This window comes from Zootoca vivipara, chromosome 13, assembly GCF_963506605.1.
Source record: "Zootoca vivipara chromosome 13, rZooViv1.1, whole genome shotgun sequence".
NCBI lineage: Eukaryota > Metazoa > Chordata > Lepidosauria > Squamata > Lacertidae > Zootoca > Zootoca vivipara.
In genome coordinates, this window is record NC_083288.1 from 38,990,495 (window position 1) to 39,272,988 (window position 282,494).

Sequence of the window (282,494 nt, forward strand, 5' to 3'; positions counted from 1 at the left end):
GCCTTTGACTTTCCGTCTTAAGTCTGTAAGCCATTAACTACATAGCTGATGCAATGTTTCATCACACTTTAAAACTTGAACCGAACGAGCAAAAGCCACGGTGCTCCTATACAAGCACTTAAGATAACACCTTATTATATCTGAAGCCCGGAACGACCAATCAAAACACAACTTTCGCGTATTTCTCCCCAGCAAAACAGGAAAAACTGACTGCTGCGAACGCCAAAAACGACTCGCGGCGCAGTCCGGACCGGGATACTTTCCCGTCGTGCCTTGCTCCATTCTCCCCGAGTCAGCCATTTGGTGGCGCGTTGCCTTCTGGGAGTTGCAGTCTTTCCTCCCGACGTTTTTTATAACGTCTATAGCCAGCAGGCGGGAAAGGGGACTACAACTCCCGTCACGCAACGCGCCACCCTTGGCCCGGGAGGGGGACTTGGGCTATATCTCGGGACCTGTAGTGTTCGCGCCCCCCCCCCCCCGCGCACCTTTGTCCTCATGGGGAGCGAACTACAGTTCCCGCAGAGCCGAGGGGTCCGGCCGCTCTAAGGTCTCCGCCTCCCCCTCGCCCTGCTTTGGCAGGGGCTTCTCCCAAGATGGCGGCTCCCCCTCCTCCGCCTCCTGCTGATCCCCGGGGCGCCGGGGTCGGGGCCACCTCCCCGGGGGGCTCCCTGGGCTACTGCCTGGCTCAGCTGCAGAAGGGCGCCGAGCCGGGTCTCGGCCGGGCCCTGCTGGCCCTCAGGACGCAGCACATCAAGGAGGCCGGGGGCATCGCCCGCTTCCGGAGCCGAGGGGGCCTGGCGGCGCTCCTGGGGGTCCTGGCCGGCGCCCCTCGGCCGCGACGCACCCTGGACCTCGCCCTCAGCATCCTGGGCAACTGCTGCACCGAGGGCCCCAGCCGCACCCAGGTGCGCGAGCTGGGCGGGATCCCGCCCCTCGGTAAGTGGGGGGGCCCCGCTTATGGGGAGGACCAGGTGCCCCCTCGGGGGTAAGGGGGAGCTCGGCGGGGCAGTCTTGGTTCGGGGGGAGACTCCGCAAACTTTTGGGGGGGCGCCAGGTGGGATCCTAAGACCCCCAGGTCAACCCCCCCCCAAAATGGGGCAGCCTGACCCCCTGGGTGCCTGTCTTGCCAAGGTCCCCTTGACTTGTCAAAGGTTGGGGTCCCGCCCCCAGAGTTTGTAAGGATTATTGGATCCTTGCGTGGATTAATAGCTGCTTCTGCTCACTTTTCGGGCCTTTCTGTGTTCTCCAATACCTTTACTTTGGGCTGTCATGTGTGATACCCAGCTAGTTAAATAAGATGATGTAGCCCAGATTTCCTTAAGTAGTTTTTTTAAAAAAAATATATTCTGTGCTTAAAGAGCATTAAGTGTTGGCAAGTGGAAATCACGGAGTTGCAGAACTGTTGGAAGGGACCCCCAAGGGCCATCCAGTCCAAGTCCCTGCAACGCAGGAGTCACAGCTAATGTTAGGCTTTACCCTGTGGGGCTGGGGAGGTTGAAGCTATACGTGCAGCTCTAAGGGTTATGAGCTGTCGCCCGTGGTTAACCTCTACGCCTGACTGATGTTGGGTGTCAGAATAGGACCCGGGATGCCAGGGTTCAAATCCCTGCTCAGCCACGAATCTCACTGGATGTGAGATCTCACTGAGATCTGTGGGTGAAGCGTATACAAACTGAATACATACATAAGGGCCTGTCACTCTCTGCCTCACAGGGTTGTTGTGAGGATAAAATGGGGCGGGGAGACAGCCAGGCATGCCATCTTGAGCTCCTTGGAAGAAAGGTGGGATATAAATGTAGTAAGAATAAAGGGCATTGGCCTGGAACATGTGCACACATCTTGGCATCCTGAGCTACTCAAGTTGGACTTGTGACCCTTTGAATGCTGCAGTGGGAGGAGATGCCTAAGCCTTTTAAGGGAAGTTGCTTGAGGATGCTCAGGGACTTGTAATTTGCATTATGCAGCTGGCAGCGCCACCTGGCTGTTAAATGTGTAAATGCCAAAGCCTTTCAATCGATGGAGAACGATGCAAAACTGCTGTCTTAAACCAATGCAAATTTGTTTAATTTCAGTGCTTTTCTTTTGAGTGAGCTTCTGCCCTGTTTGGTTGTGGGGCTGTTTTAAGACGAGTGAACATGTGCAAACTAGAAGTGGTTGGCTTTTTCCCTAGCAACGAGAAGCTAGCAACGATCTTGGGGATTTGGGATTATATTGAGGTTCCCCCTAGCAGTAGCAAGACCTCATGCGTTTGTGTATTTGGAAAGCAATCTTAACACTGGTTGTCAAGAGAGACCACACCTTTTCATAAATCTTACAGTGTAGAGTAAGCACTGCAATATATAGAGTGCAGAAATGTGATAATTCCTGGTTGAGGGCTTAAGGCCTGTATTACATGGATGGGGTGGGAGTAGAATCAGGCAGAAAATGCTACCCTCTTTAAACAGCTGTTCTTACCTAACTTTTTTTTAAAGCAAAGAGAGCTGTATCTGCTAGCCTTTAAAGTGCTCCAAGACTCTTGTTGCTTTTCACTGGAACAGACCACCACAGCTAATCCCTTGAAACTACATTATTCTCAATCTCTCTTCCTTCCTGCTCCCCTCCCCATTCTGTGTGTTTATAGTTACTATCCTGAGATCGCTTGCTGCAGAAAGCATCCAGAATCGGACAGCACGAGCCCTCGGCAACTTGGCTGTAGACACAGAGAACTGCCAGGCCATTCACGAAGCAGGTTGGAAGTGGGATGGTGCACTGGGTAGGGATGGAGGGCAGGTTTGTTCATGTGGGGCTGGGTGGGGGTCCAGTCCATATGTTATGATTTCCTGCCCCTTTGCAAACAGGGGGAATGGCAACTCTTTCTGCCTGCTTTCCCCCTCCATAAGGAGGTGCTCCTCATTTCCACATGTTACGGTAGACTGACATATTACTCATTGCCTCCATATGCTTAATAACCGGAAGCTTCCTGGTGAAAACTAGCATAGCGGAGGGGAGCGCTAAGAATCAGAGCTGGAATATTATCCCAGTTATAGCCTCACTTGGTGGCCCCAGGTAAACTTCTGTTCTCTCACTCTTGGCACCCGCTCTGCAATACCAGGATCATGCTGGCCTACCTTACTGAGCTGTTGTAAAGATTACCGAAATTATGTCTGTGAAGTACTCTGAGCGCTTGGAATGCACTATATAAACATGAAGTTTTGTTCTTGTTATTGAAAATATTTAGTCTTCATGTATTACAAAATTCCCAGATAGAATGCACTGGGATTCCAGAGTGAATAGGGGATCTGGGTGGAGCATTTGGCCACGTGGATAAACTACAAACAGGTTGTGTGTTAAATTAGGTAACATGCTAGCAGTTTTCTCTTTTAGCCTGGATAAAATTGGTGGGGGAACATACTTCGTGTTGGAGACTCTTTTTAATTCTCTCTGTTTCCTGTATCTCTCTCCCCACCCTCATTTATCCAGGACAGAGAACAGAGGTGGGGGTGGGAATTTTGCCATGATTTGGGTGAAATTTCTGCATAGCTTTGTGTTTGGATTCAAGTGCAGACGTTCATATAAACTTCTAAAACTTAGATGCAAACGGAGGAATTGCTTTGGAATCTGCGGCAGCCCTCTCGAAAGAAAGGGATGTGGCCACAGAACCCTTTTCTTCTTGCTCTCTTCTGCGGAGCTGGGGGTAAGATGGACACCCATCTCTGCTAAATATTCACCCATGTGTTTTTCTAGTAGCCTGGAAGGGTGTGACAAATTTCCTTGATAAAATTGCCAGGACCCCTTTAAGGTCTGCTGCATCTGCTGCTCCCAGCACCCTCATTGCAGCAGCTGCTGAGAGTGGCAGAAAAAGACGGGTGTGGTTGTGAAGAGAGACGGTGCTGAGACTTGGCAGGCCAGTTTGAGAGGCTTGGACGTTTGCTGGCAAACTGTAGAGAAATTGTAATATATGAGACTCTATAACTTGGCTTTCTTTTTCTTCCATTCTCTCCCTCACCCCACCACCCCCAAAAATCTCCCATCATTACAGGAGCAGTGCCCCCACTGGTGCAGGTCCTCACCACCTCCCAGGACAGAGAGTGCTTGCAGAGTGTGATCAGGGCAGTGCGCTACCTGGCTGACACGCCTGCGCATCGCCTTGTGCTGGCTCAGCAGGGGGTGGTGCGCCCCATTGCCGAGCGCTTGGCTTCCTCCTTGGATGACGCCGCCCTTGTTGCGGCCGCCGTGCGCGCCCTCCTGGAGCTGACGAAGGGTTGCAGCCGCGACTGTGCACAGCAGCTCAGCTTGGCGGGCGGCGTGGCAACCCTTGTGGCCTTGGCTAGCCACGAGAAGCGGGCGGTGCGGGAGACTGCTCTCCTGGCCCTGGCCAACCTCTGTCTGCAGGGCATGCTGAGGCCAGCTGTTGGCAACGCTGGTGGAGTGGACGTGCTGGTGGGGGAGATCCGCCAGCGGCAGAGAGCCGGGGCACCTGGCATGGCCCTCCATCCTCTGGTGAAAGCTTTGTGCCTGCTGTGCCGAGAGGCAGTCAATAGAAGCCGGGTCCGAGAAGCCGGGGGGCTGGAGCTGCTGCTGTCCCTGCTGCGGGACCAGGGCCACAGTTCCTCCCACGATCGTGTGGTGGTGGCCTTCGTGGCCTTTTTCTATGATGAGGAGGCCCTGGAGGTGCTGCAGGCTGGAGGGCTTGTGCCTTTGCTGGTTGGGAGGCTGGCAGCGCTGGGCCAATGGAGAGGCCGGAAGGAAGAGGAGGAAGAGGAGGAGGATGAGCTGGTAGATGAGAGGGATGCAGCTTCTTTTGACCTACCTGCAGAGGGGCGTCGTGGGGAGCAGGCCACGCCTGGAGCAGAGTCTTCCAGCTTTCAGAGCCTCAGGTAAATAACATCTTGAGCTAGGGGATGGTTCTACGCCAGGGTTGAAATAGGTGATGTCCTTTCAAAAGAGGGCTTTTTTATGGTGAGAGAAATATATACCCAGAACATGCCAGTTCTGTACCAGCAAAACAAAACAAACCCCATTTGGAATGTCTTCTGCAAATTAGTCACATCTAAATGTGTAGCTTTTCTAAATTTTTAGCAAGGCCATGGAAAATGGAAAGAAGTAAAGGTGTCAAGATTAAGGGCAAGTGGGCTGTTGGGGGGTCAAAGGAGCTGGGCAGGGATGTTGCCCTACTACTCCAACCCTTGCCAGCTCTGAAGAATCACTTTTAGCTTGTTTTCAAAATTTTCTCCACTGGAAACGCAGGTTGGAAAACTAAACAGTAGTTTTGCTTCTAAATGGGGCTTGAGGTTCTGTGTCATGTGCTTGCTTTGTTCCCCAGGATTGTTGTGCTACTGAAGGTGGCTGTGGTTGTCGCCACCAGATATTCTTTGTATTTTGCCTCCATGTCCTATTGATGCCATTGTTTGGCCGCGTGGTAGCAGTAGCGGGAGCCTGCAGGGTTCGATTCAAGGCTCTGGCAAACGTGCCACCGCACAGCTGTACGTGCAGATGCTTGCAGTATTTTGCAGCCGGCTGCCAAAAGCAGAGTCATGCACACAACGACAGATGCCTGTAGTCTGCTTGCTGTGGGCTAGAAGCTGATACATGCACTCTTCTCCAACACTTCACACCCGCTAATGGCTACCAACCGCATGCCACATGGTCATGTGATTCCCTCCCCACTGCCCACCCCAAACTCTACAGTCACTTTTGTACTTCATCTCTTATCTCTGTGCCTTTCCTTCTATCCACTCTGCAGATCCTGGCTTCTTTCTGAAGGCTACATTGCCAGCCCAGGGGACCTTTCTCCACAGTGGTCCCCCGACACCACCCTCTCTGAACTGGATGCCCAAGGATGTGTCAGCCCCAACCAAGAGCTGCAAGATGAACCCCATGGGCCCTGCCATGCCGTATCTGGAGTAAAAACCCAGTCCCGGGCCGAATCCCCTGATTTTTTAAACTCTCCATTACTGGATTTGCCGCTTGCATGTCAGCCAAGTTCTACCGAGACCTTAAACCCAGCAGAGGGAGATGGAGCCAATCCGCAGCAGAGCCTGTGTCCAGTGGCATTACCTACGTTCAAGAAACCTGGAAGTCTCTGTTTGGAGGTGCCAGATTCAGAGGAGATCAAGGAGCTGGAAATGGTTGAGACCAGTAAGCAGCAGAAGGGGCTGCTGATGAAATCAGAAGAGGAAGATCCAGCCAGTCCCAAGAAAGGACTCCCTGGACAGGACATGTTGAAGCTGCCCTGTTCATTGTCTTCAGGGGCACTCCCAAATTCAGTGCTGACAAATCCATCAAAAGCAGATGAAGATACGGAACGGTCGACCTGGGCTCCTTTGACAACGGACCAAAATGAGCCTGGGACCAGCAACTCGCACTTGGCTGCAATAGTGTTGATTCCGAGCAAGAGTGACCAAACCCAACTGTCCCCCAGGCCCATTGCCAAATCGCCAGCCAGCGAGGAGGCCTGTCTGATCACCCCAAAGCTGAGCATTCAGAGCTTCTCAAATTCTCCCGATGAGCCCAGGACACCTACAACCTGCTGGAAACGGCGTGCCAAGTTCCGGTCGACGTCTGAGCAGGCTCCACCTCCTCAAGCATCGCGTCCTGCTGGCGAGACTCCATCCCCACTGCTCTCCCTGGCCCTGCCGCTCTCCCTCTCGTCACACGGGGGCGACAGAGAGCTCCATGCCCCCGAGGCGCCCGTCTTGCTGCTCCTTTCCCGCTTTTCCCAGGCTGAGGATCCCAGCCGCAGCTTGGTGACACCGGCCACCTTGCAAGGGCTGCTGCGCTACGTCACGAGAAGCCCCGTCCCCTCCTCTCGCTGCCTCCGACTGCTGCATCGCCTCACCTGCAACCCCACTTGCCTGGAGGCCTTTGTGCGTTCCTACGGCGCTTCGCTCATCCATGCCTGGCTGATCCTTGGCGTGTCGCCTGAGCAGGTGGCGGCGGCCGTTACTGCCAAGGAAGAGGGGGAAGAGGCGGAGCCAAGAAGCCTGGATGCTGGCGAGCACGACGCCAGAAGGTTCAAGGAACTTGGTGTGTGGATTTTCTGTTACCTCTGCATTCCAGCGTAGCGGTTCTTAAACTTTCCACCCACTAATAAATTAAAAATTTCTGGAGATCTTAAAAGGCCACTTAATAAGCCCCCTTTTTTGGTTCTGTAAATCAAACCACATGCACAAATCTCATTATAGTTGGCATTTGATAATGCCTTTCTGATGCAATGGATGTGTTGGGAGCTTTTCTTTTGAACAGAGTTCAGGGAAGCCTAGCTTGGCTCATCAGAAAAATAAACCATATAATTGTAGGGTTGGAAGGGACCACAAGGGTCTTCTAAGCCAAACCCCTGTGATGCGGAATCTTTTTGCTCAACATGGGGCTCAAACCCACAACCCTGAGATTAAGAGTCTCCTGCTCTACCAGCTGAGGATTGGGAGCTGAGGGCAAAGTATAGATATTCCACAACCTTTCTGTGGAGCACCCAAATGAGACCACCAAAAAGGTGGTCTACTGAGGATGATTTGAGAACCCCTGTTCTAGGATATTGGAATTCAAGCCTGTATAGTGTTTTTTTTTAGTGGTTCCTCATTAAAGAGGGCTTCTGAACTGGGTATTCTTATGTTGAAGATGCTGTGGTGTCTCACTTTAGTGGGTCTTTGGCTCATTGGAAAGCCAATTGGTTTGTTGGGATACTGTGGTTCCTAGTCTGTCTTTGCCACAGGCTGTTGGCCGATGCTCAGCAGGCCTTTGCCTCTGAAGTGGTTTTCAGTGTTGGAACGTGTAAAGCGACCTTAAGGAGAGCCCTTATTGGTAGTGTATGAAGCCACTTTTCCCCTCACCACTGAGTAATTGAAGTCCCCTCCACCTCACCCCAGCTGACGTAGGCTGGGGTTGAGGCTTCAGATCAGAGAGAGCCTTTTTGCTTCCCACATGTTTCACAGACATAAAATGGAGCATGAAATAAATTGTGTGGGGACCACAGCTCTTGCCATACAGAAAAGGCTGACAGGGCAGCTGGGGGCAAGGCAGATGCTAAAAAGTGGGCTGGCTCCCTTCAGAGTTGATGCAGATGCCGCGTCAAACGGAGGCGCTGTGTGTTGAATGCATTTCTGACCCATTCTTCCCCTTCCCACCAGGAGAGACGCTGCTGATGAACCTTTGTGTGCAAGCGGAGTCCCCTTATGGAGTGGGTGTTCTCACTCACATGCTGCTGTCGGGCTCCGAATCCGATCAGGTGGCCTGTGCACTTGCCCTTCCGCTTATCTGCAGGTAAGTCTGACATTGCTCTGTCAAACGGGTATGAAGAGAAGGGGATAAAAAGGATTTACTTCCTCGTGTGGTTGCAGTTTCCTCAGGTGGCTACCAAAATGGTGGCGGCCATCTTGAATGAGGGGCAGCCACCAGGCTGGGACGGAGTGACCTCAGGGTTTTATTTAGCCCCAGATTCAGAGTTTGGGGTGTGTGTGTGTGTGGACAGTGAAACTATGAAAAGAAAAAAGTATATTACTCCTCACCACATGAACCACAAGGCACTCAAAAGAGTGTATGAGAGATCTATTTTTGGAAGAGAAGCGAAAAGTGTGGAGACTGAGGAAAGAGGAAAGTGTGTGTTAATGCTGGGGGTCTGATATTTTACAATTCTCATTTTTCAGCTAATGGAAGGGGAGAGTTGGGATCTAACGAAAGGTACTGAGGGTACAAAGCGGTTTTCTCTTTGTCTCCCATAGGAAGGATTCCCTTTGCCGGAAACTTCTGCTGGACCACTCTGGCCTGCGTCTCCTATTGGGCGCCCTGGTGCGGGACCCCGAACCCTGCCTTGTTTTCTACGCCTTGGATTCCCTCTCCCTCCTCCTGGGCTCCCAAGCCACAAGTCTTCCCTCACCATCCCCTCCTGCCTCCAAGAGGCCGCGCCTGAACTCCCCGCCCCCTTGCTCTTATTGCCGCTTCATGGACGAAGGCAAGGCCGACTTGTATTTCCAGCTGGATTCTGGCACCCGGGTGCCCGCCGTGCGCCAGGTCGTCATCGAAGCCTCTGAGGTCTTCTGTGCCATGCTGAGCACAGGGTTTGCAGAGTCGTGCCACACCACAGTGAGGCTGGGTGGTGTGTCTCCCGAGCCCTTCCTGGCTCTCGTGCACTTCCTCCATGGCTGCCGCGGGAAACCCTGCTTGGTGCTGGGGGTTTCGGTCCCCCTCGCTTTAGCTGAAGAAATCCTCACAGTTGCCGAGCAGTATCTCCTCCCTGAGCTCCAGTCCCTGGTTGATGATGTCATGTCCCGGGACTTCCTGTGCCCCAAGACTCTAAGCCAGGTGTACTGCTTGGCTGAACGGCAGAACCGACCCTGCTTGCTTCGGAAATGTGCTGCTTATACCCTCCAGGACATGGCAAGGCCCACCTGCCAAGCTGCGGTGTTGGCCAAGCTTCTCCAATCTGTTGGGAATCCTAGCAGGTTGGCTGAGGAGCTGCTCAGGGTGGTGATGGAGTCCCCGTGGGGCTCTGGTGCTGAGGTCCAGCTGGGTTGAAGGATTTACAGCTCTGTCTCCTCCTGCCCTATTCCACCCTCCTCCTCTCTCTCTCTCTCACGCACACATGCACACACTTAACCGAAATATTGGCTTTATAGTGGAAACCCAAGTATGTTGATAGAAGGAGTGTTAGGAGAATAAATAGGGTGAGACTCAAAAGAATGGCCTCACAGCGGTCAAAGGGTCAGCTTCTGGAGTGGGGAAGCGTGCGGGGCAGTGATGTTGCAGTGAGCTCCCCAATTGATAGAGCGGTTGTGTGCGTAAGGTTGGTGGAGGTGACTGCATGAGGGTGGAAAAGAATGGATGGAGGGAGGAAGAGGGCCTGGGGATCGCTGCCACTCAAAAGGTATGGGGGAAGATTTAAATCAGATGTGGGGGACCTTTGGCCCTCCAGATGGTGCTGAACGACAACTCCCATCACCCTTGGCCGCTGACCACGCTTGCTGAGGGATGGTGGGCATTGTAGTTTAGCGACATGAGGAGTGCCAGAGGTTCTCCACACCTGATTAAAATGAAGGGTGGAGGAACCAGGTGTCAGATTCCGCTTGGATGCAACAATAGCCCCTTTTGAGGAGGGGTTCTGTCAAGAGCACTTAAAAAAACCAAGAACGACCAGCCTCAATGTGATCTTGGGCATGGCAGCATGTTCAAAGTGGGCAGGATCCCTTTCTGATAGCGTATCAGGAAGGGACCCCAGATTGACAAAGACAACATTTCTGAGAGTGCCATTCTGATGGCAGCTGCTCCTGGAATTGATCCTAGTCTTGGGAGGAGATGTTTAAAGGGCATGAATGTATAACTGAAGAAAGACGAGCCGTCGCACAGAGATGGTGGATGGGGGGGGGGCACCAAAAGAATTGATGCCACCAAGCAGTGGAAGGAATTTGCAGGATATCAAGGTGCTTCTCTAGGACACGTGGAAGCACTGAGAGGAGTCTGGCCCATTTGTATAGATGGAACTATATTGCATATAAGCTATTGTACATAGAGAAATACAGACATCAAAGAGGTACTCGGAGCGTCTACCTGGCCTCGGCTTATTTCTGTGAGTGAACAAATGGGAGGTGACCAACCCTTGTCGCTGCAAAATTGGCTGTGGCCCAGTTACGAGCCAGCATTCTGCAAACGAACCAGTTGTTCCAGAACCCCACCACGAGTCTCTCACCATTAACGCCGCTCACACTTAATGGGTGGGAGGGATTTTTCAGTGTCATCCAATGGGGGATTCTTGGCACGAGGGATAAAATGTGTCTGGTTTGCACACTTCGAGTTCTCTGGCCATCTGAGCAAGCTCTTGAGGGGTGGGATTTTGGATTTACACTTCCATGCCCTGTGATGCCAATCAAGCCTCACTGAATTGAATTGTGAGACCTCTTAGCCCTCCCCTCCCCACCTCCTCTCCACGCCAAGGACAGGAAACGCCTGCTTCTAACTGCATCCAGATGGTCTGGAGAACTGGCGAAGGGGAGGGAGAAACCACTTCCTGAGAGCCTGATTACTATAGAGCCTGTTCGTCTAGGGTCGGGTGGGAGGGAGCGCCTTCCCCAATGGCTTCTTTCTGGGTCCCATTTTTTTGTCCTGTATTATTATTGTTTTTGAAGGGCTGGCTGACATCTGTTTTTTCCATGGCATTTATTGGGTGCTGGAAGCTGACTGCTGGCACACGTAAGCCTGCCGCTGAGGTTATGGTGTAAAATCACAGCTGGGAGATGCAGCAGAGTATGCTGCTCCTTCCCTCTTGGGATACTTTGAAAGGAGAGTGTGTGGATGGTTTGAAGTTTTGTAAGGACTTCATTTTTTTATGTTGTTTTCTGGTCATGCTCCAGTTCCTCAGCATGTGAGAAGCATTTCCTATAATTTTATCTCTGTGCCAAGAAAGCAGTCACCTGCTTAATTTCTGCATGATTGCTTGCTGTAGAAGGCAGAGGAGCTGGCTATAACACTAACGGTGGCAGCTAGGGTTGCCAGACTCAATAGAGGACAGGACTTCTGTGCCTTTAATTGCCCCGCTCTCTTTTGAGTCTGGAAACCTTAAAGAGAAACCAGCAGACCCTTTGCTTGGAAATTAAACAAAGGGTCTGCGGGTTTCTCTTTCAGGTTTCCAGACTCAAAAGAGAGCAGGGCAATTAAAGGCACAGAAGTCCTGTCCTCTATTGAGTCTGGCAACCCTAGTGGCAGCCCATGTTCATCACGCAACCATCATGCATTCTCAACATGCAGAAGCAAACCAGGCTGAGTGTTCCAGGGCTTGCTTTCCTTCCTGAATTCCTCCTGTGCCTGGCTCTTCACTTGGCACAAGCCCGCTTTGCTCGTGAGTGTTTCAACCTGGGTGGAGAGTTTTTCTTACGGTGCTGAAAAAGCATTCACCTGAAAAAGCCCACACTGTGAGCAGGCCACTTTCAGGAGGGCCGAGACCATACCTTGCGGAAAAGTCTCTTACAAAGTGTTCACTTCAAATATGTTCCCTCTGCCCTAGAAAATTCAGCAAGTCCTAAACCTTGTAAGTACAGCCCGATCCCCAAAATACTACACGGCCTGCGATTCAAAAATTTCATTGCAAGGCAAAATCATGCAGGATTGTGACAGCCCATTTTAACACACACATGCTTACAACTCGTAGGGTGCTTTCAAAGTACATCAATACTCTTGTAGATTAGGATTTTAAAAATCCTATTTCAATTGGGGGCGGGGCTCATCCTAAGCGGCTTGCCTAGGGCTGCAACCAGATGTGACGTAGAAGGTCTGGGAACAGGCAGATAAAAATCAGTAGCCCTTTCGGCCTGACAAATTCACTCGTAACTGCCTAGGAAGCTTGCCTGTACCAGGTCTTGTCTATTGAATAATCTAAGAACCAGGAATGGCTTGGCACAGGATCAGGCCAGTATCCCATCTTGCCCAGTGGTCCACAGGATACCAGAGCACCGCTCTTCCTGCTGTTCCCAGCAGCTCATATTCGCAGGCCTGCTGCCTCTGACCTTGGAGGCACAAGCAAAGCATATGTTCTGCTACTGAGCCATGGACTGTGGGAAAGGGGGTAACCCTTCATCCCAACCATTTACCTATCAGGGGACAAAACAGGTGATACAAACCAGGGACTTGGCTCTGAGCTCCCATGCCTAATCAGAACACTTGCTTTCATTAGCATGTGTGCCAAACTTGCCTTTTCTCTGCCCTCTTGTTACAGAGGGCTCCAAATAACCCCTCCCCCAGTCCTTAAGCCATCAAGCCTTATGAGCACCCCAAAATTATTATGGTCAAAAGCCTGCCCCCACCAAAGCTTTTAACAATCCAGACCTGATTTAACATTCAGGTACTGTACGTTTATTACATATCGGAGTTCTCTCGCTCTCAGCAACTTTTTTTTGGCCTGCACCATTTACACCGCGTGTTTCCTCAGTCCTATAAACATCCTCTGAATTAAATAATCTCATTTGGCAAGGTATTAGATTCCGTCCTCCCGCCATCATGAATAACAGCTGCAGCATAGCCAAAACCCATTTCTGTTCATAGACCTCATGACCTCAGCTGGACTTGGAAGTTGTACATCTCTTTCCCCGTTTTGGCACCTGGAATCTTGTGAATTCCTGGGCCTCATCAGAACTTAAAATGTTACCGAAAAGTTAGCAGACCACCCTGTGTGCATGTGTGGGCACAGTGCCAGCTTGTGGGGGACCAGGTAAGCCCCGCCCAACATAATCGCATAACACATTGTGCACACCATTTGAATGGGAGTGCCCATCAACTTTGTGGGGCCTCCTCAAATATTTTATTTTAGGGGCCGAAGCCCCCGTGGCTCTTAGGAGTTGGCTCCTATGCACACATCTATGGCCTCATCTGCACTATACATTTAATGCAAGATCATACCACTTTAAACTGTCACAGTTTCCACCTGGGAACTGTAGTTTGTTAAGGTTGCTCAAAGTTGTTGTGGGACCCTCAGGGTGGTTTAACAGCCAATCCCTCTTCCCAGAGAACTGAGAATTGTAGCTCTTTGGGAAGAAGTGGGGTCTCAAAAAAATTCTCTGCACCCTTAACAAATGATGCTCAGAGTCATACCTAGGCTCTCTTATGCCCTAAGCAAGGAGCTGTATTGGCACTGCTCCCCCCATCCCTTGTACCCTTGGCAAGGACATGTGCCCAGTGGCTCAGAGTGGTGGAGGAGCAGCCCAGGAGGAGTGAGCAAATGGGTGGGTGGGCTCCTAGCCACTCGGAGTCAGAGAGGTGTGATTTTTGTTGCCCCTGGGCCGCCCTAAACCCTTGGTGGGGAGCAACCTAGCTAACCTTAGGTATGCCCCTGATTACACTTTCCATGATTCTTTGTGGGAAGACATGACCCAGGTGGCGCTGTGGTTAAACCACTGAGCCTAGGGCTTGCTGATCAGAAGGTCGGCGGTTCGAATCCCTGTGACGGGGTGAGCTCCCGTTGCTCGGTCCCAGCTCCTGCCAACCTAGCAGTTCGAAAGCACGTCAAAATGCAAGTAGATAAATAGGAACCGCTACAGCGGGAAGGTAAACGGCGTTTCCATGTGCTGCTCTGGTTTGCCAGAAGCGGCTTTGTCATGCTGGCCACATGACCTGGAAGCTATACGCCGGCTCCCTCGGCCAATAATGCGAGATGAGCGCGCAACCCCAGAGTCGGTCACGACTGGACCTAATGGTCAGGGGTCCCTTTACCTTTATGACTATTTAAAGTGATATGATACTGCTTTAAATGTACAGTGCAGACTGTGTGTGTGTGTGTGGAGAGAGAAAGAGAGAATACATGCTTAGCTGCCAGGCTTTCTTCCCAGTGCTCAAAATCCAATTGATAACTTTTCTCCGAAGTTCACACCTTTTCCTGTTCTTACTGTTTTACTCCATAATATCCATGCCGTGCAGGGTTCTTCTGCATAAGTCTCATCTCATTCTGCTCCCTAAAAGAAGCTAGCCGGCAGGAGCAATAGGCTGGACCTCTTCAGAAGGAGTCTCCCAAATGGCCAAGCAGCTCTCCTAGCTTTGAGCAGCTGCCACCCCCCCCTTTTTGCCCCAAACACACCAGCCGAGCTGGCCCAAGATGTTCTGCTGCCTGAGGCACAGCAGCAAAAGCCAAGGGGGTAATGCAAAGTATCCCAAGGCCAGTTGAAAACCACAGGAGCTCAGGTAAAAATATAAAATCAAGTAGCTTAATAAGTTACTGCCTCTTCTTTACCACGTCCAAAATCGGCGGCCTTGCAGTCTCATGCGCCACACCGGTGCCAGAAGCAACTGCCTCCCCTCACTAGGCCTTACTTCCCTTTCCCAGAAGGTGCATATATTCTCTTCTCTTCCACCCCCAGGCCCCCACCCTGGCCCGCTATTAACTTTCCTGCAAGAGAATCCAGCTCCCCCACCCCCCTGCTCAAAAGACAAGACCCCTCAGAAATGGAACCCAGGCGTCCTAGCTGGGCAGATTAGGAGGCGATTTCTACGGGCTGCTTGCTTTATTACCCTGTAAAATCCCCCCCCCCGCGCCCTATAGGGTGGGATGGGGGGGCGAGTGTTGGGGAGGGGGCAAGTTCCAGCGCGGTGCCCGGGCCCTGCAGCGCGAAGCGCTGTGAGGCGGGGGGGCGTCTCCATCCTTCCTGCCCGAGCCTTGGATCCCCTTTGCCATAAATGGTCACCGCAGCGGCAGCGGCAGCAGCAGAGCAGCGGCGCGGGCGGCGCGGCAGTCGAGTGGGGCTGCGCTCCGGGAAGGCGCGTCACTGGGGCGGGGGCCGCCCAGCAGCCAGCCACCGGCCCCGGAGTCCGGGACCCAGTCCGCGCCCGCCCGGGATGGACGATCTGGGTAAGGAGAGCAGAGAGGGAGCCCCCTCCCCCCTCCCCACACCCCGCCGAGACCCCATCTCCCTCCTCGCGCTCTTTCGCGCGTTCCTTTTCTTTCCTCCTCCTCTCTTTTTCCTTTTCTTCCGCGCTCCCTCTTGTCTTTCTCTCTGACAGTTTTTCCTTCTTGCATGCAGCCTGGCAGCAGTTCTTGACCCAAACCGATCTCCTTGCTTCCCATGTTGTCTGTCTGTCTGTCTGTCTGGCGAATTGCCCTCCTCTTTTTCTTCCCCCCTTTCTTCTTTTCACTTACTGCTCTCGATGAGGGTTTGGTGTGGTTTTTTGGGGTTTTTTTGTGCGCGATCCCCTCCTTCATTCATCTTGCCATATTTCCTTTCGACGCTCCTTCTGCCTGACTTTTTTGCTGTCCCCTTTTGTCCAATTTTCCGTCCTCCCGTCACTTCTTTTCTTACTCCTGCTACTGTGGGAAACACCCTTTGTGCCAGATGCTGTACACCCCCCACCCCACTCTCGGCAATGGATTCTTGTACAATCTTTGTGCTGTGCTGCTTTTGCAATAACTTTCTTTCACTCTTTACAAATGAAATCCCCTATTGGCTATTCCTCCCATTCTGTGGGCCCTTTCACACATTACGTGAGAACAAACCCTGGTTTAACCACTGAAATGACCGATTGCCCATTCTGGGCTTTCCTGATGGAAGAGTGTGTGTACTTGTGTCTGATACACGTGTTTGCAAGCACACAAATTCCTATTGCCACCTGACGCCTGTGGCCCTCATTTCACATTTTCAAGCGTGCAAAAGTAATGTGTGAACTGGCACTTTATTCCTTGCGCCTGCTTTCTCTCTCTCTCTCTCTCTCTCTCTCTCTCTCTCTCTCTCTCTCTCTCTCTCTCTCTCTCTCCCTCCCTCCCTCCCTCCCTCCCTCCCCTCTATTTCTCTCTCTGACACCTCCTTCTGCTGGTCTTCCTCCTCCCTGGCTCCTTTCATCCATTGCCTCTCCTATTATCTCCCTCTTTTCCCTGAATGCCCCTCCCTGTCTCTCTCCCCATATCCTTGTAGCTGGCAGGGCGGGTGTCGAGGGTGGGGTGGGGTGGGGTGGGGGAAGAGGCTGCGTTTCCTCAGCCCTTCCCATCCGGAGAAGGAATGTATTTCTCAGCGTATTCCTGTGGCTTTGCGGAATAGCTGAACAGCGGCTCGACGCCAGGGGAGAACAAGGGTGCTTTGCAGTCCTCTCTTAACTTCTCCAGCACCCTGCTGACATTGCCTGCAGCTGCCTCAGCTAGGCAGGAAATTGGGGGGGGGGGGCTCCTCTGCACCCCGGCATTCCTGGGAGAAAAGTTGCAGCAGAGAACCCAGAAATCTGAAGTCCTCATCCATTCCCTTTACTTCAAACTAGATCAGAAACTAGCGCCACATCTGCATTATAATCTAAAGCAGGTTTTTGACACTTGAAACTGTCATTGCTCCCTCCCATGAGGAATCCTTGAAACTGTAGTTTGTTTAGGGTGCTGAGGGTGTTAGGAGAGCCCTTATTCCCTGCACATAGTGGCAACTATCAGAGGGATGCAGCAATCAGTCCTTTTCCCCCAGAGAACTCTGGGAACTGTAGTAATGTGAGGGGAATAGAGGGGTCTCCTAGCTCCTCTCTGCATCCCTAACAAACAACAGTTCCCAGGATTCTCTGGAGAACGCTATGGCTGTTTAAAGTGGAACCATAGTGCTTTAAATGTGTGGATGTGAGTGTGGATGTATTGGATAGGGATTCCCAGACTGTCCACGCCCGATAGACCACTTGAAAATAGCAGAAGCTCTTGGTGGACCGCTTAATGATATTTCTGTCTGTTGCTGCAGTTTTAATGTACTGTGCTGGATGATGCCTGGTTACTAATTGCATTTCTAATTGCTTTTATTTCTCCCTTTGTATTTTATTGTTCTCAACTTGAATCTCACAGAATGCAATCTAAAATACAATAGCAGGCCTACCATACAACATAAAAAGAAGCAATAAGAAAAAATTAAAATTCAATAGAGATATTCAGGGCACCGCACCAGCCGGTCCCAATGCTGCTCCTGCTGTTCTTGACAGACGCACAGTGGACCATCTGGTCAACGGGCCACTGGTGGCCTGTGGACCACAGTCTGGGAACCTCTGGCCTAAGACCCAAAAGATGCTTTGCTCCCTGGCACTGCCCTGCGGCGTTCCACATAAAGTAGGTGACCAGGCTGGTAGCTGAATCTTCCACTGGTGTGTGGGGCAGGTCCCTCCACTTTTCCTGAGGCCTGCAGGGTAGCATAGGGAGCAGGCAGCTGGCCTTTGGTGTAAGACTCACACCTCTGCCTAACACTTTGCAGTTGTTTCCTGTTTACCAGAAACTGCTGCCTGAAGTTGCTGCCTCATTCTGCATAATGGCAGGACCGGCTCTTCTCAGAAGGGCCCGCTGTGGGTTCCCCCTCTTGCCTCCAGTTTCCTCACAATGCTGGGAACAGAAACTCCCCACAGATCTATGGTGAACAGGCAAAGGAACACCTCTTATCCTTAGTGTATTAAAACACACACCTCCTACGTAGAACCCAGGAGCTCTGGCTGCCACCCAACCACCACCTTCTTTTATAATCCCTCTCCCAGTTGGTTTATTTTCAAGGGGCAGATGCAAATTTGTGGAGCAATTAATCCTCCAGTTGCCAACTGATAGGAAAGCCAGGGTGAGAGAGCTCATCCCAGGGCAGTTTCGCTCTCTTGTGTGGGTTGAAGAAGATCGTATAACATGGATTGGCCACACTTAAACTGTTGACTTTGGATTTATGTGCAAGGGGGTATTGTACAAAGACTGCTAAAAGAAGCGATAGAGCCCTGTGTTTTTCAGGGAACGCTTGCGAGGAAGAGGGGGAAGAGTTATTTCCCAATCTCTACACCTCCCATTACAAGGAGATCGTGTCCGGTTTTGGGTGCCAGTTTTCTGTTGCAGAGGCAGATCTGATTCAAATGGGACGTAGCCCACCAGGAAGTTCTCCTAAGGCAGCCTCGGAAGCTCTCTAGGCTGCCTTGGGCCTATGATAGTCTTTTAGGCCTGGCCTACCTCGCAGGATTGTTGTGCCATTTAAATGCTTGAAGCTTCTTGGAGGAAGGGAGGATAAAACATGCAAGGAACAAAGAAACCGAAATAAACAGCAGCTGTGCGCATTAGTGGGCAGACTCCTTGTTTGTTTGTGTGTGTTTGGATTTTTCAGCTTCAAGCACAGAAACGTCTTTCTTGCGGATTAACCAGTAGTTAGCGTTGAGAGGTGGTGGTCCTCTTTGATTCCATCTGCTGGCTCTGGGATGAAGCGTCAGTGCTCCGAGGGAGGTTATGGCTGCGTGTAGGCTCTTCCCCCTCTCCTCTCCGCCCTGCTCCCAGTCCCCATGTCTCTTATCCTCCCCTCTTGTATGTTACATTCCTGTGTCTCTCCCTCTGTGGTTTGCTTCTCAGCTTTAGACACATTTCTGCGCTGTGACATCAGCCAGAGAGGGGCGGGAGGCAAAGTTGAGAGAGTGAGAGAGAGAGGAAGAAAGGAAAGAAGGAAGAGAGAGAGACATCCCCCCCTTCCCCTTATTCTATGCTCGCACACCCCAGCAAACAGCTGGAATAGCAGTTAAAGACCCACTCTTTCTAATTATGCTCTCCAAATCCATCTCCTTCTGACACCCCCTCCTCTTTTTGGCCTGAGATGACCTCTGGAAGAAGAGGCACACTCAGGCTTGAGCAAGCTTACTGGGTGAATTTACTGGAGAGTTGGTGAAGGGAGCAAGACGGCTGTGTGTCAGGGGCAAGGGGTGGGAGGGAATGGTTGTTGTTGATGATGATGATAACAATAAAGTGACCGTCCAGCTGCGGGGAGAGTCTATGGATGGGGAAGGAACTGAATGCAGCCTCAGATCCACTAGACTAGACGATGCGCTTCGTAGCAGAATTGCTGGACCCTCTTGGGAGATTTTCTGGCTTCAAAAGGACCTATGTGTTCTGCTCCAAATGTGCATTAAAATGGATGATTAGGGATACAGAAAAAGGATGTTGAAAGATGGAGATCCAGTGCAGATCTGGGAAAATACCCGTTGGAGGGGGATCAATTATTATGGCGGTTTATTTCCCACCACAAAGGCCTGAGTTTTAAGAGGACTTCTGAATGGCTGTCCCTCCAATGGGAGAGCACGGCTTGGAAGGGATCCATTATAATTATTGCCTGTGTGGTCAAAACAGCATGCTGGCTGGGAGGGATCACCAGGAATCCACAGGGTCAGATTAGAAGGGATCCCTGGGAGCCGGTTGCTTGGGGCTTTGAGGCAAAGAATCTGGCGGGAAGATGTGTGTGTTGTGCGTCCAGGAATACATTTGCGTTGCACGTGTGAATTTAATTATGAAACCGAGGGATTTAATTAAATGGGAACATTGCAATAATTAGGAATGTTAAAAGGAAAAAAGAAGATTTGGCCAGACTGTCCTGACCTGGTGGTTTTGTAATGACATTTGCTGCGCTCTTGTTGTTGGCCCAAGTGCTGCTAACATTTATCCTGTAGCATCCGCAATGTGTGCTGGAGTCTGGGCTGGAGTGGTACAGTCCCTGCCTTAGATAGAGCCAACGTGTTAAAGCAAATGGACTGGGCGAATGGGATGGAGGGGACTTTGAAAGGTTCTTGTGGAGGACCTAGGAGGTATTAACACAAGCGGTGTATGGCCGGGTGGGCAATGGTGCGCGTCTCTTTGTTAAGCAGGGCCTTGTGGGCTTCTGGAGGCCTACACCAGCCTTCACCAACCAGGTGCCCTCCACAGGCTTCAGACTACAACTCCTATCAGGTTGCGTGTGGCAAAGGGCACCTTGTCAATATCTTTATCATTCCAGGACTGCCGACTGGCTTTGGGGGCACTTGAGAACCATGTCGGCATCTTGTTTATATAGACGCTGTCTCCTGGCATCTTGGGACAAGCTGGCTGAGACCAGGAGGATGAACAGACTGCTTGTCCCAGATGCACATCTGATCTGCTGCAGATGGTCTGTTGGGTTTAGGGAACTCAAAAAGGCCTCTGTGGTGGACATCTCACTCTGGGCGGGAAAATTGCGGGGAGGGGGTCCTTTGTACAAAAGAGTGATTGTGTGGGAAGGCCGAGGAACCTTGCCTGCAGTTGAAACGGAAAGTTTAAGTCTCTGTGGGCAAGGAGACTTGAGGCTTGATGGAAAGCAACAAACTTGTAAGCCCATGCGGAGAGAATTCAATGCTGAGGTCAAAATTTCCTGGGCTCGTCCCAAGAACATGGTTTAAATTCTAAGGCTTTGACCCTGTGAGGAAGTAAGGAAGGCTCTGAGCATGTGCAAGAAAACTACATCCCTTTAGCTCTGAACAATACATCAACTTCGGCCTACCTCACAAGGTTGTTGTGATTCTTAATCTCAGGGTTGTGGGTTCGAGCCCCATGTTGGGCAAAAAAAAAATCCTGTATTTGGTGAGGGCCCTCATACTGCCCATCAGTCTCTCTCCCTGCAGATTAATAATACTAAATCGAGTATAATCCAGGCATAGGCAAACTCTGCCCTCCAGATGTTTTGGGACTACAACTCCCACCATCCCTAGCTAACAGGACCAGTGGTCAGGGATGATGGGAGTTGTAGTCCCAAAACATCTGGAGGCCAGAGTTTGCCTATGCCTGGTATAATCCCTGGGTTCTTTAGTGGTTGTTGTCAGGGGGAACGGTTTGAACAAGGATGCTTTGAGTTCTTTGGGATGAATGAGGACTAGCGACTTTAGCAGTATAGGCACTGGCTATTTCAGAACCTTAGCTGGGTTCATTTCCTTTATGTCAATCAGAACTAGAGAGCTGGAGAACTAGAGAGTTGCTTCACGAGAAGGCCTCTCTGTGTGCTTTATTACACACACAAAAAGCACAAAAATAAATACAGTGGTACCTCGGGTTAAGAACTTAATTCGTTCTGGAGGTCTGTTCTTAACCTGAGGTACCACTTTAGCTTATGGGGCCTCCCGCTGCCACCGCACGATTTCTGTTCTCATCCTGAAGCAAAGTTCTTAACCCGAGGTACTATTTCTGGGTTAGTGGAGTCTGTAACCTGAAGCATCTGTAACCCAAGGTACCACTGTAACTGGATCTCAGAGCAGAGGATGGTTCTGGGGGAAGTCAACCACATTTTAATCTCATTGAAATTAAAGCGTTTCGATTACCGGTAAGTTCCACTAATTTTAGCGAGACTTAGGCTGCAATCTTAACCATGTCTACTCAGAAGTAAACCCCCCTGGATTCAATGGGGCTTGCTCCCATGTAAGTGGCCTTAGAATTCCTCTGGATTCCGCCTAGGCTCTGAAGGCGCATGACGTGCCCACTTTGCTCAAGCAAAGCAGCTCTGGGTCTGATCAATGCCTGGATATGGGAGCTTGCCTGGCAAGTCTGCATAGGCCACTCTAACCTCAGTGGAGCCAATGACTCATAAACAAACAGGCATTTCTTTCGGATCTGTCATCCAGCCCACTCCTCGTATCTTCTCTGAAGTTTGCTGGGATGTGACATTATCTGAGTGCGCAAATCCTGCTGATTTGTACCAGGGAGAATGCTAAACTTCCTGAGAAAGCACAGTATTCCTTCCGGTGAGGAATACGGTTGCAAGAGGGAAAGGGACAAAGTTCAGTGTGAGAGCACATGCTTTGGGTGGTTCGATCCCCGGCATCTCTAGTTAGGGCTCCTTCCTGAAACCCTGGAGAGCTGCTGTCAGTCAGTGTCAACAGTATTGAGGTATATGGGCCAATGGTCTGACTCTGCGTAAGCTTACTAGGCATGGCCTAGGCTGGATCCTGTTGACCTGCTGTGGGTTGGTTGCCATTCTCTTTTAATAAAATGCTTTATGAATAATAATAATAATAATAATAATAATAATAATAATAATAATAATTTATTATTTATACCCCGCCCATCTGGCTGGGTTTCCCCAGCCACTCTGGGCGGCTTCCAACAGAAAAATGAAATAAAATAATCTATTAAAAATTAAAAGCCTCCCTAAACAGGGCTGCCTTCAGATGTCTTCTAAAAATCTGGTAGCTGTTTTTCTCTTTGACATCTGATGGGAGGGCGTTCCACAGGGCGGGCGCCACCACCGAGAAGGCCCTCTGCCTAGTTCCCTGCAACTTGGCTTCTCGCAACGAGGGAACCACCAGAAGGCCCTCGGTACTGGACCTCAGTGTCCTGGCAGAACGATGGGGGTGGAGACGCTCCTTCAGGTATACTGGACCGAGGCCATTTAGGGCTTTAAAGGTCAGCACCAACACTTTGAACTGTGCTCGGAAACGTACTGGGAGCCAATGTAGATCTTTCAAGACCAGTGTTATGTGGTCTCGGTGGCCGCTCCCAGTCACCAGTCTAGCTGCAGCATTCTGGATTAGTTGTAGTTTCCGGGTCACCTTCAAAGGTAGCCCCACGTAGAGCGCATTGCAGTAGTCCAAGCGGGAGACAACCAGAGCATGCACCACTCTGGCGAGACAGTCCGTGGGCAGGTAGGGTCTCAGCCTGCGTACTATATGGAGCTGATAGACAGCTGCCCTGGACACAGAATTAACCTGCGCCTCCATAGACAGCTGTGAGTCCAAAATGACTCCCAGGCTACGCACCTGGTCCTTCAGGGGCACAGTTACCCCACTCAGGGCCAGGAAGTCCTCCACACCTGCCCGCCTCCTGTCCCCCACAAACAGTATTCCTCCTCTGTTGTGCAGGAGTGCACCTCGATATCTAGATTAAAAGAAAGAAAAAAAACCCAGGGCAAACAGTGTCAAGTCTATCCTCTTGCTGTAAGACTATCCTTCCCCATCAATATATGCAGAGAGGGCATTGGACTGTGGCAAGTGGAGAACCAGTCAAGATGGGATTATATAGGGAGATATACGCACAATCTGGGCCAATATATAAAAAGGATGCAATAGATGGTTGCTTAAATAATGTAAAATCAGGCCATGTTTCCTTTTCAGTATTAAACACAAGGAAAAGCCAGCTACTGGCTTGCTTGCTTGTGTTTCTGAGGCAGCAGGCCTGGCTGGGGTGGGGTGGGGTGGGGGTGGCCTTGCAGCTTATTTTGGGGTCTTGCAGCCTAACTTTAGCATTCTCCCAGGCCCCGCACATTCAGCTGCTGGATACTGGAAGAGGAGAAAATCAGAGACTTCTGTCTCTCCCCAGATTTTACTATATGAGGGTCATTCAAGGGGGAACTTTCCTTTGGTGTGTTTGTGTGGAGGGAAGGTTCCGATTGCGTCGAAAGGACTGGTTGCAGTCCTCAGCAGTATTACCATTCCAGAAGACACTTGTGGCTATCTGAGCACCAATTGGGTGGATTCGCAATTGGGGAGAATTGCTATCAGGTCTTGCTTGCAAATTTCCCATTGACATCTGGCTGGCCACTGTGAGAACAAGATGGTTGAATAAATAGTATGGACAAGGGAGGAATTCAGTTCGGTTTGCAATGAACCTACCTAATCCACACTTCCCAAAACTGTATACAAATCAAAACGCAGCCATTTCTTTGAAATTTGCACTGCTCCAAATTTTGCAATGCAGCTCTCCAGCCAAGTCATGGGTGCAAAACTCCATATATTTGGGTGGTGCTTCAAAAGGAATATATGAGTGAAAATCATGTACAATATATTGGGGGGGGTTGGTCTGCCAAAAAACGTGTCTTTTGGGGCAGAATTACATTCGAAAACTAGGAGAAAATTGCACTAAATGCTGGTGAATTTTTGTGAGGATTAAAAAAATAATAATTCCTGCAAACTGATGAAGAAATGTGGGAAACTTAACCTAAGAATGGAAAACTGAGAAAGTGAAAGAAACTGTAGCGGTTATGTTTGCTCCTTCCTACTAGATGAGCCTTTGGGAGAGATCTAGCAGGGCTCCTCTATAGTCCTTCTATGGGGAGGGGGGCAGTGGCATTGTTAAGAATGAGGATGCTTGCCTTTTCTGCTTAAAGAGCTGGAATTGATAGTGATCCTCCCCACTCTGCCCCTTCCTCTCCCCTACTCTGTCCCTCATGTTTACATTAAAGCATCTCATCAAAGGCTGCACTGGCTCCCGGTGGATCAGATTTAAGGTGCTGGTTTTGACCTTTAAAGCCCTATGCGGCCCAGGACCCTCGTACCTATGGGACCGCCTCTCCTGGTATGCCCCGCAGAGGACTTTAAGGTCCACAGGTAACAACATTTTGGAGATCCCGAGCCATAAGGTGGTTAGATTGGTCTCAACTAGGGCCAGGGCCTTTTCAGTACTGGCCCCGACTTGGTGGAACGCTCTCTCACAGGAGACCAGGGCCCTGCGGGATTTGACATCTTTCCGCAGGGCCTGCAAGACGGAGCTGTTCCGCCTGGCCTTTGGGCTGGACTCAGTCTGACCCCTATGCTTTCCTCCCTTATGGTTTTGATTTGGGCTACTTTAAAATGAGGCTGCATTAAAAAAAATTAAATTTAAATTGTATTTTAACCCATATTTTAATTAATTGTTTTTCTTTCTTTTACGTCTTACTGTAATTTTACTGGTGTCAGCCACCCTGAGCCCGGTTTTGACCGGGGAGGGCGGGGTATAAATAAAAATTAATAATCTTATTCTTATCCCCCAGGTCTCCCCATATTCCTAGAATGCCCTCTTCCTGACTTCCTGCCTGCTCTTTCCCGCTATTCCCCCCGTTCTCAACCTGCCTCATCTCTTTCTGTACTAGATGCTCTCCTGGCTGATCTGGAGACGACAACCTCCCATATATCCAAACGCCCGGTCCTGCTTACCGACTCTGGAGGAGCACACCCCAACGGGCTGAGCCAAGACGGGACCCCAGACCCCAAGCCAAGTCCTCCACCGTACAACAACCCTCAGCAGCAGGTAAGCATTTGGGGAGCTTAAGCGGGGGGCAGAGGAGCTCTGTGGGGCAATAGACCTTAGCTCAGGGGGTGGCTCCCTCTCATTAGCATCAGTGCTTAACCAAAACTTGTTTGAATGCAAAAACTGTCCCCCAAATCCTGTACGCAGCAAATGTCTGGCAGAATGGGGACCTGCCTAAGCTAGATGGCTTCCAAGCACAATTTATTCGATCTTTGCTTCAGGTGCCCAATTGTGTGCGAAATTCCATACTCCTGCTAGAAACGGGTGAATGCCCAATTTCAACAAAGGCATGGTGGGCTGCACTAAAACATTGGCTCAAGATTGTAGTATTTGAACTTGGGGAGGGACTGTATAAATACCTGAACAATGAGGAATACATCAGCCAATGGCAGAAAACCATGGCGAGAAAAGCCACTGCTTTAGGTCTGTCACCCACCCAACTCTATTGCCTGGGATATGAAGGTGCCCTAAAGACCTTAAAGCAAAGACTTTGGGATAATTCACACAGTGATCTACGACATCAATCACTTGCGATCTGCAGTCCATTGGCAGTAGGAGTACAATATGGGCATGTCTTTAAGCCAGCAGCCTATATTCAAAACTTGACAGTGCCAAACTACCGAAGGCTGTTCACAAAAGCAAGACTGAATGTTTTCCCCTCTGCAGTGCTGGAGGGCAGGATGAGAGGAGTACCCTACCAGGAAAGACTGTGCTCGTGCACCCATGATGTAGATTCTATAAAACACATTGTGCTGCACTGTGGGAAGTTTGAGCAAGCTAGGGCTGAAGTGATTTCACCCCTGCTAGCCTTGCTCCCAGGAAAATCAGAGGATTTCTATATCAGGTTCCTATTGGAAGACCGGTCAAATGCCAGAACACTAGCAGTGGCAAAGTTTTTATCGGTGGTCACAAGAACTAATGTTTCCTATTCCGAATTTGAGTAAGATGTCTGAGTGGTTTGAGGGTGGGGTGTCCCAGCTGTGTATCGCTTGGTAACAAATTGATGGGTCTATGGACCGTAATAAAGATTGTTGTTGTTGTTTGAAGGGAGGTGAAAGGTGTTATAGGAGGAAAGGAAACAAGCCAACAGGCATTGCCATCGAGTTATGTATGTAGCTGCTGCTTTGGGAATAAACACTCTGTTTGTTTCTTTAAAGGAACAGAACGCATGTCCACAAAAATAACAATCATTTATTTGAATGTTGCCTTGACATAGTCAACCCTGCTCAAGGCAGCTCGTGACACAAAGAAAAATGATATAATTCACTAAAGCTCCAAAATATAACGAAATTTTAACGCTCAAAAAAAGTTGAGAACATTTCACTGGGAAATATACAATAAAAGTAAGCATTAATTGATTAATCTTATCTAAAGGTGGCAAATGACCAATGATTAAAAAAAAAAAAGTTTCTTAAAACAACTCTGGTGCAGATGCAGTCTGGGAAAAATCTTAACTCAAAAGGCTTTGCTGAAAGAGGAAGGTCTTCAGTAGGCACCAAAGAGATAACAGAGATGGTGCTTGTCTGATATTCACGGGGAGGGAATTCCAGAGGAAAGGTACTACAAGAAGGATTACTGAATTCTTACTTCCTGAGGAACTCAACTCCTGATTAGGTGGCATCTGCAAAAGGCCCTCACTTGTAGAGCTCAGTGATTGATTGGGTATGTAAGGGGTGAGATGTTGATAGTCTGACTGCTGGGTGTGGTGGTGGCCTGTGCAGCCTCTCAACTACAGTTATACCTCGCATTGTGTTCACTGTGGGTTGAGTACTTTCGGGTTAAGTACTTGGCGGACCCGGAAGTGTTTACTTCCGGGTTCCGCCCCGCACACATGCGCAGAAGTGTTCATGCGTGCTTCGCTTGTGCGCAGAAGCGCTTTATTGGTGCTTTGCGTGTGCACGGAAGCGCCGCTTTGGATACGTACTTTTTGGGGTGAGGACGGCACCCCGGAACGAATCCAGAGGTACCACTGTACTCTACTGAAAAACTTATTTAGGGAGGAGCTTAGTGATGTCGTTAATTCCCAGCCAATCAGCACTGTGCACAGCCTCAAACACCTAGCTCCAGTTTTTACCTGAGCTCCATCATTGCTTGTACTTCATGGTAAAGGTAAAGGTAAAGGGACCCCTGACCATTAGGTCCAGTCGTGACTGACTCTGGGGTTGTGACGCTCATCTCGCGTTATTGGCCGAGGGAGCCGGCGTACAGCTTCCAGATCATGTGGCCAGCATGACAAAGCTGCTTCTGGCGAACCAGAGCAGCGCACGGAAACGTCGTTTACCTGCCCGCTGTAGCAGTACCTATTTATCTACTTGTACTTTGACGTGCTTTCGAACTGCTAGGTTGGCAGGAGCTGGGACCAAGCAATGAGAGCTCACCCCGTCGCAGGGATTTGAACCGCCGACCTTCTGATCGGCAAGCCCTAGGCTCTGTGGTTTAACCCGGTAAACTATCATTAATGGCTTTCCATGATCACACCTTACTAGTTTGTTTGTCTTCTGGGCTCATGCTGGGAGGAAACAAGCCATGATCTCTGGCTTAGCATTACCAGGGGTCAATGTTTATATCTCTCCCAGCAAACCATGTGTGGCAGTCACACTTAATTCTGAGCTTACCGGTTGCAGTTAGCTGGAGCCAAACACACCATGATATCTGTTTCAGATGTAATGCTAAGCCAGGGGTCGTGGTTTGCTTCCTCTGTGTACCATCACGCGAAACCATTAACTATGGTTTATTTACTGTTACATGAGAATGAGGTCACCACCTTCTCTCCCAGAGGGAACTCAAGTACGGCTTTGCCACAGGAATGGGGAACCCTTTTCAGACTGAGGGCCACATTTCAGGAGCTGCATGACAGGGGCAAAAATGGACAGAGAAACAAATGCAATTTTTTTTACCTGTGTACAGTAGGCAGGTTTTACCAGCGCTCCTTTTGCACTTATCCATTGAAGAAAGCAAGAAGCAGGATCAAAGTTCAAGGACACATTCCAGCCAGGCAAAAACACTCATGGAGGGTACACATTAGGGCTGGTCGTGGGTGGGACCTGGGGAGAGGGGTGTGGCCAAAGAGGAGCCTGGAGAGGCCAGGAAGGCTGCATTTGGTCCACAGGTTCGAGACTCCTCGCTCCTGGTTTACCAGAATGTGTGACCAGTATGTCTAAACAAAATGTGCACTTTTGCAGTGAGCTGACCACCCAAATGATGTACAGTTGTATGTATGACTTGAGGCAGGCCTTACTCCCCAAATACTTCATTTGTCCCACTGATCAAGGTTTTGCAAGTTTTTGGAACAGGATAAGAACCCAGATGAGCAGCGCTCCCTTTTCCTTGCTGCTTCCAATGCTCTAGAAAGAAAGAAAAAAACCTGTCCATCTCTAGACGGTTCGTCTTTGCATGTGGATTATTCAGAGGCTTAATGTTCTTCTAGTTAGTCTGTGTCTGTCCAGTGCAGCAAGATGCGAACTCTTTCCTCTGGTTTTACAACATCCATCTCCACCTTTAAATCTCAGGCTGGGACCACAGCCATGCCGGTAGACTCATTCCCAGCATCGACCATGCAGGGCGGAAGTGACAAAGAACACCTGTACAGGTAAACAGTGGGTTGTTTTGTGGGGCCTCTCTGCATGCACACGAGAGACGGCTTATGTCCCTAACATTACCTTGGGTGCGTTTAGGGTAGTGATGGGCAACCTTTTGAGCTTGGTGTGTCCAAATTTGCCAAAAAAAACCCGAGCATAACTCGGGTGGTGTGTCGAGAAAAACCCATAATTTCACGATATTTATAGTTTAAATAACAAAAGTGTATAATTGTTTCCCCTTTTTAAAAAAAGGAAAAAGGGGAGGGCCACGTGTCACCGAAAATGGCTATGCGTGTCAGTGCTGACATGCGTGTCAAAGGTTCGCCATCACTGGTTTAGGGGAACCATTTCTCCCATTTCCTCAGCCATTTCCCCAAATAAGGTGAAAGCATGACTTTCAAATGCAAGGAAGGGAAACAGTTATGGTTTATGGTTATGAGAGGGGCGGGAGAACAAAGATGTGGGGAAATAAGCTGTGAAAAGAAGGAGGTGACTTTTTTATTGAAGAAAAGATGGTGGAGGAAAACCAATGAACCACAGGGTCTGCCTCAGGGAAGTTTCTTAATGTTTGATGTCTTATTGTGTTTTAATTTGTTGGAAGCTGCCCAGAGTGGCAGTCAGATGGGCGGAACAACAACAACAACAACAACAACAACAACAACAACAACAGTGGTGCATTTTCCAGATGTTGTTGGACTACAACTCCCATCATCCCTGGCCATTGGCCTTGCTGGCTGAGGCTGATGGGAGCTGTAGTCCAAGAACCTGCCACCTTCATTACATATCTCTTTAGGCACCAGGCGAAACCATTTATAACCAGGCCCAGAGCAAATGTGCCTCTGATCAGGGACTGGGACTCTCTCCCCCATTAATAGTTGCACCAGGGAGAATTTAGGTGCAGAGAATCTCCTACCTCTGAATGCTGGTTGCTGGGAATCACAAGTGGGGATAACTGCGGTTGCATCTCAGACGCTGCTTCCCAGAGGCATCTGGTTGGCCACTGCAAGAACAAGATGCTGGCCTAGATCCAGCAGGCTTATACTATCTTGCTTATAATCTTAACATGGTGTGTGCCGTTCCTCCTATTGCTACAGCTCTTTGATGGGAGAGGTGGCGAGCACCAAAATTCTCCTTCCTTCGGCCAATATCAGAAACACCTTTTCCCTGGCCCGATTTGGAGGGCCACAAGCGCCAGGGTGTGGGAAGCTGTGAGGAGCAAGAAATACAACGAGGAGTTTGGCCTCCCTGGGAGCTGTGCCCAGCTCCCCTGGCCTCATTCCAGAGCATCCATTAAGCAGAGGGATCCTATAAATAGCTGCCCCCCCCTCTGCCTCCCCTTTACTGCTCCCTCCTTCCCCATCTTTCTCTGGAGCGGAGGGATGCTGAATCTTCCTCCTTGGGGTGTGGTGTATGTGTGTGTGAGAGAGTCCTGAGTTCTCCTCCCCCCCACCTCTCTCTAATGTATCATATCTCTTTCTCTCTCGTGCGGATGTCTCTTCCAGCACGGTCTGCAAACCTCGCTCGCCCAAGCCCAAGGAAGGGGCCCCTCCGCCCTTCTCCTCCTCCAGCGGGGTGCTGGGAGCGGGACTTTGCGAACTGGACCGGCTCCTGCAGGAACTCAACGCGACCCAGTTCAACATCACAGGTACGGCAAGTGGGGTGGGGAAAGGTGCTTGGGGATGGATTTCCAGAGAGAGAGAGAAGGAGAGAGAAGCGAACGGCGAAAGGAATTATTTATCTGTTGTATGTGCATGTATTTCTCACTCGCTGCCACGAGAAGATGCTAGTGTAGGTTTAAAAACACAAACCACAGTGGGGCAGATTCGGGGAACATAAGAAACTGCCTTATTCTGAGTCAGAGGCATGGCCCACCAACTCAGCACCTCCTACACTGGCTGGCAGCAGCTGTCCAAAATTTCAGACAAGTGACATTCCTACCTGGGGTTTGAACCTGGGTTTTTTTGAGCGCAAGGCACTGAGCTCCTACAGCCCGTCCCCATTGGCAGCTTAAAACAGAACCTCTGTATATAAGTTGCGGCATACCTTTGCTGGGAATGGGTAACAAGGAGCGACTGCTGCAGTCTGAGGTCTGTGAGTTTCTCAGGCTGGCCATGAATTGCTGGACCGGTAGGATTTCCTCTGGTGTTCTTAAATATCCCTTGGAGCTGATTTCTCCTGTCTGCCAGCGTCTCTTTCCAATCTCCAATGTTTGAGAGCAGGCAACGGTTACCCTTGCTCAGAGGCATTGCATTGTTTTCGTTGAGCGATGAGGTCACACACTCCAAGCTTTGGCACTGACTCAGGTCTCGATGCTGAGCCTGGATTTGTTGTGACTCAGATGAAGCCCTGAGGGTGATGTTCTCTGCTCCCCTTAGGCCTTCCATCTCGTCTCTCCTAATGAAGCTCTCTCCTTTCAACCCTGTCGGGACAATTGGACCAGCCCCCCTGTTTTTGACAAGCAGCCCACAGTTTGCTCTGGGTGTCCTGTGCTCCCTAGCTCAGCATTCTTTGTTGGGCTACAACTCCCATCATTCCCTGACCTCTGGCTAAGATGACCTGGGATGGTGGGATTTGTAGCCCGACAACATCTGGGGAACAAAGCTTGAACGACGCTGTAGCTCTTGCACGCTAAATTTGGGAGCAGTAGGGGCTGGCCTCATGAGTTGTGGGGTCCTGTGGGGCTCTTGCTATTTCCTGCAACGGAGCACAACATTGCAGGTTCCACCTGTGCCATGTGCTTTGTTCCTTTGTTCCTGCATGAGGTGGCCAGGTCCCAACCTGGGGCAGACCACACGGCACACATTTCTAGCCACTTTCTGCCGCTCCAAATTTGCCGCCTGAGGCAGCTGCCTCACTCTGCCTCATGGGAGGATGAGTCCAGGTTGTGAGGTAAAACTAGACCCCTTTCGGCTACAGCAGGAAATGGGCAGAGGGGTGGGGTGGGGGTTCTGCAAAGGCTGCATCTTCTACCTTTTTAAAGACAGTGTAAGCGGAAACTCCTGGTGATACCTGGCTGGTTTTGTTATCATTATTTATCCACCCAGTTTATGAATTTTTATTCCCCACCCATCTGGCTGGGTTTCCCCAGCCGTTCTGGGCAGCTCCCAACAGAATTGAAAGCACAATAGAACACCAAACATTAAAAAACTTTCCTAAACAGGGCTGCCTTCAGATGTCTTCTAAAAGTCTTCTAAAAGGCAAGAGGCAAAATACATTGCGATCAAGACCGTACAAAATCCCTTGAACAGAGGCAGTGAAACAGCAGCAGAATGCATCACCCCACATTCAGATGATGAAAAGCCTTTAGGTTCAACCAAGACATGCTAAGCGGTGCGAGATTCTCAGAGGCACTGCCTCTGCAAATTCTGAAAATTCTGAGAGGCATTGCCACCATGTTATGGAGTGGTTCCAGTCTTTTGTGGCTCTGAGCCCTGGCTCTGGGCAAAGTGCTGCTTGAGTGCCCTTCTTGCTGTTAGAAGTGCAGCAGTGCTGCCATCTGCTGGCAAGGATGTGAAATGGCAAGTGATAAAAAGATTCTCTCTCTCTCCTCATCCCAGATGAAATAATGTCTCAGTTCCCAACCAGCAAAAGCCCAGGTGGAGACAAGGGCAAAGACAGGCCGGAAGAATCTATAGATGGCAGCTCCATTTCCCGGTAAGCAGATGGTTGATGGGGTAGTAGGGGCGATCAATGGCAAGCGAAGGCATTGCATCAAAACAGCTGCGCTTTGGGTCTTGGCAAACAGATGTTTGTTGCAAGCTCCCATTTTCATCCCAGTGATCTATGTAGGCGCAACATCTGTGGCTATCCAGCTGTTGCTGGACTCCCAACTCCTATCAGCTCCAACTCACATGACCAGCTGGTAGGGAGGTTGGGAATCGGAGTCCAAAATATATCAGGAGGCCACGGCTTCCCCAGCCTTGCCTAGCAGAAGTGGGGAACTGGATCTGGGGGGGGGGGCAGATTATGAATTCCCGCCATCCCACTTTGTGGGCCAACATTGACAGGTGGGTGGGACCAGAATGGTGTCAGGTGATTGACAGCTGTTAGGCCTCTGGACCACTGCTGTGCGGCTATGATTGCCATATTTCAAAAAGTAAAAACCAGGATAGTTGTTGAGCTTTTTTCTTAGCAAAACCCAATAGTTTTCCTAAACATTTTTAGTCAAACCCCAAAGTTGCTGAGCTCCTCCTCCTCCTCCTCCTTTTACAAAAACTCAAATAAACCCCATGATTTTCGGTTTACTTGCCCCCATACATCACTTCCGCTTTAGAAATCCTGGACGTATGGCAGCTCTAGTACAGCTTGCCTTCATTCTTCTACCCCACAGACATTCCTAAGATCTTAAAGGTAAAGGTAAAGGGACCCCTGACCATTAGGTCCAGTCGTGACTGACTCTGGGGTTGCGCGCTCATCTCGCATTATTGGCCGAGGGAGCCGGCGTACAGCTTCCAGGTCATGTGGCCAGCATGACAAAGCCACTTCTGGCAAACCAGAGCAGCACATGGAAACGCCGTTTACCTTCCCGCTGTAGCGGTTCCTATTTATCTACTTGCATTTTGACGTGCTTTCGAACTGCTAGGTTGGCAGGAGCTGGGACCAAGCAATGGGAGCTCACCCCGTCACAGGGATTCGAACCGCCGACCTTCTGATCAGCAAGCCCTAGGCTCAGTAGTTTAACCACAGCGCCGCCTAAGATCTTAAGCAGGTTCAAATGCAAACACTTTGAGTTGCTTTCACAGCATCCCAGTGAGGATGGGTTTGCTACTATATTCTCATATGAGAGAGCTTCTGTATCTTTCAGAGTTTCAGGGAAGGGAGAATTTTGCTGTCCCAGTGCTACTGGGGTAAAGGAAGCCCCCCCCTCCCCCATACTAAAGTACAGAAGCCATCAGTGCGTCTGTAGGTGGCTGCCAAAGTGGGCTTTGAACTTGTGTCACTAAAATGAAGGATCTGTAAAATATCTCATAGCCAAACTGCAATTGAGAGAACTGGATTATGTTCATGCCCCTTGACGCTGCGTTCTTACTCTCAGGTCAGCAGCTCCTCCGCCTGCAAAGCCATCGGCTACGTCTGCCACCTTGGAGCTGGACAAGCTGATGGCCTCCTTGTCAGATTTCCGGGTCCAGAGCAATGTGAGTGTGGGGCTCGGGTACCACTGGGACCGAAGAAGGGGTAGAGTGGGGTTACTTCCAGGGTATTTGGCGATAGGAACCTGCAAATACAGGGATTGTGTGCAGAATTACGAGCCTGAAAAGCCCAGATTTCATTTTTTTTAAAGGCAAGTTCCTAGTCATTATGGCTGCAGAGTGAGGCAGCTAAACCTAGCAAAGTTGCAGAAGCTATTTATGATATTTAAACCAAGTGACAATTGCCAGTCAAATATTCCACTTGCTATTTGCAAGCAGCAAAATTGAGGGGAGGGAGATTTCGCCAAATATTCTGATATTTTGTGAAATTTTCTAACTCTTTTTTTTTAAAAAAATGGCACTTTGCAGCTTGTGCATATTGGTGGATGAGAGGAGCAATGGGCAAAGAGGACTAGAAGGAGCAGGGAGCATTTGCTGCCTTTGACAATAATGAAGTAAGATGGAGCAATATTAAAGCTAGACACACAGGTGTGCCAGAATTCATGGGTGCTGAAACTGAGGAGGCCATTTCACCCAAACATGCTCGCTGGGAGGATGGAAATTCTCCATTGGTTCGGGGCGGGAAGAGAGGAAACATTCAAAGTTGTCTGGAAATGTCCTTTTTGTGTGTGAGAGAAATCTCAGCTCTACCCATAACCATCTCTGACCTTCTAGCTCCCAGGAGCCTCCACCTCCACCACTGTGTCGCCCCCTCCAGCTCCTGCCCGAGTCTCCTCAGCGCAGCTGCCAGTGGTCTCATCCGTCTGCCCCAGCCCCGCTGCTGCGCCCCCACAGACGTCCCCAGCGCAGCCCAGCGGGAACCTGGACAGCATGCTTGTGATGCTGGAGTCGGATCTCAGCCGCCAAGGGATCTCCACCACTGCCAAGGGGCTGTGCGCCTCCTGCCAGAAACCCATCGCAGGGCAGGTGAGTGCCAGCCGGTGGTGGAGAATGGGCTTCTCCTTGGAGGGCTCAGCAGGTGGGGCAGATAGATGATTGCCAAAGGCCGAAACAGGGGGAAGATCAGGCTGCAGAAAGATGGATTTGGGATTAGGGAGGGACTCCTCAACCAAGTAGTTTTTGTGCGTGCCATCAGCCATTTTCAAGGGCCACAGAATCTTGCCGCAATTGTCACTCCCAACTTCCCTGGAAGTTCTTGGCTGGACGTAGCATGAGAAACAGAGGTGCGCCACCCTGTGTGGTACGTATGACGTGCTCCCTCTCAAAACTTGCGAGCCCCAGAATCCTCTGTCGCTACCTCAACTCAAATGGATCTTTGCTTTCCCTGCCTCCTCTCCCCCCCTCCCGTTTGCCCAGGTGGTCACAGCACTGGGAAGTACCTGGCACCCCGAGCATTTCGTGTGTAGCCACTGCCAGAAGGAGATGGGGGGCAGCAACTTCTTTGAGAAGGATGGCGCCCCTTACTGCGAGAGGGACTACTTCCAGCTCTTTTCGCCCCGCTGTGGACTCTGCAATGAACCCATCCTGGACGTGAGTTGCCCTAATAACCCTCAGCTGGTCCCTACTTCTTTACAGGTGGTTGTAGAATACTGTACAGCCCTGAGAGACTCTCAGTGCCTCACAAAAGATTTGTACCAACCCTCCCCCCCCCCATATTCAAAAAAATTATACAGGGAAATAACATCACAGTTGGAGGCAACCGAGCTTTGTGAGGCAGGAATCTTTTGTTCGATGTTGGGCTCGAACTCATGACCCTGAGATTAAGAGTCTCATGCTCTACCGACTGAGCTATTATTTCAGGGCAGTGCACATGGTACCCTCCGGGGGTTGTTGGACTCCAGCTCCCATCAGCCCCAGAAGGTGTAACCAATGGTTAAGGATGATGGGAGTTGTAGTCCAACTACATTTTGATGCATTTACATTGGCTACCCCTCATTAATTTCCTTCAGTTTCATGCTGTGAGATAGACCACCCTGGGGCATCATTTCTGTTTTATTCTTTTGTGGAGAGGGCTGCTGTTACCTTCTTTGGTGATTCAGACCATTTCTTCTAGATCGCTGGTCATTATGTGCTGCAAAAAAAAAGTAATTGTGCCAAATGTTCTTAAAGTACACCACTCCCCCCCCCCCCCGGTCCTTTTGCACATTTACAGTTGGAGTATATCAAGAGCAATCCTTTGAACCTGGCTATTGTCCCCTAGACCAAAACTCCTTTCCTCTCCCTTCCTGCTGAAACCTAAAACGGCACTCCAGGAATGGGCAGTGTGCCCGAATTCAGTGCAATCCAGAAAATGTTACTGAATATGACAACAGTATACAGGGCCTGCCTGCTTTTATTGGCACGTTTGGATTTTTGAGCAAGTGCTGTGGGCGCCAGTCAAAAAATGGCTGCCGCAGCGGCAGCATGGCACAACACAAAATGGCTGCCATGTGTGAAAGAGTGGGAGAAGAGATAGGACCATAGAGTGGTATGGACATGTGAGCATGTTCCAGTCCATACAGGAACTGAGCAGGAGGTGCAAACAATCTCTTGCACTTTGTCACTTTTTGGGAGGGGATATTTACGGAGACCGTTTGTGGGTGCCGGAGTGGCAAGGAGACATCAAAGGGGCCAAGCCTGGGAAACACAGGCCTGTCGTGTCTAGTTTGCTGCTTTGCCGCCAAGCTGCTGTTTCCTCATTGACGCGACCTCCTTTCCCCCCCTGCCCCGCATCTACCTGACTCGTGTAGAAAATGGTGACCGCATTGGATAAGAACTGGCACCCAGAGCACTTCTGCTGCGTCAAGTGTGGGCGGCCCTTTGGGGAGGAAGGTGAGTGTCGGCGGGGCCTTAGTGAGTGGCCCCTCAAATGGCGGGTGGGGAAGAAAGACAACAAAACACACTCACACACACACAGAGGCATGATTAGCCTTCCTTGGAAAGAGGGGATAAAGAATTATAGGTCCGTTTGTACTTTACGTGTAAGCTTACTGTTGTTTATGAGAGCCAACATGGCTAGAGCAGAGACAGGGGAACTTTCTCACCCTGAGGACCACGTTTTCCTTGTGGGAAGTCTTCCCGGGGCCGTATGCCAATTGCCTACCCTCCGACAATTCTCCACTGAAAATAGCGGACTTCCTAAGGTAAAAGCAGGACATTCGGGTTCGGATCAGAAACCGGGAGGGCTTCTGTAAACCCAGGACTGTCCCAGGAAAATAGGGACACTCGGAAGGTCTGCAATAGTGAACATGGCAAAAGTGTGGGCAGCCACCCCAATCCTCCATCCACGGAAACAAGCAGCAATCGCTCAGTTCAAGGACTCCTTGTTCTTCCCCGCAGGCTTCCATGAGAAGGATGGGAAGCAGTATTGCCGCCAGGACTTCTATGAGCTCTTCTCCACCCGCTGCCAGGGCTGCAGCCAGGCCATCTTGGAGAACTACATCTCGGCCCTGAATGCCTTGTGGCACCCAGAATGCTTTGTTTGCAGGGTAAGCATGTCTGGACAGGGGCCCTATTGCCGGCAGGGCTTGGGTGTGTGTGTGTGGGGGGGGGAGCCAATGAGGGAGGCAGCAAAGCGAGAAAGTGTTGGGATAATTAGGGCTCTGCACAAAGTCCCGCAGGGAACTTTTCCTGCAAAAATTGGTGTGTGTTGGGGATCAGCGAATGAAAATCTGGACATGGGCTGCATTTGCTCAATACAGTGGTACCTCGCTAGACGAATGCCTCACAAGACGAAAAACTTGCAAAACGAAAGCGTTTTGTGATTTCAATGGAGACTCGCAAGACGAAGTTTCCTATGGCGCGCTTCGCAAGACGAATTTTTTTCGTCCCATAGGGTGCCTCGCAAGACGAATCCCCCCCGGTCTTGCGAGGCATCCTATTGGAAACTGCACTTCAATGCGTTCTTATGGGAGCCGTTTTGCAAAACGAATTTTTCGCTATACGAAGCGACTCGTGGAATGAATTAAATTCATCTAGTGAGGCACCACTGTACATTTAAAGCATTGTGATACACTTTAAACAGCCATGGCTTCCCCCACAGAATTCTGGGAGCTGTAGTTTGTTGTTAGGAGGCCCCTATTCCCCTCACAGAGCTACGGTTTCCAGAGATGTTTAAGAAACTATCCCTCTTCACTCTGGGAACTGTAACTCAGTTGCTGGGGGCTGATGCTAAGGAAGCCTTGCTGATGTGAACAGCAGTTGGTGAGGGAGACAGCTGAGATACAGGGGCGTAGCCAGGATCAAAACTAGGGGGGGGGGCAAGCCATGGTCGTTCAGGGGCGTGGGCCAAGGCACGGGAGGGGAGGGGCCATGAAGTGGGAATGTGGGCAGGGCTACAGGGCCAGCGGGCCCGATGACATTGTGGCGGCGGCGGCAGCGGCCACCTTGGGCTTCTGGGGCTGGCAGCGTTGGTGGCTACCCTGCTTGGCTGGAGAGGACGGGAGGGTTGGGCAGGCGAGAGGGGGTGGCAGGGCAGGCGAGGGCGAGGCAAGGCATGGCCGCAGCCACGACGGCTCCGAGGCGTTGCTGCATATCAGCATAATATTTCAACCATGTCGTGGGTTCAATCCCCACCTTAGGAAAAAATTCCTGCATTGCAGGGGGTTGGACTAGATGACCCTTGTGGTCCCTTCCGACTACAATTCTATGATTCTATTGATATATTACCATATCATATGCATCATTCTGCTTTCTTGAATTGTCCTACTCCTAGGCATATCAGCCAACTCCTAGAGGCCTAGGTGCCTCCCCCCCCCAATGACTGGTAAATACCATATTTGAAAGAGTAATCCCCCCATGTTGATGGGCTTTCTATGTGGGGCTTATCTGCCCCCCCCCCAGTATTTTATTAAGGATGGAAGAGGGAGGGAAGGAAGGAAGAAATAGAGAGAGGGATAACTCATATTTGTGAGTGTCTCTGGGTGACCCTGTGATGCTGGAACTCTGCAGCAAGAGGACGGGAGGGTCGGGCAGGCGAGAGGGGGTGGCAGGGTGGGCGAGGGCAAGGCAAGGCACGGCTGCAGTCATGACAGCTCCGAGGCATTGCTCCATATCAGCATAATATTTCAACCATGTCGTGGGTTCAAGCCCCACCTTAGGAAAAAATTCCTGCATTGCAGGGGGTTGGACTAGATGACCCTTGTGGTCCCTTCCGACTACAATTCTATGATTCTATTGATATATTACCATAGCATATGCATCATTCTGCTTTCTTGAATTGTTCTACTCCTAGACATAGCAGCCAACTCCTAGAGGCCTAGGTGCCTCTCCCACCCACCACCCACCCCAATTACTGGTAAATACCATATTTGAAAGAGTCATCCCCCCATGTTGATGGGCTTTCTATGTGGGGCTTATCTGCCCCCCCCCCCCAGTATTTTATTAAGGATGGAAGAGGGAGGGAAGGAAGGAAGAAATAGAGAGAGGGATAACTCATATTTGTGGGTGCCTCTGGGTGACGCTGTGATGCTGGAACTCTGCAGCAAGAGGAAGATACCGGTACGCCTGTAAGGAGTCTTGTAAGCAGCTTTCTCTCTGCTTGATTTACAGCAGGCACGTCCAACAGGTAGATTGTGATCTACCAGTAGATCACTGGATGTCTGTGGTAGACCACTGGTAGGTCACTGGCACCCCTAAAAAAAGCTCACCCAATATTTTCCTCCTCCCTAAAAAAAGTTGAACTATGACCTGAAGCCCTAAACAAAAATGGGCCTCCCTCCCTCCTAAAAGAAGCTCAACAAGTTTGACCTAAACCCCCCAAAACAGGGCTTCCCTTCCTTAAAAAAACTCAACAGCTTTGACCTGAACCCCCCAAAAGGGGGTAGATCACTCCCAGTTTTAAACTGTGTGAGTAGATCAGAGTCTCTTGGGAGGTGGTCACCCCTGATTTACAGTATACAGATGCAGGAGGAGGGGCAGACTGGAACACCACTGCTTTTTATAAACATCACTGTGTCTGTCAAAGCTACAGCCCCCCCTTTCTTATTCACTTCCTTTTAGCCTTGCAGAGCCACCTTAGTCAAATTGAATCCTCTGCACCCTCATTAAATCATCAATAGAACTCTTAATGCGATTCCTGAATGCTCATTAACAACTTCCACTGAAGAACAATAGGGTGAAGTGGTCAGCTATCGAAACTTGCCTGGAGATATCTGCTCCATTGTCTTAACTACTTAACTACTGGTAGCCACTTTGCTTTATTTATTTGATGTGTTTTTGTTACAGCTGTGTTCCCCCCCCCCCCAGCAAGCGGAGACTTAGCTGCTCTTGCTAAAGCAAAGCCCTTTCCACTTCAGTTTTTGGAGGGGAAAAGTGCTGGTTATGGTCAGTAAAATACATTAATTTTTTGCTTCTGGGGGGCAGCTGCCCCCTCCTGCCCCCCCTGTCTACGCCCATGCTGAGATATCTGGATTTTGGTGGTGGGGAGGATAACTTCCATTTCCCAGTGTTAATTCTACTCAAGAGTAGCCCAGTTAAAATCAATGGACCTAACTTAGTATTGGCCATTAGTTTCAATGGGTCTACATTGAGTAGAATTAACATTGGATCCAACCCACCCAAAGTGTCCAGGACTTGGTGTTAGATGCGAGTGGCACTGACTGTCGTGCTATCACCTCAACTGAAAATTTCTGAAAAAATCCAGCATAATCCCATTGGATTTCAAAAGAGGAATTGATTTTTAAAACAATTAAGAGAAGTTAAGAGGGATACATTTATCCAGGCCCAACCCCACCCCCAATTTGGAGGTTATAAAGCCACAATAACAGAAGCTCGTCTAGAATGTCAATCAGACAGTAAGGAAAGGAAGCGATGAAGTCCAATAAGATATCTGCATGTGGTTTACAAGCAACGAAGCTTCTCCTAAACAGTGGAAGGTTTTGCCCAAGCGAGGAAATGAAAAGGAGCACAAATTCTGGCAAAGCAAACATAAGTTAACAAAACGGGAAATTGAGGACCACGCTGAAAGTGTGAGCACCAAAAATAATAATAATAAAAAAATACACAAGATGTAGGAAACCAAGGTGTGTGGCACCTTCAATGTGCATTTTTTGGCAAATGCTGAAGATGCACCTGTTTACCCTGGCTGTTGACTCCTGAGATGTGTATTTTTAAGCCCTGGCGTATTTTTGTTAAGTTGCTTTAAACTATTTTCAAACTGCATTTCAAATTGCTGGAACGCCTCTGCCTTTCTCCCCGCTGCAGGAGTGCTACACGCCATTTGTGAACGGGAGCTTCTTTGAGCACTCTGGCCGCCCGTTCTGTGAGATCCACTACCACAAGCAGCGCGGCTCGCTCTGTTCGGGCTGCGAGAAGCCCATCACCGGCCGCTGCATCACGGCCATGGCCCGCAAGTTCCACCCCGAGCATTTTGTCTGCGCCTTCTGCCTCAAGCAGCTCAACAAGGGCACCTTCAAGGAGCAGAACGACAAGCCCTACTGCCACCCTTGCTTCATCAAGCTCTTTGGGTGACGAGGAGGGCGCCACGGCCGCGCCATGCCCGCTACCAGCATGGGAAAGGGGAAGGCCCACCAATCCCAGCCTTTGACCGAGCCACGCCCACTGCCACGCATGGGAGAGGCCTGTGCCTTATGGGTTCCACCCCGGCGGAGCCACCACACGATTGCCAAAGCCACGCCTCTAGCCAAAGGCGAGAAGCTGGACATGTCCGCTTCTCCCACTCTACTCAGGAGCCAATCCCATCGCAGCCATGAGCAGCCAATCATTGGCCCTCACCCCCCCATCACATGCTACTTTAAGCCACACCAACACAGCGCCAGCGCTTCAGACAGGAGGCAGTGCCTTAAGCCGCAACTCACACAAGACTAGCTGGCGATGTCATCCAGGTAGAAGGCGGGGCCATAAAGAAGCCACACCCCTCCGCTCCCTGTGAAGTCTGCTACCGCAATGCCGTCCGGTAGTGTGTCAGAAACAAAGCGCCTGAAACCCATCTCCTTACTCTCAAGCCATAAAAGCCGTTCAGGTTGGGGAGGGGGGGAATCCTTTACTTCCAGGTCGTTTGGTATCTTTTCCCGCTTTTGCCTTTGGGTTCAAGGTGAAGGGCTATTTCACTTCAGGGCTGCCCTAAAGCACTTACGATTGTGATCAGGTATGATCTAAAACGGTTCAACTACAAGAGGGGAGAGGCAGCAGTAACTCTGTGGCCCATCCTTCGGTGGCAGAGATTTTGGGGCGAGTTTACGTGTAAACAGCTTTGATACCACCCCAAGGGTTATATCTGTGAGCTGTCAGTGGGATTTGGGAAGATGCCGCTCTCCCTTAGGGACCCATAGTCCTATGGAGGTTAGTGGTATGGCAAGAGTGAAGCCTCCCTAATGTAATGACCGGCTGGTGTTGAGGAAAAGAAGTGGCATCCCACCCCCCTCCCTTTGCATGTTGCAGTTTTTAAAAAAGTCCTGGATTGCAAATAATTAAAACACACTTGGTTTGGGTTTTAAAGAATCAAGGAGGAAAGTGCCTGAGCTTGCAGTTTTACTTTATCAGGGTCATTTAAAAAAAAAAATCTTACGGTGTAAACCCAAATTGAGGCTTTTATTATGATAGAACTTGGGTCGGGAGTCCAAGGAGCATGTGGTTTTCCTTCTGCCGCCAACTTTTTACCCTCACACTGCTGTATATTATATAATAAAATTCACGTATATTAAAAAAAGAAGAATCCAGACAGTTGTCGTGTGTGGTGGAGACCTGCGCTAAGAGTCTATTTGGATCTTTTGCATGTGTCCGGTGTAATAATATTCAAGTAAATCAAAAAAATTTGTTTGTTTAAGCAGTGGCTTCCTAATTGCGTCTCAAGTTCATACAGTAAGCTGAAATCAACAAGGCTGAAACTGGTTCAGCTAAAAAGTGGACTTGCAAGGAAGTGTGGTAGATATTGGAAAACTTTGCACTCCAAAATAAACTCTTGTCCTCCTCCCCAATAACATGAAAATATTATCAGGATGCTTTTCTTTAGGAGAGAGGTTATCAGTCCGTTTAGGTCCATGGGCATCATCCCCTCCGGCCACTTCTCTATCCCCACCCCTGACAACACACTTTTTGCTTTTCTGAGGGAGCTGGGTAACAGCCGAATCCAGGAGAAATAACCTAAGCCTCGAGAAGCACAGTGCTGACAGAGGAAGTGGGCAAAGAGTGGCATTCTTTTGACTTCCTCCTTCAGCTCTATGCCCTTTTCAAGCGATTCCTGACCGCCTTTACCACAAAAAGAGCAATAGGGCGAAGACCTCAAGGGCACCTTATTTTGGAGGGAAGATCTTCAGAGCTTCTACGCTGGTTGGTCCTCTCCCCACACAAAGAGCACAGCTTCCTCTCTTTGTGGTTTGACACCAAGGCGCAAAATCAGCCCTGAGGAAAGTTTTTGTCCCCATCACCTCTCCTTCCAAAGTTTCATATAACTCATCATGGGCTTGAGGGCATCCTGAGCAAGTTTGCAGATGACACCAAATTGGGAGGGGTGGCTAATACCCCAGAGGACAGAATCACACTTCAGAATGACCTTAACAGATTAGACAACTGGGCCAAAGCAAAACAAGATGAATTTTAACAAGGATAAATGTAAAGTTTCCTTGGGCAAAGTCTCCTTTGGGCAAAAAAAAAAATGAAAGGCACAAATACAGGATGGGAGACACCTGGCTTGAGAGCAGTACATGTGAAAAGGATCTAGGAGTCCTGGTAGACCACAAACTTGACATGAGTCAACAGTGTGATGCAGCAGCTAAAAAAGCCAATGCAATTCTGGGCTGCATCAATAGGAGTATAGCGTCTAGATCAAGGGGAGTAATAGTACCACTGTATTCTGCTCTGGTCAGACCTCACCTGGAGTACTGTGTCCAGTTCTGGGCACCACAGTTTGAGAAGGATACTGACAAGCTGGAACGTGTCCTGAAGAGGGCAACCAAAATGGTCATGCCTTATGTGGAACGGCTTAGGGAGCTGGGTATGTTTAGCCTGGAGAAGAGAAGGTTAAGGGGTGATATGAGAGCCATGTTCAAATATATAAAAGGATGTCATATAGAGGAGGGTGAAAGGTTGTTTTCTGCTGCTCCAGAGAAGTGGACACGGAGCAATGGATTCAAACTACAAGAAAGAAGATCCCACCTAAACATTAGGAAGAACTTCCTGACAGTAAGAGCTGTTCGGCAGTGGAATTTGCTGCCAAGGAGTGTGGTGGAGTCTCCTCCTTTGGAGGTCTTTAAGCAGAGGCTTGACAGCCATATGTCAAGAATGCTTTGATGGTGTTTCCTGCTTGGCAGGGGGTTGGACTGGATGGCCCTTGTGGTCTCTTCCAACTCTATGATTCTATGATCATCACCCACATGCCTCGCCCATAATTCAAACGAGCTGAATCCAAGCTAGTTGCACTTATCTTCTACTGGAATCAATGGGACAAGGTAGTCACAATTACTTTGCTCCCACTGATTTCAATAGGAATGAAGTGTGATGATCTTGGTCTGGACCTTAAGCCCCTGTCCAAAGCCTGCCCTTCACTAAATGGTCTCATATACAAAAATAAAACACTTGTTTTCTTGATGGGTAAATCAAGGTACTCCCTCAAGCTCCTCCCCTCCATTAGCACAAGAATCCCACAGATGGCAGTATTACTACATCTCTTTGCATTCTATGTTGGGGGAAAGACAGCATCCTTTGAGAAATCTGATTAGGCCCAGGGGGCTCTGGTGGCTGATCCCCTCTCTAAGCCCTAGTGTGCTTGGCAGGGGGTTGGACTGGATGGCCCTTCTGGGCTCTTCCAACTCTATGATTCTATGAAAACTTAGGGGGAGTTATTCAGTGCCCCCATTAGTTTTATTATCCCCACTTCTAATACCCAGATACTGGTGTTAGGAATCAGACACTTGAGTCAATTAAATGCATCTTGATCTTTCCAATTAATTGTGGGGGCATCTCCTTTATCAATGCTTTTAATCAAATAATTGACTAAATATTGCAATCCTTGTTGGAAGGATTTTAAGGCTATAAGAGAAGACAATCATTGGCCATATTTCTTTTCAGAACATTCTGGAAAAAAATGTCCAGTCTGTTTTTGGACCCTTTGGCCAACTGCTCTTTCAAAATATCAGTCTCCCAAAGAGAAAACCAAATATCCCTGCAAGATGTAGCATTGTGAATTTTCTTGAACGTTAGAGCAGCTCCTGGAAGGAGCTTCCATTAAATCAAGCGTTCAGCTCTTGCATAACTTCAAATTTAATCACTCGGAGGAAACTAACATTTGAAGATTGAACAGACCAAAACAGAATTGACAAATGCAAGGGGGGCAAACTCAAAAATATAGTGTTTTGGAAAATGTTTGGATTGCTTTTGCACACGTGCATTTCACACGAAAGCTAAGCCATGGTTTAGTGTGGGGCAACGGTCCCTTTTAGCCTGAGGGCTGGACTAAGGCTGGGCCAATCCTCTGAGAGCCACAGAGACAGCCCCACTTGTTGAAAATAGATCAGCTTCTTGCGGTTTGAAGTTGGCTTCTTTCAACAAGCCATAGTTAATCTTAACTATATTTTGTCCACGTTGTGACAACGCAGCAAGCTTTGGGTGATTTCAACAGGGCCAAAAGTTCCTATGCTGCTCCTTGTACCTGAAGAAGCACTGCTATTGGCTTTGGGGTCCTTTCAAAGACATTTTGAAAAAATGTAAAAAGACAATTAAAAAAAAGTTTTACTGGATTTGGGGTGGGGGGGTGGGATATTCCAACAAGGATTGAATGGTGGGATATTCCTTTTGCAAGGAGGAAAAAATATTTTCTAGCACCGTGGAATGCAGGGAAAAATAGCAGCTATGGTAATTGTTAACCCTTACCACAGAATAGAGAACCCTTACCAAGAACAGAGAAATCTCTATTCTTATACTCTCAAAATCCTACACAGAGAAAGAACAGAGGACAGGTTTTCTACTGCTTTTTTTTTTAATCTCAAGTGTGCATCTCTCAATGTTCCATACTTTGTGAGTCTGTCCACTGTTTTCCTGGTGCACATGCAAGCATCATCTGAAAGTAAAGAGTGAGGTTTTGTGAAAGGAGCCCCCACCTATGTCTCCATCTGCGGGAACCAATGAGGGGAACACCTCTGCTTTCCCCTGCTTCTGTCAGGCATCAATGCCTGTGCGACATTACCAGCCATCACTCCGATGTCCACCTTCATCTCATACCTATTTGCATGCCCAGCAACCAACGCACCTCACACTAAGCGACGGGGCGAAGGTTGCCATGCTCACCGGCGCTGGAAGGCAAAGGGTCAAGAATGAATGCGGACATACAGAGGTGAGCAAACAGCCTGCAGAGCTATCCCATACACATCTCAAAAATAAAGGCAAGAATGGCCCATCCAGATGTTGATGGACTACAACTCCCATCATCCCTCACCACTGGCCACGGCTACAGGGGATGATAGGAAGAAGAGTCCAATGGCATCTGGATCTCAAATATAAAAGGCAAGGTTCTCAATGGCCAGCTGTGGGCTACAGGATAGCCAGAGCAGATGCCTCTCCCCCGTGCAGCGCCTGATGCTCCACCAACTGCACCTTCGAGCCGAAGCTCACCCCGCACTCGGCACACTTGTTTGGCTTCTCTCCTGTGTGGGTCCTTTTGTGCTTCGTCAGGGTGGAGCTGTCGCAGAACCCCTTGTTGCAATAGGGGCATTTGTAGGGCCGCTCCCCCGTGTGGAGTCTCCGGTGAATGACCAGCTGCGACCACTGGCGGAAGGCGCGGCCGCAGTCGGGGCAGCCAAAAGGCTTCTCCCCGGTGTGAGTCCGGTGGTGGTTCAGGTAGACGGAGCTCAGCACAAAGGCCTTGCCGCACACGTCGCACTTGTAGGGCTTCTCCCCGGTGTGGCTCCGCCGGTGGATGATGAGGGAGGACGTGTCGGTGAAGCCCTTCCCGCAATCCTCGCATTTGTAAGGCCGCTCCCCGGTGTGGCTCCTCTGGTGCGTCACCAGGTGTGAGCTGAGGCTGAAGCTCTTGCCGCACTCCACGCACCGGTGGGGCTTCTCCCCGGTGTGGATCCGCTGGTGCTTCTTCAGGGTCGAGTTCTCGATGAAGCTCTTCCCACAGTCGGGGCATTTGTGGGGCCGCTCGCCCGTGTGGATACGCTGGTGCTGGATGAGGTGCGAACTCTGTCCGAAGCTCTTCTGGCACATGGGGCATTGGAACGGCTTGTCCCGTGCGTGATACCTCTGGTGGCGGATCAGGTTGGAGGCCTCGCTGAAGTTGACCCCGCACTGGGCGCACCGATACGGCTTCTCGCCCGTGTGAATCCTTTGGTGCTTTGCTAGGTTGGAGTAGAGGCTGAACGTCTTGCCGCAGTCGGAGCAGCTGTGGGCCACGCCGCTCGTGTCGATGGCTGTGGCCTCCCCGTTGCTGTCGATGAGGTAGGCCACCTCTGTCAGGTGAGTCCTTTGGTGCACCCGGAGCCTGGCGCTCTCGTCAAAACTCTTCCCGCACCGGGGGCACTTGTAGGGCTTGTCTCCCGTATGGATCCTCCGGTGCCTGAGCAGAATGGAGCTGCGGTTGAAGGTCTTCCCGCACTCGGGACATTTGTAAGGCTTCTCTCCCGTGTGGATCCTCTCGTGCTCAGCCAGGTTGTTGCTCCGGGTAAACCTTTTCCCGCACTGCGAGCATCTGTAGGGCTTCTCGCCCGTGTGGATCTTCTCATGCTGAACCAGGTTGGATGTCTTGTTGAACCTCTTTCGGCAAACGGAGCACTTGTAAGGGGCCGGCGCGCCCGCAAGATCCCTCATCCCAGGCCCACCACTTGCTATGTGTCCTCTAGGAGCCTCAGGTGGATCCCTTGAACTTTGGGTAATCAGATCCTCTTCCTGCTCCATTCTAGGATCCTGGAGGACATGAGATCCTGGATTGGAGACTGGGGGAAAAACACACACAAATGGGGTTATGGACCGCACAAGCTCCGTCAAGAATCATTTATGAGTCTTTTCTATTTCCTTGCCATTATATTGAAAACCTGCTTAATATTTTAAAAATCTCTAAGTAGTGTACGATTTAAAAGCAGCAGAACAATATCTTTAAAACAAAAGACAACATAAAACCAGCAAAATGGAATGTGAAAGCAAATCCAAGGATATAAAAACAGGAATTCAAACAGATAAAAATTGGCCCCGATCTTATTGGTCAGGAAAGGTCTCAGCAAAAACATGTGCCTTTAGAAGATATTTGAAGCAACTAAAGTTTGCCACTTCACGTATGGCAGAGGGAAGGGACTTCCATAGAAGAGGGGCAACAATAGAAAATGGCTGGTATGGGTCACTGCCCTATGACCTTCTGTGGTACCATGACTGTAATTTCCTCAGATGATCTAAGTGATCTTACAGGTCTATACAGGAGCAAACAGTCCCTTTTAAAAGGTCATGGTAACATCCATAAATTGGGTTATTCCCTCCTCTTAATCTTCAAAACATGCTATTTAACTGTGTGAAGTCATTGGAGGATTTGCAGGTAACTCTGGGTTCATCAAAACCCAGGTGAGGTATGTTGTTAAATCAGTGGCTTGACATGGAAATGGATTGGAAGAGGGCCAATAAACAAGGCTCAATCCAGACAAAATGTTGTAGGTACTGTTAATAGGTGGTTCCTCTGTATTCAACTTGTTCTGGAGGAGGTTGCACTCTCCCTCAAGGGCCAATTTTGTAATTCAGAGGTACTTGTGGAACAATCATAGTCATTAGCTCAGAGTGCCTCTTCCCAGCTTAGGTTTGTACCCCAGCTATACCGTAGGTAAAGGTAAAGGACCCCTGGACGGTTAAGTCCAGTCAAAGGCAACTTTGGGGTGCGATGCTCATGTCGCTTCAGGCCGAGGGAATTGGCGTTTGTCCTGACAGCTTTCCGGGTCATGCGGCCAGCATGACTAAACCACTTCTGGTGCAACAGAACACCATGACGGAAGCCAGAGTGCACGGAAACGCCATTTACCTTCCTGCTGCAGCAATACCTATTTATCTACTTGCACTGGTATGCTTTTGAACTGCTAGGTTGGCAGGAGCTGGGACAGCTATGACCCTACCTGGACACAGAAAGCCTTGCTCCGGTGATCCACGCCCAGGTAACCTCCCATCTGGGTTATTATAACACGTTGTGAGGTGGAGGAGACTGCCTTTGAAAACTATCCAGAAACTCCAGCTGATAAGGAACATGGCAGCAAGATTGCTCACTGGGACTGAGTGTTAAAAACATATTGCATCATACATGTTATTTTGGCATCTGCATTGGCTCACAGTCTGTTTCTGGGCGAGATTCAGAATGCTGTTATACGGCTCTTCATAACATGGGATTGGGTACCTGAAGGGTCACCTCTCCTAACATGTACCTACCTGGACCCTGAGATCAAAGCTGCAGGATCTTCTTTAGGTGTTCCTACCAGGAGAGATACGGCAAATGAATCGAAGGGTCTTTTTAGTGGTGGCACACTAGCTGTGGAATGCCTGCCACAGAAAGGCTTCCTTGGCACCAACCTTAATTTCCCAGGGCTTTTAAATCTTGCTGTTTTCATTTTTGACACTCCCCTTTTTGTTTCTGAGCTTAATGTGGAATTTAAATTCTGCTTCACATTGTAGTCTATTAATTTTACTATTGTTGTCTTTTAACTTTTTTTGGTTAACTCAGCTGCCCTGGGAACTTTTTGATGTAGAAGAGCCTACAAATGCTGAAAAACAAACAGGTAAAGTAGGTTTGGCCAAACCCAATGAGTTTAGAGGCCTAAAAGGGAGTTTAGGGAAGCTTTTAATGTTTAACAGACCATTGTATTTTAATATTTTGTTGGAAGCCGCCCAGAGTGGCTGGGGAAACCAGTCTTTGGTAAAATAATACCAAGGAAGCTATAAGTAAATAAAATTAAGATCAAAGGTTCAATCCTTTGTAGTAGCTTAAAGCTGCAATATTAACCCCACTTTCCTGGGAGTAACTCACCTTGAATTTAGGACTCAATTCTGACCAGACCTGCTTAGGATTGTGCTGTAAATAAATGAGGGTTTCTTTATAAATGTTTAGCGGACTTTGCCATTGCAACTATTGGAGGAGAATTACTATGTTGGATCGTGCAGTGAGATGTGCATTTTCTTCTTTTGGTCCTCCCTTTCATTTACCTTTCTTTTTTAGTTACAGGTAGGTAGCCGTGTTGGTCTGACGTAGTCAAAACAAAAATAAAAAAATTCCTTCCAGTAGCACCTTAGAGACCAACTAAGTTTGTCATTGGTATGAGCTTTCGTGTGCATGTTTAGGGAAGCTTTTAATATTGAATAAATTATAGTATTTTAATAATTCTGTTGGAAGCCGCCCAGAGTGGCTGGGAAACCCAGCCAGATGGGCGGGGTATAAATAATAAATTATTAATTATTATTATTATTATATTGGCATGCAATGTATAATTAAATATCCGCAAGTAAAGTTACAATTTATTCCTAAGCATTATACTATAGAACACCCATTATATATTCTCTCCCACCCACTGACTGCATTTCACCGCCCTTTCCCTGCGCGATTCATCTCCTCTCTCTCTCTCGCTCTCTCTCGCTCTCTTGGAGCGTGTTGCTGAGAACGCCAAGGTTGTAGGTTCGATCACCGTATGGAACAGCTGCATATCTCTGCATCGCAGAGGGGGCTGGGCTAGATGATCGACGAACTCCCAGTGCTATGATCATAATATATAGCACACATCCGTCCTCTTTCTCTTTCTCCCTTCGTCCACGCCCGGCCAACTTACCGAACTCAGAGTATTTGTGCCCCTGACATCACCATCCCCGCCTCCCTGGATGGCTCCTGGCACAAGCCGCCTCCCCAGGTGGCTTACTTAAAGCATCCACCAGCCAGCAAAGCCCAGCCGGAGGGAGGAGCAGCCACGGAGGAAGGTGCTCCCTTTATTAGAGCCCCCTTCTCTTTTCCTGCAGCGGTCTCCAACATCTTCAGGAACCACCAGCGTGGCTGGCAGAAAGCTGGGAATGCCGCGGACGCTCTGTGGTTTTAACTCTTTGCTCTCCCACTTTGCTGCTGCTGATGGTATTTTTTTCTTAAACATGATGTTTTGCAGCAAGTTAGCAGAATGCCGTCTTGTCGGTGGATCAGGCCAGAGCCCCATCTAGTCCAGCGCCCCTGTTCTCACGGGACGCCTTTGGGAAAGCCAGCGAGCTGGCAAGAGCGCTCCCCCACCCCGTTGTGATTCCTAGCAGCTGGTATAAAAGAAGTCAACAGGGCTCTTTGGAAATATTAATTGAGTCTTTATTTCCTTTGACAATTTATATGTCGCTTAATTACAATCTGATGCAATGCAATGAAGAGTTAAAATTATAAAACCAGACTTCAGTTAAAATGCATGCTGGAATAAAAAAAGGATTCAGTAGGTGGGGGGTGGGGCTGACTTGCCACATCTGGAAGGGAGTTCCATAAAACTGGGCCCATAATATTGAATGCTTGCACCTGGTGGGTACAAGCTGTGCATCTGAGCCATGGGGGAGCAACTCCCAGTGACTCCCCTGGAATGAGGGATCAGGTGGTCCCTGAGGGATCCTTCGCCAAAGTTGTCAAGAACTTTGTAAATTAATGCAAGGACCTTGAACACAATTCACTCACCAATCTCTGAGTGGAGAGACTCTGGCTATTTTTCTTCTACCTTTCAAGGTATAGTCACTTCCAATTAGGTGAGGGATAGAGGGTTGCTCCAATTTTTTCCTTAAGGCAACAGGGCAACTTATTTGGACATGTCAATTATGCTACTTAGCTGGCCAGCTAAAACAATTAATTATCTTACGAAGAAACCGGACACAGAATCACAAGCCTTTAAGGGTTTCATGGATAAATCAGACTTGACCCACAACAAACCTATAAAAATATATTGCTATTTAGGTCAGGAATAGCCAGTGTTATACTCTCCTGATGTTTTTGGATGACAACTCCTGTTATCCTTCGCCTTGAGCCAAAATAGCTTGGACTGATGGGAGTTGTAGTCCAATAACATGGAGTGCAGCTCTACATATAAAGCTTCCTCAGGTCTGACACCAATACATTTCCCTCATCTATCTATTTGTCTATCTATCAAAAAAAGGAAACAAGCAGGATACCATAGGTATTTGTGATGACAGTGTCATTTTAATTTTGAATTTCTTTCTTCCCGTCTGCTTCCAAGAGAAAGATAAGGTCAGCTTGCAAATGCAGTGAATTCACGTCACTGCACATAAGTGGTATCGCAATGCTGGACTCAGCCATAAATAATCCTATATAGTCATTTCTGTCCTGCTATTATTTCTCTGCATCACCTCACCACTGGTCACCAAAGTACTGGAAAGATTGAAGTTGAATTTTTCATATATCTGTATTTTTAAATAGCAAGGAAGTTTACTACCAGCAGATGAATGACAGACTTCTCCCCCAGGGCTATATTTGGCCAGACTAATCAGCTTGCGTCTATTTCTTTTGCTGGGTGAGGAAAATAAAGTTTCTAGCTCTCATTGATGTGTCACTTCTGCCAATTTTAGATGATGTGTTCTTGGCAGATATCTCTTTATATAGTTAAGTCCTGGAGGAATATGACAAATGCTTCAGTTATCACTGTTTATTAGGGACAGTTCCTATCTCCCTTTATCGGGCAAATAACTGTCCCTGATTTGTGTGTTTATGCCTTTTGACAATGTCTTGTTAAATTCTGTGAGCATGAGTTGCTAAAGTTATTATTTTTCAGGAGCCAGCTCCCTTTCTAGAGTCCTCTTATAAGGTAAATGGAGGCGTGCATATATGTGATAGGGTTTTTTTAAAAAATAGCAACTGTGGTGGGGAAAACTTTGCTGCCACTGCCGCAGTGACAGTGACGGCTGCAGCACACTCCTTGGAATCCTGATCTATTGTTTCCTCAGCAGCCCCTCCCTACACTGCCTCTACAGCAGCCTCCTGGTAAACTCTTGTTCTAAACCAGGCATCCCCAAACTTCGGCCCTCCAGATGTTTTGGACTACAATTCCCATCTTCCCTGACCACTGGTCCTGTTAGCTAGGGATCATGGGAGTTGTAGGCCAAAACATCTGGAGGGCCGCAGTTTGGGGATGCCTGTTCTAAACCTTGTTCCCTAAGTAGCTCTTTAGTCCCCCCGTGTTCCTGAGGTAGATCTTCACTCACCCCTTCTTCCCTTACAGAGGAGGAGTGCCATTTTGTGGTTCACCTCAGATGCCAAAATGTCTTGGCCCAGTCCTGCTGGTTGGGCTGCTAGAAGGGCACTGGGACATGACAATTGAGCCGTCCAACTACCCTTTCCATCATGCATCTGTATCCCTGCTGATTCTGAAAGGTCTACCAGGATAGTGGGTCTGCCTTAACAGCTGACCAAGAGTTGTTTTATTCTCTGCCTGGACTGCCCTTTTGACAACGTTCAGGTTTATGTTTTTCCTTTCCAGATGACAATACAGTAATGTGGTAACATTGTGGAAGCATCAGGACACAAACCAAAGCAGAATAAGTCCACCACTGATGCACTGTGTTTGTCAGAAACCTTTGGCAGAATATACCAAGCTGGACAATTGCGCTCATTTCACACGCTAGCAAGGTTATGCTTAAAATTCTACAAGGCAGAATGCAAGGTTATGCTTAAAATTCTACAAGGCAGGCTTAGGCAGTATGTGGACCGAGAACTCCCAGAAGTGCAAGCTGGATTTCGAAAGGGCAGAGGAACCAGAGACCAAATAGCAAACATGCGCTGGATTATGGAGAAAGCTAGAGAGTTCCAGAAAAACGTCTACTTCTGCTTCATTGACTATGCAAAAGCCTTTGACTGTGTCGACCACAGCAAACTATGGCAAGTTCTTAAAGAAATGGGAGTGCCTGATCACCTCATCTGTCTCCTGAGAAATCTCTATGTGGGACAAGAAGCTACAGTTAGAACTGGATATGGAACAACTGAGTGGTTCAAAATTGGGAAAGGAGTACGACAAGGTTGTATATTGTCTCCCTGCTTATTTAACTTATATGCAGAATTCATCATGCGAAAGGCTGGACTAGATGAATCCCAAGCCGGAATTAAGATTGCCGGAAGAAATATCAACAACCTCAGATATGCAGATGACACAACCTTGATGGCAGAAAGCGAGGAGGAATTAAAGAACCTTTTAATGAGGGTGGAAGAGGAGAGCGCAAAATATGGTCTGAAGCTCAACATCAAAAAAACCAAGATCATGGCCACTGGTCCCATCACCTCCTGGCAAATAGAAGGGGAAGAAATGGAGGCAGTGAGAGATTTTACCTTCTTGGGCTCCTTGATCACTGCAGATGGTGACAGCAGTCACGAAATTAAAAGACGCCTGCTTCTTGGGAGAAAAGCAATGACAAACCTAGACAGCATCTTAAAAAGCAGAGACATCACCTTGCCGACAAAGGTCCGTATAGTTAAAGCTATGGTTTTCCCAGTAGTGATGTATGGAAGTGAGAGCTGGACCATAAAGAAGGCTGATCGCCGAAGAATTGATGCTTTTGAATTATGGTGCTGGAGGAGACTCTTGAGAGTCCCATGGACTGCAAGAAGATCAAACCTATCCATTCTTAAGGAAATCAGCCCTGAGTGCTCCCTGGAAGGACAGATCGTGAAGCTGAGGCTCCAATACTTTGGCCACCTCATGAGAAGAGAAGAATCCTTGGAAAAGACCCTGATGTTGGGAAAGATTGAGGGCACTAGGAGAAGGGGACGACAGAGGACAAGGTGGTTGGACAGTGTTCTCGAAGCTACCAACATGAGTTTGACCAAACTGCGGGAGGCAGTGCAAGACAGGAGTGCCTGGCGTGCTATGGTCCATGGGGTCACGAAGAGTCGGACACGACTAAACGACTAAACAACAACAACACCAAGCTGGAGAGGGTGGCGCTGTGGGTTAAACCACAGAGCCTAGGGCTTGCCGATCAGAAGGTTGGCGGTTCGAATCCCCGTGACGGGGTGAGCTCCCGTTGCTCGGTCCCAGCCCCTGCCAACCTAGCAGTTGAAAAGCACGTCAAAGTGCAAGTAGATAAATAGGTGCCGCTCTGGCAGGAAGGTAAACGGCGTTTCCGTGCGCTGCTCTGGTTCGCCAGAAGCGGCTTTGTCATGCTGGCCACATGACCTGGAAGCTGTACGCCAGCTCCCTCGGCCAATAACGCAAGATGAGCGCCGCAACCCCAGAGTCGGTCACGACTGGACCTAATGGTCAGGGGTCCCTTTACCTTTACCTTTACCTTTACCAATCTGGAGCAGCTCTTAAGGCATTCTGGGATACATGGTTTATTCACATATAGATTCAGCATAGATTCATGGCATGCTTTACATACCCTGACTTCCACCAGATTTTGGAGTGAGGGGGAAGGTTTGCATCCCAGTGATGTTTCAAGAGCTCCATTTTACACTATGACCTGCAGCCTGACTCTTGTCTAAATCTCTCCCTGCTGTAGCTTCTCAATATACTATCTTTGCTCACACAGACTCAGTCAGCACATTTCAGAGCTCAGATGAGTGAGGAACAAAGCTTAGGCCTATTTCCAAAATGCTCTCCTTTTCCGAAAGAGCTAGAGGCAGCAACCTCAGTAATGTGGAAAAGTATTTTGCCACTTTGCCAGGCCACCAAAGTAATCCTGGTTCTCTTAGCAGTCTCCTGTTCAAACCATAAAGTGTCACGAGGCTGAAAAAGACCCTAAGAACTCATATAGCCCAGCCCCTAATCCCATTGCAATCACTTTATGGATATCCATCCATAAAGTATGTTGCACATTAAGTAGGAAAAGGACACCAAAATGCCTTCTTAAAGTGTGGCACATTTAATGGATAGATCCTAGGGAGCAAATGTTTCTCTCCTTTCCCTAAAAGGCAAAGAAAAGGGGGCATAACAGTTAGATGTTCACGAGACAAGGAAGTGGGTTTTAAAGCAGCTAAACCACTGCGATGTGGCTTGTATCAGCCAGAATGTGCGCTTATGGGCTGCAGCCACCTGACAACATCATGAGCAAAGCCGCAGCAGCGGGTCGTGTGAGAGAGCTGCAAAAGAGCTGCAGTATTGAGCAATGCTTTCAGAAGCAAAAAATATTTTTATGTAGCTAATGGGAACTTTGCAGAGGCAACTATTTTATCATGCTCAGTCCTCCTCACTCTGTTGCTGCAAGGCTCTAATGCAGGCATCCTGCTTCCATTTAAAAGAAATTACATTTCCCCAATATATTTTGCTGGGAGGACCATGTTCCTACGACCATAGGAGCTGACTCCTAGGGACCGAGTCCCTTCAGCCCCTCAATAAAATATTTAACGGGGCTGCCCACCCCCAAGTTGGTGGCCTTTGCCATTCAAATGGTTGTGTGTGCTGCTTCTTGCGATTGATTATGCTGAGCGGGGCTTTAACCCCCCCAATATTTTATTCAAGTGCACAGGGGCGAATGAAGGCGTTGTGACACCTGGGGTGGGCCGTTGCTATGTAGGACGCATGTGTGGCGTCGCTACGTAGGACGCCTGCGGCGTATGTAGCAACGGCGCACATGCGCTGTACATAGCGGTTTGCTGGCGCCGCCGCTCCAGCACTATACGGACGGTGCCAGGATCCTCTGCTCGCTGCTGCAGCCACAAACGGAGGGTCCTCTACATGCGGCTGTAGTGGTGATGGAGGGATCCCACCGCCGTCCGTACGGCGCTTGAGCAGCGCCAGCGGCAAACTGCTATGTACAGTGCATGTGTGGAGTTGTTACATACAGTGCATGCGTGTGACACCGCACATGTGCTGTACATAGCGGTTTGCAGCCGGTGCCGGGATCCTCTGCTCGCGGCTGCAGCCGCGAACGGAGGATCCTCCACATGCAGCTGCGGCAGCACGATGGCTGCTCGCGCCACGGTGGCAGGGCAAGCAGTGGCAGGGTGCCTTCTTGTTAAAAAGGTAAAGGTAAAGGGGCCCCTGACCATCAGGTCCAGTCGTGTCCGACTCTGGGGTTGCGGCGCTCATCTCGCTCTATAGGCCAAGGGAGCCAGCGTTTGTCCGCAGACAGCTTCCGGGTCATGTGGCCAGCATGACAAAGCTGCTTCTGGCGAACCAGAGCAGCGCACGGAAACGCCGTTTACCTTCCCGCCGGAGCGGTCCCTATTTATCTACTTGCACTTTGATGTGCTTTCGAACTGCTAGGTTGGCAGGAGCTGGGACCGAACAACGGGCGCTCACCCTGTTGCAGGGATTCGAACCGCCGACCTTCTGATCAGCAAGCCCTAGACTCTGTGCTTTAACCCACAGTGCCACCTGGGTCCCTAAGCGCCACCTGGTCCCTACCCTCCCCCAAACATGGCACCTGGGGCAAGCCGCCCTCCCCCCCCATTGCGACACCCCTTAAGTGCAGCTGCTTTGGTTAGTTACACCTATTGGCTTATGCCTATGGTATTTTTAAAGGTGAATAAAAAATCAGGTGACCAGCAGCCAGGAAGCCTTCAGTATTTCCTGCCACCTGGTGAAATGTGTAGTTCTGTTTCTCAGCTATGAATTCCCCCTTCTCTAGTGTTGGTGTGTGCATATATCCTGGTGGTTTTTTGGTCACATCTGGTGTGAACAGTCTGTCCATGTGAACAGCAAGGCCAACCAACCTTGTAAAGCTTGCAGTGCTAAAATTTATAATACCACCGTTTCTGCAGCTTTACTTAACCTTCATTAGAGCTAAGGTGGTTGTCTGTGCTGCTTACTGATCTGGAAAAAATAGAAAGTTTTGAATCAGCTGCTGTACCCTTGGCCCAGAAGCAGCAGTATCTTGACTTGGGATGATTGATCTCTGGTTTTTTTTTAAAAATATATATATTATTTTTTATTTGCAAGAATCAAGACTTAGGATTTTACAAACCTTAGCAACAAATTGAGAAGAGGAACATAATCCTTCTGCTTCCTGTTTGTTCCTTTAATACTTTTGTGGGGAACCAGAATAGAAAGGGCAGCTGGAATCCAAGGACTAATTTGGGCCACTTAGACATCCAAAGTATCTGTTGCATCATTTCCTTATGTATATTGTCCCTTTCTTTTAGTGAATAGAAGGCATCATATGTGGTTCTTCTCTGTTCCCCCAGTTTTATCTACACAACAGCCCTATGAGGTGGGTGAGGCTGACAGGTAAACCACTTTCTTCAAAGGTTCAAAGTGGATAGCAAGGTAAATCGAACTTTCGGGAACCAATAACAATAGACCTTTTCATCTTCTTTCGTATAACACTTAGGTTGGAAATTTAGCAAACACACACACACACAACTCACTAATGAAATCAGGGTGAGGATTCAGTAGTTTCCCCTGGCACCTTGTTAATACAATCTACATTTCCTTTTAAAAAACAAAACAAAACTGTAGTATTAATTTCACAAAATGCAAATGATCTCGTGTGACTGCAATGATAATTTAGTTCAGATATTTTAAGGATGTATACCGTCGAACTGGCCTAAGCTTGGTGTGGAGGAAACAGGTACTGATCGTCCTCTTTAGCGACTAGAGGAAAGTGGCAAGCCTGTGTAGAGCAATCTAAGCATAATGTCACCCAATCTGAGGGAAGGGAGATAATAGCTGATCTGCCAGTGACTCTTATCAATGAACAGACATTAGGAAATATTCAGGGGGGTGGGTGTGGTGATGGAGAGATCAAGATGAGTGCCCCCACTGCATCACACAGCAGCTCCAATTTGAAAGACAACCTGCTATAAAGAACAAGACTAAAAGTTAACATGAATAATGAAAACCTCAGAGGAGCTCTTGAAATATTTGCCCAATTAAAAAAACTAATCACTTTGAAGGTAAACCCCACTAGAAACTGTGGTGGAATCTACAAACATATAAAAACCGTTCTGAAAATGCTTTTTTAAAAAACTTTTTAAAAAATACATCGAATTTTCCATAAGGCTCACCATCGCCATCTCATTTCACATTGTATATTGCACTTAAAACACACTTAAAACGTGGGTTTTTTTTTTTTTGCAGCTGTATAGCCGAGTCCTGTGTGTGTGGTTCTTTCTGCACTATACAGTGGTGCCTCGCTAGATGAAATTAATTCGTTCCACGGGTCAATTCATGTAACGAATTTTTCGTCTAGCGAGTCCTGGTTTTCCATAGGAATGCATTGAAACTTAATCAATGCGTTCCTATGGGCTCCGGGGGACTGGCGGCGGGGAAGGCAGGCAGGCAGGTGCTTGCTCTCTTGCCTGCCTGCTTTCCCCACTGCCCCACACGAAGATCGGCGGGCGCTGCTTGCCGGGGCTTGTCAACCCCGGCAAACAGCGCCCGCCGATCTTCGGCTCTGTCCCCCGATGCGCTACGGCTCGGGGAAGCAGGCAGGGAGATGGCAACAGCCCGCAGCTTCCCGGGCTGTTGCCATCTCCCTGCCTGCTTCCCCGAGCTGAAGCGCCCGGGGGACAGAGCCAAATTGCGGCGTGGGGGGGGCCCCTTTTTGCCGTTTGCCTTCCCCGAGCTGAGGGGGAGGCAAACGGCGAAAAGCCCCCACTACGCCGCAATTCGGCTCCGGGACTGGCTTGGCGGTGGCGGGAAGAATTCTGCCACCCCCCCCCCCGTGCGCCGCAATTCGGCTCCGTCCCCCGGGCGCTTCAGTTCGGGGAAGCAGGCAGGGAGATGGCAACAGTCCCGGAGCTTCCCCGGGCTGTTGCCGCCTGCCTGCCTTCCCCAAGCAGCGCCCGTCGATCCCTGATGTGTTGGGCGGGATGGGGGGGAAGCGGAGGAAATATCCTGCGCTCCCCCCCATCCCGCCTGTCACACAGCAGGGATCCTACGGGGCTTGAGGCATTTGGCTCTGTCGGGCGGGCGGAGGGAGAAGTGGAAGATCGGATCGGTCCTTCACTTCCCCCCCCCCCCCGCCCAACAGAGCCGAACTACGGCGGTGCGGGGGCTTTTCACTGCCTGCCTTCCCCAAGCCAAGGGGAAGGCAGGCGGCAAAAAGCCCTGGCAATTTCTCGCTACACGGCAGACTTTGCAGTCGGAGGTTCATTTTTCTATGGCCACGCTTTGCCAGATGAAGCGGCAGCCATAGAAAACCTCGTCTTCTTACAAGGCAACCTTCGATCGCAAAATCCATTCGTCTAGCGAAAAATTCGTCTTACAGGGCATTCCTTAAGCGAGGCACCACTGTATATTCAAAGCAGCATTATACTGCTTTAAACAGTCATGGCTTCCCTCAGAGAATAATGGGAAATGAAGTTTGTTAATGTTGCTGAGAGTTATAAGAAGACACATATCCCCTTCACAGAGCTACAGTTCCCAGGAATTGTAGGGTTATTTGAGGGAAGCCAAAACTGTTTAAAGTGGTATAACACTGCTTTAAATGTATAGTGCATATGGGACCTGTGTTTACGTTTATGTGAGCATGTATATGTATGTTGCAATGTCTACTCAGAGCTAAGCTTCATTGAGTTCAATGGGGCTTACTTCCAGATAAGAGAGGTTAGGACTGATGCTTTAGGATTAGCTGCAATCATTTCCATATTATGCCTGTAAGCTTTTATGTGTGTTTGTAGGATTTCAGTGTGTGTGTTTCTGGGGGCAGGGAACGGGTGTCTAGAGCAGGCATCCCCAAACTGCGGCCCTCCACATTATTTGGCCTACAACTCCCCTGATCCCTAGCTAACAGGACCAGTGGTTGGGGAAGATGGGAATTGTAGTCCAAAACATCTGGAGGGCCGTAGTTTGGTGTGCCTGGTCTAGAGTCTCTGCTGATAGCCCCTCTCCATGTTCTTTGAAAAATTCAAAACCCATTTACATGTATTTATTTCATAAAAATTTACATACCGCTTGATTGGAAAAAAGACCCCTCAAATCAGTTTTCAAAAAGCTAAAATGATAAAAACCAGCAAAATTTACAAAACTTTAAAACATACGGTTATGAGTTTGTGGGGGACCAGATCCCCTTAAATACTTGGGTCAAATAAAAGTTTGAATTAATTAATGTTTGGAAGGTTAAACTGAAATTTGACTTTAAGTAGCTGGCCTCAGCTTTCCCTGTCCAGGAAACCACCTGGAACCATCAAGGGGAACAAGCTAATAAGGGCCAAGTCATGAACCTAACAAAAGACAGAAAGAGAAGCCATCAGCAAGTCTAAGACCATGTGCCCTGCATCCTGGGTAATTAGCACGATACTGTATATTTGGCATTTCTTTCCATGTTGCTGTAATTCCTATATGTTGGTGTGTGCAGTAGGTGGATACAGTGGAACTGAAAATGAATAAAAAATATTAATGGGGAAAAATTCATGTGGTTTTTAACTGTGGGCAGTTTAAAATAGATAGCAGACCTTTTTAAAAATAAATTGCTTATCAACTGCCCACCTCCTATGCTTTTCAGCAGCAATCAGTGACCCACAGAAATTTAGTAGGTGAACCTTTGCTGATACGGAGCTTTAAGAGCTTGATAAAAGCCCTCACTATATCTGTGTTCTTTTGGGGCAAAAATACTCAATTGCTCATGTGAATTTAAAACTTAAACTGGGAACTTTTAATTTGAAGGAAAAAGACATTGTGGGGTACTGGCTGGGACAAACTGAGATAAGACTAAGTAGAGTAAGAATTTTTAAAAAGTGAATGCTTCTGAATATTGCAGGAAGATTAAGTACAACATTAACCCAATGGAAAAATATAAAAATGTGTTCAAAATGAATACAAATTGCAAAAATGGTAACAATAACAAATAGACAAATTATATGCATTTTGCATTTGCATGGGTTTCCTCTGGGTGCTCAGTTCTCTTTATGAAGTTCCCAGAGTACATTCAAAAGTTCACAAATTTAGGTCTGACAACTTTCTTATTCAGGGAGAGACCATCAGACAGGACTGCCTCCCTGCAAAATCAAAGACCCTATCATTCAGCTCCCATCTGAGTTCCTGTCAAAAATAACCACAATAAAATGAAGCAATAAACCCAGCTATATTGCTGAAGGAAGGGGGAGCATGTTTCTCAGCGATTTTTTTTTTGGGGGGGGGAAAGATTCTTTTAAAGACTGTCTTAAGGTAAAAAGACTTGATTCTCTCAAGTGCGTTCTTTTTGGATAATCATAATAATTTTTAAAAATATCTTTCATCTTGTTATTTATTACGAAGGGGGAGTGGGTATTTGCAACCCACACCCTCAGAAATGTTGTGTTGTCAAAACTTTAATTTTGCTTCCAGGAAATACTGGCGACAGTTCCACAGCCTTGATAAAACCAGCAGGCTTCAATATTGGACAGTTTTATAGGAAACAATCAAAGGCATCATTCTCTGTGGACCATACTCTCAGAGAGGAAGGATTAAGTGTGATTTAAAACAATATAGCAGGTCTGGGGAACCTTTGGTCCTCTAGCTGTTGCTGAACCACAACCACCACCAGCCCTGGCTTGCATGGCCAATAACCAGGGATGATGGGAGTTGCTGTTGATCCCTCCTCTGGAAGGCCATCATAGCTGCCAAGTTATCCCTTTTTTAAAGGGATTTTCCCTTATGCTGAATAGGCTTCCTCGCGAGAAAAGGGAAAACTTGGCAGCTATGAAGGCCATAGGTTTTCCAGACCTGCTACATAGTGATGCAATTCAACTATGGTTTGTTTGATTGATGTGAACCATTATATGAAATGGCTGACCTGGGAAGAAATGTACGCAGGAAGTCACGTATATTGGTAGAAGCCAATGGAGAATAAAGCCAGGTTGCTGGGACAGCACGTTGCCCTTCACCAGAAGTACAATTCCCAGAGTTCCCTGGGAAGAGGGATTGACTGTTAAACCATTCTGGGAATTGCAGTTGTACAAGAGCAACAGAAGTCTGTGAGGTTCTGGTATATAATATTGTATGTAATAGTAGTGTGATTGAGGTAAATGTAAAGGGAAGCCTGTTGGAAGAATTAAGGTGAAGTAAGGAAGGTGGGGGGGGGGAGTGAGTTTGGAATGTTGGTGGTGCATGCTGATTGGATAGGAGTTTTGAAAAGGAATTTGAATGCTGGCAGTTGAGAGTTCAGTTAATAGCAGAATGAAGGTGGGAGAAGAGTTGGCAGTGAGTGTGAAGCAGGACTGGTTAGTTACGTAGCAGAGGAACCAGACATGGCCCACCCATGAGGTGGGGTGAAGCAATGGTGGAGGTGGCAGGGCAGACTATGTGGCGCAGCGGCAGGGCAGGGTGGCACTTCCCATTTCACCTCAAGCGGCAAAACGGGATGCACTGGCCCTGACAGGAACAGTAATATAGAAGCCAGTGTTGCATATGAAACAAAGCAATGAAAAAGAGAAAGAGGAATTGAAACCCTATGCTTATGTACATTGAGTGATTATATAAGTATTGTTTCTTATTTATGTTTAAGAAATTAATTGCATGACACCACCTCCTCATTTGGCAAGGCTAGGGGTGGAGTATTCAGATATCTATTATCCGTGGTGGCAGCAGGAATAAAGGGGGATTCGTGAACTACCCATCCAAAAGCCAGCTCATAGGTGTACATCTTATTAAGAGAGGGAAGGTGGTGCAGAGGATTGCAGGGACTGCCAGAGCATCTCATCGCACAGATGGGGGCTGGTGGCACAACAGGGTCTTCTAGCTACTCTTAGCCACTTTAACAAGCGACAGTTCCCCAGATTCTTTGGAGGAAGCTGTTAAAGTAGAATGGTGCTTTACTATTTTAAATGTGTGAGGCAAATGTGGCCTAAGGACAGGTCGCTGTTCCATTCTGGGTAGGTCATGGTCTGAGGAGTTCCAGCCCCAGTGGTGTGTGTGTATGTGTGTGTGTGTGTGTAAAAGTTAGTGTGTACAGTCAAACCTCGGTTTACGACTACCTCGGCGAGCGACTGCTGCGGACCCGAAAGTGTTTACATTCGGGTTCCGCAGCGTCGGCTGCACAGACGTGATCTGCGCTGCTCGCGCATGCGCAGAAGCGATCGGTGCTTCACGCACATGCAGAAACGTGCCTTTGGCGAGCGGCCGCTTCAGCGAGCGACCGCCTCCGTGGAACGGATTGCGGTCGCAAACCGAGGTACCACTGTATACAAAATAATATCCTGGAAGTCCAAGTTCAGTCTAGGAAGTAAAGCTGGGCCAACAGGGGGTCAGGTTCCAGAACTTTCAGGAGTGCAAAGTCAATAAGCAGAGAGGTCCAATGGAACAAGGTCAGGCTGATCTCCAATGAGACTATTCAGTGAGTCAGAGAGAGGGAAAGAATACATCAAATTTAGAGAAGGCAAAAGAAGCAAAGGAGGTAATATCCTGGACAGCTCCGAATGTAAGTGAAGCCTATTTAAAAGAGCCCAGCCAGTTTCAGGAGCTATTGACTCCAGTGGCATTGGGGGTGAATGGGGTGCCAACTTGGAAGGCCCAAGTAACCCACCCACCCCATGCATAGTCAATCACTTGATGCAGTGCATGTGACCGTTTGAATGGCAATGCCCATCAACTCTTGGGGGCAGCCCTCTCAAGTATTTTATTGGGGGGCCAAAGGGACCTTGGCTTCTAGAATTTGGCTCATATGGCCAGGGCAGGGGTTCTGTACTTTTGCTGAGGCCTCTGAGTCAGTGAGACCTTAGCCACATCCACACATTAAAACCTATTCAGTGCACAATTAAAGCAAATGGCTTTCCCCAAAGACTCCCGCCACCTTTTACAAACAACCGTTCTCAGGTTTCTTTAGCAGAAAAGCCATGTGCTTTAAAAGTATGGTGTGGATGTGGCCCCCTCGGCTGAAGATGCACTGACAACACAGAGATTCTACTAGTGCTAGAAATCCCAAGAGGTTAGAGACATTTAGGGCTGATTTTGAAGGCAACTCCTCTTCCCAGTCACCTCTTGCACATGCACATGCCTCCAACTTCTCTTCTTGACCTTTCTCTTACACAGCCACTTGTCCAGATACTGACTGCTTGCAGAGGCACACACCTCCAACTTCTCCTCTTGACCTTTTTCTTCATATGGAGTGAAGAAATCTATCAGCAGCAACTCTCACCTCTCACCTCAAGCCTGTAGTTCAGCCTTCTCTGAGGCACTTTCCCCCTCCTCCAGCTCTCCCATGTCCCCCCCACTGACTGGCTCCCCGAACAATCAATGGCTCTTTCTACTGCAGTGCTGATTGCAACTCTTTACAAGTTCTCCAGCTGCCCATCTGCTTGTGCAGTGTTCCCTTGGAAGAGAGGTTGATTGTTAAACCACTTTTTTGGGGGGGGGGAACAAGCATCTCCTAACAACTCTCAGCACCCTTAAAAAACTACAGTTCCCAGGATTCCTTGGGGAAAGATTAAAAGTGGTATGCTATCTAGGGCTTGCTGATCAGAAGGTCTGCGGTTCAAATCCCCATGACAGGGTGAGCTCTCATTGCTCGGTCCCTGCTCCTGACAACCTAGCAGTTTGAAAGTACACAGTGCAAGTAGATAAATAGGTACTGCTCCAGCGGGAAGGTAAACGGTGTTTCTGTGCGCTGCTCTGGTTTGCCAGAAACGGCTTAGTCATGCTAGCCACATGACCCGGAAGCTGTACGCTGGCTCCCTCGGTCAGTAAAGTGAGATGAGTTCCGCAACCCCAGAGTCATCCGGGACTGGACCTAAAGGTCAGGGGTCCCTTTACCTTTGCCTTACTGCTTTAAATGTACAGTGCAGATGGGGCTTAATATGTTTAAACTGAGATGGATGTCATTATATTTTTAATGTGAGCTTTTAATGTTTTATTTTTCTTTCCTTTCAGTTTTGTTGTTACACTTCCTATATAAAACAAAACAACTAGTTGCATGTGTGAGAGAGAATTTAACAAGCAGGTCTAATTTTTCTCACCCCAGCATAAGCTGCCCGTGATTTTAAAAAGCCTCCTTTTATTAACATGGCAGTTCAGAGCCCTCTCTTCTTTGGCCTCTGATCTTGCTGGCCTTCCGTTTCGCTCATTTTCCCACCTCCTCCTAGTAGCCACACTGTCTGACTCACACACTCTGTTCTAGTCCGCCGCCCTCCCCTTGAGGGCTGGGCTTTCTTCTCAGACTCTGTATCAGATAAAGTTACACTTCTGTACTTTACGTATTCAGCTCTTTAGCTGCCAGTTACCTTCAAAGCAGCCCCATCGCCTGTTGGGCTCCCTGCTTTTCTACTCTTCTTTCCTCCACTGGTCATTTCATCCCAGTCTAAATACTAGTATTTAAAATACTAGGCATGGATCTTCCAGCACTGCTTTTTTACCTGGGCACAGGTGAGTGATAACAGCAAGGGAGTCTGAGGGTATGAACTCGGGTGGGTGGGTGCTCATCCAAATCTTTTTAAAAGCAACCAGCTCGGTCCAAATTGAGATCAGAAAAAAACACAAAGTGTATCTATTTCTTGTGAAACCTAATTGCAAAACAACAACTCTGTATGACAGTCAAAGTTAGTATTGTCTCCTTGCATTCTACGGGAGCAGCATTTAAAAAAGAAGAAAAAGCTTCCTGCTACTTCTTTTCACCTGCTTGAAACGGCTTCAATGTTTGAAATAAATTTGCTGTAGCCTCATTTGCTCCACAAACACACAATTCACACGATGACCGTGCTACAGAGTAGGGACAACTCTGACATTAACTCTGTCCTTTGTGTGTTCTCTTCATCAAAGAGAGAAGCTATGTACGTACAATCAAATGAATAGAATGTGAGAAAATTTGGGACAATTTGGATGAGAACTGGAAAGTTTTTTTTTATTGGCCCTGCTTGTAGCAACCTTTTGAGATTCTTGTAGGAATGTAAATTTGAATTACTGTAAATAATTTCCCTCAGCATCCATTCCCCAGACCAATTGCTTTCAGCTCCATGAGGACTCCCCTTTGCCTTTAGTATTTCATTACATGCTCCAGGGATAGCTAATGTGGTACCCTCCATATGTTGTTGGGCTCCAACTCCCATCAGTCCCAGGTAGCCTCATCCCATGGATGATGGGAGCTGTTGTCCAGCAAAATCTGGAGGGCCATCACCATGCTGTTAACTGCCCTGCCTTAACACATTGTCTTCAGACTAGATTGAAGTCTAGATCTGAGCCTTAACTCAGTTCCAATGCTGAGCAACAATAGTAATTGTTCTGGGTTAATTAACCTGGAGGGGTTGATTCAGATGCCTCAGACTTTCCCATAAGGACTTTATTATTCGTCTCATGACTGTTGCACCACAGCATACTATAACCAACTATTGGTATTCCTTGGATACAGATTTGAGGCTTGGCTGGGAAAACTTTGGGACTTGATTTTCATGGGCAAATTGACAAATGTTTGTTTGTTACAGATGCCCTTTATCCAACTTGATCTATCTTTATTTCTCACGTATCTCAAAATGAGCATGAATAGAAGCCTCCAACATCTCATGGAGATCTATGGAAATAAACCTTCAACTAGTATGTGTAATGATGTCCTATCTAAACACCTTACAGTAGTAACTTTGATGTACTCTCTTGTGGGGAACGGTCCCCACTTTTCTTGTTGTATCTGGAAAAGACAATATATATATATTTTTTAAAAAAATCAACCTGGAATGGTGTGAGTGTGTATAAGTAGTGTACTGAGAGTCCCTTTAACTCTTGCAGTGCTGATGTCGCAGTGTTGCGGATTTAACGTGGATGTGGCTACACCAACCATCTTTCAGATAAGAACTCCGAGCTTTGGGAGCAGCGTGGCACAGACCAGGAATGAGTAAGAAGAAGCTGATTTGGTGTCAGGGACAGGGTTACTGGGAAGATGGGAGGAGGGCTCAGAAGGAAGATGAAAAAATGGCAAATGGTCACTGGGGAACAAAGACACCAAGGCCCTTAATTGGCAACACTTTTTGTATGCATAGTGACATTTTCAGTGGACTGACCTGACCCCTAACTTCCTAGGCTGTCCTCCCTTACTTGCAACCTATATTTCTTCAGCTCCACCACCCACAGTTGCTTCAAGTTTTTCCTTTTCTCCTGAATGACTGTTAAGATTATTTTGTGCTATTCTGTCTATAGGAATGGATGAATCTGTTCATTTCAATTTCTGTTTCTCATTTCTCCAATCTTAAATTCTGTAGCAAATCCTCAACACTTTGGTGCAAAATTCTAATTATCACATTTTTGCATTCAGCTTTGACTAATGCTAGGAAACATGTACTGCATTTGAACTGCATTTTCATGAATGTGTGGCTTTTTATGCACACTTCCCCCATGCATTTTTGTGCATGTTTGGATAGATTCAACTAAATAGTTGCACTGGTGGGAGTCAGTGCAACAAGTCCTGATAGTGTGATGGTTCTTTCCCCTCTCTTCCTCCATACACCCCCCCCCCCACACACACTGGCTCAGAGATGGGGTTGGAAAACCCCCAGAACAGTGTGTGGAGTGAGGAGAGGGGAGATAGTTCCATCAGGCAAGCAAAAATGCTCGCACTGATGGAGTTATTTCCTTAGTGCTACTTTGAATTCTACCCATTACTTTAATGGAGGACTGCATTGTGAAATTTTGAGACATGTGAATTGTGAAGGATAGCTGTATTTCAGTCCATGTATTGGTTCAAGAAATGCGAATTTTTTATTTCTTATTAAAATGCAAATTGAATGTAATTTCTCTCCCATCCCTACCTGTGCATGGACCCCCCCCCATACTTCCCTCTCCCTCCCAAGCCCACCTTGTCTGAGCAGCTTTTGGCCTGATGCCTTACTGCTGTTTCTCAGCTGAAGAAAAGCTGAAGTAACTGGTTTGGCTCAAGTTCATTCTTTGTTTTCTTGGCTGGCTGCTCCCTTCTCTCTGTTCTCTCTTTGTTCTCTCGTGAACTCCTTTTGGCAGAGCACTGTCTTTTCTTTCTTTGCTTAGGGCAGGACTGGGAAGCCCATGGCCCTCCAGATGCTGCTGAACTACAACTCCCAACAACCTCCAGCAAACATGACCAATGGTCAGTGGTGATGGGAGTTGTGGAAACATCTGAAGGGCCAAAGGTTCCCCACACCTGGCTCAGGTTACATCATAAAGTGTCACTGTATAGATACTAATCACCTGCCTCCCCCCCCTCACCTCAGGGTGCTTGTCGGTGCCCCACTTCAGCATGGACGAGTGAACGAAATGGGTAAACTTTACCGGTGCACCTACAGTTCAAGTGCCTGTACGGAGATTAGCATCCAACGTAGGTAACTTCTAAGTTTCAAATGAAGCTGGTCCTATCTGGGAAAAGCCAAAAGGTGGTCCAGGTTCTCTCAGAGAGAGGAGAGAGGGAGGTATGGGGTCAGGCAGGGTAGCTTGGGCTTGTGGTCGCTGTTGCAGGAGTGAGTGAGGTTTTTTACAGAATTTGGGGCTGGATTGTCTGAGAGAGGCAGGATGTCTGAGCTCAGTTCAAAAGAAGTGAAATCTTGTGGGAAGCGACAAAGAGGAGGAAGTGAGACTAGTTTCCAAATTGTAAGGCTATAGTAGCCTGAGGTCAGAGTGAGGCCCCCAGACATTTCCCTACAGATCTGAGATTGCTATAAAGCTGCCTTTGCCAACCTGATGACCACCAGATGCTGTTGGACTCCAATGCCCATCAGTCCCAATCAGAATGGTCAGTGGCCAGGGATGACAGGACTTGCTGCCCAACAGCACCTGGAAGGTACCAGGTTGTCTCCCCCTGTTTATCTCTGTTTCCACTTCTCCATGCCCTCTGTTGTTTCCCTGCACCTGTTTTTAGATTGTAAGCCCCTTAGGGCAAGGACCTATCAATCTACCTCAGTACTGTCTGGTAGCTGCTGTACAGGGTTTCAGAGAAGGTTATTTCCTAGCCCTACCTGGAGATTGAACCTGATACCTTCAGAGTGCAAAGCAAATGCTCTGCCACTGGGTTAATATAGTTCTTCTTCTTCCTTCTTAACAATTAATAATCACAGCATGTTTACTATTATTTCTTTCAGGGCCTATAGATGCTGTCAATATGTCCCTTGGTCTGTCCTTGGTTGCCAGGAATTCTCAAATCTTGGTAAATTCATATATATATTTGCACTCTGGTGAGAAATCGGCATTGTTGGAGGGAAAGAATTGAGTTTGAATGGGGCCAGATTAAAATCCTCTCCTAGTCAAATAGCATACTCAGCAAATTTGAACATATCATGAAAACTCCCTCTTTGTTCACTTGGAAGGTGTGTGGCCCCACAGTACACCGGGCCTGTGGAACAAACATGTATATGAATGGCTACTGTTTCCTTCTGGATCAAAAGCTCCAAAAGTTCCAGCAGTTTCCAGAGATCTTACCAGGTGAGACCTTGGGTTGAGTGAATCTGTCAATTGCTCTTGGACTCTCAATTTGCAAATTTCAAGTTGAGTTCGCATTTCCATAGTGCGCTCTCTCTCTCTCTCTCTCTCTCTCTCTCTCTCTCTCTCTCTCTGTGTGTGTGTGTGTGTGTGTGTGTTTCAAAGTCCTTATGAAAATTTTTCAGTATTTTAGCGTGGATTTCTCCTAATATACACATTTTTGCAAGCAGTTTTACCTATTTAATGCATTTTACATGTTATTTTCATTCATAATATGTATTTTTATGCACACTTTCCCCTAATATACACATTTATGTATACACATTGTTTGATTGGAGAACTGCACTGCAAAATTTGGAGAAGTGCAAGTTTAGAAGGATGGCATGTTTTGGTTTGCAATTGTTTCAGGAAGTGAAAATTAAGGCGCCTCATGTCTGACATGCAGGCAGGAGACTAGGTACAATCCAACAAAGATCCCCAATCAGAAATAAGAAAGCACCATTTCTTACCCTCAAGAAACAATGCATTGGTTTGCTTAATAGAAATCACTCCTAGGAAACTGGGCATAGGATTGCAGTTGTGCTGATCCTAGTGAATTGGGTATTATGTGCTATGTATTGTTAAACTTTGGAGTACACATGTGTGTGTATAAGAATGGATCAACTCAGCTGCCTGCATTTTTGGACTTTCCTTTGGGGAGTTCATAAACTCTGGTGGTGTGGCCGTTATGATGAGCTTTCAGAATTTACCACCACACCACTGAATATAAGGTAGATTGAAATGTTCCTTTATCTATCCCCCAGAATGCACTACCCACCCAACAGATATTGTGTTCTTGATTGATGGCTCAGGCAGCGTCAGTAACCAGGACTTCGAAAGAATGAAGTGGTTTGTCTCTGCGGTCATCAAGAGGTTGTCTGGCAGAAATACACGGGTAATGGACATGAGGGGGGTGCTGGAGGGCACTATCATGCAATCTTGTTGTGTTTTGGGAGGTCAGTCCTTTCCTGGGGGGGAGGAAGACCAGCACTAGCCCTATGTAGGCACCTTCTGTTAGGTGTGGGTATTGGCAACACTTCAGTTCCTCATATAAAACCTGCATTCCTGGGTCCACCAACTAGTAGGAGGGCTTTTGCGAGTGTACTAAATGCATTATTTTAAGCATGAGAGTTTTTTTGTGAGTCAAATCACTCACCCACAGATAAGGCTATCTGCTGCATCTTTGCATAAGTCTTCATTCCAGGTTTTTCTGTTGCACCGTTGGCTGGCTGTGGTTACATCCACCAGTGAGTCCCGGTGCAGAGGCACAGCAAATCACTCTCTCCTTGGAGAAGGCTGTCTCTTGCATATCTGCATGAGTTGCTAGTTTGAGTTTGTGGTTCTTAAGTGGGTTGAAGAGATGTAGCCAGAATAGTGACATGTAGTCACTATTGGTGGTGGGCTCTTTTGAGAGCAGTTTGTTTCCTTACTCTAAATGTAGTCCCTTTGGGGTGTTAGAGTGAAACTGTGTCTCCAATTTTATACAGAAAACAAACTAGGTTTGGGAAGTGCCTGCTGTGTGCATAACTTAACTAACTTAAAAAGTGGTTTAGAGAATTCAGAATATGCTTTGAACTCTGGGTGAGATCCAGTTAGTCATGCTCAGAGTAGGCTCATTAAAATCAAAGGATCTAAGTAGCATGCATAGCATTTCATTGCACTCTTTTTTAATGTTCATGTGGCTGTCATATGTTATCAGTGAATTGAAAGCTGATACATACTAGGGCTGCATGCCAGATGATCTGTCACTGCCACATCTTTACCGCCAAAATTCTCATGTTTGGGTTTCTTCCATCTTGACAGATTGAATGGGACCAGCATACAGAATTACTGGCTTCCTGATGTGACGTTGAAATGTGTCTGCAGTGGCAAAACATCCCAGAGTTTCCTTGGCAAAGTTCATGCACATTCAAGTTAGGGTACTTCCAGATAGGGACATAATATTGCAAACAGATTGTTCATATACTGTATTGCAAATGGATTGATAGCAGCAAGTTTGTTTATAATTTAATTTATTTTCTATGGAAAGGGTAAATCCTGATTAAATGGCAGTGGGGATATGGGCTTCATGTTGCACAGATGTTGTGAAAAACTTGCATGCATGAAGAGCACCCTCTGTGATACAGAAGAAGTCACAGGTGGGATTTCCCCTAAACCTAGCTCCCTCTGCATGTTATTGGACAAAACTGCAAGGAGCCTTTAAAGCCATAGTGAGGAATCCATGACTGCAACTTTCATCATCCCATGCTAGCTAGCACTGATGGCCATGTGAGTCCAACAACACTTACTTTAAAATTAAACTCCCTCCCTGCAAATAGAAAACCAGCATAGCATTCAAAGGGCTAGGCTAGAATTTTTTTTCAGCTGCGCTCATATTTTGTTTGTTTGCTGGGTGCCTATGTTTGTGTTCACAATCAAAAGTGGAATCCCCAGATTTGTAGCCTGAAAGTGGTACAATCTATTTTGCCACCTCATTCCACTTCCAAGTATAGAACCAGCCAAACATTACCTATTTCTCTGCGCAATGCAGCGGTGGAGGAAGCCTTTGGGTGCCTGGGGCGGTGTGCCCAGGGGCGGTGCGCACCGTGGGGCCTCCAGATTCTGCCTGCCTCCTCCTACTCAGCCACCCACAGCTGGGCAGGGAGGCAGTGGGCGGACAGTTTGGACAGTGCAGAACCTGTGTGCGCCCAAGCCACCGTGTCTCTCCCAGGAGAGCGTGGCTCGGGCATGCTGCAGGCCCCATGGTGAGTGCCGCCCGACATTTTGTAACCCGCCTCAATGGTGGCACCCGGGGCAGCCTGCACCCACTGCACCCCCTTCCTCCACCCCCTGGTCCAATGCCACCACAGAGAATCACTTTTTGGGCAGGCTACAATGTGAGTGAGCAGGACACTCTGTTAACCAGCCCTCTGTCACTTGTGAATGCAAGAGGGAAAGAGGTGTTTTTGCTGTTGATGAAAGTAACTGGTTTCCCACCCACCTGTGAACCATGTGCAGGAAACTGCACTAATACCACATGTTAATTGTAAAGTTTGACAATCCTGCAAGTGTTGCTTGTGGCACATCCAAGGCTCTCTGTCAGTGGTGGGGGCAGCAGGCTTTGCATGCAGAAATTTCCAGCTTCTATTCTCCAGTTAAAAGGACTGGTTACAAGATCATGTGACAGAGCGCTGCCTGAGGTCCTGGAGTAGGTGTGCGGACCTTTAGTCCTCCAGATGTTGCTGAACTATAACTTCCACCATCCCTAGGCATTGGCTATGCTTGCTGGTGCTGTTGGGAGTTGTAGTTTAGCAACATCTGAAGTGCCAAAGGTTTCCCACACCTCCCCTGAAGAGTCAGCCTCAGAGCTCATCCACACTTACCTTTGCTCTGTGTTCTAGGCACAGGTCCAGGCTTTCCAGTTCGGTGTCCAAGCACTTTTTTGTGTGTCTCTGCACTTTCCCTGGGGAAACCCATGTTTTTACTGCTGAATCAGAGCAAATGTTTAAAAGCCAAACACTTCCTTAGATTCAGTGGCAAACAGCGGGTTTTCTTGTGGGAAACTGGTGGGACAAAAAAAGAGGGAAACTGCTCATACCTGTGCCTACAAATCATGGACCTGCGCCTAGAACCTGTGGCAAAAATGGAAGTGTGGACGAGATCTTAATCGAGGGGCTTGGCATGCTACTTCAGCCAGCTCCCAGGTTTCACTCACTGAGGGTCTTTTACAGTACAATCTACTATGTTCTAATCAGAAGTAATTGTCTTGTTGAGTTCAGTGGGGCTTCTTCCCAGGTAAGAGGGTACCTTGGACCTCTGGAGACCATGTAACCCTATTCATTAACTCCCTTTTTGTCTTTCTCTTGTTAGTTTGCCCTAGCACAGTATTCCAATGACTTCACAGAACACTTTGATTTCAATGCTCCAGATCCGTCTAATAATGTCTTGGGTGTCACACAAAGTCGCGGCATGACCTATACAGCCACTGCCATCAGAAAAGTTGTGTATGTCCAAGATCCTTATTTCTCTGCAGAAACACCTTGCTCCTTCTCTTCCCTTTTTAGGCACAAACTAGGCATGAATAATGGTTCAGTTTTGTTATCAGAATGAATTGCTGGGTTAGGGACCTGTGAAGAGTTTTAAAAGTGTTCCAACATCATTGTGGTCCAATATCAAATAAAAAAATTAAATTCAAAAGTGTCCCAACAGCTCATTAATATTACAGGCTGGGAGAAGAACTAGAAGTTTGCTGTTCAGGGCTCATCCTCTTCACTCTCAGCTTCAACACTATCTCCCACTCCCTCTCTTTATCTCTGTCCAAACTTTAGCTCTCAGCTCAGTTCAGTTAGCTTAAAGGTAAAGGGGCCCCTGACCGTTAGGTCCAGTCGCGGACGACTCTGGGGTTGCGGCGCTCATCTCATTTTACTGGCTGAGGGAGCCAGCGTACAGCTTCCAGGTCATGTGGCCAGCATGACTAAGCCGCTTCTGACGAACCAGAGCAGTGCATGGAAACACCATTTACCTTCCCGCCGGAGCGGTACCTATTTATCTACTTGTTTCTGTGCGCTGCTCTGGTTTCTCCAGAAGCGGCTTAGTCATGCTGGCCACATGACCTGGAAAAACTGTCTGTGGACAAACGTCGGCTCCCTTGGCAAGTACAGTGGTAACCCGACTTACGAACGACTCGACAACCGAATTTTTCGACTTACGAATGGGGCAAATGGCCGCACGCTTACGAATTTCTCGACATCCGAACGGAAACCGCAGCGGTGTTAGATAGGGTTTTTTCGACTTACGAATTTGTAGGTGCATTCCTATGGGAAATCGCGTTTCCAATGGCACTTTTCGACTTACAAATTTTTCGAAAAGGTGCCTTCAGAATGAATTAAATTCGTAAGTCGAGGCACCACTGTAAAGCAAGATGAGCGCCGCAACCCCAGAGTCGTTCACGACTGGACTTAACTGTCAGGGTCCTTTACGTTTACCTTTAAGAATAACATTACTGTAAAGGCATTTACACTTGTGGAAATTCTGCTATTTTCCCCTTCTGGGAAAGCTACTTCTAGGAAAAGTCAGACTTTCTGTTGTCTACAAATAACTGGAAGAACTGCAGGGAAAATACTAGATGGCAATGACTGGATTAGGCAATGTGTGGATGCACCACAAAAAGTGAGTGGATGAAGAATGGCAATTCCACACTATATGTCTGCTGGGGAAGCACTGTAAGTTAATGCCTGATCAGTGTGCCCATGGGGGAGAAAACTGAGGAAACATTTGAGCATCATCAATTAGGCTTTCACATTTGTATTAGGAAGCAATTTTTGATACAGTTAGACCCCCTTTAAGTTCAATGCATGAAGCCTGTTTTTAAAGAGGTTGCCTTCAGAGATGGGCACTCTGTAGTCTTCTATATGTTCCTGGACAGTAGCCCCAGCCAACATGGCCAATGGTGATGAATGAGGAGAGCTGTAGGCTAGCAACATCTGGAGGGAAACAGGTTCTCCTCCCTAGCGTTACATCTTTACTCTATCCCCTCTTGTTTTCTCCTCTAGGCTGCTTTAGGGAAATGCAAACAATGAAGTCCTTATCCAGTTCTTCTCTTCTCTTTCCAAGGAGGGAGATTTTTATCCCAAGGAAAGGCTCCAGAAATGGATCTACCAAGATTCTTGTTGTGATAACAGATGGTCAAAAAAATGATCGACTTCAGTATTGGAATGTGGTGCCAGAGGCTGAACGAGCAGGGATAATCCGTTATGCTATTGGGGTGAGGATTTTGCAAGGAGTCTTCTAGGTTTACTAAACAGTAAATGGACCAAAGGTCTGAACACACTGTGTGTATATGAATTTCCTCAAAATCAGTTTGTTTGTTTTTGCTTACTTAATTGTTTTTATTTGGATGTTTATAGCCTTTCTTGTTGGCAGTGCTACCCAGCAACATGGGAAGAGAGAGAATTTCACATTTCCTGAGCATTTAGCTCATTATGCTTTATAGTTGGGGCTGTGCCCCTGTTCACATTGCTCACCAACCCCACCTACCCCTCTGTTGAAGTAAGAATAGCAAAATTGCAGCTAAGAAGCCCAAATCATTTTAATGACTGACTGATACCCTTCTTTGGAAATTAAGTCAATGTCCAGACTTTCAATGGAAATTTTGGGGGAGCTCTGGCCCCCCACCTCTCCCTTACTGGCACCAGTGCTCCACCCACTTGTTCAGACTTCTAGGACTTCCTCGTAAAATTGGTCTAAGGGCAGATTTACACCATATGTTTACAGCACATTCAATGTCTATTTAATGCTCATGACCTCTGCCAAAGTATCCTGGGAACTATGGTCATCTTCTCACAGAGCTACAGCTTCCAGCACCCATAACAAACTACATTTACCAAAATTCATTGGTGGAAGCCATGATGTTTGAATGTACTTTAAATGTATGTTTTAGATCTACCCTAAGTATGAAGTACAGATATACCCTTAGAACATAAAATTCATAGAGATGGAGGGTGCTAGTTCAGTTACCTGCCCTCCTGCCAAGTGGATTGTTCACCTGCATAGGAACCAAATGCTCACATCTTTTCTCTCTTCCGTCTGATGAAGGTTGGCAATGCTTTCTCAACTGAACGTGCCAGGGAAGAGCTGAATGCCATCGCTTCTGAACCTGACAATGAGCATGTATTTGCAGTGCACAATTTTGATGCCCTGAAAGGCATCCAGGATCAGCTGCAGGATAAGATCTTTGCCATAGAAGGTAATAACAGGAACTTTAGCACATAGAGGAGGCCTTGGGGGGCAATCTCATATTCAAGTGGCTGAGAAAGAGCCACAGAGACTTGAATTGCTCTTTGTGTTGAATCCAAAGCCATGGCTTGGTCCCACCCTGCCCAAAAATCTAATGGGAGAGCAAGATCCACTGGAGTGTTAATGCCATTAGCTCGTTTACCTTCTGCTTAGCCTGTAGTGTAAGTAAAACCACGTCACCAAGACATCACCACTTCTACAGTGAAGACTGGGGTTTCTTTATGATATATGGTTTCTTTACACATATATGCAACCTGAGCCTACAATAGAGGGGCTTACAGCATTACTCTTGACAGGCGCAGATTTACGAAAGATCCCTGCATTGCAGGGGGTTGGACTAGATGACTCTCGTGGTCCCTTCCAACTCTACAATTCTATGATTCCAGTGAGCTTCATTCTAGGGAAGCCAAACCTGAGTTGAGCATTGGCACCCCTGAAACCTCTCACAGCTTGGAGATTGTGGACTGAACTATACAGCTACAAATAGTGTTTTAAATGTGTTGCAAAGTGCAATATACAAATGTGACACTAGATGGTGACAGTGATCTATGCCAAATTCAATGTATTTTTCAAAAAAAAGAAATTTAAGCATTTTCACAGCGTTTTTTATTTATTATATCTGTGTAGATTCCACCTGAGTGAAATTTGGCAATTCAAATACAGGGTTTTCTTATAACCTCTCCTATGTGCTCTTCCTGTTTATCTGTGTCCTGTCCCCACCCCTCCTTGCAGGTACCCAATTCCAGAGCAGCAGTTCCTTCCAGATGGAAATGTCCCAGGAAGGATTCAGTGCCTTACTGACTCGGGTGAGTCTGGCCCCTAGAGTAGGTGTGTGGAATCTTTGTTCTCCCAGATCTTGCTGAACTACAGATCCCATCTGCCCCAGTCAGCATGGCCAATGGCCGGGGATGGTGGCAGTTGTACAGCAACCTCAGGAGGAAGAAAGTTCCCTGCACTTCTCCCAGAACAGTCTAGTCTCCAATATTCTGAAGAATCCAGGAGAGTCCTAAATGCCTGCAAGCAGAATGATTTTTGTTAATGAAGTATATTCATAGATGAACTGCATTGACACCCCGTTTTTATTACTGTATTCAGTTGTTCCATCAGCATGGACCTATTTTCCTCGGTGAAGGGAAATACAAAGTTGGAGATGGTATGCTTCTGAAGACTAGCTGCTGGTATTCAGAGAGTGCTCTGGTGCTCAGGTCTTGCTTACATGCTTTACATAGGCTGCCTACTGTGAGAACAGAATGCTGGATTAAATGGGCCATGGGGATGTTCCAGGAGCGCTCATCTTATAGCCTGATGTTCTTGTCTTAAAGAATAATGGAGGGAGGACATGACCACAAGAGATATTTCTTACTTGCAACCTTGAATGTCAGAAACTTGCTTATAAAATCAAAAGTGAATATTCACAGGTAACTGAATTCAACCCCAGTTAGCAACAAGTTTAAAATGATTGAAATTTTCAGTACTGCTTTAGGATCACACAACCATGCTGGTTCTGGATGCATGATCCTGTGGGCAAAAGGGGGAAAAGATGGCTGGCTCAGCAGTGGTAGTGCTACTTATTGTAATGCTCAATTGCAGTTGTAGGGTTTGGGGTGGTTTTCCCCCCCCCATCTTTCAGATTTTCATTTTTCTCTAATCCTCCTTTTTACTTTTCCCCTCCTGTTGATGTTGATTTGTGAACAACTTTTCCTGCTGTGCTGCCTGCCGTGATTTAGGATGGTTCTGTCTTGGGAGCAGTGGGAGCATATGACTGGTCTGGAGGCATTTTTCTGTATCAGAACAGTAACAGAGACCCAAGCTTTCTTAATGCCTCCAGCGCCACTGAGGAGATGAAGAATGCTTATCTTGGTAAGTATTAAAATGAAACTCTCCACCTTGTGGTGGTTGGTGCCCATGGGAGGACTGTTGGGGCAGAAGGGAGAGAGAACAGCAGTAGGTGGGGCCCAGACCCAATGACAGGCAGAGCCACCCCCTGACTGGTTGGAAATAAGAAAGGAGGCAGATTGGGGGCTGGCTGAGGGTAGACTGAGGTTGGTGGGGCAGTGCCCCATTCACCCTAATGGACCAGCTTCTGCTGCCTTCTCCCCACCCCATCATGCCAGGGCCGCAGAAATCCCGGCTGAAATCCCAGTCAGCCATGAAGTGACCTTGGGTCACTTGCTATCTAGGTGGAAGAATGTTGTTTTGATCTGCCACTGGGTAGTCGAGAGGGAGAGACCCTTGCAAAGCAGCCAGAGATGTTCCAGGAGATCCCAATCAATCTTTTGCACACCCCTGCTCTAGGCTATTCTTCTCAAGCTGTCCTGCTCAATGGGAGAAGTGGCCTTGTAGTGGGAGCCCCCCGCTATGACTACGTGGGCAAAGTGGTTCTCTTTGAGAAAGTGGCCAGGAGTGGGAAGTGGCAGCTGATGGCAGAGGCTATTGGAGAACAGGTATGGGCCGAGCTGGGCTAGAGCAAAGGAGACTGGTGGTGGAATGGAGAGACTGTGCAGAAAGATTCTGAACCTGGAAGGGAGGTGAGGAAGCTATGGAGACCACAATGAGATATGATGATAGTGGCTCCAAGATAGAAGCCAGAAGTAGGGAACTATTTTTTGTTCCTGTTAAGGGCTGGATTACTCAGCTGAGGGCCATGTGCTGGCTGTGTAGTCATAAGCGGCAGACAGGTCTGGGAATGGAAAGTAGAAGCGAAACTCAAGGGGACATTTGTCTGATGCCACAGGTTGGTTCCTATTTTGGAGCGGCGCTGTGCTCTGTGGACCTGGATCAAGACACTGATACGGACTTGGTGCTGGTTGGAGCTCCCATGTACTATGATGCTATTACAGGAGGAAGGGTTTATGTCTGTCATTTTAAGGTAAGGGAGAGAAGATGGGGAGAGTACATTAGATTGAGACCTTGAGGTGGGGTTGCTTGCTTGGAAATGTTTTCCTTTGTTCTTCCCCACTCAAGTGTTTTATTTGACTACCCTGTATAGCAAGGAACACTTCACTGTACCATGACTTTGAAAGGAGAAGCAGGGCACGTTTTCAGTCGCTTTGGTGCCAGCATGGCAGAAACAGGTGACATCACCGGGGATGGATGGATGGATGTGGCAATTGGGGCACCCATGGAGAACAAGAATGTAGGAGCCTTATATATATTTGGGGGAAAACGAACATCTATCAACCCCAAGTACCTCCAGGTGAGCTCAATACCAGTTCCAGCCTACAAAGGACCTACATTACTTATGCTGCCTCCCAAGAGGCCCTTGCTCAATGCAACTGCCTCATTTCTCCTATTCTTTGTGCATTTAGAGGCATATCTAGAGTTGCTAAACTGGTCCTTTTTTCTGAAATTGTTTTTATAGAGATTCCAGTCAGTGTTGTTTATTTGATACAATCCAGTGTTTAGCACTGGGTGGGTGGGCGGAATACTTCTGCAGCACCAATCTTTCTGGTGTGGGGAAAGTGCTATGGAGGCTTTTCATGGTTCCTCTGACTTTAATTTAAAGTTTTCTTCTTGGAGGGTCTGTTTATTTTATTTCTTCGTGCTGATTGCAGGTAAAGGATAACCTCGTAAATTTGCCACTAGAATGGCTTCTCTTAGGGTGCTTCCAGATGGTAGCTGTTTTGTAGGTCAGGTTCAATCACATGTGGACAAATTCATGTTGTGCAATTAAAGTGGATTTGACATTATTACAAAGCAAGCCCACCTTGTGATGTTGTGTAACCTACCCTCAAATAAATTAGGATAAATGCTCAATAAACATTTCATCTGAAAGCAACTCGGGTTGGTCCTAGGTCAGTTTCTGTTCCCACCGGAGGTAGGCTTTAATTTCTCTATGGGTTAGATCTAGATACTTAGAACTGACCCAATGAAGTTCCATTAATTTCAGTAGATCTACTTTTAGAATAACTGCATCTGGAGCAAGCCTATTATATCTATCTATCTATCTATCTATCTATCTATCTATCTATCTATCTATCTATCTATCATTGCATTAATTAATTTATGTAACTGCTTATTTATATTTGAGTTTTTATGTCTTTCTAATTATGTAATTGCATTTTATTATAAATTCTTACTGTGAAGCATCCTGAGTATGGAGGATAGTATTCAAATATTTTCAATAAATAATTTTATTGTGAAAAGAAATATGAAAGAAACTAGTAATTCTACACCCCTTTCAGGAATGGAAAAAGACATTGGGGCAATTCAGAGGCTATTCATTACTAACCCTCCGCCTGCTTTCATTAGAAATAAATTAACTGGACTGAACTGGAAAAAAGGTTTTTATTAATGTGACTTGGAATTTAAGAGAATGAGAACTACTCCAGAGTAAACACTGTATAAGATTCTTAATCGGGGTGGGGGGTGGGGGGCATTGCTGAATAATATAGTACTGTGTGGAGCACCTCTTCAATTCCACACTTTCAGTTAAGTGTGGAAAAACAACGCCTCAGTATCACTCAAGGGCTCTAATGTGAAAGCAACCTAAGAGAGAAATTCTCAAGACGATTTGTACTCACTTGAAATGTTTGTGTCTGTTTTTACAGTACACCATTCCATACCAGAATGCTGCTAGGCTTTGATTTTATTTAAAAAGAAAAGCATAGCATAATATTTTGATGGGGTGTCTTTCAGTTGGGAATATGTACAGATCTTTTGATGCCTCATTTGTTGTTAAGCTTGTTTTGCAAGTCTCTCTGTCTGGCCTTGAGGCCACTGTCCATTTTGCATCCTTCATTCTTTTTTTTGCAGCGCATTGAAGGGCTGAAGTTTTCTGGAGGGTTTTTGTACTTTGGTCAAGCTGTCAGTGGAGGAACAGACCTTACAGGGGATGGCCTGAAGGATATTGCTGTTGGACAACAAGGACGGGTCCTGTTAATGAGGTGAGAATAAGGAGTGGGGAAAACCTTGCTCTCCCCTCCCTGTTCTTATACTGTTTCCTCTGAACAGGAGAAAAATCATTTCCATGGATGCCCCAGTAGAGAGGTAAATGTTATACATAGAAGTACATATTCTCCTTTATTTCCTTGTTTAAATTTAGTCCCTAACTTAATAAAGAGGATCAGCACAACTTACAGTTTTAAATACTGTATATTCCTGTGTATAAGACTACTTTTTAACCCAGGAAAATATTCTCAAAAGTCGGGGGTCGTCTTATATGCTGGGTCGTATTTCTTATACAGCAAGTATAACCCAAACTCTATATTTACCTGGAAAAGCTGGGGGGTCGTCTTATACACCCAGTCATCTTATACACAGGAATATACGGTACACAAAAAATCTATCAAATGGCAGTGCAAAAGCCGTGCAAATGGCAGTAGGAATAATAATTTTAAAAATATTATTAAATACAGCTAGATGAATGCTGTGATTGCAGTGAGTACCAAATTCAACACCTGCAAAATTCAAAGGGTTGTTGCCAGGGCTACTCCATTGAGGTTAATGGGCATGTCTAATACTTTCCCCTAAAATTACAGTTCCCCCCAACATTATTTGGTTGGAGAACTGCATCTCAAAATTCAGAGAAGTGCTGCATTTTGAAGGATAGCTATGCTTTGCTTCCTGTACTGCTTTGGAAGGCGTGAATTAGATAAGTTGGTATTAAAATCCTAACCAAACTGAATTTTTTTCCTATCCCTACTGACAGGACACGTCCTGTTCTACATGTGTCGGTCTCCATTGAGTTCTTCCCTCCTTTAATCCCCACCTCAAACTTCCAGTGTCAGGAACAGGAATCTCTCAAGGCTGAAGCCAGCATGGCAAAAGTGTGCTTTACTGTTGCCAAAGCTATTCAGGATAAACTAGGTGAGGCCACAATGCTTGCTCTGGCATAAGCCTGTGTGGGACATGGGTTGGGAAGTGGTACAGCTCTCTCTGCATAACCTGAACCATTTTGGCTAAAGTACTCTCCCTGATGTACTTATGTGTGGTGGGAGTTTTTGACATGAGATGAATTCAAGCATCCCACCACATTCATCCAGAGGACTGTACCACATGCCTCTCTACGCATTGAAAAGGTTAAGAGATGCCCATCTCAGATGTGCCTTTCCTCTGTCTCAGCATAGTGTAGAATTCTAGGTCTCACCAGCCCTTGCTGGAAAGATTCAAGAAAGAGTCTGACTCTGACACCAACTCTAGGTATTCCTCACCAGCCCCACTTTCAAGGTAGCTGCTCCTTGGCCTTCACAGTCAAGTCAGTCAGTGCTGAGTCCATCCTTATCTGGACGTCCTTATCTGTATGAAGATCTAGAGTTGCCAGTGGCAGGACGGGAATCCTTGCCCTCTCCTCCCAATGGGCAGAATCTGTGCCTTTAAGACATAAATCAATAAGTGAAGCTTTCCCCAGCATGGAGTTTTAGTGTTGGGGAAATTTTTACTGCTGACTTCCACTTGCTTTTTATATATACAGAACCTCTGTCCAAAGGGGGGGGGGAGCTGCATTTCTCTGTAACCTGCCCTTCCCCAGATTCCTTGACATGGGAAGAGACTTGTATCCTGTACCTTGAGTGGGCGGCTGAGTGGGAGGAGGCAGGCAGACTATGGAGGCCCCGTGGCTGCTGCTAGTGAGGGGTTGTAGCTTGCGATATTCCAAGGGCCAGATAGAGAGGCGTGGAGGGCCACATTCTGCCCTCAGGTCTGAGCTTCCCTGTTCCTACCCTCCCAACTTCTTCCTAGTTTCTTTTCTCATGCCAACCACGCACCCCCTCTTATTTCTCTTTCTCAGGTGAAATCTCTAGTGACCTGTACTACACTTTGACCCTAGACCATGAGAGAACAAAGGTTCGAGCCACCTTCAGCTCTAAATCAGTCCTGACTACAAACATTCAGATAGGCCTTGAGAATAAATGCCAGAACCACCCAATTGAGTTGCCTGTAAGTTTGGCCTTATGCACAGCATTACTTCCCTTAGATATCTGAGGTGCAATATGCGGGGGGGGGCGGTTCCAGACCATCCGCTATTTTGCTACTTTGCAGGTGGGATTCAGGTGCACCCTGAATTCAATTTCAATTCAAGTTGCACAGTTAAAGTGGATTTGGCACCCTTGCACAACAGACCCGCTTGTTTAAAAAAGGGTAGTAATGGGGAAATGTAATGGAAAGTGTGGAATAACACTTGTTTGATGTGACGTCATACAATCTCCCTGCAAACAAGTTGGAATGGATTATCCATAAACAACCAACATCATATAATCTTACCACAGACTTTGTGCAAACCAATGAGGATGAACGCTCAATAAACAGGTTGTCTGGAGAAAGTGCCTTAAATTTGAGAGGCTCTGTCCTTAATCTCCAATCTATATGGGAATTGTGAGTGGGGAGAGCATTGTTGTACAGGGGCCTCCTGCTTTTGAGCTTCCCATAGTCATTTGATTAGCCCGTCAGGGCCGTCTCAAGCATGTTGGGTGCCCTGGCGCCCCTGCTCCGCCCCATTTCTTGCTGCGGCTGGTGGGCGGACGCCCCCCTGCCGGGACTGCGCCCTGGTGCCCCACACCACCCAGCCTACCCCTAGAGCCGGCCCTGGTCCCTGTGAGAAGTTGAACTAGATGAGCCTGATACAGTAGTTCTTCTGATTCGTTTCACCACTAGATTGGGAACAGATTGTAAATGTGGCCAGACTCTTATGGCTTGTATCTATTACTATATAACCACATATCAGTGCTGTACTGGAATTGCATGTTTATTTTCTTTTGGGGAGGCACACACTTTATAAGTGTATTGCTGGTGCAGTGTTCTGCTGGCTTGCAGGAAAGCCACACAGAAATGTAAAGATTTGAGAAATCCAAAGCCACCAAGTTATTTTCAGTTCTGTTCCTTTTTCAGGGGGGAAAGGGCTGGTGGGGAAAGTGAAATATTTGTAGCATCCCTTTGACTATCTCGGATACATCTTTTTGGTTCAGAAACAATATGTAAAATAGACCTTCCCTGATATTATCATGCAGTGAAAAGAGAAACTCACTTTTAGCATGCAGAAACTTTATTCTTGTGCAGAGTGTATGCATTCTACACTCAGTATGCATTCTAAGGAAGTCTCTTTCTGTGCTCCAATCTTTTAGATCTGCATTGAGGATACTCTGACGCCTGTCACGTTGCGACTCAATTTCAGCCTCGTAGGGAAGCCCATCGCTAATGCCCGCAAACTACAGCCCATCCTGAGCAAAGACTCAGAAAAGAACCACACAGCACTGGTGAGTAATTCAGCCCCAAGTCTTTTTATTACAAAATGAGAGCCAGCAACATTATAGCAGGATTCCTACCGGTAGTTAAGGATGGGGAAGAAATTCAGTTCTGTTTGCATTGAAAGGCAAATCTGCCTAATTCACACTTTCTGTAACAATTCATGAATGGAAACATAGTCATCCTGCAAAATTCCACACTTCTCCAGATTTTCCAGGTAGTTCTCCAGCCATGTTTTGTTTTGTTTTTTCAAAAAATGCAAATACTTGGGTAAAGGAAGCATAAAAATCCATTGATTTGTGAAAATAACATACAAGCCTGTGTTATATTAGGGGAAATTGTTTGCATTAATTTGTATATTAGGAAAAATTCACACTAAAATGCTGATGAGTTTTTTCACAGGGACTTTAAAAAACAAACAGGCAAACTGATGTGGAAATATGAAGAACTGAACTTTTGATTGGAAAAATGAGAATCTGAAAGACCAATTTGCATATCCCTGCTACTTGTTGAGTGAGCCCACTAGATTATGGTCCTCATGGCGCCTTCCCCCTGCTTACTGCTCCTAGACACCCTCATCTAGACAACCTTGTGGCCTTGACCTATTGTGCAAGTACAGTGGGGGGGCATATGGTTTGTCATGTGTAAATGAACAATGTAAAAGAGGTGGTGATTGTGGGGGTGAAACACAGGAGGGGGAAAGGCTTAGCTGGACCTGAGTAGAGGTCATCCATCAAGGAACTGGGTTCCATCATTAGTATTTGGTGCTTAATTCTCTCTGCTAAAAATTTCTGTGCCTACAAAAGTAAAATGTTGTGACCTGCACACTTTTACAGCTCCACTTTGAGAAAAACTGTGGCACGGATGGGAAATGTGAAGACTGTTTAGAAGCCTCATTTAATTTCTCAGGGTAGGAAAATATTTGCTCTCTCTGTTTCTGTTTTGCCTCTCCATTATCTTCAACATATCTAGTTTATCTGAGCATCAGGGCTCAAAAAAAAAAATGAAATTCTCTGTCTCATGGTTTTGTCATTGTGATAGGGATACCCCCCCCCAACAATTCCAGGATACACAGATCTGCCATTTCTCACTGATGAATGGGTTATTTCTCCAGTCAGTCACTGGATTTATATTCTGCCTTAACATTACCAGGTTGATTTTAACCCAACTTTCACACCCACTTTCACATTGTTCTGATCAGATTCACCTTTATGAATGCTTTCCTGTAACTGACGACCTTGTACCCAGGATTGCTCAGAAATTCTAAGAAAATAAATCAGTGCCCATGAAGTTGGATGAGATGAAGCATTTAGTATGTTTGCTAAATATTTGGTGTTTGCAAATATTAATGCATGCCCCCCAAACAAATCAGGGATGAATTCAGAATCAATGCCATTGTTGTATAACCTCCCTACAAACAGATTGGAACTAATGTGCAAAAGAGATCAGATATAGGGGAACCACCATCACATCTTTGTGTGAGCAAAGCAGGATGAATGCTGAATCAATTGGTCATCTGGGTTTTCAGGGTCGCTAGGAGGAGTCTAAATCTCTTGGATAATTGCAAATCTCTATGTGTCTGAGACCTCTAATCCTGCACACACCCCTCTTTTCTACACACAGCCTGGACATTGTAGTTGTAGGTCTGACTGGTGAGTTCAATGTAACAGCTTTCATCCAGAATCATGGAGAAGACTCTTACAGCACCACACTGGGCTTTTTCTACCCTGCAGGGTTATCCTACCGCAAGGTTACTTTACCACAGGTGAGTGGAGCAGGAGGGATGCAGGCATGGGGAAGAGCAGGGACAGTGAGCAGGTGGAGGGATGGGGGCTGCTTGGGAATTATTGTCTTGATCCATTCATAAACGATGAATGCCCCACCCTTTCTCAGCCCAGCAGGAGGGTCGTGAGCGTTAAGTGCCATTCAGTTACTGCGTCTGAAGAAGATGTCAGCAGAAACACCACCTGCAATGTCAACCACCCAATTTTCTACAGTAGAGCAAAGGTATATTATATTCTTTGAATTCATTGCCACAAGATGTGTTCATAAGTGCTACCTTAGGGCTAACTGTCACATTCAGAGAAAGAAACAACAACAAAACAGGTGTCCTTCTGGAATTGTAGCATTTCAGAGGACATTGCATGATTAAATGCTCCCTCTAAGTCTAAACTCAACTGCCTGTGGAAAGTTAGCATGTTAAAGGAAAGGGTTGTTGCCTAACCACCTGTCAGCGGACGAATGCTGACTTCCTCAGCCTGAAAGCAGAGTTGAGTGCCGCACCTCATAGTCAAATTTGACTGGGCTTAACCGCCCAGGGGTCCTTTACCTTTATCTGATGCACTAGTCTATGTGCAGGGAGTTGTTTTTGTGTTCAGTGTGGAAAGAATGGCCTGATTCTCTTAAAAGAGAGATTGAAATGTTATTGAAGATGATTTTAATAATTGCTCCCCCCAAAAAATAAGGGGAAAAAGAAGTATATTTAACACAATATTGCTACCCCTCCAACAAACCCTCCAACCTGCAGATCAGATCCAATAAATAAAACTTACTGCTGCTTTGCAAAAAAGTAGAGGCAAATGAAGGCCATAGAACAGCATGAGTGGTACGCCGAGTCATAGGTTCAATCTTCAGCATTATTTATTATTATTATTATTATTATTATTATTATTATTATTATTGTGGTGGTGGTTATCGGTATATTCCACCTTTTATCTCCAAAGAGGTCAAGGTGCCATGCACACTTCTCCCCTTCTTGATTTATCCTCACAACAATCCTGTAAAGGTCAAATCCCCATGCTGTAGTGGATAGAGTGCTGGACTAGGACCTGAGAGACCAGAGGTCAAATCCCCACTCAGCCATGAAGCCCACTGGGCAATCACTTCTCTTCCAGCCTAATGGCTGAGTGGGGGTTTGACCTCTGGTCTGTCAGGTCCTAGTCCAGCACTCTAACCACTACACCATGCTGGCAGCAGGATAGGGGAATAAATCCCCCCTCAGAAGCTGCTGCCAGCCAGAGTAGGCAAGACTAGCCTAGATGTGTCAGTGGTCTTACTCAAAGTATTGCAGGTTCATGTGTTAAGGGCAGTCCAGGTATAGACTACCTTCTCTAAGGAAAGCCCTCCATACATATAAACCTTCACATGTAGAAATAAGAAATCATATCAGTCTCCATATGTTGGTGTATTGCAGGTTATCTTCATTGCCACATTTGACATCTCCCCAGATGCTGATCTAGGGGACACACTGCGGATCATGGCCAGTGCCAACAGGTGATGTTCACAGTTTTGCAGCTTTATGTGGCCTAATGTGGACCCCATGTTTCTTATAATGTAAAGGGCGCATTGGGTTTGGAGGGGAGGGAGAGGAGTGTGAAACAGATCTGGCTGCATTGTGACAGAGCAGTGGTACTCAATGTAGTACATGATGGAAACACTAATGTATGAAGCAGAGCATGATGGAATAGTGCATGATGTTAAAGTCCTTAAACAAAAAACTAACATATCTGTTCTCTTCCACTTGCTCAGTGACAACGGTGGAAACATCACCAAGGAAATGGTTCACGAAGCGGAGTTGCCTGTCAAATATGCTGTGTATATCATTGTCACAGCGTAAGTAACTATGGATGTTTCAGGGGTAAAGCAGTGCTTGTAGAGTGCCCTCTCACAGAGCTAACCCTGATTCCTAGTCACAAGGATGTTACCTCTGAGATCTCACTTTCCCATCACCATCCTAGCCCGGTCCCCTTTCTCACAGATGTTCATTTCTCTTTCATCTTCACAGCATTGAGGAGTCAACCAAGTACATTAACTTCACAGCTGGCCAAGAGGATGCAAGCAAGAATGTGGAACATCGATATGAGGTGAAGGGCAAAGGGGATGGCAAAGGGTGGCTGGTGGTTGGCAGGAAGAGGAAAATGGTACAGGCAAGGAGAGGATAATAAAGGAATGATGGGCAAGAATGAGGTCTCAACAAAAGCTTTAAAAGTGAGGTTACTTGAAGCCAGGATTTCTGTAGACTTATATTAGTTTTATATTCGTTTAGCTTGCCATAAGAATCCAGGGCATTGTAGTTTGAAGTGCTTCTGGTCTGTCCCTATTTTTGAGTGAAATTCAGTCATATACTGGAAAATTCAAGTTGCTTAATGAAAGTTGATTTGGGGTTCTTGTGCAACAAACCTGCTTCATCCCCAAATCAGACTTTGTGCAAACCAGTTAGGGTGAATGCTCAATAAACAGACTACCTGGAAATGACTTAGGTTGGGGTACTGAGAATTCACTCCGGAGAAGCTGCTTGGAAAAGGGCACTGGGCCCTCTCCCCTGTTGGCCATATGTTTAATTAGTTTTCTAACACCTAATTAAGCTTTAACCCCACTCCCAAACTAATTTGGGACTGGATCTGTTGTGGTCCATGGGTTGACCCAAGGTGCCTGTGCCTGATGGGGCCATAGGGAGAACTGGAGGGAGCTGGGCACTGCCCAGGTTTCAAATGGTACTGAGTGGGGTGGAAGAAGACACCCAGGACCCATGATGTGTTCTGTCTGCCTTGAACAGTGTCTATTTTACTTTCAGGTGAAAAATCTCCGTCAACGAAATGTCCCCATCTCTGTGACATTTCAGATCCCTGTAAAACTGAAAGGGATCCAGGTGTGGAATGTGTCTCAGGTTGTCTCTTCCCAGGTATAATTTTCTGCTGATTCTCTAACCACCCCAATGTGTACTGTAATCCCAATCTCTAACAAAGTGCCTCTGCTCATCTATTTATCTTGTTGGGGAAATAGGAACCACAGATTAAAAACATGCCATATCCTACTCCCAGCCTGCCAGATGTGGGTCTGGCTTGAACCTCCAAGAAGGAAGGTTGATTAAACCAGGGGTCCCCAAACTAAGGCCCAGGGGATGTGGCCCAATCACCTTCTAAATCCGGCCTGCAGATGGTCCGTGAATCAGCATGTTTTTACATGAGTAGAATGTGTCCTTTTATTTAAAATGCATCTCTGGGTTATTTGTGGGGCCTGCCTGGTGTTTTTACATGAGTAGAATGTGTCCTTTTATTTAAAATACATCTCTGGGTTATTTGTGGGGCATAAGAATTCGTTCATTATTTTTTTTTCAAAATATAGTCCGCCCGCCCCCCCCCCTGAGGTCTGAGGGACTGTGGACTGGCCCCCTGCTGAAAACGTTTGCTGACCCCTGATTTAAACTGTCTCTTTTCCCACAGTCTCGGTTTGCCAAGTGTGTCTTGGAGAGAGAAAGTGCTGGCACCAAAGATTTCCCAGTGACAAAGGACCTCCCCCTTCTGGTGAGCTTAGCATACTGCAGCCTCTCCCCAGGATCACCTACATCCCTTGTACTGTAAGGAACACAAGAAGAGCCCTGCCAGATCAGATCACTGGCCCCTTCCATCCAGCACCCTGCTCTCAAAGTAGCCAGCTAATGCCTGTGGAAAGCCCAAAAGTAGGACCTGAAGCTCCTAGCTATCTAGAGCTACCGTAGTGTGATGTTGTGTTTAGATGTGTTTGACTAGGGAAGTCTGGGTTCAGATCCTCACTCAGCCATGAAACTTTCTGAATGATCTTGGGCCAGCTACTCAGTCTAACCTGCCTCACAGAACTGTTGGGATGATAACAGGAATGGAGAGTCAACTCCTTGGAGGAAGAATGGGATTAAAGAATCATATTATAATAACAGCAGAGACCATCCTCTGAACTATGGTGGCTAGAAACTTCTTTAATAAAAATAAAGTAGATGTTTTCAGGATGTTTAATTGCCATGCTGCATGCTGACTGAAGATATCTCTGCTCAGCAGTGAGTTTTCCTTTCGGCCTTGCTCACTCCAGCTTATCTTTCCACCTTAGGACTGTTCTGTAGCCTCCTGCAAGATAATCCGTTGTGACATTTTGTCACTGAAGACACGGGAACCGCTGGAATTCAGGATCAAGGGGGATATCGGTTTCCAGTGGGCATCTCAGGTATAGAGGTTGCCACTGATGGGTATTATATTGAGGGTTTTTTAAAAGAAAAAAAAAACTTTTTGTGACCTGCAAAATGTTAATTTGGTCTGCTAGTCAGCAACTTGTCAGTGCATGACAAGGGATTCCCCTCTCTCAGAAGGAATTGATCTCTCTTCCCCAGATCCAGCAGAAGAAAGTTGTCTTGGTGAGCATGGCACAGATTTCCTATGATGAGAAAAAATACACACAGAAGGAAGGCTTTGCACAGGCCCAGGTAATGGGGGGGGGAAGGGGCAGTGGTGCACTTAGTTGATTTTAGGACTCCCTCAGATAACCTGCTTATTCATCCTTCATTCTTATTTGCTTGCACAAAGCTTATGCAGTGGTTAGGCACTGAACATTTGAGAGTTAGACCAGGCATCCCCAAACTGCGGCCTTCCAGATGTTTTGGCCTACAACTCCCATGATCCCTAGCTAACAGGACCAGTGGTCAGGGGTGATGGGAATTGTAGTCCAAAACATCTGGAGGGCCGAAGTTTGGGGATACCTGAGTTAGACAGTGGTTTTACTGAATATTTGTGATATGGCAAGTATTCATTCTGTATTAATCCTGTTTTGCTTTTGGAGTGCTTACGCATCTTCCCAGTAATCAGTTGTTTGCCCAACACTTTCCAATGCAGTTCCCCATCACTTTCCAAACCACAAAACGTCCAGTATTTTTTTTGAAGTGGATTTGTTGCAACAAAACCCTTTAATCCACTTCTGTTGTGCAAACCTTACATTTTATTATGTGTTTCAATCCCTCCTGCAAAATACTGGCAGTCTTTATGTGCCTTTAGACTGTGAACTATAAGGATATGATGCTGCTTTCAGGGCAGGGGGAGCACCAGGATCACCCAGTGCTTATAGCTTGGGGTCTAAACTCCTGGGTTTTCTCTGAGATGTCTACCCTTGGACTAAGGGAGGGAGGGAGCAAGAGCAGAAAACTGGCAGCTGGACCTCTGGCCTCCCACTCCCCCCCCCCGGCACTTGGGTTAGAGGATGACATCAGGATGGCTTGGTTAGTCTGGCTCTGTTCACTTTCTTCCCACCCAGGTGCAGACCATGGTGGAACGAATAGAAGTCTACAACTATCTGCCCGCGATCATTGGCAGTGCCATTGCTGGGCTTGTCCTTCTCGCTGTCATTGCTGCAGTCCTCTACAAGGTGAGGCAGAGTTGCAGGGGGAGTCTAATGAGAAGCGAAGGAGGGCTTAATCCAGATGTGGGGAGGATTTGTAAGGCTTCTGAATTTGGTCTGTGAGGCCATTTTCAGCAAGCCACACCCACCTGACATATGATGTCAGGTTCACATATGTGTCATATTTACTTGTTTATACTGTAATTTCATTTTAAAAAATTGAGGTTGTTTACAATGTGTGTGTGTATGTACACACACTTTTTAAAAAGAAAAAAAGGAAAACCACAGGTCATCAACTAACTTTTACAGAATATGTTTTTCTCAATTGTCTGCATAAGCCTGGTGGCAAAGAAAAGTATTCCGCAAATCTTTAAAGATTAATATAGAAGGTGCCTATCAAATTTCTATTGGAAGTTCATTCCATAGGGCTGGGCTGATGACACTACTCAATTTAACACTGAATCAAGTGAGCCTCAGCAGCTTGGGGGACAATCAACAATGTGGCAACCAGCAATGTGGCACCCACAGGCATCTACAGAAGCCTTCCCTACTTCCAACATGGTCTGCTATGCCTGCCCCCACTGAAATTAGGCTTAAAAGCAGCAGTTTAGTATAGCCAATAGAGTAGATTGTGGTGTGTGTGTGCAGCCCATGACAATTTCTTTCATTTGTAAAGGTCCCAAAAGGCTGGCGATGCCTGCATTTCTGTTTGTGAAGTGACAACAGAAAGGATGTGCTTCTTGAGCATGTTCAGAGTGCTTTCCTCTCCTCAGTGGGGTAATCCTAGGTTGGTAGGAGGCAAATGGCTTCTGCTACAATCAAAGGGTGTGATTTCCATGCCACAATCTCAAAAATAAAGCACTATATTTCTAGAAGGGTGAAATGTAACATTATTCTTCTCTTTCACTTGCTCCCTGCTCCTTTCTTTCTTTCTAGGTTGGGTTCTTCAAGCGCCAATATAAGCAGATGCTTACTGAGGCTGGGGCTAGTGACGAAGCCGCAGATCCCACCTCACAACCCACCCCTCAAGACCTAGACACCTCTCCTCCCAGCAAAGACACTGTCTACTAATAAACCTCCTGTTCCTCTGCGCCTTTTCAATATCTGGGGAAGGTAACCCTCAAAAGCCCATTTTAAGGACATAAGAAGAGCCTTCCAGGACCTGACCAAATGTCTAGTTTCCCACAGTGGTCAACCAGATGCTTCTGAGACAAACAGGTCTTGGAGGCAATAGATTTTCCCCCATTGTTGCTCCCTAGTGACTGGGATTCAGAGCATCCATTGCAGCTCTTTGATAGCCTTATTTTGTGTGAATCCTCCCCCTCCTTTAAAAGACATCTAAGTTCTTGACCATCATCATGTATTGTGACATTTCTCCTTAACCAGAGATTTTCTCCTTTTACCCCTTCAGCCGACTGGATATAAAAAAGGACCACAGTATTACAGTTTATCCCCAGCACAATGTGCCACGTTTTCTAGCACGAATTTACATCTAATTCTGTAGGCTGATAGTAGAGTTGGAAGGCGACTTCAATTGTGCTGCAAAAATGCCACTGAGGATATCAAACTAGGATTCTCTCAAACAATTTTTGGTCCAAAGCCTATTGAAGGGAAGTAATGGAGTCTTCAGTGTCCTTGGTAGCACTTTTTCATTTAGGCAATACAAATGAAAGCAGTGGTTGTATCTGAAGCTGAGAAATATTATGCTGGTACTGTGGGTTTTCGAGGGGAAAACTAAGAGATAGTGGTGTGGACAACTAGAGCTGAGGGAGAAATTTGGTTTGGTTTCCTATTTCATGTGAACCTAACTAATTCACAGTTTCTGAAACCATGTATGAATCACAGCACAGGTAGCCTTCAAAATTTGCCCTTCCCCGAACTTTGTGATGCAGTCTTCTGACTAAAAAAGTGTGGATTATAGGAAAGCATGTATAAAATGCATATAGTAATTAAATAATATGTAAAATATATGGGGAAACTGCTTGCAAAAATGTATAGTAGGGGAAATTTGGATTAAAATGCTGATGAATTTCCATGAGAACTGTCTTTTAAAAAAATACTGCAAAGTGATATGGAAGTGTAGCAAATTTAACAATTTGAATTTTATTGTTTTTGTGTACAATTGTTGTAAACAACTCTATTTTTTATAAATAGCAGTATCAAATTATTTTTATAAGTAAAAAAGAAGAAACTGAAGAGAAACCAAAATTGACAGATTTGTCAACCCCTAGAGACAACCTTACACAAAATGGAAGCATTCAGCAGTGTGAAAAAGAGAAATGCATCTCAAAATACTAAAATAAGGTAATTAATAACTGATTTGAAGAAACAACAAACTTGGAAAAGCACCCCCTCCCCATTGTTTCCAGTTTTATTAAACTCTAGCCCACAGAAGTTTATGTTATAAATGTGTTAGTCTTTAAGATGCCACACACTCTTGTTTCTGTTGCAACAGACTAACCTGAGGATATTGCCATGGGACTATACTACAGGGTTGTAGAGAAATATATTTCAAAGATGGTAGAAAGGATGCTTGTTTTTATTGGCTCCATGTGTTTCAGCTCAAATGCCTTCCTTCCTTCCTTCCTTCCTTCCTTCCTTCCTTCCTTCCTTCCTTCCTTCCTTCCTTCCTTCCTTTTTTAAAGGTTACACTTAAAACAAAAAGTTGGCTACTTTAAAATGTTCATTTATTTAGATGAATTATCCAGTGGTTTTATGGTGGAATCTAGATTTACAGTAGTTGTGTTCTTGTGACCATTTCCAGAAGAGTGTCACTTGTTAAAGAGTGAGGATGGCATCAGAGCTTGGGTGGTGGAGTACAGTGGGGTGTGTGAGCTGGTGCCTTGGTAGCAGGGGGGTATTCTTTGGAACTGGGTGGGTTGTGGATGAGTTGCCATCATGCAGGGATGTCACTGCATGTTTGTCATGGGCTGGCTAGATGTAGAGGAGTGGTGGGAGGCCATTGGGAAGAGTTGCTGTGATCACTGGGTCTGAGCTGTTTTGGTTTCTTTGAATAAAGTGTTACCTTCACTAATCCCAGGTGTTTTACTGCTGACCTGCTCTGAACTCCAGCTCCCGGCAATGTTGCACCTTTGCATCTCATGATGTCACATAGCTGTGTAATATGCACTAAATCTGACTGCCAATACTTGATGCTCTTTACTGATGTAGAAGTCACATAGTTGGCAGTAAGAGAGATCTGAAGGCAGGAATAGGATAAGTCTGGGTTCTTAAAGGTTTAGAAAAAGGGAGAGCTAGGCTCTGGTGGACAACTACCGGTAAAAGCAAAGCATGGTAGGAAAACAAATCTGTCAAAGGAGCAGAAACATAAAAGCAAGGGAGCCCATGCTCAATCAGCCTAGATGGAAGTAACAGTGTTTGGGGAAACATGTCAGAATTCTGCAAAAAAATGTCATACTATCTCAAACATCAAATTTCAATTTGATACAAGACTTAAGTTAAATTTCAGCACATACTTTGTCATATGTTACTTACAATGTGTCCTAGTAGCTCCATTCTTATCTTATTAATACAACTAGAGTATTCCGTGCTAAACACCCTCTGAAGACTGGGCATTCTGCATTTGCTTTGAGTATAGCTATAAATAGACCCCAGGAATCCAAGGGTGGGGAGAAGAGGTTGGTTGGTTCCTGGGCCTCAAGCCAAGGGTATTGAGACCTTGGTCTTTAAACATGTGTTGGTTGACGGCCTTCCTGGATAATATTCAAGTTGGGCTATGTTTGTCTCTCAGATTGATTGGTCAAGCATGGTCAGATGGGCATAACTGTCAGGTCTGGCAAAGGGGAGGAGAGGGCTGTGGTGTAGGGAGTGTGCAGGAAGGCCTTAAACAGGAAAGTGAAGAGACACCAACCAGCACGACGAGGAGAGACCTCTCTTGTCGACAACCTTGGATATCCCTGGCTTCACACATGATTCCCTGGTGGAGGGCCACACGACTGGTGGCGCAGGGACGAAATCTTGCCACAGCAGCTGCTAGTGGGCACCATGGTGATGGGTCAGGTGGTAAGTGAATTCAGTAAGAGACAAGGCCAATAGCATAAATGATTACTGAAAAAAATGTTGAGCAGCACCACTGTTCTTAGGTCATGATTGCTACCTATTTATTCTTTCTTTACCTTAATGGTTCAGGGGAAAGTGTACGCTTTTAAAAATTAATTTTAAGAAACTTTATTTTAACTTGGGGAACATAAATGATGCCTGAGATTTAATTTGCTCCTTGCTTCCACTTGCCTGTCCCTTGCCCAAGTTTTTGTTTCAAAAGACCTTTGCTTCCTTTAATAATCTGTTATTGGGACACTATGAAAGGTATTATGTATTAGCATATGCCTTTTGGAATGGGGTCCCTATGAGGTTTGGAGAAGTGTCTGTCCTAGGAAGCTAAGTACATATTAAAGTGACGGCTTCTTCCACTATCCAGTTCTATAAGTGCCCCTTTCTCTACACCCCCACCCCCAGCCAATTAACTGAAATGTACGGTTTCCCTCTGGGTTTGTGCTCTTGGAAAGATGCCAGTGTTTTGGTATCTGATCTGTTTTCCACAAAAAAAGGACAGCAATGAAATGGACCTTGAGAATGACCTTATTTGTCTGTTAGAGGGCACTGTGCAACAGCAGATCATAGAGTAGGTACTGGGCAGAGGGTACTTGCCCCTGAGAATCAAAATGTGCCAGTGGCTCAGGATAACACAAGGAGGCACTGTGTTGCTCCAAGGAAGTGGATGCCACAACACCACACCAATGCCACCTGCTGCAGTTTATACTCTGCATTTGGGATTATCCTGTCTTTCCTATTTGTGATGCAGTGCGAACATGGAAAATCTTGTCCTTTGTGGTGGCACTTCCTGGAGTGGGTGTCTGCATGTTGAATGTCTACCTGCAACAAGCAAATCACCCGCATGAACCACCTGAGTTCATTCCATATCAACACCTGCGCCTCCGAACAAAGGTAAGAATTAAGCAAGAGAGTTCTGATAATGGATTAGGGAGCATCATTTTCCAAAACAGATAGGTCAAGCTATGTGGCTTGGGATATTGATACTCAAAGGACACCATGTGAATTATTGTTTAGTCTTTTAAAATGTCAGCTGAGTTTGATTTTTTAATTGTCTGCTATTTTACATCATACTATACTAGCTGCTTTAAAAATATCATTGTAATGATTGTCTTAATTATATTAAGGGGTATGCAATTTAAAAAATAAATAGATGGAAGGGGGGTACTGGCAATCTAGCCCTCAGTTTTCTCTCTCTCTCCCCTTCTTTTTCAGCCTTTCCCCTGGGGTGATGGAAATCACAGCTTCTTTCATAACCCTCACACCAACCCACTGCCAACAGGTTATGAAGGAGGCAGCCACCACTGAACCACTGCCATTCTCTCTTACGGGGGACAGGGAGGCATATACCCCTGTATAACTTTATTACTGCTTTGAGACAGGCTTCCAGGGATAATAAAATCACATTTTGATGGATGAAGCACTTTCTTGGTATTTCAAATTGTATTGTATTGGAGGCAGTTTGGGGGAATGTGGTGTGTGTGTGTGTTGTTCTTCTGCCAAATTTTCAGGGAGGGAAAAGGGGTCAGCTGGGAAACAATTGATGCCTAGTGCATTAGATGATAGCTTTCACCCAGGGCTGCTGAGGTTAGCCTAGAGATGTTCAACCCCACGCCCAAAGAAGTCCTGATAGCCAATTAACAGTGAAAAATCTGTCAGGATTGCAGCTGATCTTGCTTGCATTGACATGCTTCCTATGTTTACAGTTCCTAAAGACCTGGATGACTTCATGTGTATTTTGCTCAAATTTGCATCATGTATTTTTTTTTATGTTGATAGTTATAAATTTATATCCACATACCAAGGCCAAGATACAGCATAACTGTGAATTAAAGAAACAACCACGAGACTTCTTCAGGCAGCAACTGTTTGCACAGCAGATTAAGCTGCAGAAGGAACAATCTGATACATCTATCTCCAGTGCTGGAACATGGTCCCCAGGCAGAAAAACCCAACATTTCACCTAAAAGCATTTAATTTAAATGCTGTGCCTGAGATCTTAAAACCCAGGGCCAGGATTGATTTATAAGTGCATTTGCAGATATTTGCCCCCCCCTTTTTTCTTCTGTGATCCATTTATTCAAAACCTCTCCACTTTCTTTTTGCAAAAGCTGGGAGAAATTGGGGATAGAGATAGTTATATCTGGAGTACAAGGGCAGGGACCAGTGAATAATTGCTATGGAAGATTGAGAAGGAACTGTGCAAGACACTTATGCCTCACCCCTTGACCACATAAATTTGGTTCAGTCTCCCTTCTAACAGCTAAGATGCCGCTGCTTACATTCTTTTCAGTCTGCTACATTTATAAGGACAATAACATTTTACCACATGTGTATTGCTGGATGTGCTACAAAAATAAGGCAATCTTTCTCACACTTCTGCAACATATGACTGAACTTCACCAGCCCATAGACACAGGGATTAGAAGCCATGATCCCTAGCTTTCAAAGCCATGATAGGCATATTTTCCTGCATAAAAAGCACTTTTATGTAGGAGTGTGTGTATGTCAGGAGTGGGGAACCTGTGGTCCTCCACCTGGCGTTAGACTCCAACTCCCATCATCCCTGTCAATTGAGCATGCTGGCTGATGGGAGGGAACAGCTAGAGGACCACAAGTTGCCAATTCCTGGTACAGGCATTTCTCCACTTATGCATGTTTGACTTGCGCATGAACATGTGAAGCATTGGGAAAGAATTAAATAAATTAATCTAAACTGCAAAAAATGTGTGAACAGGGCAAAAATGGCACAAAAAGAACAGAATAACTGCAAAAAATAGCACGAAAATAGTGGGGAAATGGCTAGTAATTCCATAAGCCCTTGCACTGATCTTTGAGGCCTTGGAGAATTGGAGTTTGAGAAAGGAGGTTTGGAGGGAGCAATTTTGGTGGCTTTTTAGTGGAGTTCAGCTTTTTAGATGTAGTTCCCCACTACACATGGTTTCACGTATATGCATGGTACCTGGGAATGTAGCCCCATGTAAGTGGGGAGACGCCTGTATAGGTTATCACCTGTAACGATGTCACATGTACATATTTATCTGTGTGCACACATACATACCCCCCAACATACCTCAGCATGTGAGCAACTGTGATACATGTGACGGTCATTTTCTACCATCAAAGTTCTTTCTATTTAAGGAAACTGCAATCTATGAAGCAGACCTCAGTTACCGGTTTTTTCTGGAGCAATTATCTCATCTTGTTCAGTCCATTTGATTATTGTGGGCATACTATAAGACACCCTATAGAAGGCATGGGTTGTGGGCTTGGCTATCCTTTAGTAGCAGCAGAACTGGGGCCAGCACTACTGTCTTGTGGGGATCCCGCCACCTCACCATCTCCTGCCTCTATCATCTGTTTGTACTGTCGTTTGAAGAAGCCAACCTGGAAAGAAGAGAGTGACAAACAAACAGAGAGAAAATTCAGATGAAGGGTTTGCTTATCCTGGGAGTAATGGGTAAATGGTAAATGGCACCAGAAGCGTCAGTGAAACGAGTATAGACGGACCACGTTTGTACACTGGGCACCCCCACTGTGGCAGCTTTCTGCCCCAGCCATCTCCCTACTTTGTTTGATGTGAGCAAAAGTTACTCCCAAAGGCCCTCCCTTATAAGGATGCTTCTAAATTTCAGTTCTCACCTTGTAAAGAACAGCAGCAATCAGGGCAAGAAGAATGAGTCCCCCCACGCTGCTGCCAATAATAATAGGAAGGTAGTTGTAAGGCTCCAGGAATTCCACCACAGTATTCGCCTACAGGGTAAGAGGGGAAAAACTGAGAGGGAGAACCCAGTGACGTCATGTACTGGTAGCCTGGAATGCTGACTCCTTCCCAGCTCCTAATCCTAGACAACATCTGGAGATGTCCAGGCTCCTAGCTATGGCCTATGGACAGTGTGTCTCCTTTTGACCCATCATTACCTTACTCTGTGGGAGGCCCTCTTTCTGGGTATATATTTTCTCATCGTAAGAAATCCTTGCTGAGCTCACCAGGGTCACTTTCTTCTGCTGGGTCTGAAAGACAGAGACAAACCCTCTCAGAGGTGGGAAAGGTACTCGCCTGAAAGATTTCACCAAGAAGGGATCCAAAAGGAGTAACTGGCTCTTTACAACAACAAGAAAAGTTCCTTTGTTGGTATAGAGATGTAACTGACTGTGAGCATATCTACTATACAGCAACTTATATTATTTGTATAACGTATTGTCGTAAAGGTAAAGGTAAAGGGGGCCCTGACCATCAGGTCCAGTCGTGTCCGATTCTGGGGTTGCGGCGCTCATCTCACTCTATAGGCCGAGAGAGCTGACGTTTGTCCGAAGACAGCTTCCGGGTCATGTGGCCAGCATGACAAAGCTGCTTCTGGCGAACCAGAGCAGCGCACAGAAACGCCTTTTACCTTCCCACCGGAGCGGTCCCTATTTATCTACTTGCACTTTGATGTGCTTTCGAACTGCTAGGTGGGCAGGAGCTGGGACCGAGCAACGGGAGCTCACCCCATTGCAGGGATTCGAACTGCCGACCTTCTGATCAGCAAGCCCTAGGCTCTGTGGTTTAACCCACAGCACCACCTGGGTCCCTACGTATTGTCATAGGGTCTCCCAAAGAATCCTAGGAACTGTCATCCGGTGAGGGTTCTGTTGAGAAGTCTGGCTGCCACTGAAGAAGAGTTCCTGGGGTTCATAGAATGGTTGCACCCAAAGATGCAGCTGGTTCTGGGTGTGCCGCACAGAAGCAAGTTAACATCTTACATGACTTTCCCACCCCTGCACCAATAAAGCCTCAGCAGTGGCCTTCATACCTGGGAGACCCATTGGAATCCCATCTTCCCCTTGATGCTGAACTCCAGTGGTTGCTTCTGCTCCAGGGATGGAATATTGCACCGGATTGTTTTACAGGCGGCCACAGAGCAGTCCTAGAAGGAGGTACAAGGATATCCTCAGATAAAGTGCTGGTGCTGAGTATAGCTACCCCTTGACCTAAAGGGATCCCCAGAGCCACCCAGTCCAGCTGCTTCTGAAATAAGGAAGCTAACTTTGCAATGGACTCACCAGAATGGAATTCTTTCTTAGTTGTGCCACAAAATCTTTCGACCCTGGGGTCTCTCTTTCAGGGGCACACTGAGCTAGGTGGTTCATCTAGGGAAAGGGAAAGCAAATTTCATATATGTAAGGAGCTATGTATAGCCATCACAGGAGCCTTTCACTTGTAATTTATGTATTTCCACACTGTTTGTCTAAACAACTATGCTAGTTCAAGGCTCAGGGCACATGCAGAATATCTCTTAACACAGGTTAGGTAGCATGGTTCAACTATAATGAGAATGACAGTGAGAAAAGGGGTGCTAAACAGCAATGGAAGTCTGGCACTGTTCATGCTTATGGGTAGAGGACAGATTTTAATTCTTTTGTTGTGACCATGGAACCAGCAGGTAGGGAAGAACATAAAACTTGCTCTCATGGATCAGATTAAAGGAACAACAGGTCCAGCAATGGCCAGTCAGGTACTTTTAGGAAACTCACAAGTAGACCATGATGGAACCAGCCATCCACTGTTGTTTGTCCCAGCACCTGTTAGTCAGCAACACTGCCTCTGAACCTGGAGGATCCATTCTCCATTCATGGCCAGCAGCCATTGATAGGGCTATCCTCCATAATTTTGTCTAATTTGCCTCTCTTTACTTATAGGATAGCCTGGAGAGGCTCTCAAAATGGCTTTTAAAAGATTCTCAGATTAAATCTCACTCAAAGCTAGCACAGGAACTGAATAGGCAGGATTGAAACTGGGAGGGGCTTCATCCATACAAAAGGAACTTGCTGAATGAGCCCTGCCTCTAGAACATGGAGAAGGAGATGGCCCACTCTGGATATACACTCCTCTATCGAAAGAGAGCCATAAGTTAATGTGATGTGTGGAGGGGTATTTTCTTTGTCCCCCTTGAATTTTTTTCAGCCAATCAATTTTATTGGGTAACCCAAGTTCTAGTATTATGAAGGTTGAAAATTTTCTGGTTGTATACTATTGCTACACCAGTACTTAATTCAGTCCTATTAACCAAAATTAAATCATATTTGGTCTCAGAAGGATATACCTCAGGAAGGATGTCCGCGGATGCATTCCACACCCATGTCCCATTCAGTTGCACAGGGAACTGAAACGTGATTGAGACAGGAACCGTTCGTGTATATGTGTTCTTCACCTAAACAAGAAGAAGATCTTGTATAAATGTGACAGGAGCCCAGCAATCAGCCTATTGCTGTCACTAACCAAGATATATTCCCCCCATAAGGATGGAAGAGAAATTCAATTCAATATGCATTTAAAGTCAAATCTACCTAAGTTAATAATAATAATTTTATTATTTATACCCTGCCCATCTGGCTGGGGAAACTCTGGGTAGCCTGCAGTACATATAAAAACATAGTAAAACCTCAAACATTAAAAAACATTTGTACTTTCTGCAGCAATGTGCAATATAAAATAGTCATCCTTTGAAATGCACACTTCTCCAAATTTTGGGTTGCAGTTCTCCAGCCAAATGCAAATACAATACTAGGGTAAAGCGTGCATGCGTGTGTGTGCACGCGCACACACAGATAATAATGTACCAAAATGCATTTTATTCAGGAAGATTGCAAAAATGTGTAAATTAGGTAAAATTGTATATGCCATGTATACTGGGAGAAATTTGCATTAAAATGCTGGTGAATTTTCATGAGAACATGTTTTTTTTAAAGCAAATTGATGTGGAAATGTGGAGAACTGAACTTAAGACTGGAATTTTGAGAAACTGATAGAAATCAAATGTGGCATATTTTCCCATCCCCATCCGACAAATGATTGCTGTACTGCCAAGCCCTTCTCGCCTACTATATGGCTCCAGCAGTGTCAGCCTTGGGGCCAGGATAGCAAATGTACAAGGTGGGTGAGGGCTCTTTCCCTCTTTTTAAACTTTTAAACCAAGGAGCTTGTTTTGTGCTGCTTGCGCACACCCACCATGCCTCTTCTTTCTGCCTACATTTCCCAGAATAGCTTCAGAGTAACATAACACAAGATGATGTCCGGCAAGAAGGATGCAGCCAACCACACTCCCCAGAGTGGCTCCAGTATGACATTTTGTGTTGTGCTGCTCTGAAGCCCTTATCTGAAGGTCTGGATTTATTCCCTAAACCTGATCCACAGAAATTTTGCCTTTTTCAAATTCTTAATTCCACAATGCTCCACAAACCCCTCACCTCATAGCGATGTTCCACAGTCTGATTTCCGTCTTCCTGGCCAGCAGAAAAATTGACATACTTGGTTGACTCATCAACACTGGAAGAAAAGAGGTGAGGGTCTGATAAAAATCACTATGTAATAAAGCAATTAATCTGGGTTTGACTAATACATTCCAATGGCTTTTTGGAAGATCATAGCATAGCATTGCTATGGCAATTTAGATGAAGTCAATATTTTATAGCAGTCAATGCCATTCATTTTAGCATGTCCCCCTGAAATGAATATATTTTGATTGAACCAAGAAAAGTGAGTAAGTGATTGATAGATATCAGCTACTGTATGCTGATATCACCTTTGAAGGTAACTCGGAAACCACAACTAATCCAGAATGCAGCAGCTAGATTGGTGACTGGTGAGTGGCCACCAGGATCATGTAATACCAGTCCTAAAGGATTTTCATTGTCTCCCAGTGTGTTTCAGAGCACAATTCAAAGTGTTGGTGCTGACCTTTAAAGCCCTAAATGGTCTCAGCCCAGTATACCTAAAGGAGCGTCTCCACCCCCATCATTCAACCTGGACACTGAGTTCCTCCTCCAAGGGTCTTCTGCTGGTTCCCTCACTGTGAGAAACGAAGTTACAAGGAACCAGACAGAGGACCTTCTCAGTAATGGCGTCCTCCCTCTGTTCAGATGTCAAGGAACTACATAACTTTTAGAAAACATCTGAAGGCAGCCCTGTATCAGGAAGTTTTAAATGTTTGATGTTTTATTATGTTTCAATATATGCTGTAAGCTGATCAGAGTGGCTGGGGAAACCCAGCCATATGGGTGGGGTATAAATAATAAATTATTTAAATTATTGTTATGCTGCACATCTACCTGAAAGGAAGCCTTATTGAATTCAGTGGGACTTGCAAGTAGACATACTTAGTATCACACTGCAAGGCAATAGCCAGCAAACAAAAATTGGCCAGTTATATGCAAAATGGGGGTTATCCAATAAATCAGAAGTGGCAAATTCCAAAAGATTCAAATTCATTAAACTTGAATTCATCCAAAATAATTCATTAAACAGAAGAAACTGAGGAAGCTGAAAATTCAATATGCATTGGAATAGAAATTGATATCTAAATATATGTGGAAATATCACCAGATGGATCCTAATTACTTTGTTAGGGATTAATACAAAAGGATTGCAAGAAGACCACTATTTTACCCTTCACCAAAGTATCTAAACCAGTACAGAAAATGTGCAGCTTCTTGGGGAGACAGAAGGCATAGGCGTGTATGAGGTCAGTGCTGCTATCAGATTGAGTAATAGTAGTAGTAGTAATAATAATAATAGTAATACTAATAGGTTCCCTATCTCTGCTTTATAGGCTTATGAGGGGAGCTATCTGCTGAAGTTGAAATCTTTTGAAAGCCAGTCAAGTCCTGGAAAACCAGCAAATGCTGTTTCATCTAGGTCTTTCAATTCCTGATTAAAAAAGGGGGTGGGTTCCATTTAGTGGCTGAAATTATAGAGCCACTGTGAAACACAGACCCATGATAATTAGGAAAGGATATATGGCTGGAATTTCTTGTTTGTACAGAAGGATCATTATTCTAAGGCACCAGCCCTAAGAAAAACAGTGGTTGTGCAAACAAGCCTTCTGACAGTCAATAGTAAGTAGAGAAGGGCAGCTGGGTGGTGGGCTGGGATGCTCCCAGAATATCTGCAGTCACGTACGCATTAACAAAGACAAATACTGCATATTTGACGAGCAGCTTCGCTTGGTGAATCATGTCCGGAGTTACAGGGCCATTGTTGTCACTAGAAAAAAGAGAGAGAGGCAGAATGAAGTCTGGAACATTTATCATGTATGCCACTGCCCCATCATAGACTGCTACATACACTGTGGTTCTACAACATTAGGGCTTGGTGAATCTGTTCATTTTGCTTTCATTTCATCTCTTTTTCATTTTGAAGTTCAGCCCTCCACATCAGTCTGTGGTTTTTTTAAAGAGACCCCATGAAAATTCACCAGTATCTGGGTCCAAACTCCTATTATTCACATTTATATATGTAATTCTGTATTTTTCCTAATACCTGTATTTATATTTTTCCTAATCTAATACATTTTTGTATGTTATTTTCACTAACCTATTTGTATGCACGCTTTAGCTTAGCATATGCATTCTTGTCAGCATTCCATGACTGGAGAACTGCATTCCAAAATTCAGAAAAGTACAGATTTTAAAGGGTGTCTGTGTTTTGGTTTCCATACTGTTTGGGGAACATGGTGGTGAATCAGGTAGATTTGCTTGCAGAAGTGATGTGGGTCAAATTTCTCCCCCATCCCACTGCCTGTTAGAATGTATTAGGGATACTCATGACCTGATTTGTATTTCCTAGACTAATATGAAAATCGGAATGCAGTTATCCTCTAGTTTTCATGCTTCTCAGAATGTTGCAATGCAATTCTTAGCTCAAAAGTGTGGCATATAAAAATGCATTTCTAAATGCACACAATATGTGCATCTGCGGAAAAAATACATATACAAGTAATGCAAGTTGCTGTATGGTTGTTGTTTTTTATCACATGGAAATGAAAAAGAATCAGATGTCAAAGAAATAAACAACTATATGACATTTAGAAGACATCTGAAGGCAGCCCTGTTTAGGGAAGTTTTTAATGACTTCTGTTGGAAGGCACCCAGAATGGCTGGGGAAACCCAGCCAGATGGGTGAGGTAGAAATAATAAATTATTATTACTTATGAATGAACAGTCTCTTGAGTCCCAGACCACACCATCATTATACATTTAATGCTGCAAATCTTGTGTGACTGTAAGCTTCATTTAACTCAGTGGGACTTACTTCTGATAATACTTTATTGGGATTGCATTACAAACCAGTTTGAATGTGGCCTAGCCATCATGACAACTGAAGTGAAACTGATTCAAGCTGATCAAGCAGGAACAGCTCATCCCAAGCCAGGCACACCAAACCTTACCTGCCAGCTGTGGCATTGATCTGTACTTCTCTCCCCAGATCTGCATTCTGGGAGACGGAAAAGGTGGCAATGAAAATAGCCTGCAACAGATGATGACACAATAAATGAGCAAGAGGGAAGCCAGGTGTTTTTTGGGGAGAGGGGAGGAGTCTACTCTGTTAGAGTAGAGATCCTAACCAGATGACCACAGTTCCCTGGTCCACTGGCTTACAGAAGGACTTTACCTCAGCCCCAGTCCGGAAGATGGGGTGGTTGATGTTACAGGTGGTGTTCCTCATGAGGTCATCCTCTGCCGCAGGGGTAGAAGGACATTTAATAGCCACATTTCTCCTGTTGGACTGCAGTGGGAGGGACCAGATTGGGGAATTGGTTGAGATAGTGAGCAACAAACTTTTAGGCCAGCCCCAATCCCCTGTTGCCGAACTGTTGCCTTTTGCCTCTTATACCTTCAATAGTGAGAGCCTGCGGTAGGACAGTGCGGAAGGGTAGAAGAAGGTCACAGTGGTGCCATAGGAATCCTCCCCATCATTCCGGATGGAGACCGTAGCATTGAGCTCAGGCGTCAGACCCACCACCAGAGTGTCCAGGCTGAAGGAAAAAAAGAAGAGAGTCTCTTCTAAGCTTAAGAAAGTAAGAAGACCCTGCTATATCAGGCCCGGGCTCATCCAGACCAGAATCCAATTTTCACAGTGGCAAACCAGATGCCTGTAGGAAGTCCACAAGCGGGACCTGAGTGCAATAGTGACTTGTCACTCTTCCCACCTGTGATTCTCTGCAACTGGGATTGAGAAGCATATGACCTTTGACAGTGGAGGCAGATCATAGCCTTCCAGGGTAGTAGCTGCTAATAGCCTTATCCTAAGACAATATGTCTTAGTGCTCAATCCTGCCTGGAAGTCATTCCCTCCATTGTGGAGACCCTGACCCAGCCCACAGAAGCTCAGGGGGGTGGGGAGGGAACATTCTCTACATGCCCACCCTCCTTTGTTGCTACATTATTGTTACTACATTTATTATTATGTGTTTCAGAGATGAGCCTTGGAAATCGAAGTGTATTCTGCATCTTGGCTCTAATTAAGCCTTGAAGAAAGGAAATTATGGGGGGAGGCTAAGAGATGAGACCTAGCATTCTACCCTGCAATGCTCTAACACTGAAGTCATGAGCACCTGGAATGCACCAGGTTCGGTGAGTCTGGGTAAATTGCAGCAGAGTAGGGTGACATGAAGAAGAAAAACATACATTACCCTGAGAAATTGAAGGAGGTTTTTAACTGGTCTTTACAGACTCCATCTGCACCACAATTCTTTTGAAAGTGTAGCTGTGAAAAGAAGAAGGGTGGGGTACAGACATGGGCATAGTCAAGGGAGGGCGGGGGGGCAGCTGCCCCCTAGGTCAAATAAAACAATAGAAATGCTTAACTTAACTGACCAATCACATCGGTTCTGTCCCCCTAAAAAAAGTCCTGTCCCCCCAACAAAAGTCCTGCCCCTCACAACAAAATTCCTGGCTATGCCCATGGGTACAAACATTGTCAGCATTTGAGGATGGGTGAAGCTAGTAACATTTTGTTGTCTAGAGTTGAAATGTGAAAATGTTTTCACATTCCCCGCTTTCCTAACCTTCTGGAATCTGCCTGCCAGCTGTGGGCAGGGCCAAAACCAAAATGGGCCACCCACACACTCTCATACGTAAGCACCCCAACAACCTCATGTACTATCTCTTTTCCCTGTGGTTCAGGTGACTGAGAAAAGGGGACTGAAGAGGAATTCCCCACCACCAATTAACATATAGAATGGGGGAACAGATGGGTGGTGGAAGATAGCAACAGGAGCTGCTGCCTCAAGGTGCATGGGACTTCTTAAAGCAACAATTTCTGAAGCAGAAAACGGGCAATGGAAACCTTTGGGAATCTCCACTTGAAGGCGCTCTAGGTGACAACCCTGTCAAGGTAGGTTAGGCTGAGAGAGAGACCAGCCAAAGGTCACAATGAATAATGAATGAATAATAATAATAATAATAATAATAATAATAATAATAATAATAATAATTTATTATTTATACCCCGCCCATCTGGCCAGGTTCCCCCAGCCACTCTGGGCGGCTTCCAAAAAAACAGAAATTCTAAAATACAGAAATCCATCAAACATTAAAAGCTTCCCTAAACAGGGCTGCCTTGAGATGCCTTCTAAAGGTCTGGTAATTGTTCTCTTTGACCTCTAGTGGGAGGGCATTCCACAGGGTGGGTGCCACTACCGAGAAGGCCCTCTGCCTGGTTTCCCTGTAACTTGGCTTCTCGTAATGAGGGAACCGCCAGAAGGCCCTCGGAGCTGGACCTCAGTGTCCGGGCAGAACGATGGGGGTGGAGACGCTCCTTCAGGTATACCGGACCGAGGCCGTTTAGGGCTTTAAAGGTCAACACCAACACTTTGAATTGTGCTCGGAAACGTACTGGGAGCCAATGTAGGTCTTTTAGGACCGGTGTTATGTGATCTCGGCGGCCGCTCCCAGTCACCAGTCTAGCTGCCGCATTCTGGATTAGTTGTAGTTTCCGGGTCACCTTCAAAGGTAGCCCCACGTAGAGCGCATTGCAGTAGTCCAAGCGAGAGATAACTAGAGCATGCACCACTCTGGAGAGACAGTCAGTGGGCAGGTTAGGGACTCAGCCTGCGTACCAGATGGAGCTGATAAACAGCTGCCCTGGACACGGAGTTGACCTGTGCCTCCATGGACAGCTGTGAGTCTAAAATGACTCCCAGGCTGCGCACCTGGTCTTTCAGGGGCACAGTTACCCCATTCAGGACCAGAGAGTCCTCCACACCCGCCCGCCTCCTGTCCCCCACAAACAGTACTTCTGTCTTGTCAGGATTCAATCTCAATCTGTTAGCCGCCATCCATCCTCCAACCGCCTCCAAGCACTCACACAGGACCTTCACCGCCTTCACTGGTTCTGATTTAAAAGAGAGGTAGAGCTGGGTATCATCAGCATACTGATGGACACCCAGCCCAAACCCCCTGATGATCTCTCCCAGCGGCTGCATATAGATGTTAAAAAGCATGGGGGAGAGGACAGAACCCTGAGGCACCCCACAAGTGAGAGCCCAGGGGTCTGAACACTCATCCCCCACCACCACTTTCTGAACACGGCCCAGGAGGAAGGAGCGGAACCACTGCATGACAGTGCCCCCAGCTCCCAAGCCCTCTAGACGGTCCAGAAGGATGTTATGGTCGATGGTGTCAAAAGCCGCTGAGAGATCCAGCAGAACAAGGAAACAGCTCTTACCTTTGTCCCTAGCCCGCCGGAGATCATCAACCAGTGCGACCAAGGCAGTTTCAGTCCCATGATGAGGCCTGAATCCTGACTGGAAGGGATCCAAATGGTCCGCTTCTTCCAGGCGTGCCTGGAGTTGTTCCGCAACCACTCGCTCAATCACCTTGCCCAAGAATGGAAGATTTGAGACTGGGCGATAGTTGGCCATATTGGCCGGATCTAAAGATGGTTTTTTAAGAAGCGGTTTAATAACCGCCTCTTTCAGCGGGTCTGGGAAGGCTCCCTCATGGAGAGAAGCATTTACCAACCCGCGAAGCCCATCGCCCAGCCCTTCCTGGCTAGCTTTTATAAGCCAGGATGGGCAAGGATCAAGGAGACAGGTGGTTGGTTTCATTCGTCTAAGCAGCCTGTCCACATCCTCGGAGGTAACAGATTGAAATTGATCCCACAAAACTTGACTCGACAGGACTCTAGCACTCCCCCGCACCGGCCCTGCTCCCACGGTGGAGTCTACCTCTTCCCGAATCTGAGCGACTTTATCTGCAAAAAACTTTGCAAAATCATTGCAGGAGATCATGTGGCCCGTACTGGGCCCGGATGGAGCAGGTGGTTCCGCTAAATTGCGAACCACCTGGAAGAGTCTCCTGCTGCTGTTTTCTGCAGATGCGATGGAGACGGTGAAGAAGGTCCTCTTCGCCATCGCCATTGCCACTTGGTAGGCTCGAAGTTGAGCTCTAGCCCGTGTCCGGTCTGATTCAAAATGAGTTTTCCGCCACCGGCGCTCTAGCCGTCTCAACGACTGTTTCATTGCCCTCAGCGCCGGGGAAAACCACGGGGCTGTCCGGGCTCCATGCAATCTGAGAGGGCGCTTCGGAGCCAGACAGTCAATAGCGCTGGTTAACTCCGCATTCCAGCGGGCCACCAGGGAATCAGCTGAAAGGCCATCGACATGGGATAAAACATCCCCTACCACTCTTTGGAAGCCAATTGGATCTATTAAGTAGCGGGGGCGGACCATCCGAATCGGTCCCACCTCCCTGCAGAGGGGAAGGGTCGCGGAGAAGTCCAGTTTATGGTTTATTATGGTCAGAGAACAGCTTATAAAAACACATTTGGGGGGAAGAGTTTTATATTTTGTGAAACCTCAGGTTGCAATGAGTTTCATGACCGAGTGGAAATCTGAACCTAAGTCTTCCTAGGAGTACAAGTCTTTCCTGCACCCTAGTCCTAGTGGCAGCCAGCTGCATTTAATAATAGACTATGAAACTTCGGGTTCGTCCAAACTTCCACCTAGAAGTTTTTCAAGCAGTTTCCCCCTTGCCCTGCTCTGATTGAATTTGCTCTGAATCAGGCATCCCCAAACTCGGCCCTCCAGCTGTTTTGGGACTACCATTCCCATAATCCCTTACCTTTGGTCCTGTTAGTGAGGGATGATGGGCGTTGTAGTCCCAAAACAGCTGGAGGGCCAAGTTTGGGGATGCCTGCTCTGAATGAATGCTAAAGAGCAGTTTTCTCTAGGGAAAAGCAGTGGGAGAAGAGCAAGTATGGATAAGCCTACATTTAGTCAACTGAACAGCTGATATTTTTTAGCTAGAATGTGCAACCAATAGCCCTTGTATATTGGTTCTTCTTGCTGCTAAAGGAGAGTTTCAGGGAAGACAATTTCAGGGTGAAACGGTGAAAAATGGGAAGTGGTAAGAAAAGAAAATGATCAGAGACCATTTCCCTATATAAATTAAGCCCTTCGTCTTTGCCACTTCCATGTACAGACTGAAAGTCAACCAGACAGGAAACAGAGAGTGCGTGGACTCACCGGTGCTGTAAATATAGGGGAGCTATCTTTGCTTAGGATGGCTTGCAGGTTGTCAGCACCAGGAATGGGATCTCCGATGAGAGTATAATTCAACCGGAGGTTTATGGGTGTGAAGCTGTCTTCTACGCAGGTCTTGCATAATGGAGAGGGATAAGAAATAAAAATAAGTGAGGATCTGCTTTATTTTGTTATTAGAGATGGGAAAGAAATTTGATCCAGGTCTCATTTGAAGCTGAATCTATCAAATTTGCACTTTCCAAAACAACATGCAAACAGAAATACAGCTATCCATCGAAATTTGCACTTATCCAAATTTTGCTATGCAGTTTACCAACTAAACAATGTTTACAAAAATGCATATATTAGGGGAGGTGTGCATCACATTGGTGAAAATAGCACACAAAATACATTACATCAGGGAAAACCTTTTGCAAAATTGTGTACGTTAGTCAGAAATGCATATAAAAATGTGTTTTTTAAAGAAAAAATGCATTAAAATGCAGATTACCGTAATTTTCATAAGGTTTTTTTAAAAGCAGAAATTGCTGCAAAGTGAATTTAAGTGAATTTAAGATTGGAAAAATAAGAAACTGAGATTGACAGGTCCTTCTATCCCTAGTGGTGGCAACATTTGTTGCATGGACCCGAATGCCAACATTTGACTTTGCTTTTAAACATCCACTGGATCACTGAACTCACCGGCAACTTTATGCGATACTCCTCACAGTGTCTCTTCAGTCCCATTTTTATCTCCTTGGTGATGGAGGAAGAGTCTGGATTTCCGTTAAAAATGGCCCTAACCCTCATTCGACCAGGATCCAAGTTCAACTTGTACGTAATGGTGTTCAAAAGGCTGCTGCCTGAGGGAGAGGAATTGAAAAGACAACACAGAGAATAGGATTCTGAGGGATACAGTGTGCTGTGCAGATTCTCTGCAAAGGCCCTTCAGCACAAAATCCTTGTGAACATCTGATGCTCGCAGCTAAAGCTATGCATCCAGTATTGAAGAATGAAATGCCTGCCAAGTTAAGAGGAAGCTCACAATATTAGGTCTTATAACTGGGGGCCTCCTCCTTGCTAACACCCTCCATTCTGGGCTCTCTAGGGGCACTGGACTCAATGAAGGGCTCACATCAGAATCTGGCAGTAGCTTTCAAACAAGGCATTAGAGTTGTGCTCCAGGGTGAAACATTCAGTGCACGTGGGTGTGGAGTAGGCCTCTGGGACTTCACTGTTACCTCACACAATGCAAAAGTTCACCCGGAGTGTGTCCAATTGTACCAGTATTCATCTTCAGATGTAAGTCAGTAGCAGTAAGCAAGCTATCTTGATGGGAAGCTGTCCATCATTAGTAATTGCCACATGGAAGAACTTCTGATAAGTTTCTCAGGGACCCAGAGGTTTCTAGGAACACAGTTTGAAAAGCCACAGGAATATGGTATTGATGGGTAATCAAACTGTGTGGCAAGCCAGCTTCTCTGCTGCCCCACTTCTTGTGGTGAGGGGTCCTCCTGTCCTTAGCATGTTATGTGCACTGTCCGCTAGCACCCAAGCCCAGCCTGCTCCCTCAAAGTGCTTTGGGCCTACCTTGTGTAAACCGAGGATCCGACATAACAGTGAGGCAGACAGTTGCCTTACTGACTTCCTTGTTAAGAACTTCCTGGTCCTGGCATTCAAAGGCAGCGATGGGGATCTCATTCGGGGTGAAGGTGATAGTGGGCACTACTCGTACCACGGGCCGAGCCCTGTTGCAGACAGAATGGGTATGAATTTGGGTGGGAGGGAGACGGGAGCACAGGGCTAGTGCCATCCGGACATTTCAACCATGGGTTATATTTGCAAAGGGTTTAAAAGAAGTGCATTCCAAACAATTGTCACATGTCCAGTCTGCACATCATCTTGTGCTGTGTGGGACATTTCTGTTGCTGTGATATTGCATGTTCTCAGCATTCAAATGACAGGGGAAATGTCATCACCACCCTGGATTACTGAGCAGGACTAAGCTGTACAAGAGTCGTGGCTTTGAATTAGGTCTTCAAAGGTGTCCCTACTTGCAGCAACTGCTCGCTTAGACCATGGATGGCAACTCTGCCATTAAGGGAAGCAGAATGGAAGACACAAAGGGCACCATCAACTCTGAAGTTCTCCTGCATAGGCTTCTTTGTTATCAATGTGAGCTATGTTCCATTAGTTGGGGGAGGAGTTCCATTTGCATCTCCCACCTCAGGCACCAAAATATGTTGGATCAGTCCAGAGAGCTCTTGCCATTCCCACTTGTGACTGATACAACTGCTTGCGCAACCATTTAAAAGTGTTATTATACTTGATTAGAATTCCTTTAAAAAATATTAATGAGAGACTGATTACTCTCCAATGTACTACAAAGGAAGTGTGCATGCAGACTTTTTTTTTTAAAAAAAAGTTGGCTCCAAGAGTCCCGAAGCTCCTCACCTCAGCAGCAGCACTCTTCCTTGAGCCCCCACTGCTACGTCTGGGAGTCCATCTCCAGTCAGATCTCTCCCGGCACCAATAGCCTGGCCAAAGTAATGGAGCCTATTGGGAAGCAGAGAGCCTTGGATGCGCTAGGAGCAGGAGAAAGAAGGAGAGGTTGGTGCCTGAGGTCTCCTTAGAGGAGACCCTCCAGCAGAACTTCATACTACCAGTGACCCAGAAGAGTCTTTGGATCTAGATGACCTTGTCCCAAGACTGGGGGTCACCCATCCCAGATGTTTGGGTTCCTGGCTGGCTCTTGGACTACCCTCACCACCTCAAATCTCCCCCAGGGACACAGGAGCAAAAGTGACAGTGAGCCAGGCAGGAACTTCAGGGCTGTTGTTGGAAGTGCCCAGTTAGCTGCACATGAGGTTACTCAGGAGGAGGGGAACATGCATGGAAGTACCTGCCTGGATCATTAGACAGGAAGGGATGGACCCTCAAGCTCCTATATAAACTTCCAGTCTGAGTTCCTTCATTGATAAACTGCTTCAAGTTTCAGCCTTCTTGGACCACCAAGCAGTGAAATGACAGCTGCCTGTGCTTCCTGCTACGGAGTGGAGGGGGTGGAGGGGCTGTGGGCTCACCTGGCTATATGCTGGGATGATGGATCTTCTGCTCCCATGGAATATGTACACAGCTCCTTGGTTCTCATCTTCCATTGGAGCCCCAATGGCCACATCTGTCCATCGGTCCCCAGTTATTTCGCCTATTTCTGCTATGCTGGCTCCAAAGCGGCCCAAGGGCTGTTTGGCTGCCCCCCGCAATTTCTGGCTGCAGAAAAACCCATCCTCCTGGCAAATGATGAAAGGGGACACTTGAGGGGTTGAAACCAAACCAGTTCTGATGAAGTTGTTCCTTCTATTTTCAATCTCCTGCACTGTTAGTTCCGTGGCGCCCCCATGCGCCAGAAGGGGGGAAGACTCAAAGGAATCAAACTAGTAAGACAGTGAATGCCCTATAATTTATAGAAGCAGTCCCTTCTGACTTTCATTCTGCACTTCCCGTTTTTCCATTTGGCAAGACACTTTGGAGCCCTTGATGAAAAAAAAGACCAGCTCACATTGGGCTCTGGCCGTCCCCATTGGCGGGCGCCAATTACTTTTCCCATCTCTTTATTTCTATAAGTAAAGCAGCTATCTATCTGGTTCATTGCTAGGTGTCCCAGTTCTCCTCTCCCCTGCTATCAGGGCTGAGAAAATCTATGAATGTCATTGAAAAACATGTCATTCAAACACCATCTCCCTGCTTCCTCCACCCTGCAAGTTGGAAGAGCTGCAACTTGTGTTGTGTGACATCACAACATTCCATGTGTCCTTCCTTGACCTCACTCTACATCATTAGCTGCCAGGAGTACAGAAATGCAGAACAATGTGATGCCCTATAAAAGGGTCTGTTCCGCTGTTTAATTAGCACTGCTCAGCCTTCCTTCAAACCTCTTGTGCTTTCGCAACAGAAACCAAAACGCAAAATGTGCTCTAGGAAAGGAAAATACTATTGATGTCCCACTGCTACAAAAAGAGCTGTGCTTTTCTGATGAAAAGAAAAATGGGAGAAGAAATTGTTGATGTTCATGTATTCATCCCATTTCTAGAATGGAAACAAATCTAGTGAATACAATCAGTATTCACTGTGGTTGTTGCTTTCAGTCCACAAATGACACGCCACTATTTTCGCTTCTCCCCCGCCCGCACCTTTGCATTGCATTTCTTTTGCAATGAAATGCATAGCCTGGAATAACTTCATGGTAATGTAACTTATGCTATTTATGTGTTTAATTATATACTGTATGTACACTATGAAAGTTGTGGAATTTTGCCACATTGGACAGTGAGACAAATAGCATTGTTTTGGGTGGGAGATAAACTGCAGTGGAACAGATCAGTGCTGCATTCGATAAATACAGGGTGGAGTGGGAAGGGATGCCTTCTTACATCCCTGCCCTCAAATAACTGCTCTTGTACAGAGCACAAGTACCAAGTACAAAGGGCAAGCCTGCATTCCCCTTCACCTACCTGCCTCTCGCAGATGTAGACCACTCCTCCTGCCATGCCGTCATAGTACATGGGAGCACCAATAAGAACCAGATCTGTGTTTTTGTCTCTATCAAGGTCCACGGAGCAAAGTGTAGCACCAAAGTATGAGCCAATCTGGGGGGACTAAAAATCACCATTGTTAAACTTTTTCCATTTATTGGTCTCCCTGACCCCAGACATTTACACATCCTTCTTTTCTTCTTTTCCCCATCCAATGGACTCTCCCATACATCCATTCATTGCCTGGGACTAAAAGAGAGGGAGATTTATACTGTAGGCAAACATGGGGCAGCAGCACATTTCAACCGTTTTGAGACATGTAGCTGTCATGGCTTCCCACAAAGGACACTGGAGACTAAAGTTTTATAATGATGCTAAGGGTTTCATATGCTAACAGTACCCAGAATTCCCTGGGTGAGAGTAATGATAGTTAAAATGGTTTGAAATGGCAACCAGTTCATTGTTTGCAACTACAACACTTCCAGGATTGAACACCTTGCCCAAGTCTCTAGATACTTCAAAAGTTACTTTTGTTGTTGTGGAACTTATAAATCAGGAACAGGGAACCTTCTTCAGCCTGAGGGCCACATTTCTTTCTGAGAAACTTTCTGGGGGCCACCTGCCAGTAATAGGTGGGACCAGAGGCAAAAGTGGGTGGAGAAATAAATGTGACTGCTACTTTTGTACAGTAGGCTAGTTTCTTCACACCCACACATTCCTCTCTAGCCTCCATCAAGGAAAGCAAGAAGCCTTATCATAGCTCAATGGCACATTCAAGTCAGGCAAAAATACTGTGGGTTTATGACTTCCCCTAAATTCATGGGGCCAGAGGGTGCTAGAATTTAATCTATGCTTGGGGTGTTAACCTGGATGCCAGACATGAGATTTAGCAAGAGTTAAAATATAAAACCAGTCAGCTTCCCAAGTGCAGGAAATTGTCTGGGAGAAGAGCCACTAAGAAGAACAAAAGGAAAGTGATGGGCCATTTAATAAATGTCAAGAAAAAGGGATTCTGTGCCAGACAGCTCTTGTGTTTGAATCCAAAGATGCAGCTATGGGAGAAGCAAGAACCTCATGGGGCTTTGATGCTGTGAGTCCCTTCATCATAGGCTCAGGTTGTATACAGTTATATACAGCAGGTTGCGGACGGGATCCATTCTGGAGCTCTGGTTGGATCCCAAGGTTTTCAAAACTGGAGGTGCTTGTTCTGTGCACGCGCGCGTGACGAAACCCAGAAAAATACTTCCAGGTTTGCTGTGTGCATATCCCGAAGGATACATAACCAGAGGTGCTCGTAAGTAGAGGTACCACTGTCTGTGTAAATAAACCTTATATCATAAAGACACCAAAGTCTCCACTGTGCCTCATTGCTGAAAGGAAATATGAACCCTGGGTAAGTGTGCGTGGAACTCCTTGGAATCTCACACCACTCAGAGATTGGGGATGGCATGCAACATTACTTAAGGAGGGGCCAAAGCAGATGAGGTGATGGGTGAGGCTAATGAGGGTGTATGGCCTGGGGAGAGTTGAGGGCCAGATAATGAGGTCTGGAGGTACACATGTGGATCCATGGGTGTACCTAGCGAGGGGCAGGGGGGTAGCTGCCCCCCCAGAAGCAAAAAAATAAATAAATGGTTATAAAGTGATGAAATGAAACAAAATTAGGTAGGGTGATGGCGAATAATCAGTTGTTTACCACACTGAAATGATGTAAAAACTGAGAAGTATCTAGAGCCACCTAGTGACTGGTAGAGGAATCTATGTCAGCGCTGGATAGGGAGTGAAAGAAGTGGGACGGAGTGAATGGTCGAGGCAGCGCGCTCCTTCCCTGCTGTGCGAGACGCCCGCTTCGCCTCTATCCGGAGGAGACAACGGTGTGAAGAGCCGCCACAGAGCAGATGCAGCCAACCACGTGAGCAGCGGGGCATCTGGACCATGGTGGGGGCATCCGGGCTGCTCTCCCTGCAATGGTGAGACCTCGCTCCTTCTGGGCTGCCCATGCGCGCACGCTGACTTGTACGCGTCCAATTCTCCCCAGTTGCTTTATTTCCGATTGCTGGTTTATTTTATCTCTGAACCTCTTTTCCAAAAAGGAAAGTAAGCCAGAGTTGCCTCTCCTATAATTATATATAATTTTCTTAAAATTTTGGTTTCATTTGCCTTTTTCGTGCTGAAATGCCACAACCTGAACGACCATACCTCCCCCCCCCCAGTTTTGATCCTGGGTATGCCCCTGTGTGGATCCCTGCCTGGGGTTCCATAAAATATAAAGACTGAGGCTCTGTTCTGTTATTCAAATGTACAGTGAGAATTAAAAACAGTTTGTCAGAATTAAGGGAAGCCATTTCAATGGGAGATCCTGCTTTGTGGGCTGCATGGTCAACTTTAATTGCCACAGGCAAAGGAAACACGCTCAGATATGCACTGACACAACCCACAGTTCATCCTGAAGCCTTCTTACCTCCTTTGGAGACAACTCTGATGTCTTCTGCCACTGCAAATTTTGTCGGCTGAATAAAAACACTTTGCCGGCATGTTGGTAGCGAGGGGCTCCTACCACAAAGCTGCTCTGGCCATTCACTTGAACCATCTGCATTGCATAACCTGGTAGGGACACAAAGGCAGTGAGACAGGTACAAGGAGAAAACATAGCTGCATCTGGCAATGACAGAATCTCCTCTTCCTTTGTTTATTTATTTAATTTCTATACTGCTTTATATTTTTAAGAAAAATCTCAAAGCGGTTTACAGCCCATTAAAACATCAATAAAACATGATTCGATTGTGGCAAAGGAAGGTGATCAGTGCACTTTACTTGACACCCCCCCTCGACATCGTTAATGGCCGCTGTTTCTCTTCCTCAGCTCTGCCAGGCAAGGATCTAAGTACCACAGACATATTTCCCCACTGATCAGGGACCGTTGCCCCAGCCATGGGCAAAGGCGACTCAAACAAGCTCCAGGGCAAGATGTCCTTGTACGCTTATTTCGTGCAAACATGCCACAAGAAGCATAAGAAGAAGCACCCGGACACTTCGGTCAACTTTTTTGACTTCTCCAAGAAATGCTGCGAGAGATGGCAGGCAATGTCAGCAAAAGATAAAGGCAAGTTTGAAGACATGGCAAAGGATGACAAACTTTGGTATGATAGGGAGATAAAAATTATATTCCTTCTAAAGGGGAGAAGAAGAAGAAAAAGGACACCAATGCCCCCCAAAGACCACCATCTGCTTTCTTCCTCTTTTGTTCTGAGCATCACCCAAAGATAAACAATGGCCATCCAGGTTTGTCTATTGGCAAAGAAACTAGGTGAAATGTGGTTTGAGCACTGCAAAAGACAAACAGCTCTTGGAGCAGAAGGCAGCAAAACAAAAGGAGAAGGATGAGAATGATATGCCAAGGGGAAGGGTGATGCAGGAAAGAAAAGTCCAGGTAGGCCAGCAGGCTTCAAGAAGGAAGTAGAACCTGAAGAGGAGGAGGAGGAGGAGGAGGAGGAGGAGGAGGAGGAGGAAGATGAAGAGTGAAGTTATAAAGCTGCTGTAAAGATTTTGTGCTCAAAAAGTCAATGATTTTGCTAAGAATATGAAGTCGAATGCAGCTCATTGTTAGCTTCAGTATAAAAACTGAAATACTCCCCAAGACATTAACTGACCATAGTCCAGTAACACTTGGTCTAGAGGACACAGAACAAGAAAGGAACAGGAGGTGGAGGATGAATATCTTCCTATTAAATGATGAAAAGATTGTACAGGGAGCGCGCGAGCTAGTGAAAGAATATTTCGAACTCAATTGGAACGGGGAGGTAAATTTGAAAACAATATGGGATGCAGGAAAAGCGGTGGTGAGGGGCTATTTCATCCAGCAAAATAAAATTGATAGGAAATTAAAGGAAAACAAGAAAATAGAATTAATGGAAAAGATAAGAAAGAAGGAGAAATTATTATATAAAGCAAAAAACAAAGAAATTGAACAAGAAATTAAAATTTTAAGATTAGAGTATGAAAACCTAATAGAGCAAGAAATGGAAAAACAAATGCAATTCTGGAAGTACAAGTATTTCAAGTGGGCCAACAAACCAGGCAAGTTGCTCGCGTGGCAATTAAAAAAAAGGAAAAGTGAGAAGATAATTAATAGACTGAAAATAAGGGGGAAGATGATAGAAAAACCCAAGGAAATAAGGAAAGTATTTGAGGATTTTTACACAGAATTGTATCAAAAAGGAAATTAAAATGAAAGGGAAATAGAAGAATATATAAGTAATGCAAAATTAACAAAAATTATGAAAGAGAAAATGGAAAAAATGAATGAAAGCATAAGTGAATTGGAAATTAGAGAAGTAATACAAAAAATGAAAATCGGGAAATCTCCAGGGCCTGATGGCCTACCAATAGAGTATTATAAAAAATTAGAGGATATATTAATAGCACCGTTGAAAAAATTAATTAATGAGATTTTAGAGGAAGGTAAGACACCAGACACCTGGAGAGATGCAATTATTACCTTATTACCCAAGCAGAATAGTGATTTGGAATCCCCAGCAAATTACAGGCCCATATCACTTTTAAATAATGATTATAAAATTTATGCGGGAGTCTTAGCTAATAGATTAAATTTAATATTAAAAGAAATTATACACGAAAATCAGGCCGGATTTATCAAAAGCAGACAGATCAAACATAACATAAGAAACATTGTTAATATCATTGAACACCTGGAGAGTAATAGAGGAAAACAAGCGGCAATATTAACAATAGATGCCGAGAAAGCCTTCGACAAAGTGTCGTGGGTATTTCTCAAGAAAGTATTAGAGGAGCAGGGATTTGGAGAAAGGTTGAGAAGAGCAATAGGGGCAATATATGAAGACCAAAGAGCTAGAATTGTGATAAATGGGGTAATTTCTGAAGAGATTAGAATTTATAAAGGCACGAGACAAGGGTGCCCATTGTCCCCCCTGCTATTTATCATAGTGCTGGAAATCGTGATGAAAAAGATTAGAGAAGAAAAGGAAATAGAAGGAATCAAGCTAGGACTGAAAAGATATAAAATTAGAGCGTATGCGGATGACATAATCGTCACCACCGAAAACCCCCTACAAAGCATCCCCAAAACTTTGGAAAAGATTAATGAATTTGGGAAACTAGCCGGATTTAAAATAAATTATAATAAGAGTGGTATCTTAACAAAAAATATGGAAGAAGCAGAAAAGAAAGAATTACAAGAGGTAACTGGCATTGAAATTAAGAAAAAAATAAAATATTTAGGAATCTACATGACAGCAAACAACATAAATTTAATTCAAGATAATTATGAAAAAACCTGGAAAGAGATTAAAAGAAAAATGGAAACGTGGACAAAGTTAAAAATCTCACTGTTAGGTAGAATTTCGGTTATAAAAATGAGTGTGCTACCAACGATGATGTTTTTATTTCAAAACCTACCAATTTTGGGAGGGTCCAAATGCTTCGATAATTGGAAAAAAGATATCAGCAAATTTATCTGGGATGGGAAAAAGCCGAGGATCAGATATAAAGTATTAATTGACAAAAAGGAAAGAGATGGATTAAATTTACCGGATCTCAAATTGTACCATGATGCGGCTGCCCTATTTTGGCTAAAAGAATGGATTGAGTTAAAAGATAGTGAAGTTCTGGACCTTGAAGGTGCTGGGTTGGGGTTTGGCTGGCACTGGCATTTGTCAAGAGAAAAATTAAATGTCCATAATGCCTTGTGGAACAACATCATTAGGAAATCAATCTACAGAACATGGATAAAATACAGGGGGATATTGGAGCCGAAGACACCGTGGTGGATATCACCTAAAGAAATAATATCAGTTAAAAAAATAAATATGGAAAACAATTGGCCAACATATAATGAATTATTAGAAAAGGTAGATGGAAATTTAAAACTAAAAGATTATAATGAAATTAGAAGATATTGCAATGTGTGGTTACAATATTTTGAAATTAATGAAAGATTTAAAAAAGATAAGATAATTGGCTTCGAAAAAGAAATGTCTAAATTTGGTAAAATAATATTGGAAGGGGGAAATAAATTTATAAAAAAATTGTATGAATTGATTCTGGAATGGGAAACCAAGGATGAATTAACAAAAGATGTAATGGTCAAATGGGCACAAGATGTGAGTAAACCAATAATGTATGAAAATTGGGAAAAATTATGGATAAGGGACATCAAAATGATAACTAGTTATGATTTAAAGGAAAATATCTATAAAATGCAATTTAGGTGGTATCTAACCCCGGTGCGTCTGGCAAAGATGTACAAGGGAAATGATAAGTCCTGCTGGAGGTGCAAGGAAGAAATTGGAACATTTATACATGTCTGATGGTGGTGTAAAAAAATAAGAAATTTTTGGGATGAGGTATACAATGAGTTAAAAAAGATAACCAAAACATCATTCAAGAAAGATCCGGAAATATTTCTTTTGAGTATGCTAAGTGATGAAATCAAGGCTGAAAATAGATGTGTGGTAATGTATAGTACCATAGCCGCCAGAGTCCTAATCGCACAAAATTGGAAAAGTGATAAAATTCCAAATATAAAAGATTGGCTATTGAAAGTAGTGGGATATAAAAATCTGGCTATTGAAAATGGGATTTCAAAAGGATTGGGCAGGGAAAAAGCGGGCAAAAATTGGGAATCCTTCGAATCTTATATGAAAAATAAGGTTGGATAAGCGAATCTTGTGGCAGAGGTAGGAAGGGCAAGGAAATTAGAGAGAAGGGAAAAAAAAAAACCAAATCGAGTATGCATCAGAAGAAAGAAAGATAATCAACATATAGGAATGACTGGAAGTCATCAGGGGGAGAGGGCAGGGGGAGGGCAGTTAGCAGTTAGCTTTTTAACACTAATTGTCAAAATGATTTAGATTAGAATTTGGGAAAATAAGGGGCCAAGAATGGATGACCTCCGGAAAGAACTGTATGATTTGTCTATTCTTATCTGGCCCTATCATAAGTTTTTATGTTCTGTTTGACGATTAAGGTTTTTTATGTCAGTCAGTTTTTCTATTTTTGTTACGTTATAATTATGATTTAGATATATTATAATATCATTACATATTATAATATTATTCTGTTTAAGTTATTGTTTCTGTTAGTTTTTTCTTTTTCTTATTTCTTAACTTCTTTTTCTTTATGTTAATGTTATATGTGTAAGTGTATGTTTGTAAGTGTATTGCTTAAATAATCATTAATAAAGTGTATTTTTAATATTAAAAAAAACAGTATAAAAACTGTACAGAATTGTGTATAGGGAATGTGATTGTAGGGAGACCTGTATTCTAATGTAAGTAGTAACTAAATGCCACTACTGTTAGATTTTTTTAAAAGCTGATATTGTCAAAAGTTCAGGCATATTTAATGACCCTTTGGAATCAGTGACAACTTGATTTTGAGCAGGTTTTTTTTATAAAAAAAATCATAGTAAAATTGGTAGTCAACCTTGTCTTGCATTGTATTACTTTTATAAACAATTTTGTAATAAAGTGATGTACATTATTCTTGTTACTATACTGTAGTGTTAATTTGCTTAAACAGCTGGAGACTAGTATACGCCTCTGGTAATGTCCTGAAGGGTAAAATAATAATCTTATAGCAGCTTTCTCCAAATTGGTATGCTCAAAACATTTTGAGCTGCATCTCATTTTCCTTGACAGCTTACTGGATTTAATGACATTTGTCTAGAACATTAATAAGGCATGAGGTTGGAGAAGGCTGACTTAAAGGAGAAGCTATATTGGACTGAATTCATGTTGCAACTTTTGAGACTGGAATAATTACACGCAACTTTCTCCTAATTTTCATATAAAGCAGAAGTGGGCAACCTGTGGCCCTTCAGATGTTGGACAACAATTCCCTTCCCTGACTATGCTGATGGTAGTTATTCAGGAACAAGTGGAGGGCCAGAGGTTCCCCACTCCCAGCTGCACAGCATTGCAAATGTTCCTCTTTATAACTAGAACTGTGTATCACATGCCTCTTAAAGTGGTACTCTAAAGTAGGGCTTGAAGTATGAAAAATCTTGTGTAAGTTCAGACCTAAAAAGTATGTAGGAGAAAATTAAAATGTCAAAGGAGTCTAATTCTATAAACAGGGATAGCTAACCTGTGGCCCTCCAGATGATGTTGGATTCCGACCCCTATCAGCTCCAGCCAGCATTGCCAATGGTCAGGGATGATTGCCAGCATTGCCAATGGTCAGCAATATCTGTAGGGTCACAGATTAGTCACCTCTACTATAAAGGGGTGACGTCTCTGAACTTCCTACTGAATACTAGACAAACACCTCCAACACTTCATGCAGAGCCTTAGAGCACAAAAAAAGAATTAATATTTGTTTTTCACACTTACCAAGATAAGCTCCGTTCATATCCTTAGTGGAGCTGGGCACATCAATAAAGGCTGGTTTATCAGGGTCCCCATATAAGAAAAGTCCTCCAGACCAGTCATTAGCTCCTACTGCTCCCAAAATGGGTCCAACCTAATTCATCACAAGGAGTGGAAGAGATGATAATACCAAATCAGCAAAGAAGAGGTGGTGTTAACCAGCATGAGGGGATAATCCTAAAATGTAGACTACACAAGCACTCTCATTATTACACTCGAGTATTATTATTTTTTTAAAAAATGTTTACTTTTGACCTTGCTTGGTCAAATCAGGTCTCCATGCGTCATCCCAACACTGGATTGGCCAGACCAATTCATGTCCCAATCGGTCCTCAGGTCAGGCTTCCAGGAGGACTTAACTCCACAAACTTCCATTTTACCTAGCTCCTCAAAAGTTGGAACCATATATATTCCATTTTGTGTTAGCAGGAGTTCATTTTGTCAGTGATTTCCATATCTTCATAACCAAGTGGGCATTTGAATCTGGAGTCCTGTACCACCTAAATCTAAATTTCAGTGTATCAGACTGGCCCTCTATGTGCCCAAATTTAGCTTGTTTTGGAGAAAAAGGAAGAATAGGTAGGGGATTGAAGTGACTCACCGGGGTTAGCAAGGCACTGAATCCCTCCTGGGACATCTCATACTGGAAGGAGCTTTGGGATGTACCACCTTGGGAATGTGTACCTGTAGATGAAAGAAGGGAAGAAAGAGGTGTAGGGTGGTAGAACTTGAGAGCTAAGAGGTAATATCTAGCTAACTGAGGATGGAGTCTTGTAGATAGAGATGAAACCTCATCCTATTGGTGTGGCAGAACAAGACCCTAAATGGGGAGGGGAGGTGCAGAGAGAATGTCAAACCCTCTCAAACCAAGCAGGAAAATGTCTGTCCCCTCACATAGATATTCTACTACACAGGTGAGAAACTAACCAGTAGGCCAAATCCTAATCCTCTCGTAGACCTGCAAGCCTAGTTTGCACATACCAGTCACTTTATGTGGGGTGACAACATCACCTGCAAAGTCCATTTGCTTTGATACAAACTGCTTGGCAATTGACTTAAAAGTGAAAGCAGTCATACTTTTTCCTGCCTCCCACCTGACATCAGGGATTGAGGTAGATGGGTGTGGTTTGTGGGAAAACAGCATTGTTTTGGGTCAAGTTAGGACCCTGCTGGGCCTAATTTTCTCCTAATGTTATCCTTTACAGCAGGCATCCCCAAACTTCGGCCCTCCAGATGTTTTGGACTACAATTCCCATCATCCCTAACCACCGGTCCTGTTAGCTAGGGATCATGGGGGTTGTAGGCCAAAACATCTGGAGGGCCACAGTTTGGGGATGCCTGCTTTAGAGTTTCCTAATAGACAATTATCAAAAGTTGGCTGGGTAAGAAGATCTGGATTTTTCAATATCAATATAATTATATATTACTCCAGATTATGGCAATGGCAGGACATGTAAATCAATAGATAGGTACTGCATAAATAAGATCGGATTAGATTCAAGCAGAAAGATTTATGTCTCCTCTTCTCCTCATACACCTTGATCACTGATTGCCAGCCTGGTGTCTTTCAAACGTTTTGGTCTACAATTCCCACCAGTTGCACCAAAACATCTGAAAGGCACCATGTTGGTGAAGGCTGGAGTAGACAATGCAATGATACTATGTGAAATGGTATTCAAAGAGTGGTCCCTAGATAGCCAGCTTTATGTAATGGTTAGTGTCAGACTAGGACCTAAAGACCAAGGTTCCAATCTCCTCTCAGCCATGAAGCTCACTGGATGACCTTGGGTTAGTCACAGCCTTTTGCTACCTCACAGGGTTCATGTGAGGGTTAATTGAGGAGGAACTTTGAGCCCTTTGGAGAAAAAGGTGGGATATAAAAGGTAGTTGAAGTGCTGGGATCCAGAGCCTGTAACAGTGTATGCTAATCTGAACTGTTATCATGCTTTATTCCTGCAGATCATGGCATCAGTGAGTTGGCATAGCTTAATGTAAAAAGAAAACCCCATTGGAACCTACCGTGTTTCTCATATTTTAAGACGTCCCTATAAAATAAGCCATGGCACGATTTTCAGAAGGCAAAAAAATATAAGGCATCCCCCAAAAATAAGACATGCTGGTATGGCAGGGCACTCCGCGCCAAGTCCCGACCCAGCGGGACCCGGCAAGGGCAGCAGCGTGCGCTTTGCCGAGCCCCGACTGAGCGGGAACCAGCAAAGCCGTTTGCTCTCCATGCACTGAGGAGTGGCCCTCTCCCTATCTTCCTTCCACCTCAGTCTCTTTAACTTCTCTTTGTTTCCTTCTCGATTTTCCCCCTCTTCCCGCTCCCGTCCTTCCCTCCCGGCAGCGCCCGGGCTTCCCTCTTCCTGAGTGTCAGTTTCACGCTGCAGGCAGGGAATTTAAAACAAAAGAGACTTCTCTCGCTCTTCCTCCGCCCCTCTCCTGCTGTTGCCGCGATCGACTCGTCCTGCTCCTTGCCGGGACTCAGGCGCTCCCTTCACTGTGCTTTTTGCTGGCTTCTTCGCGCGCGCGGGGCGGGCTGCTGCCTTTGCTGGTTCCCGCTCCGTTGGAGCTCGGCAAAGCGCGCGGGAGCCGGCAAAGGTTCCTTGGCTCTGTTCCTTGGCTGTAACCTGATCCCTTCTGCCCAGTGTGTCTCTTGGGCACACAAAGATCCCCTTCTCTTTCCCCTTTTTCTTTTTAAAATGCTCTTGCTGTGCTGTCGCGCAGACCCCGCCTGGCCGCCGAAGTGGGTGTGGAGATGGAGAGAAAGAGAGAGCTAGTTGGGGGGGGGGAGCCGACAGCAAAAAAAAAAAAAGCAGGAGCGGGGGAAATCCGGCGGGATGGAAAAGCCCCCAAGTCACACACCCCCGCGCGCGCGAAGAAGCCAGCAAAAAGCACAGTGCAGGGAGCGCCTGAGTCCCGGCAAGGAGCAGGACGAGTCGATCGCGGCAACAGCAGGAGAGGGGCGGAGGAAGAGCGAGAGAAGTCTCTTTTGTTTTAAATTCCCTGCCTGCAGCGTGAAACTGACACTCAGGAAGAGGGAAGCCCGGGGGCTGATGGGGATGTAGTTCCGCGCGGCGGGGAAGGCGCACACACCCCCTTTTCTAGCTCTGGCGGCGGCCTGAGTTCGCTGCCGGGAGGGAAGGACGGGAGCGGGAAGAGGGGGAAAAATCGAGAAGGAAACAAAGAGAAGTTAAAGAGACTGAGGTGGAAGGAAGATAGGGAGAGGGCCACTGCTCAGTGCATGGAGAGCAAACGGCTTTGCATCGAGCTCCAAGTTGGCGGCAGGCTGCTGCCTTTGCTGGTTCCCGCTCCGTTGGAACTCGGCAAAGCACGCACTGCTGCCTTTGCCGGCTCGAGCTCCAAGTCGGCGGCGGGCTGCTGTCTTTGCTGGTTCCCGCTCAGTTGGGGCTCGGCAAAAAATAAGACACCCCCGAAAATAAGCCATAGGCTTATTTTCTTGAGTAAAAAAGAATATAAGACATGTCTTAAAATATGAGAAACACGGTATTTTAACCCTGTTACTAGTTCTTATCTTGAACATGATCTGGAAGCTACAAGTAAATATCCTCACCTCCTAATATTTAATATAAAGATCAGCACACTAATCTTGTGTTACCAACCAAGTTTAATTATCACCTCTTGTAAGAAAGAACTAGACATATACCTCATAACAAGCCTATTTGTCTTCACGTGAATGTGAGCTGTCTCCATTTCATTTAGGCAGGGCAATGGTCAATAAAATATGGACTAGATTCATGTCCAGATTTGGACTGAGTTAGAGTCTCCCAACCACAAGTTAAAAGCCACAGATCTTAGCATTATCTCTAGATCCCTAGAACCATCTGCTGCATTTGGTACCTTCAATGGCAAAAATTTTATCCTTAAGCTTGTTCTGGATGTCCTTGAGAGCATCAAAGTTGTTCACAGAGAAAACATGGTCCGAGGGCGGGTAAGAGGCAATAGTGTTGAGCTCTTGCCTTGGTGTGCCTCGAGAAAAAGCTGCTCCAACCTTTAACAGCATGCCAGGGAGGAGGGTGAGGGGGCAAAGTAGAGAATGAAATGAACTGAATGTAGTGATGCCACCAAACTTTGTAACTGCCTTGCTTAGAATACAAATCTGGCATATAGCAATACATAACTCAACTTTGAACTGTGTCTGTTTCTTCCATGGTTCTTCTCTACAGTCAATTGCAATCCGAGCTAAGAAGAACTCTCAGCTTCTACTCTCAAATATATGGCTGGCCCCTATGGAGAGGGAGGTCTCTCTCTTGCCTTTATCCTTCTGCAACTCCCTCCTCCACCTCTGTTTTCCTTGAGCCTCTTGTTGATGGCTGGGAGAAACCCATTTATTTATTTATTTTCTATACTGCTTTTTATTTTCATTATGGTGGCATCACAGCCAGGGATGGCCCATCCCATTTCACCATCTGGGACAAAACAGGAATCCATAGAAATGTAGAGTTGAAAGGGACCACAAGGATCATCTAGTCCAAACCCTGCAATGCAGGGATCTCTTGCCCAATATGGGGCTTGAACCCATGAGATTAAGTGTCTCATGCTCTACCAACTGAGCCTGCTTTTAACAGCAGCTTGATTTGCCAAAATGAAGAGGTGAAGCTTTTTTCGGAATTTAAATAGTCCATCTTGCTAATAACTGTACACCATGCTGGCATAACAGGTACAGGAGGCAAGGAGAGGGAGTTGGTTTTACTTATTCCAATCTTCTAACCTGACTTCCTTGTAATGTCTTGTGGATTTGCTTCTTAGTATTCTTACCCCAATGGCAAAACGGATGATGCCGGCATGGTTAGCCTCTGGTATCACGTCACTATACTCCAGGTTGTCTCCGCTTTTCTCTCCATCTGTTATCACAATGAGAATCTTAGAGGCACCATTGCGGGATCCTTTTGCTGGGACAAAGAGCTCACGCCTGGTGGTGGGGAAGGAGTATGAAGGTGAAACAATAAACAAAACTCTTTCTCAAATACTACATTGAGTTCTAAAAACATGACATACAAATCAAAGCTGGGTAAGAAAAAGGTGAAATGTTATAAATAAGTAGCAAATCAAATAAATACAAATAAGTAGCAAACAAAATAAGTGCTTAAAACTTAAAGATTTTAAAAGTGTGTGTGTGTGTGTGTGTGTGTGTGTGAATCATAGAATAGAATCATAGAATCATAGAGTTGGCAGAGACCACAAGGGCCATCCAGTCCAACTCCCTGGCAAGCAGGAAACACCATCAAAGCATTCCTGACATATGGCCATCAAGCCTCCGCTTAAAGACCTCCAAAGAAGGAGACTTCACCACACTCCTTGGCAGCAAATTCCACTGCCGAACAGCTCTTACTGTCTCTTACTGTCAGGAAGTTCATCCTAATGCTTAGGTGGAATCTTCTTTCTTGTAGTTTGAATCCATTGTTCCGTGTCCGCTTCTCTGGAGCAGCAGAAAACAACCTTTCTCCCTCCTCTATATGACATCCTTTTATATACAGTATTTGAACATGGCTATCATATCACCCCTTAACCTTCTCTTCTCCAGGCTAAACATACCCAGCTCCCTAAGCTGTTCCTCATAAGGCATTGTTTCCAGGTCTTTGACCATTTTGGTTGCCCTCCTCTGGACACGTTCCAGCTTTTCAATATCCCTTTTGAACTGTGGTGCCCAGAACTGGACACAGTACTCCAGGTGAGGTCTGACCAGAGCAGAATACAGTGGTACTATTACTTCCCTTGATCTAGATGCTATACTCCTATTGATGCAGCCCAGAATGAACACCAATCAGGTCTTAAAAAAAGATTGGAGAATTACACAGGACAAAACCCTGGAATACAGTGTTTCAGAAATTACATGATGCGGATTCTTCTTAAAAAGTGACTGAATGGAAGATGATGTAAGGGACTGGACTGAAGAGGAATGGTGAAGCCCCCCCCCCAACCTTCCCAAGAAGAGGAGGACATATAGATTTACAACTGTGGTTTGCAGAAAGTCATGACTCTGAGACAGGATAGAGCTGGGAAATAATGGAAGGGGAGGAGGGGAAGCAGCAGATCCAGAATAGCTGGCTGACACGTTATTATTAGAAAGCATTTCCAACCCCACTTCTCCTAGAACCAGGAGGGCTGTGTAAGTAGAGGAGCAGAAAGCAAACAGACAAAGGGCCTCACACAGCCACCATAGAAGGGGTGACGCTGCCGATGGCGTAGAGTAAAAGGGGGGAGGAGATAACTCAGAGCTACGCTATTTATTAATTAGGGAGTACATTCCTTTCTCTCTCTCTGTAAATCCTGAATAAATTACGTGGTAAGCTCTCTTCTTGCTACCTTTTTTATTTATTTTTGCCACCACCGGGGGAGGGAATGGATTCCCTGAACCTTGACAGATGATAATTCCAGACTGAATGGAAGCCCACAGTATCTCATGCAGAAACAGATGAACATAAAGGAGATACTTACACCACTTTCTGTATAAATGTAGCTGTGTGAGTAGCCCCGTGCAGCTGTCTAACTGGTCTAAGAAGTGTATTGGGATCTTGAGTGTTCTTGAACTGAAGAAAGTTGAAGTGTTCTTGATATTTGTCTGAATACTGGGCCAAGGCAAACTAAAATGGGAGTGAAAGATGTTAGATACAGCAGCTGGGTGGAAACTGAGGAAAGGATTTGGATACATGGTTGAGGGAAATCATGTACATGAACTGTATCTACTTGGCTCTGCTTTGAGGAATGATCAGAGAGCTACAACCAAACTCTCATCTGACACAGTATCCAATTTGAAGCGGAATACAAATTGTTGTGGGAAGAAAATCTGAAGCCTGCAACTCCTGTATAAGTTCTGTACATTAAGCAAAGTTGCATCCATTTGCAATATTAAACTGAGTTTCTAGTAAACCTGGGAAGGGTTTAAAAAGTTGTTCAAGTCACAAAAAATCTGCTCAGTCAGTGGGCCACTAGAAACCCTAACAAGAATATGGCCCTGTTACTGCTTACACTGTATCCAGTGCACTCACACTGCAAGTTTTCTAAGCCACATTCACAATATATTAGCCACAATCCATGGTGATCCTGTAGTTTCCTGTCAAATACAGCAGTTTGATGCATGTCTTCCCTCAAACCAGCTTCAATTTGACTAGAAAATGGGGTGCGGAGTAAGCAGTAGTGTGAATATTTGGGACACCTTTCACGGATGCGCAGAGGAGCGCATACGCACAGATGAAAGATTTGTGAATATGAGGTGGGGGGGAAGGGTGGAGAAATTAGAAAGGCCATGTGTGTTGGGTTAAGACATACTTGCCCCCTTCTCTGATATGAGCAAAACTGTGGTTTGAAATGCAGTTGGGGAAAATGACTTTGCTACATTTTCAGCCACAGGTGGCACTGTGGGTTAAACCACAGAGCCTAGGGCTTGCCGATCAGAAGGTTGGCGGTTCGAATCCCTGCGACGGGGTGTGCTCCCATTGCTCGGTCCCAGCTCCTGCCAACCTAGCAGTTCGAAAGCACGTCAAAGTGCAAGTAGATAAATAGGTACCGCTACAGCGGGAAGGTAAACGGTGTTTCCGTGTGCTGCTCTGGTTCGCCAGAAGCAGCTTTGTCATGCTGTACGCCAGCTCCCTCTTCCAATAACGCAAGATGAGCACCGCAACCACAGTCGGTCACGACTGGACCTAATGGTCAGGGGTCCCTTTACCTTTACCTTTTCAGCCACTTATGTGAACATTGCCTAAGACTCTGTTTGACTTCTCAGATTTCAACATGACTTTCCCACCTATTTTTAAGTGCAGTCATAATGGATAGAAACCAGCTTTAAATAAATAGAAGAGAGAAAGGAAAACAGAACTCTGAAATTCCCAGGATATGTATACTATGTATGTGCTTCTTTGGCAGAATTGCTGAATCATGGAATACACCCTGGTAATGGATCTCTGGATATGATAATTTGCCCAACTCACAGTGGACCTTTGAACTGACATACACTGATATGGCATGATTTTCTGTGTTAATGATATGCATTCAAGTGATGGGCAGAGCTAGATTAAACCTTATCCAATAATAACCAGTTGTTGTTGTTTAGTCGTTTAGTCGTGTCCGACTCTTCGTGACCCCATGGACCATAGCACGCCAGGCACTCCTGTCTTCCACTGCCTCCCGCAGTTTGGTCAAACTTATGTTCGTAGCTTCGAGAACACTGTCCAACCATCTTGTCCTCTGTCGTCCCCTTCTCCTAGTGCCCTCAATCTTTCCCAACATCAGGGTCTTTTCCAAGGATTCTTCTCTTCTCATGAGGTGGCCAAAGTATTGGAGCCTCAGCTTCACGATCTGACCTTCCAGGGAGCACTCAGGGCTGATTTCCTTAAGAATAACCAGTAGTTCTGTCCTATTATTGCTCAGTTGTGGGGGGGAGTTGAGAATTAAACTAGTTTTAAAAATACATCATTCATAGTGTCCACTCTGACATAATTGGCATTTTTTTGAATGTTGCCATGATTGATTGTGTGATGTTGGCAGGATAGAAATTGGAATACGAGACTGAACAGATGGATGAACAATATTTTTAAATGACCTAAAGGGAGCCCCTGCTGATGAAGTGTTTCAATTCCAGCTGACAAAGCACTAAGGCAAGTTAAGCAGACATATGATTCCAGAAACACATTTTTTTCTGTTGAGACCAAGGTAGCAGACCTGGAAAAGCTAAAAGAGGCATGAAACCTTCAGGGGAGTTATACAGTAGCTGTGCTCCACTCCCTTGATGATAGTTCCCCTGCTGTCTGGGAGAATGAGGGTCTTGGGGAAAGGAGATAGTCATTTTGAGGAAGAGGGAAACATTCTATAAGGTACGTTTACATTGCAATGTACCCGAAGCAAAATTCCAAGTATGTTGGTACTTGGCCAATAAATTATTATTCTGTTCTGTTCTGTTCTATTCTATTCTATTCTATTCCCTTAGAAGGGACCCATTCCTTGAGGGACAAACAGCTATCCTCTCATCCTAAGATATTTCTCTGGGGGTGGAAGGATCCCGTAGTGGGTGATTAAATTATTAGAAACATAGATAATTGAGTGTGTGATGGGGATAGCACAACAAGGTGAATTGCCTGCCTGGCACAAAAGAGAGGGGTTGTCCTTTACCTAGATAGCCTGGTAGATAGGGAAGAGTCAGTGGTCATGGTACACATTGGCACCAATGACTAGGGGAAATGTAGTTGTGAGTGAAAGGGCAGTTAAATGGCAAAAGCAATTCAATGTAAACAAGTGTACAGTGATGCCTATTTGGGTAAAAGCATCTTAATTTTGCATATGCACTCATGGGGTTTGAACTGTCACTGACTGACCAGGAATGATACCTTGGGGTTGTAGTAGATAGCTCAATGAAAATGTTGACTCCATGTGAAGAAGATGTGAAAAAGGCAAAATCCATGCCAGAAACTGAAAAGAAAACTACCCCACATCCCAATGTTACCTGGGTGCCAGTATTTTCAAAACGCTTTATGACCTCCGATATAAATGTCTTCATTTGTTGAAACTCGTGGCGCTTGATGCTTCCTGAACCATCTATCAGAAGAACTATGTCAGAAAGCTGTTTTGGACATTCTAGGAGAAGAAACACCAGTTAAATGGCAGGGAGGCGAGATTGAGGCATGTAAAAGAGGGGCACATAATCAAGAAACTCACATAACACTTGTGTCATCATGCTATACAATCACAGTTTTTTTTTTTAGGTGGGGGGACCTCACTGATATTTCCAAGCTGATATTTCCAAGCTAGTTAACCTGTTCAGCTGACCCAATCTTTTTTTAAAGGTGGCATTTTATGCTAGTTCTACTCAGAGTAGACCAATTGAAGTTAATGGGCATGACTAACTTAGATTAATTAAGTTCAGGGTTTATTTGAATACCATCCAAAGTCTGACCAAAGGGTTGCCACCTTTTTTACCAAAGAGGTGGTCCTGTGCGGTGATAAGCAGTAATTTAACAGGCAAATGTCCCCCATCACTGCACTCCCATGCTTGGAAAAGCATATCTAGCTGAGTTTCTACATGTTAAAAGTAGAAAACCACTGCCAGAAAACCTAGGGTTGCCAGACTCAATAGTGGACAGGACTTCTGGCCCTTTAATTGCCCTGCTCTCTTTTGAGTCTGGAAACCTTAAAGAGAAACCAGCAAACTCTTTGCTTGGAAATTAAACAAAGGGTCTGCTGGTTTTTCTTTAAGGTTTCCAGACTCCAAAGAGAGCAGGGCAATTAAAGGCACAGAAGTCCTGTCCACTATTGAGTCTGGCAACCCTAAGAAAACCTGTGATCAACATTCACCCACGCACATAACTACTACAACTGATACCTGGGACCTCCATATATCCTGTTCCCCATCTCTGTTTCCTCCCCCAACCTAGACATTCAGGCCAGTGAGTTGTTTAACCTTGGTATCACTGTGGTTTCTAACTTTGATATTTGCTCATTACTTCCTTGCATCTCAATCTCACCTGGTTGGTTCTTAGGAAAGTGTTGTATCTCCCTCAAATTTTCATCCAGGTGAAAGCAATAGCCCTTGAGGTATATGTTTTCCCCACAAGTCTGATGGACTGTGGGACCACACACCTGCAGAACCAAGAGAGTGGTCAGTAATGGTGAGGAGATGGTTAGGATAAGTTTGTTTGTTTCTAGAGATGGAGTTCAAACCTGTGCAGATACTATACACCTACTAGACTTGAAAATCTTGTACAGTTGTGCTCAGATGTGTGGAGACTAAGCTGGCAACTGGTTAACTCAGCTAGGATAAAAGGGCATTCTAGACATGCTCAGAGGCAATCCCTTCTTAAATTAAACCCTGACATTAGATGAGGTTCTGAGGGGGGAGCTGAACACAAGCCCTGGCATAGTGAGAGAAACAGTAAATTGCAAGAACTCGGGCCAGGAGGAAGATGAATTTCAAGTAAATCTTCAAAAGGTTTTATTTATGTAATGATGAATTCAAATAGGAATCAATTCCAGTATAATAGGCAAATAAAAATTAATTCCAGTGAAAAAATCCCAGGTTAAGGCCCTGTTTCGACAATTCTCCATCAGCAATGTTTTAATGGTCAGAGTGTACCAAGTATGTTTGCCTTGGGGCAGACAAGGCAGACCTTTGAAAGAAAATTCCAAACCCAGTTATCCTGATGTAGTGATCTGTTGAGCATGTTCCTCACAGCAGCATTTCACTGTCACTATGTTGTTGTTGTTTAGTCGTTTAGTCGTGTCCGACTCTTCGTGACCCCATGGACCATAGCACGCCAGGCACTCCTGTCTTGCACTGTCTCCCGCAGTTTGGTCAAACTCATGTTTGTAGCTTCGAGAACACTGTCCAACCATCTCGTCCTCTGTTGTCCCCTTCTCCTTGTGCCCTCCATCTTTCCCAACATCAAGGTCTTTTCCAAGGATTCTTCTCTTCTCATGAGGTGGCCAAAGTATTGGAGCCTCAGCTTCACGATCTGTCCTTCCAGGGAGCACTCAGGGCTGATTTCCTTAAGAATGGATAGGTTTGATCTTCTTGCAGTCCATGGGACTCTCAAGAGTCTCCTCCAGCACCATAATTCACTGTCACTATAGTCAAAGGTTTTTCAGCCTGCTGCTACCTTCCTTTCCACAGGTCATCAGGTTGCCATAACTACAGTAGGTCTAAAGTGATTTTTGTTTTGTTTTTTTGCAACTTCCTAAGGAAATTAAGGAATTATTTAGGGAACTTAAGGTTGGATGTAGGGCTGTGAAATAACTGAGAGGGTTCCTTCGCTCACTTAAAAAAATAAAAGAAGAGCCTTTCTGGATCAGGCCAATGGCCCATCTAGTCCAGTATTTCATTCTCACAGTGACCAACTAGATGCCTGTGGGAAGCCTAAAAGAAGCACCTGAATGAAACAGTAGTGCTCCCCACTTGTGATATCCAGCAACTGATATTCATATTATGAGTCCATGATATACCTACAAGTAGGGTGGTGCAGAATTAAGAAGCAGTGTTTCAGAAAGAAAGATAGAAAAAGAGAAAGAAAGAAGGAAAAAAGAATATTCTGAGGCAAATATTAACACCTTGTAGTGTTATGAAGTTGCAGGCCTTTTATTAGCCGCAGCAGCTTTTTGACAGTATTATTATTATTATTATTATTATTATTATTATTATTGCTTAGTGGCATATCTGAGAGTTTAGTCATTTGGGGAGTTGAAGGGAAGACAGACCAGAGAAAAGCTGAGGGGAATACTGAGGCCTGGAGGTGTCCACCCAGTGTATTATTAATACTTTTCTGGGGAAGATCAGGGGAAGGGAGGTGATGACTGAGTTGGCCTAAGAAGCTGCCCTGCATAAAAGTCTTATCAGAGAAAGGTGACAAAAGTGGGTTTTTAAAAAGTTGGCTAAACTGTCCAAACAGCCCGGAGTACAACCAGAGGAGCTTTGGGGTACAGATTGTCCTCAGTAGCTGCACTGGGTTGTGGAAGTCTTTGTCTGTGGTGTTTTTTGGAATTTGACCTGAGGTAAAAGAGTCTTCGGGAAATGTCAACAAGCACCTTTAAGTCCCTAATGTGTTACTATTACTTTATGCATATAGTATCCCTTTAATAAACCAATAATACTTAATAATAATAATAATAATAATAATAATAATAATAATTTATTTATACCCCGCCCATCTGGCTGGGTTTCCCCAGCCACTCTGGGCGGCTTCCAACAGAAAAATAAAACACAGTAATCTATTAAACATTAAAAGCTTCCCTGAACAGGGAGTTCCCTGTTTTGTTAAAAGATCATCCTGTCTCTGGTGCTTAAGATTACCATCCCGGTACTAGGAGGCTATTGAAAGGAAAATTAAAGAAGCACAGATACCTAAATTTGTGTTTATACAGGTATTTCTGGGGGAACCTGTATCCCTTACCAGCAACTGGGAGTCTTGGACAGAGACAGACATACCGAGAGACATGTTCACAGCATCAGTGGGTCCTGAAAGAAGGAGAAATGTGTACTAAGGTGATAAGGCTAACAGAATATTACCATTATCAATGCAAGAACACTTGTTGGTTATTAATATAACATTTATATTACACCATAGGCTGAAACTCTCTGCAATTTTTTCCTTGCATTGTTTTAGTTTTAAACAAATAAATGTTTGACTGACTACTTGGGAGTACTGTAAACCACTTTGAGTACTGTAAATAAATATGCATAGGCTTGGCTTGTTTTCTTTCCAAAGGGCTTGGCAAGCGTATTTCAATAATCTTTATGCCACAGTGCAAGAGTGTTAAGTAGAATATATTTCAGATTCATGGAGAAGGCATGACAATTGTTGTCTAAGAAACCTAACAATAGCTTTTTCTAAGAAAATGAACACACCAACAGATGTTATTTCATTAGCCAGCAATCCCTATGAAGTAGTTATAGCCAACTGTTAATCCCTGAGTTTCTAAATCTTTATTTTTTTTCTTCCTCTGCTCTGGCTTCTCTTCCCTCACAAACTCTTAACTAGCCTCAGAGCCTCTAATCGCCCCACCCCTATTCAAATTCTAACTGACACTTAACGGATTTTAACTGCCTTGGAATGCTCCTGTCAATCAAAAGTAGCTCCATATGCCAACTCTCACAGGGCAAAGGCAGGCATGGGGAACCTCAGGCCCTGAGGCTGATGAATGCAGCCCTATAAGTCTCTCTATCTCAGCTTTGGGACTGTTCCCAGGCCGCACCCCTCATCTGTCTTGCTCAGGGCCTTGCCTGAGTGGTTTTGCCTGTCTGGAATGTGTTCTTGAACTTTCACAATCCCCCTTGCACATTAGTGCATCTCTAAAAGCATACCTCAGCATCTCTCTGACACACTATGGGGAGGTACCACAAAACCTAAGTTCCTGGACAACTGGGGATGTTGAAAAGTATGCATCTTAGGAATTCTGACTTCTCCAGACATCCTGACTTTAAACAGTGGTCAAATTAGACAATACACTAATGCCTGAAAACATTTCCATTCCTTTTTTAAAATTGCTTTTAAAAATAGCGGCCGTGGGGGACCTCAAACCAGATACAGACTGCAATGTAAAGGGAGGTTTTAACCTCCTCTTTCAATGCCATTGTCTGAATGCAAAGCTTTACACCAAATTTTCATCAGTCTGTTTCTTGCACCGTAGTGCCTCACAAACTCTAACTTGCCTCACAGCCTGTGGAGTGTACGCAGCCTTAGACTCTGGACTTTGTAGTCTTGTTGGAAAGGCCCCAGAATTACTTCCAAATTTACCAGATTTTTTTTCAATGAATCTGGGGACACTTTTCAACTTCAATGGGTTTTGTATGGGGACTGATTTGTAAATCCGGGGACTGTCCCAAGGAAACGGGGACGTCTGGTAACCTTATGGTAAGCTAGCCTTGCAATGTTTCAGGGTTCTCCCTCCTGCTTATTCCCCAGAGTGGGATTCTGCTCCATATTCCTCCCCTGATGGCATCAATCATTTGCTCTTATATCAGGGACAAATAGCAGCTTGTGGGGGGTGCAGTTGGAGATTTTTGTTCAGGGGTGGGAAGCACAGAAGGAAAGGATTGACCACCCATGCACTATGGTCAAGATCTAGGTCAGGCACTCTCTGGCTGCTGTTTTATTAACAAAAATTGTGAAAGATACAGTAATGTGATCACACACTGAATGCATTGTTTAAGTTTGGCCCTTATGGATTCAACAGAATTCTCAGAGCCAATTTTTGTTCTTGCTCAATGGGCAGTGCGGTTGCTGAATCACAGGAGAGAGGCATGCAGCATTGGGTGTTTGCTCCAGACTTAAGCCACAAGTCTTGGCTCCCAATTCTTTTCTTCTGTTGCAACTCCACAGGAACACAGACTCCACCCAGTGACATACTTACTTTGCACAAGGACCTCCTGGCAAATGCCTGATTTACTTCGCCCCGGCTGGCATTTGTAGAGTTTACCCGTTTCATTTACTTCCCCCTTCTGGAGTGGGGCACCAACCAACAGCCTGTGGGAGCAAAGACACACGGAGACAATTCAGGGCTGTCTCTTCTGCCACTCCTGGGGACTGAATGATGAGACAGAAAGCTCTCCAAGGACCCAGAGAACCAGCAGTTGCATACCCTCCATTTCTTCCACTTCCGAACTGCGCTACAGTCTGCCCAAAGCCCACTGCTGCTTCCTGGAAGACGGTTGGCTGTTCGGTATCCAAACTGAATCCATGGCATGGCGTCAGCACTGCAGGGGATGATCAAAGAACTTACTCAAGCTTTTATATATATATACAGCAAGAGGGAATTTATTTGTTTTATTTATTTATTAAACTGGTATACTGCCCTTCATCTGAAGATCACAGGGCAGTTTACAACATTAAAATACAAAAGAAAACCACAAAATGTACAATTAAAATGAAGGCAGAAGGAAACCAGTTTAAAAGGACATCCCACAAACCCATTTAAAAGGACATCAAATTTTAATCACCCAAAGGCCTTGCGTCACATTCTGAGCATTTGTAAAGTCTCTCTTCAATGTGCATTCTTTTATGTTTAATGATTGAATGGAGAAGTAAAGCCCTTGCTGCACGCTGAGCATTTTTATCTCCTCTCCACTTCATAGGTTCTATGGTGTGTGATAAGATCTAGCAAAGAAGGATACCTCCTATCACAGTCTGAGCCTCTCCCCTGGTTCGCTTGAAGGCTAGTGCTGTAATTGAAGTTCTGCTCACATTCGGAGCATTTATAAGGCCAAAATAGTTTGGCAACTGCTGGGCTAAATCAACCAGGTAAATCTTAGAGCAGGAGTAGCCAACATATTGCTCTCCAGGTGTTGTTGGACTTCTAACCTCATCAGCCCCCCAACCAATAGTCAGATGTGATGGGAGTGGTAGTTCAACATCTGGAGGGCACCACATTGGCTACCCCTACCCCCTAGATGATTATCAAACTTTGGGTCTGGCACCCCATAATTGAGGGTGATCAAGAGACACCTGTAAGGAGGTGTCTTGAATTCTAGTGGGCTGGCCATGATCTGCTGCTGCTAGATGGCAAATGGCATCTGAAGGTCTCCCCTGAATTGGGATTTTGTTAGGAGCAGTTGTAAGGAGAAACCACTTGCTCACTCTATTATCTACATCCATCACTAAATCTCTATATGTGGCCCACTTTCCTTTCATATTTAATTTTTTGCTCACTCTAGGTCTTTGGGTCAGTGCCTAGAGTAGCAGGCAAGGCATGTTGTCAGGCAAGAGGGAGTAAGCGTAAGATTGGAAAAATGAGAAATGGAGAGAGAGCAACATTGACGTATTTGCTCATCCCAGGCATAACATCCTCACTTTTTCCTCAGATAGTGGATCCTGATCTTGAGGAAGATACTATGCCTTTAACACTGCATGACAGGTAAATCCAACAGGTGTTCCTTTACCTCAGCACAATGGAGTTACGGTGATGAGAAGGGAAAAGCTAGGCCTGTTGAACTTCTGCTGATTATTATACTGTCTGAATCACAAAGACTCTAATCAGAAAAGAGTGATGCCCCATGAGGTTTACATAACAATTTTTGGGGACTGGGTGTATGTGAAGGAGGGCATGCGACAGCAATGAATGGCTGTTGTAAAAAAAAAAATTAGGGTGCTGAAAGCATTATTATTCAGAAGGCAGTTCAGGAAGTAGCCATCTGGTTATCTCTGCCAGACTAACTGGACTTTGTGACCTTTGAATTTGTTTATGCTGGGTCACACTGCAAACCCACGCAGCTAGTACTTGCAACACGTTTTCCTCATGCTATGTCCTCGGACATAGGCCCTCCTGTGAAACAAATAGAGAAGAGAGATCCTAGGTGACAGGAAGTTGGGGAAGTTGAGGGAGTAAATGACTAAGTTGCATGGTTCTGGCTGAAGAAGAGTCTGATGACCGAGGGATATCGATATATATATGCACACACACACACACACACACACACACACACACACACACACAGTGGTACCTCTGCTTACAAATAACTCTACTTACGAATGTTTCTACTTACGAATGGAGCTCCGTCCACCATCTTGGATGTGGTTTAGATAGATAGATAGATTTTTTCTACTTACGAATTTTTAGATAGGGTTGCTTCTACTTACAAATTTTTTCTCTCAATGCATTCCTATGGGATTCGACTTACAATTTTTTTCAGCTTACGAATGTGTGTTCGGAACGCATTAAATTCGTAAGTAGAGGTACCACTGTATATATAAGCTACAGTTCCCAGGATTCTTTGGGGGAAGCCATGCTGCCTTGAGGCAACTGCCTCAGCCTGGCTCAGGCAGGCCAGCTCTGAGCAGGTCAAATGCACTTGTATAATATTTTAGTTTATTGCGCCAAGCTCCTGTTAGGGATGGACCAATCTGTGAAGTTTGGTTCTCTCAGCTGCTAACTTTTCCACTTTCAAATTCAGTCCTCCAAATTTCTGCTGCAGTTGTTGTTGTTGTTGTTGTTGTTGTTGTTAATGTTGTTGTTAATGTTGTTGTTGTTGACAACCATTAATTGCATAATCCAAAACACACATTACAAATAAAAACGTACTATACCTTAGGGTTACCATATTTCAAAAAGTGAAAATCCAGCCACAAAAGTTGAGTTTTTTTGTGGGGTGGCAGAAATTCCAGACATATGCCAGCCCTACATACATACTTTGACTAAGTATTGAATATACTGTACAGTAAAATACACCCTCTATCATACACTATTTTTCTATCCTTCCAGCTTGTCCGTAACATATTTCTGATATTAGATTTTGTTGACTATTCTTCCATTGGCCTGTTACATCTTTCCTGCGAGCTATACCATCGCACCTCATTTATGGAATGCTCTCCTCAGGGAAGCTCACCTGTCACCTTCTTTACATATCTTTAGACACCAGGCATAAACAGTCCTCTTCTCCCAGGCCTTTTAAACTGTGTGTGAGAGAGTATATTGCGTCTGTTTGCTACTATGCTGTGGTTTTTTTATATATTATAAACTGCTCTGTGATACTCAGATGAAGGGTGGTATAGAAATTTAATTATACATACATACATACATACATACATACATACATACATACATACATAAAATTAACCATGACAATCCTGCAGAGTCATAATAAAAACTTATCTCAGGAATTCCCAGCTTACCTTAGTTCTTATTCACATTAGCAACTTTCCTAGATACTCTTGGTTTCTTGTTTTGTAGCTAGAGTAGAATTCTTGGAAATATATTCATTTTTATTATATCCTTACCAATGAGGAATGGCTTGCCTCATCCCAGTTCATTAGATCTTTTAGTTCTTGTTTCTGCAGAGGATGGTGATTCATCTCATAAAGATCTTGCCATTTTGAAGCGACATTTAATCCTAGGTATCTCACACTTTCACAAAGGTTTTAAGTGTTGATCCATTTATCTTCTTTGACCAACCCAATATGAACATTTAAGGAGAATAATTCACTTTTGACTAAATTAACTTTAGGCCTATACCTGAAATGTTATTTAATTTCATTGCAAGAATTCTTCTCTATTTGTCTGAAATATTACCACATTACCTGTGTATAGGGTTGCCATATGTCCAAAGCTGAAGTAGCATCCAGAATTTTTGGATATCGTCAAAAAGCACAACAACTTTTCCCCAAAAACCGTTGTGTTTGGATTTTTCCTTCTTGAAATATGGCAACACTAACGGCGTATAAACTTATTTTATACTTGGTGTGCCCTGTCATATTTCCTTGTTGGTTTTGCCTGATATCCCTGGATAACATTATAAACAGCACATCTGTTATAATGAGGAGCTTTGACCATTAATCATTAGTTTCGATATTGGAGCATTATAGATAATTTATATCTATTTACATAATTCAGATTCAAAATCATATTCATACATTCTTTCAGAAAGGGTCCGTGTTGGAGAACACGGATGTGTTAGATTTGGAAGGTTTTGATAATGTATTTGGATGGCATGCATATCTATGGTATGACAAAATTAAGGTCCACAAAGGCTTTAAGACTCGTATAATTAGGAAATCATTGTTTAATGTTTGGAGTAGATATAAGGATTTGTTAGAAAGAAAAACACCCAAATGGATTTCACCATTGGAGGCTAAGGCCCATAAAAGATTGAATATGGAAACTAGGTGGTTGAAATATAAAGATATTTTGCTGGAAGAAGGAGACCAATTAAAGATAAAGTCATATGAACAGTTGAAAGATAAGGTTGATGATTGGTTTCAATATTATCAGATTAACGATGTGTTTAAAATGGACAGGAAAATTGGTTTTCAATCAGAAAAATCCAAGTTGGAAACGGAATTGTTAGAGTCAAAAACAAAGAATCTTTCCAAGATGTATAAGTTACTGTTGGAGTGGTATATGAAAGATGAACAAGTGAAATCTGTGATGATTGATAGGGCGAAGGATGTGGGGCATAATATTATGTTGCAGGATTGGGAGAGGTTGTGGGAAAAGATTATTAAGTTTACAGCATGTAATGTATTGAAAGAAAATATGATGAAAATGATGTATAGGTGGTATTTAATATCAGTTAAAATAGCAAAAAATTATCATACACATGATAATAAATGCTGGAAATGTAAAGCGGTGGAAGGAACCTTTTACCATATGTGGTGGACTTGCCCCATAGTAAAAGACTTCTGGGAAAAGATTTATAATGAGTTAAAGAAAGTGTTGAAAAACACATTTATTTAAAAAACTAGAAGCCTTCTTATTGGGCATAGTCGGAAAAGAACTTCCCAAAGAAGATGTTACCGTACCTTTTTTTTGTATGCCACAACAGCGGCAAGAATATTGATAGCTAAGAAATGGAAAACACAAGAGGTACCAACCGTGGGAGAATGGCAAATGAAAATGATGGACTATATGGAACTGGCTGATCTTACCAGGAGACTCCGGGACCAGAGAGAAGAGACGGTGGAAGAAGATTGGAAGAAGTTTAAAGTTTATTTAAAGAAATATAGTAAAATTTGTTAGTATGAATTGATTTGGAAGTGGTTATAAGCTGTAGAGTTAGAAGATAGTTTAAAAATTTATTTAAGGAAAGGTAAAGTAAAGTGATATAGAAGATGTAGCTAGAGAAAGTATGTTTAAGAATTATATACATTGTGAGTTAAAGATATGATATAGAAATTGCTAAAGATGATTGAAAATGAACCGCAGATAGGGGGGACTCGAGGAAGTCACCCTAAAACGTGAAGAAAAGTTTAAGATTCGAGAAAGGTATAGTTTTTGTATGTGTGTTGTATAGGCATGTTTATTGTTGGTGATGTTTCTGTTTCATTGTTTTATTGTATTCTATTATAAAATGAATTTAAAAAATTTGCAAAAAAAAAACACCCCAGAAAGGGTCTTTCTAGCCAAGGCACCCCCAAACTTTGGCCCTCCAGATGTTTTGGACTACAATTCCCATCATCCCTGACCACTGGTCCTGTTAGCTAGGGATCATGGGAGTTGTCGGCTAAAACATCTGGAGGGCCGCAGTTTGGGGGTGCCTGTTCTAGCCTGTCAAACTCTAGCCTGTCAAATGCTTTTTCTGAATCTAAAAATACACATATTGTAGGTATATTCCCTACAATCTATTTTAAAGTGGATTTCTCTCAATATAAATACCTGTATATTCCGGCATATAAGACGACTGGGCGTATAAGACGGCCTCCAACTTTTCCAGTTAAAATATAGAGTTGGGGATATACTCGCCATATAGGAAATACGACCCAGTGTATAAGACGACCCCCGACTTTTGAGAAGATTTTCCTGGGTTAAAAAGTAGTCTTATACGCAGGAATATACAGTATTTTTGTATGCAGTCTTTGCCTAATATACACATTTTTGCAAGTCATTTCCCCAACTGTGTTCCAGTTTGCAAATTATTTGGGGAAGTGTGAATTAGGCAAGTCCACTTTTAAATATGAACTAAACATATTCCCCCTCGCATTTCTAGGGTATCAGCACATAATAAGAGCCCCTGAATTCTGGACGATTCCTTTCCCAGCCACACAAATGAAGTTTACCTGCATACATGTCCTAGTGGATGGGACCAGTAAAACAAGCCTGTTTTCCTCTTCACAGATTAACAGTAACAGATGTATTTGTGAGAACCCAGTTAATATATCTCTAGGAAGGTCTGGTACAAGAAAAGTAGGGGTGTTGAGCTATTACTTTTAAAAAATTGATCAATTATCTGCATTTTAGAGAACTGTTTGAATTTCAGTACTTGTATGTTACCAAACTTCATTGGGTCTTTTCAGATACTGGAGGAAATGTGAGAACACTTACAATTTAATAAATAAAAGCTACCACAATGCTGGAAGTAGAAGGAAAGCCTTTGTTATTTCCTACAGCAGTAACAACCAGGGGCATCTTGCCCATACGGGCTAGTGGCGCGGGGCGCTACACGCCAAGTTCTGGAGGGCGCCAAGGAAGGCTGGACGCGGCGCCTCCCAGCAGCAGCTCGCTGCCCTCACTACCCTCTGCCATGCCACACTGCGCCCGGAGCCTCCTCCCCACCGGAGAAGCAGCCCTCCAGCCTGCCCAACGGAAGGGAAATGTGGGGGGGGCGCGCGCTAGAGGGATTTCTGCACCACGGCGCCGGATACCCTTAAGACAGCCCTGGTAACAACAGTAACCGTAGTAGCAAATATCCCCAATGATTAAACAACCCAGCTTTAGCTGATTAATCTGCTGGCTGAAGCTAGCAGATCCAATTCTGTAGTTTTAAAAAAGTGTCCACCGCGATGCATTCTGTTCTTTTTCAAGGGTGAGTGATTTGCCCTCTCTCATACACTTCTGCTTTGCTCTGCCCTAGTGGGTTTCTATTTACAAGAATATCAACTGGTCTTGTCCCAGTACTTATGTTCTAGCTCAGAGACTCCGCTTTCCCAAATAACTATAAGGAGGCACTTACCTGTGGCACAGAAATAGATGAGCAGTGGCAGAGAGTCCATCCTTGGCTAAGTGTTGGCTGTGCAGAAGCCTTGGGGAGGCTGGGTGGTGATTAGGAAGACCGGCATCACCACACCCTCCAGAAGTGGGTGTTAAAGTTATGACCCTGTATGAAAAAAGCAGTCGGATGAAGCAAACTTCAGTGTCCTTTGCAAAACAGAGGGATGTGGAACAAGGAGTCGAAGGGGAAGCTGTGTCAAGAGCAGGGGTAGATGAAAGCATGTGGGATGTGAGGTTTCAGCCACAAAAGTGGCCAAATATAGTACTCTATCAACACAAGTTACACAGAAAAAGGAAACATTTCCTCTTCTATTATATTCTCCATTTGTCCATTCACGTTGTGAGATGATTTTGATAGTTATGGCAGCCATTCTTTATTCATATAAGTCACTGGAGTTAAACAGGAGGCATCTCACTGACATATTAGATACACCTGCCTGGCAGACCTGTGTGTGCTGAGAGAAAAGTATTTTTATTCTGGCCCAAATGTCCTGCAGTCAGCATAAGGAGAAATCTGCTGGAGCCAGAACAAGAATGACCTTCAGTATGTTGACTTACGGCAAATGCCTTTCACTCTGGACAATGGGACCATTCAACAGATTTGTAACTAGCGGCCCAAACCCTCACACCTTGTTAATCCACAGCTGTGAACCGATAACAATATCTTTCAGTCACCAAATCCCTGGGCAAACAGGAATGTTTTTAAATTCTTCCCGTACTATTACTACCACTGTTACCACTACATCAGTGTATATGGCATTTGACAGTATGAAGTTAAAATTATGGTGCAGCAGAGACAAGTGAGGAAGTGTAGAATAAAGGGATCCAATTCAGTGACACCTATTTTAGCTTTGTTTCAGTAGGGGATGAAAGGTAGCTCCTGAGGAAGGATTTGAAGAGAATGAGGAAATTATAGCAGTTATGCAAAAGAAAAGGGGTGGATTCAAAGTCTGCAATCAAATGTGCTTTTTGCTGTCCACGGGATTTGTCTAGCACTCTATCCCAGGCACCCCCAAACTTTGGCCCTCCAGATGTTTTGTACTACAATCCCCATCATCCCTGACCGCTGGTCCTGTTAGCTAGGGCTCATGGGAGTTGTAGGCCAAAACATCTGGAGGGCTGCAGTTTGGGGATGCCTGCTCTATCCTCTATTCTGTTGTAAACCAACTTTATCAGCAGATGTAGCTATTTGTTAATTGTTAAGAAATTGTTAATTGTTAAGAAATTGTTAATTGTAAAGTAATTGTATTTGTTTGATATTTGTTAATTGAAAGGACCTTTTCATATTGTGAAGGTGGTGCTTGGTTCCACTGGCACTCCACCTATGCCCAAGAACAACTGGCTCCTTTTATTTCATTCTTACAAAAATTGGCTTCTACAATATCGCTGCTGAAACAGACATATGGTAAAATGGAACATAAAAACGTTTGCGAGCTTGAGACTGTTGTGCAATTAATTCTAATGACATTCATCACTTTCCCTGTATTTTACAGTGCTGTATTGATTTTTTTATTTCATAGCTGCCAAGTTATCCCTTTTTTAAAGGGATTTTCCATTATGCTGAATAGGCTTCCTCGCGAGAAAAGGGAAAACTTGGCAGCTATGTTTTATTTGCATTTACGGTGCTACGAACAGGTGTTTAACCCATTTGTGGGTCCTCTCTACTCTAGTACGCATAAGTTTTTCTTTTACATTTGCCATTTAGGGGTGTGAGTCCCTGCAGAATTTTAAGGGAGCGGCTTATATTCAGATATTGTCTCCCCCCCCCCTGAATTTTAAAGGTGCGGCTTATATTCGGGCCAATACAGTATGGTGAGGATGTGAATAACATGGGCTCAACCATAGCTGCCAAGTTTTCCCTTTTCTCGCAAGGAAGCCTATTCAGCATAAGGGAAAATCCCTTTAAAAAAGGGAGAACTTGGCAGCTATGGGCTCAACCAATTCGGTCCTTCTGACTTTTGATTCAAGATGAAATATTTTGAGAGGTGGCCTGATGCCTAATGTTAAAAAAACAGACTCTGCCTTTTTGTTTTGCAACTTCTTGCTCAACAAGCAACAAGCAGGAGAGGGTCTCAAAGACAGAGGAAGAGCTAGAGTGTTGCAAGAGGCAGATCAGGAAGATAAGTTATTACACCTCGCCCACTTCCCCTCTCCCTATGCTGAGCAAGCTTTGTATCCGGGATCTCTTGGTGCTAGTCTGGCTCTCTGGTGAGCTGCAGAAGGCGTTTCATTTGCAGCAGCTTATCTTGCGCTGATGTCCACAGCAGCAGTGGATGGATTATAGCAGTTTAAGATTGTTATACAGTATTAAGTTAAAAGCTTAAGAATATTGAATCTTGCAATGGATTTGGTATTATGGCTGCTGCGTACACAGCATTTAAAGCTCCTCTCCAAGAATCTTGGGAACTGTAGGTTAATCCTTCACAGAGCTACAATTCATGGAATCATAGAATCATAGAGTTGGAAGGGACCCCGGGGGTCATCTAATCCCACCGCCTGCAATGCAGGAATCTCAAATAAGGCATCCATGACAGATGGTCACCCAATCTCCTTAAGTAAATAATTCAAAGGTACTATAGGATAGTTACATCTCAAAACACACCTTACAACATCCAACCTCTAGTCATGATCACAAACTGATGCCTTATTTAGAATCACAGAATTGGACAGTTGGAAGGGAACCCAAAGGTTTTCTAGTCCAACCCCCTGCAATGTGGGAATCACAGGTAAGAATTCCTGATAGGTGGCCAGCCAATTTCTGTTTAAAAACCTCCAATGAAGGCGAGTCCACCACCTTCTGAGGGAGTCCCTCCCACTGTTGAACAACTCTTACCATCATTCTTCATTCAGAACACTCCAGATGACTCTCCAGCAGTTTCCTAGTCATTTGGGGATATTTGCCTGCAATTTTCCCAAGCAAAAGTTGGGATCAAAGTAGCTTGGCTGTGGGCCATTAAGGGAGATAAGCTGGTCATTTGTTATCCAAACTGGACCTTACCCAGTCACTGTGTATCAGTTGGTGTGTGTGTGTGTGAGAGAGAGAAATGCAGCATGTGAAATTTACATGTATGTAAATTAGGGATGGGGTGTGGGAGAAAATTGATTCAGTTCACACTTAAAGGTAAAATCACCTAATTTCCAAAGCCATAAATGAAAACACAGCCATCTTTTGAAATTTGTGTTTCTTTGAAGTTTGCAGATCAGTTCTCGTCACGCAATGTGTACAAAAATGCATATAACCTTGGTAAAATGTGCATATTAATGCATATAGAAGTGAAAAGAACACGCAAAAAATACATGTTTATTAGTGGGAAATGCTATGCAAAAATCTGTATCTTCAGAGAAATTTGCACAGAAATGCTGGTGAGTTTTAATGAGGCCCAGGATTCCAATTCTGAGCAATTTGCAATCCCATGTACTGTGGCTTGCAATCCTACGGTATGTCTGTCTATTTGGAAATAAGTCCCCCTGGGTCAGTGCCTATGAAGCATGATGGCTATGTTCTCCCTCCACTGTTGGAGGCAGTGTGCCTTTGAACACCTGTTTCTGGGGCTCACAAGTGGGGAGAGTTGCTCTTGTGCTCAAGTCCCACTTGTGGGCTTCCCATAGATATCTGGTCAGCCACTGTGAGGAAACCACTTCGCCCTCCCACTGAAATTGTAATTGCTAGGGATTTTTAACTGCATGCTCATTATTCAAACTACGACTCCAAAGGAAACTTTGTGGGAAGCCATAGCAGTTAATGGGGTATACAGAACAACATCATTTTGCAATGTGTATCTGCTGAGTAGAGAGAGAAAGGGTATTGTGGGTGACTTCATCCTGCAAACATTTTGGAGTTCCTGTTTGTACATATTAGGAACATAGTAAAGTTGTTTTGAAACAAGTAGACAGATCACTATCTACTCATTCTGTGAGAAGTTCCTCTCTTTTAAAAGAAATGCCCCTTCACCTTCCAAAGACAAGATAGTTGTTTTTAAAGACCCTTGAAGGCTGTCACCCATGTTCATGTTTGGTAAGCTGGGTTTTTCACAGTGTTTTTGGAATCTTTCAAGCTTTTATGAACAGAGGTGACAGTGGGATAAAAGGAATGTGTTTAACTCACGTGTGTTTGTGTGGATGCTTATAGAAATGCAAAGCGATTCTTCTCTCAAAGCACCTTAGTTACGGTCATGGGCATACCCAGGATCAAAACTAGGGGGGGGGCAAGGGGAGGGGCCAAGGCACGGAAGGGGAGGGGCCACAAAGTGGGCGGGAACGGCGAACTCGCGCTCCGCCGGGCTGTGCCCCTCCCTAGAAGCAGGGCTGGTGGGCGGAGGCGGAGCCCAGCCCAGCGGAGCGCGAGTTCAGCGTTTCCGCCCACCGCGCCGCGCTCCCTGGTTCCCCGCTGCGCTTGGCCTTGCCTGAGGGCGCGACGGGGAGCTGGAGGGAGGGTGCGGCGCGGCGCGGCGGGAATGGAGAACTCGCGCTCCGCCGGGCTGTGCTCCGCCTCTGCCCACCAGCCCTGCTTCTAGAGTAGGGCAGCTGCCCTAACTTGCCCCGTGGTGGGTACGCCCTTGGTTACGGTAGTAAGAGATGACCTGACCTGGTAGAAGTGTATAAAATAATGGAGGAAATGGGTAGAGAAAAGCTCTTCTCCCTCTCTCATAACACTAGAACTTGTGGACGTCCAATGAAGCAGAATGTTTGGAAGATTCAGGACAGGCCAAGGGAAGTGTTTCTTAACACAGCGTGTAGTGAAATTACAGAACTTGCTCCTACAAGCTATACTGTTGGATGGCTTTAGAGGAGGATTAGAAGAGAAGGCAACTCATGGCTACTAGATTACTCTACTGTGGGAGGCTGTGTGTTTCTGAATGCCTTGGCCTGATCCAGAGCTCCTCTTACGTTCTTGAGTACGTAATCAAGGTACAAGCTTGAGACCATTAAAAATGACATTGAGCGCTCAGAATAAGTAGAAAAAGAAGAAGAAGCATGTAAGGTGAATTGGCACAGGCCTACTTATTTCTTTACACCAATTTATTGTTCCTCCAAGACTCGGGCTTTCAAAAAGAGAAAAGAAAAGAAGGGACTCTTTTTTTTTATTGTGATGGCAGATATAAATGGGTGGATGGAACAGAGGACATGGAGCTTGACTTAAAGATGGCTGGTGTTGGGAGAGAGGAAGGGGCACAGCAGGTACTGGACTGGGGTATAGAGCTGTCTAGGGCCACCAGACCCCCATCCCCCAGCCACTGGGAGGTGTGCCCAGGCTCTCATTCATTTCTGAGCATGCAGACGCTGCCCACATTTCCCCCAGTTTTACTTGGGGCAGAGGCATAGCTGCCAAGTTATCCCTTTTTTAAAGGGAAATTCCATTATGCTGAATAGGCTTCCTCACGAGAAAAGGGAAAACTTGGCAGCTATGGGCAGAGAAGTTGCGTTTGGAAACCAATGAGGCGACTAGGATTCCAGACTTGGTGCCAGATCCCGTGTTTATGCTGAAGTTATGACACTTCCGTTCCAGCAAGCTTATAGCCGGAGGCAATATGGGTGTCTTTTAGAATGGGCTAGGGATGTGGCTCACACACTTAGGGGACATTGAAAGAGAGGCCATGGCTTGGTGCGTCTATAAAGTAAGAGCTGACTAGATTTGGTGGTGCCGATAACTTCTTCCCATGGTTGACTATGGCCCTTCTGGCTCTGGACTGTAGATGACCAAGGGTTGGCTGTTCCTGCCCTTATCGTGCCAGCAGACATCAAAGAAGGGGTAGACAGTCCCCGTGAAGCGCTCGTGGAAGGCAAAGATGGGAACCAGGTTGTCTTCGTCGCTGGCGTTGTAGAAGGCGAGGATGCCGTCATCAAAGCTCAGGTAGACGCCAATGCGGCTGGGCTTCCCCTCCAGCTTCAGCGACTGTGGCTCCTTGTGTTCCACATGGGCCTCGTACGTCTTGCCTTCCTTGCAGCCCACCAGCCAAAAGCCATTGGAGGGGGTGGCGTGGAGCCGGCCCTTGCGCCCTGCCTCGGCCGAGATGAGGCCCAGAGCCCAGCGGGGCTTGTCACTCACAATCACCTCCCAGTAATGCTCGCCCTCCAAGAAGCTCTGGTGCGACACCAGGCAGTTGGACTTATCAAAGCGCTGCGGGTCGTCGCTGCTCACGGCCAGCTTGTGCTCCACGCACTCCACTCGCTTGCCATTCTCGTGAACCACCAGGTTAGCTTGGGCCGTGTCTGGGTCAAAGGTGAGGTTCTCCAAGGCTGGGGAGGAGGAAGAAGGTGAGGTCAGGGGACAGGTGCGACTATGGACATCCAAAGCAGCGGCTCTCTGGGGAGATGCTACCAGATATTGAACCTGGACCTTCTACATGCCAAGCAGATGTGCTACCACTGAGCCACGACCCTTCCCTTCTTTTTCTTTTCTTAAGGCAAGGATAGGATTTCCATCCTTTATTTTTGGAACAAAAATACCGGGAGATGGTTGGAAATAATTTTGCTCATTTTAATGTGCTAATTTGCACAATGCAACCACACAGTGATGTTGGTTTTTCGGTTGTGAGGGGAATTTGGTCTTACAGATGCTGCAAGATATATCATTTCCTTTGCATAGTTTTCCTGATCAAAGTCACCCCTCTCAAAGTTGCTATTAGTGCACTTTGATGGAGGGGGGGGGGGAGATGAGCACAATAAATACCTGTTCCCCCTCCTCCTAGTAGCATCTAGGAGGGGAGGCAATGTAGGATAAGGGAAACAGCAGGGAATGGGACACCACTGCTGTAGGCAGAACTTCAGCCTCCCTTAGCTGCTTTTAGTATTAAAAAGTCAAAGGGTGTCCAGTCATGGCACTCTTGATTCACTCCTAAGATTTCTGGTGCTTCAAGGGTAAAGCTATAGTGTCCTGCTGAGTCCCTTTCTCCTTTCACTGATTGGCTAATGTAGAAACCAATGAATGCATGCAGATTTACTGCATTTGCATAATTTATCAGAGCTGCAGGTATCAGCTTCCCCAGGTGTGGAATATGGGTTAGGTACAGGTAAAGGGACCCCTGACCGTTAGGTCCAGTCCTGGACGACTCTGGGGTTGCGGCACTCATCTTGCTTTACTGGGAACCAGCGTACAGCTACCGGGTCATGTGGCCAGCATGACAAAGCTGCTTCTGGTGAACCAGAGCAGTGCACAGAAACGCCGTTTACCTTCCCGCCAGAGCGGTACCTATTTATCTACTTGCACTTTGAAATGCTTTCGAACTGCTAGGTTGGCAGGAGCAGGGACCGAGCAACGGGAGCTCAACCCGTCGTGGGGATTCGAACTGCCGACCTTCTGATCGGCAAGCCCTAGGCTCCACCAGTGTCCCGTGGAATATGGGTTACCTGGATGCAATTTTTTAAAAACCTTGTTCAGAAAAGAACACATAGCCTTGTCCAATAGCTCCTCCCTCCTTGGATCTCTACCTGGCATGAGTGCACGGAACATCTTCCTCCAGACTTGGAACTTGAACTCATCTGAAATGATGGGGAGTTGGATGTCCATGCGAGCAATTGGAGGGGACTCTCCAAGAATCCTCTGCAATCTACAGAAAGGAAAAGTAGGTGTGCATTGGGGGGGGGATGCGGGGATAGAAATCCAAATTGCTGCCACCCCCACCTCCAGAAATTCAAGGGCATCGTTTCTCCTCTAAACTTTCACACTGCTATTTTAAAGCTCTGCACCAGTGGTTCCCAAATCCCTCCCCGCTCTGCACGGTTCCAAATTCTGAAGATTTTTGGCAGTGGAAAGAGCATCCCTAAAGGCTGGTCCTTATGTAGCCCCACCCATGCAGACAAGGACAGACAAAGGTTTGCAGAAGTACAAATAAATATAAGTAAAGAAATAGCCAAGAAAGGAAAGGCCCCCCCCCAAACAACCAAATGAGGACTGAGCATTCTCACTGGGCACAGAATGCTGGCAGTCTCTCTCTCTCTCTCTTCTCTCTCTCTCTCTCTCTCTCTCTCTCTCTCTCTCTCTCTCTCTCTCTCTCTCTCTCTCTCTCGTGTGTGTTTTAAACTGAGGGTAAGGGAAATGAAACATTTTTGAAGATAGCAGAGCTGGGGGGTTGGCTGGCATCCTGATCAAGCACATTCCACACTGCATTCCATTATAATGCAGGTTCCAACATAGTATGCAAGTAAAACAAGTGTGATGCAAAAGAAACCCCGTCATATTGAGGATCAAATTGAACTAGAATGATGTTCAAATTATTGGAAAGCGCCTGAACGTGCTTATATCAAGAAAAAGCAGGGCTTTTTTTTCCCTGCAGCACCTCTCAGGTGGGCACCATTGCCATTCTGAGAGAACAAGGGAAGTGTTCGTGGTGAGTTCCGGCACCTCTTTTTCTAGTAGAAAAAGGGTGAGTTCTTGTTGCTGTTGTAAAGAGCGGCATGGCGAAAGGTGAATGACTTAATACAAAGCTTGGCGCTCTCCCTGTTCCCTGCCTTTATTTATCTACCATTTATTAACAAAGATTTATAAGCCACTTAATGGACACTGCGACTTATCTGCACAAGAGCAGTCATTGGCATTTCAGGGATGGAATATTTCTGAATGGCTTTTGATCTTAACATAGGAACAGAGGTCCAAGGAGGTCTAGAAGAAGGTTACGTAGGTGAGGTGGAGGTCTTGTGCTGCTCATGAGGAAGTGGGTGAGGGCAGGGCAGGGTCAGGTCAAGGTTAGGCAGAGCTCAGGGTTTAGAAAGGGACAGCTGCTCACCTGCTGGCCACCATACAGTATTTCTGCAGAGAAAAGGCAGGGAAAAGAAAGAGCTTAGATTAGAATAATAGGAAGCAACTGCTATGCCCTATACCAGTAAGTCTCAACTTTCTTTCCCCCATGGACCACTTGAAAATTGCTTGAAACGTCTTGGCAGAGCAATAAATGATTTTTTTCCCCTGCCTTCTGTAGCAATCACAATGTGCTGTGCTAGGCACTGTATGGTTTTTTTAATTGTATTTTTCTATTGCTGCTTCATTTCTTACATTATATTACATTATATTATATTACATTATATTACATTACATTACATTACATTAAGGAAATAAAATATAAGAAAAGAAAGCAGCAATAAAAGCACAATGAAAAAACAGCAATGTTTTAATTTCTTTTTATTTATTTAATACAATTTTTATATACCATGTAAAACAAAACATTAAAATCCTCGATCATGTGAGGATGGGTGTATTTCAGGGAGAAGTCATAGGGGGGAAAGATAAAATGGGTAACTGAGGGTTCTAGGATGGGGGTGGGGAGTTCTGTGTTTTGGAACTATGAATTATGTAACCCACAAAACCTTTATGCCTTCCCCACGAGCCCCAATGTTTCAAGTTTCCTGTTCTAAACATGATACCGGCTAGGATTTCAGATAGAGACTCTGGATGACTGGTGGGAAGTGGCAGAATGAGATGCTGCTTGGTTGCTATTCCAACATTTTTAATTGTAGTCTTGGGTTGAAATGGGGAGCTGTTTCGTTCCTCTAAACTGGAGGTCATATAAAACTGGGGAGCGTAAGGGAGGATTCTGCAAATGCTACAAAGGGGACACAATGAGATGTTCGAGAGCAGTCTTGATGATCCAGAGTATTGGATCAAATAAAAGTGGACAAGGAAAAGAACAGCCAATTGCATAAGCAGTGTAGGAACTGCATATACCGTATTGGCCCGAATATAAGCCACACCTTTAAAACTCAAAGGGGGGGGAGAAAAAAGACAATACTCGAATATAAGCTGCTCCCTTAAAATTCTGCAAATGTAGAAGAAAATCCTACAGTGATATTGTAAAAGCCAATTTTTGTAAGGTCACGATTTTAAGCTGCACTTTAACTTTTCAGGGTCAGAATTTGGGAAAAAAGTGAGGCTTATATTCAGGCTAATACGGTATGTAGTGACTCATTAGCACTATGACAAAAAGTAGAAAAAAAGACAGGGGTGAGGACCTTGTAGCCATGAAGAGCCTCACCCTGAGAAACTCCGTCTGTGGTTCTTCTTGCACCTCTCTCAGCACGACCTCCATCTGCCTGAGCTGGTCCAGGTAGCGATTCATGGTCTTGCTCTCGTTTTGCAAGGCGTCTGTGGCCTGCTGCTGCACCCGCTCTGCCTCCCGGCCCAGAGAGGTCTCCAGCGCCCCCAGGAAGGCTCGCATCACCCCCAGCTGTTCGGACACTTGATGCTTGAAGCGAGACACCGTCTCCTGGGAAAGGAGAGAGCGGGCTCCTAGGATCACTTCTGCGCTTTGTGCCCTAGTCTTTGGCATTCTCTTCCCACCAGATAGCAACCTCCGTTTTATCTTGGGTTCTCGCTCAGCCTCAGCATTTGTGTCATTCTTTCCCAGCATCCTCTTCGGCATGAAATGAAACCCCACCCAGCCTCCCTTGCAAATGCCTTGGTGTTTAGGTTAGCTGTTGAGGTGGTAGTTTACTCAGGAGGAGAATGAGCTGTGAAGACTTAAATGTCTTAATTAATAAATATATTTAAGGCTGTGTACAACCTAGCCAACCTAGCAGTTCGAAAGCACGTCAAAGTGCAAGTAGATGAATAGGTACCGCTCCAAGCGGGAAGGTAAACAGCGTTTCTGTGCACTGCTCTGGTTCTCCAGATGCAGCTTAGTCATGCTGGCCACATGACCCGGAAGCTTTTATGCTGGCCCCGAAGCAGATGGAAGCCATTGCCGGATTCTGAAAGTCACTAGGTGGTCATGTTTTCTGCTATCTCTGCACTGTAAATAGTATGCACAATAAAAGACAGCACAGACTGGAGCGTCTTTACTCAAGAGTAGCCGCAACAACCCCCTGACAGCAATCTGGCAATGGCTTCTGTCTGCTTCGGGGCCAGCATAAAAGCCTGGGCACCCCGAAACGACGCCCCTTAGCCCTACGTGTGGCCGTGTGCCTCAATTCAGGCGCCGGAAGGAGAGGTCTCCTCTCTTGTTGGCTGGGGCGGCGCCTCATCCGCTGTCCCTCTACCAGAGCGGTGCCAAGGCTCTGACGCGTCTCTGAGCCCTTCCTGCCCGCTCTGTTCCCCAGAGCGTAGCCAGGGCTCGGAAGCCTCACTGAGCCCTCCCTCCATTCCGCTCCATTCCTCATTCCCTCCTCCTGACTCGCTGCTCGTGCTATCGCTGGGCGAAGTGCTGGTCAGGATGACGGGGGGAGGCTCCCTGTAGGGAGTCCCCCTGACAGTAACAAACACTTTTCTAGCTTCTAGCTGAAAGTGTATGTCACATTTTGGTCTGATGTGCAAAAAAAGCAAGTTCTGAACCTTATCAAATGCCTCCCCCCCCCCCCCCGGGCAAGTGTCTAAATTAGAGGCCTCCTTTGAGTTTGGAGCTCAGGTCAAATGACCCTCCTGCTCTTCTCTGATTGGCCCTCTCTGTGAGGAGGAGATGGGGATCTCCCACAGACAAGGCCGGCACAAGGCATCTTGCTGCCTGCGGCAAAGGACAATATGGTGGCCATCCCTTCCACATACAGACGATAACTGGTCTGTCAGCTGAATATTACGCCAACCCTAACAATGGGAGAACACCTTCCAGAGCAACTGAGGGCAGCAGGCGAGTTAGTGGCTGTAGAACATGCCATGAGGTACACATATCTCAATCTAAGCACCTGCTGCCTCAGGCACTTGCCTCACTCTGCCCAATGATGCGGCCGGCCCCAGCCACAGAAAATTATTGGGACTTCTACGGAAATACAAATCTCAAGATTCTTTGTGGGGAAGCTATGTTAGTTAACCCTGTCAAAAACAACAACCCTGTGATATGTTTGTAGATTAAATGTGTCCTTGCAGATAATGTCACTCACCTCCACTTCTGCTATTTGCCGATTCAGGAGGGCAATTGTCTTCTCCTTGCGGACTTGGGCCTCTTGCAACTGGACTTGTTGCTGAGGAAGCTGCTTCTAAAATTACGCCAAGAAAAGAAAAGAGGGGAATAAGGCATGTGGGTCTAATCCAGAGAGGAAACCACTACTATATCTATCATTTAAAACAAATAGTTATTTAGCTGGATTTCTTTCTCCCACCCTGGTTACAAACCTGAGAACTCAGGGGGGATCTGGTGAGTAAACCTCACAGGTTGTAGCCAATGCTAGATTGACTCAGACCCTTTGAAGTTAATGGGTGTGGTTGCAATTTATTCATTTCACTGGGTCTGCTCTGAGCAGGACTAGCATGAGATGCAAATCCCACATTTGGGATAAAATTCCCATTCAAAACACAAAAATACAGGCCTTAGTTCAGGTACAGAAAATATGCTTTGCATATCTAGCTCAAATCCCTGGCATCTCCAATAGGGCTGGGAAAGATTTCTGTCCAGTTGGGTAGCCAATATGGTGCTCTCTAGATCAGGCACCCCCAAACTTCGGCCCTCCAGATGTTTTGGACTACAATTCCCATCTTCCCTGACCACTGGTCCTGTTAGCTAGGGATCATGGGAGTTGTAGGCCAAAACATCTGGAGGGCCGCAGTTTGGGGATGCCTGCTCTAGATGGTGCTGAACTACAACTCCCATCATCCTTGACCATGCAGGCTGAGCCTGATGTGACAACATCTGGAGGGCACCATGTTGGCTAGATCAGGGGGTTTCAGCCGTAGGTCTCCAGGTGTTGGTCTACAACTCCCATAATCCTCAGACAGCTTAACTAATGCACAATGATAATGGGTGGTGTAGTCCAACATCTGCAGACCATAGGAGAGTTTTGCCACATGATACAAATGCTCCAATTGTTCCTAGTTTCCAGGGGTGTCCCTGATTTAGAGAAGCCATCCTAGTTTCTGATTTGATCCTGGAATGTCCCACTTTTCCTTAGGATGTCCCTATTTTCATTGAAGAAATGTTGGAGGGTCTGGAGTTATCTGACACACACACCCCAAGCCGTCTGAAGGCAATACTGTATAGAGAAGAGTTTTTTTATATGTTGGAAGGTGCCCAGAGTGGCTGGGGCATCCCAGTAAGATAGATGTGTTGGGTATAAATAGTAAAATTATCATTATGGAATGGGACGTCCCTATTTTCATCAGAGAAATGTTGGAGGGTGTGCATGATAAACTGCTCAGTTTGAACTGGGCAGTCGTCTGAGGTAAATATATGAGGTTTGTCCACTGGAGTGATTTACAAGACCAGGTAAGTTTGGTGCCAGATAGGAAGGCCTTCAAAAAACTGATACCTACCTTCATCCTCTGGTGGGCCTCAGCTGCAGTGATGATGTTGTGTCCTTTGTGTTTGCCCAGGGAAGCACACACCCCACAGATGACCTGTCGGTCCTGCTCGCAGTACACGCTCAGGGGGTCAAGGTGCTCCTCGCAGTGGTCTCGGGGCACCTGCCGGAAGCTCTCCACCAGGTGCTCCATCTGTGTGTTGATGCGCAGCTGTTCCACCTTGGTGATGGCCTGGCAGGTGGGGCACCCTGTGGTCTTGCCATCTTCTTCCTTGGGCACCTTGGACAAGCAATCCTGGCAGAAGGTGTGGCCGCATTCTGCCGTCACGGGAGACTGGAAGAGCTTGAGGCAGATGGGGCAGCTGAGGTCCTGGTGCATGCCCTGAATGAGAGGCTTCTTCGACATGGTGGCGGAAAGAGCAGGAGCCTGGGGGCCAAAAGAGCTGGCACTTGAGATTTTGAACCCATATTCTATTTTTATTTTGCTTAACCACACACATATCAGACCGCCAGTGCCTCCTTATTCCCTGCACTGGGGCAGGCACCCACCAGAAATTGGAAATACACTATTGCCACCACCATTTATTATTTATTTATTGCATTTGTTCCATTTATATCTCAGCTTTTCGCTCAAGGTGGCACATATGGTTCTCGCCTTCCTCATCAAATCCCTATGACAACCTTGTGAGGTAGTTTAGGCTGAGACGCAGTGACCCTCTGGCCCAAGGTCACCCTATGAGATTCATGGCAGAGTGCGGAATTTGAACCTTGGTCTTTCCTAGGTCCTAGTCCAACACTTTAACCACTGTACAGTACCACACTGACTCGTTTAGAATTATTACTGTAACATCACAGTTCTTTTAGGCTGGAGAAGCTTCCGTACAGATGCTGAGGGGAGTTGGAGACTTGAGGGAGAGACAGGGGAGATTCTGGTGAGAGTTGGTGACAGGCCAGAGAGACTGTGGAGATTATAGTGGTGATGAAAGCATAAAGGATCAGCCAGAGAAGACAGCAATGCATCTTCCTCAACCAGAGTATGCAACCTCTACTTCTCAGAGGCTTCCCAGAGTTCCCTGGGAAGAGGGATTTGACTGTTAAACAGCTCTGAGAGTTGTAGCTCTGTGAGGGGAATGGGGGCCTCCTAACAACTCTCAGCATCCTTAACAAACCACATCTCCCAGGATCCTTTGGACGAACTGCTTAAAGTGGTATCATAATGCTTTAAATGTGTGAATGTGACCTTAGTCCAGGCATCCCCAAACTTCGGCCCTCCAGATGTTTTGGACTACAATTCCCATCATCCCTGACCACTGGTCCTGTTAGCTAGGGATCATGGGAGTTGTAGGCCAAACAACAACAACAACAACAACAACAATTTATTATTTGTAACCCGCCCATCTAGCTGGGTTTCCCCAGCCACTCTGGGCGGCTTCCAACAAAAAAAAGAAAATACATTAAAATGTCACACATTAAAAACTTCCCTGAACAGGGCTGCCTTCAGATGTCTTCTAAATGTCAGGTAGTTATTTATCTGGAGGGCCGCAGTTTGGTGATGCCTGCCTTAGTCAATGTTTCTCAAGCTTTGGTCCTCAGCTGTTGTTGGACTACAACTCCCATCATTCCTGACATGCTAGCAAGGGATGATGGGAGTTGTAGTCCAGCAACAGTTTGGGACCCAACTTTGAGAAGCAGTGTGTGAATTTGTGGGAGAAGTGCATTTCAACCCAGGCTCTCCCTGATTCACAGCTCAGTCTCTTAGCAACTGTCCTGCATGAGAAAGGCACTCAAAGCTGGTGCCTTTCTCAAAGTGGGAATCCCAGGCTTGTTGCTCAATTGCAGAAGACTAGTGCAATTCTTCTGAGCAAGCAACCCGTGATTTCCTTGCTTTCGCCACCTCCTCCTCCCAGGCCCCGTCCTACTCAGGGCTGACTCAGGCTGAACTATCGCAAGCAGGAGAGGAATGTGATCCCCGCAAAGCAGCTGCTGGATAATCTACAGGCCAAGCTGACAAATGCCCTATAAATAGTTCAGAAGGGGAAACTGGCATGGTAACTGGAGCCCTGCTCTGCCTTGTGGTATATTCTTGCATTTCCCGATAAACTGCTTGGGGTCCGTGATGCTGGTTGTTGCACTGCTCCGGGCTGCATGGAACTGTAAATTCAGATCTAGACAATGTAGTTTACATCTGCAGTCTTCAATTTTATCGCCTCTGTGATCGGCTTTTATTTTTATCCTGCCTTTCGCCTAAGGAACACGGGCAGCACACACTGGTCTCTCTCTCTTTGCCCCTTCTCAAGTTTATCAGAACAAGCTGCGTTGTGGGTTAGGCTGAGAGATTGACGTTGATTAGGCCAAAGTCACCCAGTGATGACCTTGGGCGTTAAACAGGGATTTGAATTCAAGGCTTCCTCCATCTCTGCTCAATTCTCCACACTGCCTCTCAATGATGGATGCAGGAAAAATGCAGTTGGGTTGGCATTTTAATGCGTGGCTACCTAACCCACATTTCCTGAAACAATGCATCAACACAGCTAACCAATGAAAGGTGCACTTCTTCAACTTTTCCAACACAGTTCTCCAATCATAATTGCATTGCAAGTGTGTAGGTAAAGGTGCACATCAGGGAGAGGTGTGCATAAACATGCATATATTGGTGAAAATAACACATATAAATGCATTATATGAGGGGGGAGGAAATGCATTTTAGTAAAAACATCCTAATGAACTTTCATGATAAGCTAATTCTAGATGGCAATAGAGAAAATACGCATTTCACTTTTCAAAGGAATTCGGGCAAAGTTGGATTCAGCGGATTAACCGTCCTAAGCCTTGAAAAGTAGAGAGATCTGAAAGAGGAAGTGGAGAAGAGTAACACTCTTCCTCCTGCGGCTCTGTGAACTTTTCAAGGGAGGAAAAAAGGAACCACCCTCACCACCTCATGACAAAGGAGCCAGTGAGCGGGTTATGTGACCAGAGGCTTTGTGGGCACCAGGGGGAGAATTCAATGGCATTGTTGTGCCCATGGGCACCATGTTGGCAACCCCTGCTCCGTCACATCCCTGAAAGTGGCACCTTTGGGGTGTTATCTTAGCCTTTCAAGGGATGCAAGAAGCCCACTAAAAGCCTTATCTAGATTTCCCAAGGATCAAGCATCAGATCCACCTTTAAGGTAAAGACGTTCCAGCTTCAGAGTCCTTTCGAAATTATATTGTAACTCTCCATACTGTGCCTTTCCACCTAGAACCACCTGGCTCATCTGATCTCCTTTTACAGAACAACCTGCAGCATCCCCCTCGCCTTTAATTTATGCTTGCAGTGGAGGTGCAGCAATAAATTCAAAAATGGGCATGAATGCCGGACAGGTGCTTGCTGGCTGCAAAGAATGGGGACTGTGCTGCCCAAGGCTTTCGTCTTATCTGCTCTGCTCAACTGGGCAACATTTGGACTTTCCTCCCCTCCGTCACTCCCTCTCCCACATTTGAAGAACCTGGAATACCCACCAGATTATTTTTTTAATTAAAAATTATCTGTTTAACCAACCCTTAAATAAAAGGCCAGCCCGAGGCTTTTTGGGGTGTATCTGGAACATGGTTAAAGGCATGAAGTTAGAATCGGAAGGGAAAGAAAAAAAGAAAGAAAGATCTTACTAGGACAGACAAGGGTTCAAGAGAGGCAGCAGCGTCCAGAGAGGGAACAGCAAGAGATCAGAAAGGCAGCAAGGAGACACTAACCATCCCGGGACGGGCACAGAAGCCAAGTGAATGACCCTTGGTCCCGCCTCACTTCTAACTATATATAGCTCTGTAGTGCACCGTACTTCTGGGAAGGCTGGGATGCCATCCCATGTCGTGGGGAGGAAGAGGCGGCTGGTGTGTAGGAGTATTCCTCCCCCTCACCAAAGATGCCACTCAAGTGTCTTAGCCCAAAAATATTTATTCCTTGATGCAGCCTTCTTTGCAGAGTCAAGGGCGCCTCCTAGAGGCGAATGCTGGACATTGTTGCATAAAATACATAACTCTCTGTGTGTTCCTATGGGGGGCAAAGGACAGCCCCTTAGTTGCATTCTTGAGTGCTTGGAGCAGCTGAAGGCTGGGGAGAAGAAAAGTAGAAGCTCTAGAGTTTCCTAGCAAAGGATACTGACAGACAACTTGACCATTACATTTGGCATTTGGGGGTTTTCGGGAATAGGCAGAGGTGGGAGATGAAGTTGGATCTTCTGAGTGAGTCATGGACTGGGTGGTATTTGGCCTGAAATTTGGGTACAGGAGGTGATCAGATGGTGAAATTGCACCATAACTGTATATCATGTATATCATGGTATCTGAAGAAGTGTGCATGCACATGAAAGCTCATACCAATGACAAACTTAGTTAGTCTCTAAGGTGCTAAGGGATGCAGGTGCTGCTGCAGGTTAAACCACAGAGCCTAGGGCTTGCCGATCAGGTCGGTGGTGAGCTCCCGTTGCTCAGTCCCAGCTCCTGCCAACCTAGCAGTTTGAAAGCACGTCAAAGTGCAAGTAGATAAATAGGTACCGCTCCGGCGGGAAGGTAAATGGCGTTTGTGTGCGCTGCTCTGGTTCGCCAGAAGTGGCTTTGTCATGCTTGGCCACAAGACCTGGAAGCTGTACGCCAGCTCCCTCGGCCAATAACGCGAGATGAGCACCACAGCCCCAGAGTTGGTCATGACTGGACCTAATGGTTACCTTTAAGGTGCTACTGGAAGGATTTTATTTTTATTTTGGTTCGACTACAGCAGACCAACACGGCTATCTACCTGTGTTGTTGTTTAGTCGTTTGGTCGTGTCCGACTCTTTGTGACCCCATGGACCATAGCACACCAGGCACTCCTGTCTTGCACTGCCTCCCGCAGTTTGGTCAAACTCATGTTCGTAGCTTCGAGAACACTGTCCAACCATCTTGTCCTCTGCCTTCCCCTTCTCCTAGTGCCCTCAATCTTTCCCAACATCAGGGTCTTTTCCAAGGATTCTTCTCTTCTCATGAGGTGGCCAAAGTATTGGAGCCTCAGCTTCACAATCTGTCCTTCCAGGGAGCACTCAGGGCTGATTTCCTTAAGAATGGATAGGTTTGATCTTCTTGCAGTCCATGGGACTCTCAAGAGTCTCCTCCAGCACCATAATTCAAAAGCATCAATTCTTCGGCGATCAGCCTTATTATGGTCCAGCTCTCACTTCCATACATCACTACTGGGAAAACCATAGCTTTAACTATACGGACCTTTGTCGGCAAGGTGATGTCTCTGCTTTTTAAGATGCTGTCTAGGTTTGTCATTGCTTTTCTCCCAAGAAGCAGGCGTCTTTTAATTTCGTGACTGCTGTCACCATCTGCAGTGATCAAGGAGCCCAAGAAAGTAAAATCTCTCACTGCCTCCATTTCTTCCCCTTCTATTTGCCAGGAGGTGATGGGACCAGTGGCCATGATCTTGGTTTTTTTGATGTTGAGCTTCAGACCATATTTTGCGCTCTCCTCTTTCACCCTCATTAAAAGGTTCTTTAATTCCTCCTCGCTTTCTGCCATCAAGGTTGTGTCATCTGCATATCTGAGGTTGTTGATATTTCTTCCAGCAATCTTAATTCCGGCTTGGGATTCATCTAGTCCAGCCTTTCGCATGATGAATTCTGCATATAAGTTAAATAAGCAGGGAGACAATATACAACCTTGTCGTACTCCTTTCCCAATTTTGAACCAATCAGTTGTTCCATATCCAGTTCTAACTGTAGCTTCTTGTCCCACATAGAGATTTCTCAGGAGACAGATGAGGTGATCAGGCACTCCCATTTCTTTAAGAACTTGCCATAGTTTGCTGTAGTCGACACAGTCAAAGGCTTTTGCATAGTCAATGAAGCAGAAGTAGACGTTTTTCTGGAACTCTCTAGCTTTCTCCATAATCCAGCACATGTTTGCTATTTGGTCTCTGGTTCCTCTGCCCTTTCGAAATCCAGCTTGCACTTCTCGGAGTTCTCGGTCCACATACTGCCTAAGCCTGCCTTGTAGAATTTTAAGCATAACCTTGCTAGCGTGTGAAATGAGCACAATTGTGCGGTAGTTGCAGCATTCTTTGGCACTGCCCTTCTTTGGAATTGGGATGTAGACTGATCTTCTCCAATCCTTTGGCCATTGCTGAGTTTTCCAAACTTGCTGGCATATTGGGTGTAGCACCTTAACAGCATCATCTTTTAAAATTTTAAACAGTTCAGCTGGAATATCATCACTTCCACTGGCCTTGTTATTAGCAGTGCTTTCTAAGGCCCATTTGACTTCACTCTCCAAGATGTCTGGCTCAAGGTCAGCAACCACACTACCTGAGGTGTACGAGACCTCCATATCTTTCTGGTATAATTCCTCTGTGTATTCTTGCCACCTCTTCTTGATGTCTTCTGCTTCTGTTAGGTCCTTACCACTTTTGTCCTTGATTATGATAATCTTTGTACGAAATGTTCCTTTCATATCTCCAATTTTCTTGAACAGATCTCTGGTTTTCCCCATTCTATTGTTTTCCTCTATTTCTTTGCATTGCTCATTTAAGAAGACCCTCTTGTCTCTCCTTGCTGTTTTTTTGGAAATCTGCATTCAGTTTCCTGTATCTTTCCCTATCTCCCTTGCATTTTGCTTGCCTCCTCTCCTCCGCTATTCGTAAGGCCTTGTTGGACAGCCATTTTGCTTTCTTGCATTTCCTTTTCCTTGGGATGGTTTTTGTTGCTGCCTCCTGTATAATGTTACGAGCCTCCATCCATAGTTCTTCAGGCACTCTGTCCACCAAATCTAAATCCTTAAACCTGTTCCTCACTTCCACTGTGTATTCATAAGGGATTTGATTCAGATTGTATCTTACTGGCTCAGTGGTTTTTCCTACTTTCTTCAGTTTAAGCTGGAATTTTGCTATAAGAAGCTGATGATCTGAGTTACAGTCAGCTCCAGGTCTTGTTTTTGCTGACTGTATAGAGCTTCTCCATCTTTGGCTGCAGAGAATATAATCAATCTGATTTCGATGCTGTCCATTTGGTGATATCCAAGTGTAGATTTGTCTCTTGTGTTGTTGGAAGAGAGTGTTTGTGATGACCAGCTTGTTCTCTTGACAGAACTCTATTAGCCTTTGCCCTGCTTCATTTTGAACTCCAAGGCCAAACTTGCCAGTTGTTCCTTTTATCTCTTGATTCCCTACTTTAGCATTCCAGTCCCCTGTAATGAGAAGAACATCCTTCTTTGGTGTCATTTCTAGAAGGTGTTGTAGGTCTTCATAGAATTGGTCAATTTCACTTTCTTCAGCACCGGTAGTTGGTGCATAAACTTGGATTACTGTGATGTTAAAAGGTCTGCCTTGGATTCGTATCGAGATCATTCTGTCATTTTTGAGATTGCATCCCATTACAGCTTTCGCCACTCTTTTGTTGACTATGAGGGCCACTCCATTTCTGCTACAGGATTCTTGCCCACAGTAGTAGATATGATAGTCATCCGCACTGAATTCGCCCATTCCCTTCCATTTTAGTTCACTGATGCCCAGGATGTCGATATTTATTCTTGTCATCTCATTTTTGACCACATCCAGCTTACCACCATTCATGGTTCTTACATTCCAGGTTCCTATGCAATATTTTTCTTTACAGCATCGGACTTTCCTTTCGCTTTCCTTTCTACCTGTAACTATAACTATATCAGGATGGGGTTGGTTTTTTTCCTGGTCCTGTGGGCCAACTTTGGTGTGGAAGAACACACCTGTCAATCACACAATATCATTATGATTGGCAGGTGTGTTGTCTCACCCACCTGTCAAAATCTCAGACATAGAGCTCCGACGCTTGGGAACTGCAGCACAAGAAGCCTTGCCAACCTGACGGTTTGCAAGCCAGTATGTGTTGCTCCTTTCAACCTCTGATTCTGGTGGCTTCAAAAAAGAAGTTCTGAGGGAGAAATTGCTTCCATTGCATGGAAACTGCCGACTTGAGAATGGTGCCCTCCTACCAACCATCCGCTGACGGGCAGTTGGGAGCGGGCCGTGCTCCAACAAAGGATCAGTCAGGAAGCCACTTTAAGGTCTGGATTTTTCCCTTGAAGCCCTGCCCTTACCTGCCCCACATGTGACATAACATATGACATCAAGCGTAGTGTGGGGAAAGTGGCTTCCCAAAAGCAGCCTGGTGGGCCAAGTTTGGAGATTCCCTGCCCCTACTGTATCACTTCAGACTGAAAATGGAGGCCCAGGTGTGTTCTGATCCAGGTTTGCCAGGGAGAAAAGATTCCAGCCCAGGCATCACCCTGGCTTCTCTGTTTTCTAAAAGCACTGCCTGCAATCTGAAGTGGTACAGCACTGACCCAATTTTACGTGATCGCCCCCTCCCCCAAGGAGCTTACAACAAGCCTGCGAGAAAAGTTAGGAAGAGTGGTGTCTTAGTAGTTGCGGTCCAAGCTTCAGGTCTAGCGAGGAACCTTTGAAGGAATGGGGGCAGTGACCCTGAGCCTTAAATCTGAAAGCACCTCTCCCTCTCAACTGGTGACTAACTCCCCAGCTCTGTTTGGTACCATAGGCCAGGGACGTCCAACTCCCAATAGACTGTGATCTGCTCACAGTGTAAAAACAAACAAACTGGCAGTGATCTACCCATTTTCGTTGGATGGATCAAAGTCGTTGAGCTTTTTTTGGGAAGCCAAGGTGGTTGAGCTTTTTTTAGGAAGCAAATGAATGAATGGAACTGAATATATAAATGAATGGAACTGAATGAACATTGTGATATACACAGAACATAAACAAAAGTTAATAATATAAAACACAGTTGAGGGTCCTGAATACCCAGCCCGATACTGGAACTTAATCTGATGGCCCACTTTTTTGCTAGGAAGTCAAAGTTGCTGAGCTTTTTTAGGAAAGGCAACATTCTTGAGTTTTCTTGGGGAATCCAAAGTTGTAGAGCTTTTTTGGGGGGGGGCGGAGTAGACCACTGAGTGGCCAGGGATCTACCAGGAACACTCCGTGATCTACCAGATCATGATCTACCTGTTGGACATGCCTGCATAGGCTATATGCAGCCTCCCATGCTGTCACCCAACTGCAAACTTTGTCAAGCTGTTCCCTTGAAGCAGCCCTACAGAGGCACCTAGTGGCTGACTTGCAGGGCCTCCTCACTTCCTGGCTGGTTTTGTTTCCAGATGGCCTGTTCTGGATGCATGCATAATGATTTGTTTGCTGGGCGATTGGATAGTGTTGGCTACTGACTGAGCATTGGCTTCTGTTTTGTTTCTGGGGAGGTTAGATGACTTTGCATCCAAGTAAGTGCGATCCCACACTTTCCAGCGCATTTCCCCTTCACTTTCCTTATCACAAAAAGTATGATCTTTGGAGGAAGCAGATTGATTGCAAAGGACCTCCCAGTCAACTGTCCTTGCACAACCTGAAATTGCTGATATGGGATTGCATGCCACCCAAAAATAGCAACAGTCTGGAAGCACCCTGAGTCGTCAGCATTCCCCTATTAGCCTGGCTTCCAGGAAACGTTTGCACAAAGATGACTCCAGAGCATCGCCAAGAGGTGTGTCAGTGAAATATTAGGTTTGAAGAAACAAAACATCTGCTCAAAGGGGCAAAACCCATGAGATCACTGGATGGAAGAATGGTTTTAACTCCAACTGCTTTTAGAATGTTTTTTTTTAAAAAAAACTTTTATCTTTTTTGATTTTTAAAAATTGTAATTGCTTTTAGAATGCTTTAACTGTTTTATAATGTTTGGTTTTTAAATTGTGTACCTGCTGTCCTGGGCTCCTTGGGGAAGAAGGGCAGGATATAAATTCAATTAATGATAAAAATAATAATAAATATTAGTATCAGACAGTCAAACGTTCTGTTCAAATGGGTGATATACTTGGTTCAGATAAACAAAAGATCTGTTCAAAGGGGCCTGACCAATCACTCACCTAGTTCAGCATTTTCTATAGGGAAAGCCGTTACAGGAATAGCAACAAGGATCTGGAGTCGCCTTAAAGAGGAGTTAAGGGGTTTTCATCATCATATTTATTCATTATGGCATAAGCTTTCATGGGTCCACTTCATCAGATGAATGAAGCATTAACCTCAGTTTGCAGGAGTACATGTGTAATGTGCATGCAGGTGGAAAAGTGGAGTTAAGTGCCAATGAAATGCAAAAAATAGAGACCTGTAGCAATTCAAGCAGAGGTGGGTTTGCCATCCCTGAATCAATGCTATGAAGAATAAAACTAGTGACCATTTACAATTCCTCTCTTGGAGAAAGGCAGCTTTCAAGTCACCAGCATACTGGAATGTTCTTCTACTGGTATGTGAATATTTCTGAATGTTTATACTGCCACATGTGTGTTCCTTTGCAGTCCAGCAAGGTAGGACTTTGAGGCAGATGCCCAAGAACCCATTGCAGTGGAATGACCAGGAGGGACCCCAAAGGCAGCAGGCCTGGCTTGCCACATTTTTAAGTCCATGCAATGATACCCTTTGCCATATCAAGTGAGCCCCTGCCCCCCCCCCCGATAATATTAGGCCCAGCTTCCAACGTTACCTACCTGCACCATGGTTTGTGCAGGCAGAGAGGCTACCTGAGCAATCCCACATTATGTGCGAGGTTCCGCCTCCTTTCAGAAAGGAAACTAGCCAGGATTCGGACCTGGTAGGACTGAGAAAGGAGGCTAAAGGCAGCTTGCTAGGGGCAGCACTACCTCCATCTGGCCACTGGAGGGCACTCCTGTATAAGTAATCACTATGGTACTCTGCACCTGCTGATAAGCATCAAAAACTCAGTACCAAAGGTTGCTTCACATGAAAAATAAAAGCATTTTCCTCATTGTATGCATAAAAAAATTACAAAGTTCACTGAGCTTATCCTTCAGATTTCTGTTTAAGCAAAAGGATCGTGGTTAGAGCTTTTGAAATCTTTCTGCCAGCCGGTTGGAGCCATAGCTGCCAAGTTTTTCCTTTTCTCTCGAGGAAGCCTATTCAGCATGAAGGAATTTCCCTTAAAAAAAGGGAGAACTTGGCAGCTATGGTTGGAGCTCCCTTCAGCTTTGTGATCTTTTGTGAGATCCACCCCATCTAAAAACCTCTGAAAGAAGCCCTGTAATTATAGCCTCTGGCGCCGCATTTCTCCTACACAACTAGCATTCAAAATGCTTTACTTAATTAAGTTGGAACATCTTTTAAATGGCTCACCTGCTTGCTAGCCAAGGCAGCCTGCAGGACGCAGATTAACCCCATAATTCCCAAGTCAAGCACACCAAAGTTTCTTAGGTCTTTTTAAACCAGGGGGTGGTTCGGTCCGCCTCCTCCGGCGGCTATTGAAAAACAAGCTCGCCCCACCGAACAGCTCATCTCAATTTAGCCAGCAGGAGTCACGTGTTGCAAAACAAAAACAAAAACAACCCGAGCACTTCCGCTCTTGCTGAACCGCAGGATCGCGAAAGGCAGAAGCGAAAGCGCCCGATTAGCAAACGGACACCGATCTTGCTTTTGCTCGCCTCTTTCTTAGCGCGGCAAGGAAGCGGCGGCAGCTCCTCGTCCGGCTCCTCCCTCTTCCTCGGAGGACGGAAACGGATCCTTGGCGGTCCTGTGCCTCCTTCCTTGAGTCTCCCCGGCGCGCGCTCTGGCTGCAGGGGCGCGATGGCCAAGAGCGCCCAGCAGCGCCTGATGGACGCCCTGGAGAACTTGCACGACGGCGAGCTGCGCAAGTTCAAGGCGAAGCTGGCCGAGATCCCGCTGGAGGAAGGCCACGAGCACATCCCCCGAGGGCGGCTGGAGAAGGCGGACGCGGTGGATCTGCCCAATCTGCTGATCGGCTACTACAGGCAGGATTACGCCCTGCGCCTCACCGCGCAGGTCTTGGAAGAGATCCACTGCAAGGACCAGGCGCAGAAGCTCCGCGGAGGCGAAGGCGGCGAGAAGGGTAAGGGAGGAGCGGGAGGCCTGGCCGGAGGACGAGCGTGGATCCGGATCATCTCATTGGACGAGGGGAAGGGAGGCGAGGGGAGGATAACTTTCCCAGCTTCCCTGGCAGGTCCGTCCCGATCAATTCATCAGGAGTTGGTCGGAGGAGCACTTTCTTCAAGGTCTAGTGTGGTGCCTCTGAAATATTAGGTACACTTTTGCAAGGAAAGCCACATAAAGAGGGGGACCCCACCACGTACTTTATTCCTCACCAAAATAACAATAACAACAACAACAACAACAACAATTAATAATTTTATTATTTATACCCCGCCCATCTGGTTCCCCAGTGGCTTCCAGCACATATAAAAACATAAAACGTCAAATATTAAAAACTTCCTGATTCAGGGCTGCCTTCAGATGTCTTCTAAAAATTGTGTATACTTTATTTCCTTGACATCGGATGGTGCCACTGCAGAGCAGGCAGTACCACCCCAATATGGAAATTAAATCCTATTTGGAAATCGTACACCATATATTTCTCTATCACTCAATTCTGTCCACAGAGTGCTTTTCTTTTCAGTAATGTTACAGATTAAAACTTAAAACCACAGGACTGTCAAAACACACCCACCTATGTCTTGTGTCTTGACATACTTGTCCTGCAGACTGGAAGCTATAATCTTCTTTCCACTTTTATCCATCTGGAAGTATTTCAAAAATTCACCACAGAATAAATGCATATAGCAGGTATTAAATATCTTACTATTTTCCGTTGCATCCTCTGTGCATCTTTACATCACCTTCGTTTTAGATGGCTGCCTCTCAGCTGTTGTTTTCCTCAAAAAATAGTTTCCTGATATTTAGTGGCTTAATAATCATGAAAGGGTTGCTTGTTTCATGCATCTAAAAAGTGCATCTGTTGAAATGCAGAGATGGTGTTACGCTCCTGTTAAATGAGCGAAAATGTTTCCAGTTGCATCCATTCCTGATTATTGTTGGAGATGTTTTGGGGGGCCCAGAGGTACCTTTGGTGGCACTGCCCTGCCGTCAAGAGTTTTGGGGTAAAAATCTAACGAGGTGTCAGAAGGAAAACATTTTTAAGTTTGTCTGTAATCATGAATGATGTTTGTGTGGAACGGGAAATTCAAAACATCAACTCTCTTTTCTGTTCCAGCCGCTTGCTGTAATCCTCAGATCCCTGTGCCTTCCACCAGTGCCACCTCCGGAAGAAATGGTGAGCTCCAGCCTCTATCTTCTTAAATATTGTCCATCCCCCATCAACATCCGTAAGCTAGCCTCCAGGTCTCTCCTAGCTGTTGTCCTTCGCTCCAGCCTGCAATAATCCTCTCCCTTAAGCCAGATCCACACTACTGCAATGCCTGCCAATTTCATGGCTGCTTTACTTGCCCAGGCTTCCCACAAAAAGAAAGAAAGAAGGGAATAGTAGTTTAGTGTTGCGTACTGGAACCTTGGTAAGGTGCAGGTGAAAGCGGAGGCACTGTCTTTTGTACAGAAACACAGCTTTTTCTCCAGATTCCACTTTGGGGGAATTCATCCCTTTCCATTTGCTGTAAAAGTCAGTTGCACAGAATTTTGATTAGCAGGTCTGAATTCTTTAAAAATGAATGGGACATTCTGGTTGTGGCAGTGAGCTATACTTAGTCATGGGGAAAGCAAAGGCAGCTGTGCCTGTATTCTCTACTTAACCAATGGAAAGAGCTTTTCTTAGGAAAAAGAGGCGAGCTCACCAGGATATTGCATAGGGGAGCAAGGCAGATGCACTTAAAATGTGCCGTCACCTTTGATTCTGTGGGATGTAATCACTATAGCAGTGATATGCAACATTTTCTGTTTGCCTAGAGTGGACACAGACAGGGGGATATTACTCCAGCCAGAAGAACTTCCTGTTATACCTGGTCTGGAGCATCCTCCCCTTGTGTGTGACCAGGTAGATGGGCATGACCCTGGGAGGCCCCATAAAAGGGTCAGTCACGCAGCCATCTTCCCTTCCTCTTCCACTTTCTTCTCTTGGACTGCACTGCTGGCTCTCAGCCAGCAGCACATGAGCACATCCTCACAAATGATGTAAGCCAGACTTTGTCACTGTAACTACAAGCTAAAGCCTGCCTTCAGGAATCATACCGGGAACTGAATGTAAGTAAAAGTTGGTTTTAAGGAAAAACTGTTGTGTCTTTATTCTTTCTAAGAGGGAGTAAAGGGGGATTTACCAGGAACAAATCCAGTCTGGACAAGCCAGACGGGATTCCTTAACTCAAGAGATTCAAACGATTCTACCAACAAGCTTCCTGCAATATAAAGGGGAATATACTCTCCTGCTAACTCACTAGCATGAGTGAGGAAGGATAATATTTAATCAATATATCCTCTCCTACTATCCACAACATTCCCACAGATTCCACATACACAGGAACAACACAAGAATCTGCCTCGTGTAGAGTCGACCCATAGGCCCATCTAGCTTAGTACTGTCTACACTGGCTGGCAGCAGCTCTCCAGTGTTTCAGGTGGGGAATCTTTCCCACTGCTACCTGGATATGCTAGAGCAGGCATCCCCAAACTGCGGCCCTCCAGATGTTTTGGCCTACAACTCCCATGATCCCTAGCTAACAGGACCAGTGGTCATGGATGATGGGAATTGTAGTCCAAAACATCTGGAGGGCCGAAGTCTGGGGATGCCTGTGCTAGAGATTGAATTTGGGACTTTCTGCTTCCCCTGCAGATGCTCTGCCACTGATCTGTGGCCCTTCCCCCACCTGTGCACACCCTTAAAGAGCCCATAGTCTTCCCACACAGAGAGGACGGGCTCTTAAGCCAAATGTAAATGCCTGGTGTGTGGATGGATCCCTTGATTCTGGTTCTTTCTTTGGCAGAGACACAGCCTCCAGCCCCACCGGAGCAGCATTTCATTGAGCGGCACCGGGAGGCCCTGATCCAGAGGACGGCCACCGTGGAGGGGATCCTGGACGTGCTGCATGGCGATGTCCTGGATGATGAGCAGTACCAAAAGATCTACTCCAAAAGCACCAACCAGGAAAAAATGCGGGAGCTCTACAGGTTGCTGCCCAGCTGGAACCAAGCTTGCAAGGATAAGCTGTACAAAGCCCTGAAGATGAGAAACAGGTTCCTCGTTGAAGACCTGGAAGGATAAAGAGGCAGCCAAGGCGCAACCCCATCCTGGGGCACAGGAATTCCATCTCGGCATGTCAGGGAACTACCTTGAAGCCATGTAATCTCTTCTTCCAGACACTCGTTTTTGTATGAGCAAGAAAAACAAGGAAATATACTCTGTGGAAGGGAATGCAGGCAGCCACAGTGGGAAGAACCTGGAGGAGGCCGTCACATTTGACTCAGGGACTCTGGAGTGAGAAGGAACATGAATCTGTCCTCTTTGATAAAGGCCAATTCTATTTTCTCTTTGTGTTTAGCCCCCTCGAAGCTTGTAGGAATCATGATTGGCCTCAGTCCAGTATACCTGACGGAGCGTCTTCACCTCCATCATTCTGCCCAGACACTGAGGTCCAGTACCGAGGGCCTTCTGGCGGTTCCCTCTCTGCAAGAAGCCAAGTTACAGGGAACCAGGCAGAGGGCCTTCTCGGTAGTGGCACCCGCCCTGTGGAACGCCCTCCCACCAGATGTCAAAAAGAAAAATAACTACCAGACTTTTAGAGGACATCTGAAGGCAGCCCTGTTTAGGGAAGCTTTTAATCTTTAAGAAATTAGTGTATTTTAATATTTCTGTTGGAAGCCGCCCAGAGTGGCTGGGGAAACCCAGCCAGATGGGCGGGGTATAAATAATAAATTATTATTATTATTGTTATTAGTAGTAGTAGTAATTTCTATATCATGCTTCAATTATCTTATTATTACCTTAACTAACAAATTTCTATATTATACTTCAATCATCTATTTTTCCATATTAATTATTTAACAACAATTAGTATTATACCATTATATCTGAATCTTAATATTCTACTCTACCTCTACAAATCTGCCTCTACAGACTCCCTATACTTCTGAATCTTATCTTAAGTACTTCTAATATTGCAATTATTTCTTAAATAAATTTTAAATTTCTTCCAATCTGGTTGCAGGTTATTCTTGCCTTTGCACGGTGTCCTGGTTGGAGCATAGTGAGTGCTTGGGAAAATACATGGTATGGCTTTGTCTGTAGGAGTCCCCTGGCAATAGGGAGATGGATTTCTGGTGCCTTGAAAGAGTTCGAGTAAACAGGAAACAAAAGAGTATTTTGTGGGGAATTTTTTTTGTCTTTTATTGTTGGCTACTGTTATCAATGGCCAGGTATTTTTCAGAGCGGGATTAAAGTTGTTTGAGCCTCATTTAATGGGCTCCATTAAACCAGGCCTGGCAAACACCAAAACTGATGGAAGATGTGTTGGTTGCCGTTGTTGGTAATGGAGGGTGGGGAGGAAGCGTAGAGCTATAAGTCCTGTCCATAATGATCCAAGTAAGTATAAAGGGACAAAGTTCAACCTGTATTTTTCAGCGCTGCAAATCAGCAGTCTGGTTATTTATTTTATTGCTGCTGCCACCTGGTGAACCTGTCAACTTCAAGAGTACATACACCTTTCTCAAAGAGGACATAAACAGCCCTCCATTTCCCCCATTCATGATTGCATCACAGGCCCAACCATGGCATAACTAGATGGGAAACTTAAACATGTCACTTTCTATGGCGTCTTTTGCGTTTTTAATTCCTAATACAGTACTGAGCACAGAGGCGAGGAGAATCTATTGGGCAGATCTGCCCCCATGGATTACACATGAGTGGACACAGTGAATTTAGTTTGCTCTCATGAGTACTGCTTACTCTTGGCCCCCAGCAGTGGTGCAAGGGGACATAAAAACCTGGGTGCAAATTTTGGCCCTCTTAAAGAAAAAGATCTTAAATAGCTTTCCGTTTAAAAATATTTTAAAGAAGTGAAGCTGAACACATTTTCTCCATCCTTTCTCTAACTATGCATGTTTTTTCATGTCGTCGGAATTATTCCATGGAATTGTTGCCTTATTTCTTTGTGACTCAGATGTGCTTGTGCCCCGCCCTGTGTCAACAGATATAAACTGGCAAAGTTCAATCCATATTTTTCAGAGCTGCCTATCAGCAATTTGGTTCTTCCTTTTATTGCTGCTGCAACCTCTCTAGCATGAGCTGAGAAGCAGCTTCGCATTTCTAAAGCAAATGGGGAAATGAAACAATGGCTTTAGGCTTGAAAAGTCTCATGGGGTGAAATTGCTCACTTAAACCTGAGCAAGTCTGGGTGTTTGTTAAAGTACAAAGTTTAGCCTTCATGACGCAGAATGTAAGTAAAGAATGGGTTTAAAGAAGAAGGTAGTTTCTAAAGTCCATAAATGGAAAGGATGTTATGACATACAAGAGAGCGAAAGCAACTGAAAGGAGGCATTTCCAGGAAAGCAGGGAAAGTATTCAAACTTTGTGCATGACAGTTCTTGCTTACAATATACATTATTTACTTATTATTTTCTATCTTATGTTCTCTGTAATGGAATTCCCAACTACTTCAAGGCAGGAAAGGCAAAGAAAACTTCTGCAGATGAGCGATCAGAGAGATACTATTTCATTTTGAAATCCTCTCTCATCGCAGTTTATTCTCCTTGTTTGACTTCATGCAGTTACAAAGCGAGATGGAGAGAAGCGAAAAGGGCAGTTACGTGGCGAGACGAGGCTTTTAAGTGGAAGGGCCCACTCCCCAATTTTGCTAAGTAACCCCGCCCCCGTCCCCTCAAATATTTCAGGGCGGGCAAAGGGACCTCGGGCCCTGAGAGTTGACTCCTGTGCTGCAGTTAATCCAATTGAAGATCTGGGCGGTCAGGTGTGGGGCGTCTTCCTCCGTGTAGTAGCGGATCCATTCCGGAGCAGGCTCCCGTGCGTGGCACCCGCTCCTTCAGCGCCATCCATCAATCGGAATAGACTTCAGTTCCCCCCTGAACTTCCGCAGCTCGTCTTTCTCCAGGGTGTCCATCAGGCACCGGCGCGTGGACGTAGCCAGGTTTTTTGGGGGCGGGGGGCGGGCGGGCCGAACCGACGTGATTGTTCAGTTAGTTAAGTATTTCTGTTTTACTTCATCTAGGCCCCCCTGCCCCCCTGGTTGCGCCCATGCACCAGCGGACGGTCTTCGGGATCCCGCAGCCAGAACGTGTGCAGCCAATTTTGGTTCTCCGAGGAAGAGGAGGCGGCCAAGGGCTTCCTTTCCGCGCTGAGAAAGAGGCGCGCTCTACCCTGTTTCTTTGCTAACCAGGCGGTTTCGTTTCTGCCTTTCTGGGCCCTACAGTTTCCCCCCTGCCAGCAAGCCAGCCAGTCGTCGTGGAGCGCCGGAAAGACCCTTCACACGTTCTCGCCTTCTCAAGTCCGGCGCTGATTCTCTGCTCGGCGGGAGGAAACCTCGGGAGTCTCTGCCCCAATGAACTCCGCCCCTGCCAAGCGCCCGCGGAGCCGATTTCCCGAGGGCGTCGCCCGCTTCCTTCCTTCCTCCCTTCGGACGCTGCCGCCTCTCTGGCTCTGCTGAGCGGCGAGACTTTCCTCTGGGCAAGGGCGCCATGGCGACCCCCGAAGACCCCTCGGCGAAGGAGCCCCTGGAGGAAGGAGGCGAGAAGCTGAAGACGGAGGAGGCCGGCAAGTCCACCGAGAAGAAGCGGGAGGAGGAAGGAAGGGGAGAGGGAGTTGTTCCTCAAGCTCGAGGGTGGTGGCGCCGGAGTAGCAGCAGCGACGATGACGAGGACGACGCCTGGGACTTATCCACCTGGTGGCGGCGGGACCCGTTCGCCCCGCGGTTTGACTTTGCGCAGGAGAATGTAGCTCGGAAGGAGAGTCTCTTTTTCGATCACACCTTGCGAGGGCCCCTGCGGTGTTTGAGTCCGGACGAGCTGCAGAGTTTCCTGCGCAAACTGCGCGAGATCCCGCTCAAGGAGGGCTTCGTCCGCATCCCCGAGGAGGCTCTACACGAAGCGGGCGCCTTTCGCCTCGCGGACCTGCTGCTCAGCTACTACGGCAGAACTTACGGCGCCGAGTTGGCGGCCGACGCGCTGAGGGCCGTGGGTCGCGAGTACGAGGCGGACACGCTTCTTGGCTTCCTCAGGTCAGGTAAGGCTTGGGTGGATCCTGACCTTCACAGTCATTCAGTCTGATATCAGATCTTTCCATCCGTGGCTGCGCTGAGATGCAGCCGTGAAGGTGGGAAGGAAAAACAACTATCTGCTTGGAATGTTTGGAAGTACCTTAGCGCCAGGCATTTAGCGCCTGTGTAATAATTTGGAATATTTCAGCAATCTGATGGCTTTAAAAATTACAAATACCTTCAGTGCCCTTAGGACACACAGAACAACAAAGAATCAGCCTTAAGTAGAAGGGCTGGCAGTTCTTAGGACTCAGGGTTGAGCTTGTCCCTTTGTAGAAGAGAAAGTCCTTTTTCTTTCATGTTTGAGCCTTGCAAAAAATGTCTTTCACAGCCCTACTTGGAGACACTAGGGATTGAACCTAGGACCTTCTGCATGCAAAGCAGGTTTTTTGCTTTATGATGGTATAAGTAGTTCCCCTGGTTTAGTGATGTTATATTCTTGAGAATAACCTTTTGGAGAATAATCTTTTGGATAATATTCTTGACAATATTCTCAATTAATGAGAATGTTAGAGAATTTTCATTTAAAATAGGAGAATATTCATTTTAATGCATTGAAAATGATATAATTAGACCTAGGTTACAACATTCTTATGGAACAATGGGAAAAACTATGGCAAGAAGACATTAAGTTTACAGCCTGTTATAATCTTAGGGAAAATACTATGAAGATGATGTACAGGTGGCATCAAACACCAGTAGAACTTGCCAAAACGTATAAAAACAGGTCACCCATATGTTGGAGATGCAATAAGGAAAATGGGTCTTATTTACACATGTGGTGGAACTGTGTGGAAATTCGAGAATTTTGGAATACTGTATAAGAAGAATTAAAAATAATAATTTAAAATAACATTTAAAAAGACCAGAAATATTTCTTTTAAGTATATTGCCAACTGAAATAGGAAAATTGAAAAGACCATTGTTCATGTATGGGGTAACGGTGGCCAGAAATTGGAAAAATACTAAAACACCTAATATAGCAGACTGGCAAACATTAATGGTAGAATACTTGCAGCTAGCAAAGGTGACAGGAAGAGTTAGAGGCCAAACAAAACAAAAAGTCCACAAGGAATGGAGAATATTTAATGAATATTTGAAGAACCATGGTATGAAGGGTAATCTCCTGGCAGACCTAGACTGAGCTTTGTAGTATATAAAGGTAACTGACAATCTACATAGGAATACGATAAAAAAATAGAATTAAAAAGTAACTGCGGTAAAAGTGTATCTAACAGATAACGTACAATGAGAATGTTTGGAAGTCTTTTTATTTAATTTTAAATCATTTTTATTAAATTTTCCATTTTAACAATCCATTTAAATCACATCTAATATTCCACATTATACATATACATATCAAATAGTCCAAATATTCTGCCAAATTATACTTTTGGTAGGACTCCCCATGCTTCAGAACTTTGGAGGGCTCTAATCAACATCGTAATCATACTGCATTCCATATCTTCCAATAATTCTTATTTCTCCTTCTCTTTCTGTTGTCATCCTTCTTCATTCACAGCCTCTGGGTTTTCCCCACAAGCGAGTTAAGACAAACAATAATATGCTTCTGTGTGGATTTTGTATCTTTGGTTCCCCAATTAGTTCACAGTATCTCTTCCCACGCTGGTATTCTGCCAAATCATTCTTTACATGCACCAAGGATTCCCTGCCCGAGCTGCTTCAGGTCGTGTCGGATGTGCTCCTGGAGACATCTAGCTTGGTTGTCTTAGGGGATTTTAACATCCATGCCGACACGACCTTACAAGGAGCCGCTCGGGACTTCGTGGAAAGCATGGCCACCATGGGGCTGTCCCTGAATAAGTCTGGCCCAACTCATAGCCGCGGACATGCCTTGGACTTGGTGTTTACCTCTATGGATGTTGGTGATCTGACATTAAGTAAAAGCAAAACAAAAGAAGTGCCATGGTCAGATCACTTTCTGGTGCAACTGGACTTCTCCGCAACCCTTCCCCTCTGCAGGGAGGTGGGACCGATTCGGATGGTCCGCCCCCGCTACTTAATGGATCCAATTGGCTTCCAGAGAGTGGTAGGGGATGTTTTATCCCATGTCGATGGCCTTTCAGCTGATTCCCTGGTGGCCCGCTGGAATGCGGAGTTAACCAGCGCTATTGACTGTCTGGCTCCGAAGCGCCCTCTCAGATTGCATGGAGCCCGGACAGCCCCGTGGTTTTCCCCGGCGCTGAGGGTGATGAAACAGTCATTGAGACGGCTAGAGCGCCGGTGGCGGAAAACTCATTTTGAATCAGACCGGACACGGGCTAGAGCTCAACTTCGAGCCTACCAAGTGGCAATGGCGACGGCGAAGAGGACCTTCTTCACCGTCTCCATCGCATCTGCAGAAAACAGCAGCAGGAGACTCTTCCAGGTGGTTCGCAATTTAGCGGAACCACCTGTTCCATCCGGGCCCAGTATGGGCCACATGATCTCCTGCAATGATTTTGCAAAGTTTTTTGCAGATAAAGTCGCTCAGATTCGGGAAGAGGTAGACTCCACCGTGGGAGCAGGGCCGGGGCGGGGGAGTGCTAGAGTCCTGTCTAGTCAAGTTTTGTGGGATCAATTTCAATCTGTTACCTCCGAGGATGTGGACAGGCTGCTTGGACGAGTGAAACCAACCACCTGTCTCCTTGATCCTTGCCCATCCTGGCTTATAAAAGCTAGCCGGGAAGGGCTGGGCGATGGGCTTCGCGGGCTGGTAAATGCTTCTCTCCATGAGGGAGCCTTCCCAGACCCGCTGAAAGAGGCGGTTATTAAACCGCTTCTTAAAAAACCATCTTTAGATCCGGCCAATATGGCCAACTATCGCCCAGTCTCAAATCTTCCATTCTTGGGCAAGGTGATTGAGCGAGTGGTTGCTGAACAACTCCAGGCACGCCTGGAAGAAGCGGACCATTTGGATCCCTTCCAGTCAGGATTCAGGCCTCATCATGGGACTGAAACTGCCTTGGTCGCACTGGTCGATGATCTCCGGTGGGCTAGGGACAAAGGTAAGAGCTGTTTCCTTGTCCTGCTGGATCTCTCAGCGGCTTTTGACACCATCAACCATAACATCCTTCTGGACCGTCTAGAGGGCTTGGGAGCTGGGGGCACTGTCATGCAGTGGTTCCGCTCCTTCCTCCTGGGCCGTGTTCAGAAAGTGGTGGTGGGGGATGAGTGTTCAGACCCCTGGGCTCTCACTTGTGGGGTGCCTCAGGGTTCTGTCCTCTCCCCCATGCTTTTTAACATCTATATGCAGCCGCTGGGAGAGATCATCAGGGGGTTTGGGCTGGGTGTCCATCAGTATGCTGATGATACCCAGCTCTACCTCTCTTTTAAATCAGAACCAGTGAAGGCGGTGAAGGTCCTGTGTGAGTGCTTGGAGGCGGTTGGAGGATGGATGGCGGCTAACAGATTGAGATTGAATCCTGACAAGACAGAAGTACTGTTTGTGGGGGACAGGAGGCGGGCGGGTGTTGAGGACTCCCTGGTCCTGAATGGGGTAACTGTGCCCCTGAAAGACCAGGTGCGCAGCCTGGGAGTCATTTTAGACTCACAGCTGTCCATGGAGGCACAGGTCAACTCTGTGTCCAAGGCAGCTGTTTATCAGCTCCATCTGGTACGCAGGCTGAGTCCCTACCTGCCCACTGACTGTCTCTCCAGAGTGGTGCATGCTCTAGTTATCTCTCGCTTGGACTACTGCAATGCGCTCTACGTGGGGCTACCTTTGAAGGTGACCCGGAAACTACAACTATTCCAGAATGCGGCAGCTAGATTGGTGACTGGGAGCGGCCGCCGAGACCACATAACACCGGTCCTGAAAGACCTACATTGGCTCCCAGTACGTTTCCGAGCACAATTCAAAGTGTTGGTGTTGACCTTTAAAGCCCTAAACGGCCTCGGTCCGGTATACCTGAAGGAGCGTCTCCACCCCCATCGTTCTGCCCGGACACTGAGGTCCAGCTCCGAGGGCCTTCTGGCGGTTCCCTCACTACGAGAAGCCAAGTTACAGGGAACCAGGCAGAGGGCCTTCTCGGTAGTGGCACCCACCCTGTGGAATGCCCTCCCACTAGAGGTCAAAGAGAACAACAACTACCAGACCTTTAGAAGGCATCTCAAGGCAGCCCTATTTAGGGAAGCTTTTAATGTTTGATGGATCTCTGTATTTTAATGTTTGATGGATTTCTGTATTTTAGAATTTCTGTTTTGTTGGAAGCCGCCCAGAGTGGCTGGGGGAACCCGGCCAGATGGGCGGGGTATAAATAATAAATTATTATTATTATTATTATTACATAGAAAATAATTCAGGAGTAGTTCGAGAAAGGTTTCATCAGGCAGAGCCACCGGAGAGCAATTTTTGTGCTTAAATATTTAATTGACCAAAGCCACAACGTTTTCCCCTCCAAAAAAAGCATCATCTAATCTAAAATAAACATAGAACACTTTGCTTTCGGGCAGTCCTGGTTAACTTCCATCCAATTTTGTTGGATTTTTTTTTGTTAACCCAGGTGCACTTTTAATTCTTTAGTTTATGCATAAGTAGACCTACAGGGTAGTCCTTTTATGACATTGTTACTAATTCTAACCTGTACAACATCTCCACATTTCAGGCAGATACCACTTACCATTTTTCTTCTGGAAACCTAAACAAACAAACAACCCAACACCTTTTGCATAAAATGCCCCAGAAATGCATTGAATTTAGCAGATTGTATATTCCATCATTTTTTAAGCGGACAAATTATCAGTGAAAGGTCAAGGATGTGTCAGTAAGTTGGCCCAAACCATGTAATGTTTAAGGTTAAGGTAAATGGGGGATTAATGCTAGTTTTCAATTGAAATACAATTTCTTTCTAAAGTTTGCAGTATTTTTCTATATTCTAACTATAACATTTTTACTTTGTAATTGAAGACAAAAACCATGGCTTATTACAGGAATAGAAGTAGTGTAGTTTAGTCAAGATGCAGAGGGAGGGGCCAATGTTTACTGCACGGAGAGGTTCACCCTCCTCTGAATAAGTGTTTTCTGGCTCTGGGTGTTTTCACTATTGACAAGCAGTATTTGGAAGATCTACATTCTAACCCTCTTCCCTAATATGTGGGAATTTTCATTAGGGTAGAAAAACACGCACCCCACAAACAGCTAGTGTGACACCCCTAGTCATTCGTTAAGGAAATAAGTGCTTACCCAGCAAGAAATGCACTGACGCCAATTAAATATAGAAAAAGACTGTTTTGGGGGCGGAGGGCAATAAAGCAGCCAATGTTGACCTCTCCCTTACTTGCCTACAGGTTATCGCCTACAGAGCAGAGAAAGAAAGAGAAAATTGTGGTAAGTCCAACACAATTCTGTTTGCAGGATGGGCAAATGTGTTGCTAGAACAAACAGTGCTAAGGGATTCGATGATAAGCAAGGGGGATGGGGGACTGACAAGCCCCCAAATTTCAAGGAATGGGTTGTGTCCCTTCAATATTCTGTGCCCCCACGACCATGGGCTTAGACAAGGGGCCAGGTACCACCCCAATCAAGTAAATAAATTTTAAAAACTTAACTAATTGATCAGTTGTGTCCAAGATAACTCAGTTCTGTCCCCCCCAACATAAAGCCTGCCCCCTAAAATAAATCCTGGCCCCGATGGGCTGCTGTGGTGGACCCCTTCAGGCCCTCCCTGCTGTCATGAGAGACCCCATCGGACCTCCTCTCGCCACATGACGTCACATGCACACCATAATTCTCTGACTTCAAACTTCTGCATCCTATATAATAATGTCCAAGATGTCCCTGCGTCCAAGCTGTCCCGTGTGTCCCTGGGGTACTGCGCATGTGCCCCAGGGATACAGGGATTGGACAGCAGAGACTGCGCGCGCGCACTCTCCCCCCCCCTCTGCCTCCTCCAACCGCCGCTCCCGCCGGACACTGCCTCACTGCAGGGCACGTCAGGGAAGCGAGGGTGGAGGCCGGCGAAGGCCTCCTCACAACCCTCCCTGGCCCGTGAGAGGAGCGGCGGTTGGAGGTGGGGGGGGAGAGAGTGCACGCGTCCTTCCTGTCGGCGGCTGGGGGAGAGGAAGGAAGGAGGAGAAAGCGCTCCTCCGTTCCTGTCCCCCTGCCGCCGACAGCAAGGACAGGTCCCAGGGTTCGGAGAAGCGCTGCGCAAGCGCTTCTCCGAACCCTGGGAGGTCTCCTTGCTGTCGGCGGCTGCGGGAGAGGAACGGAGGAGGAGAAAGCAGCGCTTTCTCCTCCTCCGTTCCTGTCCCCCTGCCGCCGACAGCAATGACAGGTCCCAGGGTTCGGAGAAGCGCTGCGCAAGCGCTTCTCCGAACCCTGGGAGGTCTCCTTGCTGTCGGCGGCTGCGGGAGAGGAACGGAGGAGGAGAAAGCAGCGCTTTCTCCTCCTCCGTTCCTGTCCCCCTGCCGCCGACAGCAAGGACAGGTCCCAGGGTTCGGAGAAGCGCTGCGCAAGCGCTTCTCCGAACCCTGGGAGGTCTCCTTGCTGTCGGCGGCTGCGGGAGAGGAACGGAGGAGGAGAAAGCAGCGCTTTCTCCTCCTCCGTTCCTGTCCCCCTGCCGCCGACAGCAATGACAGGTCCCAGGGTTCGGAGAAGCGCTGCGCAAGCGCTTCTCCGAACCCTGGGAGGTCTCCTTGCTGTCGGCGGCTGCGGGAGAGGAACGGAGGAGGAGAAAGCAGCGCTTTCTCCTCCTCCGTTCCTGTCCCCCTGCCGCCAACAGCAATGACAGGTCCCAGGGTTCGGAGAAGCGCTGCGCAAGCGCTTCTCCGAACCCCAGAATTTTCTAGAGCCCGTTATTGAACGGGCTGAAATACACTAGTATTACATATTACTATAGAGCATGGTTTGCATGTAGGGTTGGCCCCAGACATTTTAGTGACTGAGGCAAATCAAATTGGTTTCCCCCCAGAAATTATAGTTTGCTAAGGGTGTGTGTGAAAACACAGGGGGAAGGCACTTCTCTCCTTCCTTCCTTCCTTCCTTCCTTCCTTCCTTTCTTTCTTGCCTGCCTTCCTGCCTTCCGTCCTTCTCAGCAGCCCACCAGCGAAAAGCAGTGGCAGCTGCAGCATCAGTGGCAGGGAAACCCCTTGACCTACTGTGTGGGGGAGGGATGTTGGGGGGCCCGAGCCAGGCTGTGATGCACAAGGCAGCCTGAGATGAAGTGGCTGTTGTCTTCTGCTGGTGAAAAGGAGGCTGCCTTACCTGAAAGAGGAGGCAGAGCTGGACCTGACAGCCAAAACCAGCCAGCTTGATAATAATAATAATAATATCATAGCCCAGAGGGGAGAGGCGGAGGCACAGCTGCTGCATCTTCCTTTCTCAGGAAGATGGAAAAGTATGGAGAAGAGAGGCAGCTGACTTTTTGGAGTCCCTGCTGAAGATTCAGGCCACCAGCCCAGCTTCACCCCCATCAACCACCTGCCACACACACCTTCCTTTTAGGTCTTCATTTTAAAAATGGCTCTATTGCAACTTTGCCCTCCTTGTTCCTTAGGGGTGTGGGTGAAGTTGTAACACTTCCATTTTCAAAATAGAGACCTGCAAGGAAGGGCAGATGTGCAGTTGAGGAGGAGGAAGTGGTGAGTTAGCAGGCGGTGGAGGAGGAGAGGCAGCAAGAGGGTCTGTGGAAGAGCTGGTCACAGAGGCAGTGGAAGGCAGATCTGACACAGCTCTTAGGAGGGTCCAGGTATGCCTCTCTCTCCCCCCCCCCTCACAGCTTGCCTCCCCCTCTTCATGGGCAGCCTGGCTCTGTTTGCTTGCAGAACGTATAATAATGAAGTCACCTGTCTTGGATGCAACCCAGAGAGGAGTGCAAAATGTATCACGAAGACTGTGTACATTCTTGGCCGTTAAAAAAGGATGACAAATTACATAATGTTTTCTTTTCATTGTGGAATAAATCAGGATGTTTTCCAGGCTGCAATGAAAAAGCAGATCTCAGCATGCTCAGAGGATGAGTGAAGGCAGTATACCAGGGGTGGAATACTTAAGCCCCAGCTTGTATCCTAATCAGGCTCTAATTCTCTCCACACAACAATGCCTAAAATAAAATAAATGCTTTTGCCACAGGTCATTGGAAGGAGTCGCTATCACTGGTGACGAAATTGTCTGCAAGGGAAGAAAAGAATTAATTGAAATTATTGAAAAGGACCTAAAATTCTTTTTACGTGTATTATACTATGACTTTATCATCACATGGAAAGAATACAGGGACTTACAGAAAGCAGAGGAAGACTCCAAGGAGAAAAGTGGAAGATTGCTGAATATGATCCAAGAAAGGGGGGAGGCAACTTCTTGCTGGTTCCTGGAACAAGTAGAAAGGAAACATCCTGGCTCCATTCAGATTCTACTAGTTGCAGTCCATGGTGAGTTTGACTTAGAGTACTTTCTAAGCTTCAAGGACAGTTCAACTACCTTCCTCCTCCTTGTAACAGTCATGTCAGGTAAAGAATTGTCTTTCACAGGCTCAGGTAAAAAAATGGTCCAGGCTACAGGCTCCTCAATGCTGAAGTCATTTGTTGTTGTTTAGTCGTGTCCATCTCTTTGTGACCCCATGGACCAGAGCACGCCAGGCACTCCTGTCTTCCACTGCCTCCCACAGTTTGGTCAGACTCATGTTCGTAGCTTCGAGAACACTGTCCAACCATCTCGTCCTCTGTTGTCCCCTTCTCCTTGTGCCCTGAATCTTTTCCAACATCAGGGTCTTTTCCAGGGAGTTTCCAGTGAGCATTCAGGGCTCCCTTTTCCAGGGAGTTTCCAGTGCGCATTCAGGGCTGCTTTCCTTCAGAATGGATAGGTTTGGTCTTCTTGCAGTCCATGGGAACTTCAGACCATATTTTGCACTCTCCTCTTTCACCCTCATTAAAAGGTTCTTCAATTCCTCCTCACTTTCTGCCATCAAGGTTGTGTCATCAGCATATCTGAGGTTGTTGATATTTCTTCCAGCAATCTTAATTCCAGTTTGGGATTTATCCAGTCCAGCCCTTCGCACGAGGAATATTGGACATAAATTAAGTAAGCTGGGAGACAATATACAGCCGAAGTCAAAATCCCCCCTATTTGCGGAGGAAGGAAGAAGCAGCAAGATGAAAAACCCAGCACTTTGTGAGGAAAGTGTTGTGTGTAATCTGTGTCCCTGTGAGGTAAGTGGTGGAACACATGGGCCCAGACCCGAGGGGGGGGGGGAGAGACTGCCTCAATCCAATGAAGTAAATGAATAAAAAATACTACAGGAATGAATGCACATCGATACTCTGCAGGTGATTAGGCTGATCTCAGAAATGGTGAAATGACCAAGGCAGTGGGCAAGATTACTCCCAAGTCTCCCTGCTCAGGAACTGGAGCCAAACTAGCCACCTGGTTCTCTTGGGAGTTGGTAATGATTAAACATGTGAGAAGGTGACTACAATGAAGCGGAATGACCAACTTCATTGTAGTCACCTTCTCACATGTTTAATCATTACAGCTCCCTAGAGAACCAGGCGGCTGGTTTGGCTCCAGTTCCTGATCAGGGACACTGTGTACTTTAACGTGGGTTTTTCCTTTCTCAGTAGCTCCCATGTGACGGGATGACTGTGGGTCACTTGATGACGACAACAACAACAACAATTTATTATTTATACCCCGCCCATCTGGCTGGGTTTCCCTAGCCACTCTGGGTGGCTTCCAACAGAATATTAAAATACAATAATCTATTAAACATTAAAATCTTCCCTAAACAGGGCTGCCTTCAGATGTCTTCTGAAAGTCTGGTAGTTGTTTTTCTCTTTGACATCTGGTGGGAGGGCGTTCCACAGGGCGGGTGTGACTACCGAGAAGGCCCTCAGCCTGGTTCCCTGTAACTTGGCTTCTCGCAGTGAGGGAACCGCCAGAAGGCCCTCGGCACTGGACCTCAGTGTCCAGGCAGAACGATGGGGGTGGAAAAGCTCCTTCAGGTATACTGGACCGAGGCTGTTTAGGGCTTTAAAGGTCAGCACCAACACTTTGAATTGTGCTCAGAAACGTACTGGGAGCCAATGTAGGTCTTTCAAGACCGGTGTTATGTGGTCTCGGCGGCCGCTCCCAGTCACCAGTCTAGCTGCCACATTCTGGATTAGTTGTAGTTTCCAGGTCACCTTCAAAGGTAGCCCCACATTGCAGTAGTCCAAGCGAGAGATAACTAGAGCATGCACCACTCTGGCAAGACAGTCTGCGGGCAGGTAGGGTCTCATCCTGCATACCAGATGGAGCTGATAGACAGCTGCCCTGGACACAGAATTGACCTGCGCCTCCATGGACAGCTGTGAGTCCAGAATGACTCCTAGGCTGCGCACCTGGTCCTTCAGGGGCACAGTTGCCCCATTCAGGACCAGGGAGTCCTAAACACCTGCCCACCTCCTGTCCCCCAAAACAGTACTTCTGTCTTGTCAGGATTCAACCTCAATCTGTTAGCCACCACCCATCCTCCAACTGCCTCCAGACACTCACACAGGACCTTCACCGCCTTCACTGGTTCTGATTTGAAAGGGAGGTAGAGCTGGGTATCATCCACATACTGATAAACACTCAGCCCAAACTCCCTGATGATCTCTCTCAGAGGCTGCATGTAGATGTAGAAAAGCATGGGGGAGAGGACAGAACCCTGAGGCACCCCACAAGTGAGAGCCCAGGGGTCTGAACACTCATCTGCCCCCACCACTCTCTGAACACGGCCCAGGAGGAAGGAGCGGAGCCCCCAGCTCCCAAGCCCTCTAGACGGTCCAGAAGGATGTTATGGTCGATGGTGTCAAAAGATGCTGAGAGATCCAGCAGAACTAGGAAACAGCTGTCACCTTTGTCCCTAGACCGCCAGAGATCATCGACCAGTGCACCCAAGGCAGTTTCAGTCCCATGGTGAGGCCTGAATCCTGACTGGAAGGGATCCAAATGGTCCACTTCTTTCAGGCGTGCCTGGAGTTGTTCAGCAACCACTCGCTCAATCACCTTGTCCAAGAATGGAAGATCTGGGGCCGAGCTATAGATGGCCATATTGGCTGCATCTAAAGATGGTTTTTTAAAGAAGCGGTTTAATAACCACCTCTTTCAGCGGGTCTGGGAAGGCTCCCTCACAGAGAAGCATTCACCACCCCACGAAGCCCATCGCCCAGCCATTCCTGGCTAGCTTTTATAAGCCAGGATGGGCAGGGATCAAGAAGCCAGGTGGTTGGTTTCACTCGTCCAAGCAGCCAGTCCACATCCTCGGATATAACAGATTGGAATTGATCCCATGCAACTTGACTAGACAGGATTCTAGCATTCCCCCGCCCCAGCCCTGCTCCCACGGTGGAGTCTACCTCTGCCCGAATCTGAGCAACTTTATCTGCAAAAAACTTTGCAAAATCATTGCAGGAGATCATGTGGTCCGTACTGGACCCCAATGGAGCAGGTGGTTCTGCTAAATTGCGAACCACCTGCTGTTTTCTGCAAATGCAATAGAGGCGGTGAAGAAAGTCTTCGCTGTCGCTACCACCACTTGGTAGGCTCGACATTGAGCTCTAACCCATGCCCTGTCAGCTTCAGAATGAGTTATCTGCCACCGGCGCTTTAAAAATAAAATAATTGTCCAGTAGCACCTTGGAGATCAACTACCATACTGTAGGTTTGTTCTTGGTATGAGCTTTCGTGTGCATGCACCTTGGTCTCTATGGTGCTACTGGACATTATTATTATTATTATTATTAATGTCATTCTCAACTCTTTCTGCTTCTCTCTCTGAGTGTAAGGAGGGAAAATAGCTGCAAAGAGAGAGATCTCAGGAGACTCATGTGGGCTGTGTGTGTGTGAGTGTGATCTGTCTAAAGTGAAACAGAACGAGGAAGATCCCTAAACATTAATAGGGAGAAACCTGTGCAGCAGCTCTCTGTAAGGAACAGAGAGAATACTGCTGAGGTGAAAGTAAAAACCTTTTCATAAGAAACTGTAAGACCAAATGAATGTGGCCAAAATGAATGTGGAAAAAAGTAGCTATAAAAGAGCCATTAGTTGTCTGTATTTGTGGGTTTGACCTCAAGCAGTGCTCCTTGGTGTGGTCATATGGGTGTTAGAAACAGACAGGAATGTTCTGCTTTTAGGTGGAAAAGGGGTCTGGTGCCCATATTGATGATAAATTATTTTGTAACAGAATCTTCCAGAAACAATCAGGCCAGGGGTGTTTTGGGACTCAGAAACGAGTCGTGAAAGATACTGGTGAGCAATGTCTCTCTCAGATCTTGCAAAGCTTTCTCTTTTATTTTTATTTTCTAAATGAAGCTTTATTGAATTCAAATCAAAACATACAAATCATACAAATAAAAACATACACACATACATAAATAAATCAATACAATTAATACAAAAACCAACAAATAAAGATATAAATTCCATTCAACTGCTACCTCTCAAAACATACCAAAACATATGATATACTACCTTATTTTTAACATAGCATAAATCATAAATTTAACATACCTTAGCCTAAATAGAATAAATCAAATAAATTCATTCAAATGACATCATAAAACCAACAATCACTCCTCTCCCCTGGTTAGATTTCCACTTGTCATCATCCTGGGTTATTAGATTCTCATACAGTGGTACTTTGGGTTAAGAACTTAATTCGTTCCGGACAGGCCCGGCTCTAGGTATAGTCCCAGTGGCGCGGGGTGCCGGGCTGGCAGGGGGAGGCGCTGCACGAGGAAGCCGCGAGGGAGCCTGCGAGGGCGGGGGCACCGGAGCGATCTCCGCGCCAGGGCGCCCGACCTGCTTGAGACGGCCCTGGTTCCAGAGGTCTGTTCTTAACCTGAGACACCACTTTAGCTAATGGGGCCTCCCACTGCCGCCGCGCCGCCAGAGCACAGTTTCTGTTCTTATCCTGAAGCAAAGTTCTTAACCCGAGGTACTATTTCTGGGTTAGTGGAGTCTGTAACCTGAAGTGTATGTAATCTGAAGCGTATGTAACCCGAGCTACCACTGTACTTCAATACTGCTTCCTCTTTTCTCTTCATTTTATAATCTACAAATTTGTTGTTGTTTAGTCGTTTAGTCGTGTCCGACTCTTCGTGACCCCATGGACTCGGGGTCATCATGGACTTCCCCATGGACTTCCAGTGAGCACTCAGGGCTGATTTCCTTCAGAATGGATAGGTTTATTCTTCCTGCAGTCCATGGGACTCTCAAGAGTCTCCTCCAGCTGTTGTTGTTTAGTCGTTTAGTCGTGTCCGACTCTTCGTGACCCCATGGACCATAGCACGCCAGGCACTCCTGTCTTGCACTGCCTCCCGCAGTTTGGTCAAACTCATGTTCGTAGCTTCGAGAACACTGTCCAACCATCTTGTCCTCTGTCGTCCCCTTCTCCTAGTGCCCTCAATCTTTCCCAACATCAGGGTCTTTTCCAAGGATTCTTCTCTTCTCATGAGGTGGCCAAAGTATTGGAGCCTCAGCTTCACGATCTGTCCTTCCAGGGAGCACTCAGGGCTGATTTCCTTAAGAATGGATAGGTTTGATCTTCTTGCAGTCCACGGGACTCTCAAGAGTCTCCTCCAGCACCATAATTCAAAAGCATCAATTCTTCGGCGATCAACCTTCTTTATGGTCCAGCTCTCACTTCCATACTTCACTACACTGGGAAAACCATTCACTCTCATTTAAAGGTTCTTTAATTCCTCCTCACTTTCTGCCATCAAGGTTTCTGCCATCTACACATTATTTCCTCATAAAACTCCTATACTTTCTTTATTTTTAAATCAATACAGAATATTTGAAATAGATCCAAGACATCAGTGATGGGCATTGTTTCTTCATATGATCGCAAACATTTCCCTCAGGTTTGATAGAACTTCTGGTTACTACATCCTCTGACTGAATTTGTTAACTTAGCCAGTTATAAATAGCCAAATAATTTCTGCTGCCATTCCCGAATTTTTGGAACCTCCTGCTTCTTTCAATATGTGGCAATTAGGATTCTTGCCGCCGCAACTGCATAAAGAAAAACTTTCTCATCTTGTTTATTTATTTCTTCATCCATTATTATGAAGAAATTTATTTATTTATTTATTTATTTCTTATCCATTATTTCTTCATCCATTATCCAATAGAAAACAAGGTTGCCCTTCTGGAAGAGAAGGTGCAGCAGCTTCAGGGGCGTGTATCTACGCTCCAGAGAATTAAAGAGCTGGAGCTTTTCTTGGATGCAGCAGAGCACACTGTCTGCACCAAGGAGGAGACAGGGGATCTCCCTGAGGAGGAGGTCAGTTCCCCAACACAGCAGCCAGATGTATGGAGGAACGTGACTCATAGAAGTAGAAGGCCCAGGGATCGCTCTGAGTGCTTAGAATTACACAACCGTTTTGAAGTGCTCATGGAAGACGAGGAACAGACTCCACCTGAGGATCTCTCCCTCATCACAGTTGATGAGGAATATGAAGACGAGCAGCAAAGTCAGTCCTCTGGGAATATGCAGGTAACCTTGGAAGGGACAGCACATGGAAGAATCCCAACCAAGCCTATGAAGAGGCGTGTAGTGGTGATAGGGGATTCCCTACTGAGGGGTACAGAAGCAGTGATCTGTGGGCCTGACAAGATGTCTCGAGAGGTGTGCTGTCTACCTGGGGCCAAGATCAAAGATGTAACAGAACGGCTGCAAGGAATCATAAAACCCACCGACAAATACCCCTTCCTTTTGGTGCATGTGGGAACCAATGACACTGCAAGCCATAGCTTACAGAAGATCAAAAATGATTATGAGGCTCTGGGCAGGAAGTTGAAGCAATTAGATGCACAAATTGTCATCTCTTCTGTCCTCCCAGTTGAACGACATGGCCCAGGGAGAGAGGGAAAAATAGGGGAAGTGAACAACTGGCTTCGCAAATGGTGCAAACAGGAACGGTTTGGATTCCTTGATCACGGTCTGCAGTTTCCTGAAGATGGACTTCTGGCAAGTGATGGACTGCACCTCACAAAAGTTGGGAGGAATGTTTTTGCCACAAAACTCAAAAACCTCATCAGGAGGGCTTTAAACTGACTTATGTGGGGGAGGGAGACAGTGGTCCTGAAGGTAGGAGTCTATCAAATGCTGAAGATGATCATCCAAATGTCAAGGACCAAATGGAGCAAGCAGCATGCAGACCTAGTGGTGGGACGAAAATATCCTTAAATAAGAGACATGGGGGAATGATCAACGGTCTTCAATGTCTGTATACTAATGCACAGAGCATGGGAAATAAACAAGATGAACTTGAGCTCTTGGTACAGCAAACTAAATATGACATAATAGGCATCACTGAAACCTGGTGGGATGAGTCTCATGACTGGAATGTAGTAATAGAGGGATACAATCTATTTAAGAGAAATAGACCAAACAGGAAAGGAGGAGGAGTAGCTTTATATGTTAGGGATATGTATACCTGTGAAGAGATCCAGGATTTAAAACTTCAAAGCCAAATTGAGAGTATCTGGGTCAAAATTAAGGGAGAGAAAAACAACAGTGATCTCATTGTGGGAGTTTACTATAGATCCCCAAGCCAAACTGAGGACACAGATGATGCCTTCCTGGAACAGATGGCCAAGCATTCCAAAGGAAGTGAGATAGTAGTAATGGGGGATTTCAACTATCCTGATATTTGTTGGATGTCAAACTCAGCCAAGAGCATAAGGTCAAACAGATTCCTCACTGGCCTTGCAGACAACTTCATTGTCCAGAAAGTGGGAGAAGCAACAAGAGGATCAGCCATTTTAGATCTGGTCCTAACCAATAGTGATGACTTGGTTAGTGGGGTAGAAGTGGCAGGATCATTAGGTGGGAGTGACCATGCTCTTCTGGAGTTTATTATCCAGCGGAAAGGAGCAACCAAGCATACTAAGGTCCAAATTCTAGACTTTAAGAAAGCCGACTTCAGAAAACTTAGGGAAACGCTGGGTGAAATCCCATGGACAGTAATACTAAAAGGGAAGGGAGTTCATGATGGTTGGGAGTTTGTTAAAAGGGAGATATTAAAAGCACAACTTCAGGCAATACCAATGAGATGGAAACATGGAAGGTGCCTAAAGAAGCCAGGCTGGCTATCTAAAGAACTTTTGACTGAGTTAAGATTTAAAAGGGATATGTACAAAAAATGGAAAAGGGGGGAAATCTCCAGAGAGGAATTCAAACATATAGCCAGCACGTGTAGAGACAAAGTCAGAAAAGCTAAAGCACAGAATGAACTCAGGCTCGCCAGAGAGGTTAAAAGCAACAAAAAGGGCTTTTATGGGTATGTCCGTAGCAAAAGGAAAAACAAGGAAACAGTGGGGTCACTCAGAGGAGAAGATGGTGAAATGCAAACAGGGGACAGAGAAAGGGCAGAACTCCTCAATGCCTTCTTTGCCTCAGTCTTCTCCAAGAAAGAAAACAACGCCCGACCTGAAGAATATGGAGCAGATGATTCAGCAGGTGAAATACAGCCCAGAATAAGTAAGGAGGTAGTACAAGAATACTTGGCTAGTTTAGATGTATTCAAGTCTCCAGGGCCAGATGAACTACATCCAAGAGTATTAAAAGAACTGGCAGAGGTGATTTCAGAACCACTGGCAATAATCTTTGAAAATTCCTGGAGAACAGGCGAAGTTCCAGCAGACTGGAGGAGGGCAAATGTTGTCCCTATTTTCAAAAAGGGGAAAAGAGAGGACCCAAACAATTACCGCCCAGTCAGCCTGACATCAATACCAGGAAAGATTCTAGAGCAGATCATTAAGCAAACAGTCTGTGAGCACCTAGAAAGAAACTCTGTGATCACTAAAAGTCAGCATGGGTTCCTGAAAAATAAGTCATGTCAGACTAATCTGATCTCATTTTTTGACAGAATTACAAGCCTGGTAGATGAAGGGAACGCTGTGGATGTAGCCTATCTTGATTTCAGCAAGGCCTTTGACAAGGTGCCCCATGATATTCTTGTAAAGAAGCTGGTAAAATGTGGGCTAGACAATGCTACCAGTGGATTTGTAACTGGCTTACTGACCGAACCCAAAGGGTACTCATCAATGGCTCCTCCTCATCCTGGAGAGTAGTGACTAGTGGGGTGCCACAGGGTTCTGTCTTGGGCCCAGTCTTGTTCAACATCTTTATCAATGACTTGGATGATGGGCTTGAGGGAATCCTGAGCAAGTTTGCAGGTGACACCAAATTGGGAGGGGTGGCTAACACCCCAGAGGACAGGATCACACTTCAGAATGACCTTAACAGATTAGACAACTGGGCCAAAGCAAACAAGATGAATTTTAACAAGGAGAAATGTAAAGTACTACACTTGGGCAAAAAAAATGAAAGGCACAAATACAGGATGGGAGACACCTGGCTTGAGAGCAGTACATGTGAAAAGGATCTAGGAGTCTTGGTAGACCACAAACTTGACATGAGTCAGCAGTGTGATGCAGCAGCTAAAAAAGCCAATGCAATTCTGGGCTGCATCAATAGGAGTATAGCATCTAGATCAAGGGAAGTAATAGTACCACTGTCTTCTGCTCTGGTCAGACCTCACCTGGAGTACTGTGTCCAGTTCTGGGCACCACAGTTCAAGAAGGATACTGATAAGCTGGAACGTGTCCAGAAGAGGGCAACCAAAATGGTCAAAGGCCTGGAAACGATGCCTTATGAGGAACGGCTTAGGGAGCTGGGTATGTTTAGCCTGGAGAAGAGAAGGTTAAGGGGTGATATGATAACCATGTTCAAATATATAAAAGGATGTCATATAGAGGAGGGAGAAAGGTTGTTTTCTGCTGCTCCAGAGAAGCGGACACGGAGCAACGGATTCAAACTACAAGAAAGAAAATTCCACCTAAACATTAGGAAGAACTTCCTGACAGTAAGAGCTGTTCGGCAGTGGAATTTGCTGCCAAGGAGTGTGGTGGAGTCTCCTTCTTTGGAGGTCTTTAAGCAGAGGCTTGACAGCCATCTGTCAGGAATGCTTTGATGGTGTTTCCTGCTTGGCAGGGGGTTGGACTGGATGGCCCTTGTGGTCTCTTCCAACTCTATGATTCTATGATTCTATGATTCTATTCCCAATAAGAAGGATTCGGGTATATATATCTATATATGATATTTTAATACCTTCAAATACCCGGTTCTAAAAGTTTTTAATTTCCCCACAATTCCACCACACATGCATAAATCAGAGAAAATATGATTAAAATGTTCAACAAATGGTATATAACACCAATTAAAATTCACAAAATGTATAAAACCAAAGATAACCTTTGCTGGAGATACCGGAAGGAGGTGGGGACATTTATGCAAAGCTTTCTCTTTTCAGGGAACATTATATACATTGAATTTCTTTTTAGGTTTCCGAGAAGTGTTCCGCAGAACACATCTGGTATATGAAGATCTCACAATAATCACATGTGGTGCTGCTCTCTAAAACATTCCCAAACTACATCTGTGTCAGGGACTGGGCAGAGGAGGAGTGGTGGAGTCACCCCCCCCCCAATCCTTCCAGGGAGGAGGAAGAGGAAGACAGTATAGATTTACAACAAGGGTTTGAGGGAGGTTGCAGCTCGGAGGCAAATGAGGGGAAAGTTGGGATAACATGGGAGAGCCAGAGCAACACCTGGTTGACATGTCATTAGAAAGCATTCCAGACCCACCACCACCCCGCTCCCAGAACCCAGTGAGCCTTTAAAGTATGAGAGCAAAGAGCTTGGCAACCTTGCAACCTTGGCATTATCAGCCCTAGGGCTTTTTTTCAACCAGACCTCACTGGAACTGAGTTCCAGCACCTGCCATTGTAAGAGAACAAGGGAAGCATTCATGGTAAGTTCGGGCACCTCTTTTTCTAGAAGAATAGCACTGATCAACACTATGCTCTCACCAGTTGTACTGTTTCTTTCAGATTTTACGGTCAAATATTATTGAGTCCAGGTAGCTGGGGTGGGGATTGCTTCCCATCAGGAAGATGCAGAGGGTGTCCAGCTGGTGTTCAAACCACTTCCCTTTCCATTTTCCCCTTTGTGCCATTCAGACTGTGCTTCACAGAGGCTGGATCCTTCCTTTGCTTGTATACTGATGTCATATTTGAGGTGAGAGGAGCTGTGACCATCACTTACCACTTTGATTCATGGTCTAAGCACCTGGCCGAACAGAACACAGAGGACTGGGTTGTCACTGGGCCTTTGATCAACATTGAAGCAGATCCAGCAGAGGCTGTGGCAGCTGTTCACTTCCCTCACTTCTTGTGTCTTGCAGGTATGGTGGGTAAAAAAAGCTTGTAACAAAATTAATACAGTGGTACCTCGGTTTTTGAACGTAATCTATTCCGGAAGATTGTTCAAGTTCTGAAACATTCGAAAACCAGTTGGCAGATAGGAAAACAGAAGTAACTTGCACTCAGCGGAAGCCACATGGCATGTTCAACTTCCAAGGCGTGTTCCAAAACCGAAGCATTTACTTCTGGGTTTATGCTGTTTGAAATCCGAAATGTTCATCAACAGAGACATTCGAAAACCGAGGTACCACTGTACTTTCATGTAACAGGAAGGGAAGTTGTGCAGTGATGAGCTTTGTCATCCAAACTCAGGGGAGGTCATGCACAGGCTGGATGCAGAGGAGTGATGGGAGGCACCATTTGGGAAACCCCCCAGGGGAAGAAGACTCAAGAGCCTGGAGATTGCTGGTGGGACAATGACGAGGGATCAGAGGGAGCAGCCTGGGAGGATGTGGTGTCAGCAGCTGGAGAGGTAACAGGGTTTAGTGAGCAGAAAGAGGCCGAGGCCGAGAGCAGTGCAGAATTGGAGGCTGAAGTGAAGTCTGGAGATGAGGGGGGCCAGGAGACAGATGTGAGGCAGGCTGCTGAAGAAGCCAGGAGAGTCTCTCCTTCCTAACTCTCTTCCCCACTGGTCTCCCAGAACCAGAAGAGGTATAGTGGCATGTGGTCAGTGGACTTGGGGGAATAGGCTAGTTTCCTAAGGGTTCTCCTGGCACCTCCTTCTCAAAGCCTGTGAAGCTTCTGCCCGCCTTAGGGAGAGAGGCACATTACTCTGATGGGTGCAAGAGCCTTCCTGCCCCCTTCTCAAAGCCACTAAAGAGGTATGAAGAGGGCAGAGCAAATATACAGATATAGCGATGGAGTCTCAGATTGCTTGGGAAGAACCCGGGGGGGGGAGGGAGCCTTAGGGAACTGCCTCATAGGGGCTTGAAATATACTCGGAGTCGAGAGTGAATTTCATGCTCTTTATTCAGCTCATATTCATCAAGGAGAAGAAGAGAAGACGAATCGCTCTTTTCCCAAAACCATCTGCTTATATACATTATTTACACAATGGGCCTTGCGTGATTGGCTACTTCAGGGCTACACCTGTGGGCAAATTATATTGTGGATTGACTTCTGCCTGCAGCCTGATTGGCTGCTCCTACAGGCCAATCAGGTAGCAGATTCACTTCTGCCAGCCGCCTGATTGGCTGCTCCAGCAGGCCAATCAGGTTGCGGATTCACTTCCACCTGGAGTTGGATTGGGTAGCTCCCGCTGATTCTGAATCCTATTGTTCAAGGATTCAGCTCAGTACATAACACCCCTCCCCTCTAAGTTCCAGTCCTGCCCGGGAAGTTGCATTCGTAGTCCCCAAGGTCTGCTGGCCGCCTCCGTGTGCGTTGTGGCCTGGGGTGTTCCTTGGTCAGGGGTTCTGGTTCTGGCTCGTGTTCCGAGGCTGCTGGCTGTGCCGGGGCTGTCTGGTCTGGCGCCACTGAACCACTAGGTTGTGACTCTGGTTCCGGTGTCCTTCCAGCCTCGGGGCGCCCCTCTGTGCCTACTGCTTCTGCTTCCCCTGCCCACCCCTCTCGCTCTACAGGCCTCACTGCCCTGCTGTCCCCTTGGGACCCCTCTGTCCCGCTCTCCTCCCGGGTTCCTCCTGGGAATCGTCGCCGTAGCTGGTCGCAGTGGCGGCGCCAACATTGCCCCCCTTCCGTTAGTACCTCGTACGACACGGGACCGGTCACCTTGGTGACTGTGGCGGGTACCCATGCTGGGCCTGCCCCAAAATTCTTTGCATACACTGGGTCCTGGGCCACAAATGTCCGGGGGTTCCTGCCTTTCCCCACCACTACCTCATCCTGAGCTCTGTCGGGGTGAAGTCGGTCCAGTCTAGTTGCAAGGCGCCGGCCCATGAGTAGTTCCGCTGGGCTCCGGCCCGTCGTTGTGCTTGGGGTGCTGTGCTGTGCTAGAAGAAATGCGGCAAGGCGGTATTCCCAGTCCCCTTGTGTTATGCGGCGGAGGCTGTCCTTGGTGGTCCGCACCATGCGCTCCGCTTGGCCATTGGTGGCAGGGTGGAATGGTGCTGAGCGGATGTGGCGGATGGCGTTCTGCGCTGTGAAGGTCTGGAACTCCTCTGACGTGAATGCGGTTCCATTGTCTGAGACGAGGGAGTCAGGGAGCCCGTGGGTTGCAAACAGCTTACGTAGTACCCGGATGGCTGCCGCCGTAGAAGTGGACGGTACCAGTGCGACCTCCAGCCATTTGGTGTAGGAATCCACCACTATGAAGAATGTTTTTCCCTGGAAGGGGCCAGCGAAGTCCACGTGCAAGCGTGACCATGGATGTCGGGCGGACTCCCAGGGCTGGACTGGGGCCCTTGGGGGATCCGGGCGGGATTCTTGGCAGGTCTGGCAGTGTTGGACCCAGGCCTCCATCTCTCTGTCAATCCCCGGCCACCACACATAACTCCTGGCAAGGGCCTTCATCCTCACTACCCCTGGGTGTGTCTCGTGTAGGGCTGTGAGGACCCTTTTGCGGAGGGGCTGGGGAACAACAACCCTGCTTCCCCATAACAGGCACCCCTTGTGGGCCGACAGTTCATGTTTGCGGTTTGTGTAGCCCGCGAATTCTGGCCCGGGGCTGCTGCTGGGCCATCCTCGCCACACCCAGTCCAGGACCCGGGAGATGACCCTATCTTTTGTGGAATGGTGCGCAACTTCTTGTGCCTGAATGGGTCGGTCGGGAAGCAGCTCCAGGGTCATAACCTCTTGCGCAGGCGCTGGGTCGGGGCCTGTTTCTGGTAGTGGTAGCCTGCTGAGTGCGTCTGCGTGGCCCATCGCCTTCCCAGGGCGGTGGATTAGTGCATACTGGTAGCCGGCAAGGAAAATTGACCACCTGAGGACACGTGGAGACAACACTTGGGGGGTCTGCTTCTCGGGGGCAAACAGGCCAAGCAACGGCTTGTGGTCAGTCACTATGGTAAAGGGCCGCCCGTACAAGAAATCATGGAATTTTTTTACGCCCTTCACGATTGCCAGACCCTCCTTGTCAATCTGTGAGTAGTTTCGTTCGGCTGCAGCAAGCGTCTGGGAGAAGTATGCCACCGGCACCTCTCTTCCATCCGGGAGTTGGTGTCCCAGGACAGCGCCGATGCCATAGGGAGAGGTGTCGCATGCCAGCACCACTGGCAGCCTCTCGTCGAAGTGTGCCAAGACCGAGTTCGAGACGAGCAAGTCCTTGACTGCCTGGAATGCGGCCCTTTGTCGCTGGCCCCACACCCAAGGGGCCCTTTTATCTAGGAGTCTGTGTAGGGGCTCCGCTACCGCTGCCTTATGGGGAAGGAAGGCATGGTAAAAGTTCAATAGTCCCAAGAATGACTGAAGTTCGGGCTTGCTCTTGGGCGCTGGGGCCTCACAAATGGCCCGTACCTTGTCACCGGTTGGATGGACCCCTTCTGCGTCCACCTTAAATCCCAGAAAGTCCACCTGCGGCACTCCCAGTAAACACTTTTCCCGCTTCACCTTGAGGCCCGCCGTCTGGAAACGGTGCAGGACGGAGCGGAGGCGGTCCTCAAATTCCTCTGGTGTGGGCCCGGCGATCAGTACATCATCGAAGAAGGGGGTGACGCCAGGAATCCCTTTAAGGAGGGAGTCCATTAGATTCTGGAATATGCCTGGTGCCACGCTAACGCCAAATTGCAGCCGCTTTACTCTGAATGCCCCTCTGTGCGTCACAATCGTCTGAGCCTCTGCTGTGGCTTCGTCCACAGGCAACTGTTGATACGCTTGGGCCAAGTCCAGTTTGCCAAAGATTTTTGACCCAGCCAGGGTGGCGAGGACATGGCTGACCACTGGCACTGGGTATGCATGGGCCGTGAGAGCCTTGTTTATGGTGCATTTGTAGTCTGCACAGATGCGGACCGAACCGTTAGGCTTGACGGGTGTGACAATTGGAGTTTCCCAGGGGGCGTTGGGCACCGGCTCCAGCACTCCTTGCTCCACGAGCCGGTCCAATTCCTCGTCTATGCGGGGTTTCAGGGCGAACGGGACCCGGCGGGCCTTGTGCCTGATGGGTCGTACAGCGGGGTCTAGCTGTAGGGCAATGGGGGGTCCTGTATATCGTCCCAATGCCCCATCGAAAACCCCTGGAAACTCTTTGCATATGGCGTCCACGTCCACTTGTAAGCTAGTGCGGTTCACCCCGGTAACGGCTAGCCCCAGAGGTCCAAACCATGCCAGTCCCAGTAAGCTAACGTAGGGGCCCTTAACTACCAGCAAGTCCAATTGTTGCTTTCGCCCTCGATATTGCACCCTGAAGGTCCCCACCCCCATTGTAGGGACCTTACGTTTCTGGAAGTCCCGGAGGGTGAATGGGGCCGGCCTTAGTTTGGGACCCCCATTAGGGCACAGTTCCCTTAATGTTCGGGCCGAGATTATGGATAGAGTTGAACCCGTGTCCAGCTCCATGCGGCATGGGGCTCCCTCTATCTGTACCTCTATATAAATTTTCTCTGTGCTGGGATGGGGCAACTGGAATACCTGGTAGTCCGTGATCTCCGTCGAGTTGCCTTGGTGCATGGTGCCGTGTGACCTGGGGCTCCTGGGTCGGTCATCTGATGCTTGTCGACGGGTGAGTCGAGCCCGACACACCCGGGCGATGTGTCCCAATTTTCTGCACTGCCTGCACTCTGCGTTGCGGAAACGACAGGTCCTCCTCTCGTGGTTCTCCCCACAGCTTGCACAGTTCCCTCCTTCTCGTCGAGGCTGCTGTGGTGTGTGTGCTGCTTGAGTGCGCCGCTGTACTCGGTGTACTTCCTCCCTGTCAGATTCGGATTCGTCGGTGAGGTCTTCGTGGTAGACCCTCGGTTGGGATGGCGGGGCCGGTCGTGCCTCTTGCGTTGACCTCTCGGCGGCTTCGGTTGCCAGGGCTTCCTCCAGAGCAATCTGGAACGTGAGGTCTTTTTTGGCGTAGAGGCGTCGTTGCAACATCTCGTCCCTCAGGCCACCGACGAGGCGGTCACGAAGCATGTTCTCCAACTCTGAGAAGTTGCATAACTGGGCGGCTTGGCGGAGGGAGGTCACAAACCCAGTTATGGTTTCCCCCGGGGCTTGCCGCTTTGCGTAGAAGGCATTTCGGCAAGCTACCACCGAGGGCTGTGGTGAAAAGTGCTCCTTCAGCCGTTCCATTATTGTTTTGTAAGAGACGGTAGCGACATCTCTAGGTGCAAGGAGAGCCCGGGCGATTTCAAACGTCTCCTCTCCACAGACGCTGAAGAATGTCGCCCTCTTCATGGCATCGTTGGTGACTTCTTTCGCTTGCAGGAGGAAGTTGAAACGGGCGGCGTACCCTTCCCAGTCTCCTGATGCTGGGTTGAATGGCGAGAAGCTGCTGTCGGTTGCCATTCTGGGTTCCTTGGGTCCTGGAGCTGAAGCCTGGATGCACGGTGCGATGCAGCGGTGCAGCAGGTGGCGGTGCTGCGGTGCAGTGCGTGGTGGCGGTCAGCTCAGCAGGATCCCACCTTCGTCGCCAGTGAAATATACTCGGAGTCGAGAGTGAATTTCATGCTCTTTATTCAGCTCATATTCATCAAGGAGAAGAAGAGAAGACGAATCGCTCTTTTCCCAAAACCATCTGCTTATATACATTATTTACACAATGGGCCTTGCGTGATTGGCTACTTCAGGGCTACACCTGTGGGCAAATTATATTGTGGATTGACTTCTGCCTGCAGCCTGATTGGCTGCTCCTACAGGCCAATCAGGTAGCAGATTCACTTCTGCCAGCCGCCTGATTGGCTGCTCCAGCAGGCCAATCAGGTTGCGGATTCACTTCCACCTGGAGTTGGATTGGGTAGCTCCCGCTGATTCTGAATCCTATTGTTCAAGGATTCAGCTCAGTACATAACAGGGCTGGATCTACCAGAATGAGTTGCTATGCTCACTAGGCCTGCCTTCTTTCTTTGAATAAATTCCCACTTGTGACATGTTTGTTTGTTTTTCCTTTGTTCTGCTTTCCAGGCAAAAGTGATTCCCAAGTCCACATTGCACATTTTGTGGAAGGGGGGATGAGTCTGGAGAAGCCAGACAGAGTGGGGCCATATCATGTTGTGTTGGAAAACCCAAACTTCTCTCCCCGTGGTGCCATTTTGAGAACGTCATGGTCATGGTTTAAGCGGAAGATATTGGTCCACTCTGTGGCACTGCTCTATCAAATGCTTCGATTCAATTCACCAAAATTCCATCTGTACCTCCTTCCCAATGACTCTTCCGTGAGAAAGGTAACTGGGATTCTCCAACTCTGATTGGTATTCCAGATCGCCTGGATCATTTGCCTGATTGTAGTAAGCCTGACAGAGTAACTATACAAAATTATGCACCACAGTGTGTCATGGTTCATGAACTGTATCTCCCTTTGTTGGGCTTTAGCTAATTTACCAAATGGCTAGCCAACATCAACCTGCCCCTGGAGAGAAGATTAGCAGTTGCTCTTCAACTGAGTTACAGTGGTGCCTCGCTAGACGAACGCCCTGCTAGACGAAAATTCTGCTTAACGAAAGGATTTTCTGATCGGAGGTTGCCTCGCTATACGACGAGATTTTCTATGGCCACCACTTCGTCCTGTGAAGCGTGGCCATAAAAACCTCCGATCAGAAAATCAGGGCATTCATCTAGCGAAAGGTGAACCAGGTGTAGCAAGGGAAGAAGGCAAAGGAAGCTCAGCTGAGAGGCACTGACAGCTGTCACCGCCTCTCAGCTCATCTCCCTTTGCCTTCTTTCCCTGCTGCAGCTGGTTCCCCTTTGAGTTCCGCTGGCACTGAGCGCAACTTGCCGCGCACAGCCGGCATGGAGCGCGGTTTCGTACACCTCCAAAGCCACGCTCCATGTCAGGGGAGGCAGGCAAGACGCGACGGCGAGGGAACGTTCCTCCGCCACCGCGTCTTGCCGCGCACAGCCGGCATGGAGCGCGGTTTTGGACACCTCCGAAGCTTCGTCCGATCCGGCTCTGTTGTTGGCAGCAGCGGCGCTTGCTCTCTTGGCTCGGGGAAGCGCTTGCCTGCCTTCCCCAAGCCAAGAGAACAAGCGCCACCGCCGCCACCAGTTCCCCCCGGAGCCCATAGGAACGCATTAATTGACTTTAAATGCATTCCTATGGGAAACGGTGCCTCGCTAGACGAAATTTTCGTAGGACGAATTGAGTCCTGGAACGAATTAATTTCGTCTAGCGAGGCACCACTGTATTTTGGTTCCCACCAGTAGTGGTGTTTAAAAGTGAGTTTTCCAATACTGAAATAAGCATTTTTCATTTTCTGAGCAAGCTCCTTTCCAAATGCTCTGCTTGGTTCCATAGACAGCATTGTTAGTCAATCGTGTGAACAAAATATGTTTGTTCTATAATTCTAAGTACACTCAGCCTTCTCTGAAATCAGTGGTGCTACCTTCAAAGTAAATGCATTTAGTGATGAGCAAATTATCCTTGCTTCGTTTAGTAGTTACGAGCTTTCTGCAAGAACTTTGGAAAAACATTGCTTCTGGTGTGCAAGGCTGGCACATAAGAGATGAACTGCCTTTGCAATTTCAACTGCTCCCCATAGAGTCAGAAAATTGCCTGTCCATATTTTGGTTTCTGATGCCAAAGAGGTTTAGTTTTCTTTATATTGAAGATGGAGAATCTGTGTCTCTGCAGATGCTCTTAGAACTACAAAACCCATCATTCCTGACCCATACTGGCTGTGGCTGATAGGAATCCAAAGGCATCTGGAAGTTTGCAGCTTCCCCATCCCTGCCTTACATGCTGCAACAAAGCCAAGAAAGAGGTAGGGGGATTCAGTCTCCCAGAAGTTGGTTACCTTTCTTGCATATCTCAAAAGTGACCTTTGCCTTTCCCAGGCGGTTCATGAGCATGAAGTACAGAGCCCTTCACGGAGAATAGACAAACCCCCCTGGACCCTCAGGCCTCTGACGATTGGCTCTCGCTTCTTTGTGGTCAATGATGTCAATGATGTCAGAGTCTGTCCCAAGGTGAGACGCAAAAATGATGAAAGGTTTTGCTAGGGCAGAGCCATGGCTGTGAAGTATGAGAAGGGTGGGGGAGACTCCACCAGGATCCCTTGTCACCCTTAATTTGACTCCTTTGGAATGGCCGACTGGGCTAAGCCCTGTTTGCACATAAGGAGGTTTCATGCTTCCCCACAGGAAGTGGAGTTTCAATATCTGGATGCTGACAAGCTGCAGCAGTACGTGGAACTGTCTGCTGAGCATATGCAAGACATGTTCAACTTCAGCGTGATGGAGAAGCGCAAGAACGAACTCATCTGGGAGGCCTGTGTGACACAAGGTGAGCTTCATTGTAAGAAAATCAGAAGGCTGGACCATAATTTGGGACTAGTTAGAGGTAGGTCTGACATAGTCAAAAAAATTTTTAAAAAAATCCTTCCAGTAGTACCTTAGAGAACAACTAAGTTTGTCATAGGTATGAGCTTTCGTGTGCACGCAGATTTCTTCAGATACACACTTCTTCTTCAGAGGTATCTGAAGAAGTGTGCATGCACACAAAAGCTCATACCTATGACAAACTTGGTCTCTAAGGTGCTACTGGAAGGATTTTTTAATCATAATTTGGGAGGCAGGGTGATAAAGGACATCGCAGGCACATTCCCTCTTTGACTGCCTCTTTCCTGTTCTCTTTCAGAGGAATTAAAGTCTTCTGAGATGATGTCTTCTCCTCCACACTCAGAACAAGGTCAGCAGGTTTTAATTACTTATTTCCTCGTACTTAAATCCCACCTTCCTCCCAATGGCAGCACAGAGGGGCTGGTGATACAGTACCACGGAAAAGTCACTTTTGGAATGTTAGGGAATCGCCTTCTGGTGCAGGTTCCCCATTGCTTATAGTCTCCTTTGGTGCCAGGTGAAGGTCTTTCAACACAGCTAAATTTTGTAGAAACAGCTTTGGCTTGGATTCAGCTCACCCAGTGTGCTAACGGAATCCAGTGCAAATGCTCATGATAGTGCAATTGGGCTTTCCTCCCTTCACCCGCCACTTCCCTCAAATGCACTTTGGAGGGTCAAGGAGAACCCCCAGAACAGCAGGAAAGCGTACAGTGTGTGTACTTGGCTGTTGGGGAGGGATAGCTGTGTCTGACAAGGAGGAAAGGTCACAGAGGGCAACATTTAATTTCTCCCTGTATGTTTTACAGCCTGGACTTCTCAGTTTTCAGCTGAGTGTCAGTTGTTAAAATATTATTTTTAAATTGTTTTTCTAACTGCATGTTAATGCATGTTTGTTGCTTTGTTTATCCATGTGAGCCAGCTGGAGAATTTGTGTTATGGCAGTATAAGGTTAAATTTGCACACATATTAAAAAAATGCTATGAAAATGCTTTTTAAAAAAACGTTTTGAAAAATACATTGAATTTGCCATAGCTCACTTTCACCATCTAGTGTCACATTTCCACTTTACAACACACATAAAGCGTTTTATTTGCAGCTGTATAACTGAGTGCAAGATATAAGTACAGTGGTGCCTCGCAAGACAAAAGTAATTCGTTCCGCGAGTCGCTTCGTCTAGCAAGATTTTCGTCTTGCGAAGCACGGTTTGCCACAGCAAAAAAAAAAAACTGCCAAAAAACTTCGTCTTGCGAAGCGCGGCCATAGAAAACTTCATCTTGCGAAGCGCCGAAAACATTGCAAAACGCTTTCATCTTGAGAGTTTTTCGTTGCGCAAGGCATTCGTCTTGCGACGTACCACTGTACCGGTAAGTAACATTTGTAGCATAAAGTCCTAAAAATGGGCCTTGATAAAACTGACTATAAAGACATGATTAGAGATATGAGACCAGATAAAAACGAATGAAGTTTTTATTATGTGTTTTATTATGTATTCAGAGTTCTATCAAGATGGGGCACCATTTTGGTGAGAATGGGGAATGTACTAGAGTTCCCCAGATATGCATGGCCCCCTGAACCAGAGAACCTGCTGCTTTTTACTGTGCTACGCCTTCCTAAGGGTAGAGAACAACCCTTTCCTTAACTACTGTTCACAAAGGTTTATTGTCTATTTAGAATTCCAGTACTGGGGACAGAGGAGTGACTGGTTCCTTAAGAAATGCATTTGATAGAATATTAGGATTGTCTTATTTGATTAGTCATTGTTTGGGCCAGGAAACCTCTGCATTGATAGATTGGGAGTCGGCAGGCAGGACGGCCAGCCATAGTTGGCTTGCAGCAGCACACCATACTTTTTAGAAAGCCATCTTACACCATTTCAGCCGTGGTGGGGAATCCTGGGAACTTTAGTTTGCTAAGCATCTCCCAACAACTCCCAGCACCCTCACTATCACCCCACACAGCAGCAACCACATTTTTCTAAATAGTGTGTTTCCAGCTGTGCCAGGCACACTTTCTCTGGTTTCCCCCCTTAAAATAAATAATTCAGTCCAGCCCAGAAATTGTCAAGACGGCAACCTTGCAAATTGAACACACTGGGAATGCTTCTGCTTTCCTGACTTTCTTTCCCTGCTCCCATTTGCTTGTTGGTAGTGAACTCAATCAACACACTTGTTCATGATGCAAAATGCTGGAGAGATTTGCAAATCGTGGGTTCATGTCCAATGCTTATGATTTCCCCATAGTCCCTGCATGTTTCATAAACACACCTTTTCTCTCGTTTTTCCAGGTGCTTGTTGCTACACTCTGTCCCATGCTGCATCCGGACACAGTGTGGAAAGCAGGTAGGGCTTAAGAGTTCCTCATGAAAGGCCAACCCTTCTATTAGGGACAATGAAGCAGCTACCACAGGCAGGCAGCAGATATTGAAGGGGTGGTGCTATTTCGGTATCTGCTGCACTGCGGTCTCTGGAGGGGCAGAAACCTACAAATGTGCAAAGTCAACAGAAGCTAAATTGGGCCACTCTACCTATCAGACGCGGGTGGCGCTGTGGGTTAAACCACAGAGCCTAGGGCTTGCCGATCAGGTCGGCAGTTCGAATCCCCGCAACAGGAGGTTGTTCAGTCCCAGCTCCTTCCAACCTAGCAGTTCAAAAGCACGTCAAAGTGCAAGTAGATAAATAGGAACCGCTACAGCGGGAAGGTAAACGGCGTTTCCATGTGCTGCTCTGGTTCGCCAGAAGCGGCTTTGTCATGCTGGCCACATGACCTGGAAGCTGTACGCCGGCTCCCTTGGTCAATAACGCGAGATGAGCACCCGCAACCCCAGAGTCGGTCACGACTGGACGTAATGGTCAGGGGTCCATTACCTTTACCTATCAGTTGCATGGAAGGTTCCCTCCAGGGAAGGGAGACACGGCTGCTTTTTCTTTTTCCGTGACTCAGAGATTATAAGACTAGCCTGTTGCACAATTTGGAATCGGGCAGCGGAAGAGATGGAGACATAATTCTTCAGGACAGGGGCAATTAATCTTTTTGGCCTGAGGATGATCAGATACCTCTTTGAGGGCCAATGTTTTATCATGTTTTTAATATTCTGTTGGGAGCCGCCTAGGGTCCCTGGGGAAACCCAGCCAGATGGGCAGGGTATAAAAAATTATTGTTATTGTTATTGTTACTGCTACTCAGTGTGAGATCACGATGCCAAAATGATAGACTTGCCCCTTTTATACCCCAGGGATTTCTGTGCACTTTGCAATACAAAACCTCCTGGTACCATCTCTTCAGGAGGTCCGTTTTGGAAATGAGTCTTTTTTCTGGCAGCAACTGCCCTTTGGAACTGCATCCTGTTACATATCAGTTAAGCGCTTTCTCCATGCTCTTTCGAATGGCCTTGTTTTTTCAATTGGTGGAGATCTTTATCCCCCAGTCGGCAGCAGTATTGGATCTGAAATGATTTTATGTATTGTTAAGTAAGTTTCATAGGAAACAATTAATTAACGGAAATGGAAATGGAAAGAAACACACTCTCACAGCACACAGGATTAAAAACCCTGAAGCGACAGGTGTTGCCTTTTAATCTTTAAAGAGCAGGAGGAGGTTTAGCTCCCATCTCAGCATTGTGATGCTTGGCCCTTATGGCCGATAAGGACCATCTCAACCCACATCTCTTTCTGCTCCCTCTGTGCCAATCCCAGCCATGGAAGTTGGTAGCACTTGCAGATGGTGTGGCTCCTTCCCGGGTTCCTTTGCTGAGCTTCTCTTGTTTTGTGCCTGCTTTTCCCTGCTTCTGGGGGTGATAATGCAGAGCAACGGTGAGGAGCATCAGAGACTGCCTGCTCTCTACTCTGGATAACTTGGATGAGGATGATCTCAACAGGTTCAAGTTCAAGCTCCACGAGTTCCCTGTCAGTGAGGGCCATGACAACATTCCCCTGGGGCGGCTGAAGAAGGCAGATGTCATGGACCTGAGCCAACTCCTCCTGAGTTTCTACATGGAGGATTATGCCGTGCTGGTGACGGCTGATGTCCTCAAAGCTATCAACTGCAGGGATGAGGCACAGAGGCTCCTCAGCCTCACCAGGAAGAGGTAAGAAAGGAGGAGGGCCAAATCATGGAACTGGCTGGGAGGGAAGGTGTATGGAGGGCCAGTCACCCCTGATGCCCCACCCGCTGTGAGGTGAGAGTGATTGATTTTGATCTTGACTTCATGGGGGTGAAAGGAGGAAAGCCTTATATCAGGGCCAGCCAATCTAGTGCCCATCATCTCTACATTTATTTTACTTATTTAACAGATTTGCATATCTTTTAGCTGTAAACACCTCTAAGCAGTTTATATGTTCTTGGTTTTTTATATATAAAGGTCAGAAGTTAATAATGAGTTGAGTTTTAAAAATTCAAAATGTGAAAAACATCAGCCATTAAAAATATACACTTTATAAAATAAAATGATGTACAGGCAACTCCCCTCTTGCACGTGATCTATTTCTGTGCGGCAACATGTATGTGTAATGCCAGGAACCTGGAAATGGAGGGGGAAGCTGGAAAGTCATCGTGGCTCATGAGTAGAAACTTCCCAGAGCCCAAAGAGGAGGTTGGAGGCTCAGTTGGGCTTTGTTTTGGCTGTGAATCCTCCCTTCTTTCTTCTCCTGGCAGTATTTAATTGTTACACTTCCATATAAACTTATTCATTCTCTCCCTCTCTCTCCTAGGAACTAGCAGTTCTTTGTTCAAACCTCTGCTTTTTATCAGTGAACAATGGTGACCCCTCTCCTGCCTCATCTGATCCTGCCAATCTGCAAAAATATCTGGAAGTCAAATTGTTTTCTCTTAGCCCAGCCATGGCTGCCATCCAGAATCCTCTGCAACACTTCAGTACTACAAACATTTGCCACTTTTATAATGCATTGGCTTCCCCCAGAGATTCCTGGAAATTGTAGTCTAGCAAGCTAACAATTATCTCAAAAACCAAACAAACCCAAGTTTCCAATGAAACTACAGTTCCCAGCTCTCCAGGAAAATACATATTGATAGAAGAGTTTCAGCTTTGGCTGGCGTCTTGCCCTCCAGATGTTCCAAACTACAACTCCCATCAGCCACAGCCAGCGTGTTGCTTCAGTGCCAAATTTCATCAAGGGACACTGGAAACAGCTGATCCAATGGACTGCATTGGTGGGAGTGGTGTTTACTATCAGGAAATGCAGGTGCAAGCATTGTACAATCAGTTTTGGATCTGGTCCTGATTAGGTGCAACCCAGACCCAATATGAACCAGTCAGGACCCTGGATCTGAATCACAACCTAGATACTTGAATCTTCAGTATTCTCATTCACTCAGAATGAGGGAACCAAAAGGACCATAACTTATTTGTTTTCTCCCATAGGTGCATGTAATTTGGACATATGGTAGTCCCTCCAGAGGGAATTAACTGCCAAATTTCAGAAAGTCAGCTCAAGGGTTTTTTTTTTGTTCTTTTGTTTTGTTAACCACATTTAAAATTTGCTGTTTTTCCAAAGAAAAATCAGCCCTGCAAATTCTCACACTCTTTTTGGACCTGATCCTGTTTGGCTATGTGCTGGTGCTAAGCTGTATGGTTTAAAGACCCACTCTATGTGTTAAGTATGTGTTTATACCTAAAGGAGCATCTCCACCCCCATCGCTCAGCCCAGACACTGAGGTCCAGCTCCGAGGGCCTTCTGGCAGTTCCTTCCCTATGAGAAGTGAGGTTGCAGGGAACCAAGCAGAGGGCCTTCTCAGTAGAGGTGCCCGTCCTGTGGAACACCCTTCCATCAGATGTCAAGGAAATAAACAACTATGGTGGGACCTCCGGTTAAGAACTTAATTTGTTCCGGAGGTCCGTTCTTAACCTGAAACTGTTCTTAACCTAAGGTACCACTTTAGCTAATGGGGCCTCCCGTTGCCGCCACGCGATGTCTGTTCTCATCCTGAAGCAAAGTTCTTAACCCAAGGGACTATTTCTGGGTTAATGGGGGTCTGTAATCCGATGCGTCTGTAACCCGAGGTACCATTGTATCTGACTTTTAGAAGATGATCTGAAGGCAGCCCTGTTTCGGGAGGTTTTTAATGTTCGATGTTTTATTGTGCTTTTAATTCTGTTGGGAAACCCAGCCAGATGGGCGGGATATAAATATAGAAGAAGAAGAAGAAGAAGAAGAAGAAGAAGAAGAAGAAGAAGAAGAAGAAGAAGAAGAAGAAGAAGAAGAAGAAGAAGAAGAAGAAGAAGAAGAAGACGTACTTCCTAAAAACGACTCAGTAAGACAAAAAGAAAGGCTGTGTGTGTGTGTGTGTGTGTGTGTGTGTGTGTGTGAGAGAGAGAGAGAGAGAGAGAGAGAGAGAGAGAGAGAGAGAGAGAGAGAGAGAATGAGATAGGCAAGAACTGGCAGTCCTGGTATAGCATTCTTCTAGAGGACTTTTGCAGTAGATTTCCAGGCCTGCCTTCCACACTAAAATTCTCTTCTATGTGGTAAGCAAAGCCCCTCATTCAAGGAAGCACATGGATACAGCACAATGTATGGTTATGAGTTTGCTGAGGGGGGGGCAGGCGGTCAGACCCCTAAATCTCTGGATTCAGAAAAGGGTTAGCATTTAAGCAACCCCCCCCCCTTTAAATCCATGGATCTAGCAAGTGTTGGAAATAACACAAGAAAGCTTCCTCATGAGGCAGCCTGATACTGGTCAAGCCATAAGCAAACAAAGGCAGGGTGATGAGAATCAAGAAAGCCACCAACCAGGCAAAGAATCTCTGCTGGATGCAGCCCACCCTGAGCCAGAGGGAGTTAGATGAACAAAGGCCAATAGGTTTGCCTGATGTGGACAGGAGGAAAAATCCTTTGGGTCTGTTAGTGGTGACTAGCAAGAAGTGGGGGCAAAATTTTTTGTTTTGGATTCAAAGCTGCTGCACCTATGGGAGAAGCAAGGGACCCTCTTGGAATGTAATGCTTTGAACAGTAGGCTCAGGCTGCATATATGTGTAAATAAACCAAATATAATAAAAGACACCACAGTGTCCTCTGTGCCTCATGCTTTGAGCCCCACTTTGGGTGAAAGGTTCCTGTATTGCAGGGGGTTGGACTAGATCAGGCATGTCCAACAGGTAGATCGTGATCTACTGGTAGATCACTGGATATCTGTGGTAGATCACTGGTAGATCACTGGCTCACCCCAAAGAAGTTCAACAACTTTGGCTCCCCTAAAAAAGTTCAACATTTTTGCCCTGCACCCCCCCCCCAAAACAGGGCTTTCCTCCTCCCTAAAAGAAGCTCAACAACTTTGACCTGAACCCCCAAAAAGAGTGTAGATCACTGCCAGTTTTTAACTCTGTGAGTAGATCACAGTCTCTTGGGAGTTGGCCACCCCTGGCTGGACTAGATGACCATCTCAGTCCCTTCCAACTCTACAAGTCTATGATTCTCTGAATCCTACATGGAAAAGTCTAAAAGTGTCCTTGGAACGCTGAGAGGTCATTTGATAAAACACTCAGAGAGAGGAGGTGGTACAGTAATTGCCGTTTAATAAAGTGAGTGAACTTTGAACAGCAGAGGAAAATACATTAGTATTGTAGGATGATTATTGTAATGGGAAAGTAGGGAAGCAGGGTGTGAAATGGAGCAGGAAAACACAGGGAGAAAAAAGAAAGCAGGAAAGCAAGGGGGACGAAATGGAGAAGGAAAATGGTGGGCGAGGAGGGAAAGCTTTCCTGCATTCCTGAATAAACTGTCCCAGGGAGTAGGAGATGTCAGCGCCACAAGCAGGGGGGCCGGGAGTGGGCACAGCACCCAGATGCAAATCTGCCACCCCTTCCAAAATGTTGCTTGAGGCACCTGCCTCAGACAGACTCATGATAACGCCGGCCCAGAGAACTCACTCAAAATGCTCAAAATTCCAAAAAGGCAAGTTAAAAATTGGTAAGTATGATCCAGGAAAGGTGAGGGGGAGAGCTTGTTGCCAGTTCCTGGAATGTGTAGAAGTGAGGAAGCAGGTTCAAATCAGGCCTGCCAATATATAGTACATGGTTAGTTTGATTCAGGGTTCTTCCTGACCTTTGAGGACAATGCAGTTGCTTTCTTTGTCCTTACAACAGTCAAGTGAGAAAAGAGATTATGGTTAATTTAGAGGTTTGCAAAAGGACATAAAATAACATTAGAAGAGCTTGCTGGATCAGGCCAATGGCACATATACTCCAGCATCCTGCTCTCGCAGTGGCCAAACAGTTGCCTGTCAGGAACCAGCAAGCAGGATTTGAGCACAAGGACTCACAACTCCTCCCTCCTTCTATTCAGAAGCATTGCTGCCTCCAACTATGGAGACAGAGGATGGCCGTTGTTGCTAGCAGCCAACAACAGTCCCCTGGTCCACTAATTTGTCTAACCCTCTTTTAAAGAAGTTCCATAGTTTAACTCTGCATTGCATGAAGAAGTAATTTCATTTTTCAGTCCTGAATCTTCCAACACTCGCCTTCATTGGATGCTACCAGGTTCTTGTGATATGAGAAAGGAAAAAAACCATTTCTCCAACCACTGTCTCCATGCCATGTGTAATTCTATGAACTTCAAACATGTCAGCTCTTACTTGCCTTTTCCCTAAACTAAAAGGTCCCAAATGTTGCAACCCGTCTTCATAGCAGAGTCGCCTCATCCTCTTAATCTTACATTGTAGGAGGATGTGAAGCTGCTCTTTGAACCTCAGTTTTATACCTACCAATCCAGATCATAAAGTTTGCTCATAGCATGTAATTGTAAACAGAGCCAGACCCATTGCAAGATTAAGCATTGAAGAACTGCATGTTATGGGCACTGATCGCGTCTTTGTAGGGTGGCACTGTGGTCTTAAACCATTGAGTCTCTTGGGCTTGCGATCCGAGTGAGCTCCCATTGCCCTGCCCCAGCTTCTGTCAATCTACCAGTTCGAATGCACGCCAGTGCAAGTAGATAAACAGGTACCACTGTGATGGGAAGGTAAACAGCATTCCCGTGTGCTCTGGCTTCCGTCATGACGTTCCATTGCACCAGAAGCGGTTTAGTCATGCTGGCCACATGACCCAGAAATCTGTCTGCGGACAAACGCCAGCTCCCTCAGCCTGAAGCAAGATGAGCACCACAACCCCATAGTCACCTTTGACTGAACTTATCCGCCCAAGGATTAATTAACCTTTTACCTTTACCTGTAGGCAGCAAGGTGGAGAAAGAACTGACATGGATAAATCCCTATATGACCTTTGGGTTTGGGGATTCCTGCAGAGATCCATCTTTTCTCTGATGCAACTTAACCTTTGCATGAAACTGCTGGAAGAGTTTTGTTTGGAAATTTCTCATATGGTTTCATGGAGCCAATTCCTAGGGTGGGGAGCTCCCTCATTTGGAGGTCTTCAGGCAGAGGCTTGACAGCCACCTGCTGAACATGCTGTTAGGGTTAGATTTCCTGCATCAGGCCAGGTGGCGTACAAAATTCCCTCCAGCTCTGTAGGTTGCTGTGGATACTCCTCTCCCCTCCTCACATTATTTCAGGGAGGATGAGAAGCTCCTGCATTCTTGGCTGTCAGCAGACAGGACTTGGATGCAGAAATGGAATATGAATTCCTGGCAAAAGTGGGTCAGTTACCTGTTGCAACCCTTTCATGTGTAACATTTGGCTGGTTGATAGAGATTAGAGCAGGCATCCCCAAACTGCAGCCCTCCAGAAGTTTTGGCCTACAACTCCCATGATCCCTAGCTAACAGTACCAGTGGTCGGGGAGGATGGGAATTGTAGTCCAAAACATCTGGAGGGCCGACGTTTGGGGATGCCTGGATTAGAGTTTACCTGTTGCAATCATACACAAAGAGATGATTCTGGGTAAGAAAATAATTGTTTATTGTAATTCCTGGGTCCTGCAGGCACCCTTTCTGTGCTCCTCCTCAGTGAGCAACTGTTTGGCTGCTTCACTCTCATCCAGCTCTCCCCCAAGCAACTCCAAGGATTGTTTTTTGTTTTTTTTTTGAGGTGGGTTGTTTTTTTATCTCACGCTCACACGTTTTTCCTGCTCCAACTCCTTGCCGCTCCTCCCTGCTTCAGAACCTGCTGGGAATGAGAGAGAGAGCTCCCGGGACAGACGCCTCTTGCGCTCGCCCTGCCCTCAAGTCTCCTGCCATTGATGGAGGGAAGCATCTCAAAGGGATTCCTCGCCAAAGGGAGCAGCAAGCAACAGGTTTCCCGCTGCCCTCGGGCCAGGCATCTCTCCTCCGGGGCATCAGGCGCCACGAGTTGGGCACCAGAGTCTGGCTCTCCTGCCTCTCTGCCTTGGCACAGTCTCCAGATTGTGGGATGTGAGACACAAGAGCAGTCAAGTACAACATCCCTAGAGTGGACATAGAAGGGGATGTCTGGACGAGCCAGTCGGAACTTCCTGTTTCTCCTAGGCTGGTTGCAGGTAGGTAGCCGTGTTGGTCTGCCGTAGTCAAAACAAATTTTAAAAAATCCTTCCAGTAGCACCTTAGAGACCAACTGAAGAAGTGTGCACCTGAAGAAGTGTGCATGCACATGAAGGCTCATACCAATGACAAACTTAGTTGGTCTCTAAGGTGCTACTGGAAGGATTTTTTTTATTTTTTTTCTCCTAGGCTGGGACAGACTTCCTCTCCATGTGACTAGAGGTGGGTATGGCCTCACCTGTGCAGGTGACAAAAGCATAGGGCTGGCTGCCATTCTCTGACTACATTCCTCAATGAAGCAATATCTGTTTAGCCTAAGATGCCCTCTTGGCTTCCAGCCAAGAGAGGACAAAGGAGCTGTCTCTGCATGGGATAGTTTCCAGGTATATGTAACTTTTCTAAGCTAAGTCTGCTTTCTGGGGTCCTGTTGTGTACAGAATGATGTGTGAGTAAACTCTTTTTACACTTTTATAGAAGACTGTGTCATGTCTTATCTTTTATTGGGGAATAAAGAGGAAAATACCAGGACAGTTTTTATAGAGGCTTTAGCGAGCCTGAGCAACGCATCCCCTGTGTAAGTTTAAAAGGGGAATGTTACTCTGCTAAATTGTGGAACTTGTTAAGACAAGTTGGAATAGGATATAATCAAATAATATATCCTCTCCTGCATACCTGAACAATCCCACACGGATCTGGATCTAGCAAGAGTTGGAAATAACACAAGGCAGCTTCCTCATGATGAGGCCAGCCTGATAATGGCTGAGTCTTAAGCAAACAAAGGCAGGGTGATGACAATCAGGAAGGCTACCAACCAGGCAAACAATCCCCACTGAGCCAGAGTGAGTCAGATGAACAAAGGCCAACAGGACAGGAGAGATTTTAGTATTGCAGCTTGCCTGATGTGGAGGGGGGGGGAATCCTTTGGGTCTGTTAGCGGTGACTAGCAAGAAGTGGGGGCAAAAATTCATGTGGGCTGACAGACTGTAAAAGGAGACAGAGAGATTTATGTTTTGGATTCAAAGTTGCTGCACCTATGGGAGAAGCAAAGGACCCTCTTGGAGTGTAATGCTTTGAACAGTAGGCTCAGGCTGTATATATGTGTAAATAAAACAAATATAATAAAAGACACCACATGCTTTGAGCCCCACTTTGGGTGACAGGTTCCTGTTTTGCAAGGGGTTGGACTAGATGACCGTCTCAGTCCCTTCCAACTCTACAAGTCTATGATTCTCTGAATCCTACATGGGAAAGTCTAAAAGTGTCCTTGGAACCCTGAGAGGTCATTTGATAAAACACTCAGAGAGAGGAGGTGGTACAGTAATTGTCGTTTAATAAAGTGAGTGAACTTTGAACAGCAGAGAAAATAGATTAGTATTGTAGGATGATTATTGTAACGGGGTGGGGAGAGGGAAAGTAGGAAAGCAGGGTGTGAAATGGAGAAAGAAAACAGGGAGAAGAAAGAAAGCAGGAAAGCAAGGGGGACGAAATGGAGAAGGAAAATGATGGGCTGGGAGAGAAAGCTTTCCTGCATTCCTGAAGAAACTGTCCCATGGAGTAGGAGATGTCAGCGCCACAAGCAGGGGGGCCGGGAGTGGGCACAGCACCCACATGCAAATCTCCCACCCCTTCCAGAATGTTGCTTGAGGCACCTGCCACAGACTGACTCATGATACTGGGTTGTGTTTTTCTAATTCCCAAAGGAGGAGCAGGTTCTTCTCTCATGCTCATACGTTTTCCTGCCCCAACTCCTTGCCACTCCTCTCTGCTTCAGAACCTGCTGGGAAAGAGAGAGAGCTCCCGGAACAGACGCCTCTTGCGCTCGCCCTGCCCTCGAGTCTCCTGCTGCTGACGGAGGGAAGCATCTCAAAGGGTTTCCTCGCCAAAGGGAGAAGGAAGCGACGGGTTTCCCGCTGCCCTCAGGCCAGGCATCTCTCCTCCGGGGCATCAGGTGCCGCGAGTTGGGCACCAGAGTCTGGCTCTCCTGCCTCTTTTCCTTGGCACAGTCTCCGGATCTGGGTCTTTCTCTGACCACCGAGGATTTTGCTGGGCTGGGGCTGGTGGAGAAGGAGCGCGATGGCCAAGAAGACTTCCAAGGGACGCTTTGGGGAAGCCCAGGAAGAGGTGGAGTTCCGAAGTCTGACGGTGTGTATTGAGGGGGACCACGCCGTCAACTTGACGGTAAGAGGCTGACTTTACATTACAACGATATTTGCATCTTGTGATGAGAAGATTTAATGTAATTTTAAACATGCATATTTTAAAGACCCACCATACTTAAGGAATCAGTCCAGGTCAGGCTGTTATGAGCAAAATACATACAGAAGGCAGTAGGTTTAGAAGAGCCTTTATCACTGTGTACTGTAGTTGTGGCCTCAAGCAGTGCTCCTTGGTATGGTCACAGCAGTGCTGGAAATGGACAAGAATGCCCCGTTTTCAGATGGGACAAGTATTCTGGCATCCACATGCATGCTTGTGGTTTTATTATAGGATCTTCCAGAAAGAAGAATCCAACTACATGATGAGGTTTGGGACTCAGAAAGGGGCCATGAAGCTTACAGGTAAGTGATATCTCTCCCTGATCGCTTGAAAATTTCTCCCTTCTGGGAATGGTTTCTACATTGAATTGTTCCCTCACCCTGATGTGGGTGTGGGTGTGGGTGATCCTGGGGCCAGGGGGGCTGAGCCAGGCTGTGATGGACAAGGCAGCCTGAGATGAAGTGGCTGTTGCCTTCTGCTGGTGAAAAGGAGGCTGCCTTACCTGAAAGAGGAGGCAGAGCTGGACCTGACAGCCAAGACCAATCAGCTTGATAATAATAATAATAATAATAATAATAATAATAATAATAATAATAATAATAATAACAACAACAACAACATATCCCAGAGGGGAGAGAGGGAGGCACAGCTGCTGCATCTTCCTTTCTCAGGAAGATGGAAAAATATGGACAACAGAGGCAGCGGACTGGTTTGAGTCCCTGCTGCAGATCCAGGCCACCAGTGCAGCTTCACCCCCACCAACCACCTGCCACACACCTTCCTTTCAGGTCTCCATTTTGAAAATGGCTCTATTGCAACTTTGCCCTCCTTGTTCCTTGGGAGTGTGGGTTAGGGTTGTAACACTTACATTTTCAAAATAGAGACCTGCAAGGAAGGGCAGGTGTGCAGTTGAGGAGGAGGAAGTGGTGAGTTAGCAGGCGGTGGAGGAGGAGAGGCAGCAAGAGGGCCTGTGGAAGAGCTGGTCACAGAGGCAGTGGCAGGCAGATCTGCCATCCCTCTTAGGAGGCTCCAGGTATGCCTCCCCCTCCCGGCTTGCCTCCCCCTCTTCATGGGCAGCCTGGCTCTGTTTGCTTGCAGAACGTATAATAATGAAGTCACCTGACTTGGATGCAACCCAGAGAGGAGTGCAAAATGTATCATGAAGACTGTGTACATTCTTGGCCATTAAAAAAGGATGACAAATTACATAATGCTTTCTTTCCAATGTGGAATAAATCAGGATGTTTTCCAGGTTGCAAAGGAAAAGCAGATCTCAGCCTGCTCAGAGGATCAGTGAGGCAGAATACTAGGCGTGGAATACTTAAGCCCCAGCTTGTATCCTAATCAGACTCTAATTCTCTACCTACAACAATGCCTAAAATACAATAAATGTTTTTGCCACAGGTCACTAGAAGGAGTCGCTATCACTGGTGACGAAATGGTCTGCAAGGGAAGAAAAGAATTACCAAAGTCAGAATCCCCCCTATTTGCGGAGGAAGGAAGAAGCAGCAAGATGGAAAACCCAGCAGTTTGTGGGGAAAGTGTTGTGTGTAATCTGTGTCCCTGTGAGGTAAGTGGCTGAACACATGGGCCCAGACTGGGGGGAGGGGGCAGCTGCCTCCCCCCAATCAAGTAAATGAATAAAAATATATAACTAAAAGTAGAAATTGTGGAAAGATTTTGACAGATTTTTCTGAGCACTTGGAGTAAAAAAAAGTAGTAGTAATATTAAACAACTGTTGTTGAGACATTTCATTCCAAATCTGCAAGACACAGGCGGACAGATTACTCCTAAGTGTCCCTGCTCAGGAACTGGAGCCAAACCAGCCGCCTGGTTCTAGGGAGCTGGTAATGATTAAACGTGTGAGAGGGTGACTACAAGGAAGTTGGCAGGATCAGTCCTACTAAACACAGACTCGGCGGCGTAGCAAGCTGCCGCAACACCCGGCGTGGTCAAATTGCCATGCACCCGGGGGGTGGTGCAGGGGCGCGGTATTGCCACCCCCCTGTCCCTCCAAAGCCACGTGCCTCCAGTGCCAAGCTCCAGGTAGAAAGCCCGCTCAGTTCAGCGCGCCCACCACACCAAGCGGGCTTTTTACCTGGAGTTTGGAGCTGGAGGCACACAGCTTTGGACTCATGGGGGGGCGCAATACCCCATCATGTAACGACGCATATTGCAGCATCACGCTGCACTTGCGTTGTTACGTGGCAGGGTATCTCTGCCCCCCAGTGACTCCAAAGCCGCACACCTCCAACTCCAAACTCCCAAAGCCCGCTTGGCGCAGCAGGGGTGGTGTGCCACTTGGCGCCCCCACCCCCGCGACTCTCAAGCTGAGCCTCCAGCCTCCCAGTAAAAAGTCCTCTTGGTGTGGTGCGCCGTGCAGACTATTTACCGGGAGGCTGGAGGCTCGGCTTGGGAGTCATGGGGGTAGGGGTGCCAAGTGGGCCCCCCCTCTTTGAAGACCTATTCTGTGGCAGTGCATTCCCATTTCCTGGAATGAGAATGTTTTCTCCATGTACCTTTCTTATGTACGTGTACTTTATTTTTTTTTATTTTTTTATTTTAAAAACATCTTTATTTTTTATTTTAAAAAGTCATACAAATGATAATGTGTAAGATAGCAATAATTTACATATAATGGTCAAACTCCAAAAAGCAAAAAGGTAAAATGATAAAATGATAACAAGCAACTCAAAAGCACAAAACATACAAGATACCAAGGGGGAAAAAAGGAGAAAAGAAAATGAAAGAAAAGAAAGTGCAAATTCGAAGTACAATGAAGAAAAAGAAAATATCCCACAATAAAAAGAAACTTCCAGATAGTGAAATCGGTTCCCTTTCACCATTCCTACATCATTGTGTTTCTTCCTCAATATGATTCTTTTTAGTAATTTTATATTCCTCAGATATATATATTTATATTTTGTTCACTTCCATCTTCCTTGATTTGAGTATCTATCCGATAACTTGTTGGTTCTATTCTAGGCATATCACCCATTTTGAGCTTAATCCCTCTTTGTAAAAATAATCTATTGCATAGCTCCATTCCGTTTTTAATTTTTGTTTAGAAGTTTTCCTAATTATTGTTGTTATTCTGGCTAGGTTCATATATTCTACTAATTTTATTTTTTTTTATTTTTTAATTATATTTTTTATTAAACGTTTTATCAACACACATACAAAACACAAATACAAAAAGTAAACATCAAAATACAGAAATACAAAAATACAAAAATACAACAGAGAAAATATATCATCTCTAATCCATTTTAATATTCATTGTCCTCTGGCTTCCCCAATTCCCTACTATCTGATTTTCATTTTTATAAACTTCTGTAGCAGTTTCTAAATCATCCTTCTTACCCATCATATAGTCTCTTTAACACTTCAAAAATTTCATCTTTATATCATCTATCATATTTTCTCCCTTTCAATCTTCTATTATTTCCCTATTGCCTTAACTTCTTTATTTTCCTGGATGTTCAAAATCTAGTTTTCAAATTCATTCCCTATGTATATTTTAAATTTCTTCCAATCTTTTAAAACTTTGTCATTTGTTTGGTCCCGGAGTCTTCCTGTCAATTCTGCCAATTCCATATAATCCATCATTTTCATTTGCCATTCCTGCATCGAAGGCAGTTCCTCTTTTTTCCAATATTGTGCTATTAAGATCCTAGCGGCTGTGGTGGCATACATAAACAAATTAACATCGTCCTTGGGGATTTCTTCCCCAATTATTCCAAGCAAAAAGGCTTCCGGTTTTTTCAAAAATGTGTTTTTAAACATCTTTTTCAATTCATTATAAATCATTTCCCAGAAGCCTTTTATCTTAGGGCATGTCCACCACATATGGTAGAATGAGCCAACATCCTGCTTACATTTCCAACATTTGTTGTCGCTTTTGTGATACATTTTAGCCAGCTTGACCGGCGTCAAATACCATCTATACATCATTTTAATCAAATTTTCCTTCAACACAGTACAAGCCGTAAATTTCATACCCTTCTTCCACAATTTTTCCCACTCCGACATCATCACATTATGACCCAAGTCCTTGGCCCATTCAATCATCACTGATTTTGTTTGCTCATCTTTCAAATGCCATTCTAGCAACAAATTATACATTCTAGACAAATTCTTGTAGTCTGTCTCTAATAACTCCGTTTCTAATTTCGACTTTTCTGTCTGGAATCCTATTTTTTTATCTAGCTTGAATGCTTCATTTATCTGCACATACTGAAACCAGTCACTCAACCTATCTTTCAGTTGTTCATATGGCCTTAACTTAAAGTGGTTTCCCACCTCCATCAGGATATCTTTATATTTCAACCTATTCTCGTCCATATTTGTCCTTTTAGGTTTCTTTGCCTCAAGTGGTGAGATCCACCTAGGAGTTTTTCTTTCCAATAGATCTTTGTATCTAATCCAAACATTAAACAATGATTTCCTAATTATATGGCTTTTAAAACCTTTGTGTAATTTTACTTTATCATACCATAAATATGCATGCCAACCAAACGCATTATCATGGCCCTCTAAATCCAACAAGTCATCATTGTCTAACAAAAACCATTCCTTCAACCAACAAAAAGCTGCGGCTTCAAAATAAATCTTTAAGTCTGGCAGGGAGAATCCTCCTCTTTCTTTTACATCAGTCAAAAGTTTGTATTTAATCCTGGGTTTCTTCCCCTGCCAGACAAATTTAGACAGTGTCTTCTGCCACTCTTGAAAACATTTCATTTTGTCAACTATCGGTAGGGCCTGAAATAAAAACAACATTCTCGGCAATACATTCATTTTAACAGTTGCAATTCTTCCCATTAAGGACAATTTCAACCTTGACCATACTTCCAAATCTCTTTGGATTTCTTTCCATAGTTTCTCATAATTGTCTTTATACAAGTTCAAATTTTTTGACGTCATATTAACTCCTAGGTATTTCACCTTTTTTACACACTTCAGTCCTGTGCAATCCTCTATATTCTGTCTCTCTTGCAATGTCAAGTTCTTTTCTAGTACTTTAGTTTTCCCTTTATTTAACTTAAAGCCTGCCACACTGCCAAACTCTTGAATTATCTGCAGTACTCTCACTGCACTCTGTTCAGGGTTCTGCAAGGTCAGTACTAAATCGTCTGCAAAGGCTTTTAACTTATATTGTTTTGTACCCACTGTAATTCCTTTAACACCATCATCGTTCCTTATCATGTTCAACAAAACCTCCAGAACGGAAATGAATAGCAGGGGGGAGAGTGGGCACCCTTGTCTTGTTCCTTTCTCAATTCTTATCTCTTCTGAGACCACATTATTTACAATAATCTTAGCTCTTTGCTCAGAGTAAATACCATTAATCCCATTAACAAAGTTTTGGCCAACCTCCATTTTTACAAAATTTCTTTTCATAAAATTCCAAGAGATATTATCAAAAGCTTTTTCGGCATCTACAAAAATTAACATTGCTTTGGTGTTTATTTTCACTTCCAATCTCTCAAGAATATCTATTATAATTCTCACATTGTCTTTCATATGTCTACCAGGCAGGAATCCTGCCTGGTCTTTATGAATTAAGTCTTTCAACACCCTTTTCAATCTTGATGCCAAAATACTAGCAAATATCTTATAATCCACATTTAGTAAGGAGATTGGTCTGTAATTTTTAACCTGAGTCTTGTCCACATCCGGTTTTGGTATCAGAGAGATAAAAGCTTCTTTCCAAGTCTCTGGTGCTTTGCCCCCCCCTAAAATCTCATTTGCTACCTCCATTAATGGTTGTATCAACCAGTTTTTTAATGTTTTGTAGTACTTGGAGGTAAGTCCATCAGGTCCTGGGGCTTTGTCGTTTTTCAATTCTTGAATTGCTGTTTCAACCTCCTGTCTTGTAATCAGTCCATTCAGTAGGCTCTTTTGTTGTGCTGGAATTTTTTGCAGTCCATTTTCTTTTATAAACTTCTCAATTCCATCTAAATCTTCTTTTTCCCTTTTATATAACTGTTTGTAATATTTTGTAAAGCATTTCCGTATCTCTGCAGGGTTCTCAATAGATTTTCCTTCATCCATAATCTTTATAATTGTATTCTCTTTTTGTCTTTTCTTCAATTGCCAAGCCAACAATTTTCCACATTTATTAGCCGATTCGAAAGATCTTTGCTTCATTCTTCTAATTTTCCATTCAATTTCTTCATTTATTATTTGGGAGTACTGCACCTGCAAAGCTTTTATCTCTTTTTGAACTTCCTGACTTTTTGGATTATCTCTCAATTTTTTTTCTTTTTCTTTCAATTTGTCTAAAATCTTTTCCTTCTTTTCATTCCTCCTCTTCTTCCAAATTGTATTCTGTTGAATCAAAAATCCTCTCATTACTGCTTTGCCGGCATCCCAAACCATTGTAATATTTTGTCCTTTATTCAGATTTAATTCAAAATAATCTTTCAACATCTTCTGGGCCTTATTATTTATCTGCTCATTTCTCAGTAAAGAGTCATTCATCCTCCATCTAAAAGAACCCTGCAGGTACTGTTTTAACTCCATTAAAACTGCGTTGTGGTCTGAATAAGTTCTGGGGCATATCTCGCTTTTTGTCACTTTTGGACATAAGTCCTTTGTAATCCAAATGTAGTCCAATCTACTTCCTGACTTTTGCGAGTCCGAAAAAAAGGTGAACTCTTTTTCTAATGGATTTTTTAGCCTCCAAACATCTACTAAATCAAAATTCTCCACCAAATCAAAGAATGTTTTTGGAAGCTTGCCATCATTAGATATTTTTTGTCTTTGAGTTCTATCCATCATGGTCGATACAGCCCCATTAAAATCTCCCATCATTATGATCTTATAATCCAAATATTCCAACAGCGCAGTATGAATGTTCTTGAAAAAGTCTGATTTAGCTTCATTTGGTGCATAAATTCCAAGTATCAAACATTTTTCGCCTTGCAGAGATATTTCCACTGCGATATATCTCCCTGTTTCATCCTTAAACAATAGTCTAGGGTTATATTTTTCCTTTACATAGATGACTACCCCTCTTTTCTTAACTTTATCAGAAGATATAAATTCTTGGCCCAATAACTTATTTTGTAAAATTCTTCTATGAGTCCTAATTACATGGGTCTCTTGTAAACAGATAATGTCCAAATTCTGTTTTTTAACTACGTGATAAATCTTCCTTCTTTTAACGCATGAATTTAGTCCATTCACGTTCCACGAAAGTACTCTTAACGCCATCTTGTCTTACTTTAAAGTTTAATCTTCGTCTCCTGGTCCAGCGCCAATCCCTGCTCCTGCTCCTGCCAGCAATTCTAAATCGAATGCTCCTGGTCCAGCTCCTGCTCCCAAACCTTGGCCTCCTCCAGTTGGTGATTTAAAATCCTCTGCGTGGCTTTCCAAAAATCTTCTTTTATCTTCAACCGATCGGATCTTATATTCTTTTTGTTTGTATTTAAATGCCAGGCCTTCTGGAAATTTCCACTTAAAGAAAATATTTTTCCTCGTCAAAATCGTTGTCAGGTCTAAATATTTATTTCTTTTAGCCAAGAAGAATTTAGGAGTTTCTTTAAACAAAATTACCGTGTGCTGGAGAACTTCCAATTTTTTCTGGTAGTGGTGACCTAGTATCTTATCTCTTTGCTCCTTTGTTTGAAAAACCACTATACAGTCATTCAAAAAATTGGAATCCTTTTTCTTTTTTGGGCCTACTCTGTAAGCCCTCAAAATAGTGGCTTTTATCTCTTCTTTGTCCAGGCCCCACCAATCAGAAAATTCTTGTGCGATTAAATCTCCCAAATCTCCTTTTCCCTTCTCCAGCTCCGGCAAATTCCTGAGTCTTAATTGATTCTCCTTATCCCGTAGTTCAATAAAAGCAAGCCTAATTTGTGTTTCTTCCTGCAACTTTTCTAAGTCTGTTAGCTTAGTTGTTTCAATGTCTGTTACTCTCACATTTAAACCAGAGACCTGTGTTTTAACTTCCTGAAGATCTTTTTTCATCACACCAAATTCTTCTTTAAATTCCTGGAGACACTTTGTGGTGGCTTTTACCTCTTTAGTTAAACTTTGTAGACTCTGCTTATTTTCTTTCATAAATTCCAAAATTTGCTCTTGAAAAGCTTGATCTTTGGAATCCCTTCTCAATTGCATTTTTTTGTCGGTGCCCGACATTTTTTGTTTATATATTCCACCTTTATGATTGCCAAATAATTTGTAATCCACCAGGCAGCTAATGTGCCTTTCCAAGCCAGAAAACTGTAATCCACAATGCAATTATTATGTCTCTAATTCCAGAGAGATGCCTTCTTTGCAAAGTCCCCAATTTTATAATCCACTTAGCAGCTAGCGTGCTAGACCAGTGGGATTCCTGCCCTTAAAATTATTTTGTAATCCACACAGCAGCCAACGTGCTGGAAATCACATAAGTTCTTCCACAACCAAACCAAAAATCATTTGTAATCCACACAGCAGCTGATGTGCTGGAGCACACTTTCTCTTTCTCCAAAACCCAAAATATTTTGTAATCCACACAGCAGCCAACGTGCTGGAATTTACTTTCGTTTCCTCTTAGTTCGAAACACCCCTGTATTACCAACAGAGGCTGCAATGCTGGAAAACACTCACTTTCCCCCAGCTGGCTCCCAAGGTCATCAAACCTTCTTGTAACCCAAACAACTGGGTAGGTGCTGGAAATCAGGCTCCTTTCTCACAGGCGGCAAGTACTTTCTTTCTGTCCATAGGGGTATAGTCAAAATCCAACAAAGTCTATTGCAGTCTTCTTAATATAACTTAGTTCCAACAATGTGGCAAGTCCTTAACTCCCAAATAACACTGTCTCCAATTTTGCAAATAGTTAAAAAGAGGCAGACTTCAACAGCTCTTTTTCAGTTCTTTTGAGGCATTGTTACACTAACAAAGCCTCTATTCTCTGGCTGAGCTGACAGGTCCTCCTTTTCCAGCAAATGACTCCCTTTAGTTCTTTATTGCTTAATTGCTTAATTGCTCTCTAAGTACACCTAAATCGTCTCCCCCCCCCTCTATATGGGGGAGGTTTGACAGCTCTCCAGAAAGAGTCTTAGAAAGAAAAAAGTCTTTGCGGCTTCAGTAACTTTTGCTGCTGCCGCTTCAATCAGTAGATAGGGGCTGGCTTCCTTCTTTTAAACCCCTTATCCGTGGCCAATTTATTCCAAATTAAGTCAGATTAATATCCTAAGTACTCACGGTCCATTCTTTAGCCTTTTGTTAGGAAGAATCGCCCGCTGTTGCCATTCAGTCCTGCGGCTTCACGCTGTCAAGGAGAGTGCTGTGTCCACCATAGCGCTGCAGCTCCGACCCCCTCGCTCTCGGGGGCTCAAAATTAAGCCTTTCCGGGGAAGGGGGAGCCCGCAAAACTGCGCTGCCGGACCGTCCACGTTCTCAAGAAGCCCCTCTTGAGATTTCTGAGGGCGCCCGCTTCGCCGGAGCAGGGCGCCCAGTCCTTGACGCGTCGGTTTCAGCTCAGCTGAACTGAAACCCGACTGAATGGCCGCGCGGCACGACAGGAAGCCCGACAATAGTTTCCATATATTCTACTAATTTTAAATGCCAATCTTCGATTGATGGGACTTTATCTCCTTTCCAATTTTTGGCTAGCACTATTCTTGCCGCTGCACATGCAGTATTCTCCTATCCTTAGGGGTATTCTCAGGTAGTAGATTTAAGAGAAAAATCTCCGGTTTTTTTCCGAATGTCCACTTCAGCATTTTTTTAAATTTCTCGTATACGTTGTTCCAAAATATGCTCACTTTACTACAATTCCACCAGCAATGGAGATAGTCTCCTGCTTCCACTTTGCACTTCCAACATCTGTCAGATTCCTTTTTATATATCTTAGCTAGTTTGGCCGGTGTCAAATGCCACCTGAATACCATTTTCCATATGTTTTCCTTTATCCCCATACAAGCCGTAAAGTTAATATCCTCCCCCTACAATTTATCCCACTGAGAGCTATAAATCGTTCTTCCAACGTCCTGTGCCCATCTTATCATCACGTATTTGGTCATCTCATCTTTCATATCCCATTCAAGTAAATATTTATAAATTTTTGCCAAAGGTTTTATGGGGTTATCTAATAGTAATTCCTGTAACTTTGATCTATTTTCAACAAATCCAACCGCTTTGTGTTTACTAAAGATGCTTAACACCTGGCAATAATGTAGCCAGCTCAGACAGTATTGTTCTATTTGGTGGTAAGGTTTTAGTACATATTGATCGTTAACCTTGTCTACTAATTCTTTGTATGTTACCCACCTTCCTCCTTTGGGCTCTTTACTCATTGAGACCATCTCCAAAGGTGAGGCCCACCAAGGGACTTTTGGTTCTAATAATTCCCTATATTCATTCCAAGCGTTGTATAGAGATCTTTTGAAGACGTGATCTGAGAAGGAATTGTAATCTCCTGCTTTTTCTTTTAACAGGTACGAGTGCCATCCTCGTGTGTTCCTGAAGCCTTCCAAATTTAGCAGATCCTGATCTTCTAATAAAAACCACTCTCTCATCCAGCATAAGCACGCTGCTGCGTGATAGATCTTCAAATTAGGGACCCCCCATCCTCCCCTCTCTTTAGCATCTGTCAACAGCCTATATTGGACCCTAGCTTTTTTCTTTTGCCAAATAAATCTGCTAATATCTTTTTGCCACGTATCAAATGTCTCTTTTTTAATTCTAATTGGTATCATTTGAAATAAAAATAAGATTTTGGGCAAAATCATCATTTTGATCGCCGCTATTCTCCCTGGAAATGTCAAATTTAACCCTCCCCATTTATCCAAATCTTCTCTGATCGCTTTCCATGTTTTAGCATAATTATCTTCGAATAGGTTAACATTATTTGGTGTTACTACTATTCCCAGGTATTTTATTTTGTTCGTTATTTCCCACTCAGTAATACTCTTCAATTTGTCCAATTCATCTTTCTTCAAATTTTTTGTCATTATTTTAGTTTTTTCCCCATTTACTTTAAATCCCACTAATTCTCCATAATTTAACAATTTTTGTTCTAGCTTTCCCATCATGTCAATTGGATCTTCCATCATTACAATAATATCATCGGCAAACGCTCTTAATTTAAAAATCCTTTTCCCTACTGAGATGTCTTTAAACTCCTCATCATTCCTAAAATCGCAGATTAGAAATTCTAATGCTGCGATGAATAATAGCGGCGATAAGGGGCACCCTTGGCGTGTTCCTTTGAATATTCCAAATTCCTCCGATAACTTTCCATTGATGATCAATCTAGCCGATTGTATATTATATTATAGATTGCCTCAATTGCTTTCATGAGTTTACCCCCTATTCCCAATTTTTCCAATGCTCTTTTCATAAATCCCCACTCTAGGTTATCGAAAGCCTTTTCGGCATCTAAAAAAATGAATGCAATTTTTTTGCTGGGGTTCCAATCTATATATTCAAGTAAATTTAGGAGAGTTCTTATGTTATTATGCATTTTCCTTTTGGGTAAAAAACCCTGTTGTTCGTGTCCTATAAGTCTATTTACCGTGTTTCTCATATTATAAGACATGTCTTATATTTATTTTTTCCTCAAAAAAACACACTATGGCTTATTTTCAAGGGATGTCTTTTTTTCCCTCCTCCTCCTGCCACGGCCGGCATTGCTGCTGCGCCTAACACTTTGTCTTATTTTGGGGGTATGGCTTATATTCCTTGAATGCTTAAAAATCCTGCTATGGCTTATTTTATGGGTATGTCTTAAAATATGAGAAACAGGGTAATATTCCTTTTATTCTGGTGGCTAAGATGTCCGCGAAAATTTTATAATCAACATTTAACAATGATATGGGTCTATAATTTCTTACCTCCTCCTTCCCCCTTTTATCCTTTGGAATTAAGGTTACGAATGCTTCCTGCCATGTCTTTGGGAGTGTCCCCTTTTCCAATATTTCATTCATTAATTTTTGATACATTCCTGTTAACTCATTCTTTAAGGTTTTATAATGACTGCTGGTAAGGCCATCCAGCCCCGGTGATTTCCCCGATTTGATTTTGGCTATGGCTTCCTCTATCTCTTGCCTCGACACCGCTTTATTTAATATCTCATTTTCTTCTGAAGTAATAGGGTTCCCTTTAAACTTTCTAAAATATTCTTCCAATTTCTTTTCGTTTAACTCTCTCCCTTTGTACAATTTCTTATAATATTTGACGAAGCAATTTTGTATATCTTCAAAATTAGTCCATCTCTTTCCCCCTTCATTCACCGCTGTTATTAATCTTTCACTTTGTTGTTTCCTCAATTTCCAAGCCAGTAACTTCCCTGCTTTGCCTCCATATTCAAATGTCCTTTGCTTGGACCATTTGATTCTATTTCTTTCTACAGAATCAAATGTATGTGTACTTTAATGGGGTTTTCCCCTTTCTCAGTAGCTCTCATGTGATTGGCTGACTGTTGATCACATGAGAGAGGCATTCCATTCTCTTCCAACTGTTATTCCAGTAACTGTCATTTTCAACTGTCTTTCTGCTTCTCTCTCTTGTGTAAGGAGGCAGAATGGCTGCTGAGAGAGAGAGAGAGAGAGAGATCAGGAGATTCATGTGGGCCGTGTGTGTTAGTGTGATCTGTCTAAAGTGAAACAGAAGGAGGAAGATCCCTAAATGTTAACACAGTGGTACCCTGGATTGCGGACCCGATCAGTTCCGGTTCACAACCCGAAAAGTCTGCAACCCGAGCGGCGCTTTTGCTTCTGCGCATGCGCACGCGGCGAAACCCAGAAGTAAACACTTCCGGGTCCACTGCATTCATAACACAGAAAAGCGCAACCCGCAGCGGACGCAACCCGAGGTAGAAACCTATACAGGGGCTCTCTGTAAGAAACAGAGAGAATACTGCTGAGGTGAAAGTAAAAACCTGTCATAAGAAACTGTAAGACCTGAGTGAGAACTACTATGGCCAAAATGAATGCAGAACAAAGTAGTTAGAGCCATTAGTTGTCTGTATTTATGGGTTTGACCTCAAGCAGTGCTCCTTGGTGTGGTCATATGGATGTTAGAAACAGACAAGAATGCCCTGCTTTCAGGTGGAAAAGGGGTTTGGTGCCCATATTAATGATAAATTATTTTGTAACAGGATCTTCCAGAAACATTCAGACCAGAGGTGTTTTTGGATTCAGAAACGAGTCGTGAAAAATACAGGTGAGCAATGTCTCTCTCAGATCTTGCAAAGCTTTCTCCTTTAAGGGAACGTTATCTACATTGATTTTCTTTTTAGGTTTCAGAGAAGTGTTCCTCAGAACACACCTGGTATATGATGATCTCGCAATCATCACGTGGTGGTGCTCTCTAAAATGTTCCCGAACTACATCTGTGTCAGGGACTGGGCAGAGGAGGAATGGTGGAGACTGCCCCCCCCTGAACCTTCCAGGGAGGAGGAGGAAGAAGATAGTATAGATTTACAACAAGGGTTTGAGGGAGGTTGCAGCTCAGAGGCAGATGAGGGGGAAAGTTGGGATAATATGGGAGAGCCAGAGCAATACCTGGTTGACGTCATTAGAAAGCATTCCAGATGCTGCATCCTCCAGAACCCGGCGAGCCTTAAAAGTAGGAGAGCAAAGAGCTCAAAGACAGAGGGCACGTAGCAGCACCCATAGAAGTGATGAATGAGGAAGTGGGAGAGATGGGGGGGTGGAGATTCACTTGGGACGATGCCATTATTCAAGAGGCTGGGTTGTATAGCCTCTCTCTGTAAATACTGAATAAAAAAAGGCATAGTAAGATATCTTCCCTCGTTTTTATACTTTCCTGGGCAACAGCCGGGAGTTGCTGACAGCATCCTGACAATCAGACACCCATCTGCACATTGCATTCTTGGGTTTCCAGGAACAGAGCTGTGAAAATACTACATTTCAACATTGCTGTTGCTTATATCCAATTGTTTATATCCCCCGTCCTTTGAGAAATGGGGTTAGCATCGCTAAATGATGTCTAAGCCAAAACAGAGTGTGAGGAAAGTGAAGTGTGTAAGTTTGGATTTTTGGAGAAATGGTTTTTCTACTCCACAAACAAATAAATGCATACATACATTTGATTTATTTCCATCCCACCTTTCTTGCAAAGTGTTGGGATGTGATTAGGTGCTAGGAGAAGATATATTTATTAGATATTATCCTTCTTTCCTCACGTTTGTAAGTTCCATCCCTTTGCAGCTTAAAAGACAAGCCTTATATAGGCTAGTTTTAGCCTTTTAGTTTAAATCACCCAGGATGCTTTAAGGCAGGCTGATATTTCCCCCTTTCTCCCCCTTAAAATAACTATTATACACAAAATAGTCTTGTGAAAGATAAAAATAACATTTACTCACTCATAATGCTTTATGCTTTGTGTTGTTGTTGTTTAGTCGTTTAGTCGTGTCTGACTCTTTGTGACCCCATGGAGCAGAGCACGCTTTATAAAGCATGCTTTATAAGCAGCTTTATTCTAGCAGGCTTAAAATGGTACTCCAGGTACGAAGACATGCTTTAGTCTAGCTTAGAAAGGGAGCCTGACGCTGGAGCTCAGACTTACCTGATCTTGCAACATTGCAGGCATGGTGGAAGAAGAGCAGAAAGAAGGTGTGCCCAGGCAGTAGTCACGCCCACTTCCTGTCTGGACACAAGGGGGGTGTTCTCACAGAGCTCTTGCTAGCAAGTTCACAGGAAAAACCCTTTTATGCGCCTATCTAGCAAAACACGAATTGTTGGTTTGACTGCATTTTAAATATCTCACACAAAGAGCTCGTGGTTTTCCCATCCTCATTTTATCTTTACAACAACCATGTGATGTAGGTTAGGGTAAAAGCAAGTGGCTTGCCCAAAGCCACCCAAGGAGCTGCTTGAAGGAAGGTTGATGTCTGCTCCCCCCCCCCGGGCTTTATTGCCCCTCTTCCAAATCACTGTCTTTTGATCTTTCCCCCCAGATTTGCTACACTGTCTTGACATTTGCTGGGGTGCCAACCATCCATCCCACATTCCAGTTGTGACCTTGGGGTTAATATTCCACATCTCCATTTCACTCTTTTACACACTGCTTTCCATAGGGGTTTAAGTGTGCTTAGGTCTCTTCCTAATCTTCATAGAATCAGAATTGTTGGAAGGGATCCTGAGGGTCATCTAGTCCAACCCTCTGCAATGACAGAATATGCAGCTGTCGCATACAGGGATCAAACTTGCAACCCTGCCATTATCAGCTCTAGGGCTTTTTTTTCAGCTGGATCTCACCAGAACTGAGTTCCAGCACCTCTCAGGTGGGCGCCATTTCCATCATAAGAGAACTAGGGAAGTGTTCATGGTGAGTTCCGGCACTTCTTTTTCTAGAAGAATAGCACTGATCAGCACTATGCTCTAACCTCTTGTACTGTTTCTTTCAGATTTTACGGTCAAATATTATTGTAAGGGTGACAGGGAGCCAGCCCCCATCATCCTGACGTCTACCTTGTTGAGTACAGAAAGCAGCAGTGGTTCTGAAGGAGCCAGAGGGGGAGTGGGAGACTCGAAGGAGGAGAGAAATCAGAGGGTGGAACAATGGCAAAGCTCGTGGGGGCGGGGGGCGGAGAGAGGCAGGCAGATGCTTAGAGATGCTGCGGAGCCAGGGAACCTTCTGCTAAGGGAGGAAGCTGAGAGGGCATCACTCTTTCCGGCACCAGAAGTAAGGAGAGCACCGCAACGTCAAGGGGTCAAGGGGGCGGAGTTTTGGGGTGCCCAGACTACTTTGCTGGCGTAGGAACAGATGTACGCCACTGCCGGATTCTGATTCGGGATGAGAGGTCATGTTTTAAGCTGTCTCTACACTGTAAATACTTTGCACAATAAAAGTCTTTAAAGACAAACTGGACTCAAGCGGAGTTACTCCAGAGTAGACACGACGACCCTCTGACAATTAATGAGTCCAAGTAGTTGGGGTGGGGATTGCTTCCCATCAGGAAGATGCAGAGGGTGTCCAGCTGGTGTTCAATCCACTTATCTTTCCATTTTCCCCTTTGTGCCATTCAGACTGTGCTTCACGAAGGCTGGATCCTTCCTTTGCTTGTATACTGATGTCATATTTGAGGTCAGAGGAGCTGTGACCATCACCTACCACTTTGATTCATGGTCTAAGCACCTGGCCAAACAGAACACACAGAATTGGGTTGTCGCTGGGCCTTTGATCAACATTGAAGCAGATCCAGCAGAGGCCGTGGCAGCTGTTCACTTCCCTCACTTCTTGTGTCTTGCAGGTATGGTAGGCACAAAAGTTTGTAACAAAATAAATATTACATGTAACAAGAAGGGTGCAGGGATGAGCTTTGTCATCCAAACTCAGGGGAGGTCATGCACAGGCTGGCTGCAGAGGAGTGGTGGGAGGCACCAGTTGGGGAATCCCCCTGGGTAAGAAGGCTCAGAGCCAGGAGATTGCTGGTGGGACAATGATGAGGGATCAGAGGGAGAAGCCTGGGAGGAGGTGGTGTTGGAGGTTGAACAGGGAACAGGGATTAGTGATCAGGAAGAGGCTGTGACCGAGAGCAGTGCAGAATTGGAGGCAGAAGTGGAGGCTGGAGAGAAGGTGGGCCAGGAGACAGATGTGAGGTAGGGCGCTGAGAAGCAAGGGAGTCTCCCCCTCCTTCTGCAGCCAGCTTTCTTCTCCATTCATCTCCCAGAATCAGAAGTGGTATGAAGAGGGCAAAGCAAATACAGACATGGTGAAGTCATCTCAGATTTTTTGGGAAGGACCTGGGGGGGAGGAAGGGCCTTAGAGAACAGCCTCATAGAGGCTAGATGTACCGGAATGAGTTGTAAAGTAGTGCTCAGTAGGCTTGGCTTCCTGGGCTGGCCTTCTTTCTTTGAATAAAGGGTTGATTGACGTCGGTGACACTGGTTGTTTTACTTCTGACCTGCTCTTGACTCCAGCTCCTGGTGGACGGGTCCATAGTTTCCCACTAGAAACATGTCTGCTTGTTTTCCTTTGTGCTTCTTTCCAGGTGAAGATGGTTCCCAAGCCTACATTGCACATTTTGTGGAAGGGGGGATGAGTCTAGAGAAGCCAGACAGAGTGGGGCCGTATCGTGTTGTGTTGGAAAAGCCAAACTTCTCTCCCCGTGGAGCCATTTTTAAAACCTTACGGTCATGGATTAAGCCAAACATCCACACTGTGGCACTGCTCTATCAAATGGTTCAATTCCAGCCACCAACATTCCACCTGTACCTCCTACCCAATGACGCTTCTGTGAGAAAGGTAACTGGGATTCTCCAACTCTGATTGGTATTCCAGACGTCCTGGCCTTTACTACCAAAGTGGTTTAGTTTTCTTTATATTACTGATGGAGATCCTGTGTCCCTTCAAATTCTGTGGAATGACAAAATACCCATCATTCCTGACCTCTAATGGCTGTTTCTGATAAGAATCCAATGACACCTGGAAGGTTGCAGGTTCCCCATCCCCGCCTTATAATCTGCCACAAAGCCAAGAAAGTGGTAGGGATCCAATCATCCAGAAGTTGGTTATCTTTCTTGCATATCTCAAAAGTGACCTTTGCTTTTCCCAGGCGGTTCATGATCATGAAGTACAGTGTCCTTCACAGAGAATAGAGAAGCCCCCCGGGACCCTGAAACCTCTGACGATTGGCTCTCGCTTCTTTGTGGAGACAAATGATGTCAGAGTCTGCCCCAAGGTGAGGTGAGACAAAAAGATGATGAAAGGTTTTGCTAGGGCAGGGCCATGGCTGTGAAGTATGAGAAGGGGGGGGGAGACTCCACCAGGATCCCTCGTCACCCTTTAATTTGACTCCTTTGGAATGGCCGACTGGGCTAAGCCCTGTTTGCACATAAGGAGGTTTCATGCTTCCCCACAGGAAGTGGAGTTTCAATGTCTGGATGCTGACAAGCTGCAGCAGTACGTGGAACTGTCTGCTGAGCAAATGCAAGACATTTTTAACTTCAGCGTGATGGAGAAGTGCAGAAATGAACTCATCTGGGAGGCCCATGTGACACAAAGTGAGTTGGAATGGAGGAAGATCAGAAGGTTGGACCATAATTTGGATGGCAGGGTGACAAAGGACATTCCAGTCACATTCCCTCTTTTACTGCCTCTTTCCTGTTCTCTTTCAGAAGACTTAAAGTCCCCTGAGATGACTTCTCTTCTACAAGCAGCACAAGGTCAGCAGGTTTTAATTATTTCCTCTTACCTTGTAACGTCATTGGTCAGCTCTTGGTATCTGCCCCACCTTCTCACCTTCCTCCCATTGGGAGCACAGAGTGGCTGGTGATACAGTGCTGCATACATGGTGCAACAAGGAAAAGTCACTTTTGTAATGTTATGGAATCACCTTCCAATACAGATCCCCCCCATGGGCGTAGGCAGGGGGGCAGGAGGGGGCAGCTGCCCCCCCCTAGAAGCAAAAAAATTAATGTATTTTACAGACCATAACCAGCACTTTTCCCCTCCAAAAACTGAAGTGGAAAGGGCTTTGCTTTAGCAAGAGCAGCTAAGTCTCCGCTTGCTGGGGGGGGGGGAACACAGCAGTAACAAAAACACATCAAATAAATAAAGCAAAGTGGCTACCAGTAGTTAAGCAGTTAAGACAATGGAGCATATATCCCCAGGCAAGATTCGATAGCTGACCATTTCACCCTATTGTTCTTAAGTGGGAGTTGTTAATGAGCATTCAGGAGCATTAAGAGTTCTATTGGCGATTTAATGAGGGTGCAGACTCAGAGGATTCAATTTGACTAAGGTGGCTCTGCAAGGCTAAAAAGAAGTGAATAAGAAAGGGGGGGCTGTAGCTTTGACAGACACAGTGATGTTTATAAAAAGCATTGGTGTTCCAGTCTGCCCCTCCTCCTGCATCTGTATACTGTAAATCAGGGGTGGCCACCTCCCAAGAGACTCTGATCTACTCAGAGTTTAAAACTGGGGGTGATCTACCCCCTTTTGGGGGGTTCAGGTCAAAGCTGTTGAGGTTTTTTTAAAGGAAGGGAAGCCCTGTTTTTTGGGGTTTAGGTCAAACTTGTTGAGGGAGGGAGGACCATTTTTGTTTAGGGCTTCAGGTCATAGTTCAACTTTTTTGAGGGAGGAGGAAAATTTTGGGTGAGCTTTTTTTAGGGGTGCCAGTGACCTACCAGTGATCTACCACAGACATCCAGTGATCTACTGGTAGATCACAATCTACCTGATGGACGTGCCTGCTGTAAATCAAGCAGAGAGAAAGCTGCTTACAAGGCTCCTGTACATGCAGAGTTCCAGCATCACAGCGTCACCCAGAGGCACCCACAAATATGAGTTATCCCTCTCTCTATTTCTTCCTTCCTTCCCTCCCTCTTCCATCCTTAATAAAATACGGGGGGGCAGATAAGCCCCACATAGAAAGCCCATCAACATGGGGGGGTGACTCTTTCAAATACGGTATTTACCAGTAATTGGGGGGGGGGGAGAGGCACCTAGGCCTCTAGGAGTTGGCTGCTATGCCTAGGAGTAGGACAATTCAAGAAAGCAGAACGATGCATATGGTATGGTAATATATCAATAGAATCGTAGAATTGTAGTCGGAAGGGACCACAAGGGTCATCTAGTCCAACCCGCTGCAATGCAGCATTTTTTTCCTAAGGTGGGGCTTGAACCATGGTTGAAATATTATGCTGATATGCAGCAACGCCTCGGAGCCATCGTGGCTGCGGCCATGCCTTGCCTCACCCTCGCCCGCCCTGCCACCCCCTCTCGCCTGCCCGACCCTCCCGTCCTCTTGCTGCAGAGTTCCAGCATCACAGCGTCATCCAGAGACACCCACAAATATGAGTTATCTCTCTCTCTATTTCTTCCTTCCTTCCCTCCCTCTTCCATCCTTAATAAAATACGGGGGGGGCAGATAAGCCCCACATAGAAAGCCCATCAACATGGGGGGGGGGTGACTCTTTCAAATACGGTATTTACCAGTAATTGGGGGGGGGGAGAGGCACCTAGGCCTCTAGGAGTTGGCTGCTATGCCTAGGAGTAGGACAATTCAAGAAAGCAGAACGATGCATATGGTATGGTAATATATCAATAGAATCGTAGAATTGTAGTCGGAAGGGACCACAAGGGTCATCTAGTCCAACCCGCTGCAATGCAGCATTTTTTCCCCAAGGTGGGGCTTGAACCATGGTTGAAATATTATGCTGATATGCAGCAACGCCTCGGAGCCGTCGTGGCTGAGGCCATGCCTTGCCCCGCCCTCGCCCGCCCTTCCACCCCCTCTCGCCTGCCCGACCCTCCTGTCCTCTTGCTGCAGAGTTCCAGCATCACAGCGTCATCCAGAGACACCCACAAATATGAGTTATCTCTCTCTCTATTTCTTCCTTCCTTCCCTCCCTCTTCCATCCTTAATAAAATACGGGGGGGGGGGGCAGATAAGCCCCACATAGAAAGCCCATCAACATGGGGGGATGACTCTTTCAAATACGGTATTTACCAGTAATTGGGGGGGGGGCACCTAGGCCTCTAGGAGTTGGATGCTATGCCTAGGAGTAGGACAATTCAAGAAAGCAGAATGATGCATATGCTATGGTAATATATCAATAGAATCATAGAATTGTAGTCGGAAGGGACCACAAGGGTCATCTAGTCCAACCCCCTGCAATGCAGGATTTTTTCCTAAGGTGGGGCTTGAACCTCGCTCGCCCTGTCACCCCCTCTCGCCTGCCCGACCCTCCCGTCCTCTCCAGCCAAGCAGGGTAGCCGCCAACGCTACCAGCCCCAGAAGCACAAGGTGGCCGCTGCTGCCACCGCCACGATGTCATCAGGCCCGTTGGCCCTTTAGCCCCGCCCACTTTGTGGCCCCTCCCCTTCTGTGCCTTGGCCCCGCCCCTGAACGACCATGGCTTGCCCCCCCTAGTTTTGATCCTGGCTACGCCCCTGTCCCCCGTCCCCCGCTTTAGAGTCTCCTTTGGTGTCTTTCATACCAGCCAAGTTTTGTAGAAACCACTATGGCCTGGATTCAGCTAACCCTGTGTGCTAACGGAATCCAGTGCAAATGATCATGATAGTGCAGTTGGGCTTTTCTCCCTGCTGGGCCTGGGCTATATATTGATATATCACCCAGGACCCAGTATGAGGGGTGGACCGTGATGTCAGTTTCACTCAGTGGTGTATCGCTGGTGAAAGTGCTGCACACCTGAGTCCCCCTGCTAGCAGCACTCACTGGAGGGAGTCATTAGTGCTGCTAGCAGAGGCACTCAGGAGTGGTGCCTGTTTCACTAATGATATACTGCTAAGTGAAACTCATCGTGGTCTCCCCTCATATGGCACAGAGGGAGAAACAAACTGCATCCCTCCACATCTTTAAACTGCTGGGCTGAGGAGCGTGTGGTTACTGCTCCTGTCAGCCAAGCAGTTAATGGAGCCCCCAGCCCACTGGCTTGCATGTGCAGGCAGCGAGGTGGGTGCTCTGGGAAACTGCCCTACTGGGTGGTACGCAGTTCACCTGGGGGACAGGAGGTTTCTTCCCTTCCCCAGCTCAGAGAAGCAGAGGCATTGGGCTGGCTCAGCTGGAGGGGGAGCCCTCCTGCCCAGGAGGACCAGGGTGAGCTGCATCGGCCCCAGCCTGCCAGGTGCTGGAGTGAAAGGGCCTCAGCTACCTTTTCTATTCCCCTGCCTCCCGCATTTTATTGGTTTTCCAGTCCTTTCGCTTATACTTTCCTAAAGCCTTATTCTTAAAGCCTTAACTTACTCTGCGGAAGTTACCATCTTCCTGCTAAGTTAATAGTCTGTTTATTATAATTTTCAAAATATTCTACGAATATTGTCCAATCCTCCTGAAATCTTTTATCATCTTGGTTTTGTATTCTACGTCAGATTTCCTAATTCCATGTATTCCACCATTTTAAGGTGCCACACTTCTTTCATTGGTTCTACATCTGTTTTCCTTTTTTGCGCTAATAGAGTCCGTGAAGCCAAAGTCACATACATGACCAAATTCTTCTGATTTTGGGAAACTTCTGATGTTATTATACCCAGGAGGAAAGTTTCTGGGTTTGGGGGAAATGTTCTTTTAACTATTTTTTAAAAGTTCATTATATATTATTTCCCTATAATCTTTAATTACATTGCAGGACCACCACATGTGGCAGAATGATCCACCAACCTCTTTGCACTTCCAACATTTGCCTGTTTCTGATTTAAACATCTTTGCTCATCTGTCTGGTGTTAGATACCACCTGTGGCTCATCTTTACATAGTTTGACTTTAATGAATAACATGCAGTGAACCTCAAACCCACTTTCCACAACTGCTCCCGTAACGCAAAATCGATGTTGGATCCCACATCTCTAGCCCAGCTAATCATTGATAATTTAACTGTTTCATCCTTTGTTTACCACTCAAACAACAGGTTACGCATTTTTGATAATATTTTTACCTTAGACCCCAATATCTCACTTTCAAACTGGGAGTATTGGCTAGCAAAACAACACTCAGTCTTAAGCCAAGTGTAAATGTCTGGTGTGTGGATGGATCCCTTGATTCTGTTTTTTTCTTTGGCAGAGACACAGCCTCCAGCCCCACCGGAGCAGCATTTTGTTGAGCGGCACCGGGTGGCCCTGATCCAGAGGACGGCCACCGTGGAGGGGATCCTGGATGTGCTGCATGGCGATGTCGTGGATGATGAGCAGTACCAAAAGATCTCCGCCAAAAGCACCAACCAGGAAAAAATGCGGGAGCTCTACAGGTTGCTGCCCAGCTGGAACCAAGCTTGCAAGGATAAGCTGTACAAAGCCCTGAAGATGAGAAACAGGTTCCTTGTTGAAGACCTGGAAGGATAAAGAGGCAGCCAAGGCGCAACCCCATCCTGGGGCACAGGAATTCCATCTCGGCATGTCAGGGAACTACCTTGAAGCCATGCAATATCTTCTCTCAGACCTCGTTTTGGTGCAAGCAAGAAAAACAAGGAAATATACTCTGGGGAAGAAAATGCAGGCAGCCACAGTGGGAAGAACCTGGAGGAGGCCGTCACATTTGACTCCAAGAATCACGCAAAACGGTATTAATGCAAAACGGATTAATCCATTCTAGATTTTTAAAAACAACCCCTAAAACAGCAATTTGATTTTTATTATCCAATGAGACCATTGATCCATAAAATGAAAGCAATAATCAATGTAATGTACTGTACTATAAGATAAATAAGACAGTATTGTAGATGCTAAAAATTAAAATTACATTTTTTTCTTACCTGCAGTGATGATAGTTATAATTTGGAGGAGGGGCTTTTATCCATTTCCGCAGTCACACAACCACTCAATCAGTAGCTGGACTGGGTTCCACACAGTCACAAAAACAAATTATCCGAAAAAGTCTCAAAAACAAAAATGGAAAATAAATAGCAACAACAAAAGCGCCAAATCCAGTAGTACCTTGGTTCTCAAAATCACCGTACTTTTTCGTGTATAAAACTTTTTTCCAGGTAAAATAATATAAAAAATGGGGGGTTGTCTTATACACAGATAATGCAGAGGTGGGACAGGGGATTGGTTGTCGCCGCGAGCAGGAGATAGTCAACGGTGATTGGTGGCTGTGGCAAGGGCTGCTGTAGTTTTGCTGTTGCTGAGGCAATTGTGTGGGCGATTTGTGGCAATCCTCCCCCCAAAAAGTTAAACAACTCTGGGTCATCTCCCCCACCCCATTTTCTTTGAGCCCCCCAAAATAGGGGCCGTCTTATACACTGATGCGTGTTATACATGGAAAAATGTAGCAATCCGTTCCGGGAGTCTGTTTGACTTCTGAAATGTTCGAAAACCAAGGCACGGCTTCTGATTGGTGCAGGCGCCCCAGAAACGATAGCCAACAGCCGCATCGGATGTTCAGCTTCCGAAAAACATTCATAAACCAGAACACTTACTTCCCAGTTTTCAGTGTTTGGGAACCAAGGCGTTTGAGAAGCAAGGGAGCACAATATAAGGCAACTTCCTATGTTACAGGACAATCCAGCATGGCGGACCTCCTTTGTCCCTAGTCCAATATCACAAAATCCCCATACTGTATTTGATTTCCCATTTTATAATCAGATTGCCTTGTCCAATTTCCCAAAAATTGGCAGGCAAAAGGTGTATATGTTCGTGTAATGGTGGATGGGTTGGGAAAACAATTTAGCAACTCAATACAGTGGAACCTTGGGTTACGTACTGTCCTCCTTACGAACGCTTTGGGTAACGAGCTCCGCTAACCCGGAAGTTCCAGGTAGCAAACTTTGCCCTGGGATGCGAGTGGAAGTCATGCACCAGCACAACCGTTAAGAACGGTTTCGGGTTAAGAACGGACCTCCAGAACGAATTAAGTTTGTAAACGGAGGTACCACTGTACATTGTTGTGTAAATGAGATAAAAGCATCTGTTGAATAAGTATGTTTGTGCCTTCTGGGTGGTTTTTTAAAATATACACAGATTTATATTTTTATATTTCCAATTCCAGGCTCGGAGGGTCATTATTTGGTGAAAGGTGGGCTGAAGTGACCTATCAGGGGGATTTGTCTAGAATCATTGCAGTCATTTATTTCCAGTCCAGTTCCACTTTATTAGCTGTTCCACAATGATTCCCTGGGACAGAGAGAGAGCAAACAACACATTTCCATCAGCAAAAAGAGTATGATCTGAGGCAAAGAGGAAATACAAAATCCTTGGTCTGGTCTAAGTTTCCCCCCTCAGAAGTTTGGTGAAAAGGAATTCATAGAGGTGTTCACAGAGGAATTTGTGAAGTCTTAATCCCTTTGTACACATGAAAAGCAAACATAAATTCACTTGTACAGTAAACATAAATTGTCGTTTTGGTTGCAGATTTTCCCCACACTTTAAATGACCCTTCTCACAGCATCTGTTTCTTGCTCACTGTGGTGTGAATGCAAGAAAATACACACAGAAAAGAAAACACACGCATGGAAAATCTATTTCAAATTTTTACAGCAGAAACTACTACTGCAGCAGAAGATCAATGCTTGAGTAGCACTAGGAAGCAGCCGCTGACAGGTGGGAAAACACTTGAGATGCAACATGCTTCCTTAGTTCTCTTGTTAGAGAACTAAGGTACTGATGGAACCCAGAGCGTTCGAGAAAGCGTTGAGTTAACCCCTATCCTGCCAAGGACAAAGCAAAGAAGCAAAAGAGGAAAAACCGCTCCTTCTGTCCCTGGATGGCGTGCATCCCAAAATGCCCCCAGGCCCCGATTGTCCGCGGAAAGAAAGAAAGAAGGCAGGCAGACTTTCCTGCGAGCCTCCTCCGGCTACCGCACCACCTGCTGCAGGAACCCCGAGCGCCAGCGGACTCCGCCCTGCCAAATTGAATAAGCTATTGGGGGAGGGCAGGTAAGCCTTGCCCCACATAATCGATCACAAGATCACACCCTTTGAATGGCAGTGACCGTCAACCTTGGAGGTGTACCTGGCCCCCTCAAATATTTTAGGGGGGCAAAGGGCCCTGGGGCCCTGGGAGTTTGCTCCTATGCTGCAGTTAATCCCATCTGGGCAGCCAGGTGTGGGGCGTCCCCCTCCGTATAGAAGCGAATCCGGAGCAGGCTCACGTGTGCGGCACCCGCTCCTTCAGCACCATCCATCAATCGGAATTGCCTTCAATTTCCCCCTGAACTGCCGCAGCTCATCTTTCTCCAAGGGTGTCCATTACAGGCACCGGCGCGTGGGCGTTGGCAGGAATGGGGGAGGGGGCGGGCAGGACTTTTGTAAGGGGGCAGAATCGACGTGATTGCTCAGTTAAGTATTTCTATTGTTTTACTTCATCTAGGCCCCCCTGGTTGCGCCCATGCACCGGCACCCCTGTAGTCAGATTCCTCTAAATCTTTGGATTCAGAAAAGGGTTAGAATTTAAGCAACCCCTAAATCCCTGGATCTAGCAAGAGTTGGAAATAACACATGGCAGCTTCCTCATGGAGGCCGGCCTGATAATGACCGAGTCTTAAGCAAACAGAGGCAGGTGATGACAATCAGGAAAGCCACCAAGCAGGCAATGAATCTTCACTGAGCCAGAGTGAGTCAGATGAACAACGGCCAACAGGAGAGATTTTAGTATTGCCTGATGTGGACGGGGGGGGGATCCTTTGGGTCTGTTAGCAGTGACTAGCAAGAAGTGGGGGCAAAGCACCATGTGGGCTGACAGACTGTAAAAGGAGACAGGGAGGACGGCTGGTTTCTGTTTTGGATACAAGGCTGCTGCACCTATGGCAGAAGCAAAGGGCCCTCTTGGAATGTAATGCTTTGAACAGAAAACTCAGGCTGTATATATGTGTAAATAAACCAAATATAATAAAAGACACCACAGTCTCCTCTGTGCCTCATGGTTTGAGCCCCACTTTGGGTGAAATCTTCCTGTTTTGCAAGGGGTTGGACTAGATGACCGTCTCAGTCCCTTCCAACTCTACAAGTCTATGATTCTCTGAATCCTACATGGAAAAGTCTAAAAGTGTCCTTGGAACGCTGAGAGGTCATTTGATAAAACACTCAGAGAGAGGAGGTGGTACAGTAATTGCCGTTTAATAAAGTGAGTGAACTTTGAACAGCAGAGAAAATAGATTAGTATTGTAGGATGGTTATTGTAACGGGGTGGGGAGAGGGAAAGTAGGAAAGCAGGGTGTGAAATGGAGTAGGAAAACACACAGAGAAGGAAAGCAAGGGGGATGAAATGGAGAAGGAAAACGATGGGCGGGGAGGGAAAGCTTTCCTGCATTCCTGAAGAAACTGTCCCAGGGAGTAGGAGGTGTCAGCGCCACAAGCAGGGGGGCCGGGAGTGGGCACAGCACCCAGATGCAAATCTGCCACCCCTTCCAGAATGTTGCAGATGCAAATCTCCTACCCCTTCCAGAATGTTGAACCTGCCTCAGACAGACTGATGATAGCGCCGGCCCAGAGAACTCACTCAAAATGCTCAAAATTCCAAAAAGGAAAGTAAAAATTGATAAGTATGATCCAGGAAAGGTGAGGGGGAGAGCTTGTTGCCAGTTCCTGGAATGTGTAGAAGTGACAACGCAGGTTCAAATCAGGCCTGGAAATATATAGTACATGGTTAGTTTGATTCAGGGTTCTTCCTGAACCTTGAGGACAATGCAGTTGCTTTCTTTGTCCTTACAACAGTCAAGTGAGAAAAGAGATTATGGTTAATTTAGAGGTTTGCAAAAGACATAAAATAACAGAAGAGCTTGCTGAATCAGGCCTATGGCCCATCTACTCCAGCATCCTGCTTTCGCAGTGGCTGAACAGTTGCCTGTTAGGAACCAGCAAGCAGGATTTGAGCACAAGGGCTCACAACTCCTCCCTCCTGTGATTTCCTGCAACTGGTATTCAGAAGCATTGCTGCCTCCAACTATGGAGACGGAGGCTAGCAGCCAACAACAGCCCCCTGGTCCACTAATTTGTCTAACCCTCTTTTAAAGGCACCCAGGTTAGAAGCCAACACTGCCTCTTGTGGGAGCAAGTTCCATAGTTTAACTCTGTTTTGTATGAAGAAGTAATTTCATTTTTCAGTCCTGAATCTTCCAACACTCACCTTCATTGGATGCTACCAGGTTCTTGTGTTACCAGAGAGGGAGAAAAACATTTCTCCAACCACTGTGTCCATACCATGTGTAATTCTATGAACTTCAACCATGTCAGCTCTTACTTGCCTTTTCCCTAAACTAAAAAGTCCCAAATGTTGCAACCTGTCTTCATAGCAGAGTCGCCTCATCCTCTTGATCTTACATTGTAGGAGGATGTGAAGCTGCTCTTTGAACCTCAGTTTTACCAATCCAGATACTAAAGTTTGCTCATAGCATGTTATTTATTGTAAACAGAGCCAGACCCATCGCAAGATTAAGCATTGAAGAACTGCATGTTATGGGCAGTGATCTCTTTGTAGGAAGTGGGCTGCGCTGTGGTCTAAACCACTGAGTCTCTTGGGCTTGACGATCTGAGTGAGCTCCCGTTGCTCTGGCCCAGCTTCTGGCAACCTAGCAGTTCAAAAGCATGCCAGTGCAAGTAGATAAATAGGTATTGCTGCGGTGGAAAGTAAACAGTGTTTCCACGCACTCTGGCTTCTGTTGCGGTGTCCCATTGCACCAGAAGCAGTTTAGGGAACGAGGCAGAGGGCCTTCTCGGTAGTGGCACCCTCCCTGTGGATCTCCCTCCCTTCAGATTTCAAGGAAATAAAACAACTATCTGACGTTTAGAAGACATCTAAAGGCAACCCTGTTTAGGGAAGTTTTTAATATTTGCTGTTCTATTGGGCTTTTAATTCTGTTGTGAGCCGCCTAGAGCAGATGGGGAAACCCAGCCAGATGGGCGGGGTATAAATTATTATTATTATTATTATTATTATTATTATTATTATTATTATTATTATAGTCATGCTGGCCACATGACCAAACGGACAAACACTGGCTCCCTTGGCCTGAAACGAGATGAATGCCACAATCCCATAGTCACCTTTGACTGGACTTAACCATCCAGGGGTCCTTTACCTTTTACCTTTACCTGCAGGCAGCAAGGTGTAGAAAGAACTGACATGGATGAATCCATATATGACCTTTGGGTTTGTGGGTTTCTGCAAAGATCCATCTTTTCTCTGGTGCAACTTAACATTTGCATGAAACTGCTGGAAAAGTTTTGTCTGGAAATTTCTCATATGGTTTCATGAAGCCAATTCCTGGGGTGGGGAGCTCCCTCGCTTGAGGTCTTCAGGCAGAGTCTTGACAGCCACTTGCTGAACATGCTGTATGGCTAGATTTTCTGCCTCAGGCCAGATGGCCTACAAAATTCCCTCCTGCCCTAGAGGATGCTAATGATACTCCTCTCTCCCCTCCTCACATTATTTGAAATACTTTATTGTCACTTGTATACAGTGAGATTACACATTTCAGGGAGAATGTGAAGGTCCTGCATTCCGATCTGAGACTTGTCTGCAGAAAATTGTGGGTGCAGAATCTGGATATTAATTACCGGGATAACTGGGCCGGTTACCTGTTGCAATCCCTTTGTATGCAAAATCTGCAGCGTTGGGCTGGTGAATCTGGTTAGAATCATAGAATCTTAGAGTTGGAAGGGACCCCAAGGGTAATCTAGTCCAATCCCCTGCAATGCAGGAATCTCAGCTGAAGTATTTCCTGACTAAAGATATTAGTTTAGTCACAGAAAACTGAGGTGATGCTCCAGAAACCTGCTAAAGGGCAAGAAACTGCAGGAAGGAAGCAGCTACAGGGAACAACTCATGGTTTCAGTTGTCTCTGCATAATACACAAAGCATGGGAAACAAACAAGATGAACTGGAGCTTTTTATACAGGATGGCAAATGTGACCTGGTAGGCATTACTGAAACCAGGTGGGAATGAGACTTATGACTGGACTGTAGGAATTGAGGGGTATAACCAGTTCAAAAGGAATAGACCAGAGCTTCAAGGTTCACCGCGCTGGAAAGAGGGCGCAGAAGCTGCGAGCTCCGCGGCTTCTGGCTGCTGCGGAGGGGGGGAATTCCGCGGGGGCACGCGGATCCCTGCTAGACCCTGGGTTGAGCTTCCCAGGGGCTGTTCCGCCCAGCGCCGCTCCATAACGCGACTCCTCCGCTGCCCGGGGAGCTCGGCAGAGCCCCCGAGAGTTTAGCGGGGTGGAAGACGCGGGAGCCATTTTGGGCACTGTCATCACCTCCTGCAAGCGAAGCCCTGAGCCTTCACCCAGTTAGCGGTGGATTCCTTCCGAAAAATTGCACGATTTGGACAAGATCTCCACGTGAGTGAAAATTCTGATTGATATTACTGATTAATTGGACGTGGTGGGAGACTTTAAAATTCGGAAGTCGGTCTCCTGCTTTGGTTTGTAACGACGCAGTAACCTGATCCCTAACAGGAGAACTGAGAGGAAATATTTAATTTGTCAGAAATTGGACTTCAAAAACCCTCCAGGAGACTGGATCTCGGATCCTGGAGCGATCAGCGAATGGATATATAATTTTTGCAGAAATTATGATTGGACTATGTTATTTACATGAATCAACGATTTAGCCAGAACTGGACTTAAAATGGCTTGCATTATGGAATTTGACTCCTGCCACATCCGGTCTTCCTATCTTTGGCTTTCCCACGGAGTCTGAGAGGCAAGGACAATGGCAGTCTCAACACCAACACAAGACTGTTATTACCAACAGATTTATTCGGTACTCGTGAATATTAAGGATAGGTTGGACAAGAACAATACGCAATTGGGACAAACAAATAAAAGACTAGAGGACTTAAACGGCAATAAAAACAATGAGGAGGAAAGAAATGAGTCCAGCTTCGAGGATCTAGAGGAAGAATTACAAGCGCAAGACAACAAGGACGATTTTGAAAAATCTCAAAAATACAAAGAAGAGGAGAAAGAGGGAGGGCAAAATGCTCCACAAGTGAGAGATGTGGGGCAAATCCAGGACTTGAAAAAAGAACTCCTCAATGGGAAACCAGAGGGCTTTTCTGCACACCCAGTGAGAGAGGGTGGGCAGGGAAATCACTGGGAAAAAAGAATGGAAGAAGGGTGTGGGGAAGAAATAAGAGGCGGGGGGAAACAAGTGGGTTTCAAAAAATATGAATGGAAGCTTGCGGAAAGGGTAGGGGTGGGATAAAAGTCATAATATTGTGTTTATAGGCTGGATTGCATGGGAAAGTCCGACACTGGCATGAATTATGGAATTTGTTGAAACTTCTGGGTAATCTGGGTCCAGGGGAAGGGGGGGGGAGAATGAATTTTTATTCTTCTTCTTTTTAAGGGGAATTTCATCTCTGACAAAAATTTAAGTTGGGGAATTATTAATTAGAATTGTATGTATATTAAAATTGAGTTATTAGTTATTAAAATCTAAAGAGGATAATTAGAAAGGAAATTCTAATAGATTATAAATTAATTGATATGTTGTGAAAACTGTTTTGTAAAGAATTGAAACAAGAAACCAATGAGGGGAGAATCGGGGGAGTCCAAATGAATTGATGAGGATCTAAGACATAGATTATGTGAGGGACAGAGGATATCGCGAAGTCCCTCCCCTCCTGAGTTCAAGCCCATCCCCGAGCGCAGGGGAAAGCAGGGAGAGTTCCGATTCCAGTGGGGAAGCAGGAAGTCGTGTCCGAGGCTCAGACAAGGTAGCGGAGCCAGGGTCCCAGGTGGGACAGGAAGGGGCAAGCAAGGGGGGCAGACCCATCCCCCAACTCCGGAATTACGCAGAAAGAGGAGAGGAAAGAGGATGGGTCTCCCAAAGTTGTTATGTTGGAGAAAAACGCGCCAAACGCCATTCGGAGGTTCTGATTCAAGCTGAGAAGATGTGTTCTTGTAAATAGCATTGCCTTCAGCACTGTAAATACGCAGCACCAATAAAAGATAAAATGCAGAGCGGTGTAGAGTCGTTACTCTGAAGTAGCCCACTCCGGCCACTGTGACAGATTATGATTATTTTTGTTTTTTGTTTTGTTTTTTGTTGTTGCTTGTTTGCTTTTGCTTTTTATGTTTTTTGTGCCTGGTACTTTTCTTTTTGCTTTTTGTATTTTGTATTTTATCTATAAAATGAATAAAGATGATTTAAAAAAACACACAAAAGGAATAGACCAATCAGGAAGGGAGGAGGAGTAGCATTATATATAAAGGATGTGTACATTTGTGGAAAAGTCCATGATTTGGAGCAGTTCCCCAAACTAAGGCCCGGGGGCCAGATGCGGCCCAATCGGCTTCTCAATCTGGCCAGCGGATGGTCCGGGAATCAGCATGTTAGAATGTAGTAGAATAGTAGAATGTGTCCTTTTATTTAAAATGCATCTCTGGGTTATTTGTGGGGCCTGCCTGGTGTTTTTACATGAGTAGAATGTGTCCTTTTATTTAAAAATGTATCTCTGGGTTATTTGTGGGGCATAGGAATTCGTTCATATATTTTTTCAAAATATAGTCTGGCCCCCAACAAGGTCTGAGGGACAGTGGACCGGCCCCCTGCTGCAAAAGTTTGCTGACCCCTGATTGGCGCATGAAAAGCAGATTGGGGGTTATGGGTAAAAATTGTAGGAGAAAGAAACAGCAGTGACTTTACCAGACTGAAGACTTGGATGATGCCTTACTAGAGCAGATAACCAAACATTCAAAAAGGAGAGAAATAGTAATCATGGTGACTTCAACTTCTGCTTGTTTCTTTCATGCAGAGAAGCTTCCAGAACCCTCTTGAATTACATAGAATAGGAAAGACCTCTACACATCATATCAATACTCTCTGCACTAAGAAATGCAGACTGACAATGTGTGCATTGCCTCATAAAAAATTCCTTCAGTAGAAAGTTAGAGACCAACTAAGTTTGTCATTGGTATTAGCTTTCGTGCATATGCACACTTCTTCAGAGACCATCGCCTCATGTGATCGATTATGCAGGGCTGGGCTTGCCTGCCCCCCTCCCAATGTGTTTTTCAAGTTGGCAGTCCTGACCTCCACCCACCAGGTTTAATATCTTGGCTGCCACGCTGCAAGTAAATGAAAGTTTCTGTGGCAGGATTATGCCTCATGCAATTAAAAAATAAAAGCACTCACTGTCTAAAATTATTCTATTCCAGTGTACATACTCGATTTCCATGCTCTGTGTGTGTGTGGAAAATGTTCCGGTGGGCTCTTTGGTTTTTCTGTGCCAGTCTCTTCAGCTGCAGCCCTTACAAGGTGGGGCATGACTTGGTTGACGTGGGTTGTGGGTATTCTGCGTTTCTTGGAGGGGAGCGCTATGACCTCCTCAAAGGAAACGAGCATCCGAGAGCGCAGCACAAGCGCCAGAAGGCACGCATTTCAAGCCCACGTCCAGGAAGAATCCTGGGAATCATAGTTTACCTCTGAGAGATCTACAAGTTCCAGCACACTGAACAAAATAACAGACAGATTCCTTTTCTGTGGGTGGGGTGCTTTAGATTTCCAAAGGACGAGCAGGTTTTTCTCTCGCGCTCACACATTTTCCTGCTCTGTCTCCTTGCCGCTCCTCCCGGCTTCAGATCCTGCGCAAAGGGAGAGCAAGAGCGGATTCTCTTCACCCCCGTCTTGCAGCCAAAGCGCCCCTGCAAATATTGCGAGGGCTGCCTTCGGAGCTCTTCCCCCGAGAACTGCTCGGCCAAGTTCTTCCAATGCAGGGCTGGGCTGGAGCGCCCGAAAGGTGAGCTGCTGGAAAGACGCCACTTCCGCCCTCCCCGCCCTCGAGTCTCCTGCTGCTGCCGGAGGGAAGGATCTCCAAGAGTTTCCTCGCCAAAGGCGACGCGCAGGGCAAGAGACGGGGCTCTCGGAGCGGGTTTCATGCTGCCCAACGGCCAGGCCTCTCTCTTTCCCGGCGAGTTGGCCCGGGGATCATCGGGCCCACCTGCCTCTCTGACTTTGCACAGTCTCCAGATCTTCTGAGTTTTTCTCTGGCCGAGGCCAGAGGCTTTTGCTGGGGCTGGGGCTGGCGGAGAATGAGCGCAATGTGGGAGAAGTTCTTCTATTCCACAAATCTATCGCGTTCCCTCATTTTCATGAATCCTGATGAATCCCCGAGACTGCAATCCGCCGATTATCTCCTTCTGGACATCTTGCTGGAGTTGAAGGAGGGGGCGGAGTGGGAGAAATTCAAGGGCGAACTGCTCAGATTCCCGGTCAAGGAGGGCGTCAGAAGAATCCCCGAGGAGTTGCTCAAGGAAGATAATGTTCCGCAGCTCGTAGACCTGCTGATTGGCTACTACGGTGAGGCTTATGCTGTGGAGGTGATGGCCATGGTGCTGCAGGCAATGGACTACAAGCCGCCGGTGGACGATCCCTCGGGTATCACCTGCCTAAGTAAGGGACTTGGAGCGGGGCGGGGGTTCGATCCGACTGATGGTGCTGACACCTCCTGGGTTCTGTCTGTCCCGAGATCTCAGCTCCCTCCCATGGTTCCCTTCCTCCTTGGGTGGGGAAACCTTTCGAGCAGTAGAATCGCATATCCTCCTGGGCAACGTTCCAAAGAATCATAGAATCTAAGACAGGGGTTCCCAAACTAAGGCCCGGGGGCCGGATGCGGCCCAATCGCCTTCTAAATCCGGCCCGCAGACGGTCCAGGAATCAGCATGTTTTTACATGAGTAGAATGTGCCCTTTTATTTAAAATGCATCTCTGGGTTATTTGTGGGGCCTGCCTGGTGTTTTTACATGAGTAGAATGTGTGCTTTTATTTAAAATGCATCTCTGGGTTATTTATGGGGCATAGGAATTCGTTCATATTTTTTTCCAAAATATAGTCCGGCCCCCCACAAGGTCTGAGGGACAGTGGACCGGCCCCCTGCTGAAAAAGTTTGCTGACCCCTGATCTAAGAGTTGGAAGGGACTCCAAGGGACATCTAGCCCAACCCCCTGTAATTTAGGGATTTCAGCTAAAGCATCCATGACAGATAGGTGGCCATCCAACATCTTCGTAAAAACCTCCAAGTACACCACCTCTTGTGGGAGTCTGTTCCACTGCTGAACAGCTATTACTGTCAGAAGGTTTTTCTGAATGTTTAGTCCGACTCTCCTTTCTTGCAACTTGAAGCCATTGAGTCCTACCCTCCTGAGCAGGAGAAAAGACCCAAAGGCCAGGGGGGGGGGAGGTCCAGGGTGAAAGTGAGTGGAATGATGGATATAAATCTTCCCTGTGTAAAGTGAGCTGGCGTCTTCCCACACCCCTCTGCCCTCCATCTAAACCAGAAAGAAACCTTATTGGAGCCAGGGCTGGCTCAAGACATGTTAGCACCTGAGGCAAAACACAACATGGCATCCACTCCCCACCAGGGAAGAAGGAACATCAGAAACAGGGTGGGAAATAAATGTAGAAGCCTGCAAATAGTTATGGTAAGAAGAGGCCTGTAAGTTAAGAGAGTCTTCAAACCCTCCTGGATCAGTTTCTCTCTTCTTGGCCAGGCTGAGCTACTTGAATCACCTGAGAGTCTAGAACAGGCATGTCAAACCTGCGGCCCTCCAGATGTTTTGGCCTACAACTCCCATGATCCCTAGCTAGCAGGACCAGTGGTTGGGGAAGATGGGAATTGTAGTCCAAAACATCTGGAGGGCCGCAGGTTTGACATGCCTGGTCTAGAAGGATGGAAAGCTGCCTTAGGGCATATTGGGCCAGTTGGTCCATCTAGCTCATTCCAGGGATTTAGGCAGGAATCTTTCCCAGCCCTATCTGGAGGCTCCAGGGATTAAACCTGGAATCCTTTGCATGCATGTGATCTACTACAAATCCACAGCTGTACCTATTTAGTTCAGTCTGAAAGTGCTAGCTATTCAATGTGCTCCAACAGGAAGAGAATGGGAATGTAGGAATGCTGGATTTCTCTGTTCAATACGGCTACTAACATCAATAATCACCACAGTGCAGATTACACATGTATGCCTGCTGGCCACACTGAATACCCTAAAGGAGTCAGATCTGAAGAAGTTCAAGTACAAACTCAGAATGTTCCCCTTGAAGGAAGGCTATGTCAGTATCCCCAGGAAACTGCTGAAGAAAGCAAATACTTGGGAGCTCACAGAACTGCTTCTTGCATACTGTGATGAGGATTATGCTGTGGAAGTGGCCTCAGAGGTGCTGAAAGCCCTTGAGTGTGAGCCCCTGCCAGAATGTCTCCCTGGTTTCACCAGGAAAGGTAAGGAACTTGGAAGGGAGAACATTGGCTGAGTCTGATGGGACTGGGTGGAGAGGAGGCTTCTTGAGCAGGGCTGTGTTTGTGTGAAATCTATGTGCCAATCTGAGTATGTCTCCTTGACATTGTGGGAATGTTAAGGAAGGTAGCAGATGATATATAATGTTTTGATATTATCACTCCTCACTCACGCTAGTGATGAACAGCAGAGCACATTCCCTTTGCAACTTATTGGAAGCAAGTTGATGATTCATTAGAACCTCTGCTGATAAACCTCCAAGGCAGGAGAGTCCATTACCTCCCAAGGGAGTCAGTTGCACTGCTGAACAGCTCTTACTGTCAGAAAGTTCTTTCTGATATTTAGTCAGAATCTCCTTTCTTGTAACTTGAAGCCATTGGTTCGTGTCCTACCCTCAAGAGCAGGAGAAAATAAGCATGCTCCATGTGACAGCCCATAAGATATTTGAAGATGGCTATCATAACTCCTCTCAGTCTCCTCTTTTCCAGACTAAACATACCCAGCTCCTTCGAGCGCTCCTCATAAGGCTTAGCTTCCAGGCCCTTGATCATCTTGGTTGCCCCCCTCTGCACACGTTCCAGCTTGTCAATATCCTTCTTAAGTTGTGGTGCCCAGAACTGGACACAGTATTCCAAATGTGGTTTGACCAAGGCAAAATAAAGTCATACTATTATTTCCCAACAGGTCACCAATACGTGGCAAGGGGTATCGGCTAGAAATCACGAGGCTATTGGTTTTTCTGTAGTCCACTATGAGATGTCATTCTGGGGTGTCCTTTTTGTTCACAAAGAACACTGGGGACCCACCAGCAGTAATAATCACATCATCAGCAAATGCCTTCACCTTGTAATATCGGCTACCTAAATTGATGCCCCTTATTTCCTGGTCTTTCCTTATTGCTATTAAGAGAGTCTCCAACGTTGTGATAAATAAGGGTGGGAACAAGGGACAGCCTTGTCTAGTCCCTCTTTCTATATTAAATTCTTCAGTGATTTCATTATTTATAAATATTTTGGCTTTCTGGTTGTCATAAATTGCCTTAATTCCATTCATGATGTTGTTTCCTATTCTCAAGCTCTCAAATGTTTTAATTAAGAAGTTCCATGACACTCTGTCAAATGCCTTCTCCGCATCTACCAGTAGCATTGCTACCTTTTTTTCTTTGTATCATTTCTGTATATTCCAGTAAGTCAATAATTATCCTTGTATTAATTCTTATTTGCCTGGCTTGATCATTTCCTATTACCCTGTTTAAGAAATTTTTCAGACTGTTAGCCAGGATACTGTAAATATTTTATAATCCATGTTTAGTAGTGAAATTGGTCTATAATTCTTAATAAGTTTCCTTAAATGCCTTTTCTTTCTTGTTGGTATTGTCTACCTTCATGCCTTCAGTATGTCACCAATTGCATTAACAGCCAAAATAGTGTTGGAAAGAAGTATGCACCCCACATTAAGCTTTAGGTCACCCAAAATGATACCTCCACATCACTGGCAGACTGACCTGTATGAGATGGAAGTGAATCCTTTCTATACCAATGCTGTCTTTCAGGCAATACAATGCCAAATGTGTGTGTCAATGCCAAATAATAGTTTAAAATATGTAGAAAGGGAAAAGGACTCAGTAAAGCTGTTGACATGCACTCACTTTCTCAATATCTAGCAGCAGAGCGACTTTGCAAAATGCATGTTTCAAGGCACCGGTCAGCTGAATTCTTGTCATCAAAAATTAATCAAGCTCTGGAGGAACTGTTTCCATCAGAAAAAGCCACCAAAGGGTAATTTCTGTACTTATATAATTGACTGAAGCCACCATTTTAGCTACAGCTTTTTAGCAATGTTCCCCCCCTCTCAACTAACCCTTCCAATCCAAAACAAATGTAAAATCTATTAATCTTAAAACAATACAGGTCAGTTTGCAAGCTCTCCTGCTTAAAACAAAAATGCTTTAGCACTAATTTAATAATTGTGTGTGTGCCCCTGCTAGGAAAAAAATACTTTGAAAATTGCTATTTTGGACCTTTCCCACTTTCTGCATCAACCATTGGGCAGGAAAACCAAAGTGCATTTTCCACTGATGCTGTCAGGTTGCCAGATACTTTAAAGGCTCAGCAGCTGGGGAATGGAGGCAGGACTCCACAGGCCTTGGAAGGCCCCAGGGCTACCTGTGGTCCACTGGCTGCAGGTATCTTGCCTGTGTCATAGAATACAGTGGCACCTCGGTTTATGAACAGTCCTGTTTACGAACTATTCGGTTTATGAATTGTGCAAAACCGGAAGTAGTGTTTTGGTTTGTGAACTTTACCTCGGTCTAAGAACGGAAGCCGAGCAGTGGGAGGGCACCAGCAGTGGGAGGCCTCATTAGGGAATGTGCGCGTCGGTTTCAGAACTGATTCGGTTTAAGAATGGACTTCAGGAACGGATTAAGTTTGTAAACCGAGGTACTACTGTACCAGACATGGAGGGAACTCAGTGAGCCATCTGTTCTAGTACACCTGCTGCTTGAAGCAGGAAAGTAAGAGCTAGAGCCTCCCCAGAAAATGTCTCTTTGTATCTGAAAGACCTTTTTAACCCTCCAGCCCTGTATGTCTCATTAAGCTGGTATGAGGGCAGGGAACTTTCCAGTTGCTTGGGGGACAAAGTGGTTGGCAGCAAATGGCTCACAGTTGGGATAGCTTAGCTGGGATTAACATCTCACTCTGGCCCCATGGAAGGATGGGTTGGGAGGGCACTGTAAGGATCAGAATTTGCTTTTGGGAAAAGAACCCCATAGGGGCCGGGAACCCAAAGATTGGGGGAGGGTTGAAGAAAAGGCCCACAGCAAGGAGTGGAGTGGTTCACATAAACAACCAACCCTGAGATGGGAGGCTAGATGGCAACCCATAAGCCAATTTCAAACAGTACAAAAACAATTTCATAAAAATAATATAATAGATTAGCATAGTTTCATAATAACATGATAATATGAATTTAGGTGGGCCAACAGTTTGATTCTATGTGAGAGACAGTGATGCCAACTTAAGCAAAATATGGGTCAGGCAGGCCTGCCAAGTCAGGTGTCAGGTGTGCACCTAGGCAGGTACATCGAGTGTAGGCAGTCAGTCTTGGTGTTTGCAGCATGGCCAGGGTGCTTTCTCTGCCTTCCTCTCTCCCTACGTCAGCTGCCTCCTCTCAGCCAGGCACCCACCTTGCCCATGCCTTTCATCACCCACTGGCCAGGCATGCTCATCTTCACTCGGGCTGCCACCATGGTACGTTGGGTGGAGGCTGTCCCCAGTGCCGGATGGTGCCACACAGAGAGAGGGAGCGAGCAATTGATGGAGGGATGGGAAGCCAGGTGGGAGATGGACATACACAAACCACACACTCACATACACAGCCCCTGCTGTGTACCACTTTGCTCCTCCTGGAGGAAAGCCAGAAACAGAGAGTGATGCCTGGCTGGGGGTAGACAGCAAACCAAGGGAGGGAGACGGGAAGGCAAGCGGATGGGCAGTGGTGGGGAGAAAGTATTGAGGGGGTTGTGTCCCAGAAGAAAATTATTGGGGGGCTGGCCAAAGGACCCTGTTGGCATTTATGCTAAGGGAGCAGTCTGTATCCTAACTACTTTCTAATTCTCCTCTCCCCGCCTTCTGTTGCCTAAATAAAATTAATGTTTCTGTCACAGGTCATTGGAAAGATCCACAGTCTCTTGTGAGGAGATGATCTGCAAGGGAAGAAAACAATTAACAGAAATTCTTGAACAAGCTATTGAACGTTTTGTAGAAGTGCAATACTTTTACTATATCATCACTTTGAAAGAATACAGAGACATTTCCGAAATGTTGAAAATTTTAAGAAGTGAAAAATTGCTGAGTATAATCCAGGAAAGGGGGGAGCAAGCTTGTTGCAGGTTCCTGGAATGTGTAGAAATGGTACGTCCAGGTTCAGTTCTGATTCTGCTGTCTGCAGTGCATGGTGAGTTTAACTTAGAGTTCTGAAACTTCAAGGGCAGTTCAACTTACTTCCTCCTTACAACAGTCATGTCATGCAAATAATTCTCTTCCTTTTACAGGTTTGGATCAAATGCCACTCAAGGCAGCTGGCCCAATAGAGCCACAGCCTAGTGAGGTAAGAGGCTGGCCTGTATTGATGTGCATTTCCCGCCCACAGGGATAACGTACACACTGCTCTTTTTAACATGAAGCTACTGAATTTAAATTTCTAGTTTCCTAAGGATAACAATTATCCCATCTAAGGTAATTATTTACATATTTGCTGTTGGCTGGAAGCAGGAAATAAGGCTGCATCTAACCAAGTCCTCCTTATGCTAATAACTCAGGGTGAGAGCCATTGCAATGCACACTTATCACACCGTGTTTCCATTTACTCGGGAATAATCTTGCCTTGCTCTTATTTTATGGTCCAGTTGATTTGACATTCCAGATCCTCCCATATTTTTTCAGTGCTTTAAACTTTTTTTTTATTAACAAGCATTCAACTCATGTTAGTCAGTGTGTGGATAACTGTCTGCGGAAAATAATTCTCTGAGTGCATCTTGACTCCTGGTTATTTGCATGGATGGGTTCTAAATTCCAGGATACGACTTCCCTATTATCCCTACTTATCTGGATGATGAATATTATTGAATGTGTGTCAGTATAATGAGATCTTATAATGAGAAGGAAAGAGTGTTATATTAAACATACATATTTTAAATAATGCTGTTATCAGCAGTTTACTAACACACTGTACAGGAATCAGTCTAGGTTAGTCTACTGTGGCCAAAATGAATACAGATCACAGCAGGTGAAGAAGAAGCTGTAGCAGTGTGTGGCTTTGAGCTCAAGCACTGCTCCTTGGTGTGGTCACAGGAATGTTAGAAACAGACAAGAATGCTGTCTTTTCAGATGGGATCCACATTCTGCCATCCACATAAATGATTACAGTTTCATTATAGGGTCTTCCAGAAAAAATAAAACCAGAGGTGGTTTGGGACTCAGAAAGGGGCAACGAAGCATACAGGTGAGTGATCTCTCCATCAGGCATTTAAAAATCTTTCCCATTTAGGGAATGGTTTTTACATTTATTTGTTCCACAGAGCACATCTGGTTTCTGTGGGTCTCACAGTCATCACATATGACATATGCTGGTGATCCCAAAAATATAGGCAGAATACATCTATGTTCTGCACATTGCAATGAACAATTGGTCATGGTGGGCAAATTCTCTCTGAAGGAAGCTTACCCACCAATCCTGATCTCTTCATTGAGGAACTCCTGGGTTCCCTCAAATACAGCTGGAAAATCATTACCTTGGAGCATTGCTGTTGCTTTCACCCAGGAGGGTGAAAAACATGTAATTGTTGTTTCTCCTCCTTAAAAACATTTTATTGGTATGATTTAAGTTATATCCAACCTTTCTCCCAAGCAGTTCAAGGTGGCATGCATGGATTCCCTCCCAATCACTTTAAAGCAGTGTGCTTTTTGGTCTGGTGTTTAGTGCTAAATGGGTATATGGGTTACAGAGCTCTTGCCATGGTTACTGAGTATGAGAAATTTCCCTGACGTTCTCGTATCATCAACACAAGGGTAAACAGAAGATGAGTAGTTACTTTCACCAGCTTGCTTTGCTCTGCATGAAGAGACCATTTTAAAAACACCTTCTCTGTATAAGAAAAACCACCTTTTTTACTTATTGGGTGGCCTCATAGCAGTTGTGCTTCAGCTGAGTGATGCTTGACCAGGAGATCTCCTTCTGTCAATTTCTTACCTCCATGATTCAGCGTGTGAAGCATCTCCTGCAAAAAATATCAATTAGCAGAGGAAGTTCTCCCGATTCATGTTTGATGTGCAGTGTAAATTAATAATGCAGAATCTTCTTTCAGTAAAAGTATAAAAGTTTTACTGAGTTAAAATAAATATCCTGCCTTTCACTCCCTTTAAGGAGTCTCAAAGTGACTAACATTCTCCTTTCCCTTCCTCCCCCACAACAAACACTCTGTGAGGTGAGTGGGGCTGAGAGACTTCAAAGAAGTGTGACTAGCCCAAGGTCACCCAGCAGCTGCATGTGGAGAAGCGGGATGCAAACCTGGTTCACCAGATTACGAGTCTACCACTCTTAACCACAACACCTCACTGGCTCTCACAACATAGTGAACAGAAGATTAAGTTAGCTGAAGTTTAGAGCATACACAAAGTTACTGAGTCACACAGAGTCTTCATTGTGCACAGGCTTCACAAAGCTCAGACAGTCAGTGCAGACAGGGTCACCAGAAACATTGAGTCTGCCTGCAAACAGATACAATATTTATACAGAGAATGATTCATCCTCAGGTTCAGTGATTCAGCATGCTAAATGATTCTGCAGCTTTTCAGCATTTCACAACATTTCTAGACTCCTTTACTGCTTCTGCTCTCAAATACCTTTGTCGCATGACAATGTTCAACCTGATTCCACTTTCATCTTTCCCTTTGTGCCATTCAGAGTGTGTTCCCCTGAGGCTGGCTCCTTCCATTGCGGTAATACGGATCTCATATGTGACGTGAAAGAAGCTGTGACCGTAACATACCACTTTGATTCATGGCCAAAGCTCCTGGAAGAACAGACCACTGAGGAGTTGCATGTTGCTGGCCCTCTGCTCAACATTAAAGTGGATGCAGTAGAGGCTGTGGCAGCCATTCATATCCCTCACTCCTTGTGTCTTGAAGGTATGGCAGGGGTAAAGTTCCCAGCATTATAACCATAATAGGAGGAATCCAAAACAGGAATAACTTGCATTGATGTTTCCAGAATGCTAGGGGGCCTGCGGTGTGGGTTTTGGAATCCGTAGTGCTGGCTTTCCAGTCTTTTGTAATTTATCAAAATGTTCCAACTGTGCTGTTTTATTATTTTCTATGATTTGCATTCTGTTGTAAGCTGCCATGTGAGCATATTGTCCCGTGAAACGATGTTATAAACCTCTTAAAAGACAATAAGAAAATAAATGTTTGCATGAAATAGGGAGGGGTTAAGTTTCACTTACCCAATGTTAACCTGCTTGTCTTTTCAGGTGAAGACAGTTCCCATGTCTACATTGCACATTTTGTTGAAGGGGAGATGAGGCTGGAGAAACCAGACCGAGTGGAGCCTCACCATGCTGTGCTGGAAAACCCCACGTTCTCTTCCCTTGGAGTCATTTTCAAAAAGTGGTTTAAGCAAAAGATCAACACTGTCGTACTGCTCTATCAGAGCCTTCAGCTGGAAATGCCAACATTTCACCTGTACCTCCTTCCCAATGACTCTTCTGTAGTAAAGGTAACTTGGAATCTCCAACTTTGATTGGTATTGCAGATTACCTGGATCTTTTGCTTGATCACTCTCTAACCCTGACAGAATACCTATGCAAAATTATACATTAGGGTGCATGAACTGTGCTTATGTTTGTTGGACTTGATCTGTTTTACCAAACTTCTAGCCAACGACAACATGCTACTAGAGAGAAGATTAACAGTTGCCCTCCACTGGGTGACTTAGCTTCTCACCAACACTGTTGTTTTAAAGTGAAGTTTCCAATATGGAAATACACCCTTTCCCTTTGTTAGGCAGCCTGCTTGCTAGAGGCCAAGTGTCCTGTCTGGTTCTCTAAACAAACGTTGTTGTCACTGACTTGTGAAAACAAAATTCTAAGCACATTCTCTTGGAAACCTTCACTGAAATAAGTAAGGCTTCCTTCAGATTTATTGATGAACAAATTCAGCTTTGTTCATTAAGGAATCAGCTTGGTAATTATGAGCTGTTTAGAAGAACTCTTGAGGAAAAACATTCTTCCTGATTTGCATTGTTGGCACATGGGGGATAAAGCACACTATCATATTACCTTCTCAATCTGAACTTTTCTTAAAAGTGTCTTCTTATGCTTCATTCAAATGTTGAGGTTTTATGGCTTCTGTGGATTCCTGCATGGTCTCATCAAGAGAAGATGCAGGTGGATACAGGATTGCTGGTACCTCTCTGCCAACTAGTTCAGGCTGCCCAGGTCAAGAGCTCTGGCTTGAGTTCCCCATGTGTAGTTTCTAGTGCCATAGTGGAATCTGTGTATCTGCAGATGTGGAATCTGTGTATCTGCCGATGCTCTTGGACAACAGCATCCATCACCCCTGACCCAAGCTGGTTGGGGTTGATCAAATCAAGTCCAACAACATCTGGAGGGCATCAGGTTCCGCATTCCTGCCTTAGCTGGTGTTATGGTGCCAAGAAGGTTGTAGGGATCCAGTCTTCAAGAAGTTTGGTTCCTTCTTTGCATATCTAAAAAGTGAATATATTTGCCATTCCCAGGCGGTCGAAAAGCGTGAAGTAAATTCAAAGAGAATAGAGAAACCCCCTGGGACCCTGAAACCTCTGACGATTGGCTCTCAGGTATCTTTGAAGGCTTCAGAGGATGTCACAGTCTGTCCTGAGGTGAGACAAATATGATGAAAGGTTTTCCTGGGGGAGAGTCAAACTGTGAAGTCCAAGAATGGGAGAAATTCAACCAGAATCCCTCCTTCACCCTTTAATTTGACTCCCTTGAATAGGGGTTGGGCTAAGCCAGATTCACACTTGCAGAGGTTTCATTCATTCCCACAGGAATTGAAGTTTCAATACCTGGATGCAGAGAAACTGCAGCAGTACCTAGAACTTTCAGCTGAGCAAATGCAAGACAAGTTCAACTTCTACCTGATGAAGAAGGGCACGAATGAAATTGTTTGGAAGGCACATTTAAGAAAAAGTGAGTTTTGATCAAGGGATCATAGCCCGGGAGGCAGGATGGAAAGACCACTGGTGGCATTCCCTCTTTGACTGCCTCTTTCTTATTCTATTTCAGGAGAGTTAATTTCAGGGGAGCTGGATTCTCGTATTCTACACCCACCACAAGGTCAGCCGGTTTTAATTTCCCTTGTATTTGTATCCCCCTTTCCTCCCAATAGAAGCAGAGAGGGCTGAGGATACAGTAGCAGATGCATTTGTAGCTACATTTGTAACTTTATTCAACAACAGCCCTCCTAGACAAGGTGGTCTGGGCTTATTGTTTGGTTTGGTGCCAGATGAAGATCTTTCAACTCAGCTAGGTTTTTTTAACAGACATTTCCCACCCAGATTCAACTACAGGTGAAACTCGGAAAATTAAAATATCGTCGAAAAGTGCATTTATTTCAGTAATGCAACTTAAAAGGTGAAAACAATATATGAGATAGATGCATGACATGCAAAGCAAGATATGTCAAGCCTTTATTTGTTGTAATTGTAATTATTTGTAGTTAGGCGGGTCAATCATGAATGGAATGTAATTAATGAAATGTAATAGCAATGTTTATTTCTCCTATTTTTGTATTATTGTAACTATTAGTTTTATTACTGTGGAATTTCCAAAAGAAAGCATTTGTAAAAATTTATATTAAAATAAAAAATAATACATTGCATTACTGAAATAAATGCACTTTCCGACGATATTCTAATTTTCCGAGTTTCACCTGTAATTCAACACCATCGCCTGTAATTCAAGGCACCATCAGGGCAATGGAACTTTCCCTCTTCTCGCCCTGCTTGCCTCAATCTTCTCTGGAGGGTCATAAAACTCTGCAGAACAGAGTTCAGAGGGAGGAGTCGGGAAATTGTCCCATCTGACAAGCAGAACTGCCTTTGCTGACCTTAAATTCCTGCCTTGAAGTTTTAGAGTGTGAGCTTCTCCATTTTAAATTGAGTGTCAGTTCTTAACAAATCCAAGAGAAATGTGGATGTGATTTGCAAGTCTTGGGCTCATCTCCCACCATGCTCATCTATTCATTGTCCCTGCTTGCTTTGTATGTATTCCCTCCCCCTTCACCTTCCCAGGTGCTTGTGGCTACACACCTACTAATGCATCATTCAGCAGAACTAACCCAGGACATGGTGTGGAAGGCAGGTGAGGCTTAACCCTTTCTCCCCCACTCCATTTCACCACAAAAGACCCGTCCATTGGGCACAATGAAGCAGCTGCCTCAGGCAGGCAACAGATATTGGAGAATGGGAAGCAATGGGGAGGTGCTGAAAGTCATTACTCAGAATTCAGATAAATTCTTGGGGGAAGTTGCATGTATGATGTATGCTGAACACAAAGCTGTGTGTTTGTGGGAGAGAGAGAGAGAGAGAGAGAGAGAGAGAGAGAGAGAGAGAGAGAGAGAGAGAGAGAGAGAGAGAGAGATTCCACAAAATGTGGGGAAATCTACTAATTTCTTTATGGCTGGAGTCAGCAACCTTTTTAGACTGGTGGTCCATTTTGAACCTTGAGAGTGTGCCTGTTTTTTTTCCTGCCTCTGGGGGGTGACAATGCAGATGGATGGAGAAGACCATCACAGATAGCCTGATGTTCACCCTGGAGAACTTGCGAGAGGACGAACTCAAGAAGTTCAAGCTCAAGCTCCATGAGTTTCCTGTTAAGAAGTGCTGTGACAACATCCCCCTCGGGAAACTGGAGAAGGCAGATGTGGTGGACCTGAGCCTGCTTCTGCTGAAATTCTATACAGGGGATTATGCTGTGCAGGTGACAGCTGATGTGCTCAGAACCATCAACTGCAGGGATGAGGCAGAGAGGCTCCTCAGGCATTGCAGGAAGGGGTAAGAAAAGAGGCGTGCTGGCATCCCACCCCCAACATGGACAGCGATTCAGATCATCCCTACTTAGGGGCTAAGGAGCGGGAAGGAGGAAAGTGTTGCATCAGGGATGGCCAAACTATGGGAGATGGATTGAGTATTAATTATGTAGATTTAGATCTAAACCTCCTATTCTCTGTGTGTGGGAGAAATGCAAATGAAATCTAGCTGTGAAGCTTTTTTAGCAAACACCTGTGAGTTTTGCAGTTTATGAAAGCTTAGGAATTAAGCAAACCCACCCTTCTGTCCCTTTCAATTGCAGTCTGCTTACCTTCCTCCTCTTCACCTCCATTGCAGAGAATGAACCACACATTTTAGTAAGATAATTGGAAAAGGATTTTCCTTACATTTCCATGCAAGCAGCATATACAGAAAAAGTAGTATAGTATGCAGAAAAATACTTCTATTTTACAATAAAATTGCTGTAATCTTAGCAAACATGGCTGAAAGTAGGAGCCACAACCACACAGGACTGCTCAGCTTGAAGGCATGGTGGAAAGAGAGAGTCTTGTCACAGGCAGAAGGAAATATAAAGAATTGTCTCCTTTATTACAGAGTTCCTGCCCAGAGGAGCCAAAGGATGTGACCCCCACACAAATTAGTGCCCTTCGGCTGTCAATTTTTAAAAAATTGAATGTGTATACCACTTAGCTGTAAAAAATCTCTTCACAGTTTCTTTAAAATACAAAATAAACATTAAAATTTCTGATAAAATTCAGAAGATAAAATGAGTTGTATTTTTAAAAAAATCAAAAGTGGAATAATATTATCAGTTAATAATATAACTTTATAAAATAAAAGTGCATATTAAAACACTTGTCCGCTTTAGTTATTGAGTAGGCCTGTCTCAAGAAAAAAGTTGTTCCACGTTCTGAGGGTATTTTTCCAGAGGCCAGAGGGATTCTTGACTGGCAACATATGCAGCTGGGTGTGAGCTGAGCACACAGACTGCTGGGTGAATTTTTTTCTGGCTTCCTCGCATTCAGAGTGTGCTCCACAGAGGCTCACTCCTTCCTTTGCGGATATATTGATCTCCTATGTGAGATGAGAGGATCTGTGATCATAACATACCACTTTGGCTTCCGGTTCCTGCCAAGGGGAAATGGCTGCCTCCCATGAGATGGGACCCCCAGTCGTGCCAGAAATCCAGGACTGATATGAGAGTGATTAGTCTTGCTGACCTCCCCAGGGTAGGAGAGGGCTGTCTCACCCACGGAGTCCGTTATGGGAAGTTCATGTGAAATTTAATAGTTAATGATTTGGATTGTAATTTGGATTTTATTATTACTATTATTTTTTCTTGAATTGGATTATGATTTGATTTGATTTGTTATTCATTGGATGTTCTCAATGGAAAATTAATTTAAAAATATTTTAATAATAATAATAATAATAATAATAATAATAATAATAATAATAATAACATACCACTTTGATTCATGGTCCAAGCCCTGCATGAACTTAAGACAATTGCTTGTTGCTGGTCCTTTGCTCAACCTCCAAGCAGTTAAGTACACTTTCCTCACTTCCTGTGCCTCTCCTCACCCAGTGGTTTTCAACCTTTTTGAGTCCAAGGTTTCCTTGACCAACCACACATTCTTTCTGAGGCTCCCCTGTGGAAGCCACTTACGCTGGGGTTCCGTTACAAGACACACGTACTGGGGATCTCTCCATTCCGTCCCACCCCTCTTCAGTGCTATTTTTGGCACGCATGTGGGAGTGCATGTGTCAACAGGAAGCAAAGCAATGCCACTGCTCTGCAGGGTTGAGCCCAGCCTCCCTTGGTTGGGTTTTTGTTACTGTGGGGACGGAAAGCAAGAAACACACAGCACAGCACAAACATGCAGACACGATCTTTTCCTGCAACATTCTCCCTGTCCCCTTAAAGGTGGGTGAATGTTAAGGAGGAGGGGGTTGCCTGGGGGAGAGGTTATTTTTAAATCCCTACTTACAGGGCACGAGCCCCCTCCCCCCTGCATCAAGCTACTTTGCTAGTTTCTTGTATTTCTCAATTCCTCTGTGTAAAACTAAGGAACTTTTAGTTACTGAAGCTGGGGAGGATTTTTGTTTAGAAGAGGGAGATATTAAGAATACACAGTCATGCAAAAGTGTTTCCCATTTTTTCGTCCCTGTTTTATTTCCGGAAGATTTCCACTTGTAGCATGCGTGTCCCTCTGAAATCACCCTGATTAATAATTTTTCTATTTATTTTTATTTATTTTTTATTGATTATAGCATGGTGATTCCTCAGCATCAATAGATCTTGGGTATGAACCTCCAAAGTGTTTCTGCAAACATCTTCCCAGGACACAAGGACTTTGTATTTCTATGATTCACACCTGCCCTACATTGTACTTTGAACTTTAGTTTTATGCCTACCAACCCAGCTAATAAAGTTTGCAGATAGCATGAGGATTTCAGGCATGTTACTGTAAAGAAAGGCTGGGCTGGTGATCTCTTCCTTGTAGGCAGTGAGGTGGAGAAAGATCAGGCATGGATGAATCCAAATATAAGCTTTGGGCTTGTGGGTTCCTGCAGAGATCCATCTTGTCTCCGATGCAGCTTAGCATTTTCATGGAACTGCTGGAAGAGTTTTATTTGGAAATTTCTCGTATGGTTTCATAGAGCCAATTCCTGGGGTAGGGAGCTCCCTCGCTGGAGGTCATAGGAGCCAACTCCTAGTGGCCAAGGTCCCTCCCCTCCCCATCATGTTCTCCTAGATTTCAGGATACAGAGTCAAATATGCACTCTGGACCAATTTCAAAAAGCTGAAGGAGCTACTGGGTGTGATCCCAGTTGCAGCAGACTTAACTGAAACTTACAATAACTTATAATAAGTCTAAACTATGTACAGAACACCACACCAGAAGGAAAAGAGAAAGAGAAAGTGAAGCCCAGGCTCCTTCTGGCCTTATTTTTATAGGAAACATGATGGAAAAGATACGATAACCAGTTTAAGCCAGCTGTACTCAGCTTCTCTGAAGGAATAACTCAAACATCATAAACCTTCTGCTTGTTTCTTCCACACAGAGAAGCTTCCAGAACCCTCTTGAATTAAGTGGAATAGGAAAGATCTCTACACATCAATACTGCACTAAGAAATGCAGACTGACAGTGTGTGCATCGCCTCATGTGATCAATTATGCAGGGCTGGGCTTGCCTGCCCTCCCCACAATGTGTTTTTCAAGTTGGCACTCCTGACGCACGCCCACCAGGTTTAATATCTTGGCTGCCACGCTGCAACTAAATGAAAGTTTCTGTGGTAGGATTATGCCACATGCAATTAAAAAACAAAAGCACTCACTGCCTAAGCTTGTTCTATTCCAGTGTGCTCGATTTCCATGCCGTGTGTGTGTGTGTGTGTGTGTAAAATGTTCCGGTGGGCTCTTTAGTTTTTCTGTGCCAGTCTCCTCAGCTGCAGCCCTTACAAGGTGGGGCATGACTTGGCTGACATGGGGTGTGGGTATTCTGCATTTCTTGGAGGGGAGCGCTCCGACCTCCTCAAAAGAAACAAGCATCTGAGAGCGCAGCATAAGTGCCAGAAGGCACACATTTCAAGCCCACGCCCAGGAAGATTCCTGGGAACCAAAGTTTACCTCTGAGAGATCTTCAAGTCCCAATACACTGAACAAAATAACAGATTCCTTTTCTGTGGGCAGGGCCGGTGCTAGGGTTTTTTGCGCCCTAGGCGAGATCACCTTCTGACGCCCACGCCAATCATATTTCAAACACAGGGTGCCTGCCCCCCCAGGGGCGCCCCCACTCATGGCCTCCCCCCTCCCTGCACACTGCCAGATGGCCGGTGGGGCGCAACCAGCCACCAAGCCCCACGGCTCTGCCGCCGCCACCCCCCACCCCGATTGGTGCATGCCCCCCTCCCCAACCCTCCTCAACCTGCCCCCCTTTGATTTGACCTTAAAAGCTGCCACTCAGAAACTAATCTTTTAACAAAAAAATAAAACCAGTGGGTTTACATATGCCTAACTGCATCAAACTGAAATATAAGCATCATGGATCTAATTCAGAAAGCTTTTAGATGGTACAACTATAGGTGAAGACCAGCAGCACAGCATCAGTTGTAGGCCACTGGGATCCCCACCAAAGCATAGCAGGACACGCTGAGCCGCCTGCACAGCCATGCAGAGAGGAGCCCAGCTGGCCAATGCGACCCTTGGTGGGCAGAGAGGAGCATCGGGCTCCCCCCACGCTGGGGGTGCCTGGTTCGCCCAGCCCTCCTGGCACCCAACACACTATGACCCTGGTGAAGACTATGATTATAAAGCTAAACACACTTCCTACAGTGCCCTATCTACCTCAGTGGTAATAATTCCACATGGTTATGTATTGATCTTTTACTCACTGTATCACTCTCTGCAAACTCCTGTACACAATTTGATACTCAAGTCATTGCATGGGGGTGAGGTGAGAAGAGAAAGCAAGTGAGCATTCATTTAAATGAACAGCACAGAAAATATGCTCATCAAATTTGCAGATGACACCAAACTGGGAGGGGTAGCCACGGAAGACAGAATCGGGAATCAAGAAGACCTTAACAGACTGGAGAACTTGGCCAAAACTAACAAAAGGATTTTCAATAGGGACAAATGTCAGGCTCTACACTTAGGCAGGAATAACCAGCTGCACAAATATAAAGGTGAGAGACACCTGGCTTGCCAGCAGTACATGTCAAAAGAATCCAAGGGTCTTGGTAGACCACAAGCTTCACATGAGTTAACAGTGTGATGCAGCAGCAAAAAAACCCCAAAACCCCTAATGCTATTATAAGCTACATCAGCAGAAATATAGTATCCCAATCAAGTAGTACCACTGTATTCTGCCTTGGACAGACCACACACATGGTGAACTGCAGTAGCATAGCAAGGCACTGCAAGGGGGCTCAACAACTTTTTTTAAAAAAAATAATCTTTATTCATTTTGCACATAAGAAGAGATAACACAAAATACAAATTCAAAAAGGAGCACACAAAAAAAGAAGAGAAAAAAGAACCCCCCTACCCCCCCCAAAAAAAAGAAGAAAAAAAGAAGAAGGAAAAATATAAAAAGGGGAAAAATATAAATCTAATCATCTTATATCATTTCCATAACAATGAGACTTCCCCGGTTCCCCCCTCATTGATTTCCCAATTTATTTCCTCATCAAGCAGTTTTCACCTATATACCAAATAATTTTAATTACTTAACCTTTCCTCATTAATTGTCACCATTTAATTATCTCTATACACTCAATTTTTAGATACTTATATTCTAATATATCTCCCCAACTTAATTTTTTTACCAACAATGAAACTATATTTTAATACTTCATTCCCCCCCCTTCCCCTGGACCCAGATCCCCTAGATACCTCAGCAAATTCCATATTTCGTACCAGTGTCGGACTTTTCCAATCAAGCCAGCCTAAAACCACATGATTAAAACATTTTATCCCACTCCCACCCTTTCCAAGAACTTCCAGCAATATTTTTTAGAGCCACTCTGCTGTTTCCACACTTTCCTTGCTGTTTCCCAACACCCCCCTTCTTCCTTCCCCTCAACCCAGAGCCTTCCCTGCACACCCTCTCTCACTGGGTGTGCAGAGACACCCCCTTGTTCTCCATTGGAGAGTTCTTTTTTTAAGTCCAAAACTTGTCCCACATCTCCCACTTGTGGGGCATTTGGGGGCTCAACAACTTTTGCTAAGGTTTCGACGCCACTGGAGAACTTTGAAAACCTTGTAGCTCAGGCATCCCCAAACTGCGGCCCTCCAGATGTTTTGGCCTACAACTCCCATGATCCCTAGCTAAGAGGACCAGTGGTCAGGGATGATGGGAATTGTAGTCCAAAACATCTGGAGGGCCGAAGTTTGGGGATGCCTGTTGTAGCTCATGACTCTTGCCCACTGCAGATCACACTGCTGCCCATTGACAAATATCCTTTTAAATCTTTTTAGATAAGTGATGATGATTCACTGCCTCTGTTGCTACTATTATACACATGTTCCAGCCCTGCAGGAAAACTGAGAGCAGGAGGTCCCTCCCTGCACAGCAGGTGCACTGCTAGGTACTTGAGAGCATAGGTTATCATAGAATCCTAGAGTTGGAAGAGACCACAAGGGCCATCCAGTCCAACACCATCAAAGCATTCTTGACAGATGGCTGTCAAGCCTCTGCTTAAAGACCTCCAAAGAAGGAGACTCCACCACACTCCTTGGTAGCAAATTCCACTGCCAAACAGCTCTTACTGTCAGAAGTTCTTCCTAATGTTTAGGTGGAATCTTCTTTCTTGTAGTTTGAATCCATTGCTCCATGTTCGCTTTTCTGGAGCAGCAGAAAACAACCTTTCTCCCTCCTCTATATGACATCCTTTTATATATTTGAACATGGCTATCATATCACCCCTTAATCTTCTCTTTTCCAGGCTAAACATACCCAGCTCCCTAAAGGTTGACTTTATGCCACAAATTTGCCTATTCTAATTAATGTCTCTGGGCAAATTAAGATGGCAAATTCCTGGGGACTCAACAGTAGTGTGCTTTGCAACATGCCTACTTAGCCTGTAAAGAAAGTTTAAGAAGTTTTTTAAGACGAGGAGAAAAACAGGCAGGGCATCCAGAGCCCAGCACAAAAGACCCAAGGCTCAGGCCTCTTGGCTGTCCAATGTTGTTGTGCTGTTGGTGCCAAATAGGAGAGCAAGATGTCTGTCTGTCTCTCTCTCTCTCACACACACACACACCATATTGTGAGATTATACTTGTATTTCTGGCTTCACTCAGCTCAGCCTGCAGTTTCATCTGCCAAAAGTGCAATCTCTCTGTAGGGATTTTGTCTCTACTTGTGTGGCTTGCATAGGCCTTTGTGGGATGTGGAACAGTTCTGAACAAATAACAGCCAAGCAGCATTTCTGCAAGAAATGGGCAGAAAACGATCCTTTCCTCCTGACCACATCAATCAATAATCTTTATTTTGAAAAACCTAAACAGACATTTCTGTTTAATGGCTTTCCATTTTCTATTAAAACTTGCATTAGTCACATTTTCCATTGCAATGTTTTAATTGCATGTCGTCGTATTTCATTGTAAGTCTGTAGGAAAGCTCCTCTAGGCAACCTGATCATTCACCAATCACCCTGATCTGCTTGCACAAAGTTTGCACTGGGCCTGTTGAGCGCCACAATTCAAGGAGGATATTGAACAGCTGGAACGCATGCAGAGGAAGGCAAACAAGAGGACTGAAGGTCTGGAAACCAAGCCTTAGGAGGAGGCAGACTTGGACTAAAGCCCTGCACGCATTTAGCGCGGAAAACAGCAGCTGCGCTCTAGAAGAAAGTTTCCCTCTGCCACTCATTCCGGCGCCCCTGGAAGCCGCGGCTGTGGCTCCGCTAGCCAGAAAGGGAGAGGGGCTTTGGAGGACTTACGGAGCTTTCGGACGAACGGCGACAAGGACAGCTTCGTCGGAGGAGACGACGCGGCAGCGGAGCACGTTGCCATCGCCGCCACCGCCCCGCCCCACATTCAACCACCGCGCCGAAAGCGAGCAAGAACTTGCAAGAGGTGGGGTTGGGGAAGGGAGCGGTGGCGGGCCATCTCGCGAGAGTAAGCGGCGAGAACGGTTGCCCGAAAGGAGCCCCTGGGAGCTGTAGTCTACAAGTGGAGCGCTCCCCGCGTGCCTCCAGATAGCAGCCTGAGAGGCGCGGAGGAGGCTCGCCTCACTCACGGCGGGCGGCGAGCCAGCGCAGCGCCCTCTCCATTTCTGCGCTCTAGGCAGTCGCCTAGCTCGCCTTGATGGATGCTCCGGCCCTGGGTGGGGAGGGGTATATGGTATCTCAGAAGGGTGATTGCCTGGCTGATAGCTGTTGACGACTGTTAACGACTGCAAATGGTCTTGCATGAAAAAGCAAGGGGTGAGATGGCAGAGAAGCTCTGCAATGATCTGTAGGGGCTAACGCAGTACAGAGAACCTGCTTATCCTCTCTGGGCAAAGTCTTTCTTAGGGCAGCCCTCTGATCGTCCCGAGTGTTCTTGTTTTTATTTTGTTGTTTCCACCCTGCCAGCCAACCAGTCTTCACACGTTCTCGCCTTCTCAGGTCCGGCGGGAGTAAACTTCGGGAGTGTTGGTCAGCCACCAACTCCGCCCCTGCCAAGCGTCCGCGGAGCCGCTTCCCCGAGGGCGTCGCCTGCTTACTTTCTTCGTCCTTTCGGACGCGTCGCTGCCGCCTCTCTGGCTCTGCCGCGAGACTTTCCTCTGGGCGGGGACGCCATGGCGACCCCCGAAGACCCCTCGGCTAAGGGACCCCTGGAGGAAGGCGAGAACTTGAAGGCGAAAGAGGCCGGCAAGTCCACCGATGAGAAGGGGGGGAGGGAGAGGGAGGGAGGGGAGAAGGAGGGAGACCTCATCCTCAATTTACAGGAACAACAGTTGTCCCAATGGCTCGATGATGTTGGGCGCCCGCGCCAGAGTAGCAGCAGCGACTGGGACAACCGCGACGGCTTCCACTTCTACCCCTGGTACGACCCCCCGTGGGCTGAGCGGCGGAGAGTCGTACAGGTGCGGAGGGTCTTTCTGCGGGAGAGTCACCCTTGGGAACATCTCCGTGTTGCGGACGTCTTTAGATGTGCCTTGCGGCGTATGATTCTGGAAGAGCAGAGGAGGTTCCGGCGCAAATTGCGCGAGATCCCGCTCAAGGAGGGCTTCGTCCGCATCCCCGAGGAGGCGCTGCAGGAGGAGGCAGACGCCTCTCGCCTCGAAGACTTACTGCTCAGCTACTACGGCGGAATTTACACCTTCGAGGTGGCGGCCGACGCGCTGAGGGCCGTGGGTCACGAGCATGAGGCGGAAAGGCTCCTTGACATCGCCAGGGAAGAAGGTAAGGCTTTGGTGGATCCTGACCTTCGCAGTCGTTCAGTCTGGCAGCAGATCTTTCCATCCATGGTTGCGTCAACCCAGCGCTGAGCTGCAACCGTGAAGGAGAGAAGGCATTTAGCGCCTATGCAATAATTGGGCATGTTTCAACAATCTGATGGCCGTTGCTTTAAAAATTACAAATACATTCAGCGCCCTTAGGACACACAAAACAGCGAAGAATCAGCCTTATGTGGTAGTCTATATTACATTGCTGATCATACTTTAGAGTCCACCATATTATCTTAGATCAGGGGTCAGCAAACTTTTTCAGCAGGGGGCCGGTCCACTGTCCCTCAGCCCTTGTGGGGGGCTGGACTATATTTTTTTAAAAAAATATGAATGAATTCCTATGCCCCACAAATAACCCAGAGATGCATTTTAACTAAAAGAACACATTCTACTCATGTAAAAACACCAGGCAGGCCCCACAAATAACCCAGAGATGCATTTTAAATAAAAGAACACATTCTACTCATGTAAAAACATGCTGATTCCCGGACTGTCCACGGGCCGGATTTAGAAGGCGATTGGGCCGCATCCAGCCCCTAGGCCTTAGTTTGGGGACCCCTATCTTAGATTAAAGTTATTCTCAGTTTCGGGGTTGCAACCGCTTATCTAGCCACGTTGTCTGTCACAAACTTATCAGAGCCAGACAGCAAATATATTATCTTCACACAACCACCCACTTCAAGCACCTTAAACAATAGTTCACAAATGTACTTAGCTCTCGGTTTAGAGCACATAGGGCAGTACACTACTACCGGTACATAGTGGTATAGGATAGGTCTTCTACTGCTTGGGCGCTTTTTTGCTGGAATTTTCCTATAAATACTCTGAGGGCATAGTCTGAAAATACAGAGCCGTGAATGAATGCTTTCCTAAGTGAGCAGAATGGTAAATCGTATACCGGGTAGATAGTTCTCAAAACCATGTTTAATTAAATACAACTGTGTAGAGAAGTTGAACAATGATTTATGGATTGCCTGTATATCTTTTTGCATGTAAAAAGCCTTCGTATCTGTTTCAAGGAACAGTTTTTAAGAGGGAATTATATCAAAAGCTATCATTTGCTGTTCACAGTTTGTCTCCCAAGAAATCTCCTCCTGTAATTTTTGTTGTTCCATAAAACTTTTTTTTTATTCTGCAGTCTTCCATACTATATAGTTCAAAATAATACATAAATAAGACCATAAGAATTTTACACTGTACTGGCATAGTTCCTGCTTCTATAGTTCCTGCTTCTGCTCAAATTTTAGCTACTGCAGTTGGGAGGAGGGTAAACTGAGTAGTCTTCTTAGAAATTAATTTATCCCCAATACTTCAACTGTAGGAGCACCTAACCATTATATTGCCTTTGCTTCTGGTAAAACTAAGAAGTGCTTGTGCAGATCTTGATGTCTTCAAGACATCCTATCAAAACAAATCTCCAAATAATTGAAATGCCCCACCTGTTCAATTATATGTCCATTTAGGAACCATTTATGCTTCGCAGGCTGTGCCTCAAAGACTACAGCTTTTGTCTTGGAATAATTTATATTCAAACCTTCATTATGACAAACTACCCTAAAGTTCTTCAGTAATCGCCTCATACCCACTTGTGTTTGTGCTCTATGGGATAAAACTGTAACAGAAAAAAAAACCTCTGGTCATTTTTTTAGTTCTAGTTATTACATCACTTACATAAATGTTAAACAGCAGGGTTGCCAATAAGCACCCCTATCCTACTCCATTTGTTGTTGGAATTAGAGCTGTCAACTGTCAACTGACCATTCGCCCCTACTCTCTCTCTCTCTCTCTCTCTCTCTCATATACATTTCACAGTATGATATCCATTGGAATTCTCATAAGGGAACCCCCCAAAGGGCTAGTGTGTCACACAGACAGACAGACAGACAGACAGACAGACACACACACACACACACACACACACATCAATGGTAAGAAAAAAAGTACTTACCCAGCAAGAAATGCCCTAGTGCCAATTAAATATAGCAAAAGACTGCTTTTTGGAGGGAGGGGGGAATAAAACAGCCAGTTTTGACCTCTCCCTTACCTGCTCACAGATTACAGTGCCATGCCCCCTTGTATACAGAGGGATGTAAGAAAGAAAAAAGTGTGGTAAGTCCCATCACAATTCTACTTGTACCTTACAGTGGAAGAGCAATAATTGAATGGTGTGAGAATGAGATCTTAGCTTGGGAGGGAGCTTCAACCAGGAACCGGGATGGGCAAATGTGTCACTGGAATCGACAGTGCTAAGGGATTTAGTGATAGAAGATCAAACCTATCCATTCTGAAGGAAATCAGCCCTGAGTGCTCACTGGATGGACAGATCCTGAAGCTGAGGCTCCAATACTTTGGCCACCTCATGAGAAGAGAAGAATCCTTGGAAAAGACCCTGATGTTGGGAAAGATGGAGGGCACAAGGAGAAGGGGACGACAGAGAACGAGATGGCTGGACAGTGTTCTCGAAGCTACGAACATGTGTCTGATCAAACTGCGGGAGGCAGTGCAAGACAGGAGTGCCTGGCGTGCTCTGGTCCATGGGGTCACGAAGAGTCGGACATGACTAAACGACTAAGCAACAACAACAACAAAACTCAATGACCAAACAACAACAGGAAACGGGATTTGCTAGGCGATGTTGGTGTACTAGTAAAGAGACACAAAGTAGTTCAGTGGTCCTCAGGAACCTGATGGATGGGGGAACAGGAGAAGCAGCCTTGAAGAAGGCTTGTGTGTGAGGCCAAAGTGCAACCTCTCTGCCAGTTCTCTGACTTCAATCTTCTGCTTATTATTACAGAGCAAGGTTTGCATGCTGCAAGGCTGGCCCCAGACATTTTGGTGCCTGGGGCAAATCAAATTGGTTCTCCCCCCTGGAATTGTAGTTTGCTAAGGGTCTCTCTCTCTCTCTCTCTCTCTCTCACACACACACACACACACACACACACACACACACACACACGGAAAACACAGGGGAAAGTCACTTCTCTCCTTTCTTTCCCTCCTGCCTTCCTTCCTTCTCGGCAGGCCCACCAGCGATAAGCAGTGGCAGAAGCAGCATCAGTGGCCTTGCCCTGCTGTGGGTGGGGCAGTGCTGGGGCCAGGGGGGCTGAGCCAGACTGATGGACAAGACAACCTGAGAGCCACTGAAAGATGCAGCAGACAGTGTAATGGGAGGAGGGAGCTGAGGAAAAAGAGGGCCCTGGCTTAACAGCATCCTTCCTAGATCAGCTTCTGCTCCTCCCGTGGAGGAGGAAAAACAGAGGGGAAGTCTCATGCAGTTAAGAGGGGTCCTTAACCAGAGGTGGCAATCTTTTTCCACAATGCATGTTATGTACACACATACACACACACTCCCCCTTTTCAGATCCAACACCTAAATGTATACAAAGTCCAGGTCTATGGGTGGTAGGCTCTGGGAGATGGGCTGTCAAGCTAATGAGTTGCTTTAAAGCCTCTTGTTAACTTGGTAGATAAACAAGTGAAATTTTCTTTAAAAACAACAACAACTAATACACACAAAAATACCTCAAACACACACAAATACTCAGATTTTTCTCCCTAAATTCTTCCCTAGGAATCCAATTGTAATGGATCCCCCTTCCCCCAGCTCAGCTAGAAAGTCTGCCCCATTCTCCTCCCAGTATATTTCTAAAATCCATTATTTACAGCTGCCCTGGGGCAGAAGGGTGCCCCACTTTGGCCTTTTAAAAAACCCCTAAAATCCTGAGTTCCCAGTTTCAGTTCCCTGCCCCCTGATGAAGTGGCTGTTGCCTTCTGCTGGTGGAAAGGAGACTGCCTTACCAGAAAGAGGAGGCAGAGCTGGACCTGACAGCCAAAACCAGCCAGCTTGATAATAATAATAATACCATAGCCCAGAGAAGAGAGAGGGAGGCACAGCTGCTGCATCTTCCTTTCTCAGGAAGATGGAAAAGTATGGACAAGAGAGGCAGCTGGCTGGTTTGAGCCCCTGCTGAAGATTCAGGCCACCAGCGCAGCTTCACCCCCACCAACCACCTGCCGCACACCTTCCTTTTAGGTCTCCATTTTGAAAATGGCTCTATTGCAACTTGGCCCTCTTTGTTCCTTGGGGGTGTGGGTGAAGTTGTAACACTTCCATTTTCAAAATAGAGACCTGCAAGGATGGGCAGATGTGCAGTTGAGGAGGAGGGGAAAGTGGTGAGTTAGCAGGCAGTGGAGGAGGAGAGGCAGCAAGAGGGCCTGTGGAAGAGCTGGTCACAGAGGCAGTGGCAGGCAGATCTGACACCCCTCTTAGGAGGCTCCAGGTATGCCTCCCCCCCCGACAGCTTGTCTCCCCCTCTTCATGGGCAGCCTGGCTCTATTTGCATGCAGACCATATAATAATGAAGTCAGCAGGGGCACCTGCCTCGGATGCAACCCAGAGAGGAGTGCAAAATGTATCATGAAGACTGTGCATTCTTGGCCGTTAAAAAGGATGACAAATTACATCATACTTTCTTTTCAATGAGGAATAAATCAGGATGTTTTCCAGGTTGCAGATCTCAGCCTGCTCAGAGGATCAGTGAGGGCAGTAGACGAGGGGTAGAGAACTTTAGGCCCAGCTTGTATCCTAATCAGGCTCTAATTCTCTCCCCACAACAATGCCGAAAATAAAATAAATGTTTTTGCCACAGGGCACTAGAAGGAGTCGCTGTGACTGGTGATGAGATGGTCTGCAAGGGAAGAAAAAAATTCCTTGAAATTATTGAAAAGGACCTAGAATTCTTTTTACGTGTATCATGCTATGGCTTTATTATCACACGGAAAGAATACTGGGACTTGCGGAAAGCAGAGGAAGACTCCAAGGAGAAAAGTAAAAAATTGCTGAATATGATCCAAGAAAGGGGGGAGGCAGCTTGTTGTTGGTTCCTGGAACAAGTAGAAAGGAAACATCCATATCAGGTAAAGAATTATATTTTACAGGCTTGGGTAAAAAATTGGTCCAGGCTTCTTCCTGCTCAGTGGTACAGTCAGAATCCCCCCTATTTGCGGAGGAAGGAAGAAAAACCAAGATAGGAAACCCAGCAGATTATGGGGAAAGTGTTGTGTGTAACCTGTGTCCCTGTGAGGTAAGTGGCTGAACACATGGTCCCAGACCATATATTCATTCCTAAATTAAAAGTATTATATAATTCAGCAATAGAGGGTGAGAGGATCCCTCCACCATGGGAACAATCAATAATTATCTTAGTTCCAAAACCAGGAAAAGATTTGAAGGACCCAGGATTGTATTGGCCAGTTTCCCTAATAAATAAAGATGCTAAAATTTTGACTGCAATAATGGCAAAAAGGATGAATAATTCTATGTATAAATATATAAATAAAAACCAATGTGGCTTTGTAGCAGGAAGACAGATGTCTAGTTTAATAGGAAGTGTGTTGAATAAAATAGATATAACAAGAAGAAATAAATTGAAAGCTGGTATAGTGGCATTGGATATTTTTAAGACATTTGACTGTGTAGAATGGCAAGTGTTAAAAATGATTATAGAAAGCTTAGGATTTGGAGAACGATATAAGGGATTAATAAATCAATTATATTTGAGGAACAAGGCATATGCCGTAGTGAATGATGATATAACAGAACAATAGTTCAGGGCAAGACAAGGATGCCCCCTTTCCCCAATTTTATTTGTATTGGTCATTGAAACTCTGGCCAATGTAATTAGAGAAGATGGAAATATAAAAGGAATAAGCAATAAAGGGAAAGGGAAAATAGGCTTATTTGCAGATGACACCTTGCTAACAATCAAAAATCCGTTGGAAAGTTAATAGAGGAACATTTGGGGGGGAATGGAGAAATAACAGGGTTGCAAATTAATTGGTTCAAATCAGAGATGATGGTATTTAATTATGATGATGAAAAATGATTTTTTGAATGAAATAAAAATAGATATAAAATTAACAAATGTAATAAAGTACATTTACATATTTGCTATTGCCTGGTAGAAGGAAATAAGGCTGCATCTAACCAGGTCCACCTTGTGCTAATAACTCATGGTGAGTGCTACTGCAATGCACACTTATCACACTGTTCTTCCATTTAGTCGGGAATCATCTTGCCTTGCTCTTATTTTACAGGCACTGCAGTTGACGTCAAATTTCAAAGCCTCCCATATGTTCCAGTGCTAAATGCTTTCCATCTAAAAAGATCATTGCAATTTGCACAATTGTAATGCTGTGATTCCAGTTTAGTGTGGAATCTTCTTGATCTGTTTTAAAGGGCCGCATTTGATGTAATCATCCATCTGTTGTTGTTGTTGTTGTTTAGTCATTTAGTCGTGACCGACTCTTCGTGACCCCATGGACCATAGCACGCCAGGCACTCCTGTCTTCCACTGCCTCCCGCAGTTTGGTCAAACTCATGTTCGTAGCTTCGAGAACACTGTCCAACAATCTCGTCCTCTGTCGTCCCCTTCTCCTAGTGCCCTCCATCTTTCCCAACATCAAGGTCTTTTCCAAAGATTCTTCTCTTCTCATGAGGTGGCCAAAGTATTGGAGCCTCAGCTTCACGATCTGTCCTTCGAGTGAGCACTCTGGGCTGATTTCCTTAAGAATGGATAGGTTTGATCTTCTTGCAGTCCATGGGACTCTCAAGAGTCTCCTCCAGCACCATAATTCAAAAGCATCAATTCTTCGGCGATCAGCCTTCTTTATGGTCCAGCTCTCACTTCCATACATCACTACTGGGAAAACCATAGCTTTAACTATACGGACCTTTGTAGGCAAGGTGATGTCTCTGCTTTTTAAGATGCTGTCTAGGTTTGTCATTGCTTTTCTCCCAAGAAGCAGGCGTCTTTTAATTTCGTGACTGCTGTCACCATCTGCAGTGATCAAGGAGCCCAAGAAAGTAAAATCTCTCACTGCCTCCATTTCTTCCCCTTCTATTTGCCAGGAGGTGATGGGACCAGTGGCCATGATCTTGGTTTTTTTGATGTTGAGCTTCAGACCATATTTTGCGCTCTCCTCTTTCACCCTCATTAAAAGGTTCTTTAATTCCTCCTCGCTTTTTGCCATCAAGGTTGTGTCATCTGCATATCTGAGTTTGTTGATATTTCTTCCGGCAATCTTAATTCCTGCTTGGGATTCATCTAGTCCAGCCTTTCGCATGATGAATTCTGCATATAAGTTAAATAAGCAGGGAGACAATATACAACCTTGTCGTTCTCCTTTCCCAATTTTGAACCAATCAGTTGTTCCATATCCAGTTCTAACTGTAGCTTCTTGTCCCACATAGAGATTTCTCAGGAGACAGATGAGGTGATCAGGCACTCCCATTTCTTTAAGAACTTGCCATAGTTTGCTGTGGTCGACACAGTCAAAGGCTTTTGCATAGTCAATGAAGCAGAAGTAGATATTTTTCTGGAACTCTCTAGCTTTCTCCATAATCCAGCGCATGTTTGCTATTTGGTCTCTGGTTCCTCTGCCCCTTCGAAATCCAGCTTGCACTTCTGGGAGTTCTTGGTCCACATACTGCCTAAGCCTGCCTTGTAGAATTTTAAGCATAACCTTGCTAGCGTGTGAAATGAGCGCAATTGTGCGGTAGTTGGAGCATTCTTTGGCACTGCCCTTCTTTGGTATTGGGATGTAGAGTGATCTTCTCCAATCCTCTGGCCATTGCTGAGTTTTCCAAACTTGCTGGCATATTGGGTGTAGCATCTTAACAGCATCATCTTTAAAAATTTTAAATAGTTCAGCTGGAATATCATCACTTCCACTGGCCTTGTTATTAGCAATGCTTTCTAAGGCCCATTTGACTTCACTCTCCAAGATGTCTGGCTCAAGGTCAGCAACCACACTACCTGAGGTGTATGAGACCTCCATATCTTTCTGGTATAATTCCTCTGTGTATTCTTGCCACCTCTTCTTGATGTCTTCTGCTTCTGTTAGGTCCTTACCACTTTTGTCCTTGATTATGGTAATCTTTGTATGAAATGTTCCTTTCATATCTCCAATTTTCTTGAACAGATCTCTGGTTTTCCCCATTCTATTGTTTTCCTCTATTTCTTTGCATTGCTCATTTAAGAAGACCCTCTTGTCTCTCCTTGCTGTTTTTTGGAAATCTGCATTCAGTTTCCTGTATCTTTCCCTATCTCCCTTGCATTTTGCTTGCCTCCTCTCCTCCGCTATTTGTAAGGCCTCGTTGGACAGCCATTTTGCTTTCTTGCATTTCCTTTTCCTTGGGATGGTTGTCGTTGCTGCCTCCTGTATAATTTTACGAGCCTCCATCCATAGTTCTTCAGGCATTCTGTCCACCAAATCTAAATCCTTAAACCTGTTCCTCACTTCCACTGTGTATTCATAAGGGATTTGATTTAGATTGTATCTTACTGGCCCAGTGGTTTTTCCTACTTTCTTCAGTTTAAGCTGGAATTTTGCTATAAGAAGCTGATGATCTGAGTTACAGTCAGCTCCAGGTCTTGTTTTTGCTGACTGTATAGAGCTTCTCCATCTTTGGCTGCAGAGAATATAATCAATCTGATTTCGATGCTGCCCATTTGGTGATATCCATGTGTAGAGTCGTCTCTTGT

General features: G+C 45.8%; 11 protein-coding genes and 1 pseudogene across 21 annotated transcripts in view; 9 read left to right on the top strand and 3 right to left on the bottom strand.

The window, feature by feature from the left end:
• Window positions 1–401: 401 nt before the first annotated feature.
• Window positions 402–11,492, top strand: ARMC5 (armadillo repeat containing 5). The gene is made up of 6 exons (XM_035135242.2): window positions 402–936; window positions 2,621–2,728; window positions 4,019–4,856; window positions 5,723–7,005; window positions 8,106–8,238; window positions 8,697–11,492. The coding sequence occupies exons 1-6, from the start codon at window positions 594–596 to the stop codon at window positions 9,487–9,489; spliced, it is 3,498 nt and encodes a 1,165-aa protein (XP_034991133.2). The 5' UTR covers window positions 402–593; the 3' UTR covers window positions 9,490–11,492.
• A 3,601-nt stretch (window positions 11,493–15,093) lies between these two features.
• Window positions 15,094–43,271, top strand: TGFB1I1 (transforming growth factor beta 1 induced transcript 1). Its single transcript, XM_035135256.2, has 11 exons — window positions 15,094–15,295; window positions 25,020–25,177; window positions 28,687–28,766; window positions 30,258–30,400; window positions 32,313–32,409; window positions 33,791–33,890; window positions 34,560–34,811; window positions 35,202–35,375; window positions 36,575–36,656; window positions 37,164–37,312; window positions 41,028–43,271. The coding sequence occupies exons 1-11, from the start codon at window positions 15,124–15,126 to the stop codon at window positions 41,292–41,294; spliced, it is 1,674 nt and encodes a 557-aa protein (XP_034991147.2). The 5' UTR covers window positions 15,094–15,123; the 3' UTR covers window positions 41,295–43,271.
• A 2,349-nt stretch (window positions 43,272–45,620) lies between these two features.
• LOC118094670 (zinc finger protein 501-like) lies at window positions 45,621–50,731 on the bottom strand. Its single transcript, XM_035135257.2, has 2 exons — window positions 50,561–50,731; window positions 45,621–47,710 (listed from the first exon to the last, which is right to left on the bottom strand). The coding sequence occupies exon 2, from the start codon at window positions 47,670–47,672 to the stop codon at window positions 46,308–46,310; it is 1,365 nt and encodes a 454-aa protein (XP_034991148.2). The 5' UTR covers window positions 47,673–47,710; window positions 50,561–50,731; the 3' UTR covers window positions 45,621–46,307.
• Window positions 50,732–65,781: 15,050 nt separating this feature from the next.
• LOC118094367 (integrin alpha-X-like) lies at window positions 65,782–94,667 on the top strand. Of its 3 annotated transcripts, none has more exons than XM_060281712.1 (29): window positions 65,782–65,968; window positions 67,319–67,424; window positions 68,770–68,877; window positions 69,631–69,695; window positions 69,856–69,970; window positions 73,856–73,989; window positions 75,599–75,749; window positions 76,580–76,730; window positions 77,513–77,586; window positions 78,508–78,640; window positions 79,076–79,224; window positions 79,515–79,649; window positions 79,770–79,976; window positions 81,536–81,666; window positions 82,431–82,588; window positions 83,508–83,656; window positions 84,838–84,969; window positions 85,795–85,868; window positions 86,582–86,723; window positions 86,852–86,965; window positions 88,152–88,231; window positions 88,487–88,570; window positions 88,743–88,821; window positions 89,532–89,639; window positions 90,181–90,261; window positions 90,818–90,931; window positions 91,095–91,187; window positions 92,009–92,119; window positions 93,029–94,667. In XM_060281712.1, exons 5-29 carry the CDS (start codon window positions 69,905–69,907, stop codon window positions 93,161–93,163), a joined length of 2,985 nt encoding a protein of 994 aa, XP_060137695.1. In that variant the 5' UTR covers window positions 65,782–65,968; window positions 67,319–67,424; window positions 68,770–68,877; window positions 69,631–69,695; window positions 69,856–69,904; the 3' UTR covers window positions 93,164–94,667. The 3 variants fall into 3 exon arrangements, with proteins under 3 accessions (XP_060137695.1, XP_060137694.1, XP_060137696.1); XM_060281711.1 differs by having other exon boundaries at window positions 68,770–68,873; XM_060281713.1 differs by lacking the exon at window positions 68,770–68,877.
• A 1,117-nt stretch (window positions 94,668–95,784) lies between these two features.
• LOC118094373 (cytochrome c oxidase subunit 6A1, mitochondrial) lies at window positions 95,785–97,583 on the top strand. Its single transcript, XM_035134700.2, has 3 exons — window positions 95,785–96,115; window positions 96,915–97,057; window positions 97,379–97,583. The coding sequence occupies exons 1-3, from the start codon at window positions 95,785–95,787 to the stop codon at window positions 97,469–97,471; spliced, it is 567 nt and encodes a 188-aa protein (XP_034990591.2). The 3' UTR covers window positions 97,472–97,583.
• Window positions 97,584–97,657: 74 nt separating this feature from the next.
• Window positions 97,658–150,472, bottom strand: LOC118094366 (integrin alpha-X-like). The gene is made up of 31 exons (XM_035134686.2): window positions 149,142–150,472; window positions 146,271–146,414; window positions 139,472–139,586; window positions 139,244–139,356; window positions 137,284–137,348; window positions 134,866–134,980; window positions 133,848–133,978; window positions 130,850–130,995; window positions 129,170–129,323; window positions 128,252–128,402; window positions 124,992–125,074; window positions 124,355–124,484; window positions 118,444–118,586; window positions 115,962–116,105; window positions 114,534–114,740; window positions 113,905–114,035; window positions 113,041–113,198; window positions 112,153–112,313; window positions 111,454–111,585; window positions 107,617–107,690; window positions 106,818–106,959; window positions 106,596–106,709; window positions 106,372–106,451; window positions 105,105–105,188; window positions 103,394–103,472; window positions 102,250–102,357; window positions 101,210–101,296; window positions 100,960–101,073; window positions 100,085–100,177; window positions 99,806–99,916; window positions 97,658–99,550 (listed from the first exon to the last, which is right to left on the bottom strand). The coding sequence occupies exons 2-31, from the start codon at window positions 146,308–146,310 to the stop codon at window positions 99,437–99,439; spliced, it is 3,519 nt and encodes a 1,172-aa protein (XP_034990577.2). The 5' UTR covers window positions 146,311–146,414; window positions 149,142–150,472; the 3' UTR covers window positions 97,658–99,436.
• Window positions 118,914–119,556, top strand: LOC118094372 (high mobility group protein B2-like; annotated as a pseudogene).
• Window positions 150,473–151,722: 1,250 nt separating the features above from the next.
• TRIM72 (tripartite motif containing 72) lies at window positions 151,723–170,881 on the bottom strand. Of its 3 annotated transcripts, none has more exons than XM_035134697.2 (7): window positions 170,648–170,881; window positions 159,477–159,890; window positions 158,111–158,206; window positions 156,274–156,504; window positions 155,032–155,054; window positions 153,737–153,855; window positions 151,723–152,545 (listed from the first exon to the last, which is right to left on the bottom strand). In XM_035134697.2, exons 1-7 carry the CDS (start codon window positions 170,690–170,692, stop codon window positions 151,974–151,976), a joined length of 1,500 nt encoding a protein of 499 aa, XP_034990588.2. In that variant the 5' UTR covers window positions 170,693–170,881; the 3' UTR covers window positions 151,723–151,973. The 3 variants fall into 3 exon arrangements, with proteins under 3 accessions (XP_034990588.2, XP_060137704.1, XP_034990589.2); XM_060281721.1 differs by lacking the exon at window positions 170,648–170,881 and adding an exon at window positions 169,387–169,434; XM_035134698.2 differs by lacking the exon at window positions 170,648–170,881 and adding an exon at window positions 163,111–163,283.
• Window positions 170,882–170,886: 5 nt separating this feature from the next.
• Window positions 170,887–175,958, top strand: LOC132593049 (apoptosis-associated speck-like protein containing a CARD). The gene is made up of 3 exons (XM_060281725.1): window positions 170,887–171,377; window positions 172,536–172,595; window positions 174,253–175,958. Exons 1-3 carry the CDS (start codon window positions 171,095–171,097, stop codon window positions 174,528–174,530), a joined length of 621 nt encoding a protein of 206 aa, XP_060137708.1. The 5' UTR covers window positions 170,887–171,094; the 3' UTR covers window positions 174,531–175,958.
• A 1,737-nt stretch (window positions 175,959–177,695) lies between these two features.
• On the top strand, window positions 177,696–241,977 carry LOC118095529 (caspase recruitment domain-containing protein 8-like). Of its 2 annotated transcripts, none has more exons than XR_009558480.1 (11): window positions 177,696–178,499; window positions 183,823–183,862; window positions 186,605–186,900; window positions 187,481–187,677; window positions 231,910–231,974; window positions 234,806–235,029; window positions 235,771–236,024; window positions 236,335–236,465; window positions 236,641–236,782; window positions 236,897–236,944; window positions 241,302–241,392. XR_009558480.1 is itself a non-coding variant. In XM_060281720.1 (11 exons), the coding sequence occupies exons 1-11, from the start codon at window positions 177,956–177,958 to the stop codon at window positions 241,577–241,579; spliced, it is 2,214 nt and encodes a 737-aa protein (XP_060137703.1). In that variant the 5' UTR covers window positions 177,696–177,955; the 3' UTR covers window positions 241,580–241,977. The 2 variants fall into 2 exon arrangements, 1 of the variants encoding a protein (XP_060137703.1); XM_060281720.1 differs by having other exon boundaries at window positions 236,335–236,460; window positions 241,302–241,977.
• LOC132593048 (NACHT, LRR and PYD domains-containing protein 1a allele 5-like) lies at window positions 196,568–213,159 on the top strand. 2 transcript variants are annotated; one of them, XM_060281722.1, is made up of 8 exons: window positions 196,568–197,744; window positions 203,764–204,023; window positions 205,633–205,764; window positions 205,939–206,080; window positions 206,435–206,485; window positions 208,421–208,475; window positions 209,939–210,220; window positions 210,843–213,159. In XM_060281722.1, the coding sequence occupies exons 2-8, from the start codon at window positions 203,811–203,813 to the stop codon at window positions 210,847–210,849; spliced, it is 882 nt and encodes a 293-aa protein (XP_060137705.1). In that variant the 5' UTR covers window positions 196,568–197,744; window positions 203,764–203,810; the 3' UTR covers window positions 210,850–213,159. The 2 variants fall into 2 exon arrangements, with proteins under 2 accessions (XP_060137705.1, XP_060137706.1); XM_060281723.1 differs by lacking the exon at window positions 196,568–197,744 and having other exon boundaries at window positions 203,659–204,023.
• Window positions 241,978–251,878: 9,901 nt separating the features above from the next.
• The window catches only part of LOC118094368 (uncharacterized), a 37,162-nt gene continuing 6,546 nt past the window's right edge, over window positions 251,879–282,494 (top strand). Inside the window, exons 1-14 of one of the 5 annotated variants that reach the window (XM_060281719.1) lie at window positions 251,884–252,571; window positions 254,124–254,396; window positions 256,076–256,190; window positions 258,080–258,369; window positions 258,467–258,522; window positions 259,352–259,416; window positions 260,878–261,101; window positions 261,443–261,687; window positions 262,708–262,830; window positions 262,999–263,140; window positions 263,237–263,287; window positions 264,244–264,313; window positions 264,724–264,990; window positions 279,327–279,337. In XM_060281719.1, the coding sequence (XP_060137702.1) occupies window positions 252,211–252,571; window positions 254,124–254,396; window positions 256,076–256,190; window positions 258,080–258,369; window positions 258,467–258,522; window positions 259,352–259,416; window positions 260,878–261,101; window positions 261,443–261,687; window positions 262,708–262,830; window positions 262,999–263,140; window positions 263,237–263,287; window positions 264,244–264,313; window positions 264,724–264,990; window positions 279,327–279,337 (2,293 nt within the window). In that variant the 5' untranslated portion in view covers window positions 251,884–252,210. Of the gene's footprint in view, window positions 252,572–254,123; window positions 254,397–256,075; window positions 256,191–258,079; window positions 258,370–258,466; window positions 258,523–259,351; window positions 259,417–260,877; window positions 261,102–261,442; window positions 261,688–262,707; window positions 262,831–262,998; window positions 263,141–263,236; window positions 263,288–264,243; window positions 264,314–264,723; window positions 265,006–265,596; window positions 265,764–279,326; window positions 279,338–282,494 lie in introns of those variants that run through there. The other 4 variants (XM_060281714.1, XM_060281715.1, XM_060281716.1 and 1 more) reach the window with 4 other exon arrangements.

Excerpts from the sequence above, each read along its gene's own strand:
- TGFB1I1 (XM_035135256.2), top strand. The coding sequence starts at position 15,124 with ATGGTCACCGCAGCGGCAGCGGCAGCAGCAGAGCAGCGGCGCGGGCGG. Across the intron at positions 32,410-33,790 it reads GATGGCAGCTCCATTTCCCG|GTCAGCAGCTCCTCCGCCTG; the intron begins GTAAGCAGATGG and ends TCTTACTCTCAG. Across the intron at positions 33,891-34,559 it reads ATTTCCGGGTCCAGAGCAAT|CTCCCAGGAGCCTCCACCTC; the intron begins GTGAGTGTGGGG and ends CTGACCTTCTAG.
- ARMC5 (XM_035135242.2), top strand. The coding sequence starts at position 594 with ATGGCGGCTCCCCCTCCTCCGCCTCCTGCTGATCCCCGGGGCGCCGGG. Across the intron at positions 2,729-4,018 it reads CCAGGCCATTCACGAAGCAG|GAGCAGTGCCCCCACTGGTG; the intron begins GTTGGAAGTGGG and ends CCATCATTACAG. Across the intron at positions 4,857-5,722 it reads TCCAGCTTTCAGAGCCTCAG|ATCCTGGCTTCTTTCTGAAG; the intron begins GTAAATAACATC and ends TCCACTCTGCAG.
- LOC132593048 (XM_060281722.1), top strand. The coding sequence starts at position 203,811 with ATGAGTCTGGAGAAGCCAGACAGAGTGGGGCCATATCATGTTGTGTTG. Across the intron at positions 204,024-205,632 it reads ATGACTCTTCCGTGAGAAAG|GCGGTTCATGAGCATGAAGT; the intron begins GTAACTGGGATT and ends TGCCTTTCCCAG. Across the intron at positions 208,476-209,938 it reads GGACACAGTGTGGAAAGCAG|AGCAACGGTGAGGAGCATCA; the intron begins GTAGGGCTTAAG and ends GTGATAATGCAG.
- LOC118094670 (XM_035135257.2), bottom strand. The coding sequence starts at position 47,672 with ATGGAGCAGGAAGAGGATCTGATTACCCAAAGTTCAAGGGATCCACCT.
- LOC118094367 (XM_060281712.1), top strand. The coding sequence starts at position 69,905 with ATGGCTACTGTTTCCTTCTGGATCAAAAGCTCCAAAAGTTCCAGCAGT. Across the intron at positions 78,641-79,075 it reads GATGAAGAATGCTTATCTTG|GCTATTCTTCTCAAGCTGTC; the intron begins GTAAGTATTAAA and ends CCCCTGCTCTAG. Across the intron at positions 88,822-89,531 it reads ATGTGGAACATCGATATGAG|GTGAAAAATCTCCGTCAACG; the intron begins GTGAAGGGCAAA and ends TTTTACTTTCAG.
- LOC132593049 (XM_060281725.1), top strand. The coding sequence starts at position 171,095 with ATGGCCAAGAGCGCCCAGCAGCGCCTGATGGACGCCCTGGAGAACTTG. Across the intron at positions 171,378-172,535 it reads AGGCGAAGGCGGCGAGAAGG|CCGCTTGCTGTAATCCTCAG; the intron begins GTAAGGGAGGAG and ends TTTCTGTTCCAG. Across the intron at positions 172,596-174,252 it reads TGCCACCTCCGGAAGAAATG|AGACACAGCCTCCAGCCCCA; the intron begins GTGAGCTCCAGC and ends TTTCTTTGGCAG.
- TRIM72 (XM_035134697.2), bottom strand. The coding sequence starts at position 170,692 with ATGGGGTTAATCTGCGTCCTGCAGGCTGCCTTGGCTAGCAAGCAG. Across the intron at positions 156,505-158,110 it reads GGCAAATAGCAGAAGTGGAG|GAGACGGTGTCTCGCTTCAA; the intron begins GTGAGTGACATT and ends CTCCTTTCCCAG. Across the intron at positions 153,856-155,031 it reads TACTGTATGGTGGCCAGCAG|ATTGCAGAGGATTCTTGGAG; the intron begins GTGAGCAGCTGT and ends TCCTTTCTGTAG.
- LOC118095529 (XM_060281720.1), top strand. The coding sequence starts at position 177,956 with ATGGCGACCCCCGAAGACCCCTCGGCGAAGGAGCCCCTGGAGGAAGGA. Across the intron at positions 183,863-186,604 it reads GAAAGAAAGAGAAAATTGTG|GTCATTGGAAGGAGTCGCTA; the intron begins GTAAGTCCAACA and ends CTTTTGCCACAG. Across the intron at positions 186,901-187,480 it reads TCTACTAGTTGCAGTCCATG|CAATCTTAATTCCAGTTTGG; the intron begins GTGAGTTTGACT and ends TATTTCTTCCAG.
- LOC118094373 (XM_035134700.2), top strand. The coding sequence starts at position 95,785 with ATGTGTTGGTTGACGGCCTTCCTGGATAATATTCAAGTTGGGCTATGT. Across the intron at positions 96,116-96,914 it reads CCATGGTGATGGGTCAGGTG|TGCGAACATGGAAAATCTTG; the intron begins GTAAGTGAATTC and ends TTTGTGATGCAG. Across the intron at positions 97,058-97,378 it reads ACCTGCGCCTCCGAACAAAG|CCTTTCCCCTGGGGTGATGG; the intron begins GTAAGAATTAAG and ends CTTCTTTTTCAG.
- LOC118094366 (XM_035134686.2), bottom strand. The coding sequence starts at position 146,310 with ATGGACTCTCTGCCACTGCTCATCTATTTCTGTGCCACAG. Across the intron at positions 111,586-112,152 it reads AGTATCGCATAAAGTTGCCG|ACCTGCGTAGAAGACAGCTT; the intron begins GTGAGTTCAGTG and ends CCATTATGCAAG. Across the intron at positions 101,297-102,249 it reads CCGCGGACATCCTTCCTGAG|ATGAACCACCTAGCTCAGTG; the intron begins GTATATCCTTCT and ends CCCTTTCCCTAG.